Here is a 243,793-nt window from a genome sequence, read left to right as displayed (position 1 = left end):
AATTCTCCTCTTTTTTAATATTTACAGTTAGAAAATATGGTAGTGCATAAATCTCAACACTGGGAGACAGAACGAAGGAAATGGCTGCCCAGTGGTTTATGGCATGCATTTAGTATACTGGATTACAAAACAGAACAGCAGGTGGGGGGGGGGTGCACAGTCTAGATGGTATTGAGGACGGTGGGAAAGCAGGGGTGTGGGGTGAGACTTACATTCAGTTGTTTATGTTTTCTTTTTTCTCCCTACTGGGTTTGTGTTACAGTTTTAGAAAGAAATACAATTAAGGATACGCTTTTCTTTGCCCTGTTTAAAAACAAGTCTCTATTCTCCTGTGCTGGCCCTTGGCTTCTTGGCACTAGGAGTGTGTTCTGACTGCACTGCTGTCTTGGTGGGGCCTTAAGTCCTCCTGCAAGCTGCATTTCCCAGAGGCCTTTGCCAGCCAGCTGGGCAAGCGTCAGCCCGTGGGGGGAAACCGCACAAAATGAGGAAGCAGTTTCGCCCTTACCTTAAACTCCTACAAGTGGCTAGGGTAGGGGACACTAGCAGTAGTGGGGTTCCCACGGCTTTTTAGCAGTTTTAAGGACACCACGGCTAGCTCCAAACTGTGCTGGTGGCTTCCCATGTAGTCAGGGGCCAGCCACTCCTGGGTATTGAGAGCATCATGCCTTCCATTTTTTCTTCACAGGAAGTCTCGGTGACTTTCTGAAGATATTTTTTCCTAGGTTACCTGGGCCCTCAGGATCCTACAGTTGCCTGTCATATTTATGACTGTTTCCTTGTGGAAATACCTTCTACGTGTTCTACTATCCTAGCTAAACACCAACTGATATGCCCAACACCCTTCCAGGTCACAGGGAGTCAGCCGGCGAACACTGCACACGAACACTGCCACTGGCACCTCCAGCTCCTCCCAATCTCCACCGCCTTTGCCAATCCACGTCCATCACCACTTCCCACAGTGAGGACCACAGACCCCTCAGACCTCCCAGCTTCCATGCCGGGACCATCTCCATCGCTGTGCAATCACAGAAGCCCCAGCCTGCTTCCCAAGGAATAGGTTGGATGGAGTCGCCCTCTTTTTGTGGGTGCTTCCTGGTATTGCCAACCCTTGACAAAAGGTGTGCGTGAAATTCACCTGAGCTACAGCCACAAAAAGCCATAACGTGGGCTGAGAAGATGTCATCCATTGACCACAAGCATGAAGGTCTGAGATCTGAACCCCCGAGCCCACACAGAAAGCCAGGCAGACATGAGTGTATAATCCCCGCACTGGGGAGACAGATAAAAGGTCCTGTAGGGTTTCTGGCTGGCCTGTCTAACTCTGGGTTCAGTGGGAGACTGTTTCCAAATACAAGGTGGAGAATCAACTGAAAAAGACATTCTTTGAAAAAGATCCAATGTTGATCTCTGAATACCATAGACACACATGCTTACCTGTGCACGCACACATGAACGCGAATATAAACACTTGTGCATGTATGCGCGTGAACACACTCAGAGGAAAATAAAATGAAACTTAGCTCGGGAAGATGAGTGGCCCAGGCTCAGCGGTGTCGCTATGTCTTCTTCATTCAGCGGGACCCAGTCTCGCCACGTCTCCCACAGCTGCCCAAGCAAGTCCAATCTCTTACCACCTCTACATTGTGTCCATCCTTGTCTCTTCCCTACAGAAACCCAAGTGTTTGTGGTCTGAGCACTCCGGAGCCTGAAGCAGGAGGATCAAAAGTTTGATCAGTCTGGGCTACAACTGACATTTTATTGTTGGTTTGTTTTTCTAGGTCGACCTTCTTTCTGTCTCATTCAGGACTATGGGGGCAGGAATATGCCAGTCACAGGATCCCTACTGCTAAGCCCTGAGCCTGACAAAACCCCGCTGTTTGCTATAAACTGGCAAGCGTTGTATACTTTACTGTTTTCATGCATGGGCATCAACACCTTTAGCTCTTATTTCCTTGAGTGCTTTCAACGAGGCATCCAACCACAGTTCATTCATCCACTTATTCAATGGACAAGTAGTTGTTGATGTCTCAGTGTGTCAGGCACCCAGTAGCAGAGCCAAAGACAAGACGACAGGATTCCTGTACTTCTGTGGGCTGCCTGCAAGAAGACAGACAGAACATCAGGAAGTCCCCAGATAAGCGCAGAACTGTGGGTAGCTGTTGAACGCGGCAAGAGAATAAAAGCAGGTGAATGGAGGTGGTGGGGGTCACATCAAGCCCATAGTATCTACAAAGTCTTCCTTGAAAAGGCTACCTTTGCCCAGAGGCTAGAATTCCCCAGAAGGAATGGGAAGTTACTGGTCTCTCCTCCCTTCCCTCTCTAAACAATAAAACTTTGTTTTTATTTTATGTGCATTGGTGTTTTACCTGCACGTATGAGGATGCCAGATCCCCTGGAACTGGAGTTACAGACAGGTGTGAGCTGCCATGTAGGTGCCGGGAATTGGACCCGGGTCCTCTGGAAGAATAGTCAGTGCACCCTAAGCAATTAAAAGAACACAACCTTAACATAAGTGCAAAGGTCAACAAAATCCTGGTTTTCCTATAGAGGCAAGCATCTGAAAACTTTTTTGGGAATAGCTAAAAATCAATTTCTTTCCTAATAATTTTCTCAGTTTTAGGCTTTTCTCTGCTGATTTTCGAATAATCCATTTGTTCAGGGCTGTCCAAGCAAATATCTGAGGAAAGAGAATTCTAGGATGGGCGGGGGGCGGGGGTCTCTAACGTGAAGGCTGGTGCCTACAGTCCGTGGAACAAACAGCATCACTGGGACAATCAGGCGTGGTCTGACATGTACTGTCTGTGGCTACTTCCCTATCTGCCCGTCTTTGAAAGTGCCTCCCCGCATCAGTGTGGTACAACTGCACAGGAAATCAATGCCTGCACTGTTCACTGTTGTTACAGCGTGGGTTTATTTCCCCCACACACACACCCAAGGGTCCTTGGTGTCATTCAGAACAGTGAGTGACCAGCTTTGCAGATGACCCCCACTTAAGACATGGACTGCAAGAACTCAGTTGTTGCTACACCGTTAGCAGATTGATCAGGGTTCCTGCGATGCTTTCCTGGTAACTGGCCAGGAGGACTCAGGGCACTCAGGGAAACCCTTGTGAGCACCCAAGCTGCAGGGAGACAGGGCAAGGCAACCCTGTTAGGGGTTCTCTGTGCTCAGGGCCAGCAGAACTCCTCCAGGAATGTTTGCTTTGTTTTGTTTTCTGGGTTTTTTTTTTTGGTTTTGGTTTTTTGTTTTTTTTTTTTTTTGAGACAGGGTTTCTCTGTGTAACCACCCTGACTGTCCTAGAATTCACTCTGTAGACCAGGCTGGCCTCGAACTCACAGAGCTCCACCTGCCTCTGCTGGGTTTAAAGGCGAATGCCAGGTGTCTCCAGGATTTCTATAGACCTTGATCTCCATCATGCCCCTCTCCTTTCCTGGAGATTGGAGGTGGGCCCTAAGCCAGCTGCGGCTAAGGTAGCATATTAGCATAAATTCAAGTGTCAGCCAATGGACTTGTTAGGATTGGCAAAAGACACTCTATGGTTGACGAAATTCCCAGGGTTTTAGAAACTGATGACGGAAACCATGAACAAAGACCAAACCTACTGCCCTGTCTTAGTTACTTTTCTCTCACTGTGATAAGACACTGTGACCAAGGAAACACATAAGATGAAGAGTTTATTTGGGCTATGGTTTCAGAGGGTTCGAGTCTATAATCATCATGACGGGGGGCAGGCAACAGGCAGGATGACTCTGCACTGGAGCAGTATCTGAGAGCTCACATCTTGAGACATAACTACAAGGCAGGGAGGGAGAGGGAGGGGAGTGGCTGGGAATGTGGGAATGGCTAGAGTCTTTTGAAACCTCAAAGCCCACCCTCAGTGGCCCACCTCCTCTGAGAGAACCTGGGAGCTTAGGAAGGACTCAGACCAGACTGTGTTCTGCTGTTGTCTTGGTAAATTTCAGACAAAGTCAGAAGCTAGGGAGAGGAACTGAGGCAGGGGCAAGGCTGACTAGCTTTGCTTCTCCCCACTTTAAGAACTGGGGGAACTGGGCTGATGAAAACAGGGCAACTCTCCAATGCAGGCGCAAACTTTGAGCAGCACCAAACTGTGCTCTTTGAAGAACAGGCCGCCACAATGGCCAGCCATGAGAGTTCCTCTAAAGAGACTTCTCTCTGGTGAAAACCTTCATTTCGTGCAAAGAGCAGAAACAAACTTTGTATTCAGAGGGCACTGGGCTGGACTGTACTGGGTGTATCAGAGGCGTTGAAAGAAGCCCTTGGTGCAAATCCAGAAGAAAAGGCCACGGGTCTAGGCAGGGCACATCAGGAAGGGTTAAAGAGCCAAGCACTAGAAATGAAAGCATTCAGAGATTTTAAACATTATTATAGTGACTGTCCCTAGTCCGGGGTGGGAATGAGCTCCGGTGTTCACTGGGGAGTTTCCTGTTGCTGGGAGTTTCCAGACAGAGGTGTCACACAGCTTCGTTGGTCACAGGATGGTAACCTGTCCTTGAGGTTGGACTGGTTGACGGCTATTACTTTTCTGGCATATCAAGATGTTGAGAATCTCTGTGATACTGGCACTTCGGAGTCTCTCTTTCCTCATGGGGTCTCTCTCCTTTCTCTAGTCCAATTATTCATATTCTCTCTCTCTCTCTCTCTCTCTCTCTCTCTCTCTCTCTCTCTCTCTCTCTCCATTATCTGCTCTCCCTTGCTGCTGCTGCTGTAGTAGCTGGCCTGTCTGGCAGTACTAAGTATTCATTCAGACTGGCTTGTGCTCTCTCTTTGGCTATCAGACCCTCGAAAGAATGAACCCCAAGAAATTAGTATTTCCCCAGGAAGCTCCTGCTGGGAAGAGGAAATGGTTGAAGCCCTGGGGACAGCCAGAGAAGGACATTGTCTCCTGGAGAGACTTACAACTTGTTAGAGGGCCTCGCAGGACAGACTAAGAGCGTGGACAGTGGTGGGCAGGAGACACAGCTGGCCTGTTTTGTTACTCAGGTTTCTTCCTTCTATTTAAAGCCCACCCTCAACCCTTCATGCCCCACCCCAGATGGACTGGAAGATAGTGATTTTCTTTGTCCGTCTTTCTAGTGTGGTCATATTTAAATCTCTTTTTTCTGTTTTTCACTATTAATTTGGCTCCTTTAATTGGTTTAGCGAGCATGGATGGCAAACCTGGAAGGGATCCAGGCTGTGATTTCTAAGTTTGATAACTCTGCCAATGATTTATTCTTGGTTCCACTGATTGCATTAAAGGCCATGGCTATATAGTGTTTGCATACAAATATGTTTCCTGTCTCTACCTAGCATTTACATGCACCTGACAATGATCCCTCTTTGACTTAGGAACTTTTTAGAACAAGGGCACCTCTTTTCCCTCGTGGGCTATATATTCTGGTACACAGCCACAGATTCATAAGATCCCCATAGACAGGCAAGACTAATGGCACTTGCCAGTGGTGGTCTAGAGCGAGCATTAGATTGGTCAGAATCAGAATTATCTGGGAGCCTCCCCTCTAGGCAAATTCAATCCATTATCAATGGGATCTTGAAGGTAGAGTGCAACAGGGATGGTGTCGAGGGACATAAAAATATGATGCATACGTAGTCGCAAGCTTAGGAACCCTGAAAAACCATCACCTAGACCAGAGTTAGGGGAAAGTCAGCTAGGATCTGACATTGAGGTGGGAGGAAAAAAGAAAGAAGAGGTCAGGACAGAGCTGTAGACTGGAGCTGAAGCAGCCAAGTGAGGGACTTGGGGAGAGAGATGGCAAACAGGTGATGTGCATTGAGCACCTCCCCAAGGCCAGAAACTAAGGGTGTCACACATTTCCATCTCATTTAACTTTAAAACAACCTTGCAAGCTAAGAAATTATGAGTGAAATGACTCAGTGGGTAAGAGCACTAGCTACTGTTGGAAAACAATATTCTTGACGTTGTACAAAGAAACATATGAACAAAGCAAAAACAACCTGGCAAGGCAACTTCTTTTTGTAAAAAGTCTACACTACCACCCAGACGACACAAGGAGGAGGGTGGCTGTTCCTCCTTAGCTGAGCTGCAGCCTTCCAGACTATACAGGATTGGCTAATTTGGAAGCCATGAGGGGTCTGCCTATCAGCTGTTAAGTTCTAGAAATGCACAGGGTCTTTGCATAAATAAAAGTCCTACAAGATGGGGGAGATATACAGAATATTGATCCTTGGTGGATAACCACCTTTGCTTAGGGGAAAAAAAAATTCTCACAAGCATGAACACATGGGTTCTATTCCCAGCCCCCACATCAAAAAGCTAGGCATGGCTGCATACAATGACCTCCTCTGGTCTCCACATGCATGCCCACAGGTGCATGCCTCTGTACACATGTGTACATATATCATCCATATACATACATACATACACACATACACACATACACACACACATACATACACAATACATACACATACATACATGCATACATACATACATGCATACATACATACATACATACATACATACATACAGTTTTCATCCTAGTTTCACAGCTATGGAAATGAAGGATTGGGAAATTCAAGTGGCTTCTATGGCACAAAACCAGTGCACAATAGAGCTGGGATTTAGGTCGCATCACTCCTCCGCTCCCGCAGAGAAGAAAGGAAGTGCCCCTGTTATCACAAACCACTGCCTGGCAGCAAAGAGAGCCTGAGAGGTCCCTGGAGAGCCCCAGTGTGATCTCAGGCACATGCGCTGCATCAGGAAAGAGCTCTGGGCTCAGAAGGCAGGAGAGGAAAACCGGAGTTGCTACAGTTTCTCCACCTGACCAAGGTGCGATGCTTGTTCTAACGCCAGGATTTATCCAGCGATCTCCTGGTTTCCTCAAAGGAAAATATTGACATGCAATTTCTTTGCAATTTTCTGTTTATCTGCAGCTACGTCTCTTCTCTACGCAGCTGGTCTCACTCAGGGGTCTGAAATCCTACACAAGGATTACCATAAGTTCAGGAGTGGCGGTCTGTTAGCTCAGCACTTGTGTCCATACCCAAAAGCAACCTGGGGAAGAAAGGATTTATTTCAGCTTGTCCTCTACAGTCCATCAGAAACTCAGGACAAGAACTCAAGGCAGCAACAGGAGCTGATACAGAGACCACGCTGCTTACTAACTCCCTATGGCTGCTCAGCCTGCTTACTTATAACACCCAGGACCACCTTCCCAGAGGGCCATCCCTCCCAGTAGTCTGGGCCTTCCCACATCAATCGTTAATTCAAGAAAATGTCTCCACAGACTGCCTATGGACAGTTTGGTGGAGGCATTTTCTCAGTTGAGGTTTCTTTTTCCCAGATAACTCTAACATAACTAACCAGGACATCTTAGAAGGTAGAGGCAGGAGGATTGTCATAAATCAGAGGCCAGTCTGGGTTAAATACTGAGTTCCAGGTCAGTCAAGGCTACACAGTGGAGTCGTATCTTCTAAAGAACCAAAACAAGATCACAACATAATCTTCTGCAATCTAGATATGAAGTGGGCCCACTTCAAACACACGGCCACACAATTCAATGCCAAGCACTGAGAATCTTAATCCTGTGATTTTCTCACCAATTATGTAGAGTTTGTACACATGAACAAAGGGAAGCATTTGCAAATGAGAGGAGACCCTGACAACCTAAACCATAGCAGGAACAAGAGCTGGTTTCTTTTATTCTAAGAAAATCAATACATTCATTCCACACGACAGCTAACTCATTTTTATATCCTGCTCACCATGTATTCTTATTAATTGGCACAGTTTCAGTAAAGTAGACCTACAAAGCTGTGGTTATCTAACACTATCTAACACAAAAGAAAAATCACACAGCACAATAAACATTGCCAATATAAGTTTGTTTGTTTGTTTGTTTTTCCTTTCTTTTCTTTTCTTTTCTTTTCAACACAGAATCCCTTGCTATGTAGCCTTGACTGGCCTGGAACTCGCTATGTAAACCAGGCCAGTTTTAAACTCACAGAGATCCATCTGCCTCTGCCTCCCAAGTGCTGAGGTTAAAGGCTCGCACCACAATGCCCAGCATAAATCTGAATCTAGAGCACAATAAGCCAGCATAGAAACAACAGTGCAGGCTGACTTGTGCCCGGTCCTCGAAGATTCTGTTTTCTGTGGTTTTTAATGTCAGCCTTTGCTCATTCCCTGCTAATCAATGCGACCTCCATTTCTGCCACACAGCTGCTGAGTGCAGTTTGAAGTCGGTTCCCTTCTCTGGGTCTCAAGGTTCTCACCTCTCTGAGGCGGGTGCGGGATCTGATGGACTCCCCTCGATAACACTGCTGCTGGTTCTTTGCAAACTTTATATCCCACCCCGGCCCGCCCCTGTTTCTGCTGAACAAGCGACTTTGATTGAGGTGTCTTATCAAAGATTCACACGCTAGAAACTTGGTTCTCAGTGCGGCTGTGTTGAGGCGACAGAAGCTTGAAGACGTGATGGATAGTGAGAAAGGTCATGAAGGAAGCTGCCCTTTAAAGTGGTTAATGCTGTCCTCGGGAACACGAGTTAGAGCCCACAAGCATAACTGTATAAATCACCAGCCTTTCCCTTCAATCCCTCAGGCTTCCTTGATATGCACCCCAGCTATTGAGATTCATCCCGCCAATGGGTGTCCTCGCCAGAAGCTAAACGGGGCTCCCCACTCTTCAACATTGAGCCTCCAAAACTGTGAGCAAAATAATAATCTTTCCTTTATAAAATGCCCAGCTTCCAGCATTTTGCTGTGGCCACAGGGAATGAACTGAGGCACAGGCCGTGGTCAGATACTATATGAGAAGAAAGTACGACTGCTCTATTGCTGCTTCTCTTCAAATCAGGCTCACACACCCTGCCGATAAAACAGCCCACTGTCCCCCAAGCAGGGATCTTCCTGGTGTTACTGTCCAGGGTCTTCATCACGTTTTCTTTGTCAGTTAAAGGATTAAAATGCAAGAAAGATCTAGAGCACACAGATAACAGGTAGAGGAACTGCGAAGCGCAAATGACCGTAGTAGACAGTGAACCACCTGCAGGACTTTGGCAGCGTCCCTGGTGACTGTCCACTTGATGGACTCTCACGGGTCTCTGAAAGAGGCAACACTCTGGAAAAGGCTAGAAGTTGGTCTTTAATTTCTGTTTTAGACACATTATAAGCTTGAAAATTTATTTCCTAGTTGATTCAATCTGCCATCGCTAAATCTTTAGGGAGAATTACAGGAACGGAGATAAAAATCTTGGTAATTTATTCAATTTTATCACTTCTACGGATCCCATAAAAAGACTCCATCTGTCAAATTATCTTTTCCTTAAAAAACAAAACTTTTCATCACTTTTTTTATGTGGGTCTGTTGGAAACGAGGAGCCTAAGTATCTGTGTCATGAAAACTATTGACGTTCCAATAAAATCTGTTCTTTTTGAATTATCTGCTCTTTGCCTCTTCAGAGAGCCAAGCACCAGCATCTATCACTTGTTTATAATTCGCTCGCGCGAGGCAGGATTCATTGCTGCGGGTGAATACATTATGGCATATTTGAGAAGTGTGGAATGAAATATTGTTATGCTAACGCATCCTGTGATTGGGATTCCAATCCATAATCAGTACATCTTTCTTTTACAAATTTCTGTCTGGGCTCTCTTGAAAGCACAAGTGGCGAGGAGGGAAAGCAGGGGAGGTGGCTGAGCAGAGTTAATCGTGGTTCTGTGGCCTTGTTTCTGAAGTCGCGGGCTGTGTGTAAGCCCGTCCACCTGCAAACCTGAATTTCATCACAAAGCCCTCCCCATTGGGTCTTCTGTTTCTGATCCTCTGTCGAGTGTTTGCTTAGCTCTCACACAGTGGCCCCTTTCTCTTCAAGATTATGAGACAGAATTCAGGACACCCCAGCTAAATGTGAGTTTCAGATAATTTTTGCCTTTTTGCCAGGTGATTCATGTGACATTTACTGTGTCCTGTATTCTTATTTGCTAAATCTGGGACTCCTGTTCCTAAGGTCTCTTTCTCTCAGGATAAAACTGGAGATCATTAGCAGAAACTTTCTCTGCTTCCTGCCCATCTCTTCTACAAAATGTTACATTTAGAGATACACCCTAACCTGTCTTCCTCACTCCAGTTACTAGCCACATAAATTACTCCCTCCTGAGGTCTTGGTCACCCCATCCCTTCTTTATTGAATGTTCTGGCCCAAGCCTGTGCAAAAGCACAGGCTGCACCTCAGTATGAGCAGTGTTGTAACATCTGGCCCTGGATGGAGGGATGAGTGGATGGATATAACAGTGGGTGGATGGGTGTGTGGATGGAGGGGTGGGTGGGTGTGTGGATAGGTGGGTGGAGGGATGGATGAATCAGTGGGTGGATGGGTATGTGGATGGAGGTGTGAGGGTGGGTGTGTGGGTAGGTGGGTGGGTGGATTTGTGGATGGATGGATATGCACCATGAAGGAAAGATAAACCTAAAATGTATAGAGCCAAAAGCCAGGCTTGAAAAGCTCTCCTGGACTTTATAACTTGTATAAGAAAGAAACCTGTAACTCCAGCATTGGGCAGTTAAAGCCAGAGGTTAAAAATTTCAAGTTAAGCCTGACTTTGGCTACATAGTGAGAACCTGTCTCAAACAAAACAAAACAAAATGCAAATAAAACAAAAGCTGGAAAGGAAAGAAAAAGAAAGGAAAGGAAGGAAGTGTTAGCAAAAATCCCAATCAAGTCAAACCACAACAAGCCAAATTAAAAAATATCCAGGTTTAATGGGATTCCTGTGCTCTCTGGTGGCCCCGAGGGGGAACCAGGAGGCCGCTAACAGGACCACCGGGGGAAGGAAAAGAGACCACAAGGAAGCTTTCCAGGGAAGCAGTTTAAATAGACTGAAGGCATGGTCAAGATTTTGGTGAGCTGGTCTTGACTCTCCTCCAGGGAGGGGTCAAGACTTGACAGGCACAGGGATGGGGCCTCCAAAGATGAAGGCTAGAGACAGGGCTTACAGGAAGGAAGGAAGAAAAAGAAATTTGCTCGCCTTCCCAGACAATACCGAATACTTACATGCCATATCATTATTGTTGGTCCTAATACTCTCTCATGTGACTTGTGACTAAAGACATTCTATCTCACAAAACACGCTATATGTCAAAAAAAAAAAACCTACTATGTCATCTCCTTTGTTCTCCTCCTAGCCAATCAGAGACAGCCACCCCAACCCTCTCTGGGGAGGGGGTCCTGTCCAACTAGAGACCTTAAAACTATCATAAGCCTATCAGCCATCTCTGTCTCTACGGATCCAGAAGTGTTTTTAATCCCTTTTCCCTCCAAATAACAAAGTCTCTGGCCTGAGAATCTGGTGCTGGGTGTGTTCTGTATGTCTCCCGGGTCACTTCCATTATCAATATGGCGCTGAAAGCGTTTGGTTGTAGCTGTAGGCACTTGTTGGTTTTTGGTCTTCATGGGCTTTCACTATAAAATGTTGGCTGTTCTGGAACTTACTAAGTAGATCCACCTAGCTCTGCCTCACCTGTGCTGGGACAAAAGGCATGTACCACCACACCTGTGCAAGGACAGAAGGCATGTGCCACCACACCCAGCCAAGAAATGTTTTTAACTAGATACTTTCAAATGTTTAAATTAGCAAGCTACAAGAAAGATTAAGTTACTTTCTGTTTACTCTGTGGAAAATTACATTACAAAACCCCTGTCAAAAGATGTGGTTAAGAAGCGTCAAGCCAAAAATGTAGAGACAAATCTATCTACTATCTCAGAAGTATTTAAAGCCGGTTCTTCCGGCTTTGTAAAACTGTTTCTGACATTTATGATGCTCATGGTACTCACTGACTTTTAAAAATGCATAACTCTTGTCATTCGTTTTCTCTCTGTCCCTGTCCCTCTCTCTCTCTCTCCCTTTCTCTCTCTCTCTCTCTCTCTCTCTCTCTCTCTCTCTCTCTCTGTGTGTGTGTGTTTCAAGACAGGGTTTCTTTGTGTAACTTTGGAGCCTGTCCTGGAACAAGTTCTGTAGACCAGACTGGCCTCAAACTCACAGAGATCTGCCAGCTTCTGTCTCCCAAGTGCTGGGATTAAAGGCATGAGCTACCACCACCCAGCCTTTTATATATGGCTTTAATTTCTTTTTTTAAATGTATTATTATGGGAGGAGGCTTATTTCATGACCCATGTGTGGCAGCCAGATTGATCTCAGTTCACCAGGCATGCATAGCAAGCAACTTTACCCATGGAACCATCCCTCCTAGCCCTGAACTCTTCCTAAATGCTTTCTGTTATAATTATTCTGCCCTGAGAGCGAGGGCCCAGGCCCATCAGCACAGAGGATGGGGACTAGGGCCGAATAGCCCCAGGGACAACAGTAAGAGATAAGAAATGAGATATCAACCCTCAGTCATGGGGGACTTGTCAGAGGTGGATGTCAGCAAAAGCGGACCTGGAGGGGGGGACCTTACCATTTGTAGTGGGTGTTGTGGGCAGCTGTACAGCAGACAGAAAATTGGGAAGTGGTCCAGGTCCAGGATCCCCTCATGCCTCAGCCCATCCTCCTACCTGCGAGTGGGAGGGAGCATTGAGAGAGCCTGGCCAAGTCACGCACCAATGTTATGATTTACAGCTAGAGTGACCCTGCCTGGCAGGGGAGGGACCATGTGGGAAAATGAATAAGCCATGTAGAAAGAACTTGGGTATGGGGAATTTATTTAGTGGTCATTAGAAGGGTATGGGAAGTGGAGGGTATGGGGAGGGGGAAGAGAAAGAGAGAGAAATAGAGGGAAGGGGGGGGTGAAGGAGGGAGTCAGAAGAAGAGCAGGCAGAGAGAGAGAGAGAGAGAGAGAGAGAGAGAGAGAGAGAGGAAAAAGGGAAGAGCACCTAGACTAGCTTGCCTGGGAAAGATTGGGAGTGGGCAGAGCTTGTCTCTTAAAGGGACAAGGTACGTAGGTGACAGGGAAGGCCAGCACAGTTAACAGTTTCCATCTTTACATGACCTTAAAGGTATCATCTAGACTAGAATTCTTCCAGATTTGGAAAAGGGCAGAATAGAAAATAAAGTGACCAAGTGAGAAGTGGAGGCCACACCAGGTTAGATGTTCAAAGCCCACACCAGGTTAGATGTTCAAAGCCCACACCAGGTGACAAGCTGATTTTCTAGGTCAAAGATCCAGATCATCTTTGGCGGGGAGACGAGAAGTGGACTTGACAGATTCCAGAGAGCAGCACAGGGCTTTGGCAGCCCCTTCGCACATTCCCTGGGTGCTTTCTCTTCATTGACAAGTCCCATTTCGAGAGAAGGGGCTCCTTTTCGTTTGCAGTCTCCACACCACGTTCTGCAGGGTAACAACGGTATGCTCCCCTGGCTTTTGCTTTGCTTTTACTAGTTTCTGCTTTCATTTTATATGTGAGCATGTGTTACCTGCATGGATGTCTGCACATTGTACTCATGCAGAACTCTCAGAGGCCAGAAGAGGTCACTGGGATCCCTGGGAGTGGAGTTACAGACAATCGTAAGTCACCATGTAAGTGCTGGGTATCAAACCTGGGTCCTCTGGAAGAGCAGCCAGTGTTCTTAACTGCTGAGTGTTGGGTCTCAAACCCAGGACAAATGGCTAATTTAGGTGCCTATTCAACATATCACAGCAGACCAGGTCTCCAGATTCTCCCAGCATCCCTCAGTCCCTACCTGTTATAGAGTATGACTGCCATACCCCACCCCTTATCCTAAACTTCTCCAGCCTGGGGACTGAGCTGCCCTTCTGTATATAATCCAGCCATTTTGGTTACCCAGCCCTTTTGCCTACCCTTTACCTCCTGGCCCCTTGGCCTCCTGGACTCCCAGCTCTCCCATGGCCTTCCTCCCAACCCCTGCTCCTGTCTCCTCCCCACTCCCATCCTTTTCCCATCTCCTCTCCCCCTTACCTCCCCTCTCCCCACTTCCATCTCCTCCCCTTCCCATCTCTTCCCCCCTTCTTCTCTCCCCCTTACCTCCCCTCTCCCCACTCCCGTCTCCTCCCCCTCTCCCATCTCCTCCCCTTCCTCCTCTTGTGGCCCAGCTCAGAGCCATGTTCACTCTGGACTCTTCCCAGATGTCCCTGCTACTGGCTCCCTTTTATCTATAATAAACCTTTTCCACCATGCCTAGGAGCAGCCATGTCCTTCCTGTCTTGTCTCGTGTTTTCATTTCCTGAGCCACCTTTCCTGCCCCAGCGGACTGCTCCCAGTGTCCTCACCGGTTTTCAATCAGCGTCTAAAGTCTAATGAATCTGCATACTCTCAGCAGGACCCACTTCTCCCAGACATCTTTCTCACTAGTGGCTTTCTGAGGCACGAGCACACCATAACTTCTAAGCCCATCCTTCGGTCAAGGTAGGAAAGCCTTGTGGTCATTTGATGTCCTGCCTCCAAACCCCAGTTGGATAAAGACGCAGCCTGCCAGTTCTTTCTCTATGAATGTACAAGTGAGGGAGAAGGGCAAAGACCCCACTCATGTACCCTGCAGAGAGCTGGTTGTGTGTTAAGTTTGAGCTGCAGGGCGAGCCTCCCCCCTAGCCTGGCTGGTGTGCAGGAAAGTGAAGGATGAGCCGTATAAAGTGCTAACTTTATAGGTCTTTGTGTCAGAAACCTGTTCCAACCCTCACAGGACCCTAACACCAAACATCTCTGTATTCCCATGAGAAACTTCTCCTTGGACCTTACCGCAAACCAGAGCTAATTTACAGCACTTTTACCCAGTAAAATATGCCTAACTGTTGCGGACAGTTATTAGGCCCTTGTAAATGGCACATTTGATGAAGAGCCTTCTCTTTCGCAAACAAGGACTCTGGAATCGGAGGGTTTTCCTAAGGGAGGATTTTTGGCACTCACTTCAACTTGATTATAGAAAATGACATTGTGAGGCATCACGTGGGCTTCATTACGGTCATTCAGATCATAGTCCAGCTGTTTTTTCTATGGAGATATAACTTGATGTAAATTGGATTTCTCTATAGGAGATTTAGATTATGCTGTATTTCCTGGAGTGTTAGAATGAGTTGCAAATTGATAAAAATTACCCTTATGGGGGTCTACTAATAATAATTATGAGAAATATTTTTTTCTAGCAGGTACATTTCATTGACCATAGGCAAATAAAGCCGTTATTTAAAATCCTAGGAACTGACCTTACCTAATGGCACAATGCGTTATTGTCTTCATCATTGTTTCCAGAAGGACCATTCAGCTCCACAACAGAGAATTTCAGAACGTGAAGGGAGAGCTAGGAAGGTGGCTGAACAATTGAGCCCCTGCTGCTTTTACAGAGGGCCCGTTCAGTTTCCAGCACCCACAAGGCAGCTCACAGTCACCTGTGACTCCAGTTCCATGGGGCTGGACACCCCTTCTGGCTTCCTTTGGCAGCTCTACACACACACACACACACATAAACACAGACATGCATACAAGGTTTTTAAGAATCTGAAAGAAAAGTCTCGGAAGTGTAATAATGTAGAGAAGGATGGATAACTTCAATAGTTTTTGAAGAAAGGGAAACTTTTTAAGCTCTTTTTTATAAGATACACATGATAGTGTATCCATTGCAGCATTATTTTTTTACTGCAAACGCTCCACACACCCAACTAATAGGATGCTGGTTCAGTGAATTATGGAAGTCTATGTAATTATTAAAAATAATGATGTAGGTTTGTAATTGTCCATATGGAAATTTATTCCATAGGAGAAGAGAATCATAAAGCTGTATACAGTAAGTAAAATAAATACTGAATGAATCTGAAATCTCACATGATGTGTATGTAATGTAAATAATAGGACTTTTCTTTGGGTAGAACTATAGAAAAATGAACAAGCAATTTTGATTCCTATATGACCTTTTTTAAGAACTCTGTATTTTTCAGACGTGCTAGAGATCAAACAAATGTTCAGCAACTGTTCTCATGACTAAAAACCTCAGTTTTTCTGGATTTTTCAAAAACAATGCACATTTATTTTGCATCTTGAATCATTGGTAGTAGGGCTTTTTATTAAAAAAAAAAAATCTTTGCCTCTGAAGGGTAAACTCAAGGGTTGTGGTGTAAATGGTTACTAGAAGATTCCCTTATCCAACTCCTGCTCCCCTCCAACATCCCCCTCCAAGGACACCCTTCCGGATGTCTGGCAGATGGCCACCTGTAATTAATAGGGAACTCACTGCTTCTCAGGTTCACATTTAATTTGGACTGATTAATTTCCACCGAGAAAAGGAATCAAATTTGGAGAACTACAGACTATTTCGGCACTCAGGGGGCATGATGGTACCCCAGAAGTATGGCCTGAGATGGAGAGAATATAGCAAGTTCTTCATAAAAGGAACAAGGGGGATGGCTGCAGAGAAAAACAAGATCAGAGGACATTTACTGGATGGAGAGAGACTGGTATGACCATGTTCATCTTTTAATGGGGATGCTAGACGTTTCCCAGTGTTCCATGAAATCTCTCTGCTTCCCTGAGTGTTTGTGTGTGTGGAGTCCAGAGCTCAATACCACTCTCTCACCTCATCACGTTACCACTCTGCCAGACCCTCTATCAATTCCCACCTTATTTTTTGAGACAGGGCCTCAAAAGAGCAATGATCACTTAAATAAATGATCAACAGCCGGGCGGTGGTGGTGCACGCCTTTAATCCCAGCACTCAGGAGGCAGAGGCAGGCAGATCTCTGTGAATTTGAGGCCAGCCTGGTCTACAAAAGCTAGTTCCAGAACAGGCACCAAAAACTACAGAGAAACCCTGTCTCGAAAATCAAAAAAAAAAAAGAAAGAAAGAAAGAAATGGTCAACATCCTGGTCATCTGGGAAATGCAAATCTAAACTTACTCAAGGAACTCTGTAGAAAATAAGGTGGAAAGATTCCAGACAGTACTAGTGACACACACGTGAACTCCAGAGAGTGTGGCAGCACGCTTAGGGCCTGCAGAGGTTCACGCCAGATGGGGTCCAGTGCAGAGAGAAGTGGACACAAGCCTCTACCCCTCACCAAGAAGCCATTTCCAACTGACAGCTAAGAAGAAAAAACCACTTGTCTCCACTGGAGTCTCTCTGGCTATATAAACCACATTTAAAGGCAGGCCCCATGCCCAGCAGGAGATGGCCAACACAAAATGAACTCGGGGGTGTTTATGGAGATCTTTTTCTCTCATATTGCTTTGTTGGGGAATTTTGTTCACATTACTGGTCTTTGTTTATATATTATAGTTTTCTATTTTGTGTTTTTATGGTGTGTGTTTACATATGTACATATGTGTATGTGTGTGCATGTCTGTGTATATGTGTGTCTATGCACATATGTGTATGTGTATACATGCATATGTATGTATATGAAGGTGTGTATTTGTGTGTATATGTATGTATGCATGAGTGTATATGTATGTGTGTATGCGTGTGTATGTATGGGTATGTATATATGTATGTATATGTGTGTGTATGTGTGTGTGTGTATGTGTGTGCTTCTTTTTTTTCTTTGCCTGTTTTAAATTTTGGGAGGTTGTTTTGTTTTAACCTGCCTGTTTGTTTTATAAAGAAAGAGAGAGAGAGAAGGCATAGTGCTGGATGGGTGGGAGATGGGGAGGGTCATGGAACAAGTGAGGGAGGGAAACTGGTCAGACTATGTTGTTCTGAAAACATATTTTAAATTTAAAAAAAGGAATTTGTATTCCAGGGATGATTAATAAATGTCATGTACCAGGCACCTGGAGTCAGTATTAACCCCTAAGAAAAGAGACAGGTCTGAACAGTTACTTAGTAGAATCAGGGCTGTCAGAGGGAGTCAGTCTTAGATGTGAGCAGGCAGAGAGGCCGCAGGTGACATCTGACTCCATGATGGGGAGTCTCCCACTGTTTCATAGTTCCCTTTTCTTATATCAAAATCTGTTTCTGCGTCTCACCAGTCCGCCAGCCCTGGAACCCAGAGTTAGTTTAATCCCTGTTCCAAATGAAAGATAAAAGCAGCATGCTACCCTTGAAATATTAAGCCACAGTAATTTTCATTCCCCGTAAGTGGCGGTGCCCTATGACCCTTCTCTCAGTGAATCAACGGGTTCTACCATTCCAGGGGAAGGCCGAATGCATAACGAGAACAAAGCCATTACTCGGCTTAGAGTGTCAAGCTAAATTTCTTAAGTTCACAGCAAGATAATTCCAGGCTTTGTTAAGAGAAAAAGGGTTTTGCCGAAATCCAAAAAGTTTTCTTTTTCAACATCTTCGAAGCCGTGCCAGGGGTTCAGGGCACAGTATACTGCAAGGCTGAGGTTTTCCAATGGCCCATGGGAAGCGGCTCTCTGAGGGCTACGCACTCTCTGATAATGCCAAAGAGAGGCTTTAAAATTGTCAACTTATATATTCTTTCTTAAAATTAGCTGCCCCGAGGATCTGCTGTCACTCCCTGGCTTTCCCCCCTCATCTCAGGCTGCCTTTCCAGCCAGCACTTTTTCGATTTTATACATAAAAAAGTCATACTCCCCAGGATCTGAATTCCTTCAGTGGCTCATGGCCCCAGGAGACAAAAGCCCCGGGGGCACTGAATGCCTGGCTGTTTGAGGAGCAGCACAGCCCCGGGAGGAATGCCAGGCAGGCGCACAGAACTCAGGAAGGGCAGCATCTGTTTATCTTTGTTCTATAGTTTGGAATTCACATGCGACATGGCTGCCATGAGGACTCACATGGAAACACTTCAGCCGGAAAATTAAATCAAGGTTTCCTTTACCCAAAGGCATGGCTGGTTAGCTGGCTGGACAATGAGGACTTAAGGCTGAATGTGAAAACATTCCTCTGAAAAACATAGAATCCGTAAATCTAATGTTTTCAGGCTCCAACCAAAGGGCTCACACAATATAAAATATAATAACAGGCTTTTGCAACTAGGAAACCTATAACAAAAAATAAATAAATAAATAAATGCAGAGGTTGATTTGATGGATGTGGAAGTTTTCCAGAATTCTTTAAAGAGTTCTGTAGTCAGATTTTCTTTGGACTGTCAGCTCCCAAATAATGACATGGAGACTTCTTATTAATTATGAAAGCTTGGCCTTAGCTTAGGCTTGTTCCCAACTAGCTCTTAAATCTTAAAGTAACCTGCCTGTATTAATCTATGTCCTGCCACATGGCTTGTTGCCTCTGCTCAGTACCCTTCATTGTTTCTACTCCTTCCATGTCTGGTTGGTGAATCTCACCTCTCTTCTTTTCAGAGTTCCAATCTCTGCCCAGAAGTTCCACCTACCCTCTCCTGCCTAGCTATTGGTTATTCAGTTCTTTATTAAACCAATCAGAAGGTGCTTTGGCAGAGACATAACGTCACAGTGTATGAAAAGATTATCCCACAACATTTGCCCCTCTTTGTCAAAATAAAAAGGAAAAGTTTAACTCTAACACAGTAAAATTATATACAATAAGAACAATTATCAGATAAGAATTACATTCAAAATGTCCAGTCCATTTGTATTTGACAAATTCAGACAAAGTACTATCTATCCTATCTTGCTGAATTCAAAGTTTTATAGCTCAATGACTTTCTATAATAACTTGTATTACCAACCTAAAAATGTCTTTTTAGACCTTAAAACATTTTCTTAGATAAACAACTTAAACTGTTATGTTTCTCAGTTTTATAAAATTTATATCTCTTTTGTAAGTTTCTCTTTTTAATTTGGTAAGAAAGGAAATAGTATAACTATCTAGTCTTCAACCCCCATCAGGGACCTGAGAAGGATAAAATATTACCCGAGTAATCAGGAAGTGCAGAGCAAATTTCTAAAACTGTGGCAACAACAGAGACAGCTGGCTGCCTGGAGAGTCACCGAGGGTCCTCTGTAATGTTGGCGATCCATCTTCAGCCTACAGGCCTAGAATACCTGAAAAACTCTTCTTTGAAGCAGGAATTTTGAAGGACTGACTTACTTTATCTTGACAAAGTTTGGTGGTCAACTTTCTTTGTGTCCTGCTTGTCCAATTTGGACACCATAGTGTCATCAGTTGAGGCAAGGGCAATTTTTTTGCCCAGTGGCTAGCTTTGTTGTAATGAAAGCAAACTCCATATGAAGGTTCTTCAACGCCCATCATCTTCTTTGAAGTAGATTGGTGCTGCCAGAAGCAGACATATCTCACTGTCATAAAAAGCCTTATGTTATTAAGGCCTTTTAAATACCATATTCTGTAGTTCTCTGAAGTGTTTGAAGACCACCTATCTATCTAAAATATATGTTTGATCTTGTAAATATACCTAACATGACTACTAGCCTTCATTTCTTAATTATTCTAAATAGTTTGTAACAATAGCTTTCAAAGACTAGAACTTTGTCTTATTTTTTAAAATGAGCTGCATAGGTACACTACCTTAAATAAGAGTAGAAACATATATACAGTATGTTATAACAAAACTAACCTAAAATTTGTATCAATATAAAAAATACCTTAAACAAGAATAGAAATAAATATATAGTATAACACAAATAACTGAAAATGTTTATCAATATGCAAAACTCCATACCAATGTAAAGTAGTTGAAACTAGTAGTTGCTTTTTAGTTTAAAAGCAGATTCAATAATTTATTTTTATTATTATTCCTATATCCCCTTTTTTCATTTCAGAAAGAGATCCTTGAATCTAACCCCCTTTTCTAGTTTTTTCTTTGACCATGACCAATAATAACTTGCAACTAACCCCCCCTAAACAATAACAAACATTCATAATTCACTGATCAACCAAAACCACCCACCCCACCTCTTGGAAATGCAGTTGTATTCTTAAAATTATTTCCTATTGCCTGAGAGTGACAGAATCTTTAAGGGACCCTGAGAAAATCGAGGTAATGGTCAAGTCCTAGGAGAACTAGTTGTATCATTTGTTGCCCAGTCTCTGTGTGATGGGAAAGTGCAGAGTTTATCTGAAGTCCTGGCTGGAGTAGTCTATGAGACTGGACCATTTTAGCTAGCCACTTTGAAGTAACTGCAACAGAGCATCTAAGAGGCTGGATCACCTACAATATTTACCTTGTTTTCATTGGTGTCTTGTCCCATTTTTCTAAAAACACACAAAGTGGTAACATACATATCTGCATTAGCACAAGTATGAATGTGTGGTGTGCACAAATGAGTTCAAGATTTTTCTCTGCTCTATTTCTGGGTAGGTCAAAGGCATCTATATCTATCAACTTTCTAAGTCCCATTTAGACTGCATAATCAAACTGTAATGTGAGTCTCTATCCATGCCATATGCAAGGATAACATGTAATAATGTCACGAGGGCTCTGTAGTCAACAAAGTTTGTCAAGTCTCATCCAGTCTCCAAACTGTTCCCATGTAGAGGAATTAGCATACATGTCACCTCTATTGTAGTTTCTCTTGGTTTGTTCCTTCATGTCTGCAGCCAAGATTTTCAGAAGTTCTCCCCTGCTCAAATTTGATCTTTACTAATTTTGAAGGAATCCATAACTTTTGTTTCCTGTGCATTTGTTTCCTCCAATGCAACACATTTCCTGACTTCCATTCTAAAGTTCAGGCATTCTTTTGTTTTGTTTTGTTTTGTTTTTGTTTTTGTTTTGATTTTTTGAGACAGGGTTTCTCTGTAGCTTTGGAGCCTGTCCTGGAACTAGCTCTTGTAGACCAAGCTGGTCTTGAACTCACAGAGATCCATATGCCTCTGCCTCCTGAGTGCTGGGATTAAAGGCGTGTGCCACCACTGCCCATCCAAAGGCATTCGTAAATATATTTAGGCTGGTTCAATTTAATAGTTTTTTTTTTCACAATCCAAAGTCTCTCAGTGGATGTTGGTTTTTGTTCATTAGCATTTAAAAAATGTAAAGTTAATAAAACACCATATAGGATCCAGATGCCCTGTGTATTTTCCATCCTTACATGGTTTATTCTCTTTTAAAATTACTTTACTCTTTAAAGATTTTATTTTATTATTTTTTAACTATTTTTTCTATTACTGTTTATACTCATTTTCTTTTCTTTCTTTAGTATCTAAGCACATTTTCAAGCACACTGTACTTGTTCAGAGTTGTGCTTTTTTTTTTTCTTTTCAGTCTGGACGTGGCTTTCTACACACATGCAGTTTTCTCTGGCCACATGACCCAGTTTAAATGGCAAGCCCACCCACTACACAGCTCTGCTTGGCACATGGCACTGGCAGCTGGCTTCACACACTGCCACATGGCACATCACCGCTGCCCTCTGCTCAGTACTGTGCATCCTACTTCCTCTGTGCCTGGCTGGCACATTTCACCTCCCTTCTTCCCAGAGTTCCTACCTCTTTTTGGAAGTCTTACCTAGCCTCTCCTGCCTACCTACTGACCATTCAGCTCTTCATTAAACCAATCAGAAGGTGCCTTGGCAGAGACACATCTCGACAGTGCACTAAAAGTTTATCCCACCACAGAGTTTGAAGGAAGAATAAGTTTACTAAAAGGCCCAGAGCAGAGAGGCAGGATAATATGGAGAGATACTGTTTGGATAGGTTTTTGTTTTGTTTTGTTTTGTTTTGTTTTTTATCAGCTTGACACAAACTACAGTCAACTGGGAAGAGGGAACCTCAATTGAGAAAACAACTTCATCAGATTGGCCTATAGGCAAGTCTACGGGTTATTTTCTTGATTAATGACTGATGTGGTAGGTGCCAGCCCATGCTGCTGGAGAAGTAGCTGAGAGTTCTATATCTGGATCTACAGGCAGCAAGAAGAGAGATCGTTTGGGCTTTTGAAACCTCAAAGCCCATCCTCAGTGACACTCTTCCTCCAACAAGGCCACATCTCCTAATCTTTGTCATGTAATTTCACTCCATGATGACTAAGCACTCAAATAAATGAGCCTACGGGGGCCATTCCTGTTCAAACCACCACATTCCACTCCCTGGCCCCCATAAGCCTGTAGCCATATCATAGTACAAAAATGAATTCAGTCCAGCTTCAAAAGTCTACATACTCTATCACAGTCTCAACACTGTTTAAAAGTTCACAGTCCAAAGTCTCTTCTGAGACTAATGGCCATCTCTTAACTGTGACCCCCTATAAAATCAATAGCTATAAGCAGATCACACACTTCCAAAATACAGTGGCACAGAATATATATTACCATTCCAAAATAGGAAAAAAGGAACATATGAAGACATACTGGACCAAAACAAGAACAAAAATCAGCTGGTTAAACTTCAAATTCTGCATTTCCATGTCCAATGTCAAAGCACTCTTCAGATCTCCAACTCCTTTCACCTTTGTTGACTGCAACACACTTCTCTCTTTTGGGCTAGTTTCATTCCCTGTTAGCAGATCTCCTCTGCAGGTATCCATCAGCTCTGGTATCTCCAACATCTTAGCTTCTCCAAGGCAATCCAGGCTTCACCTTCACAGATTCATGCAATGACTTCTCTGGGCTTCCATTCAGGGACACCCACAACACACGCCTGGCTTCAAAAGTTTTCCTTGGTCAAGAAGGGAGATTCCATAACCCCTGTCTTGAATTCTTGACTCTAAAGCCAGAACCATGTGACTGAAGCTACCAAATTCTGCTGTTTTTCTGGGCCTGGAACTTGGCCCCTCCATTCAAATACATTTTTATCAGCTTTCTGTTTTCAATGATTTCCTTCACTACTTAAGTTTTCATTAATTCATTTTCGAGTTGAAAGCTTAGCCATGAAGCTACCATTTCTTTGTTTCATTTCTCATTAGGCTTCTCTTTAAACTTTTTATCTCCTTGAGCAGAGGACTTAGCTTTTTTATACTTTCTGATAGCCCTTTTCTTCTCAAACTGTACATTAAAAAAATTCTTTGCTTAACTTGCTCCCTTTCATTATAGATGTGGATAAGACTGGCCACCACTAACCACACGACACAGTCATTACTAGGCTGTCTTGAAATCTCCTCTGCCAATACTATTAATCTAAAACCCTTGCATTTAGCCTTAGGTAGATTTTTCTGGACTTACAAAAAATAGTCATGTTCTTTGCCAAAATACCATAAAAATGGTCTCTGTCTCTAGGCCACTTACTAGTATTCTTCCCTTCTAAAACTTCTTGATCTGGGACCCCACATTTAATCTCACTCTCAGCACCACTGTCTTCCATGCTCCTACCAGGATGGCCTATTAAGCCCTGCTTAAAGAACAACCATTTTTTCTAGTGCAAAGTCCCCAAATCTCCCACATTCCTCTAACAAACAACATCATCAAGCCTGTCCCAGCAAGACCCAAGTCCTTTGTACCATCTTCTGTCTCGGGGTTTCTATTGCTACAAAGAGACACCACAACTAAGGCAAGTCTTATAAACAAAAGCATTTAAATTACAGTTTCAAATGTTTAGACCATTATTATCATAGTAGCTGAGAGCTGCATCCTGTTCCATAAGCAGAGAGAAAGAGAGAGAGAGAGAGAGAGAGAGAGAGAGATCCTGATCTGTCATAGGTTTTAGAAACTTCAGGGCCCACCCCCAGTGACACATTTCCTCCTATAAGGCCACATCTCCTAATCCTTCTGTCCTATTAAACAGTTCCACTCCCTGGTGCTAAGCATTCGGATATATGAGCCTATGGGAGTCATTCTTGTTCAGAGCACCACACAGCCTACTGCACATTGTCACCTGAGTTCAGCACGGGTCTCCCCATTCAGTCTTCCCTTGAAATCCCCCTTTTAGCACTTTGCTAATGTCCTAGGCGCTTCTCAGCCAATCAAGTTGGCAATCGGGATGAACGATCACAAGTAGTAAAGCAAATTGAGGAAGCATTGGTGTTGGTACTCATGAAAACACACTGCAGAGGAGGTTTTCCCAGTGGGAAGGTCTATTTGCATTATACTCCAGAAAGGTTGTGGGGCCCAATATTTCAAGCTTCAGTGAGTAAGCCCCTGAAAGATACCAAGGAAGACCGGGGAATTTAATTTTAACTTTTGTTTTATTTTAGTTGATTTTAGCTGACATTTAAGTAGGCACATGTAACTCATAGCTACTACACTACAATACTGGCAAAAAATGAAACCTTTCATTTTTCTCATCACAATTACTGGGAAATCAGCTCAGACTGATTATTTTAGTTTACAATCAATATTTCCCTTGATAGCCTTCCTCCCAGTTCTTGATGAGCCAGGATTGTGTATTATGCCAGTACTGTCATTCTCTGGAAAATCAAGTGTTTTCCTCTGCATACTGAGTGCTGATTATTAATCTTAGTTCTTGGACCCAGACATATTTATCTAATTTTAAGTTTAATTTAATTTATTTATTTTTGGTTTTTCAAGACACTGTTTCTCTTAATAAAGCCCTGGTTGTTCTGGAACTCACTCTGTAGACCAGGATGGCCTAGAACTCCCAAAGACCCACCTACTTCTGCCTCCTGAGTGACAGGATTAAAGGCGTGCGCCACCACTTCCTGGCAAATCTTAAATTTACTTTTAATATACTTTTAATTTTCAAAACAAGATTTAGTTCAGTACTTACTTTCCCACTGCTAATAGCTTTGACTTCTAGGAATGATTTTTCTCTATGCTCCCTTCTTCTTCAATGATACATGATCTTTTAGCATTGATAATTAATTATCTGTATCTGTATAACAAATTGTCTCAAAATTTAGTGACTTGGAGAACTGCATTCCCCCCCACCCCATAGTGTCTAGAACTCAGGAATCTGTGACCATCTTTGCTAGGAATTGATCCAGCAAGAGCCCATAAGGCTCAGGGCCTCCCAGAAGCCTCAGGGTCTCCCAAAATATCAGCTGAACCCTGTCATCTTTCGGCTGGACCAAGGGGAACTAAGCTTCCAATTCCCTCACATCTCTGTTGACAGCTGTTGTTGCTGTAGTTGTTGTCTTTGAGAGAGTTTCTTACAGCCACAGTTGACCTTGGAAATTATTCTCCTGCTTCCTCCTCCCAAGTGCTGGGATTGCAGACATGCAGCACCATACCCAGTAAGTCACTAAATTTGGGGAGTCTCAATAAGAGCCATCTCTGTAGCTAACTACATCAATAGGCGTCCACCCTTCCTTCATCTTGGTTCTTTAACCAAAGAAATGCAGACAGATGCCCAGGCAAAAATCATAAGCCACAAGTGGAGTGTTGTCGTCTTACTTAGGGTTTCTATTGTCCTGAGGAGACACCATGACCACCGCAATCCTTATAAAGGAAAACATTGTATTGGGATGGCTTACAGTTCAGAGGTTCAGCTACCTCTCAGTGACCTCTCCAGCACCATGTCTGCCTGCATGCTGCCATATCCTGCCGGGATGATAATGGACTAAACCTCTGAAACTGTAAGCCACTCCATTAAATGTCTTCCTTTATAAGGGTTGCCGTGGTCATGGTGTCTCTTCACAGCAATAGAACCCTGACTAAGACGGCAACCAAGTAAAACCATCTGCCACTTACGTAGCTTGTGGGTGGTGATGGCGTTTTCACCTTCAGGTGAATCTACATGGCCATTCTCAAAGAGAAGAGGTGAGAGGCCAGGCTAGCCCAGTCCCCCTGATGAAAAGTCAAAGTGAGGGTAAGTGCACTCTGTCTACTGAAGGGGTCCAGAAAAGAAGCCTAAATAGTTTTTTGAATCCTTAAAAGGCACCAATGGTGGGCGGGGGTTGCGGGATGGGGGGAGGGGTCGCCAATGGTGGGGGGCGCCATTCATTTTTCCTCCTCCTCCTTCTCCCTCGTGCTCCTTGTCCTCCTCCCTGCTTTCCTCCTTTGGAATTCTTCTGTAGCACAGACTGGGATTCAACTCCAGATCCTCCCATCTCCACCTCCAAATGCTGGAATTACAGATGTGTGCGAGTTTCCCTTTACTTGGTCATTTAAATGAGTGTGGGAACCAAGCTCCTAAGAAGCCGTTGTAGACAAGTTAATCCCGGCTGTATTTTGAACTGAGAGGGGCTGGTATTATCGTCGTGGCAGCTAGTCCAGCGGTTTCCACTCGTTAGATTTGCATCTCTTTCTCTTAATCAGGGCGAGCACAGAAGCAGCCCCTGACTGTCACAGCTTGCGCAGTTACATTTCTTATGTTTGGGGAAATCATAGCACATCCCACGTGCAAGGGACAAGCCATGTCCTGAGGAAACCACCCACAGGATCATTTTGTACTTTTGTGGCACGAAGTTAATCCCTGAAATACTTTGTATTTAAATTTTTACCAATTGATAAAATTGCTACATTACTATTTAATCATTTTGTGTGTGTGTGTGTGTGTGTGTGTGTGTGTGTGCAAAATATTTCACAAAGCAATCTGAATGTCGGTCCCAAAGTTCACAGATGACAGAATCAGGATCACAAGGATCTGCTGAGTGCAGGCTGTGGCCAGCCCAGGAGAAGGGCAGTATAGGGCAGAGGGGACACAGTACAAGTCTGACTCAGTTTCCTGATCTATAAAAGCAAGGTCAGAGAAGATGAGACTTTGGTCCCATTGACGTTAGGGCAGTGGTGGCACATGCCTTTAATTGTAGCACGGGGAGGTGTGGGGATGGGAGGCAGAGGCAAGTGGATCTCTATGAGTTTGAGACTAGCCTGGTCTACACAGGGAGTTCCAGGACAGCCAGGGATGTTACACATAGAAATCCTGTATTTAAAAAGAAAAGGGGTAGAGGACATGAAATTGGAACCACAGAGTAGTAATGAACTGAATTCTGATTCTTCCCCTAGTTTGGTGGGTACTGACAAATTCAGAAGGTAAAATTGCTTTTTGTTTGTTCTTGTTTTTTGTGTTTTGAGTTTTTATTCCTTCTAGGTGAGAAGTTACAAGTGAGACTGACCCCAGGAGTCACCAATGGGACAATAGTGATCTCCTGGCATTGTGTTGAGAAGGCTTTTGGGACCAGTTCCAACTTGCTCATGGTTCAGAGCACCTGACAGACTCAGATTGCCTTGGACCTAGGAAGAAGTAAAAAGACACACGTCTGTGTCTCTTCCTTCTCCGCAGGATTTTCACCCAGACCAGCGTCCCCTTTGTCTCCTTTTAGTACTTCTGAAGAGAGATTCTGCTTCCTGCCACTCTCCCCTGTGGAAACACTCTGTCAGGGCAGCATCAGCTCTGAAAACGATTCAACAACAAAAGCATAACGCGTGAGCCTCCAATTAGCAGCTTCCATGCAGATTACGTCTTTATAATGGTCAAACAACTACGAGTGCATTGATCTAAATGTCTCATCTATTTAAAGAAATTTGATATGTCATACTGTTTTGTCTAGGGGGGAAAAAAGCTTTTGATGTTCTTACTTTTCAGCCAGCTCATTAGAAATAGGCTCCAATGTAAAAGAAAATATAAAAGAAAAATATAGCCTTCCTTTCTTCCACCTCCTTGGGTTTCGGAGATGGTGGCTTCTCTTTAGGCCATGTGACACCACGGCATGATCTGAGAAGTAATTGAGTACTTTAGGAGTTAATCCAGCACCGACTCTGAAGCAGAAGCAATCCCATCACTAATAGCTACTTGGCAGAAGGAGCCTTCCTTCTGGCTCTTCAAATTGGATGTAGTAATTGCTCTGGAATTTAAAACTCATCTGGGGAATTCCTTGTTTTATGTTTAGGGCACAAACAGCTAATGACTTGGGCATGTTGTGTGTGTGAGCGTGTGTCCGTGCATGTAGCCAGCTTGGTGGCCGTGGCCTGAGAATCGCAGTCTGCATGAATATGGCTTCTTCTCACTGGCGAGATGTGAAAATCTTTTAACTGGCCAGATTGCAAAGGTGTCAAGACCAGTCAACCAGTCATGCGTTGGCACATGTGTCTGTGGAATCAATCACGTGTAGGCACACATGTCTGTGAAATCGAACATGCATTGGCACACACGTCTGTAAAATTGGTCACACATTGGCACACAAGTCTGTGGAGAGGAATCCCCCAGGGAAGCATTTCTCAGACAGGTGTACATGTGCTCCACTGTAGAGATGCCTGCCTTCGTGTCGGTTTGGGGGTGCCATCACTGTTAGGAAAATGGAGTGGGGCTTGTTTCTTCAGTCTCCTATGAATCTGAATTATTTCTCTTTCACCCCGCTCTCATGTGCCTCCTTTTGTGCCCGTTATCTTGTTAGACCATTAGATGGTTCTGCAACTCTCCCTGCAGCCAGTATATACATTTCCTGAGGCTGGGGCTAGTCATTGAGTCCTCTGCTCCCGCCTACCCTTCCCAACTGCTTAGTTTTATGTAATAGCATCGGATAGACAAAGAAGTCGGGGAGTCAACTTTTAGAACGGTCATATTTAGCTTACATTAGTGATTTTTACTATCTCCTCAGCAGCTGGGGAGGGTTGGTTTGCAACTGGTAGGAGCTACACACCAATCAACATAAATCTATGAACTGCCAAACATCCCGATACCTTCATTACTTGAAATACTAAAAGGAATTGAGTCAGTAAACAAGTTCCAAACTAGAAAATAAGTCTCTGCTTTCTTAATCCCAAGAATCAATGAAGAAGGAAAATGCACTGCTCACCTATGGAAACAAGAAACTAGAAAGCAGATGTGGCTGTGAGTTAACTGAGCAAGAGATAGTGACGTCCTGTGTCCTGCCGTGTCCTCTGTAAGTTCAGAGGCAAACGTGAGCCCAGGGTTGCGTTAGGGAGTCAAGTCATCAGGGAGGATGTGGCCGACCAGGTTAAAGGACAGGTCTGAGATAGCAGAAGGGAATATACAGGCATCCACAGAGAGGCCTGAAGGCAAAGCCATGGGGGGAGGGGCAGTGAGGTCAGGGAGGCAGCCGTGGTGTCTGGGGCAGGTGGTGGGCCCACAGAGACTCAAGTAAATTTGATAGGTCTGACTCAAATTACCGGGGGCCTTTAAGGCCACACAGGGAAGCTTGGAGTTAATGTGACACAGGACCAGGAGCGACTGAGGGATTTTGACAGAGGGCGTGACTTTATTGCGGCAATAGTTCCAGACTCCATTTGGCAGTGAAATATAGGATGAAGTAAGACAACCCGGTACACTTGGCTGTTCACGATTGGCAAGGTGAAATAGGATTTTCTGGCTATGGTGGAAGCTGAATGGGAAAGGTAAGAAATACCCCAAGAAAAGTCCAGTCAGTTTCGGTGCCTAGCTAGATGGTGGTGGTGGTGGTGGTGGTGGTGGTGGTGGTGGTGGTGGTGGTGGTGGTGGTGGTGTGGGTGTGTGTTGGGTGGGTCACTAAGGGCAGAGTATGGACAGAGGAATTAATGGCGGAAGAGTAGAGTCGAACTAAGAAAGATATTTTTGCAGATGGTGAGTTTGAAATGACAGTGAGCGATGCGAGGGGGACACTGGAGAAGGCCAGTTTTAGGAGATACTGAAAAACACTTTTCCAAGCCAAAAGTACCTTTAGTCTCAGTAACTAGGCCAGCAGTGCCGGGCTCACATGGTTATGGAGCTGATGAACTATGGGGCGATGTTGAGGAGTTAGGTCTACCTAAATGCAGCCTTTGGGGTCTGACTGTGCCTGCGTCTCCTCCCTGGTAGTGTGTGATGCAGCTAAGTATCAAAGTTGTAACCCCTGCAGGACCTGAAAGCCCAGCTAGCGACTGTCTCAAACTATAAAGTGAAAGGAAGACGGGATAACTTAGTGTTAGCACGTGATTAGCACGTGAGAGACTCTGGGTTCGGTGCCCAGTACCAAGAACAAAGGCAAAACGAACCAGAAACTTCCTGACCCCAAATTTCACCATGGTATGTTTGAGACACACCACCCCCATGGCAGGAAGTTGGCTGGGGAGGTCACAGTGGTCAAAAAGTAAGAGAGGATGCTGGGAATAAACCAGGGCTTGATAGCACCCACAGAACTAGACTCTTCTTTCTCTGTTTCTTTTTTGTCTTTTTGAGACAGGGTCTCACTGTGTAGCCCTGGTTGTCCTGGAATTCACCTCAAAGGTGAGGTTGGCCGGCTTTGAACTCTGTCTCCTGAGTGCTGGGGATAAAGGTGTGCACCACTGCACCAGCTAGAATGGGCACTGTTTGGAGGTAAGAAATCAGAAGGGACCGGTTAGTGGGTCCAATGGTTGACTGACTGATGCGGGAAATGAGTAAAAGGGAAGATCCTAGGATAATGTCCGGAAAAATGGTTCCTGATGACGTCACTGAGATAGAAAAGCTGGAAGGAAAAGTGGATTTGAATAAAGAGCACCATGAATTTAGTTTTCGACATGGTAATAGTCAGAATAATGACCCCACTCCATCATGTTGTTCGACATCCTAGTGCCCCAAACCTGTGACTGTATCACCTTCCAAAAAAATGGTACTATATGGGGATGAATAAATGAAAAATTTTGAAAGGAAGAGAAGGCTCTTGACTGTCGAGGTAGGTGTCTTAGTTGGTATTTTATTGCCGTGAAGATACCATGACCACTGCAACTCTTATAAAGGACAGTATTTAATTGGGCTGGCTTCCAGTTTCAGAGGTTTAGTCCATTATCATCATGGCGGCTGGGAGTATGGCTGCATGCAGGCAGACATAACACTGGAGAAGGAGCAGAGATTCTCCATCTTGATCCAAAGGCAACAGGAAGTGAACTGAGATACTGGGCACAGCTTGAGCATATATGAGACCTCGAAACCATCTCCACAGTGACACACTTCCTCCAACAAGGCTGTATCTACTCCAACAAAGGCACACCTCCCAATAGTGCCACTCCCTATGAGCTTATGGAGGACGAGTTACATTCAAACTACCACAGCAAGTCGACCAAAGCGACAGACAACCTCATAGGTAAAAGAAGTCAAGAGTGTTGAGAAGTGAGAAAGATGAACCATTGCTGACTTTAAAGATGAAAAGAGCCACAAGGAATACAGGTAGTCTCTGTGAGTGGGAAAAGGCAAGCAAAAGAATTCTGTCCTCGCACTTCCAGTAGGAACATAGTCCCGCTGACATCTTAGGTTTGCTGTTTACTTCTGGAGTGGAGAGATAAGTTGTGTAGCTTTAAACCACCAAGTTTGTAGGAACCTTTTCACCATGGTAACAGAAAAGTAATATAGACACATTTGAGTTTGAGGTATGGGGTAGTCAGTCACACACGTGAATTGTCTAATGACCTAGACGAGGATTACAGATTTCAGTCTTTGGTTCGTGCTATGTACAGGGTGTATTGCATTTTAGCATCCATGAAACAGTGATGTGTTTTACAGTTGACTTGTCATTTTTGACAGACAACAGACTAATGTATCTTGTGTGCCTTCTGTTTGTCAGATGGATAAATGTGACCCTCTGGAAATTTCACTTTACAAAACAACTAAGGACCATTTGAATAAATTGTGTGGAATGTCATTGCCTGAAAACATCTGTGAGCATGTTTGTAGATAATCTAAAGGGGTCAGCATTAAAATTTTGGGAGTGGCTGTCAATGGCTTGCAAGGAAATTATAGAAATATTAATAGAGAAATCCTTTTTCTTAAAAAAAAGATTTAACTTTATTCATGTGGGGACCTGTAGAGGCCAGAAGTGGACATCAGAACTGAATCTGTAGTTATAGCTGGTTGTAAGGGGCCTGATATAGAGTCTAGGAATTGAGCTTGGGTCCTCTGGGGCACAGAGTGCTCTGAACTACCTGGCCAGCCTCAACAGAGAAAAATGTAAAGTAATGCCAACTTACCAGTAGTTCTTGATGGAGCAAGTGAGTATCCTGAGTGATGAAAAGCAAGAACAGAGATGATACTGAGAATTAAAGAAAACAGAAACTCCAGGGGCTGGGGAGATGACTCAGCAGTTAAGAGTGGTCCGGGAACCCAGTTTGGATTCTGGCACCCTTGTTGTGCACTGCCTGTAACTCCAGATCAAGGGCACACATCACCCCTGGCCTCCTTAGGTTCCTGAATTCATATGCATATGCCCTCACAGAAACAGACACATAAGCATAATTTTAAAATAGTAAATGCCACTAAAGATTTGGATTCTGAAAATGAATGATTCTGAATTAGCTAACTTTGCATGACAGCCGAGAAATGTCTGAGCAGCTGGCTTACAAAGAAAGACTTGTTAAGAGCAAGGAGAGAGTGTGAAATGGGTGACTACAACTTGAACCAGGAGCAAAGACAGCGGGCTGGGGCCACACTCGGATCTTGTACAGTGCTCTTTGGGAAAGTTCTGACTCCCACAAGAACTACCTACCAAAGGCATGCCCCAATAACCTGAGGACCGCGGCTAGGCTCACATCCTAAGGTTCCACCATTGCCCCATGGACCATGTCTTCCATTCCAATGGACTTGAAGGAGACACTCAATCCACAACCAAAGCATAACAAACTCAATAATCAACATGTTTTGTTTGTATTTCTTTTTTAGATGTGCCCAACAGTAAAAGTAGTGTTTCGATAATTATGGAATAAAGAGTTTAAGTGAGCACCATCACATCAACCTAGTTAATACTGTTTTTATTTCCACCATTTTGAAATGATGATGAATTTGCATGGAATGATATCATAAGCTTAATGGCCTTTGTAGATGTGGGGAGGGGTAAGGTTATACAGAAAGAGAATAGATCCGACAATGAACAGCCAATCCAGAGGAAAATCTTAAACAGTATTGCCAAACAATGTGTCAGTGTCTACCTAGAGTCGTTCAAGTATGTTTAGACTCCTTTATCTTCTTTGGGGTGATTTGTCCCAGAGAAATTATTAACAACAACAACAACACTATATTAGTTAATGGAGGTTACTTCCACAGGGAAGTGAGACAGGCAAGGAGGATATCTCAGAAGCTGTACTCTGACCCCAAGTCCCAAGCCTCTGACACTGGCTCCATGCCAAACTGGAAACACAGTGCATCCCTGTTCTAAATATAGTCATGGCTCTAGTGCACCTTCAGCTTTGGAGTTCTAAACATCCCTTTCTCTCTTCTCAAGGGTGTGTAGGGTGTGTAGAGCATCTCCCCTTCTCTGTGTACTTACAAAGAGGGGAAGGGTGACTAGGTCACTGTGATATCATTCAGCGCAGCACCCTCCTATTGGGCTATTTCTAGAAAACAAGTGATAGGCTTGCCTGATGGGGTGCAACACCCCCATAAAAAAGAATTATCTGAAGCTATTTTCTGTCAAAGGCCATGGGTACAGAGGGCACTCAAAATTGCATGGACACAATCTGGGAAAGGACATATTTTCTTTTATAACAGGGGGAGAGAGAGAGAGAGAGAATTTAAGATCCTAAATAACTAAATATCCATTATTTTTGTACAATTTTTACACATTGCTAAGCTAACCCTTATGATTATGAATGAAAGGTAAGCTTAATATTGAACAGAAGTACCACAGAAAATTTCATAAAATATACTTTTATATACAAAATTATAACAGCTGTGTAGGGAATGGGGCTTTGAATGACTTTCACTTAGTTTGAATTCTGTGATGCATGGTAAGGTGGTTTTATAACCATGAGAGGTAAAATACTTGATTTGAATATTGTTTTTAAGGAAATAAAGCCATTGATATAATTCATAAAAATACAGAGAATCCCAACTACCAAGTATGAAATAATAGAAATTATAGATCAGTGATCAATCAAGGGGTCTGATCTTGCAGCAAAAATCCCTGAAGTACGATGACATACTTGCCCTCTTATTTTTCACACCAGAAATAAATAAATTTGTTGAGATGGTTCTCAAAAAACAAAAAACAAAGTGGAATGTCATGCAACTCTTTAGTAACATTTTGACTCCTTCAACTAAAGGATTTTCACATATAATGGCTCTTACTCTACTCTGGAAATTGGGTATAATTTTCACTTCCTTGTGAAGAACTGGTAAAGACCCAATCAAGATCTAGCACTATTGAATATTATGTTTTAGCTCCATGAGGTCTGTGCACTAGACAGCAAGTTCCTCTACTCCTGTAGTCAGGATTATTATCTTTCTCTAAAACTTCCCATCTTCCTTAAGACTTGTTGCACAAAGTCACTTGGAATACAGAGTTCTAATTATCAGGGGGGCTATCCAGTTACAGACTGATTTTGTACAATAATGACTTCTCAGGCTATTTAAATGCTGATTTATTTATATGCAAAATTGTCTTAGATTTGTCATTTGCATTTCTGAATCATTATTCTTGATTATATATTTTGCATATACCTGTGTGCATAACTCTGTGGGGGGAAAGGGTGAGGGAAAGAGAGAGGGAGAGGTAGGGAGAGAGAAAGGAAGAGGTGGTGAGAGAAAGAGGGAGAGAGGGTAAGAGGAAGAGGTGGGGAGAGAGGAAGAGATGGGGAGAGAGAGGAGGGAGAGCATCTATCCCCTCCAACCATATGGTTGTAGGAGGAGAAAGGAAGTGGGATAACACAATCCCTTCCCTTCCAAACTCCCACACATTCTCCAGGAAGGGGCCCATGACTTAGGATGGGCCATTCAGTCCTTTCTCTTACTATCTGAAAGTGGAAGAAGGAAAGGAAGGGACAGAGAAAGGGAGTAGACAGAGCTGAACCAGTCTTTCTCCAAGCAGCCATACCTAACAAGTGAATGCTCTGGAAGCTATTGAAGATCAGATTTCTGGCCTGTGACCTTGGGAGACTAAGAGCAGCAAGAGAAAAAAACAGCAGACGCAGAGAGGAGAAATGATCAGAGATCTGCCAGCATCCAAGGGCATGAGTCTATTCCATCTTCAGTCCCAGCTAGATCTGTGCCTTTGGATCCCACAAGATACCACGCGTTCTAATAGGTATTTCACACTATTAATATGGCACAAGGGAAACAAACAAACAAACAAACAGCAGGGGGACAAAGTAACTGGCACTTGGCCCTGGAATCCCACTGTCATTCTGAACACAATCCTCTGATGGAGCTCGGAGTTCTGAGAAGTTCCTGAGGGTTGGACAGGGCTTGTTGGAGCAGTGAGCCGGCACTAGGGAGTTTCACAGCAACAGGGACAAAGTAGAAACAACCAGGGCTACACTTAGGAGCAAGGACCAGCTCTGTCTGGGCCTTTCCAAGATGTCTTGTCTCACTGAAGCTGGTTTAAATAGTTCCCCTTTGGTCCTAGAGAAGATGACTTTATGCCTCAGTTTGTCACCCGGTTCACTGGTCAGTTTTGATGGTAACTTCATACAGTCTTGAAGGTTTGGAACAAAACTTGAAAGTAATTTTGTCTGGGTTCCCACCCCAATTTACTTTTTTCATCTTAATAATTTATCACAAGTGAGAGAGAAAAAATCTGTTCTTCTACTCATTGATACAATTTAATAAGCTACTTTTCATTACAATTTAATATTTGTTTATTGTGGGAAATTTTCAAACTATAGATGAAGGGAGAAATTTAACACATGTATCTAATCAATATAAAAAAATAGTTAATGCCATTGTTTATATAGAATCTGACTTATACATTTATATAACCTCTAGACTTTACAAGAATAAGTGAATATGGAAGCCATCTTTTTTTTAGTTTAATTTAATTTTATTTTATGTGCATGGTGTTTTGACTACATACATGTATGTGCACCATATGTATGCAGTACCAGTGGAGGCCAGAAGAGGGCGTTGAGTCACCTAGAGTTTAGAGCTTAAATTAACCTGTTTCTCTTCATCTACATTTTGCCTTGAGGCTTTTAACCTTTTTTTTTTTTTAATTCTGTATGTCCTACTTTCATTGCTTGCTCTGTGTCTGACTAGCCAGCAACTACCTAGCTGGTTGGTCTGAGGCATCTCCCTTTCTTTCTCCCGTATTTTCTCTCTCAAGCCTAAATTTCTCCTCTTACTTATTATCTTTCTTCTTATCAGCCCCATCTATCCCTCTACTGCCTAGCTATTAGCTGTTCAGCTTTTTATTAGACCAATCAGGTGTTTAAGATTTGGGGATTTTTATAAGTAACAGGAAAAAGAAAATGATTGATTCCACAGTGATAAGAACTAGCTAGTTCATAGTCATTGGAATGACATCTTTTTAAACGACATGATAATAAATGTTTGTATGGAACCTTTTTATGCTTTGGTAAGAATGTGAAATGGTGTCACCACCATAGAAAACGGTTTGGCATTTCCTCAAAATGTTAAACACGGCTATCACGTGATCTAGTAATTCTACTTCTATACACTCCAAAGCAATGAAGACTTCCGTCCACACACGTTTGTGTACAAATTCCCTAACAGAGTTATTTATACAGTCAAGTCCCAGATGATCCAAACGCCTAGTAACTAGTAAGGAAGGAAGGTAGATTTATATGATAAAATATTGAGCAATTGTAAAAATGAAGTGACACTGGGTGGTGGTCATGCACACCTTTAGTCCGAGTACTTGGGAGGCAGAAGCAGATGGATCTTTGTGAGTTTGAGGCCAGCCTGGTCTATAGAGCAAGTTCCAGGACAACCAGGGTTATACAGAGAAACCCTGTCTCAAAATCAAAACAAACAAAACAACAACAATAAAGCAATGACCTACGCTACAATTTAAATGAACTTTAAGAACATTTCTAGTGACAGAAGCCAATCACAAAGGAGCACAGGTAGTGTGATTGCGTTCACCAAATCTATTTGGAACAGGCACAACTATAGAACTAGAGAGTAGACTAATAGTTGCCTAAGACCATGAGGGCTAAGGAGAGGACATGGGCTTGACTGCCAGTGAGTACAGGCTGTCTTTCTGGGGGTGACAAAATGCTCTAAAATTACTCGGATAATGATTGCACAACTCGGATCATCCACCTCTCTGTTGCATTGTATCCTTTCAATGGCTGGATCACCTATTACGTCAATGTTATTTTAGTGAGGGCTTCTGTTTTTACAAGAACAAAATCAGACTTCCACAAGTGCTCTCTTCTTCCCAAATTTCTGCCGCTGCTATGGAGGCTGCTGTACTATTTCCTAGATGTAGCTTCTCAGCATCTCAGTGCTGACGTGGTCCTCTGGTGTACAGTACGGTTGTGGAGTCAGTGTTCCAACAAAGCCAGAAGACGAAACAGCCTTGAGAGCTGTTAGAACGCTTGTTTGTCTGTCTGTGACAAGCCCTTACTATGTTTCTCAGTCAGACCTTGAACTCAGGGTTCTCCTTCCTCTACCCCTTGAATGCTGGGGTTATATGTACAAAACTTCTCTGCCTGGTTAAATGCTTGCTTTTAATTGGGCCAAAACAAGAAAGGACTACAGATCAACAAGAGGAAAATGCTCCCCTTCATCTTTGAACTTCTGGATAAACAAAATTCTTTGATCATATAGGTAGAGCATAAAATGCTTGGTCAATTCCAAACTAATGGCAGAATTCTCTGGAATCTGCTGGAAATCATGTGGGTTTCTATAAAAGGAAGTTCTGGAAGTTTCCAGGAAGTCAGGGCTACTAGTATCTGGCTTTAGTCAACAATCTGGGTTCGGCTTTCACATGAAGGAAGCCATCTGTCCCTGGGAGCGGGGAGAGTGGCAGATAGCTGTGTGATTGCACTCTTCCTCTGTCCCTGTCTCATCATACACCCGTGGATCCTAATTTAGCATTTATCCACTGCAGAACAAAAACAGCTCTGAAGACATCAGCCAAAGACAGCTCTGAAGGCACCAGCCAAAGGCAGCTCTGAAGACGACATCAGCCAACACACATACAAGGCGATGTACTGGTCCCTTTGGACTCGATGTATGCAAACTTCTTGGAGAAATGTAATCAATAAAAGTAAGATAAGCAAAGGAATCAAAATAACCAAAGACATCAGCAGGCAATTGCCAAAATTCTAAGTTCTGGCACTTTATTAAAGAGGCCCTGGGGAAGACAAAAACTACAGGAAAGCAAGAGAATTTGCTGTGTCATGCCTTCAAGAAGTCCATAGTCTATTTGAATCAAAGTTTTCATACATCAAAAAGGGAAAGAAAACTTCAAAAACAAAAAAAAATCTGTGTGTGCATACATAAATATATAGGTGAGTAATTATAATTATATAATATGTTCATAATGTTTATTTGCATAGTGATGGGTTTCAGAGGCAATTTCAAGTATATCAAGCATTTTATATCATATGCACCCCTTATCACCCCTCCTTCTCCTCTCACCACCATTCTTCTTTCCCCCAATTTTCCTTCTATTATTATGTTATATATGAAAATAGTCATATGCCTCTATATACAATACAGAATCTACAAATAAAGCACCATGTTAGTCTTTCTGAAAATGGTTTATTTTGTTTAATATCATCATCTCCGATTGTCACCATTGCTCACAAGTAACACAATCTCATTTTCTTATATAGCTGACTAAGAGTTCACCGTGTCTAAGTCCTAATGCTTCCATCTGCCTGGTGGCAGACGTCTTGGCTAGTTCCATCACTTGGCTATTGTGAATGGGGCTACAATCAACACAGATGCACCCGTATTTCTGAGGTTCTGAGGTGCATTAGCTTAAACGGCTTTGGCATGGCCCCAGGGATGGGACAATTGGGTCACATGGTACTTCTGCTGTTTGAAGAACCACCATAAAATATACTCAAGGACAGAAATCATACAATTATCTCAGTAGACACAGAAAGAATATTTGACAAAATCCAATGTTCCTTAGTGACAAAATTCTTAAAGAACCTAAGAATAAGAGGACTGCACCTTAACATGGCAAAGGCTCTCTATGGCAAACCTCTACTGTATTAGAGGAAGGAAACTCCGAAGCTTTTCCACCAAGATCAGGACTGACAGGAGGGTATCCACTTTCTCATGGTTCTTGAAGACCTTACTAATGAAAAAGAAAGAAAGAAAGAAAGAAAGAAAGAAAGAAAGAAAGAAAGAAAGAAAGAAAGAAAGAAAGAGAAAAGAGAAAAAAGGCCACAAATAGGAAGGATAGACGATCCCTGTCTGTAGGTGTTATAAGCCTGTACATAGAAGCTTGAAGATTTCACCAGAAAACTCTTAGAGCAGATAAACGCATACAGATAACAAGATACCAAACCAACACACAAAACCAGTAGCTTCTTTGTACACCAATAATGAATGTGTTGAGAAAGACATCAGGGATACAGTCTCATTCACACTGGATCCTAACCACATGCCAGGTCTAGGACCTATGAATGTGTGAAGGATGTCACAGGGATGAATAAAAAGTTTTAAGTATAATTAAGATTTCCAGTCCACTGTTCACAACACAAAAAATTTATTCTAGATTATTCTGTGGTTCTAATAGGAACACAAGGGCCCCAGATGTGGAAGAACAAGGCAGAATAGAGTTCCAGAAAAGACCCAAGAGTCCCATTCCTGGACAATGGAAGCAGGATCAGAAAAGGGTTACTGTGTTGGCGTTGAAGATAAGAGAAGAGGGTCATGAGTCAAGGGATGCAGGCAGTCTCTGGAGCTAGGAATAGTAGGGAAACAGGGGACCAAAAGACCACATCTGATTTAGACCTTTGGGTTTCTAACTTCATACAGAACTTTAAGATAGTGCATTTGTGTTCTTTTAAGCTACAGTCTGTGGTAAATTGTTTTAACAGCAAAAGAAAACAAGTATATTGCATGATACAATTCCAAACTGAGTATTATCAGAAATTAATTGGATAACAGAGAGAAAGTAATATATACTAAAGGTATCTGGGGAAATTACTTGGCGTGAGCAGCATTTGAGACCTTTGTTTTCATAGGTGGTAGGACAAATATAGAAAGACAAATGCAGAGTGTGTCAAACCTGTAAAAGCTCAAGGGAGAGTGAATCTGTTCATTAAATCCCCAACTGCCAGAACCAGAAAGTTCCTCTTAATAATTTAAGAGCTGTAATTTAGGAATGGATGGATGGACAGATGGATGAGTGGATGGATGAACGGATGGATGTATAGATGGATGGATGGGTGGATGAGTGGATGGATGGATGGATGGATGGATGGATGGATGGATGGATGGATGGACAGACGGATGAGTGGATGGATGAGTGAATGGATGGATGGACAGACGGATGAGTGGATGGATGAGTGGATGGATGGATAGATTAGACAGGTAAAAGGGAAGAATAATAATAACAGGAAAATGGTAACCAAAGAAATGAAGGCATGAAGGGTTGAGCAGAAGGAAAGGAAAGAAAAAGGAGAGAGTAAAAGAGAAGAGAGTGAAAGAAAAAGGAAAAGAAGGGAGGGAGGGGGAAGTGAGGGAGGGTTTCTTTATGCAGCATGGGACCCTTTTACCCTTACAAGAAAAAGAAGTGAAAATATTAAAATCTTTATAGTTTTTCAGATAAATATAGAGAGATCAGAACCAAAATAAAGTCATAGAAACCAAAACATTTGGGGTGAAAGTCGAGATTCATTAGAGAGCCCGCCCTCGACACCTGAACTCTAGACCCTTGCCTGAGGACTTAGAGACTATTTGTAGCTGATAGAGTACGGTCATTTCTCTTCTAAACTCTAAAAGATTACTCAGAAAATAGTGAAGTTGGCTTAAGTGTTCCTCTGCATCTACCCTATCACGTAACTGCGTTTCTGGTCTGACAATAGCGAAAGAGAAGGACCTCACGAGTCCCACAGGCGTGAGCAGGTCACAGCAGGTGTATCATCCCCGGCGAGGAGGCATGAGCCCAGGTTGTTCTCTGGTTACCAGATTTGTGATGACTCCTCCACTGGACTCCTCCAGTCTGATTGGATTCTCTCTTCCTACCAGAGCGCCTCCTCTGAGCTACAAACCAGCATCCAACTCCTCACATTTGCTAAGCTGATACTGGCGGGACTGGCCAAGCCTGCTCCAGAAATCCAGCCCCATGTGGAGCACGCGGGACAGCATGGACACGTGAGGAACAAAGCTGACCCAGGAAACCAGCCAGCCGAGGGCACATCTTGGCAACTGAAGCCAGAGAAGAGATGGTAGGTGTCCTATGCTGACGTGGCTGCTAGCTGTCTAGCTGTCAAAAACTTGGTTAGGAAGCAGGTGGGCTGAGTACCTCCTGGTCTGGACTTTGACAAACTCAGAAGCAAAGAACAGAAGATACCAAACCCAGCCACTTGCTGTGCCAAGTAAACCATCGGACAAACTAGGAAATCAGCCCCCACTCATCCCAAAGAGATGTGTGTCTGCCATTCTTCGTGTTAGAGGTTCCTAGCAAATAAGGAGCAATACCGGCAGACTCAGGGCCACTCTGACCACGCCTGACCATCGCATAAGGCAAGCTGCCCCTCTCGCTTATGATGTCTTCGGACTTTTATTTGATTTTGGGGGGATGGAGAGCTTCCCTGAACAACTCTTTAGAGTTGCCACTCCTTTGGGAGAAGGGGGGCAGACCTCACTAACAGCAAAGGCACATCTCGGAGTGAATTCAGCAGATATTTAAGTGAACTGTTTGAAGGCTAAAGGGGGAAGAGGAAGGAAACAAATGACTCTAACACGGATTTTCTGCTGCCAGAGTGAAGAAGCCGGCACCCCTGCCATGCAGCTCCATTTCCAGGAATTCCCGGTGACATTGAAAGAGCACCCACTGCTCTTCTGTCTCTGCCACACCTCTTGTTCTCATCAGTGTTTATGTCTGTTATCACCCACAAATATACGTGGTGATTTTGTGCATGAGGTCTTCCCCAGAGCTTGTCTTCCTTCTATTAAGCCCCACGAAATAATTTATGGTTAAAGTTTCAGTAGCAGCCATGCATGGAAGCATCGTCTGCGGGCTCTTCCGTTGCGAGGAAAATGCTGGGCTTAAGTGGCTCAGACACATTTGTTCAGAACATTATGGGAAGGACTGCTGAGATCTCGGTAGGACATTATTAGTGAAACTCTACAGAAGGTTAACCTTGCTTTTCCAACAGACTTTGTTATGCTGAACCTTGAAGCTTCTGGGTCTAAGCTGCACCTAAGAAGTTTGAGGGGGTGGAAAAGGTGGTTCAATTGTTAAGAGTGCTCGCTGCTTTTCAAGGGGACCTGAGTTTGGGCAGCTTATAACCATCTCACAGCTAGCTGTAACTCCAGCTCCAGGAGATCCAAGACCATCTTCTGGCTTAAATAAATCTTTAAAAGAAGTTTAAGGGGCCACAAAGTCTAGGAACTTCCATATTTCCTTATAACTTTCCACTGAAGATGAGCAACGGGAAGAAATCTTTGTCTCTGACATGAAAGGAAAAAGCGGAGAGACACCATTTGGCCTTGCTGATACCATGGAAAGAACTCTTCAGCTTGCTTTGCAACCTCCCTTCCTGTTGTTTCATTCAAAACAGACCATCCCTGACCATTCCCAAGACCTGCCCACCCTGGGGGCGGGCAGGGGCCAGAGCATCAACCAGCCCAGCCAATTCACTGCTCAAATCTCCCCCCCCACCCCCGAAACCCGTGTGGCTTTCCATCCACCCATGCGTTCATCTAGTCCCTCATTACCATCCCATTGATCTGTTTGTCAGGCCCTCCGCTAGGTGCTGGGATAGGAACAGGATGAATGCAACCCTCGGGACACTGGGAAAGGTAATTCTGATTCAATGTAGTCAGCATAAAGAGATTATTCCTAATTTGTAGGTGAACAATGGTATTGTGGCTGAGTAAGAAAATGTCATTTTTCCCCAAGAACATTTAAGGTGCATGGCATGGTGTCTACACGCTAAATTAATTCAGTAAAATTTATGAGAAGACACACGGGGTAAAATGTTAACAATCGTTATGCCAGGTGTGTGTGTTTATGGTATGGTTTGAATGTGAAATGTGTCCCTGTAGGCTCATGTGTTTGAACATTTGGTCCCCACTCCAGATGGTGGCACTGTTTGTGTATGTGTGTGTGGGGGGTGGGGCTGGCATAGGCAAGCCTTTGAGGATTGTGCCCATTCCTGTTTGTGTATGTGTGTGTGTGGGGGGGGGCTGGCATAGGCAAGCCTTGGAGGATTGTGCCCACTCCTGTTTCCAGCCTGTATTTTCTGCTACCTGGTCTGCAATATGTAGGCAGCTGCCCCCTCATGCTCCTGCCACTATGGGTGGAGATGGCCCAGCCACTGCGCCTTCACCATCTCGATGAACTTCATCCTCTGAACCATGAGCCGAAACAAATGCTTTCACCTTTGATCAGTACCCCTTCAGAGACCATCACACCTGCCGCTCCATGCCTGGGCCAGAAGCCTCCGCTTCCTGCCATGTGGCTCTCCCCCATGGAATTGCTCACATCAGAGTTTGCTGGAGAAAGGGCAAAGATGGGTGGGGGGTAAGGAGGAACATGTGCTCAAGGTGGAAGCCACAGTCCTTCTGTAAGCTACCCTTGGAAGTCATGCAACATCACTTTTCTCTCTTCTGCTTGTCAGAAACAAATCGGTAAGTCTGGCTCGCACTGAAGAGAAGGGTCAGTTACTATGTATCCATTTGTGATAGCTAGATACATAGTTTATGATCTGTTTGTCTTCCTCATCTCTGCTTCTGTGGCGCTCAGCGACACCCTCATTTCCCACCAGTATTTATTCTTAGTGAAGGATGGAGATTTGGTGTGCTTGTATTATCACCCAGTTCTCCCTCTCCCTCTCTCGAGAGTCTTTGACGTCTTTCTGCAAACTTTAGTGGGGATAAAAAGCCCAGTGACGCTGTCCTTTGTTCAGTGGGGCCCAGGAGTTGGGTGCTTTAACTTGCCTAATATTAACTCCCTGGCCTACATGGTCTCCTGCCCTCCTCCCACCCCTACCTGCTGGACCTCCGGTAGCCTTTTCTCAGGCGGTCCAAAGAGCTCTTCCCTCTTCTGACCACCAGGTGTTCCAGACAGGCAAAGAATTCCAGCTTCACAGAGTTAAACAAATGCAACATAAACAAAAGTCTCACAGCTTAAAATAATATTCCCAACAGAGGGAGGGGAAACAGCAGTCAAGGTATAATATATGAGAGACGAAGAAGGAGAAGGAGAAAAGGAGGAAAAGGAGGAGGAGAAAAAGAAGTTGATAGCACACATCCAAAATTTCTATGCCCTCATAATAATAGTTTCTGAAATTTGAGCCTGATCCACCACAATTCCATTCAGATAAGGAATAGACAAATAGGGGGTAGAAATTTACAGGAAAAGAAATCTTCCATTTTGAACTCAATGAATCTGAAGCACTGATAGCATCGCAGGTAACGTGTCCTAGAGGGCTATGGCGATATGGACTGGTACAAAGAATAGTGCAAGAGAGAACATTACCGGAGAGGGCAAACACCAGATAAAGGCGGAAGGCAGACAGAGATCATGCACAGTTATAGTCCCTCAAAAGGAAAACAATGAGAAAGAATAACTCAGAGAAAAGGGGAAAGACCCGAAAGAGAGCTTTGTGTCAGCCTGCTTTTGTTGTTACTATAATGAAATCCCTGAGACAAGGTAACATTATAAGGAAAAAGAGGTTTCTTTAGTTCATAGTTTTAGAGACCAAAAGACCAAAACGCAGATCAAAAACTTCAGTGTGGAAAAACAAGCATTTGGACGGTGGTGACCTCACGAAGCACTGCCCACATGGGCTGTGGTGATCTCCAAAGCATTGACTCATGTGCAAAGCTGCCCTGGCCACATGTGTGCCTTTTACAGGGCACTCATGCTACAAAGGAAAGGAGCTTCCTGACATCGCCTGCTCTCTCGACAACGGGGATGCATCAAGCATATATGCATTGTAAAGGGTGTTAACCTTGTTGTTTCCCAAGGGGCAGGCATATACAGGCTAGCAGAAGAAGCAGGATTTTTCCAGGACTACCCAGTAAGACTCCTCCAGACCTAGAACCCTGTTCGGGACAGAACGGTAATTTCTCCAGCAGTTTCCCATTCCAGAAACATCTCCTGTACCCTTATCCTTTCTCTCTTTGCTTCTTCTTGTTCATCTCTTACTAACAACTGGCTTTGTACACTTTCTTTTCCAGACTCTACCGAAGTCACCACCTGCTCCGCAGTTTATGCGCTGTTGTCTCTTTCCAAGGTCCTTGGCTTCTACATGACTCGCATCAGTTTGCCTTTCTCTGCTTCTCTGCCTCAAGTCCAAAATCCTCAAGGACAGGGCCTTGCTTGCTCCAGTCCCTTTCCAATGCCACTCGGGGTTGCAAGTTTGACAAAGTGCATGAACGCCGCCTCTGCCTTTCGGTCAGTTGTGGATTCTAACCAGATGTGACTAAAGCATACGTGTTGCATGTGTCCAAGACCGAGCAACCAAGCCTAGGGAATTCTCATAGCCCTGTTCTGCCCAAGGAGAGCAAGCACACCTAGAAACTGCTTCAAGTTTTAGTGACTTTTCTACTACAAGCCCCAGAACGACTGGGGACCCGGTTCAAAGCTCCCTCCTTTGTGTATGGGTCCTTCCAGGAGGCTTTTCATTTTCATTAGTTCAGTGGAGCAGCACTCACACTTCAAAGTGGCACTTGCTGGCTGCAGAGGATTAAAAACCCACGATAAACAGAAAGTTCAGGCGCGCAGAGGAATTCGTAAATTAAAAGATCCGCAAGTTGTTTCTCTGCAAGATGCCTGACCCCAGCCAGGTAGTGCCTGCTCTTTAATCTTCATCCACCTGCACCACCTGCTTACTGAGTTGGTTTTGGTTGGAGCTGTTTATGAAGATTGCTGAGATAGGAGCCCCTCCCCTCAAGGAGCTGACTCCCAAGAAAGAAACTGGGCATTTGTCTCATCTTCTGCTGGACTGGTCCGACCCTTATTCCTCCTTTGCTTTGGTCCATTTGGAGGGAAAAACACTGCTTGTCCGTACACCCTTCCTTGCCTGTGTTACTCTTCTATGTTGTTAAGGGTTCCTAGACATTCTAGCAAACTCTGGCTACAGAAACATGTGGAAAGTGAATGTGACTGCTAGGTTGGTAGAGATTCCAAAAATGGGAGAATGGGGAGTGGGGAGGGAGGGCTCATCAAGGCATAATTAGTTTGAAATTTCATAAGCTTTTATTCACAGTTTATACTTCACAGACTCATAGTTTTGTAGTAGAGGGGAAGAAAAGAAATTGTTATATAAACATGGAGAAGAAATGAATTATGAACAAATGGCACTGGCAACATTTTTCCACGAGTCAACTGGTAAGACTATTTTGGTTTCATACACAAACACACACACACACACACCAAAAAAAAAAAAAAAAAAAAAAAAAAAAAAAAAAAAAAAAAAAAAAAAAACCTCACTAAACCAGCTCAAAGGAAGCATTGTAGAGTGAAGCAGGAACATGCAGTCATCTGAAAAGGACCTTTTGTCATTTACATTGTCTTGATTTGTATAGATTATTACTTTTGAGATCCAAGTGGCCATATTCCTACTTCACTATAGAAAACCAATTAACGCTGTAGAGTTCGCCAGCCTTTTGGAAGCTGGGGTTACAGAGGTGAGCCACGGAAAATGTAATGGAGAGAGGCCAGCGGCTGAGGCGTGAGAGCTTCCTGCAATGCAGAATGCGTACGTGTGAACTCACCCACCAGTCAAATCACTTGTAATAACTCGATAACATGACTGTCCCTCCTCCACCGCCCCCAGCCTCTTTGCCCACACTGAGTTCCAGTTTCTCACCGGGCTATTCACTGGGAAGTCTCCCTGAAAGAAGGAAGTATAGTCTACCAGTCCGGGCGGGAGGCTGGTTCCATTACCACATTCCTAAGAAGATGAGAGTTCCCTTAATCTCAAGGACAGCAGGCTGCATAACTCAGGGTGGACCATCTAAATCTTGGGTTTCATTGTTTCCTTGTTGCCCTGGGCCTTTCAAATCCATTATTGTCTAAGAGGCCTAACCTCGCTGGGGTAGACCTAGCAGACAATCCAGTCCTAGCAAGGATCAGCCTCATTCTTCTTGGTAATTGCACCTGCTCCCTCATCTGGACAAGAAAGGAAGGAAAATGGGATATTAAGTGGCCCAGCCTTTTGTCTGATGCCAGGAAAGCAGCAAGCGCTCCTGTTCCTGCCCTGTTGTGGTTTGTGTTGAAAGGTCTCCAAGTGTGTGGCACTTGGAGGAATTAGCTCCCAGCTCCCTCAAAGCAAATAGGTCCGAAGTGGAGAGGCAACAGCTGGGCATTGGGGTCTTGCAACCCCTACAGCAGCACAGCAGGAAGGGGCAGACAGAGATCACCATGTTTGGTGAAACAGATAGGAGCCAGGACACAGTCACAACTTGAAGCAGACAGACTGCTGCTCGGTAGTGACAAGGAGGAAGTCCCGGCGTGCGAGTGGGCATGGCTGGTGTCATAACTTAGGACAGTGTGGGTCCCTTCAAAAGCAGAGCTTTTCATTGTTATTCGGAACGGAAGAGCTTGCCAGCCACAAAACCCAGGTACCTTTCGCTCTCCCAGTGAACGGTAACTGAGTACGGAGAGACGACCCTGCTTTCTCTTGAGATTCTGGAGATGTCTCTCACCGATATTTTAATCTGAGCTCCCATAGTGTCACAGGTAAGAAAACAGAAGGGCTCGTACCAAACCCCAGAGGCTGGGATTATTATTCTCGAAGCGGTAATGAAAACTATGACTGTTGTTCTATCATTTACAGTCTTTGACGAATATTGTTCATCTGTCCTTGGTTTTACGAGGCAATCTTGAAAAGCATCCATCAAGGACTTGCTCCGACTCTCCAGGTGTGAACACGGGAGACAATGGGAGATCCAGATGGTCGTGCTAGCAGCAGAGATTTTATCCTTATGATTGGTGGAGAGAAGGGAGGCGTTGTCTGAGCTCTAACAGATGGGACGTGTCAACTCCATCCCTTAAAGTCTTAGCCTCACTCCCATCCTGCAATCTGGAGACAGGTTACCGTGTGCTCCCACTTAGAGCACGCAGCCTCTTCTGGAGGAGACGACGTTCACCACTGACTGCTCAGTCTCTAGGTTAAGACGCAGCCGCCTCTATCCCCATTAGTTAGCAAGAGGGCCTGCGGACTCTACAAAAAGAGGTACTCTTGGGATTCATAAAAATAATTTTACAATTCTAAAAGGCAAACTGAAAAGCATACTTGAGTGATTTAAAATAGACACAAAAAGTGTGTGCAAATGAACACACACATACACACACAGAGACACACACATGCCTGCATACACAAGCACAGTTCTATTCTTAAGGATGGGAGATATGCTTTGAATGATTAATCATCTTCTTTTGGACAATTCCACTTCTTATGAGGTCTCAATGGCAGTCCGAGAATGTCCCCACCCCGGCTTCAGGCAGTTACGGACACTATGACTATTCCTTCCAAATGGAAGCAAATCCCCATTTAGGACCAGGCCACCATTCCATACAAATGGGCTGGGGGCTGGGGAGGGGGGGAGAAACCAGGGTGGGGATTCCATTACCAAGCTTCAAATCCTATATGATTCCCTAGCTCTAGCATCGCCCCATCTTCAGAGCTCTTTTCACTAACAGGGAGTTTGTGATTTTTGCCTGTGTTTGTCCCAGTTTTTATCATTGTTGAGAGAGCAAGAGAGGAAAGAACAAATGGCCCCACCATGAAGCAGTTGCATTAAAAGGAAGCAGAAACTGACCTTCAGAAATGTTTTGAACTGAAATTCTTTGGAAATGAAGACTACAAATGTAAGACTGGATAATGCTCAAAACCCATAATTTTCTTTTATTTAACTTAAAATCATCATTTATTTATCTCAAAATGAAGCTACCATTATTTGTAAAGATGATGTTTGCTGACTTTTTTTTTGGAGTTATTAACCATGCACAAAAGAAGTAAAGAAAACACAGGCAGTGGCAAACACACTGGTCATGAGCGGTCGGGGACAGGGAATGTCTATACCTGACTTTAGGGGAATTGTTTCCCCCCTCCTTCTGCTCCTCTTTCTCCTCCATTAGCTCTCTTCTCCACCTCTTTTTATTTAATTTTTTTTGTTTTGGTTTTTTGAGACAAGGTCTCAAGTAGCCCAGGTTGGCTTTGAACTGTAGATACAACTTAAGCAGGCCTTGAACTCCTGACCACCCCCCCCCCCCCAAAGCCCTGGGATTCTAGGCATTTGCCACTGTGCCTGGTTCTGAGCAGCCCTTCTTCTTAAAGGATGTTTGCATGGCTTTCATTTTCATAGTTTTTAAACTCAAAAGTAATGGCAATGAATCAATAGCCTGGTTAGATCTAAACCATCCTACAAATGGACAGAAAGACAGACTACTCATGAGAAAAGTGCTAAGAGGGTATAGTCATCTCTGAATATCCAATCATCATTATAAAGAGGATTTTTTTTTAAAATTAAGAGCCATTTCTTTAGGAATGATCATGCTTTCTTCTTTATAGCTATTTAAATGTGCTCTTATTTTCTAAGAGGTTGCCACAAGTTTGCTAAACTGAGTATATTGAATGTGAAGCCAAACCTAATTCTAGAAATTTCCAAATTAAAAGGCTGTATGTAGCAGGCTTTCTTTTGGGCCATCAACCCAAATTATGACACGGAGACTTACTATTAGTTATGAACATCCAAACTTACGTTTGTTCCACTATCTCTTATAATTTCAAATAATGTGTTACTCTTGATCTACGTTTTGCCTCAGGACTTTTTACCTTTCTTTCCTTCTGTTTGTTCCACTCAATGTCTGTCAGCTAATGGCTGCCTGGCTAACTGGTCCCAGGTGTCTCTCTCTCCCTTCTTCTTTCCTCTCTCCTCTTGAGCCTAGATTTCTCCTCCTCCTTATTCTCTCAGGCAGGCAGCCCCACCTAACCCTCTCCTGCCTGGCTATTGGCCATTTAGCTTTTTATTAGACCTTAGGCAGGCAAGGTGAAACAGCAACACAACTTTACATCATTAAACAAATGCAGCATAAACAAATGTAACACTTCCTAACCTAGTTAAACTAACATTCCACAACAGAAGGTCATCCCAGAATGTTTGTCCCTCAGGGAACCTTGAGGACGTGTTTCAGGGGTCTGCTTCCAGATGTTACTGCCTTCCATGCCTGAAACAACGCAGGTCTGGCATCCGCTGAAGAGCCTGAAGAGGCCTAGCTTTGACTTGACACATGTCAGTTGTCTCCTGAGTTAATTACAAATGAATTACTGGTTTTTCTTTTCTCTGCTAGGAGGCTGGTTGCTACTAAGTCAAGAAAGCAATTCTATTCATGGAAAACAAGAGGCAAATACATTCCCAGTCCCCTCCATTCCTGCCTCTCACACATCTCTCATGGTGCTTTGGAGTCCTTGTTGCACTAAGTGGAAACTCTTTTCAGCTCCCATTTTTTCTTGTATCTCATGAGCTCTGTCAGGACAAGGATGGGACACATGCCTGGAACATGATACCACGTGACATGTGGTAGCTATCCGATCTTTCCCCCATCTTAATTAGTTAAATAATAAACGAATGATAATGATAAGTCATGTATGGTATGGGTACCTTTAATCCCAGTACTCAGGAGGCAAAGTCAGAGACCAACCTGGTCTACATAGAGTTCGAGGCTAGCCAAAGACACAGGTGAGTCCCTATCTCAAGATAATAATGATGTGTAACTTGTTATGCCATGTTAAGCTGATATCCCTAGGAGGCCTGCTCTTTTTTGAAGGGAAACAGAGGAGTAGTAGATCTGGGGGAGATAGGAGGTGGGGGACGGGCTGGGAGGACTGGAGAAAGGGGAAACTGCTGTTGGATGTAATATATAAGAGAACAAATTTTTAAAAGATAATAATTATCATAACAATGATAACCCAGAAGTATGAGTTTTACAGGTACATGTCTATGACCCTAGTACTTGGGAGGCAGAGGCAAAAGGACCCTAGGCTAATCTGAGCGCCATGAGTTTGAGGCTATCCAAGCCTGGGTGGTAAGATTCTGAACTGAAGAAGAGAAGGGAGAGGAAGAGGAAGAGGAGAGGAGAAGTGAGGGGAGGAGAGAAGAGGAGAGGAGAGGGGAGGAGAGGAGAGGAGGAAAGGACTCAGAAATATTGTCAGAGGGACGCAGGTAGCCCACAGAAAGAAGTGATCCCATCCCTCACAGGGGTGTACACAGAGAGAAAGACAGTGAAAACCACCAGTCATGGTGACATAGAGAAGCTGGATACCACCCAGGACCTGGCACATAGGCAGTGCCCCTGCTCACCGGCCTATCACTTTTCCTTGGAGATGAGCTAGCTTTGCTGCTTCCTCTGAGTCTGGCTCTTTAGTTCAAGTGGCCAAACATCTCCAGAGGTAGGATGTGCTTTTGTGTCTGTAAGTCTCTGACTTACGCCAGACAATGCAGCCATGCTCCAGTAGGTGTGGATTAGTGGATTATCCCGTTTAGTTTGGAGAAAGGAAGAGAAGGGATCGTATGTATATACAGAGATGCCTCAAATGAACGATGCAGGCACATAATGGAGCATCTCCTCGACTCAAGTCTGGTCCCTGCGCATCCCTGACAAGGAAGCAAGAAGTCACACCAACCTCGAAAGGGGCCTCGAAGATACACAGAAGACACCCAGAACACCAAATTCTCAGCCCTGGAGGTATAAGCAGGATACCTCGGGATAGGGCAAAGGAGGTACAAGTGGGGTACCTCGGGATAGGGCAAAGACAGCAACAGGTGTGCATTTTAGGGGAAATGGGGTAAGTCCTGATTGGATGTGTTAACCAGTGTAGACAATGACTTTGAATTGCTGACTTTGGTGGGGTTTTGTGATAGCTGGACCTTGGTGTTTCAGTCAGGCCTAAGGAAGCGGCCCAATAAGGGAATTGACCTTGGGGGCTAGCTTTAGGAATGGAACCTAAGGGTTTGGAAAGGAAGAGGAAGGGGAAAGGGCAAGACCTAGCAGTGCCGTTTTACCACACTGGGCCTATTAGAGCACCCTTCAAACCTTGTTACCTATGCTGGAAAGAAAGGCTGGAGATTTTGTAGAGGACCCAGATTTCAGGAAAATCTTGACTCTTTTCCACTTTGATGCTTTTCAAAGAAAACCTGTGTCTTTGTGACTTCTCCTGGGGGCTGTTTCCTGAAAACACCTTTTTGTTTGTTTGTTTGTTTGTTTTTTGTTTTTGTTTGCCTGTTTTTTGAAACATGGTCTCTCTATGCAGCCTGAGCTGTCCTGGATCTTACTATGTAGATCAGGATGGCCTAGAAATCACAGAGATTCTCCTATCTCTGCTCCTCAAATGCTGGGATTAAAGGCATGCACCACCAAGCCCAGTGGTAAACATCGTTTTTAAAGCAGATAATTACTGAAAGATAATATTTCTATAAGTACATTTAATATAGAACTAGGTATTTATGAGATATTTTTGTTTTGCTTTCAAATATTTTTATCAGTGTATTTCAATTGTACAGAATAATGGATTTCAATTTGATGTTTTCATGTACGCATATAATGTACTTGGATCCTATTCACACTCCTATTACTCTCTCTTGTCGTTGTCCCCCCGCCCGCAGTTAATTATTTTTAAAAATTCTCAAGGTCAGCAAGATGGCTCAGTAGATAAAAGCAGCTGCTATAAAATCTGATGGCTCAAATTTGATCCCTGGCATACTCGAGAGGGAAGGAGAGAACTGACTCTCACGAGTTCTCCTCTTCCTTCCCCCTTGTTACTCTGCGGAGTTCCGCTTGTGCCTCTCCACATAAATAAATAATTATAATTAAAAATGATTTTAAAGACTCTGTAATCGTGCAAGGAAGTAAAGCTCGAAAGATTTTGGGGCCTGGTAAAGGCACTTACCACCAAGCCTTACTTGAGCTGGATCCCCGAAATCTAGAGAGTGGAGTTAAGGAGCTAAGGACCTGCTAGATGAATCTGACTCCAGGAAGTTAACCTTGGAGCTCCACATGCAAACACTGAGATGTGTGCACTCCTCCCTATACTCACTTATGCATGCGCGCGCCCGCGCACCTGCACTTGTGCACACACAATGTAATTAAAAACAATTTAAGGGTTTTTTTTTTATTATTCTTTTTTAATTAAAATTTCCACCTGCTCCCCGTTTCCCATTTCCCTCCCCTCCTCCCAAATATTGCCCCCTCCCCCCACTTCCCTCCCCCTATCCCCACTCCTCTTCTCCTCCCCCCACACCATCCCCCCTCCCTCTTGATACTGAAGAGCAGTCCAAATTCTCTGCCCTGCGGGAAGACGAAGGTCTGTTGTCATTGTGACTTTGAGCTGTCAGTCTTTCAGAAGCCTAAAGATGCTAACATGCACATTCTGACTTTCCAAAAGAGACATAAAGATGAAATGCAAAGGGCCCTTCCTCTCTTTTCCCCACTAGAAGAAAGTTTAGACAAACAGGCTATATTTCAGCTCTAATTTGAATTTGAAACTTGTGGTAGTTACTGGCTTTTAGTCAAAGACATAAAAATGTATGTTTATCCTTGAGTTTTCTCCTAGTCAATGCAAAAAAGAATAAATAATTTGATTTTTTAAAGCTTATGGTGTTTATACATTGAAAACAAATTACATATGTATGTGTGTCAATCAAAAATAATGTTAATAATTTTTGAAGATATAAATAAAAATTTTAAAATCAAGCAAACCAGTTGATCCAGAAGTAGCTACTATGTCCAGTATGTAGATCCAAGAGATAGGTCAGTTTGGACATCCCTCCAGGATGTTCATAAAGGGGATCATGATGGCAACCTTAGCCACACCCCTTCTGTAGGCAGAGCAGTATGTTTGCTGGGCAATCTTGCAACAGGCTTTGCTAGAAACTGATCGTACTTTATCACAGCACAGCTCAGCAGATGTGTTCTTTCAAAACAAGCGGTGCCGTGTGTCACATGGTCTTAGCTCTTCTTTTAAAATTATTTATTTTTATTTTGTGTACATTGGTGTTTTGCCTGGAGGTCTTGTCTATATGAGAGCATCAGATTTCTCGGAGCAGGAATACACACCGTTGTGAGCTGCCATGTATGAGCTGGAAATTGAACCTGGGTCTTCTGGAAGAACAGCCAGTGCTCTTAACTGGTAAGCCACCTCTCCAGCACCTCTCCTAGCTCTTAATCATTGTCTAACTTAGCCCAAAGATTCCCAGGTCCTCCCTCTGCCAGCTCTGTTTGTCTATGAGGATGAAGTATTTCTGGGACTGAGCTGGGCAATCATTGAAAGGCCACGGAGGAACACTGCTTACTGGATTGCTCGTCCTCGCTCTCTTGGATTGCTTCCCTATATAATCCAGGCCCACCTGCTCAGGATGGCACTGGGCCCTCCCATATCATTAATCAAGAAAATGTACCCACAGTCTTGGCTACAGGACAATCTGACGCAAGTATTTTCTCGGTTGAGGTCTTGTGTCAAGATTACAAAAAACAAACCAACACAGACTACATCTTTGTATTTCCAGGGAAATTTGAAGCTTCTGGTCTCCTTGAAAAGTGAAGATGGAACCCTGTGGGCATCTGAACCCACAATCACATTCACACGGGCAGTTGATGTTTGATATCCCTTAAGCCCCTGAGTCCTGGTAAACCGTCAGAATTTTGGAAAGTCTAAATAATGAAAAGAAACTAAAAATAGAAGTAGAGAATTAAACCTCATTTTATCAGCTGGGACATTGTGCTGTAAATCAATGCCAACATTTTTGGCAGTTTCCTGAACAATGTGGAAATGACAACCATAGCAATTTACTTGACGTCAGCCTGTAGTTTCTCGGGAGGTGACAACAGAAGCGACAGGCACAGCCAGGAGCGCTTACCCGGTGCTTCCCGCATTCCACGGCCTGTGTCTCATCACCCCCTTAGTCCCCGCAGTCACACAGGCGGTCAGGTGCTGGTCCTATCCCGTTTCAGAGAGGAGGAAGTTGTGACTCCAGCGACGTGAATAACTTGCCCTGCCCCTTGTGCTGGGAGCAGATCCAGCTGGAGCTGAAGTCGGGTTCACAGCACTTCCACCACGCTGGTGCCTGGGGCAGGAGACTGCAGCCAGCCTGTGAGGGGACCTCCGGCCGCTATGAGATGGAGCACCTCCTCCTGAAATAAGACTTTTGAAGGAGCCATGGGAAGCTGTCTCAGGAGAGTGGCTCCATAAACACGGAGAGTGATAAATACGGGTGGTGGCTCAGATGTTTGAATGATTGGTTCTCAGCTGTTCTGGGTAGGGTTAAAAGGTGTAGCCTTGCTGGAGGGCATATGCCACTTGGAGGCCTTAAGGTCAGGTTCCCTCCCAGTTCATTCTCTTCCTTCCTTTTGTAGTTCAGAACTTGAGTGCTCAGTTTGGTGTTCCAGTCACCAGGCTGTCACTACACCATCATGGTCTCCAATCTTCCGGAATCATCGGTTCAAATAAACCCTTTCTTCTATAAGTTGTCTTGGTCACGATATTGGGTCATAGCATTGGAAAAGTAGCTAATACATACGTTAATACATAAGCTTGGATAAACAGGCCACCCCAAAACTGACAGAAGCTGGGAACAGCAACAGAGGAAGGTTCTTGCTCAACTGTCAACCTGTGCACAGACTCTAGGGTCTTAACACTGTTTTTCCTCTAGGTATTTATGAAATATGACCGACCTCTTAATGTCCACAAGGATATTTTAGAGCACTCAAGAAGGCGAGAACCAATGAGTAGTCAAATCCCTTATGTTAGACTGCAGGGTTCTGTACACAATAAGCCAGATTATTCAAGAAGCTGAGGCAGGAGAATCTCCAGTTCAAAGCAAGCCTTGACAACATAGATACATGTTGTCTCCAAACAATGGAAGTCTTTGTCTCGCCAATGCACAGCCCCCATAGCCTTTAAGTCATCGCTAGCTTTCTTATAAGAGAATATGAATACCATATGCAAAGCAATAGCGACAAGAAAGACGTCTATGTGTGTTCAGCAGAGAATTTTATTTTAAGAATTATTCTTTATGTGTATGTGTGTGCACCAGATTCATTGCTAGCAGAGGCCAGAGATGGGATAAGACTGCGTGAAACTGGAATTCTATTCAGTTTGTAGGTGCCACATAGGTGCTGGGAATCAGATCTGGTTCCTCTGGAAGAATGATGCTCCTACACACTGAGCCATCTCTCTAGCCCCAAGACGCAATTTTTAGATAAATTTTTGGTGAGTAGCTGGCTACTTTGTGTCTGGCTATGGAGGGCTAACTTGACACTACAGTCATTTTTCCAGAGTCTCCTTCCTTCCACTTCTTCCCCCCTCCTTTCCCTACCAAACACATACTTCCTGCATTTCCACTACATCCCTAAGCCAAACCCTCCTATCATCACACAGCACACACGCACACACACATGTGGAATATATACAGAGAGGGGTGGTATCTTAGTCAGTGTCCTATTGCTGTGAGGAGACACCATGACCGCAGCAACCCTTAGGAAAGCATTTGGGTGGGGCTGGCTCACAGTTTCAGAGGTTTAGTCTTTTATCCTCACAGCAGGGAGCATGTAGGTGTGCAAGCAGACGTGAAAGTGGGGAATGCTACATCCAGATCCAGGAGCAGTGGGGAAAGAGAAAAGCCCACCCCCAGGGACACACCTCTTCCAACAAGACCACACCCCCTCGTCCCTGTCAAGTAGTGCCACTCTCTAATGACCAAGCAATCTCATACGTGAGCCGATGGGGCCATTCCTATTCAAACTATCGCAAAGGCTCTCTTCCTGTCCTTCCCTGTGCTCACAGCTGGCAGCGGGGCAGTGGCCATGTCATCTGTACACTACAAACACTTCCCTGGAGGTAGATGACCAACTCCTCCTGCCTCTTGGTTAAGCCACCAACACCCTACTGTTATAGCCTTTAGATCAACCCACCCTTTCTTTATATCCTAGTCCGTTACGGAGCCTCCAAATGCCATGTTTCCCCTACGAGAATAGAACTGGGCAAATTGGTTCGTAAAAGCTGATTTACAAAATGAATGAAACATGCTTGGCCCACAGGTATGAACCGTGCTCTCGTAGGACAGCTGATCTAAGAGGTCTCGGTTTTAAACTGGCTCGGCTTCTGCCCCCTCCCTTCCACTTCCTGCCCACCTGTAGAATCGAGTTAAGATGAGACAAAGAAGAACCCAGAAGCTGCTGTTTCCTCAGCGATGTTGTGGTGGGCTCCTCAGCTCTAGAGGCTACTCCTGGCCCCAGGGGCCTCCTCAAGACTTTCAAGGCTTTCCCAGAGGGGAAGAACTGGCCTTCATCCCAAGGAAGATGGTAACAGTCACTGGGCCCCCTGGAGCCTAAGGCTGCACATCATTCTGCAGCTAGCAGCTTGGCATCTCAAGAAGTCATTCCATACAGCTTGTTGTCCTCCACAGGGAACAGAACATTCTGGAAAGCAGAGGCTGACTCTGTCAGTTGTGGGATAGAAGATCCTCGTGTGTGTCAGTTGTCTTCCCAGGGAAGGTATGATTTAATGTCTCTTCCACCCAGCCATGGACATAGTGCTAAAATATCTACTGTCTGTTTTTCCAGGAAAGGGGCCTGGGAATTTGAGACTTCACTCAACCTTGCCTTTGAACTTCTAGGTGCATCTTTACTTGTGGTCATGCATCTGTGTCACCGTCTGTCTTCGATCTATCCATCCTTGTAAGAGTTATCGAGCACCCACCAGTCCTTGATTTATCCATCCTCCTAACAGTCATTGAGTACCTACTGTGTGCCAGTCCTTGAGTTGGAGACACGGTAATGAACAAAATGGGAACAGACCCCGGAGGGCAGACTTTGGTCGCATGCCAGGGGGAGCAAAACAGACAGATCTAACAGAGGACACTTGGGCAAGAACGTGTGTCACGCCATCTGTCCTGAGCCTGAGGCCCTGCGGGCGTGGGCCACAGTCAGAGCCTGCATCTCTGAACTCCCTTCCAGGCCTCAAGGGGTCCTGAGAAGAGAAGCAGCTGTCATGTGGGCTTTGCTGCAGAGAAACATCTAGATTGGCACTTTCATATGAGCCAGGAAAGTCTCAAGAGATTCCAAGAGGCAGGTTCACCTGTCACGCAACTCTGGGACCCTTTGTGATGACTAAGGACTGGGGCTTACGGACTGAAAATACAGCTAGTTAATAACAAATTTGATTTTTTAATAGATAAATAACTGTCCTCAGAAAACATTAAAATTACTTCACTGGAGTTATTTTTTAAAAAAAAAATATTTATTTTACTGTGTGTGTGTACAAGCACCCTCATCCACTCACAGAGTCCAGAAGACACACTGGATCCCTTGGGGCTGAGTTACAAGTATGTAGTGGCATTTCATTTGTATTTTAATAAATAAAGCTTGCTTGAAGATCAGAGAGTAAAACAGCCCCACTGGTCAGCCATACAGACCAGGCAGTGGTGACGCACACCTTTAATCAAGTAGCCACACTAGTTTTCCATAGAGACCGGCCAGTGCATGCCTTTAACCCCAGTGGTGCGCACCTTTAATGTGCTCTCAGTCTCAGTCTCAGTGTCGTTCTGAGATTCCTGGAGGCAGGATAGCCATTTTTAAACGGACGTCAAGCTAAGAACCAGTGGCTGACTGCTTTGCTTTCGGATCTTCAGGTTGAATCCCAGTATGGGTCTCTGAGTTTTTACTAATCCTGCTTCACAGGTGTGCTTGGGCTTCCTGGTGTGGGCGCTAGACTCCAAACCTTGGTCCTCATAATGGAGCAGCAAGCACGCTAAACAGCACAGCCATGTGTCCCACCCTGAACACACAGGAACGCCTGCTTTCTTGCCCTCCTGGGATGGATAACGCCAGCCAAAAGACAAACCTTCGGCGTGGTAACCTGATTCTCGCACTAGGAATAGCAGAAAAGGAAGGGAGGATGGTGGCGGAGAGGAAGGGAAAGCAAACAAGGAAGGAAAGGAGGAGAAATAGTAAGATAATAAAGGAAATACTATTTAATAGTTTAAACTACAGTGAATGTCCATAATGAACAAATTTTGAAAACTGCAAGAATAATTTTATATGAATCTGTCAACGAACTAAAAAACAATGTTGTAAAGAAAATTGTAAATGAAAGACAGGATCGCCATAATAATCTTTCCTTGAGTCTAGGGTTCTAATATGGCTCAGGTGACACCAACAGCCACAATCACATGTCCTGGTTTTCTTTTCTCCTAAGGCTTGAGGGCCGATGGGTCTCCTACCAATATCTGGTCCTGGTTTATGTCTAGTAGAAGTTTCCTGCGTTAACCTGTGTTAATGATGTCACCTCTGAAGCTCGATACAAGCATGGCACACGTGTCAGCAGAACACGCACGTAAAGGTTACGTACGATCACATCCACACCTATTCACCCATTTATACATTCACACTCACACACACTCATATTATTTCACTCACATCTGCAGTTGTGCACTCCCTTATACATTCACCCTCATATACACACTTACACAAACTCATGCATGTATTCACTCATTTGCACTCCCAGCTGCACACCCTTATTCACCCAGTGATACACTCACACATGTACTCACACTCTCAGTCACACACACTCACACGTATTCACTCAGTTATACCCTCCCACACACAGTTGCTACGCCAGCATCTACCTCCTGGAAAGTTTGTTTACCTCACTTTGGAACGAACAAGCGATGGAGGGGAGGGAGCACAAGCTAAAGCTGGCTTCACTACAGGACACACTGGCTTTGTATTACACACACTGAAGGGTGATTGGCATCCCTGGTTTCTGTCTACCTCGTGTAGTTAGCGCTGTCCCTCTACCCCGTGGGAACACTGTCTCTAGACAGTGCCAAATGCCCAGGGCTTCAAAGCAATGATGGCAAAGTCATTGTTTGAGGACCGACAAGGACAGAAGACCAGAACCCAGGAGATTCAGCCTCCACTAGAAGAAGCTGGATTCTGTTCAGTGATTTGGTCTTGCCAGTTCCCAGCCCAAGGAACAAGCAGCCATAGACTGCCGGGGGTTCTTAGTTCTTTCGGGGACATTTTCTTGCTTCTCTCATCCCTAGGGAGTGTCCTGTTGTGCCTGCACCATGGGATGGTTCGCGAGTCGGGCAAGGGGCTGGAGATGGAAACACACACACACACACACGCAGACAGAGAAACGGGTCATCCTTGAAACAAGAATGCCAATTTTACTGTGTTGCAGGGCACTTTTTATAGGGTTCTCCTTGACTAATGGCCATGCCCTAGCTCTCGGGATTTTTCAGCTGCAAGCCCACCAGAAACCACTCCCCTGCCATCAGGAACTCATGAGGGTCTCGTGCTCAGAGCAGCTGCAAGCACAGGAAAACAAGTTGTTTACTCTGGCAGGCCAGGGGTCACAGAAAATTCAGGGTCTGAGGGTCTGCAGTCCCCAACAATGTCCCCCACAGACAAACATTTGGTTAGTCAGAGAGTGAAACAAGAAGCAAGTTCTGATTAGAAACCCAGCTTATGCTTGGCCAGAAATAAAACGCGACACACAACTCCCCGCCACTCTCTAGGAAGAGGCCTGTCGTTAGCAGGGACCGTGGACAGCAGCCTTTCCTTAACTTTTCACTCTGTGGACAATCCACTGTGAGTGGGGCTCAGACTTGGTGGTCATGTGATGCCTGCCATCAGGATCCTGCAATCTGATTTTCTGATTTTCTAATCGCCAGGCTTTGGGAATGAACTGTAAAATGAAACAATCTTTGGAACACAGTTCAAATGATTTGAAAAGAATATTTAAACTTGTCATGCTTTTAAAAAGTGACAAATGGTTTTACCCATTCCATGTGCTTGCGACACCCCCAGCCACTCACCCAGCCGGATGCCTTCTTTACTCCCACCTCACAGTTGCTGAGTTGACCCTCGCTGCCTCTCTCCAGCTGTTGTGTGCACAATTAGAAGCTGGACAACTGAGGAGGAGGACGGAGAGAATGAATCCCTTTCATGGAATCTTAAGGATCCAAGAACTAGCTGTATTAGGGGAATTAGGGCTCCACCTAGACACCAGAAATATTCACCCACCCATAAAACCTGAAAAGCCTAGCTTTAGATGAAAAAGCTACCATGTAGCTGGTGCCCTTGTGCTAACAACTCCTAAGTTTTCCATCTCCAGCTGTGACCGTATATTCTTGTATATAGTGTGGTGTGTGTGTGTGTGTGTGTGTGTGTGTTTATGGATATATATGTGTGGGTGTGCAGTGTATCATGTGTGCCTGTGTGGAGAACAGAGATCAATACTGGATATCTTCTTTTATTTCTGTCTACCTTGCTTTTCAACCCAGACTCTCTCACTGATTCCAAAGCTCACTGATTGGCATGCTCCTGTCTCTTCCCACTAGTGCTTGGATTATAGGCAGGTGTGTGCCACCACACCTGTAGGTATTGGACATCTGAACTTAGGCCTCACGCTTGCACAGAAATCGACCAAATGAGCCAGCTCCTCGGTCCTGCCCTGACGACACTCTTGAATCCCTGGTGTCTGGTGGCTGTGTGAAGATGCATTAGCCCCCAGGGCAATGTCACCTGACGGAAGATCCCTTTCCGAGCCAAGCAGCCCCTCCCTTGAGCTCCTCCTCTCACTGGTACCCCTCACAAGGAGGCCTGAAACCTGGGTCACCTCCAGAGCTCTCTGCTGCCTGCCTTCGTGTTCATTCCGAATGACGCGTGTCTCCCTCTTACCTAAGTGATGAGCTGCTCTGGCCCTATTAACCTGGTGTCGCCACTGTCACTTCCGTCCCTTCGTCCAGATCACTCCTAAGTAGCTCTGACTCTGCTCCCTGACCCATGGAGAGCTGTTGAAGGAGTTTTACACGGGCTGCCCTGGTTGGCCTGGAATCCCGTTTTTCTATTCTAGTTTGCCCTTGGGTCTGTCTTCCAGCTCTCGCTTTCACAGATTGTTTGTGTAAGGGGTGACAGTGGAAACGCCCCCACCCAGACCCCTTCCTCACAGAGGCACCTAGCCCTGTGTCAATCTTGGGAAAGCTGCTTCCTCCCCATGTTCTGCTTCAGATGTGTGTACAGGTGTGTATGTGCGTGAGCCTGTGTGTGTGTGTGCATGTGTGTGCTCATGGGTGTATGCATGTGTGAGTGTGTGCACCCATGTTTGCACATGGGGTGTGCGTCATTTTGCATATATGTGATGCTAAGGCCAGGACAAGAAGTTGGATGTCTTCCTCTATCACTCTGCCTTACTGACTTGAGACAGGGTCCCGACTGGACCAACCACAAGCTCACTGTTTTGACCGGGATCTGCACGTCTCTGCCCCCAGTGCTGGGTTTATAGCCCAGCCCTTCCCTGTTTTTAAACATGGGTGCTAGATCCTCAAGCTTGCAGAGCAAGCAGTCCGACCTAGCCATCTCTAGGTCGCGCATGCATTTCAACAGGCTCCATGCTTCAGAGCAGGGTACATTTCCTGTATGCATTTGATGCCTTAATCAGTCCTGCTGAAAACTCAAGCACAAGATCTGCCTCTACCAGTTGCTCAGAAAACAGCTGGGTGAAACTCAAGTCCCAGAAAGGGCCAACCAACTAAACAGGTGTCACTAAGCGGTCAAGGGCCGTGTGGGCACTGAAGTGGATAAGCAGGTAGGAAGCAAGCCATCGTATATAACGGGTGCATGGAGAGGCGGGAGAAGGGCAGAAAGGCCCACCACACACCACATCCCCGGCTCGTTCTGGCATCCAGCACTGTGCAAGTGTAGCATGAGTAAGCCCTGTGCAAGCGTGAGCCGCGAAGCGCCAGCCCTCGGGGCTCCCTGTGCTCACACTCCAAAATCCCTGCTACCCAGAAGTGTGGTAACTCGATGCTAAATCTTCCCTCTGCTGACCACACGTTGAAAGGGCGGTTCTTTCCCTTGAAATAAGCTTAAAGAAAAAGCCCCAGGGGACTGTTGACGAGCATAATTACAAGGCTAGTGCTTCCCAAGCCAAAAGTTTCTTCGAAAACTGAGCGATGCAATCGGCCCCGCTGAAGAAACAGTGAAAAGCCAATGCTGAGAAGGGAGGAAAATCTCAGGATCTGAAGAGCACTTTTTAAACTTCGAATACTGTCTGTTACTCAACAAACACTTGGGCAGCCCCCAAAGGACCATTCCCTTTTATACAAGACGCGGCATCAGTAACTTTTCTCCTTTGCAAAGCCAAAACGGACTCTTGTACACACGGAGCCAATGCAGGGTCTCAGCTGGGGTTGGGGCGACGTGGGGGGGGGGGCAGTGCCAAGCCACGCCCCTGCGCGCTGCTCCTAACCAATGAGTGAGCTAGTTAGGGCACTGGGGTCCTTGCTCTGAATCACACCACCTCATTTGGTTGCTGGCCTTACACACCTTTCTGTCTGGGGGCCTTGGCCAAGTTCCATAATATTATAGCACAGCTCTCGGGGTCCTCGCTTGCTCAGCAGCAACAACAACAGGATCATTGAGGTGGGCAGACAGCAGGAAATGACTACTTCAAGGTATCTTACCACTGCCTGGGGCAGAGCAAGTCATCAGGAAGCGGTCCTGACCGCTAGTGTCCCAACTATGTGTGTACGTAAGAGAAGACACACCGGAGATTCTACAAACTACACGGAGCCGTCACACAGGCTGACAGAATGGTCCTGCGTCGTTTCTCACGCTGAAAGCCAGCTTTGAGGACCGGTCAGGCGGTATCTTAGTTATGGGTACTATTGCTGTGATGATACACCATCACCATAGCAACTTGGGAAGGACAGGGCTTATTCAGCTTATGTTTCCACCTCACAGTTCACCCCCAAAGGAAGTCAGTATGGGAGCTCAAGCAGGGCAGGATCCTGGAGGCAGCAGCTGATGCCAAGACAATGGAGGGGTGCTGTTTACTGGATGGCTCCCCATGGCTTGCTCAGTCTGCCTTCTTATAGAACCCAGGACCACCAGCCCAGGGATGGTACTACCTACAATGGGCTGGGTCCTTACCACTCAATCACTAACTAAGAAAATGCTCTATAGGCTTGAGTACAACTGATAATATGGAGGTGTTTTCTCAACTGAGGTTCCCTCCTCCTGGATAACTTTAGTTTGTGTCAACATAAAATTCTCTAGCACAGATGGGCTGCAAACCCAAATCCTGGCCAAGGACTTATGCTCTCTCTCTCTCTCTCTCTCTCTCTCTCTCTCTCTCTCTCACACACACACACACACACACACACACACACACACACACTCCTTACCCACTCAGTCTCTGATCCCACAGCAGTATTTAAATCCCAAGCTGGGCACAGTTCTCAAGATAGGCTGTGGCCTAAAAAAGGGAGCTGCTTCCCTCTCTTCTGTCCTGGAGGCTGTGCCCATTGGCGTCCTTTCAGGTCAGGCATAGCTTACCCTCTTGCTCTTACAGGTTTGTATCCCCACATTGACCGCCGCTGTTCCGGCCTATGCTTAGAAGACAATTATTGTGGAATCAAAAATGATGGAGAGAGCAAAACTTCTTGGCTCCTGCCCCAAGCACTGTGCCCCAGCTGGCTCCAGCTGCCTTGGAATGGGGCAGGGTGGTTGGCACGCAATTGCCTGGGCAGAGATAGGAGGCATGCAAGCCTACGTGCTCGGCCGCAGGCACCACAGAGGCCAGGAGGGACACTGTTTAGTGAGTGTCCATCTGATAACAACCTGAACCCTTCAGATGTCAGCTGTCTGCCAGGCTGGACCTGTCTGTGCACTGGCACCCGGGAGTCTAGGAGACAGAACAAAGGGTCTGTGACTGATTCGATCCTGTACCAGCATGCCATCCTCATTGGAACAAGCCTTGGGCCAGCTGGCACCGAGACTGTATCTAGGAATTCCACAGAGAATCATGGAGACTGTCAGATTCTAAAGGGGCTTTGGGGTGGCAGATTCCTGTCAATGAGCCAACCTCTCCTGTCCCATCAGGAGTTGGCAGCTCGTCATATACCTCCCTGGAAGTGTTCCTCTCTATCCCTCCCAACCATCACAGGTCTGGATGCTGCTAGCTGTCTTAGTGCCCTCTTCTTTAGGGTCACAGCTTCCCTCAAGGCCCCAGATCTTCCCTCCCCCAATTTCCCCAGGACATGATGACATTCATTATGGCTGGCTTGTTTTATTATACACGCCATGCCATTTACGGATCTAACCTACCTCACTCATCACAGCAACCCCATAGAACGTATACCTTAGCTACTTGGTTATCACGTGAGGAAACCAAGGCACAGTGAGAATAAAACACCCGAGCCAAGTCACGTAGGCAGGGAAGTGGTGGAGCAGGGAAGCAAGCCCAGGCTGCTTACTTACCTCCGGGATCCGTACTCCCACTTCCTCCCCATTCGTGACCACGTCCTTATGAATCACCGTCTAAAACACCCTTGGGTTCCCAGGCCTGCTTCAGTGGAGTGACCAGCACTCAAGGGCAGCTCGAGGATTTTAGAACTTTCTGTTCTGTAGTCAGAACGATTTTAAATCAGGAGACTCTGGGGAAACTGCGCTTGCTCCCGAGGAGCCCGTCTTTTTAGCAGTGAGCACTTGGGTGAGGGTCCTGCTTGGTTTAAGCTCTGCACCGAGTTACCGGGAGGACGAGGTGCCTGGCTGAAAAGAGACCGGTGTCCTCATGCCTGTGATCCTAGCACTGGGCTGGCTAAGAGGAGGACTGTAAGTTCAAAGGCACCCTTGGGGGAAGGTAGAGGAGCGGGTAGCTCATCTCAGTTCGGAAGCCAGAACACTAAGAGGAAAGGCAGTTGCTGTTTGGAGTTTTATTCACAACCCTGCCTTGCTGCAGGGAGCATAGCAGACATACAAATCTAGGGCCTGTGTCCACTTTGGGTAGCCATTCTCGAGGGGGGGGGGATTCCTTACAGTCATGGAAACGGTCAGCGAGGGCATCCAATATGACTGACCACTCATTCCACTAGGCACTTTACCATCCAATGCTCACAAAAGCCTTGCACGTAGCTATTTCTTTTATCTTGCAGATGGACCGGTGGTTCATCAAGACTACTGTGTCACAAAGAACACACGGGTTGGCTCATCAGATTATTAACGGAGGGAAACAGCGACAATGGGTCAGATTTTATTTCCTGAGTATGTCAGGGCAGGGCAACCGAGAGGTCTAAAGGTCTTTAGTGAAGACCTGGTCTCCCCAGTCAGGGTACGCCTGCCACTGCATGCCTCGGAAACGCCAGCACAGGTCTCCAAGTCCCTAAGACACACAATGGGAATGACTCATGTGTACCTCTTGTCCTCCTCTGGCAGGCTCTTATAACTGCTTTGCAATTGATGCCCCCAAATTAAGGGTTTTGTTTTTTAAATCTATATTGTGTGCGTTGGGGAGGGCAACACACATACACATGCATACACACATGTACACAACGCATACACATTCATGCATGTGCGCACAAGCACAGACACACACATGGGCACACTAAAGCATACGGGTAGAGGTAAGAGCACAAACTGCAGAAATTCCTTCCCTCCCTCCTCTTTGTGAACCCCAGGCTTTGAACTTAGAGCTTGGCAGCACCTTTACCCCGTCAGCCATCTCACTGGTCCCAAGCCATTCTGACTACACTGTGGCTACCAACACAACAGGCTACTTCAGTTTTCTGTCAGCCCAGCACCCACAGGCCTTTCCTCCTGTAAAGTGCCAACCAACACGGGGCCTGAGGTCTAATCTCAGCCCCATCCGAAACCCAAACTCCTCAGACTAGAAACCACGCCACACGTGCCGCACCATCTGCCCAAAATTCTCACCACCCGAGTCACAGCCAAGATCTATTTCAGCTGAGTTCAGAATGAAGAACACACCTTCTAATTTCACAGGAAGGAATGAAGCAGGGCGCTCCCTGCTATCCCCCCAAGCAAAGCCACAAAGGTTGCTGTCTTGAGAGCCTGAACCTGATCCTCTCCTCTCCATCGCCAAGTCTACCCAGCACACTGGCACCGTAAGTGTCTGGGCAGATTGAGTCACCCGTGAAAGTCAACAAGAGAAGACAGCATCTCTTATGCTACCTCTCCAGAACACTAGACAGCCAGGGGGGCTGCCGGCTGGTGACTCCAAAGACAAACAGAGCAATATTCTGTTCTTTGTCCCTGGGAATCCACACCTTGTTTCAAGGCCTGATTCACTACAAACCCAGAGCAGGCAGCTGGAGATGGGTGGCAAAGGCTTTCAGCTGCTTCTCAGCTGTTTGGGTCTCTTTCCCTAAGCTAGAAATCTAAGTTAAGACCATCTTGCCATGCTGTGTTCAGCTCCTTTCTGATCCCCTGTGCTTAGCCTCCACCTGCCTAGGGTGTCCGTCCCTCTGGGCTTTTTCAATGGACAGCGACTGTGGCCCTTGCCTGTGTAGGAACATGGTGAGGAGGAGAAGGAAGATGAGGAGGAGAAGCAATTAGCACCCTGGAATTTCAACCCGCGGGAGGGTTGTCATAAATTTAAGACAAGACTGAGGTACGTGAGTGAGTTCCAGGACTACCGGGGCTGCGATGCATCCATACAAAAGCAGAAAGAGAGGGATGATCTCTGTCCTTCCTGTCATGCGAGGGTGCAGCCAGAACACCAAGAATACCCTCAGTAGCCAGTGAGTCTGCTAGCTCCTCATCAGGAGTCTGTTGTTGAAGTCACCGGGTCCCCAGGAGTTTGTTCTAGAAGTCTATTTCCTGTCAGGGGTTTTCAGGGCAACTTTATCAATACATAACTTATATCTAGCACACAGCAAGTTACATATTTACACTGTGCTGACAGTCTTTGTGTCCAAGGGTTCATTCAACCACAGGTTGAAAAGACTTGGGAACGACAGCATCTGTATTGAACATGTGCAGATGTTGTCTCGGCGTTGTTCCCTAAATGGCACAGCATGTCCGCTGTTTCCCCATCTATAATGTTAGGAGTAGTAAGTATCTAGAGGTCATTTCAAGTCTCCTACAGGTAGTGCATGGGTTAAATGCAGACAATAGTTCGTTTAAATAGGGCACTTGATCAGGCACAGATCTGAGTATTTAGACTCCCCAAGAATATCAAGGGACAACTACACCTTGATACACAGTGTGCCCATTTCCAACATCACGATGGTGAGTAGCTCACTCTATCAGCACGGGAAGTTTCCAGGGACATCTCTATCTTCCATCCAGTCAGTCAACAGCCAACTTCTGTCACCACAGATTACTTTATATTTTCGTTAGAGTTTTCTATGACAAAACACAAAAATGACCCAAAGCAACTTGAGGAGAAGAGGGTCTTCTTCATCTTAGAACTCTGAGGTTACACTCCATCGTGAAAGGAACTCGAGGCAGGAACCTGGGGGCAAGAACTGACACCAAAACTGTGGAAGAATGCTGCTCACTGACTCGCTCACCCAGACTTGCTCAGCTTGCTATCTCACAGAATTCATGACTACCTACCCGGGGCTGGCACCATCCCAGTAGGCTAGGCCCTCTCACATCAACCACTAATCAAGAAAATGGCACCACAGATTTGCCTACAAGCAATCTGGTGGAGGCATTTTTTCAATGGAGATTCCTTTAGTTAATTCTAGCTTGTGTCAAGTTGATATCAAACTAACCAACACAGTCTGCATTTTCCAGAATTGGTTTAATAAAGAGCAGAGTACAGTATATGCACTACTGGGGAGGGGAACCTGACATCTCTGACTCAGCATTGTTACTGAGATTCACCAATGCTGTATTAATATGCATGCATCAACTATCCATCCTTTCTTATTCCTGTGTCATCGTCCGCTTTGAAACAACTTTGTGTATCAAACAAGGGTGCCACAGGTCTTAGATCTGAGGTGTTGATGGATGTTTGAAGGTTTGGGCTCTCCCTTAGAGCATAGCTTACTGCTCCTATGCTGGGAAACAAATGTATTTTGTCTAAAAATTATGGTGATTATGATGACAGGGAAAAGCAGTCATGTAATGTCCTACAGTGCTAAAGTGGATTTTTGCCATAGTCAGTGAGGAGTGAAAGGAAAGAGACCACTGTACCACCATGACACTTTTCAAACCCATCTGGATTTGGGGTCCTAACTTTGTTTCTTCCCTTATAGTGCAAAGTGCACTGAAGAGAACACCCCATCTACACTGTGATTTCTTTATTTTGATTTGGAAATCCTTAAAAAAGAAAGGTGTTCTGCAAGCAAAATTAGAGATGATAGCCATTCACCCAACCATTTTTCCTTCCCGCACCACGCAAGCACCAAGCAGCACACTGGAGATGCAGAGCTGATCCGAGATATAGGAGCACCTGTTTTCCCTTCAAGTCCCGTGATGGACAGGTGCCATGACTGGGTAGTTCCATAGCAGATTTCGTCAGAATAAATGAGGCATCAATGAGGTAGCGAACAGATCAAGATGGTGGTCTGGGCTGAGCTGTTACTATGGTGGAAAGCTGAAAACCGCATTGCTATGTCTGCAGTGGCCGAGGAAGGGTTCTGATGCACAGACTATTAGAAAGCACAGCGTCTCATCGGCAGTAGCAGAATGACACTTCAATGCCCCTGCATGGAGCAGTGAGGAGGAACAAAAGAAGCAACAGGCATATGGTCCATGTGCCTTGGATGTTCACGTTGTTGTTGGCTACACCCCCAAAAGGATTGCTCTAAGTAGATAAGAGTGGTCTGGCAAAAGAAGTTCCCTATGAAAAAACACACCAGTAGGTAGCCCTCATCTGTCAGAATAGGGTACAAGTAGGAGATAGCAGGTTGCAAAATAGAATGACTAAGACACAGATTATAACTTAAAATCAAAATACTTCCTTAGAAACAAAGGGATCTAGTGGGGCAGTTTCCAAAGGAAACACAACTGGAGAGCTCAAAGCACTTGCTCATGCCATCTTCCGTCTTCCATCAGCGTGTATCTTACAGCGGCACTCTTGGAGAAGGACTTTGAACACAGCTTTTTTGGGAGGTCAAAGATTCTCAGCAGAAGTCTGTAAACAGAGCCTGCACTTCCATTTCCGGGCCACCCAGACCCAAATAATCACACAGACACTTTATTCATTGCAACAATGGCCAATAGCTCAGGTGTATTCCTAGCTAGCTCTTACATCTTAAATTAACCCATTTCTATTAATCTATGTATTGTCACAAGGCTGCGGCTTACTGGTAATGTTCTGGCATCTTTCTCCTTCAGTGGCTACATGGCATCTCTTCTACTCTGCCTACTCTCTCTGTCTCTGTTCAGATTTCCCACCTGGCTTTGCTCTGCTAAGCCATTAACCAAAACAGCTTTATTCATCAACCAATAAATGCAGCACATATACAGAAGATCCTCCCACATCAGAAGCCTGCATCTGAGAGTCTGCCTGCAGTCTCGAAGGAGGCTGGAAACATAGACCAGTGGTTCTCAACCTTCTTAATGCTGTGATCCTTTAACATAGTTCCTCATGTTGTGGTGACCCTCAACCATTAAATTATTTCATTGCTTCTTTATAACTGTAATTTTGCTACTATTATGAATTGTAATGTAAATATCTGACACACAGGATGTCTGATAGGCGAGCCCTGTGAAAGGGTTGTTCAACTCCCTCAAAGGGGTCGTGAACCACAGGTTGAGAAGCACTGCCATAGACAGACCTAGAAGTGATGGAAAGCTGAGTCCCCACAGAAGGATTCTGCCAACCTGAGAGCTACACCATGAGGAGCAGAAAGAGAATAAAGATCAGGTGAGGATGAAACAGGAAGCCAGGGTCCAACTGGCAGTCACCAAAGGCAGGTATGAGGAGTGTTTAGGCAAGCCTGACCAGGCTGGACAGCCATGAGAAGGCAGTTTGTTTGGGCCTTGGGATCCATGTTCTGTCAAAAGGCGGGCCCACGGGAGGTGACCTCTAAGATGCCTTCTTATCCAGCACAAGTGGATCCGAATGTATAATTCATTTTAACACGCATCCTTGGAGGATCTTGGCTCTGTCTGAAGCACTGTGGGTCGGCAGTTCTAAGCAGCCTCTCTGGTGAAGCTCCCATCAATCAAAACAATTGAATAGCTGTTACTAGCTGTAGAGCGATGTATGCTTTCCAGAAAGGATGCGTGCACACAAGCAAGAGCTAAGAGAGCAAGCTTGCCTCTTGCAGTGCACCAGGCTAGCTGGCGGTGTGGAGAAAAAGCGATTCTGCAGCGTAGTCCTGAGAAGGAACTCCACCCACACGACAGAGGGGAGCTGTCCTGGTCCTGAGAACGGACTGAAGCGGCAGGATCATGGTTGGGTGGGGAATTCCCATCTTACCCCACACCGTCTCCAGTACCATAGTTTGTTCACAAAGCTAGAAGTCAGCCTCGTGGTGGGAAGTGAGAAAGCTCACACACGGGTGGGCAGGAAGCTGGGGGAAGAACGGAAGAGAAACAAAAGCATGTCCTGAGATGAGTCACTGTAACCATTTTCAAAAGCCACCACGAAGTCCCAGCACCTGTCACAGGCTCAGTCTCTGTCTGAAAGACATGTGGCAAGTGAAACTGAGGTCACATCTGACGACCTGCAGACAACACAGACAGAGAGGCCTGAGCAAAGAGCCGGAGAAGCCAGGTTGACATGGCAGCTCGTGCCTCACCAGCCAGAGTCTTCAGATGTCGCCGGTGGGGAGGTCAAAGAGTCTCACTTCAAATTCTCCTTTCTTTCAGTGGAACCAATTTTATGCTGTTGTTTCCCACGAGCACCATAGCCGGGATTTTCAGGTTACAGTTGTTGTTGGGTTTGTTTTGTTTTTGCTAAAGGCAAATCAGGGTTATGGGGTGGGAGGTAAGAAATCTGACTATAATTCCAAGTTAGCAAAGTAAACTGGAGCTGTTGACCCCTCCCAACAGCGGGGTTGGTATTGACGGTGTATATGGACCTAGAAACACGATGATACACTACAGTGGATGTACGCTGCCATCTGGAGAAAGCCCAAAAGGAAGAAAGGAGAAAGGAAAGGCATCCCGGGACGGAAGCACAAGGAGATTCCAGGGTGATGACAGGCAAGCTAGTAGCAGCCACAGGGGCCTCTGATTCTCACAGGACAGCAGGATAAGGGCCTGTTGAGGACACAGGTCAACAGGACTTACAGAAGGAGGAGTCACGTGAGTGTTGAGGGAGGGTGCTATGACTACCTGGTGAAAATGAAACTAAGCCAATCAGCGCCAAGGATGCTAGGGCGTGTACGCAGTTGGTTCCCACCAACACCAGTGTGGAGCCGATCCCTGGACGCAGAGGCTGTGGCCCTTGCAGACTGTTCCTGGCCCTTGTGATTATGGACGTCTTTCCTGAGGGCTTAGATTGGTCCTTCAGGAGTGGGTTGCTGTTATAAAACCAAGTCATCTCTTTTGTGCTTTCCTTTCTCGGCCCCTGCCCCTCTGCTTTTCTGCCATGCCTGGAGCAAGGCAAGGCGTTCACCAGGAGCGGGTTTGCTGAGGCTGCGTTCTTGACTCAGGAGACAGAATGAACCTAAGGACACCAGCCTTGGGTTTCTGTTATAATTACAGAAAACTGTGGCAAGGGGAAAAGAGTTTCACTGAAAAAAGAAGAAAGGGCTCCGTATCGCATACAACTCACTGTGAAATATAGTTACACACCCACAAAAGGTTAACGTGTGTTTCGTCCACGCTATGCAACAGTGCTGTGATCCATTTGGAGGAAGGGAGGAACAGAGGGAGAGAGAGGATGAGAATGGGGGTTACATCATCCAATCCTGCAAATTCAAGAAATAAAAGCAAGGATGTGTTTAGAAGTTTCCATTTTTAAGCCTCCACAGTGGTCCAGAGTCCTCCTGCTCATGAAGCTGAGGCAGGAGGGGACTAGTGGGAGGGAAGACCCTGGGCTAATGGGGACCCGGCCCTTAGGAGGCAGTAATTTGGAAAGTACGCTGTCATAAACGCGAGCCTGACTCCTGTATCACTCCCCGGTTTCCTGTAGCAGGATGAGTTCTTTTCCTCCCTCACACACTCACACTATAGCAACACTAGCCAGAAGGAGGTCCTGACCAGACTGGGCGAAGCAGATCTGGGCTCTTCCTAGCTGTTCGCCAAAGTAAGTCCCTTGCCTTTCCAAGACTAACCTGCCCTGAGAATTTTACTACGACAACTGAAAATGAACTAATACATTTTATTTTTAGCAAATGTTTAGCAAGAATATAACATATATTCCTATAAAAAAACAAAAGTAAGCCGGGCGGTGGTGGCGCACGCCTTTAATCCCAGCACTTGGGAGGCAGAGGCAGGCGGATCTCTGTGAGTTCGAGACCAGCCTGGTCTACAGAGCTAGTTCCAGGACAGGCTCCAAAACCACAGAGAAACCCTGTCTCGAAAAACCAAAAAAAAAAAAAAAAAAAAAAAACAAAAGTAAAATTGATAGAAGTTTTTTCTTTTGTTTGGTTTTTTTTTTCTTTTTTTTTATTAATTAATTTATTTAATTATTAAAGATTTCTGCCTCTTCCCCGCCACCACCTCCCATTCCCTCCCCCTCCCCCAATCAAGTCTTCCTTCCTCCTCAGCCCAAAGAGCAAGCAGGTTTCTCTGCCCTGTGGGAGGTCCAAGGACCACCCACCTCCATCCAGGTCTATTAAGGTGAGCATCCATTGTTTGGTTTTTGTCTCTCTTTGTAGTCCTGGCTTTCCTGGAACTCGCTCTGTAGACCAGGCTGGCCTCGAACTCAGAGATCTACCTGCTTCTGCCTCCAGAAGGTTGGGATTAAAGGCGTGTGCCACCAGGCCCAGCAACAAAGATCTTTTAAATAAAATCCAGAGTGGTAGCAACTGCCTTTAATCCCAGCCCTCGGGAGGCAGAGGCAGGCAGATCTCTGTGAATTCAATGCCAACCTGGTCTACAGAGTGAGTTCCAGGACAGGTTCCAGAACAGAGAAACCCTATTTTGAAAAAACAAAAACAAAGGGGAAGGGGGGTAAAAGGATGACAAAAATGTAAAAAATATTCAACAGCAGACCTGAGTCCAGAATTGGGCCCTACCACCTTCTGCTCATTCTCTCATCTCCCTCCCCACCCCAGCTCCCACCCCCACCCTCCACCCTCTTTTAATTAGGTAGATTTTTATCTTTCTGAGACCTTGGAACCCTCAGCAACAAAATAAAAACAATGCTTTCTCTCTTCACTGTCCCTTAAATTATAGGTCCCAGCCAAGACAATCTCAATAGAGGCCGGGAGTCTCAGTAGTTTTCCCTAAGGCAATACCTGGTTGCAAATAAGACCACAAACTGACACTACCCAGATACCACCCAGGAACAGACTATCCAAAGGAAAGTCCTAAACATTCCAACCATTGTAGATAGGATCACCTGTCACCACACACCCTGCTAATGTAATTCTTCTGGGTTTTGCTTATAATAATACCCTCTAGAAGGGTAGGGTACCTCCTCTTGCTGCTGCGGCTATGTCAATTGCTTTGACAAGGTCCCTGCTGGCTTGTAGCTGTGCACCCAGAAAACCTCACTTTTGCATTTTGGTGAGTCGGTCTTATTAGGAATATTCTTAAGATGAGCCTCTCTGCCGATGCAAATAATTCCAATCAGACCAAACAAAAGATGCCCATGTTTACTGCAGCACTCCTGGGTGGCTTGGGAGAGCATGGGGTGGGGGGACCACGCAAAACTGGAAGACCACATGTTCCTTTTATGGGCAGCAGCCTAAATAGCCTGTGGGAGTGGTCCTGGCCCTCCCTGGAGAGCGGTCAGCGCTTGGCAGGCTTTCCCGGAGATGGAGTCTGGACCAAGGCCACTCCCAGGGGGAAGAGGGCTTCCAAAGATGGATGCCAGGTATTGACGTTCCAGACTCTTTGTATAAGGGTAGCAGGGAGCTGAGGTGATGCTTATGACCACCATTTTAGGCTCTTTTTGGATAAAGGGGCATTGGCTCAAGTCTGACTACTTCCTGTGGGCATGATGTGAGTGAGGCGAGAGCTGGGAGTTGGTGGGCTCACGCTCAGCAAGAGGTGTGGCTGGAGCGATACCTGGTTTACTGTCATCCCAGGTGAAGGCAGCTTCCAAAGATGGATGCTGGGTATTACAGGTCTCCCTGGTGGTCTTTTGGGGTCCCCATGAACTGGGCATAACATAAATGTATGACTGTTTTGACTGCATGTACACCCGCATGCCTACCTGGTGCCCACGGAGGCGAAGAGAGGGCATTGGATCTCCTGGAACTGGATTTCCAGATGGTTCTGAAACACCCTATGGATGCTGGGAACCAAACCTGGGTCCTCTACAAAAGCAGCAAGTGTCCTCAACCTCTCAGCCATCTGTCTCCCCAACTCCTCTTCTCTGTGTAAACGTCTTATTTAACCGCTGCTCTTCAATATTTTAAAACTGTTCCATCGTGAAGGAACAGGCATAAGAATGGAATCTCTGGACATCACACTCCTTTGTCCCTGGAGATGTTCACTCACTGGCGGAATTCCCTTTAAGGCTCTGCTTCTCACCTAGGGTACCACCTGGGGGCTGGAATTCAAGGCTGCTTCTAGTGTGGTACTGTTTCCTCACTTTCAGGGCACCCTGAGCCCTCTTATTCCGAGCCCCTGATTTGTGCTCACTCCCACTCTGCCTTAGAGAAAAGCAGAAGGCTACCACATTAGCACCTCAAGCTGACTTCCCAAGGAGAGTACTTTGCCTACAAGGATGAGGGCAACCCCTTACAGCGAGGTTGCTTTGAAAGGTCCAGAATGAGGCTCAGAATACACACGAGAACTAAAACTGAAAGGCAGAGCGGGAGAACTAAGTGTTTAAAACTTACTGAACCTTCACCCAGAGCCCTGGAAAGCAGACAGTGCCCCTCTATCCAAATGGTTACCTGCCGCTGCCGGGACATCATCTTCAGACTTAAAGCCATAGCGCGCGCGCGCACACACACACACACACACACACACACTTTCGTTCCTGAGTTGTGGAGGCCCCAGGGGGCCTGACTGGTAGACTGACTTGGTAACAGTTTCCTTCTCGCAGGTTTCAACCTGACTAAGGCCCCTCTCCTGCGCACTGTGCGACTCACGCGCGCGCGCTCGTTCTTCTGATGTTTTCTAGGGTGTTTCCTCACTCGGGTCGTCTCTTCTTGCTTTTTGCTTCTAATACTCTTGGGTCTTTTTTTCAGTTTCTAGGGCGCAGGATAAGCGCATCCCTGAGCCAGAGAATGGCATTTCCCTGCATCTCTTCCCACAGAGGGCCTTCCTTAACCGGTCCAACATCCAGGAGCACAAGGCATTGTCCAGAGCCTCCACGGGGGTCCTTGACAAAGAAAAGGGCTTTTTTTGTTCTTAGTCTCAAGAACCTATTCAGACCTATTTTGATTGTTAAAACTTTATGTATTATCTCATTTATGAATTAGCTTAAAATTTTACTCAGGTACTTTATTAAGTCATGTTTACATATTTAACACATTTTAGTTCTCTTATGTCAATTGTCTAAAATCGTCTTAAAACTCTAGCAAGTTAAACTTTAAAATATGGAAATTTTAAATTCTCTTAAGTATTCCAGTAGTTATTATAATTTTAGAATGTCTTTTAATTTAAAATTAGGAAACTAAATCAATGTCTTAATTACATATTTGAAATTGGTGTCAAAAGGATGATCACATTACTCTAATGGGCCAATTTCCCTTAAATATTACAAATACTTGAACTACTAGATGTATACATATTAACAAAAACATGGATTTGGCTGTCTCAAACATTTCTACATTTATTGCTGAATCTTCACAGGGTGAGAGCTGTGTCCTCTCCAAGGAAACAGTTGTGTCTTATGAGACATTCTTGAGTTACCTTGCCTGGCAATTTCTTGCTCTGTCTCACACTGGGTTTCATAACAACAATCTGTCTATCCTCTGTCATGTGACCCTCATCTCAGAGGAGCCTTATGGAACTAGTCTTCCTCAATCCCTCGCCCTAGTGAGGCATGTTTCTGAGGTGACTGGTTCACGTAGTTACCTTCCATAGAGTCACCACACAAACCCTGTGTGCGCAGGCGTTTTACCATTTGGGTGGTGCCCACGAATGTTGCTATGTCCTGCTCTGAGTGGACCAGTTCTGGGTTTCTTTCTTCCACCCATCCAATGAGCACAGCAGCTCTTACTGATGCTTTAATGCTGCCCCAGAATTCTCCCCTGCTGTGTCTAATGCATTTTTGTATGGTTCCAAGTTCACGCTGCATCGCTTGAAGGGTAGAAAATAATAGAGATGGGAGAGTAGCTAAAACTCTTTCCTAGAGCAACCCTCCTTTAGGGGACCAAGGGGCCAAGCCAGTATATTGTTACTCCTTTACTCTTCCTCCAGATGGAGTCACCAGGCATCCCAGGGTTCAGTTCACTATACCAAGTATGGCTTTGCTCATCTGTCTCACAGGTATGCACAAACTGGGGAGTGAGCGAGTAATTTAACAAAACAGATAGGGCAGATCTCCCTCCTCCAGCTGGAAGCAGCTGTCAGGCAAGGGAAGATCAGTGAGTTGGTGGGTAAGACGGACGCAAACTAAATATCAGTGCCTTCATCTGTGACATCAGACATTGACAAGGGGACAAACGACAAGGTCTTGCCCATGGGTTAAGTTTAGAGACACATGAAACAAAGTGTTATCTTAAGTGGCCCCTGGGGATGTGATATGCACCTCCTTTTTCTCCTGCTTAGCTGCCTGGTCCATCATGAGGAAATGATTATTATCACTTACTGTACATGGGGCTCATTGAAGTATCTGCTTCTCAGGGGTATTGTGGGGATTATAAGGATCACTGTGCACAAAGCACTCACTTAGAATAAATACACAGGGATGGTTGACTCTTTATCAAGGGCTGGCTCATACATACTTATTATATTGTTATATACTACCACACTACTCTTATAACTTTGGAGAATATGCTAATATTATACTCGTTTTATAGAAGTTGCATTGCAGAGAATGTAAGTAATTTCCCCAAAGTCACACAGCCAATGGCTGTCAGAACTGGGGTTTCTACCTCAAGCCCTTGCTCTCTAAGCCTTCTGTGCGCTCTAGGTGATGCTGGGACCCCCCCCCCCCATCATCTGGAAGCACCATTCCTTTACCTACCTACTCCTTCCTTAAGTCCCCCATCACTCCAGGGACTGATTAAGCTAATGGATTCCTTTATTCAACAGATATTCTTGAATAATAGTGAAGTAGGTTTTGGAGATGTACCTGTGAACAATCAGAAAATGAACTGAGCTCTGTACCCAGGAGCTTCACACCCTCTGAGAAGTAGCTTTTAAGATGGTGGGACCGCTGAGGCTTCCCCACTACATAATGGCTTCTCTCTCGCAAGGCCATCCAGGCTCGGCTTCATTCCTTATTTCACTGGCGCATCTTTAAGACAAGACATTTAGCTAATTTCCAGGGAAGGAACAAAGCCGTTTAGACACGAGCCTTGCTCCGAGGAGGTTGGACATTCATTAACTTGTGCTGGGTATGGCTAGGCAGGAACACTTGTCAGACATGTCCTGGATTTTGTCCTGTGCCCCTTTCATTTGCATATCCCCTCATTAAATGGCTAAGTGAACTGAGGGGTGTGAGAATCAAAGATAAATGTTGGCGGCTATTCATGTTGTCACTCCCCTAAACAAGTTTATTTGACCCAGCTGTGCCAGAAGTGCTTGATCACATGTGGACAGGAGGTACGCGGGCAGGCAATGAGTCAGAATGTGTGCTTGTCCTGGACTGGACCTGACACCCTTTCAGGACTCTATAAGGGGTGACTCAGGCCCATTTTCTGGGAACCCAGAGATGGACCTGGCCAGAGAGACCATCGACCTGGTCAGTATTTAATTAAGGCAGCTTCAAACTTGGCTTTAATTGTGGTATGGTCTTATTTTCAACCGATGGAGAGATTAATAGGGGGAAGGACATTCAAGTGACTTCCTTTGTGTCTTCCCCCAAAACCTTGAAGAGCGCTTTGAATACAGTCATTTCATCATTCCTATTCCTTATTGCGGGCCATGGTTAGATTTCCTCAAAAACTCTTTAGCCGTATATTCCACTCTCCGCTCTTCTGCCTTTAAGGCCAGGGTTAATCCATCAGTACAGAGAAGAATAAAGCTATACAAACTACCGTTTATAATTCTTCATGTTTCAATTGTCCTTTCCGGGATGAGCTTTAACCATTTAGGCACTGGGATGGAGGAATCCTGGTAATTTATACAACGTTCACTTTGAAACACGAGAAAAGTCTGAAATGTAGCTCAGCTGTAGAAACTTAACATGCAAAGGTCCCGGGCTCAGTTCCCAGTACCCTCCCAAAGCCACAGGACATAAGACATACATACTCTCTATAATTCTTTCCAAGAATTCTTATAATTCTTAAGAAAAGCAGCAAAATTCTGCACTAAGTCTCCAATATTTAAGGTCCAAGTGTCCTGCCTCTCCATCCTGGCCCCACAATCTCCCAAGAGCCTTCTCACATTCCGTATTCTATGGCCTGCCTGTATTTCCCAAGAGAGACTGAACACTCTGCTACAGGCTTTGATATATGCAGCTCTGTCTTCAGAGAAACCCTTTCTCCATCTTCCAAGCTCAACACAACCAGCTCCACGGCTCTGGGCTCCAGATTCCATCCGGCATCACACCGTCCCTGCCCGATGGCTCCTGTCCATCTGTCCGTCGTTCATCGTACTGGAAGTTTTACTTGGGCGGCTTGGGATATCATTACTGAAAGGGGTTTGCGGTAAAATGGTATCTCGGCGATTGGAGGGCCAAGGAATGCCACGAAATCACACCACTCAACAGACCTCACAGGAGATCCACTGGGGAAGGGAGGACGCAAAAGGTTGCCTCTGACGGGGATGGAAAAAGAGAGGGAGCAGGCTATGATGGCACGAGCTTTACAGAGGGTATGGAGCATGCGCATAAAGAAAATGCGAACCTGTCTCATTGGTTGTTAGTACAGGGCCGCTGATCCTGAGTCCCTAAAGGTGGGGTAGGGGATTGAGGGAGCACCTGATTCTGAAATGTGGAGGGTTCTCGACAGTTGACCACCAATTACTGTAGCTCTCCTCTCTAAACGCCAGAAGTCGTGAATGTGGGGGCCGTTTCCGGATTTTCTCAGTGCTATGTACCCAGAGCTGGGCGCCAGTGCTTGGAACTTAAGGTGAGGTATTTATTCATTCAACAAACTTGTAGTAACACCTTCGGGGTGCCCAGCTCAGTTCTGTGAGGTGAGAACACAGCAGCCATCAAGGCAAACTCCCTGCCTTCCTGGACTTTCTGTTTAGAGTCAAGATAATAAACAAGAAAGATGATTCAATGCATAGCTGGGTTGGAGCAGGGGAGTCGTGGGGACCAAGGGAGGGGACACAGGGGACAGGACAATGAGGATACTGGACTTGGCCTTGGCGGGCAGAGTGTAGTGGAAAACAAGAGTGCTGACTGCTTTAAAGATGACATTGTTCTGTGACGCTGTTGAAAAGCTGTGTCACCCAAAGCTCAAGAGGATACTTGATCACCACAAGCTGCAGCTAGGGCGAACTGCCTGCTTTCTGTCACGTACAAAAAAAAATTTAAAAGGTTTCCTCAGAAATACTCTTTGGTTTTGTTTGCTTTTTAAAATGGCTTAAAGGTCCTCTGTTTATAATGATGAGAATCTTCCCAGGAATCCACACCCACTCAGTGCAGGACGGGTCCTGGCTTGGGGATTCCCAGTCACACCCAGGTTCTTTCCTACCGCCTCCCTTGTTTGCATTTCCAATGGGATGGAAACCCTCCTTTCCTCCCATCTGCTGGTTCACACTCCCAGCCTGGAACTTTCCCCTGTCTCGTCCTTTGGCAGTCCCTTGCACACTCTCCTGTGCTCACGGGGTGACGTGCTCCATGAAGACAGCCTAGTGGCACTCACACTGTTCTGGGCCCATGCTGGGGCACAGCCCAATGGCCTGGCACAGCACCCGGTCCTGCTGTTCCCCATTGCTGTCACCTAAGTTCTGCTTCTATTTACTCAGATTTTGGAACCCTTCACCAGATAGTCTAGTTGTTTTTTTTTTTCTTTTCATCCCCACTCAAATTCCTAAGCCTCTGTTAAATGCTCTATCCCTCTCCCTCTTTTCCTCTTTCCTTCTCCCCCACCTCTCCTCCATCTTCATCTCCAGCTGGTCTGAGTGTCCTAAGATGACAATGTCATCTTCTCCTTGTCCTCAGCAACCTGAGGGATGTAAGCTCTTCCTCCCTTCAAGGTTGGCGAACCTTAAAATATTTAGCACATACAACTAGTTTAGAGTAAACTTTTAGACCAGTCACTGTCCGGAGTAGGCAGGCCCATGCACGGATACATGTTGGCTCTCTGATCTCGCCCGCCCTTTTGACACAGGATTTCACTTTATGTAGCCCTGGCTGACTGCTCTAGAACACTCTAGGTAGACCAGGCTTGTCTAGAATTTATGAGATCCACCTGCTGTCAAGAGTGCTGGGATTAAAGCCATGGTTTATAATATTGCCATCAAGCTGACAAATACCACTCAAAGATTAGTTTTGGACTACAAGCTGCTCAGGACAATTCCAAGGTGGCTAACTGCGATGGTCCACCTTCTTACAACACCCTAGCTGGACGATGGTCCACCTTTTTACAACACCCTAGCTGGACGATGGTCCACCTTCTTGCAACACCCTAGCTGGACGATGGGCCACCTTCTTACAACACCCTAGCTGGATGATGGGCCACCTTCTTACAACACCCTAGCTGGACGATGGGCCACCTTCTTACAATACTCTAGCTGGAACATCAGACAAGAACTTCACATAAGCATTACCCATTACTAGAGACTGGCTACAAATGTTACAGCTAGTCCTCCTGAGACCCAACCATAGCTTTAGTTAAACAATTCTCAGAACATGATGCCCTCTCTCCCAATAGCTGGGACAAATGTGTTTTTGGTTCTTCTCAGGGTTATGGATAATTGTCATCAGAGAAGGGTTGATTATAAGTTGTTATAGGATTGGGAGCTAGAAAATAAGAATTAGACTCAGGAATCTCATTTGGTATAAAAAATAAAGGGAAATAGATAGAATAATGAGGTAGATTATTGTATCTACTTGTAAACTATATTAACAACTATTCTAGATAATTTGCATTGGTAGGGATTCTTGTATATTGATACAACAGTAAAATTAATTTTGTATTTCCTTTCTAAGATAATTTGTATATTGATATAAATTCAAAATTATATTTGTCATATTGGGGATGTTCCTATCTCTGTTTTTGAATACTGATACAAATGTATAATTATTTTTGTTAAACTATTTGTACGTTCCTTCTTCTGTTTAAGATACTTTATATATTGATGCAAATTAAGGATATTTTTGTCACACTGCACTTCTACCTCTGATTAAGATATTTTATATACTGCCACAATTTTGAGATCATTGTTCTTATGCTGTATGCATGTTTGAAGATTGCTTATTTTTATAATATGAAGCTTTAGTCTTTAAGCTATATAGGTTATTCAGAATTACAGGTTAATAGCCACCCATGTTTGTCATACCAATGGTTATGTTAGTTATGTTCTCTAGATGCACAGAGATGTATTCCATGTAAATAGGTAATCTTCAAATTCTTCAAAGACCTACAGAATATGGCATCTAATTGTTTTAATAACTTAGAATTCTGTTGACATTAGACACAACTGCTCCTGGCAACAACTATCTACTTCTGAGAGAATGACAGACACTATAGTGATATTTTATTTGTGTTTTAATAAATGAAGCTTATCTGAAGATCAGAATGCAGGGCTAAATCACTAAAGGCCAGGGAGTGGTGGAACATACCTTTAATCCCATGACTCAAGGCCACCCAGGGCTACCTGAGATTGAATCTGTTAAAAGAGAAATAGATCTCACACAAAGGTATTCCCAGCACTCAGAAGTCATATGCCTTTAATCCCAGCACTAAGGAGGTGGAGACAGGAGTGATATGGTTGGGCAGAGAGAGGAATATAAGACAGGAGGAGATAAGAACACATTGCAATCTGCAGTTTGGTGGAGAGCATTGCAGTCTGCAGTCACATTGTTTGTCTGAGCCTTGGTAGAGGTTAAGAACTCTAGTGGCTTGGCTGTTTTGCTTTTCTGATCTTGAGCTTGAACCCCAATATCTGCCTTGGTTTTTATTAGTCATGCTACAAGGCACTGAAGATATTCCATATGGAGCTGTTTTCTTCTTGGCAAAACTCACCTATTGGGCAAGGAACTGCTTTGACTCAACTGTTGACAGTAAGCACGCTACTATCCAATCTAAACAAGCAGGATTCAAGGAAAAACAGCTGCGGAACCTTGCCAAGACAGTGTAGGGCAGTCTTTTGAATTTTCCTGCTTCTGAAAATGGTATGTCAGATATTCTAGACCTATAGCCAAAGTTGGTTGTCCCAACATTGCAGACAGATTTTGGGTGACTGTCCAGGTATCCAGCTGTTTCTGTCAGTTCTTGCATCTTTTGGAGATCTCTTGCTTGCACTTCCTGCTTACTCGGGTAATATTATTTTCCTTCTCAGGTCTTTGATGGGGTTGAAGGTTAGATAATTGCAGTTATAATCCTCTAATATCCTAGCTAGGGCTTATTAGGTACAAGACTTAAGACTTTCTAGGATAGGACAGCTATTGGAATAATCTCTGTAATTTGCCAATTACCTATGGCCTGGACATTAAGCATGTGTTTTTTGCATGATGTTGTTCCTCTTGGTTGTAGTTTCATTTTTGTTTATGTTATTACCTTTCCTTGCTTCTTCACAATACTTGATAGTTGCTCTTATTGTAAATAGTTTTATGTTAGGATTAGAACCTTTTTATTTAGAAGGGGGAGAATTATGGCAGGATTTCAATCCATTTAGCCAATGACTCTGGGGGCAGCAAGCCCTAAGCTGTGGCCTTGTCTGCCTACAACACAGCTTAAAATCTGAGGGTTGTACACTGTCTCTTACTCTCGTGGTCTCGTGGTTGGTCGGAGTGGAGCATGCGACAGAGAGGTGGCTTGTGATTGGTACTCTTCACCCCTGGGCAGAACAGCTGGATGAAGGCAACTGAATCAGTAGCAGTATCTGACTGGTTCTATGTCAGTGAATGTTTGTCCCTATCCTATACCTAAATAAATTCTTGAGACCCTTTAACAGACACTTGTGGTTTCATGTAACATATAACTAATTTAGAATAATCTTTTAGAACAGTCACTGTCCAAGGCAGCCAGGCCCTCACATGGGTACATGTTGATGCTCACCTGCTCTTTTGAGATAGGGTCTCACTGTACTGCCCTAGCTGATTGCCCTAGATCACTCTATGTGGACCAGGCATATCGAGAATTTACAAGATCCACCCATCGCCAAGAGTGATGGGATTAAAGCCCTGGCCATCAAGCCTAACCTTTATTTTTGTCTCTTAGACCTGATTGCCCTTTTGCTGCTAGATCAGCTAGGAAGTGGAGCTTTGGGGATTTTACTTGAGAGTACAAATCATTTTGGGGCTCAGGTGACTCCCTTCCAACCTGGGAATCCCTCCAGCCAATACCTATATCCTTATTTGAAAGAGAGTTGGGAGACATTACAACAATTATATTGTTTTGCCAAAAACAAACAATTACATTTTATGGTAAAGAGTGTTCCTCTACAGCACCAAAAGAAAAAGATACCACATTAACTACAAGATCAAGTAGAACACTAAGCCTACATCTGGATGGGAAGGAGAGACTTCAGAGTGGGGCATGCAGAGATGGAGAGACATCCTAAAGGGCTGGAGATGGTAAGAGAGGCTAAATTGCAGAAAGGATGAGATGGAAAGTTTGTGGAAGAGATACAAGAAAAAAATCCACGTAAGTTCAAGAAGCAATATCCTCAACTAAGTAAACTGAGAAAGAATTTCAAATGTCATAAGAGAAAGGTAGCAAAATTCCTTAGCCTGAGGGAAACATAAAGGCTGAGACCTCAGACATCTGGGTCTTTCTGATGTAAGACAGCAATATTCTGCAGGCTCCCTGGTGTTATAACCAGCAAAGCCTTTCCTTGCTTGTCACAATTCTTACCCGTGACATGTAATATAAGTGATTGATGACCCATCAGCGTGCTGTGTTGTTTATGTTGACCAATACTGACATGACAAGAATCTTTGTTTATTTTTGTTTTTAGTTTATAAAAACCCAGTCCCCTGGAGATCAGTTCAGGGGCATTTGTGAATTTGTGTTCTCTGGGTGTTAGTTGTTATGGGTCATGCTGACCAAATATTTGAGAGAAACAAAAGGACTGAGGGCATGTTTTGGTTCGTTTTTAAGGGGAGTTTCAGGCCATCTTGGAGGGAAGGCAGGATCACGTGCCAGCACTGACCACGTGCCAGCACTGACTGTTTACATGGCAACTAGACCAGGAAGCCCAGACCATGGCATGAAGCAAGAACAGGCTACAACCCTCAAAACCCCACTCCCACTGACTGACTTCCATCAGTCAGGTCCCACTTCAAGATTCTAGATTCTATAGGCAGCTCTTTCTAGAATCATCCTTTATGTCATTAGAAACTGACCCCATAAAGGAGACTCTAAAAGCTCAGCCAAAGGGCTGGGGGTATACCTGAAGCATAGAACACTTGCCTAGCATGTGTACAATCCTGAGTTCGATACTCATCAGTATTGGGGCAGGGATGTAAGATTCAAGGCACTGAAGATCCTGAGGAGGAATGCTGCTTACTAACTGGTTTCCCATGGCTTTCTCATCCCTCTTTCTTATAGAACCCAGGACCACCTGCCAAGGGGTAGCACTACCCACAATTGGTTGGTTACTCCTGCATCAATGATTAGTCAAAATGCCCCTACAGACTTGCCTACAAGAAATACAATGGAAGCAATTTTTCCAATTGAAATAATACCCTCTTCCCAGATAGCCTCAGTTATATCAAGTTTGAAAAAAAAAATCCATCCAGCACCAACTTTTCCAAATATTCAGATATTCAGTTGAGACCTAGATTTATTTGAGCAATTTTCCATCTCTCCTCAAGACTAAGAAGTAGAATGCCATCTTTGTGGTGATGGGCACTGCAATCTGTCTTCCTTTGCAGAAAGTTTGTGGGTCAGATGGAGACAGAGATGCTTCTGCTAAGGTCCTGAGGACTTTGGTTTAACCATGGCAGTATAAGTACTGTGAATGAACTCATTTTTTTGCTTTGGGGTTACAATCTACCATTGACTGTGTTGGCCATGGCCAATACACTTTAGTGTTACTCTAAAGCATTAATCTAATTATTTCTTTATCAATAAAATCTTGGGAGTCAGATATTGGGGTAAAAACCTGATTTGATGGAGGAAGGTCATTGGCTAATAAAGAAACTGCCTTGGCCCATTTGATTGGCCAGCCTTTAGGTGGGTGGAGTAAACAGAATAGAATGCTGGGAGGAAGAGGAAGTGAGCTCAGATGCAGGGCAGCTCCTCTCAGAGGCACTCAATGAAGCTCCGACCCAGGATGGACGTAGGCTAGAATCTTCCCGGTAAGCGTACCTTGGGGTGCTACACAGATTATTAGAAATGGGCTAAATTAATACATTAGAATTAGCCTAGAAGAGGCTAGATATAATGGGCCAGGCAGTGTTTAAAAAAATACAGTTTGTGTGTTCTTATTTCGGGGCATAAGCTAGCCAGGCGACCGGGAGCTGGGTGGCAGGAACACAGCCCGCAGCTCCTACCACACTGATTGATCAGAGAAGCAGTACAGAAGCAACCAGTGACTTCTTCTCTCTCTCCTTCCTCTATCTTTATGTTATTAAAACATCTTAAGTGCCATATTCTGTAGATCTCTGAAGTGTTTGAAGACTACCTATCATTCTAAAATTTATCTCTGTTTGACCTTGAAGACATATCTAACAAGACTACAAGTTTGATTGTTATAGATGACTAACTACTAGCCCACATTTCTTAATTATCTTAGTTTATAATAATAGCTTTCAAGAACTATAAATTTATATTACATTGTTAAATGGGATGCATAGGTATAATATCTTAAACAAAGTAGAAACATATATACAGTATAACAAAAATAACCTTAAATTTGTATCAATATACAAACATCCATACGAATGCAAAACATTTATAATTAATAGTTGTTTTTAGTTGGAAAATAGATTCAATAATCTACCCTTTTATCCTGTCATTTCTATATCACCCCTTTTTTATTTTTTAAGAAAAATATCCCTGACTCTAACTTTCTTTGTTTAGTTTTTCTCCCTAACCATGACCAATGACAAATTACAACTAGCCCCCCTAAAGAATTACAAATATCCATAACTCACCAGATGACCCAAATCACCTACTCTAATTCTTGGGAATCTGGGTATCATGTTCTCTAGATTGTTTCCTGATATCTGGAGGTGATAGAATCTGTAGGGGACCCCAAGAAAACTGGGATATTATCAAGTCCTAGGAGGGCTAGCTTTATTAATTTTTGTTAATCTCTGTGTAATGAGAAAGTACAGACCTTATATGAAGTCCTGACTGGAGTAGTCTGTGAGGCTGGACCATCTCAACTAGCAGCTTTGAAGTTGTTTTGGATGCAGATTTTTGAGAAAACTATAACAGAAGCATTCTGAGAGGCTGGATCTCCTGGGCTCCATGTTTTCATTGGTATTTGGTTCCTTTTTTCTTTCTGAAAACATACAGACTTTTAAAGGATATGCGTGTGTGTCTCCATTAAAAGTATATATATATGTGTGTGTGTGTGTGTGTGTGTGTGTGTATACTTGTATATACATATATGTGTGCATGTATATATATTTAAATACTTATTAATATAAGTATGGAATTGCAGTGTGCACAAGTCAGCTATGATTTTCTTGTTCTATGTTTGCTGAGGTAAAAGGCATCTGTCAACTTTATAAGTCCATTTGGACTGTATAACCAAGCTGTAATGTAAATCTATCCACATCATAGAAAAGAATGGCATGTAGTAATAAGTCATGAGGACTCTGTAGCCAAAAAAATTAATCACGTCTCATCCAGTCTCAGAGCTGTTCTCAGGTTGAGGGATCAGCATGTACATCACCTGTTGTTTGGCTTTTTATTTCATGTCTGTAGTCATATCCTCAGGAGTTCTCCCCCAGTCAACCTGATCTTTATTAATTTTAATGGAATCCATAGCTTTTCATTTCCTATGGAAAAAAAAAGCACAACCTCTCTCCCAATGCAACACATTTCCCATCTTCCATTCTGAAGCCAAGACATCTCTAAAGTATCTAGGCTTAATTCAGCAGTTTCTTTCATACTCCAATGTCTTCCAGCAGCTGCTGTTTTCTGTTCATTAGCATTAATAAATTCAAAATTAACAAAGCATCATAAAAGGTCGAAACTCCCTGTGTTATGTTATTCATTCTTACACAGATTGTTCTTTTTTATATTAGTTTACTTTCTCTTCAAAGACTTTACTATTATTTTTAAACTATTTTTATGACTGTCTATACCTATTTATTTCTCTTTCTTCAACACCTAAGCATCTTTTTAAGCATATTGTATCTTTTTAGAGATTTTCTGTGTCTGGACCTGGCTTTCTATGTCTCTGTCCCCATGAGTCAAGCCTTAAAGACCCAATCCATTCACCATGGTTCTGCTTAGCACATGGCACTGGCAACTGGCTCAAACTTGCAGGCAGCAGCCAGGAGCTAAGCCTCGGTATATTGTGAGCATTGGTCCACCTAAGAGACTGTAGGACCAGGAAGCCGTGTCTGGCTCCTTGTCCAGAACTATTCGTAGCTTTCTCAGGCCCTATATATGGATATTTGAGCCTCCATGTTGGATGCTATATGTAGTAGTACTTTCTCATCAGGACTACCAGCCCACATATGACATGGGGACTTATTATTAGTTATGAAAGCCTGGCCTTAGGTTAGGATTGTTCCTCTTTGTATACTGTGTGAAGATGTATTGCTGTGATTCGTGTAATAAAAAGTTGAACAGCCAATAGCTAGGCAGGAGAGTGTAGGCGGGACTTCTGAGCAGAGAGAGACCTCTGGGAAGAAGGAAAACAGACACCAGACAGACACAGAGGAAGCAGGATGGGCAGTATGGAGATGAGTTAGTCAGACTTTCTTTGTACTGCTAGCTCCTAAATAATGACACAGAGACTTCTTATTAATTATAAAAGCTTGACCTTAGCTTAGGCTTGTTCCCAACTAGCTGTTAAAACTTAAATTAACCTGTTATTATTAATCTATGCTCTGCCATGTGTCTCATTACCTCTCCTCCATACAGTGTACTCAGTTTCCTCCCTCATTGGTGAATCTCTGTCTCTCTAATTCTTCCCACAATTTCCTCTCTCTCCGGGGAAGTCCTGCCTATCCTCTCCCGCCTAGCTATTGGCTATTCAGTTCTTTATTAGACCAATCAGAAGATGCCTTAGACAGGTGAGGAAGGACAGACACATCTTCATACAGCGTTAAAATATGAGCGGCGGGCCACTTCCCGCCACCCGGCTAGCTTTACCAGAAATAATTACATGGAAACTGTATTCTTTTAAACACTGCCTGGCCCATTAGTTCCAGCCTCTTATTGGCTAGCTCTTACATATTGATCTAACCCATTTCTAATATTCTGTGTAGCATCACGAGCTGGCTTACCAGGGAAGATCTTAACCTGCGTCTGTCTCCGGAGGGAGAATCATGGCGACTCACTGACTCGGCTTCTTTCTCCCAGCATTCTGTTCTGTTTACTCCACCCACATAAGGGTTGACCTATCTATCAAATGGGCCTAGGCAGTTTCTTTATTAATTAACCAATGAAAGCAACAGATTAGAAAGAAATCATTCCCATATCAATACAGTGTGATCAAATATCCCATAGCAAATAGGGCTACTTGCAGCCCCAGTGGCTGCATATATGGAGGTGATTTGGGTTCATCTAGAAGATACACATAAAGGTCACTTGTAACCTCAATCCCTTTCTTGCTATAAAGTAACTGGGTCTGGAAGACACAAAAGAGCAAACACACATCAAAGCAGTTTGAGGAGTACTTATATGAGGGTATGGCTAGAATTCACAAGTTCACTTAACCTGACACTCAACCCAGGCTCAGTCGTATCCCCAGAGACTAATAGTTATGGAAAATGGGTCCATAAAGCCTGAACTTTCTTTTAAGAGTTTCTAAAACAAACAAACAAATAAATCCAACCAGGTTCACATACAGCACTTACCAGTACCCAAAAAGGGGTCTACCTGAAGGATGATCTTAAACTCAAATGGCCAAAATGAAGAGATTGCAAAGTTAGTGTATTTGTCTCCCCCACAGCAGTAAATCAGAAAGTAGCTGTGACTGTACCCAAACCAAAATTCCTATTCTACCTATTCTTAGATAGCAGACCTTCTCCCTAACTTCCTTTCTCTCTCAGAAATCAGGCTGCACTCCCTGTAGTCTACCCCTTAGGGCAAACAACTGAGGGCGCCTGCTGTGACTCCAGCCTAGGGGCAGGAAAGCAAGTGCAGGCTCCCCCACTTCCCTGCAGCTCTCTTTCCTGGATACACAGGTGATAAAAAGGCACACTGCTGTGCTGGGGTCTCAGTCCACCCCTTTACACCTGCTGCGGCTTCAAGGTAACCCTACCGTCCTACCTAATGCTTGCCTCTGTTTCTTGTGGCACATCGGCCAGACCAGACCGGATCCCATGTTAGGAAAACTGCCCACCACTCTGGAAATCCCTAAGAGTCCTAAGTGTTCTATCGATTTGAAGGAAAGACTCTCTCTCCTTTTTGAACTATCAATCTATACCTGGAAGCTTTCTCTCTGGATGCAGTTCCTCTCGGATTTGAAGGGAAGGTTCTAACCCATCAAGACCCCATCATGCCGCATAGTGTTCAATGCTCTTTCATTTTTAGGTTCAAATTGAAATAATCTTGCAGTTCCCTCCTAAGTTCTGAATGATAATCTGACTCTTTTATCTTAGTAAATAGAAGTACATAGTTCTAAACTGCATTACTATATTTAAAAATTAGCATATATTCATTCTACCAAATAATGAGTTTTATTATGACATTTTATGCATGTATAACTTATTTCTTTGCAATGAAATTTGTATAGCATGCTTCACCAAAAAAGTCACAATTAGGGTTGCCTATATAAAATCATTTACAACAATAAAACAAATGTCATTAATCTAAGGGTTCAAAATTATTTAAAAGCTTCCAAACAAATCTAGAGGAAAGGCATAAATTCTTTATATGTTTATGTATATGTAAATGTGTATATAGTATGTTATTTCCACATGTATTTTTATGTTAATACAAGTGTATGCATTATCTGCATGGTATCAGTTTGACTTAGAAATAAATAAATAGATTCAGGCAGTGGTGGCACACACATTTAATCTCAGCACTCTGGAGGCAGAGGCAGGCAGATCTCTGTGAATTAGAGGGCAGCCTGATCTACAGAATGAGTTCCAGGATAGCCGGAGCTGTTACACAGAGAAAGCTTGTCTTGAAAACCTAAATAAATAAATAGAAATTATCACTCTAAATACAACCAATTTTCAAAGTTTATGTGACTTGGAAAAGTCTTAAAGTCATGTTATACCAACCAAGTGATTTTTTTTTCAGATTTTTATTTATTCTGTGGGAATGAGAGCTTTTGCCCCGTGTATGCCTGTGCACCATATTTGTGTAGTGCCTAACTTGTGGATGCTGGGAACTGAATCCTAGCTCCCTGTGACAGCAGCAAGTCTTAACTTAACCTCTCAGCCACCTCTCCAGCTCCCAACTAAATAATTTTCATTAGATATCTATGTCAATTCTAAACAAGTTAAAGTACTAAAGTGTCAGTTATTAAATGAAAGTTTAAAATTTATATATTTTAACATTTTGTTTTATATGATCAAAAAGATAATATAAAGTCTTTTTCCACATTCAAGTACTTGGCTAGTGAAAAACATGTATTTCTTTTATAAATTGTTACTGGCCTACAGGGTGCTGAGTCATAATTGCTGAGTGTTAATATATACTAACAAAACATCAAAAGTAAAACAAGGTAACTGAAGATATTGCTCAGTGGAGGAATGCTTGCCTTTCATGCAAGATGGCCTGGATTTGATCTCCAACACCAGGAAAATGGGGAGGGGTCAGGTCTATGTAAGAGGAGAAGGAGATAGGGTTTATAAAGAAAGTTGTAAGTATGGACATTCATAAGTATAGAAAGTTATAAGTACGTACTTCTGGTAAAGGAAGAGAGGGCATATTTTTATTTAAAAGAAAATGATAAGGAAATGGTTTTTATTGAATTCAAAATGGCAAGGAGAAAGTCTAGGACAAAATCGATGGTCTAAGCAAACCATCCGAGAAAGCGGGAAAAGGTTCATGAAAGGAGACTCTGCGGAAAGCAATTTTATGCTTGATCAAGTTGATTAAAATTAAAAGGAATTTTATAGATTAAACTTTTATATCAAAGTCACACTAATGTAAAACTAAAATATAATCCTCTCTGTTAAAATAAGGTTATCTAGAGTATTGATTTTCTCTTGGTAGAAAAGCATAAACAAGTTTGTCTTGTTTTGTACCATTTCCTCATTCTTAGGTAAATAAGCTGGGAGACGAAGACTCAGTATTTTAAGATAACTTTTTGCTCTTTGTGTTATTTTTAATAGGTTCTGATTCCTTATGGAAAGGGAGATTTCTCAATCCTGAAAACGTTTTCTTTAAAATGGTACAACCTTCAGTTGTCTTTATAAACCTTTATTTCACAGGCTCAATATTTTTGTGTTTTTAATAAATACCCAAAACCAAATTAAGAAAAAAATTTTTAGCTGCAAGTAAGTTTGGGGTTTCTAGAGGACCCCCTAATATCCATTAGTCTTATTTTTATATTAGTGTGTTATTAATATGGTTATAAAATTGAGATGCCTAGAAGTGTGTGCTACATCTTGGTATCAGATACATCATTCTGTGTTATCAGTCAGCCTTCTAATTGCATAGTTACTGTCTACTACAAGAGTTGCCAAACTAATCAGTTGTTACGTGAGGTCAGCTTTTTGGCCATGGCAACGTTATGTCTTGTTCACAACGAGACTGTTTTATTCTAATTCCTTTCTCGAAGCTTCTTGCGAGCAATGAAAAATCCCACGATAAATGTCGTGTCTTTAAGAAGTTTCATGGAGAAGATAATATTTTCATCTCGCTAGAATCTAGAATTTCCTAGGAGATACAGCCTAGAAACATGCAGGCTGCTGGGCATCCCTGTGGGGAATTACCTCCATTAGCTTAGTTAAGGCGGGAAGACCCATCCCAAACTGTGGGCATCACCAATCCCTGGGCTGGGGTCCTGGGCCACATGAAAAAGAGAAAACAAACTGAGCACCAGGGTCCCACTCTCCCTGCCTCCTGACTATGCAATGTGACTAGCCACCTCAAGCTCTGCCGTCAGGACAGACTACAGCCTTGAACTCTGAGCCAAAGTGGACCTTCTTCCCTTAAGTCGCATTTGTCAGAATGTTTTTTGCACAATGACCCAAGTAACAATGTCGGGGAAGGACTTTGGAGATTACAGCACCGGACTCAGACAGAGCTCCGGAACTCAAGTGGGGGACTCGTGGGTTTAGAAAGTCGCTAACCAGAATCAGCTGGAACAAGAATTGGCATTAAACTGAAGGAACTGACAGAGTATGAAAAATAAACAGAAGGAAGCTGTGAGTCTCTGACTTTTCCACCGACTCACACTAGGGAGGATTAAACTGGCTCCCACTCTGCCTTCTATCAGCCACTTAAGACCTCTTTATTGAGTATGCTTCAACACCCAGGCTCAAATGTAATTGATCTTTCTGGGCTGGGCATCCAATTTAGGTCCTTGTATTCCATTACTGACCTGTGTCCACGGTTTCTGAAGTACAATATTTATTTGACTATCTTTATATCATGAACATGCCATGCCAGAAACAGAGATGGCTACGTTTATGTCCACCCACATCTGCGTTTATTAAAAATAACAACAGATTCACAATCTATGTGAGTTTTATTGGCAGTGATTTGCTAAGTAGTCCCAACTTCCATTGATAGTTGGCTCCTGGCAAACACAAGTTATTTTGTTCCGACCTTAATTATAAATATTAACTCTCAGATTGCGTATTACACATCACGCAGTCAATATATCTCTATATAAGCATGTGAGGCTGCAGCAGAGTCAAGTGCAGGCAGAAAGCTAATGGAGATACAAAGAGCTTCGGCAGGAATTAGACAATGAGCCCTGCTGGGAATCAGCCGGAAAAGAAAAAGAGGATGTCTTCTTCTGTGGGGGCTGCTGCAGAGTCGAATACTGGAAGCAAGAGGAGGAGAAACATGGAGGCTGCAGAGGTAGAATACAGAACCCAGTCTAGATGAAGGGCCAGAAGAACGGATGGAAACCGCAAGTCGGTCAAGGGATCGGTGGGGTGAGAACGGAAATAAATCAGCTATTGCCTGTCAGTCCCTTAGTGTACATCCAGGTGGTTGGATGACAGAGGAGACTGATCTCTGCAGAAGCAGATGGTCTTTTCATAAGCACAGTGAAGGACAGTGGGTGGTGGGACCATGCCATCTAGGAGGTAGGTGATGAGATCTTCCTTCTTTCTTACCGCTCCCCCAACCCCTGCTTTGAGTCAGTCTCACTATGCTGCCCTGGCTATCCTCTAGACCAGGTTGGCTTTAGACTCACAACATCTGCCTGCCTCTGCTCCCTGAGGGCTGGAATTAGAGGTACATGCATTCTGCCACATCCTTTTGGTAGATGTCAACTTTACGGAGTTCATTTGGTGAGCTATCGCTTTCCTTGGTCTAGTGTATGGTAAGTTCTTGGGCCTGCTCTTTTGGGGATGGTTTGCTTTTCTTCCCCTGCAGACTGTACCTTCCCCTCCTAATCCCTCCAAAGGAAGAGGGGAGGGAGCACAGTAGGCAGTAAGGGCTAATAAAGTTCAGGTGAGCTGATACCATCTCCAGGATGTTAGGACACAGGAACATGATAAGAAGATGGACACTTTTGTTATTTACAACTTAGAGACTGCAGGGGAACCGGTCTGCATGCGGAATCTCCCACCCCAAAAGTTCCCTTTTCTGCCCTCCCAAACTCCTGCACCTGGGCACATAGTCTCCACTCCTTTGAGCCACCCACTGTCCTTCACTGTGCTGAGGAAAGGACCATCTGCTCTGCGGAGATTGATCTCTTGTTCTTAGTTTCACGTCACCTTGATCAATCAGATGGCAAAAGGCAACAGGGAGCAAGTGATACCAAGAGCCAGTCCCACGTGCAAGAGCGGTCAGAACAGCCGCTCCTCTTGGTTTCAGCTCTCAACACACTCAGGGATACACCGCAGACAACACACTCAGGGATACACCGCAGACAACACACTCAGGGATACACCGCAGACAACACACTCAGGGATACACCGCAGACACGATCCCTCACAGTACAGTCGTCCTGGTATGACTGCTCTGGAGCCCCGGGCTCCTAGAACCCCAATGTGCTTTGATCCATTCAGAAGGTACCATCCTTTCCACTTCAGGGATAAGTCATTTATTAACCTGGGCTTTGTGGGTGTTGGAAGGATGGTGGTGTCTTATGTGCACATGGTTCGGAGTCACCTGTCTTGATATTTGCACTCAAAATGAAGCTCAGAGCTACTCGTAAGGCCCAGCACAGACAGAAAAGACACAATCTTAGATAAAATGGCATAACTCAGGGTGAGATAGGACCTGATCTCAACTCTTGAGAATCAGGCATTTCAAGCCATTCTTTGGCTAATTGTGACAGCCTAGTCTGTCTTTTCCTTGTTTGAACTGCTTCTGTTTTGTATATCCCAGTGTTTCAGAACTCTAGGAAAAATGACCATTACGGAGGCCTAGCGATGGGACGAGAGTCAGCAAGTCACCACTCACAGGAAGCAGTCTTTCAAAACAAATAGCAACCCGCAAAGCTTCCCACAAACCAGCTGTGGTGGCACATGCCTGTGTTACTAGCACTTGGAACCTGAGGCGGTATAAGTATGAGTTCAAGACCAGCCTAGGCCACACAGCAAGACCCTGACTCAAATAAATAGATAAATAAATAAATAAGATACAACTCACATGGTTTTGACATACAACTGTACATTGTTACAAGTACATAAATATGTAATAACCACAACAAATGTTAAAGATAAATATGCAAAATATAAGTTTACAGGTTGATTACACAGAGCAAAAGTTGATTGGGGGGAAAGGCTACAAAATCAAAATTCTTTGTATAAAAGCATTCCATGGAATTTCATAATTACTTCCTGAGGGCCAGGGTAGAGTAGCAATGCAAAGCACACGCACACTCTTCAACCACTGTGAGATATATATACATATATATATATACATATATGAAACATAAATAAAAGCCATCGCTTCTGAGAATTATCCTTTTGTGCCCTTGATAAACCTGTCTTCCTCCATTTTAGGCTTGACATTCGTCTCTTAGTAAAGGCAGACTAGGTTCATTCTTGTTTACGATTAACTGTTTCTCACAGACTGGGCTAGGCCCCACCTGTAACCATGACTACAAATGGTTCTGTGCTGCCTGTTCCAGGAAATGGCAACTGTGTGTTTGTTTCAGAAGCTGTTATGACCACCTTGCAACCCCACCTTTGTTTCAAAAGGTGATTGTAGCCACCCGTCGCTATGACCACACGGTGATGTTCTGCTTCTGTAATCCTGCCCATTTGCCTGCCAAATCCATTGGAAACCCCCGGCCCCTGAGCTCTAAAAACCCTTTGTTAGTGTTCAGGCATCTGTACTGGCCAGCCCTTTGGGTCCTGACAGGATATGCCCTTTGCATTCCTCGATTTCACAGAGTAATACAAAGACTCCTTATTAGCCTTTATATATTTAGGCAAGTTATAGAATCATAAAATTTAATGGAGCATGCCTTTAATCCCAGCACTCGGGAGGCAGCGGCAGGTGGATCTCTATGAGTTCGAGGCCAGCCTGGTCTACAAGAGCTAGTTACAGGACAGGCTCCAAAGCTACAGAGTACAGAGAAACACTGTTTCAAAATACCAAAAAAAAAAAAAAAAAAAAAAAAATACCATAAAATTTAAAGACTGAAGGTTTAAAGACCAAAGTTTAGTAGTTTTTTTCAAATTCTACAAGTGGGGGTAGTCTGTTGGTTATTCTAATTAAACATTGTAAACCAACATTCTAGACAGACAGTTATTTTTAATAAATCCTATGAACATTGGTCAATAAAAAGTCTTCAAACAAGTCATGTGGGGCTCCTTGTAACTCATGGTCCTTCATCAATTTCAGCTGGTTAGGACAAGTTATAATAAAACACCATTGTCAGTTTTAACAGGTCCTTGGTAACTTCTGCCTTATCCTTCCATCCTTCACCCACTCAGCAATATTCAGTAAGCAGGTAGGTGCTAGGTGCTGGACGCCGGAGGCAGAGGCAGTAGCAGACCCTGAAACATGGGGACGGCCTAGCAATGTGATCTTGTCACAAAATCCTTTGCGTCATTTGATCCAAAAATTCCAGCTAAGCAAATCATTAACCAAGTGGTCAAATATTTACATGTAAAGACACTTAGGAGAATATTACTTAGGCAAAAAGTAGAAACAACTTAGTGTCCAACAACAGCAGAACTGTTGAAACCAACTCAAAGTTGAAGCAAAAGGTTTGTCAGTGTGGGTGCTCTTAGGGACCTCACATAGTGTTCTCCGTTATGTTAAACTGATTAATTAAATACCTGGAATGAAGCATGCCAGAAATAGTAGCATTATGTCATGCGTTAGTGTGGGATTTAATGAATCTTCTCATTCTGAGTGTTCACTCCATTCTTTTATTAGAGTGTTTTAATCTTATTCTCTACGAAGCATTTGGAAAAATCTCCCCTGCCCAAACCATAAAACAAACCAGATTACATAATAAGCAAAACTGAAAGTTATTCTAGAAATTGCTTAGTTCCGTGTACACGGTCAGGATCCTGCAACCGAGAACTCCGCCGATAGCAGAATTTCCAGCGCCTGCATTTCATTTTCTGTTCCTACTGGCTTTCTGCAAACTGCACTCTCCACGATTTCCCTAAGATGAGCAAACAAGAGCATGGCAGGCGTTTCTGAAGTAGGCAATGACTGGCATTTCCCCCACCCATGTTTCCTAGACAAGGAAAAGAATGTCCTGGCTCATTTCCATGGCCACGGTGTCTAAGGAAACGCCACTGGCAGCTAGCGCGTTACTGCAGCCCTAAGACAAGTTCAGTGTGCGCGTGCGCGACACTAGGGCAGAGTAGGCTGTCTTGTCGGGAGTTGCTGGCCCAGGGAGCACCTGCGCCCTGGAGTTAAAAGTCAGCCTCACCCACCACACCCAAAGACCCAGCCCCTCCCCTGCAGGCATTACTGTGTCCTTTTGATTCCACCAGAAAGGACTGCACTAAAGAAATACCTCTTCATTAGAATCCCCACTCTCTTTTGGCAGAGAAGGGAGGGTTGAGACAAGGACTCTGGTAGCCAGCCTATGCTGGCCTTGAACTAGCTAAGTGGCTATGAATGACCTTGAACTTCTGATCCTCCTGACTCAGGAACACACCAATTACACCAACACACCCGGCTCCCTCCTTTCACTGTCACTTGACTTCCCAGGGAAACATGAGAATGAGACCCGAGGCCAAAATAATCCCAAGAGCTTGCTCCTGTGGATAAAAAGTTCTCTTTGCTGTCAACTGATAAAACATTCAACAACGGTCAGTCTTGAGCTGCTCACTGTCAGTGGATGAAGGAAGCCTGTCCTTCATCACTGGGTTGCTTAGAAACCAAGAGATTATAAAAGCAACAAAATCCTGCAGTAACTCTAAAGTGCCTTCACTTAGATAAGAAGCTATGAAAGAAGGAAGTCAGGGGCCAACTCCGGGCTTTCTGTGGGCTCCCCGAAGGCCGAGGAGAGGCTCAAGGGGAGGGCAATGTACAGAAACCCGAACTGCTCCAGCCTAAGCTATCGCCTGGGACCAAAGATCAGCTCCCACTATAATGTCGCTCTTAGGGCCAGCAGGGCGGGCCGCGGGGCTGCAGCCAGGCCAGGGTGAAGTCCCTCACTTGGGCCGGTGGCCAGGCGCAAAGCAGGACTCAGTCCCGGGTACCGCCCGGCTCAGCCTAGCCCAGCCTGCCACCCGAAGCTCACGTAGCCAGAGCATGAGTCAGCGCCAGCCTCACCCGCCTCCCAATCGGGGACGCCCCGCTTAGCCCGCCTGCGGCTTTCACAGGCCCAGAGGCATCCCCCTGCCCCAAGATGCCACGTGGGTTCGTCTTCACAGAAAGAGGGGCAGAAGGGTGGGGGGCTGAGAGTAGAGGGAGGGTGGTCATTCCTCAGCACGATCTTGACCTTCTTCTGGTTCCCGGGGTTTCCTTTGTACAGCGCGCAGACTGGGTTGGCTGGCTGGCTCACCGGCAAGGAGATGGGGGGAGGGGAGCGGAGGCAGAGAGTGAGGGAGAGAGAAGGGTGCTGCTGGGGTCACGACCCGGGCAGATTGGGAGTTGAGCTGAGTAACCTTGGAAAGGGGCCGGGGAGCCCCTTATCAACCGCATTTCTCTTGGTGTGGGGACTGGCTTGTGTTTCCTGAAACCTGCACCTGTTTAGTTCTAACCACCGACTTTATAAAAGGAAATTGCCTACGTGCCTGATGGCTGAAGGACAGAATTAGAAGTACTCTTTGCTGAATGTGTGAACACAGCAGGACCGCCTGGTAAACTCTGGACCTACAGGGTTGCAAGCCTGGGCCTCCCAAGGGTACAAAAGAATTCCAAACCTCCCTTACTCTTCCCCAAGTTATTTCCCCAAGTAAGGGCACATTATAAAGCTTTATTTAAAAAAAAAAAAAAAAAACATTTGTAATGTGCAAACGTCACTTCTCCCCCTTTCTTTCTTTTCTGTTTAGTTTGGTTTTTGAGACAGGCCCTCTCTACATAGCCCTGGCTGTTCTGGAACTCACTACGTAGACCAGGCTGGTCTCGAATTCACAGAGATCCATCTGCCTCTGTCTCCCTAATGGTGAGATTAAAGGTGTGCACCACCACACCTGGCCTAATGTCACTTGTTTTTTTTCCCTTCTTCTTTCCTCTACCTATTTATTTGTGTGAGCGTGCCAATGTTCATATCCCTGGTACTGAATGCAGATCACCGGTCTTGGCAGTAACCACCTCTACCAGGAGAATCATCTCACCAGCCCCAAAATGTTACTTTTTCAAAGCTTGTAGGGGAGAGGGGGTCTGAGCTATCAGAGACAGAAGGGTGCTTCTAAGGCAAAGAAGTATATGTGGGAGGGGGGAAGGAAAGGGGACACAGAATAAAAAGCAGAGTGATTCACAGAGCAATATGGACCCCAAATAAAAGCCACTGTCTGGATTCAGATAATGAAAACATCTACCCCCAGGTCCCTGCCTCAGGGTCATGGCTGAGGGAAACTGCCAACCAGGTCGAGTTAAACATAAGGGAGGCTTAAAACAACGGTTCAGCACCCAGACAGTGGCTGGACTGTCCAGCATCTGTGAGGGTTCTGCAGCTTATGGGCTGTGAGGCTTTAGCCATTTGATGGCCGCCATTCTCCTTTTATTTTCCTCCTGCAAAAACGAGAATAGTGAAACCAGGGCTTATGTTTTAAAACCTTTCGGAGAGGCAAATGTATTAATACAAGGAAAGCACCAGAACAATGTCCTGTGTTTAGTAGGTGCCCGGTATACGTTGTCACAAGCGTGGATATGGGAGAAGAAAGCAGAAGTCCTCAGACACAGCGGAGCAAGCTGTCGGGCATTGCCCAACTCCAGAAGGCTCAATCACACAGATATGGATATGGCTTTCCTGGGCTGTGCAGGGTGGGAGTCCTGAGGACGAGGGTGGCTGCTTCAGTACTGCTCATAATAGCAGAACAATGGACATCGAGTGCATTCATTTAGAAGCTGGGGGGGCGGGGCATTTGCACAGTAACATACCATTACAGCTTCTACAAGAAGCAATCTGTATATGGGTGCACCAAAGTGGGTATGTATCAAAAATACGTTGAATAAAACAGCAAGAAGCAAAATGACATTTGTAACATGATACGATGTAAGGAAAGAAGATACACACAGCAAGAGTTAATATATTTTGAATATGTGAATCTTTTTAATACTGAAAGAATGCACATTTAATTTATAGCTATTTCCGAATAGAGAAAGAAGCATCCATTACCTTTGTCATGACTCATAGCAATTAAGCTTTTTCCACATTGCAATGATTATTTCAAAGAATGTACTTGAGTACGAGGTAGCTTATTTTGTTCAAAGGCACAGATCAATCCTAGAAGTGCATATAATAGCATTGGTAGCAGTAGATTTTAGGAATATGGGTGGTCATTATTTTTTCCATTTAGACTTTTCTGCATATTCAAGTTAAAAATAATTATGCTTCCAAAGGCAAGTGCTTTGACAAATACATAACGGGGTGGGCCTGGAGCACACATCTTGGGTGGAGCTAGATTCCTACACCAGAGAATGTTCCCGCATCCCCTCTCGCTCCACTTTGGGATGGGGACTGGCCAGGTTTCCGCTGTGTGGAGCGTTTCTGACTGATTCCTATACTTTGTAGCATCTTTCAGTCCTCGGTATCTCTAAAATTCAGCGTTCTTTTTGGAACCTGCAGGAAAACCCTGAGATGAGACAGCACTCACTCTGCAGGGGGGCACACACAGTCCTGAAAACCAGGGGACCTACTGAAGAGCGCACCCTGACAAATGGTGGTGAGGGACATGAAAAGCTGGTGAGGCTGAGAACACTTCCTGGGGCGTTGTCCCCTAGAGTCAGTGGAGTGAAGAAAACTCCATCTCTGGAATCACTCACAACTAGACCCAAGAAGCCAGTGACTAAGATGCGGGGCACGTTATATAATGAGTTCCCCTTCCCTTCTCTGAATTGTGAATGAAAGTGGTGTCAAGGGGACCGAAGAGGGTGATGAAGCAAAGCACCCAAAAGTATCCACAGTTCGTCCTTAGCAAGTGTTGTCAGAGCAGAAATCAGAAACATGTGTCCTTGGATCAGAGATGGAATCTGCTTTGGGGAGATTTTTATCTTATTCTTGGGTTGTGCTTTGTTCTGCTGAAGGTTTAAACAGCTGTAGGGGGAAGAAGGAACGCTTTGTGAGTGACTGTACTTGATAATGACACTCTTCAAGAGTTTCAGGTCTAGACATTGCTGTTTAAGAATATCACCACCCTTCCCCTTAAAGATCCAGTTATGGGGTTATCTTTTCCTTAATTTCTTAAGTGTGCACAGTAAGGGGTTTCACATTTTTATCCACAAACATCTTTGAGCTTTGCTTATATTTACCTCCACAAGGCCCTCCCCACCCCACGCTGGGTCCCTTTCTTCCTCCCTTTCTGCTTTCACACCATGTGGTATGTATGTGTCTGTGTGTTTGCGCGCACGCACGCGCATGTGAGGCGGTGTGCGCACATGCTTCTGTTTAAATCTATATTCAGAATACGAAACAAGACAAGCAACGTTTTGTCTCACCCCCCCCCCGCACTGCCCTCTCTTGCCCCTCCCTCTTCTTCCTTCCCTTTAGACCTCTCCCCCGTGAAAACCCCTAGCTACTATCACATCCTTTGCCATTTGTGTTTTTGTTTCTTAGTGGCCAAACTGTTCCCTGAAAGTCCTAGTCTCCACACAGGATGCTCTAGCCTTCACTCCAAAACCCCGTTGTGACAGGAGGGCCTTCAGAAAGAAGCTGAGGGCACTTTTAATTAGTGAAACACACCGAGACTTCCTTCTCGCCTGTCTTGGGTTTCTGTCCGGGTCACCCGTAAACAAACAAACAAACACATCGGAGGGACTCTTAACTCAGTTGTGCTGAAAATCCAAGACTTAAACCTGACTCCCAGCTGCGCCAAGGGAACGCGGTGCTGCAGGGATCTAGTTCCACCCAATGGGCTCCAGGGAGGGGTGAGCACGCACCGCTGGATGGCGGGACGTGCAGAACGTCAGGGGAACAGAATGAGGCAGAGCTGAGCACGTGCTGTGACTAATCAGGGCCAGGCTGGGGTGTGGCAGTCAGCAAAGAAATCACTACCCTATGGGGCCCCAGTACCTGACAGAGGCTGAGGAAACAGTCCGACTCCCGACTCCCAGGGAGTGTTTATCCAGCCATCTTGGGGAGTGGCTGAAGTTATCTCATTCCCGCTTTCCAAACTGCCCTGCACCCAGTGTGTTTGCTCAGGACAGGGTACTGCTGCAGCACCTAAGTCATCCCAGGGGAAGTCCCATCGACAGGAAGCTAGCAGTTCATCCTGAAGCAGACAGAGCACGCCTCCCTCTTCTCCCGAAACCCTTCCCCATGCATAGCAGCCAACACTCCTTCCTGTATTTCAAGCGTGGTTTGGCAGGGTTTGTGGGGCGATTCCTAGCACAAGGCACTGTAGTTGGCACCAGCAACCTTTGCAGTACTGACTGTTCCCTAAATGTAATTTGTTGCATTTTTCAAACTAAAGTAAACATCATCGGTTGGGAGGGGGTTCTAACTTTTGTTTGCTCTTTGCTAGTATAGTAGTAGCACGTGGGTTGCAAAAAGAAACTTAGATAAAACAGACATAACAGAAGAAATATCAGGGCTGGAGAGATGGCTCGGAGGTTAAGAGTACTGGCTGCTCTTCCAGAGGTCCTGAGTTCAACCACCTGTAGTGAGATCAGATGCCCCGTCTGGTGTGCAGGCATACATGCAGATAGAGCACTCGCATACATAAAATAAATAAATAAAATCATATACATAAGATAAAAAAATAAAATTTAAAATTTTTTTAAATCTAAAGAAAGAAAGATCTTCACTTTGTATAGGACTGAGCAGTGTCTGCTCCAAAATTTGTGTCCACCCAGAACCTACCAAGGAAAGGAAAACAGAGGTAGAGCCACTACAGAGGTGACCAACTTAAGATGAGGTCCTGCTAGAATAGAGTGAGTCCTACATGTGATATGATTAATACCCTTATAAGAAAAGGGAAATTTGAATTCAGACATAGACGCAGACTATCACGTGATTTCAGAGACAAAGACTGGATGGCGGAAGAGACAAACCAAGCAACACCAAGACCGGTTACAAACCACCAAGCTAGACAGGGTCAGGAAGAACCTGCCCCTCCAGTATTCACGAAGAAGATGGCTCTGCCAGTATTGTGGTTGCAAACTTCTCCAGTACATGAGGCCACCAGTGTCTTTTCCCTTTTCTGAGGCAGGGTTCTGGGCTAGAATTACAGTGTGTCATGCCATACCTGCTCCAAGACAGCAAATGTCTGTTGTTTAGGAGAAAAACACTCCCCGGTCCCAGGAAACCAATAGAGCCTTGATATTTGACACACAGAGAAGCGCTGTTGGCATACTCATTGCTGCCCTTTCCAATTCTTTATACAGCCACTTGTATCTACAGAATGGATGTCTAGTCCACTTCCTCTTGATGTGGGATGCCCCTCTGTACGCTATGAATATGTTTTATTACCATTGGTTAATTAAAAAAAACTTGTTTGGCCTATGACAGGACAGAATATAGCTAGGCAGGAAATCCAAGCAGAGATACAGATGAAGAAGGGTGGGGTCAAGATCAAGAAAGACACCAGCAGCTGCTGAAGAAGACACCAGAGCATTACTGGTAAGCCACAAAACACATGATGATATATAGACTATCAGGAATGGGTTAATTTATATGTAGAGTTAACCAGAAAGAGGCCTAAGCCATCAACTGAACAGTTGGAATTAAGATTAAGCCTCAGAGTGGTTATTTGGGAACTGGTGAGCGGGGAAGAAACCTGCAGTTACATCCTCTGGAGAGATTTCAGCCACAGTTCCCTTGATTAACCTGAGGCATCCACTCATTTTCCAAATGACTAAATAGATGGGGGAATGTTAAAATGTCCCCAGTTCTGCCATTACACCTACAAGCTCAGAGCCCAGATTCCGAAAAGATCATGTCACTCCCAGGTACACGTAGAAGTCATTCTGGGAGGTGGTCTGCCACGCGGTCTGAGTGGCAGGTACAGCCAGCAGGGGACTATGTGCCCATCACATCTCTCAGGCTCTGTGTTCCAGGCAGCAGAACTTCAGCTAGTAATATTTCAACCAGGAACTCTCCTTTTCCCAAGCTTCTCCCAGCTCCAAAGAGAACCCTGTCTCCAGATCCTTTACCCAGTCAGATCATTGGCACCTCAGCCATCTTGGCACGTTCTACACAAGGGCCCAGTTACCCCTGTTAGATATCTTGGCAAAGGTTTGGGCTCTTCTCCTTTTTTTTTTTTTTTTTTTTTTTTTAATTTTCCTTTTGTTGTTGTTGTTTAGTTTTTGTCCTTTCCCCAAACCATTCTGCCAAACCAACTAATGCCAAGTTTTTTTATTTGTTTGTTTTTTAATTTTTTTGAGGCATGGTTTTTCTATGTATACCTGGTTATCCTGGAACTCGTTCTGTAAACCAAGTTGACCTGTAACTCACAGAGATCCTCCTGCCTCTACCTTCCAAGTGCTGGTTAAAGGCGTGCGCCTCTGCCTGGCAATGCCAAGTTCTTAAAACTCCCTTGTAACACTTCCACAAGTCCATCTTCCATCCTGTCTCAGGGCTGTGGTCAGGGTCAAGATGAGCAGCAGCCATCACTAGATCATGAATGTCTGAGACGCTGTGCAATGGCAGCAGCTTACCTCTGTGCTCTAACTTCCCAAACCACAGTTACCCCAGACAAGTCCGAGTCGAGGGATGGTCTGCAAACGACCCACCCCGTATTCATTGAAACTGCTCAAAACAAAGCCTGCTTTTGACAGTCACCGTCGAAGGAAGCCTAAAGCCGACATGATGATTTAACAAAGTGCAAACTCCTCAAAGGATCCCAGGACAGAAAAAGAACATTTGGTAGACACCAAGGACACCTGAATACATTCCTCATTTAGTAAAAAATTTCCCTTAAGCAGTTCTCATAAGATCTGGGGCTTTAATTACGCCATCATTAGGGCTATATTACGAAGTACTTAACATTACTGATTGCTGGCAGTCTTTCACAAAACTAGCAACTCTACAACAAATGACCTTGCACACCCATCTCTGTACAATTAGTTGAGTATACCTTTTATTTGGTAAATAGGATTTCTGGATCCAGGGGGCAGTAGGGAGGGTAGATCTGGACCACCTCCTAGCCAGCTGTTACCGCTCACCTCTGTCTGAACTTTGGGCTCCTTGCTCTAACCATTTTTGGTAACAGTTTCTGTCTAACCTGGGACATGCTTACCTGCCATGCAATACTTGTTTCTGGGCACCTGAGAGCCAGGATTAAGGACCACGCAGCTAATGCAGCTGACAGACAAGCAGCTCGTACTTAACGCCAATGTGAGGAGGCCGAGAGCAGCTTTCACAGATGAGGGTCGCTTGGAAGCTGGGGAAACATGGGTCAACTGGAAAAGCTCTCGGAGAAGATGGAGGACACTAAGAAACTACAGGGTCATCATTTTCTGCATCAAACCCAGAACCAGAAACCACGGACGGCCTTCGAAAGCTGACAAGTTAGATTAAGGCAGGAGCCAGCACCACACTGAAGCGCACCGAGAGGCGTACGGCATATGAGATCCAGCCATCAGCAGACCTTCAGGGTTAGACTCCAGCGCTCTGCCCTCTCTCACAGCCTGTGGAGGGATAACCAAACACAGAGAGGCCCAAGGGCGTTCCCATGAATGCAGCAGAAGCCAACTCAAGAGTTTTCTGCTGCTGTAATAAAACACCATACCCAAGGCAACTTACAGAGGGAAGGTTCCTTTGGGCTTAGGTTCCGGAGACACTGATCATTCAAATCACCACAGAGATCTTGAAGTCACTGATGAAAGACAGACAGCAGATGAGAAGAAGAGAGGGCGGGGCAACCCTGCCATGCTCACCCTATGGCTTCCTGTGTATCCGATGCTGTCACTCTAAGCACTGCGACAGATCTGACCCTCACAGACCTCCACCTTCCAAGGAGCTCTCTCCCTCTCAGCAGGCCGGGGATGAACTGCCAGAAGCTATACCTTCTTCAGTGTTCCTGCCATAGGTCAAACGTTTTATTGGCATTGCCCTCAGAGCCCGGGGATAATCCACATGTAAGAGGATTTAGGGTGAAGCCGCCAGCTGAGAGTTAAATTCCTCAAACTACTACAAAATCATTTTTCTAAAATGTGCATTTGTGTTAAAATGATGTATTTCTGGTCCTGAAGAGCCTCTGAGGTGGAAGGTCTGGGGAGGTGGGAAGCTGCCTGTATAACAAGCACCCCAGTGATTAGCTGGGAAATACGAGCATAATAGACTGGATTAGTGTAGGGAGAAATGGCTTGTCTAGAAGACTTAAGAAACACAAGAGTCCAATTAAGTTCATTTGAGAATATTCTGAAAAGTAGAATGTAACTAAAGAAAGCAAATCTAATTATTTATAGTGAGATCAGAAAAAATGTACTCTTTAAATGAATGAATGGAGGCAGAGACTGGCCCCTTTGATAAGGGAAATTCGGAAAAGTTCTGTCTGCACCACTTAAAATTAAACCTATAATTGACCTAAAATGACTTTAAAATATAAAATTTATCTAAATGTAGATTTTTAATATGGATTATGTCAAAAGAGCTTATTAGTTTTACAGATTATCTACATATTAAGTATTAGTTTTCAGACTTAAAGAGTTTGGGATGAAACTACATTTGTGACTTTGGGGTAGCTGCTCACCCCAGGCCTCAGTTTCCCGCTTGGAAACTGGGTAGACGAGGTTGACTCTGGATCCAGGAAACGTCAGCTTTCCCAGAAAGTTTCAATCCTTTGGTTGCTCAACTTAACCATCTCTTACCCACCACTGGCCTGGAACGTAATTGCCTTACTTTTTCTGGTCCTGCCCTAAGACAACCCTGTGAGCTAACCAGAGAACACAAACAGAAAAGAAACATCACTACAGAACTCCCACGATGCCAGCTGCTTGCTTTGCTTTCAAACTGTCCCTTCCTTCCCATCGGACAGGGTCCCTTAACTGTCTTCTGGACAAGAATGCATCACTTTGCAACATTTCCAAGGTTTGATGGTGAATGATTTTTTTTCTGCCATTTCTCAAAGGTTTCTGCATACCAACAATTAGCCTGGCAAGGATACCCATCATCAAGTCTCTAAAACAGTAAAGAAATGCTTTGGTTACTTTGCTCATTGCTGCTATGCCACAAAAGTAACTAAAGGAAGTGGCTTGATTAGGATTTTTATGGTTGCAACAAAACACCATGATCGAAAAGCAAGTTGGGAAGGAGAGGGTTTGACTTATATTCCCTTCGTTGCAGAAGGAACTCAACCAGGGCAGGAGCCTGGAGGCAGGAGCTGATGCAGAGGCCATGGATGGGTGCTGCTTACAGGCTGACTTCCCACGGCTTGCTCACCCTGCTTTCTTATAGAACCCAGGACCTCCTGCCCAGGGATAAGCAACACCCACCATGGGCTGGGTCCTCCTTCATCAGTCACTAATTAAGAAAATGCCCAGCCAGTCATGATGGTGCACACCTTTAATACCAGCACTCAGAAGGCAGAGACAGGCAGAAGTGTGTGTGATCAAGGCCAGCGTGGTCTACAAAGTGAGTTCTTGGACAATTAGGCCTGTTACACAGAGTAACCCTGTCTCAAAAAGCAACAAACCAACAAACAAAAATGCCAGCTCTTATGGAGGCATTTTCTTGATTGACGCTCCCTGCTCTCTGATGATTTTAGTTTGTGTCAAATTGACATAAAACAGACATCGCCAGGACAGAAAAGAAGGGTTTTTTACTTTGGCTCACAGGTCCAAGATACAGATATAGTCCGCCAGGGTAGGAAAGTCCTGGTAACAGGTCCAGGATACAGATACAGTCTGCCAGGGTAGCAAAGTCATGGCAACCGGTCCAGGATACAGATACAGTCTGCCAGGGTAGGAAAGTCATGGCGACAGGCACTTTGGGCAGCTGGTCATCAGATCAGTAGTGGGGAGGCAGACAGCACTGAATTCTGGCGCTCAGCTGGCCTCCTTTTTATTTCTGTCCAGGATCCTAGCCAATGGGATGACACCGCCCACAGTCGATATGACTTCACACATCAGTGAACTCCATCTAGAAACTCCCTTATAACACATGCCAAAGCTCGGTCTCCCAGGTGACTCTAGACCCTGCTGACTATCGAATATTAACCATCGCACTATAAAATTAGGTCAGAAAATAAGACACAATACAGGGCATTCTTTATAAAAGGAGATGGGGTCAGGGACAATTTGCATAGGGACATCTTTAGATATTAAGAGCAGTTACCTAACGTGCCTATAATACACATAGAACTTGAAAAAGAAAACAATAGGAATGATAGATGGAACCCATACTCAACACTGCTAAACTAGCCAAGAACTTGAGACTAGGCAAGTCACAGATCTAGAGAAAATCCTACTGCTATATTATGCTGAAGGAACACCACGATAAAATAACTCCCACTGACATAGTGATACCCATAGGTGAGTGCCTGGCTCAGCCCTTATCAGAGAAACTCCCTTTTGCAGTAGATGGTAACCTAAGGAAGGAGAGTTCTCAGCAGACAGCTCATTCAAGAATTCATCAGCAAGGAAGAGAAAACTGTTAAGGTTTTGTTGTTGTTGTTTGGTTGGTTTCTAAGTATAAAACCTCCAAGCTAGTTGAAAGGCATAAACTGAGAGATCTGTGTGGAAGAACTCTGGGAGGAAATGGGGTCCCAGCCACAGGTAGGAGGGTAGCAGCTATAAGAGAAAAGCTCTACCCCCTCTCTGGTTCGCAGCAGGGGAAGATGAGCGTGAATGAACTTATTTTCATGGCAGAGAAGGTTAGGTTACCCATGCGGAGGAAAAGGAATTGGAGACAGAAACTTGAAGACAGTGCAGAATATCAGGCACAAACTTTGAGGACAAGGGACCTCCACCCGTGGGATGTGTAAGGATTGCTGACCAGTAAGGAAGGCTTGGTTAAGAATGAAATCAGTAGGAATTTATGATGGGACTCGCCATAGCACTAAACACAGGGTGCTGTATTATTTACAGCCAGTCTCAGCACTGTGCCTGTCAAACTGAAGTATCGGCTGATAGTGAATGAATGCTCCCAGTTTAAGTGAGCTCTCTAGTTAAGGGGCTATATCTGCTACCCCCCCACACATCTTATCTCCTCCCACAGTTTCACTGGCTGAAGTTCACATACATCTATCTTACCCTCTGTGAGAGTTTTAATCTTACAAAAGAATCTTACACCATCCATCATGGGGGGAGGGGCGTGGTGCCCGCCTTCCAGCATGGGAGCTGTGGTCCACGCCATCCAGTATGGGGGATGGGGGCCATGGTCCCTGCCTTCCAGCATAGAGAACTGTGGTTCCTGCCTTCCAGCATTGGGGGCCTTGGTGCCCGCCTTCCAGCATGGGGGCCGTGGTCCACACTACCCAGCATGGGGGGCCATGATCCACCATCCAGCATGGAGGACCATGGTCCCTGCCTTCCAGCATGGGGGGCGTGGTCTCTGCCTTCCAGCATGGAGGCCATGCATGGTCCACACCATCCATCATGGGGGACTGTGGCCCCCACCTTCTGGCATGAAGGACTGTGGTCCCTCGGATCACGAGGCAATACAAATCATTCATTCCTAAGCTGCTTTTCTCAGCTGTTCTTGTCACAGTGGGAAGTGTAATTAACAGCTGTACTATGGGACACAGTAGGTGCAATGGCCGAGCAATTCAGAGGACGTGTGAGGCCTTCAGTACGACCTCTTTGGTCCTTTTCTTCTCTCCCTCCCTTCTCTCCTTCGCCGGTCTTTCTTCTACCAGCATGGCAGTTATTGTATTCGTCACTTTTCTGTTTTTATGATATGTGTCAGGAACTACCATGACACATAGCAAGAATGAGTTGTTCCTGACTTACCATTCCGAAGGATAGAGCCCATCATGCCGGGGAAGGAATGGCACAGCGCCAGGAACAGGAAGCCGGAGGATCACATTTTATTCACACACAGGAAGCAGATAGACCGGGAAGTAGAGTGAGGCTATAAATCTTCAAGGCTGTACTTCCTCCAACAAAGCTCTACCTCCTAAAGGTTCCATAACCTCCCCAAACAGCACCACCCACTGGGGACCAAGTGACAAATATGTGAGCCTATGGGACACAGTTCTCAAACCACAACAGATCTCTTGGAGTCTTTTGCCAACCTCCCAACTAAGCTGTCTTCGGCTTAACTGACTTCATTATGCCCCAGCCCTCATTTGCGCTTGATTCCTGGTGTTCAGTGGCAGCGATGGCTGATAAAATTCCACGCTGATTAATTTCATGTTTAATCTAACTGATACGTCTGTAGCCTTTGCAAATGGCCTTTTTGAACAAAAACTGCAATGGCTCATTCCAAACCCGATCAGAGGGGTATGCATGACTCACGGCCACTAAATAAACATTGATGCCCGATGGCAGTAATGTGGCTATTTATATTCAGAGGCTGATTTAACCAGTGGCATTCCTGTAATAAGATAATAAGCATGAGCTGTTTACTAGAGAAAAAGAAGAGACTGCGGTGCTGGTGTTCAATAAAATCTCTTAACAGGCAAATGAGTCTCTGAAATTGGTTGGCAAACACAGCCACAATGAGATGTGCTAATTGGCTGCTGTTAGTGGTTTCTAAGATAAAGAGTTTAAACTTAGATTAGCCCTGAAATTCAGAACAATAAAAATACTGGCTATATGAGACTGTATCGGGAGTCTTACACATGATGCTCGATACATGTCCGGCAATACAATTTTAAAAAAAGGAACTGTGTACCTTAATCATTAGACTTTTGAAGACTCTGTCCAAGAGGATGTTTGAAACAAGTAGAATTATAAGCACGGACATCTGAATGCCAGGTTTAATCTTTGTTCTGCGCAGACAGCGCTTGCTGGGATAGTGCTCTTGGCGATCCCTCTCAGGTGTGTCTATTATGGCCAGTGCTTTTCTTTTTAAAGAGAAAGAACAAAGGGATGTAAGGATTAGCTTAGTGGCATTTGGGTAGCCTTTAAAAGCAGAGCTAAGATCATAGAGGTCTGGGGTAAATGTACAGCTAACAATTGTACAGCTTCTGAAATAATGACCGAAGCATCAGGACTGGAAGGTTCCTCCCGGTGCCTGCTAGCAGCACCTCCTAACCCTGATCTGTTTTGCTGGGTTGTTTTCTCTCCTCAGATCGGGAACAGTGGGAGTAACATCCTGGCTGCCTCCCCTCTGTTGTCTCCCCAGGCTGTAATTTGCCACTGAACAGCATTCATCTCGGACTGCCCCTTAGCTGCCTCCTTCAGAAAGTCTTTAGTGACAGGAAATTCATCATGCACTTATTTGTCCCCATATTATACCGGGGCTTCCCCTAGCAGAGCCACCAACCTTCCCAGGTTTTCCTGGGCAGGGGATTCCAGGTAATGCTCTCGATAGGCCAGCAAGCACTCGAGATTATAAACAGAATCCTGAGTCACAGATGTGTGGCCTTCCCCATATTTTTAATTAGCTAATGTTCTTTTGAAATCCACTTTAGCTGGCTAAGAACAAAATGAATTTACTTCAACAGATAATTAATTGGTAATCTCACAAAAGGTAGATCTGAATAGACAGACACAACTCAAAGGTACAGGAACGACAGCTGTTCTAGACACATTGCACTTGCGGGTTCATACACCCAGCTCCCAACACACACAGTGCCCAAACGGGAATGCAGAACCTTACACATCCCAGGCAAGGGCTCCCACCACTGAGTTGCATCCTCAGCTTGAGCTGGCAACTGCTGCTAAACTAGTGACACTTCTTAGACAAATCATGTCTCTCTTCTCTATTCCATTTTCTTCTTCAAGTCATTAGCCTGGCTCAAACAAGACCTGAAGCATTTGGCTTTGACTCGCAGAAGAAGGGGTCGAGCTCACACATCCGTGGCTTCCATCAACACCCCCCCCAAAATGGGGAAAGTTGTCATCTGGGCGGCAGTCCCAAGGATTTTCCAGAGCAGAATCCCACCAAGTGCCAATCTACAAAACCAATGCCAGTCCAGAGGGAGGCAAGCATCCTACACCAGGTCTAAATCAGTGCATGGTTGTCTTCATCAAGAAAGTGTTATGATGGAGGTGGGTCTTGTATTAATCTGTTGCCCGCCACTCTTATTACAACAGTGTTACCATAAAATAAAAAAAAAAGTTCATCTTGCCTAAGGTCTTGGGGTTATCAAGAATAATGACCTAAACTGAGTGGTGGTGGCTCACACCTTTAATCCCAACACTCGGGAGGCAGGGGCGGGCGGATCTCTGTGAGTCTGAGGCCAGCCTGGTCTACAGAGTGAGTTCCAGGACAGGCTCCACAAAGAACAGTGACCAGGTATGAGCTCTCGCAACTCACAGTTGGACAGTCCTAGACTGTCTTCCTGCCTTGTTTTCCTTATCTGAGCTGAAGACGAGGAAGCCACCAATGGTATCAGTCAGGCTCCAACTGCAAGCAGCAGAAAGTCATGCATAGAATACCTGAAATCTTGACATTCAACCTACAAAAATGGCAGTCTTATACGATGTATAAGCTTATACAACAACAACAAAAACTGTTTTATGGAAACACAAGCATAGTTGTGGGTAGGTAACATACAAATCTAGGGCTCAAATGAAAAAAGACAAGCCCATTCTTTGCCAGCAAATAGTGTCTGATCCCATGGCTCATAAGGGTTGGTCCTACTTTTATCACATTCCTAATCCCAGGGTCAACTCCTGTCAAAAGTATGTAAAGCCTCTTGATTGGCCATCTTGAAGGCTGTGTTGGAGAGCAGGTAAGATACACGGTTAACGGATTGACAAGCATGTCAGTTAAACTAACTGTCTTGGTCATTTATACCCTATTAGCTGAAGTTCCCGGGTGGGAGAGGGGATGCCCCGCCCACATTAAACACACTACTAGACTGAATCTTACTAGACTTCCAGTGATAGTTCTGAGTTGGAATGTTTAAGGTTCTGACCCAAATGATCCTACACTGTCTTGGCTCCATAAATCGCCACTGATTGCCCACTTTTGTGGCCTAACATCCTTGTGACTATTAGGTAAAGCCCTTTGGAATGTGCAAACAGAGCCTTAGCCTTGCCAACTCAAAGGCTGCGAATGTCACCAGCTAGCATGGAAGGCCTGCAACAGGGGCTTTTCTGCCTGCCTTGCCGGACAGATCCACCAATGTAAACAAAAAAAGGGCCCCGACGTATGATTTTCTTTGTTCTGTTGCTATGAAAACATCATGAAATTCTTGAGATGTTGGAACATAGTATTTGGAGTAACCTGACTCTGCTTCCAGGCAATGATGACATACATTTGTCTCCAGAATAAACTTTTTCCCTTTGAGGTTTGAACTGTGTTTTTACATCCATAAGTCCTAACACAGCACGTACCATATGCCGCCAAGATATCAGCTAAACAGATGATTAAGGAAGGGAATTTACAACCTCCCCAATAACTCTTTGGTTAATACTTTATACTGGCTACAAGAACAGAGAAGACAAAGGAAGGCAATAAAATTCTATGAAAAAAAATCCCATATTATATTTTTTTGTGAAGATTAAACAAAATGTATGAGGAGGTGGTGGTGCCACCTTTAATCCCAGCACGTGGGAGGCAGACAAGCAGATCTCTATGAGTTTGAGGCCAGCCTGGTCACAAAGCGAGTTCCGGGACAGCTAGGACTATTACACAGAGAAACCCTGTCTCGAAAAACAAACAAAAAACAAGTGACACATGTAGGACAGAGAACAATGTCACATAGTAACCCAATGGGCAGTGTAGGTCAGGTCAGCATGAAAATCCAGTTTTTCCCATGTGGTGAGTGACTTGGGCATAGCAGGCACTCAGTGTTCTTGACCTACAACCCGTTAATAAGCAAATCCCTAAGAAGACATGAGCTACGCAGATGCCATTTCTTCCTTTGGGAAAATGTTCTCCATCCTATTGGTATTTTGATTTTGTCCCAGCCTTTCCTAGGAGCAATCATACAATCAACAGAGCAAGAACAAACGGGTACCATATCTGAACTGTGGGCATTTGACTTAAAGACCTACGATAGGAAAACCTTCAAGTATCTGAAACACAAATCTCAAGTCTCCATCAGAGAAAATTAGAAAGCAGGATGACTTTGAATGCTATTCTCTCTGGGGAAAGGAAGTAGGGGGATAGTGTCAGTACGGCCCTGTCGTGTGACAGGCAGCATTTGTGACTCACATTCTAAGTGAAGATGAAGGTGACAGAGCAGGGAACAGAGAATGTCTGAATGCCAGGGGTCCACAGCATGTACCTGGTCTAAAAGCCCACAGTACTGAAAATGGAGCCAGGCCTGGGAAAATGAAGGCACTGGGGTGAGGATTATGAAACGCTTGAAGAGTAGAGCTGCTTCTGGATCCACTTTAACTAACACCCGGTTTTCATCTTCCATGCACTCCGGGCATCGGTAATTCACGATGTACCAATGGTACCCATCGCAACTGTCAATTAGACAGGAAAGGACATGGTGGGCAGTGATGTCTCCTGGAGAAACAAGAACCAATCCTGAGTGACACAGATCAAGGGTGGGATCAGCGCGCCTGGAAGCACAATTTAACCCTCCCCCCCCCCGTTTTGCTGATCTATACCTTGTCACCCGCCATCTCCCTCACAGAGTAGGACTATGACTTGAAGTGATTCTAAACTATGCCTTTAGAAAGAATTACACTCGCAAGCAATGTAAATAAATGACAAGCTGGGTGGTTTTTTTTTTTTCATGAACACCTTATCTTCTAAAGTAAAATTGAAGACACAAGTCTAATAAAGGATTTTTGAGTCTCTCCAACTAGGAAAAATAATTGAGGAAAACATACATTTAGGCACTGAACAATTGGTTTTGTGGGTAGAATAGACAGATCACTTACAAACTAGGCTTGTGTCACTAAGGGTGTGCCCATCATATCTGGCAGGCTCTCGGTTCCCTGCTGTGATCATGTCTTCACTGGCAGGGCTGCTGCGGTGGGGAAGGAACAATCCCACCTACACCCTGTATAAAGACTGGTCGTTTCAGAAAGCTGCTGTAAAATGACTCCTCTGGCAGGCCCCTCTGTCCACCTCCTCCACAGCGTCTGAGTACTGATCTCGGCGCTAGTACAAACTCCAGACATCATAGGTACTCCACAAAACTGAACAGTCATTCGTGATTTTCAAAAAGACTCAGAAACTACGAACGGGAGCAGCTTCCCCAGTGAGATAAAGAGCACACACAGCTGGGGCTGGAAGGTGATTTGGCCGTCAAGAACAACCCGGTGCTCTGACATAGGACCTAGTTCAGTTCCCAGCTCATGATCACCTATAACTCCAGTTCAAGGGAAGCCAACACCTTCTTCTGGTCTCCATAGACTACTGCATGCACGTAATGCACATAAACTCACACAGCCATGGAGAAACATATAAATAAATTTTAAAGAGAAAATTTAAATGAAAAAAATCTACAAAAAGAAAAACAAAAATTCCAAACCAAAGCCAACAAAAACCTTTGCAAGCGGTAGTCTGCCCCCCTCCCTCCATGACGGTAGAGTGCTCCACACTTTTCTCCTGTGCCTAGAAGGTCTCAGGGAGAAGACCGCCTGCGAGAATGGTCAGCTGTGAGCTAGCCAGCTGAGCACGGCAAGAAAAGGACGTAAGAGATGTACAAATAGTTCACGTGTAGACACCACGAGGGTTGGAGGAGAAAAATCTCTAGAAATTCTCCAAAATATTCCGCTAACTACAAATCGATTGTGTTTTCAGGTTCTGGAAGCGAATGTACAGAAATGATTATAAAGACGGTGCCACTTGCAGTCCTACACACACGCACACATGCACGCACGCACAAAGAATGGCACGCTGTATGCAGGTGGAAATGACAGAGCAGTTGAAGGGCCCGCTGCTCCCAGGTCTCTCAGCCACTAGAGAGACCCATTGCGAAGCAAGCTCCCTCTCCACCCTGACACTAGTAAAGAGGTCAGGAGACCCTGAGTTAGGTTGGAGATATTAATTTCAGGCAGTTAATTACATTCTTTCAGCATCCATCTCCCTGAAGTTTTCCCTGAGAAAATCCTCCAGGAGGGCATCCCGATTAGCTATGCATTTCTCTTTGGCAGCGGCTGGAGAATGAAGGGACTGTGGGCTGTGTCACACCACTCGGAGAAATTCACCTCTGGGTGAAGTGATCCTCAAATAATTACCAAATGTAGCTCAGGTAACTGAATTAGTGAATTACATCGGCTCCTCTGAGATGAAAGACTCTTTACGAATTGAAATGCGTGGGCTCTTTGTTATTAATAACCTGAACAATGAAGGCACTCAAAGCGCTTACTATTCCACAGCTCCGGGAAGGGACGGAGAAAACTAAAGAACACGATTGATTTTTGGTTTCCACACTTTTCGTTTTCTATCCTTTTCAGTCGGACAGAAATCGGGACAGACTACGACAAGCCATCAAATCTCCTCCAGTGTCAGTAAGGCGTCCACCACACAGCTCTGAAGAGAGGCAAAGGCAGCGGAAGTGTGGTAGGCAGTGCTCTCCTGCCTGCTAGGATTTATTTAATGGTCCGTTCTCTCATATTACCAATAGCCTCAGGTGCAGGCCTCCTGCGCAACCCAAGCAATTCCTTTCTATCATAGTCAAATTTCCCCAAATTAAGTGTCTCTACTCCTCTCTCTTTCCCTCAAAGAATCCTGCGAGCTCATGAACTGTGCCCAGCAGAGCGATCTCGGATACCTCACCCGGGTGCTCCACCCCACCTCTCCCAGAGGTAAATCTCTGGTTGGCAGACTTGACCAGGAGAGACAGGAAGTGGCTGAAGGAGATGGAGCTAACAAAACAAGCCTCAGTCTGCCCTGAGGTGGGCAGACTGGGAGATTCGGGTGGGGGTGCTTGCCCCTGCCCACGCTGAATGGGTATACTGTCCTTACAGATTCTGATGCACAGTTCCTTATTTTCCCTCGTCTTCATTTCTTTCTCAGGTTAAGGTGGAGTCTCACCATGTCACCCAACCGTCCTGGAACTCATGATCCACCTGCCTCCACCTCCCTAGTGTCTGACATCACACGCATGTTCCACTATACCTGATGAGTTCTTATTTCTCAAGTGTTGGCGGTTTATTTCCTGCACTCTCTTTCAAAAAAATTTTAAAGTGTAATATGCATTTTGACAGACGATGCATTCCCATAACTCCTAATTCAACAGGCACATAATTTCATCCAGTGGTCCCTCTCTGCTCCTGCATCTCCAGACACCTAGCTCTTATCCAAACCCCGGGCATCAATGGCTTACCTTCCTTTGAAGAAATATTTAAGTGAGTTTGTTTAAGAGGGCCACCCACTGCCTTTTATTTACACAAAGAGTAGTTTGCCATTATACTCTGTCTCTCAATTGTCTTCTCTCACCAATTTAGGGATCATTCCACACCAGCATCCAATCTTTTACAATGGATGGGAAGCTATTACTTTAGCCTGGCTTCCTCTGTACACCCATTCTCCCTACTGATGATCATTCTAACAATCCATGATAATTCAGTTTATACCTAAGTGATTTCTACTTATACAAGCAATTTAATAGAACTGACATTAACATATGAAATAGTTCTTATCAGTAATGCCTACAAATCAAGTTGCTGAACCAGAGTGTGTTATTGGTAATCCTGATAGCTACTGCCGAATTGCCAGTCAGGATACCATACCCTGGCTTTGGGCCTTTTCTGAACTGATTGGGTAGCAATAAACAATGGGTCTGCTTCTCTGTTTAGTATTGACTCTTGACTTTGCATTTGGCCATTTTTGCATGCAGAGAAGGTAGGACTTTTTTTTTAATGTAGCTAAATTTTTAATCTCTTGTTTAATGACTGCTGTGATTTGTGTTGTACTTTGGATCTTTTTCAGCCATAAATTAGTTTAAAAAGCTTTCATGGGCTGGAGAGATGGCTCGGCAGCTAAGAGCACTCACTGCTGTCCCTGAGGACCAGAATCCCTACAGCCGCCTGTAACTCTAGCTCCAGGGGCCGCAAGATCCTCTTCTGGCCCCTAAGGACACCCATATCTTCATGGCAGACGCACAGACACACAAGCATACACATGAATAAAATGAAAAATAAATCTTAAAAATTAAATTAAAAAATAAAGCATTCATAATCTCTTTTCGTATCTCTATGGTTTCACATTTTTATGCGTCTAGTCTCCCATGCATCCATCTAGAATGTTCGGCAAGGTACAAAGTAAACAACTTACACTTAGATGCCAGGCACATAAAGAATATCGTATAATATCTGTTTGTATTGTTTAGAGACAAATGGAGAGTGAACCTGCACATGGCTGGCACAGATGCAATTTTCTTGATTCGGAGGTTTCTACTCACAGAACATGTGGGCATGACGGCTCTCTCAATTTCCCGCTCTATTTTACTGCTCTGTCCATGTACCAGACACACACGATTTCAAGTCTCAAAACCTTGATTTAAGCTAATTATACTTCAACTTAAAATCTCCCATGGCAGAAGTGGATTTTTCTAGCTCCGCCTTTGTGGCTTTGTAGCTTTTTCCTCAGACATTTCACAACCGGGCTTTGCTTAATTGTCTGGAGAAATGGCTTTACTTGCTGCCATCTGAGGGATAGCGTCAACTAAGTGAAGCTAGCTCAAGTTTGCAGGGAGCAGACCAGAGGACATCGCAGTTCACATTCCCAAATCCTAGTGCATGACCAGGCTCCTGAGAGAGATGACCTTTGCATTCTATGCCTTACACTTTACAATCAATCCAGGAAGTTACTGAAGAGCAGGCCTTGCTGTCAGACTGCCTCCAATTTCAAGTCACAGAGCCCAGACGAACAGCCTTCAGCAACAAAGAAATGCATTGCTTGGCGCAGCTGCAGCCGCTAGCAAAAGGGGAAGGCAGACAGGCTCAGAGGTCCTGCCCTGGCGCCACAGAATCAGGCTCTTACTATCATGCTGTGTCTGGCTAAGGCTAAGATGGCATGGAACTTTCCAGGTGCCCTCCCCTGATCTGATGAGACTCTGGAAAGAGAGGAAGCATCTCTTTTTGTCTCCTCTTAGGAGCAAAAAGATTTCTCAGAAGTTTTTTCTGTCTCATGGGCCACAATGGATGGACAAGTCCACTCTTGGACCAATCAACAGCAAGGAAATGAGATGTCTCTCAGATCAATCAGGCCGCCCAGGACTAGGAAGACTGAGTCATTCCAAAGGCACATGACAGTTTGGAAGAGAGCAGGTACTTGGAGAAAAATAAAAATTGTATTCCAGTAGCAATGTATGGGTAATAGATGATTGACCTACCCAGTTCCTCATCCTCTTCCCTGGGTGGTTTCCTTTGCTAGATATCACAAGGAACCATTCCCACCTACAAAATATTTGCGTGTGTTTACTGCAACTCATTACTTAATAAACTTAGGGGTGGAATTTCTAGGGACTGGACCCAAGGCATCATGTTTTGCCACTGATCCACATCTCCAGCTCCAAGTATCCTCTTTAGCTATGTTCTGTTATCATTGGTACGCACTGTACATATTTGCTGGGCACAGTGTCATCTTTTTGAGCATGGATCCAGAGTCTGAAGATCCGATTGGGACAATTGCCACCGCCATCATTTCAGACATTGATCATGTCTTTGTGTTAGGAATATAACCTAACCTTTTCTACTAGCTATTGTGAAATATTCGGTTAACTGTCGTCAAACTCAGTGACCTTATTGTGCTAAAGGATATTAGACATTATTTCTTCTTTGCAACTGCACTCATTAACCATGCTCTCAACATCTCTCCCTTTCTCATCCCCTCCGAGACTCTGGCAACCACTATTCTCCTCTCTGTTCCTTCAAACCACATTAGCCTGGAAGGAACCCACAGGTTCTTATCCGCTGTGGAAACAAAAGCAGAATCTCTTTTCCAAAGCAACATATCCTTAGACCAAATTTTGAAGTCAAGATACATTCATGTTGATTTAACTTAGTAGACCCCAGAATCAAATGTCCCTCTGCAATCAAAAAATTCAAAGAAAACACAATAATATGCATAAACCAGACTCTCTGTATATTTTTCATTTTTACATGGCTTTTTTTACTCTATTACATTTTAATATTTATTATCTTTATTCTTTTAATCTATGTCCACCTGTACTCTTCTATGCTACTTTTACTGTCTCTTTAAAGACTTTGTTTTATTCTTAAAACCATTTACTTATTTTTATACCTGTCTATATCCTTTTTCCTCTCTCTCCCAAGCCTATGTACATTTTTAAACACACTGTGTCTTGTTCAGAGGTCTTTTATGTCTGAATCTGTCTTTATTGCATTATCTGTAATCTTTTCTGACCAGAAACACTTCTTAAAATGTTAAGCTGTGTGGCTAGGACTAAGGCTGCTTTGCCTTTTGGCTCCACACAGTCCAACATGGTGGAGGTATGTTCACCACCAGCTCCGGAAGCCATGCTCACTGGCCCATCTCCAGGGATACAGTAGGTCTATGTTGCCATTAAGCAAGTTGTAGTACTCTGCTCACAAACTCTGTAGCTGGACCTCCCAAAAGGCTTTTGTTCGCTGCATGCAAACAGAGACTATCTGATAAAATGAGGTTACCAAGAAGCTGTGCTTAACTCTGTTCTTTTGTGTCTAGAAATCCTTCCCAAGCCCTCTCAGTTTTTACGTGATGTAGTTATCCTATGCTGACTCCATTTGTAAATGGAGACTGGTCTTTCATTTCCTGGCCACCCAAACCCAAATAATCACACAGAAACTATATTAATTACTACACTGTTTGGCCAATAGCTTAGGCATATTTCTAGCTAGCTCTTACATATTAAATTAACCCGTTTCTATTATTCTGTGTATTGTCAAAACGCTGTTCTTTACCGGGTAAGCTTCTGGCCTACTCTCTCTATCTATCTCTGTTCAGATTTCCTGCCTGGTTTTACTCTGCTAAGCCATTGGCAGAAACAGCTTCTTTAATTACCAATGATAATAAAACATATTCACAGCATACAGAGGGGAATCCCACATCACCCTCAAAGGCTTGTCTACAGGCAAATGTGACAGAGGCATTTCTCGTTTGAGTTTCCTTCTTAGATGACACTAGCTTGTATGAACGTGACAAAAAAACTAACCAACACAACTGACCCTTTGTCGACTTAACACAGAGACTCACCACTACTAAACCATAAACTTTGCTTTACTGTTTGTCTCCAAGATGTTATGTTAATATTAATGTCACAATACAAAACATAGAATAACTTTAAAAGTCCCAAGGTCTTCAAAGTTTTCAACACTCTAGAAAGTTAAGTCTCTCTATAAATCCTGTCTCTCTAAAAATTCAAAGTCTCTTAACTATGGGTTTCTAAACAAAAGAAAAGAAAAGAACCAAGCACAATCACAATCAAATCAGAGCAAAATCAAAGTCCAATAGTGTAAATAATTCAATGTGCAGTGTCTGGGGCTCACTCCCTCATGGTACTCTGGGTTCCAAAGGGTTGGGGCATTTGTCCTTCCCTACCTCTGCCACCACAGCACACACAGCTTGTCTCCTAGGCTCAGGCCAGCTCCACTCCACCCTGCCTCTGTCCTTCTAGCCATTCCACAGCCCTAGCATCTCCAGCACACTAGAGTTTCCACAGCAACTGAGGATGCACCTTCCCCAATGGCCTCTCCTTGCCTCTCACAATGCCAAGCTTCAGCTGTTCTTCATAACCCCTTCAACCTTACACTGCTTGCCACAAAAAGTCAGTTACATGTGGAAGAATCTTAAACATTACCAAGTTTAACTACCAGATTGAGATGTAGACTTGGCCCCTCTAGATCACTGCTCTCTTCAATGATCCTGAGAATATACTTCCAGAATATTTCACTCAATGATGCTGGCTTCTTCTTAATCACCGCCAATTTTCAGTCCTCGATAGCCAACACTAACTGTTCCAATAGAGGTAGGGTTTTACCTCAGTGGTTCTGGTCTCTTTAGCCCTAATGGGACCAGAAAACACATATTTTCATTTCAAAATATCACACAAATGGCCTCAAAAGTCTTTGAGAGACTCTCAAATTTTCATCTAAAACTTCATACTCTCAACAATCTTATTTTCCAAGCACCCATAGAACGTCTAATTAAGCTCTATCACTAAAGGTCTTTACCCCAGTCCAAGTTCCAAACACTTCCACAATCCCCCCAAAACCAACACAGTTGGGTCTGTCATAGCAACACTCACAATGCTGCTTCCTACCAATTTCTCCATCAGGTTGCTTCCTATTACTATGATGAAACACTGACCAAAACCAGTTTGGGGAGGAAAGGGTTTATTTTATCTTACAGCTTGCAGTCCATCATCCAGAAAAGTGTGGGCAGGAACTCAAGGCAAGACCTGGAGACAAAACCTGCAACAGAGTGGTGGCGCACACCTTTAACCCTAGCACTCGGGAGGCAGAGGCAGGTAGATCCCTGTGAGTTCAAGATCAATGTGGTCTCCAGAGTGAGTTCCAAGACTGACTCCATAGCTACTGAGAAACCCTGTCTCAACAACAAAAAAAAAAGAAAGGAGGAAGGTTGCTTACTGGTTTGCTGTAACACCTGCGCTATGGGATGGTTCGTGAGTCGAGCAAGGGTCTGGAGATTGAAACACAGAGACGTGGGTCATCCGGAAGAGAGAATGCCCAATGCCGTTTATTCAAACTTAGAGAAAACCTTATATACCTAACTGCTGCACAATGGAAATCCCCCCAGGCAGGTGGGAAATTACCAGGCTCAAGAGTAAACAACTCCCCTATAGCTAACCACCAGGGTGGGCAGAGGGAGCACAGGAACAAACAGGATGTTTTGCCAGAAACTGCAAGCTATCCTCAATATGAGCCCAGGGAGGAGGGGTATTCCTATGGGCCCTACAGTTTGCCTTCTTGGCTTGCTCAGTTTACTTTCTTACACACCCCAAGACCACCTGCCAGGGATGGCACTTACCACAGTGAACATCAATCATCAGTCAAGAAAATGTCCCACAAGCTCGCCCACAGGCCAATCTGATGCAGTCAATTTCTCTCTTCCAAGATGGTTCTAGATTATATCAAGTTTACCTAAAGAAAACACCTAACCAACAAACTTCTAGTCTCAACAACTACAAGACAACCGCAACTTTTGCTGGACTAAGTCATCATTTGCCATAACCCTATAAGCTGATGCATCATTTTAATATTTTAACTTAAAATCAAGGAACATCTGACTGTTAAAAAAAAAGAAGGAAGAAGAAAAGAAAGAAACCTAGAGGGAGTTCTATAAACACCAATATATACATGGAGAAAGGAAGAAAGGAGGAAGGGAGGGAGGAAAGGAGGGAAGGAAGAATGAATCACAGATTCACAGAACACAGATAAGAAATGAAAGTCTCCCACTTTGTGACCTAGAACTGAGAGTTGGGAAAGGAAGTCACCCACTACCCACATGTGGTATGGGAGGTCCCTCTCTATGTGTGTTGCTTTTATTGGCTAATGAATAAAGAAGCTGCTTCCAGTCAATGGCTTGGCAGAGTGGAGCTAGGCAGGGAAAACTAAACTGAATGCTGGGAGAAAGAAGGCAAAGTTAGGAGACGCCATGAAGCTGCCAGAGGAGAACGATACAAGCTGCCAGCCAGTACCTTGCTGGTAGGCTGCGAACCTCATGGTAAAATATAAAATAATGGAAATGGGTTAATTCTAAATGTAAGAGCTAGCTAGCAATACGCTTAAGTGATTGGCCAAGCAGTGATTTAAATAATATAGTTTCTGTGTGATTATTTCAGGAGTCTGGGGGGCTGGGCAAACAAGCAGCCTCCCACAGCACACATGCTCCCATGTTGACCCTCTCATCTCTTACCTTTTGGCTGTGCATGGCTCACCAAGGTAGCTTCAGCTCCAAGTCTCTATGCTTGAAGCATATTCCCTGTATCTAAGCTATGGATTCCATATAGATTCCATATATACAGCTATGGGTGTTTGTTTTCCTAGGAGAGAACCTGACTCCTGTCAATCACTAGATGCCCATCTCTGACCCAGCACTTGAAAGGTGAGTCTTGGGCTCCTTCAGCGGCAGTGGACCAGGAGATTCCAACAGCAGTCCCAAACTTGCCTCTCTGCTCCTTGCTAGCAGTTGGCTTCTCTCACTGTCTTGCAACCTCTTGAGAGCAAACATTCCTTGAGCCTGACCTTCTCGGACTAAACAGTGCGGTGAAAGTACTGAATGAAATACACACGATCTACACGTTCAAATGACTCTCAAAATACAGGGGACCCTAGTGGGCTCAGACAGGACCCAGGCATTGTCAGGGCTTCGTCAGTGTGAGATTTGCAAATGAAGAGCTCCCAACCCAGGAGGCCATTCCCAGTCTGTCTGGGGAAAGATGATCATTACAGGACCAGTCAGATGGACAGACACAGTCATGGGCATGGGGAGTGGGGGGAGAAGCAGGAGAGACAACTCCTAAAATGGCTCTCTTTCATAAAGGTAACTTCCAGGAAGAAATACTGAAAAGAGAGTGTGCAGAGTGACCTTGCTGTGCAATGTGGCACGGACATCATAATCCCGTCTGTGGTGTCCTGGAAGAAACCGACAGGAAACAGCGTGTCTCCAAACTATCGGTCTACAGTTCTTTCTAAATTTAAACAAGAATCATATCTGCTCTCCCTGAGCACACCAAAAAGAGACAATAGAGGCTGCCTAAGCATTGTGTAAGTGATAGACCCCATGTCAGGGCAAGACATCACTGAAACCCACTCTTAATGTTGCATGGAGACACACACACACACACAGAGAGACTAAATAGAGACACACACACAACAGAAAGAGAGAAACATATACACACAATGCCTTCACTTACCCAGAAAGATAAATGGCAGCCCAGTAAGCAGTTCTTCAGTCTTATTCCATACTGACTGGATTCCCAGCGAACTGAAGATGCTGTTGGATACTAGTATGGGCCCACTTCTTCCATCATTTTCTTTACCAGCTTACCACGAGGAAAACAACTGACTAAGAGAGGCTGTGGTCCTTGTCTAACACAAAGAGTGGCCAGAATCAGGTACTCAAGAATTCTGAACAACCAGCGGATGCGTGGAGTGTTTAAACAGGACAAGTAATTGCCACAAGGACCAAGTCAACACGGTCACACTTCCGTTCTGCAGCCTTGAACAGTAACACAAAGATTTCAGGTAGAGGAACCCTAGAAGGAGCATGTGCTATCTAGGATCTGAAATGTTTCCCCAAAGCTCATGTGTCCCCTGTATCCCCAGCGTGGCAGTATTTGGAGACGAGGCCTTTGGGGGGTGATGGAACTAGGAAGGTTCTAGCCTCATCAATGGGTTAATCCATCCATAGGATCATGGCTCAATGGGCTAGTAAGAGTTGGTGGAAACTTTTGAAAACGAGGTCTAGTTAGAAGAATTAGGTCATAGGTGTGTGCCCTTAAAGGTCACATCTTTATACCTGGGTTGTTTGCTTCTTTCCCCTCCTCTCCTTCCTTTTTATTTCTTCTTAGCCACCACGAACATGTGACACAACCTTTGGCCACTTCAAAGCAGAGGTTCTGTGGTGACCTATAGAAAACTTTGGCACATAGTCATGACAACGAAGTAAACAGAATAGAGTGGTCTGTAGTAATGAAGACATCATCATTCCCGTGCAGATTCTAGGCATTATCCTCCTCCTGCCCCTTCCCCAGCTGCACGCAATCCTTCCCCAGGACTGGTGTTAGCCTATGCAGGAGGTGCAAGTCTTATTGGGGTCCAGCTGCCTGTGTGTCAGTACTGCAGGATGGGATTGCCAGGTGGTACATTTGAAAGGTAAGTGGTCCACACTCCTGTGAGTAACCCCGAAAACTCACTGGTCCAGCAGCCTAGGCCTGGGTGGAATCCATGTCTAGTCTGTCAGCATGCTATCTGGGGCAAATCTGGTGTTTCTTTACATTCCTCTAAGAAAAGACATACCACACTGAGGTGAGTGGCTCAGCTCCACCAAGGGCGCCCTACCATGCTGTCTGTGTCACTTCAAGCCCAGGGACCCCCCCGCCCACCCGCCCAGTCATGATTTGGAACCATGAGTCAAATGTATCTCAATGGTTTTGTCATGGGAACACAAACTTGACCCAGCATGGTGTGACTGATCTGACAGGAATGAACACGGTCCACACAAGTTCCTGCACTGGCCTCTTTATCAGACTGTTGAGAGAATGGACCCCAAGTAACTGCAGTGTCCCCAGAACCTCCTGTGCTGGGAGAGGAAATGGTTGAAATGGGGGAGTTGGGGGGTGGGGAGAACTCGTTTCCAGGAGAAAAACGTACTTCTTAGATGACCTTGTAAGAAAGTCTCACCAGCAGGAGAGGCTGGGAGCTGAGGCAATGGGAAGAGGTGATCACACCTTGGAGACTGTTTAATTATGCTTCATATCAAGAGATATGTTTCATATCTCTTGCTTTCTATTTAAACATGTCGGTGTTCGGCTGGAACCTCCAGCTCACTCCTGCTGGATCCGGAAAGCCCCAGGTCTCTCTCTCTCTTTCTCTCTCTCTCTCTCTCTCTCTCCAAACCCTGCCCTCACAGAGAATCTCCAACAAAGAAAAGACAACAAAAAGCCCAGTTCCATGCTCTTGGTGGCTGCGGCAGCTCCTCCCCTGATGTTGCCAGCAGCCCAAGTCCCCACCGTGGAGGACACGTCATCAGCCCCTCGACTACAGGGTGTTTAAGCTCCCTGCTTTAGTTCAGACATGTGACTTCTTCCTCTTCGCCCACCTCAATCTCTGGGGGCTGGAGGACTCACCAGAAGTTGGGAGTTGCTCTATTCAAAATAAACCTGTTCTTTTACTTTTTCAATTTGGCTTACTGCCTCGGCAGAAAAACCTACTATTGAGGTACAGAAAAACTATTATTCAGAACCCCCAAAGACAGACTTGGGAAAATCATTAGGACTCTTTGTCCCTCCTTTCCCAAATGGCCCCGTTGAATAAGTCTCCTCTTTCTGCTTTTCACTATTATTTTGGTGCTTTAATTGGCTTGCTGAGGATGGTGGTAGAGCCTGGCTTGTTGTCTGCACAGACGGTGGTACCTAAGTCCAATAACAAGGGAACTTCCCGTGGGGAAATTACGCACTCCTTTCCCCATTTCTCCTCTTGCCCTGGCTCAGCGAGACAGCCCCTCCCAGCCAGCCGAGGCAGCCCCATCTTCTCCAGCTCTCTTCCCAGTCACTCTGGACTCCTTCAACAAACATTAACAGGTGACTACTACCTGCAGGTCGTCACTCCAGACCCTAGAGCCAGGGGTACAGACACTGCCTTCCCGCCAGGCCCTGCTGGAGAGGGTCGGGTCTGCGCTCTGCTTTGATGTCCGGCTCAATTCAAACCAGACCACCTATGAGAAGAGCCACAGTCCCATCATTTCTTACTTCTGAGATCTCACCCAAAGGCAAGACCCCTGGCCCAAAAAAATCCATCCTTTCTTCCCTCACGGTTCACTTTTTTCTTTTCTCTTTTTACTCTGGCTGCAGCGGTACCAGCGGCCTTACCTTCCGGGAAGCCTTTGGTTCAGGCTAATATTTACATATATTTGCATTTCCTTTGTACACAGAGATGGGGGGTGGGTAGGGTGGAGAGTTTTGCTTAGAAATGAAAACCCTTCCTGGGCCAGTACACAAAGTGCTATTTCAGTTGCCAATCCAGAAGCCACTGCTCAGCTCAAATTCCGGTCTTTTCTAGCACTCCCCCCTCCCATCCTATAGTCCCCCAGCCCCGCTTGTCCGTAGCTTCTTCTCCCGTCTCCGTGTAAGTCAGGGGTAGGGGCAGGGCAAGCTCTATTCGTCTTGGTCTTATACACACTGGATTTTTTTTTCCCTCTAGCAATTCTTCATGTTTTCAGTCAATTTCAGAGAATTCTGTGGGCACCCTCTGGTGGCTGACTAGGATTTTTACCTTAAATGCGTGTTTGGAGAAGATGGCTCTATTTCAGTCCTGCCTGTTGAGTTTACTTTGCTAAGTAAGTTCATCTTGCGAGGCCTGAGAGGTGGAACAGCAGCAAATCACTTTGAAACCCTCTGAGGAGACATGGCACCTTGTGGAAATGCTGGAGCTGGGAACAGTGTGGTTGTGGTTTGCAGTATTACCAGACTAGCCTGGGTGCACAGGATGAAATGAGCCCTTCTCTGGACTCAAAAGACTTTTCCAGAGGAAAAGATACACACACACACACACACACACACACACACACACACACACACACACACACACACACTGGAGGAGCAGGCTTCCTGGGCGACAGCTGTCATGGAACCTAACAACTTCCGACTCCTTTTTGTTCACAACCAAAAGAGAATTAAGCCAAGCCCAGGATGCTCTAAGGGAGGTTAGGGGGTAAAGGGAACCGGAAAGGATCCAATTTTGCAGGATTAATGTGTGACTTTCTCAGACCTGCTCAAGGGAGCAGCCACTCAGGAAAACCTCCCAGGTCTTTGGAGGAGGCAGCTGGGGAGGAAGACTGGGAGGAAATGGAGGTGGCGGCAAGAATTATGCAGCCCTCCTACCAGCTCTCTCCATGACTCCCCCATGCCCTTGGGCCCTGAAACCCTGGGGGTCTGAGAAGCAGAGCGTCTTTGTCAACAGAGCCATCACCTGTATTTCCTCAACTCTTTCCCAAAGATTTAATTAGTCTCAGGATATTCGCCAAAGTCAGCTAATGTCACCTTCATTTTGTAAGAAGAAGTGCACAGAGGTTAAACAGGAGTGTGACTTCGGGGACCCTAGGAAGCAGCTCCACTGCCCCGGTGCTCTGGAATCTCTCCTGCGGGGGTGGGTGGGAGGGGGACTTGATTCTCAGCCACCTCCCAGTCTTCACTTTGTCTCTCAATGCAAACCAAGCTTCAACAGCACAAGTGAACAAGGTTTCACAGAAGGGCACACTGGAGACATCGGGAGAAGCCATGTCCCAGCAGGCCCTAGCTGCCAGAACGACAGCCCAGCTGTTCAGCTTCCAGACCACAAAGTCTTAGGTCTCAGCAGCATCATTTACCTGCAGACAAAGAGGCCTTGTCTACCAGGACAGCTTCCTTAAGGAAATTATTTTTCATTTGCTTTGTCTCACAGCCAGGGCCCAGGACAAAAGAGAAGTCCCCGTTCCAGCGAGCTGTCAGCCACCCCACACAGGGGCTGGAGGTGGTAGCTGCTTCCCTGCCTGTCTGTCTTTGAGAGCTCTGTGGGTGAGGGCGGAACAATGTCTTGGGTGGGTAGTCCAGAGACTAAGGTATGATGACTGAGCAGAAAGGGACGTTGCCACTGTGACCACACCCATGGGAGCAGACAAAGCTCAACCACCCACAGAGACACCAAGAGATCCCTTGAGCTGGAGCGGCTGGAGCACCTCCCCGAGCTCTGTCTCTAGTCTGGGCTTCCGGTAGAATGAAAATATTATTTCATGGCTGTTGTAAGCCACGCTCAATCTGGGCTGTATCATCCATCATGCTAATTACAGCCAACAATACTTGCTGAGTGCCGGTGTCACCCGACGCTTTTCTACAGATTAACTTGCTCATTTTCATGACAAGCAAATGATCCCCATGAAAAGGACACCAGGCAAGGAAGTGAAATAGCTGGGGCAATGGCAGCGGAGTCAACCTGGCTGTTGGGCTCCAAACCCCATGCTCTTCACAACCACGGTTGCTATGTCTTAAAGCATGTGAGGTGAGCTCAGGCACTCTTCACAGAAGCCTGCACATGCTATGTGCTAGAATCATCCCCATCTAGTGGAGACAAGAAAGCCATAAAGAGGATTACGTGACTAGGGAGAGGTAGGGACATAGTAAAGCCAGTCTTTTCGGTAAGTGGAGCTGTGGGCACTTAAGAGAACCTGCTGTTCTTGGAGAGATCCACATCCGCGAGTTCAATCCCCAGCACCCACATGAAGTGGCTCCCAATCACCTGTAACTCCAGGAGAAGGGATCCAATGCCTTCTTCAGGCCTTTCAGGGTACCTGCACAGCGGCATTCACACAGGCAGAGAGACACAGATACACACCTAATACTAATACTAATAAAAAAGACCTCAATAAATAGCGCTGAAAATATTTGATATCCACATGCAAAAGAATGAAACTGCTAAATCTGTGCTGCTCTCCAGGTACAAAAATCAACTCAAATGGATTAGAGATTTAAAGATAAGACCTGACACAATGAAACCACGAGAAGAAAGCATAAAGGAAATGTTTCAGGGTGCTGGAATACGCAAGAACTGTTAAGTATTTTTTAAATGACCAACCTCTCTGCCAACACAAATAATCCCAACCAGACCAAATCAGACCGAATTAAAAGACACCCATGTTTAATGGCTAACAGCACTCCCAGGTGGCCCCAGGAAAACACGGAGAGGAAAAGAGAGAAAAGGGGAGACCACAGAAAACCAAGAGACCATGTGTTCATTCTCTGGGGGGCAGTTTAAATAGCCTGTGGAAGTGGTCTTGACCTTCTCTGGGGAGGGGCCACTGTTTGGCGGGCTTTCTTGGAGGTAGAGTTTGGACTGAGACAACTCTCGGGAGGGAGCTTTGAAATGGAACTTTCCACCCAACATTCCAAAAATGGATGCGGGGAGGGTGAAGCCCCCAACTAAACAATCCAGACTCTTTGTGTAAAGGGCTGCCAGGGAGCCAAGGTGATGCTTTTAACCAAACAAGGACGTCTTTGGACAAGGTACAGGGGGAACTCAACTATCCCATATTTAAAAGTGCACACCAAAGCCAAGCATCATCAAAATGAAGAAAATCTTTGTAGAACGGGAAAGGAAGTGTGTGGAGTTCTGTGTCTGGAACTAATGTCCATATAGCTAAGGAATGTAAAATCTGAGGACCACTCACAACTTGTCAAGATGCGGGGAATAAGAGACTGTACAGTGCTCAACCACAGACAAAACATCTCTTTCCAGGCTCTTCCCCTGGGCTCAGGGGTCACTGTAGAAGAGAAGGCAGAACAATTGTAAGAGCCGGGAGTCTGGGGGGACCAGAGAGAAAGTGTCTTCTGGACATAACAGGACCGCGTGCTCCTGCACCCACAGTGACTGTGGTTGCGACACAAGATCAGTATGCTCTAGTGTGGGAGGGAGGGAGCTCACGAACTCCCATCCCTAACACTGGACAACTGTTGGGTTCTGGGGGAGTGAGTTCCAGTTCCCCTTAAGGGTGTGGCTCCTGTAGACTGTACTCAGCGGATGGTCCCACTCCCAGAGAGAGGTATATGGATAGTACCATCTGAAGTCAGGAGGTTATTGACTAAAGGAGAAATCAAGTGTGGGAGTAGGAAGGTGGGGGGAGCCAGGATGACGTTCAGGGGAAGAACTGGGAGGGGATATCACCAAAGCACATTATATAAGATTCTTGAAGAATTAATAGAACTATTTGAAAACTTTAACAATGAAACAAGAAATAACCCAGTTAAAATCAAGCAGCAAACCTAAGTGGGCATTCGTCAAAATCAGACATGCAAACAATCAGCAGGCACACTGAAAACCTATCTGCTATCACAAATCAGGGAAACGCAATTCAAAACCACGGCAAGGGATCACTTTCCTCTGGCGGAATGGCAATCATCCAAAGGCAAAAAGGACCAAGTGCTGGTGAGGGTGTGGAGAAACGGGGTGCACTGTCGGTGGGGATGTGAATTAGGATGGTGTGGAGGTCAACATACCAAAAAACAAATCCCGTGCGACCCAGGAATCCCACTACTGAGTACTCATGTGCCCCAAGGGAATAGAGTCAGCCTGCCAGAGACATGTCCACTGCAGCACTATTAATAGCCAAGATATGGAATCAATCTAAGTGTCCCAATAATGTATGATAAATAGTACATGACACACATAGAATGCAGCGCATAGCGCCCATCTGTGCTCTATGCACTACTATACAGTTCGCAAGCTTCGGGCAAGGGGTTGGAAGTTGAAACACACAAACACACACAGGCAGAGAGACAGAGACACAGTCCTCTAGTCACTAGTAAGAAGCCCCTTATTCTACAGCCCCATGGAGGCTTGTATACCCAACAGTCAGGTGGGTCAACAGGTGAAAACCCCATCCTCTGATCCTCAAGGCCAAGGCAACACGTGCTCGTGAAGCAGAGCTGGTAAACAACTTTGACACAGCTTTCAGTAACTCAAATCAGAAGTAAAGATTTCTAGCAGGGAAGAGCAGCTGGAGGCCAGGACTCCAAATGGTCCCAACAATAGAGAATATTATTAGGCCAGAAGAAAATAAAATTCTGTTATTTGTGGCAATATGAATGGAACTGGGGGTCATTATGTTAAGTAAACCAAGTTTTGTGCAGAAAGGCAATGCCCTGGTCATTCCCAAGTGGGACTTAAAAGACTGATCTCTAGGGAAGTCAGAATGGAAAGGTGCTAGTTACTGGAGTATGGCGGAAGCAGTGGCGAGGAGACATGCAGAAAGGCTGGCCGACTGGGGTGAAGTTGTGGTGGATAAATGTGAGGAGCACTATAGATGTTAATTTTGTATTGTTTTATCTTTAAAATCTACAAAAGATATTAAGTGGAAGAGACATGTTAGCATGATTTAGAAGGAACACGGCGTCCACATGTATTGTGATACCGTGTAACGCTGGGGCTGCCACAGGAGAGCGTTTCCCCAGCAGGCACGGAATCCTAGGCTCTATCCTGGTTCCACACTCCGGAGAGGGAGCAAGAGGATCAGAAGCTTCAGGACCATCTACACATTGATTTGGGGGCTAGCCTAGGATACATGAGAACCTGTCCAAACACTTTTTTTTTAAAGGAAAGAAAACAAGGATGAAGGGGGATCATTAATATGCAGACATTTTATGTGGTTTGAAAATAGGTTGGGATGGATGTGATAATGCACGCCTTTAATCCCAGCACTCAGAAGGCAGAGGCAGGCAGATGAATCTCTGTGAGTCAATCTCAGGACAGTCAAGGGTATGAAGAGAAAGAGAGAAAAAAAATACTGTTTGGAGGCTGTAAAATGGCTCACAATCCATTTTCCTTATTTTGCCTTTTCCTGATTACCTTTGGCTTTAAATAGGGGGAAATGGTCATTAAAAACTCCAAGTACTGAAAAATGCCAGAGCAAAGGGCATATTTACTGCCCCAACACTGCATTTCAACCAAAGATAAATGCATTTTTAGGAAGTGAAGAGGATCAACGGTTATATTTGCCAAAGAACATAGTCTGGATCTTTCTCCAGAGTGCTGCCAGTTATGGAATCTGCCACACATTTCCTCAGCAGAGCCAGGGGAGGCAGCGCTCACTGACTGCTGTCAGACTTTCTTGACAGCTACAACTTCACCGGCCTCTTTTTGTTACTTGATTCATTGAATGATTTTAAATCTGCTGGATGAGGCAGGCGCTGTTCTAGGCACAGGGAATGATGAGCACCCATCAAAGGAATACACAATGAAACGTTAAGTTACACATTGTGACATGAGTTCCCTGACACTATGAACTGTATAACAGAGAGGCTTACCATAACCTGGGTTGCCAGGACACCAGGTACCACTGGGAGCCCTGCCCCTCTGCCTAGCTGAGTTAGGAAGCCTGGGATAGTCGTGATGGAGCAGAGGTGAAAGGCCTTGGGGCTGGTGATGCTTGCTTTTTGCTGTCAACTTGTTAAGATTTACAGTCACCATGGAAATATTCCTCTGGGTGTGTCTAGGACCGTGTTCCCAGAAAGACATAAAGGAACAGGAAACACCCACATTTACTTTAGGCAGCACAGTACCGGGGGCTGGGGTCCCTGAAGAAGCAATCTGAGGACCACCACCATCGCTTCCTCTGCTTCATGACAGCGGATGCAATATGGCCTCTTGGTCCTGCAGTCTTCACCTCCCTCCTAGAGGACCCAAAAGAAACCCTTCTTTGCCTAAGTTGTTCCCATCAGATATGCTATCACAATCACCAGAAAAGCAATGACCACAGGACCTCTGTTATGTGGAGCCTTAAGTATCTTAGTACTGGAGCCATCTACCTGCAGCAATCGGGTTGGTTCCCTAGGGCAACCCACTCACCCTGTCACCAACCCTGGCAGTGGGGATTGGTTGGAATGGATTTGTTACAGGATGCTTTTACCGTGGTGGCACGGTCACCACGCCTCCCCTCCTCCCCCCTGCAGCACCGTGCCATCTCCACCAGCTCCTGGACTGCTTCGCAATGAGTCAAGGTACCCTCCCATAGTGGGGAAGTTCTAGCCCCTTCCCCATGATGCCCAAAGTTTGCTGGAGACAGTGATGCGGTGTGGGGCTCAGCTGTTTGCACCAGGACTTTTGAATAACTTGGTTTTACACCCCTACCCTTCTGTGTGTTGCAGGGCCTACTCCCCTTGCCTGTGTCTCTGGGTATCGTCCAGTATTTAGTCTTAGTCGATTCTCCCAGTTGCTGCCTGTGCCCTTTACCAGCTGGGCATGTTTGAGCAGGTGCTAGAAGAGCCTTAGTTTCTTATCAACAGAAAATAATAGTTGTAATAGTAATTCTCACTTTCTGCAACAATGCCAGGAAGCCTGAAGTCTCACTCAGTTTCTGCTCCAGAACTAAAGTAAGGGTGTGGATACTTTAATAGCAAGCTCCACTGGATGAAGCAGGGCACCCTTCCCTGGAGAACAGGACATCGTCCCGAAGCCTTTGGAGGCAGGGATGCCGAAACCATGGAGGCCCTGCCATGGAGTCCCTGGGGTAGAACCTGAGCTCCTTTGTCACATGCAATGCAAGTTTGAGGGGTAAAGGAGGTGACCTGCTAAGGCCAAGTGACTCCTCCAGCTCTGAGGAAGTAAATGTGTCATTAAAGAGGTTCCAGCCTGACGTGGTTGTACACACTTTAATCCCAGCACTCGGGAGGCAGAGACAGACAGATCTCTGTGAGCTCGAGGCCAGCCTGGTCTCCAGAACAACCAGGACTACACAGAAAAATCCTGTCTTGAAAAATCAAAAATAAGTAAAATAAAAGAAATCACTATGCCACTAGAACGTTGCTCTACACGGGCTCTGGCTAGGGTCCCTGCCCCACCCCATGAGGGAAGAGAAGGAAATGAGATGGACAGGGACTCCACATCCTCCCAGAAGGAGCCAGCTAGGGTTCTCATCTGCAGCGACGATCTGTGCAAAGCTCCTGTAAGAACGTAGCAGATGTCCAGGGCCCCCCAAGACAAAGGCTGTCAGACCCCCATCACACAGGCACGGCTCAGTGCAGCAATACAAGCCTCCCCGTGTTAGAATCAAGGCCTGTAGTTCTTCCTGCCCAGAGGACACGGTTGCCTCTCCTTGGGTGACCTTGCTGGCAGCCATGTGGCTTTTTTAGTGTGTAGACTTTCATCATATTCAAAAGGTTCTACATTTGAAAGGAGTGAGGCTGGAGGAGGCTGGAGAAAAGTGAGTCAGGGAAGGTCTACTGGGGCGGCGCCAGCCGTTCACTGAGTTGTCACCCTGGGCCTGAGCGGGTTGGTGCACAAAGACAGCCTTTTTCTCTCTCAGACACTTTCCCGAAAGCAAGGGATTACCACAATAATAGCGATAACGACCACAGTTCACTGAGAGCTGACAATGCACCGGGATTCTACTTAACAGGCACCGTCTGTTTAATCCCGTGAAGTAAGCACTCCTTTCTCCAAATGAGGAAACAGAGGCGCCATGATGACAGACGACCAGTATGGGGTCACAATAGGTAAGTCCTCGACTTGGGAAGATTAATGAAGACAAGAATTAGAATTAGACTCCCTTCAGGATAGACTGCTCTGCTGAGGGCGACAACGCGAATGGAAGGAACTTGAAGGCGGCCGTTTACTCCAGCGGTTTACTCCAGCGGTTTGCTCACACCCCTGGCAGTCCTCGCTCACCAAGCCCTGGTGGAGGGGTTCCCTGGCCTCGCGGTAGGAGCTGCCTCTCGCCCCTGAGAATGTGCCGCAAACTCTGCATCACCTCAGAGAAAATTAAGGGGATTTCCCTTCTTGCCCAATCTCCTTTATGAGGTCAGAGCCCAGAGGGCTGCACCCACGTGTGACCTGTGAGTCACACAGGGCCCTGGGAATAAGGCTCAGCCTTCACATACTGCTGTTGACACCTTCAAACTCTATTTTTTTTTTAAATTACATTTGGTCACTTGTTGAGGGTGGGAAGCATGTGGAGAAGGTCATTCTCTTTCAACATGTGGGCGCGGAAGACTGGGTGCCAGGCTCAGCAGTGAGCACCTCTACCCACTAAGACATCTCTCAACTCCATCACTTCGGAAACAAAGGACCCGGCCTTCTTTTTCTTTTGCAATGAACCCCCACTTTGTGTAGGCTGTCCTGGAAAAGGTTTGCGCACTAGGACAGGAGAGACGGTCAGTAGATTGCTTCCTCTAAGCGGAGAACACCCCACTCCAGGGCCCCTGAGGCTCCAGCAAGCCCCAGGCTGACAGAAGCAGATGCCAAAGCTCTTTGAAGTGTACCAGTATAGGAGTTTCCTGGTGAACTCATTCTTTCAAAAACTTAAGTGGGAATAAGTTCTGTGCTCCATTGCACAGTGGGGCAACTCTGCCTTGCCATCGGTTAGGTTATTGTTATGCATTTCATAAAGAGGTAGGAGGAAAGTTTGTGTTCCCATGATAAAGACGTGCTGAAGAGCTAAGGCTATAGGAATGCTATTTACTCTAGTCTGGTCATTACACATTGCACACATGATCAATTATTAGATACAGATATCAATTATTATGTCTTTTCCTTTTCCCCAGACTCATGTAGCATGAGTTGGCCTCAAACTTGCTTTTCTCCTGCCTCGACCTCTCAAGCACTAGCATTAGAGGCATATGCCACCACCCCCACCAATGTGCCAGATTTTAAAAGTAAAAAGAAATAGCTCCTTTTCCCCAACAGGGCAAACAGAAGACCGCTGCCCTGGTCCTTGGGTTTATGAATACACAGCCTTTCTTAATTTGAGCTCAGACTTTTAAATTGTCTTTGAAAGCTAAAGAAATCAGATTGAGCCTTTGGGTCCATAACTGTAAAAATAATAAAAATTCAAATATTCACTGCATGGCACCTGCTAAATAGAACTGGCCACTGTTTATGCTGTCTCATAGAAGTTGGAAGAGAGGTCGCCACAATCCCCTTATCAAAGCTCAGAAGCTTTGAAGTGCACAGTGCTCAGATTTCCAAGGCAGTATAGAGCATCATAAGGAAGAAAGGAGCATCCTTTGCAGCCCAGTCAGGCTACACAGGTAGAAACAGGATTGTACTCCCCACGCCCAAGCTGCTCCTCGATCCGCTTCAGTTTACAGAACACAGGAGCAGATACTTAGACAAAGAGATGCCTTTGTCATCTCCCTGGGACCACACCACCTGAAACAGCACTTATTTTACCAACTATCAAAAGGGAAAAACGCAATTGGAGAATCTATGTGTGGAAAGTTTGGCTATGGTAACTTAGCTCGTGACTCTTACCATAGATCCATAATCTGAAGCCAGGGATGTGTAAAGAACTAACCTAAGTCAAGATTAAATAGTTCCTAGAGTTTCCTCAAAGATATGCACTCTATCCTGACATGCTAATTAGCCGTGCTCATTTGCATATACATGCATATGCACAGAACATTTTAATCTCTTTATTGCAAAGGTCAGAGATAGCACCCCCTCCAAAGCTGGTACCACATGAGCTGATGGTGATCCTTTATTCCAAGGATCTTCCTTCCTTCATTCTTTCATTCATTCATTCACAAGGGTCAGGTCAAAACGAGTCACCTGGAATAGGCTAATGGTTCAAAATTTATTCCGCCAACATCTTTCAAATATGGGTAGGAACCACACCAACGGGGTGAGGAGCTGTCAGACATGAGGGAAAAAAAGAACACAGAAATAATGTCTTAGTCACTGTTCTTTGGTGTGATGAAATACCATAACCAAGGTATGGACGGAAGCATTGCCTGGTCATGGTGTCTCTTCACAGCAACAGAACAGTGACTCAGACAGGGACCATCTGTGTGTGTTCTCCTTTTCTCGCTCCCTGCTAACTCCTCACCCTATTTCTCTAATTCCCACCCATATTGGAAGGTTTGTTTTGGTTTTTGTTGTGGCTGCTTTTGTTTAGCGTTTTCTTCAGTTCTGTATAAGGCCCTATCACTGACAGAGAAGAGCTTAGTTTCTGCATGGGTGCTTTGACAACATGGGTAAGAGTGTCAAATCAATGCTTCTTATAAAAGCATCAACTGGACACAAACCACACGCCTTTCAGTGGATACGCATTCTAATACATTCTCTATAGAGACTAGTAGACAATAATTAGGATGAGTGACTTCAGTTAGGCAAACTATGTCGATAACTCAGTGGTAGCACAATGCAAAATACAAAGCAAGTGTTGGCTCAAGGTGTGGCCCAGTGGTGGAACACAGACTCAGCATATGAGAGACCCTGGGTTGATATTCCCAGCACAAAGGTGAGAGTCCCAGAAGACCATATACAGCATGGTAGTCTCTCTCTCTCTCTCTCTGTCTCTGTCTCTGTCTCTCTCTCTGTCTCTCTCTGTCTCTCTCTCTCTCTCTTTCTCTCTTACTTAGTTATTTTTATTTTATGTGCATGGGTGTTTTTTGCATGCGTGTATGTGCACCAAATGTGTGCTGTGCCTTTGTAGGCCAGAAGAGGGCATCAGATTAGTTGGAACTGGAGTTACAGATAGCTGCAAGCCACATGTGACTGTTGGGAGTTGAACCCAGCCCTCTGGAAAAGCAGCCGGTGTTCTTCATAGCTGGGCCATCTCTCCAGCCCCATGACTGTCTATTAACAAAGAACAGAAACAGTATTTTTTTTATTGTTTTTATTGAGCTATACATTTTTCTCCACTTGCCGGGCGGTGGTAGCGCACGCCTTTAATCCCAGCACTCGGGAGGCAGAGGCAGGCGGATCTCTGTGAGTTCGAGACCAGCCTGATCTACAAGAGCTAGTTTCAGGACAGGCTCCAAAACCACAGAGAAACCCTGTCTCAAAAAACCAAAAAAAAAAAAAAAAAAAAAACCATTTTTCTCCACTCCCCAACTTTCCTCCCCTCTCCTCTTCTACCCTCTCCCATGACCCCCACATTCCCAATTTACTCAGGAGCTCTTGTCTTTTTCACTTTCCTATGTGGAGCCATGTATGTCTCTCTCAGGGTCCTCTTGGTTGTCTAAATTCTCTGAGGTTATGTCTTGTAGGCTGGTTTTTCTTTGTTTTATGTCTAGAAGTCACTTATGAGTGAGTTCATATTATATTTGTCTTTGTAGGACTGGCTTACCTCACTCAATATGGTTTTTTTCCTAGATCCATCCACTTGCCCACAAATTTGAAGATGTCATTACTGTTTACCGCTGTGTAGTACTCCATTGTGTAAATGGACCTCATCTTCTTATCCATTCTTCGGCTAAGGAGTATCTAGGTTGTTTCCAAGTTCTCGCTATTGTGAACAATGCTGCTATGAACATAGCTTAGCACATGTCCTTGTGGTACGATTGAGCATCTTTTGAGTGTATAACCAACACTGGTATTGCTGGGTCTTGATGTAGATTGTTTCCTAATTTTCTGAGAACTCACCATACTGATATCCAGAGCTGTACCAGCTTGTACCAGCTTGCATTCCCACCAGCAATGCAGGGGTGTTCCCTTTACCCTACATCCTCTCCAGCATAAGCTGTCATCAGTGTTTTTGATCTTGGCCATCCTGACAGGTGTAAGATGGGATCTCAGAGTTGTTTTGATTTGCATTTCTCTGATGACTAAGGATGTGGAACATTTTCTTAAGTGTCTTTGGGCCCTTTGAGAGTCATCTTCTGAGAGCTCTCTGTTTAGATATAAACAGGGTATTTAAAGCGTCACACAGATGTGACCAGACTTCTACACAAAGGAAAGGAGGAAAGGAATGATAACCCAGAGCAGGGGCTGCAGGATGGCAGCAGATGGGAAAGGGTAGAAGGCAGCGGGGACGGACCTGTTAGTGTTCCAGATCTTGGAAACTGAGAGGTCGGGAGGTGCGTATTATGTCATAAACATATCAAATAAAAGACCGTCGAGTCTCAGCCAGTGATGAGTCAGGGAGTACAATTGGTTCAATTCTGGGTACCCAAGGAGTACTTTTCTCTTAGTTCTTTGTGTGTTTCTTCAAAAAAAAAAAAAAAAACCATAAAATCATACTTTTTAAAAGACAGAGGAACGGTGGGGGGGGGAAGGCTTGAATAAAAAAAAAAACTTTACTATTGATGGAGTACTCACATTCTATATAGAGAGTACATTAAGTTACCAAAGGAAAGATTTACTGGCATTTTGTCAGTAATACCGGGAGCAATATGTAAAAATTCTAAATTAATTGGTACTGTATTTCTAATTTTAGATCAGTTTCCTTGGCAACCGCCAGAATAGCCCTCCACTTAACCAGACTGGGTGTCCACACACACAGGTCTGCCTGCCTTTAGTCATTCATCTGACACCAGCTTCAGATCATCTCCCTGGTCCCTGGCCTTGGATCGGGCTCAAGTGCTATAGAGAGTGAGCTGTTATCCTCAGCAGTCCACTGCCAGACACAAACAGGAGCTGACACCTTCGTCAATCTGAAAGTCACAAACAGCTGGCTATGGGAGTGTGCAGGCAGAAAGACGGGAAAATGAGGGACAGACACTCCCTGGGCGGGTGCTATCCAAAGCTTAGATCCGCCAGACTCCACACATGTTGACATGGGGTTTACCGTTGCATCAGTTCTGGGAGTCTGCATCTGTCTGACTTCCCAAGAAGGACCCTGGAGTTCAGCTATAAGGCACCCATGCTGATGAGACAGGGGATCAGCCAAGACTGACCAGGTGATCGGGGCCATGCCAGGTGGGTAAAACAGGTGTCTGGTGCAGAGCCACAGGAAGAGTTTGTTAACACTGAAGAAAAAACACAGGAGGAAGCCCTGAGAATAACAGGTCCACTATGAAGGCTGGCTCATCTCAAAGCATCCTTGTGTTCCAGAGCCCAGCGGCTTCGGCAGAGATGGACTGCCCGACGGCACACGTGCAGGACAACAATCTGGGCCCTTCTAGGAAAGGACTCCATGATTCAGATAAGCCTGCTCCTCTCTTCATTTTTAAAACATCACGCTTGTCTCGCTTATCATCTTCTCCTCAGACAATCTTCCACGTGTTAGCAGAATCAGTATAGGGAATCTGACAGATGTGACAGAAAGCAGAAGAGACACAGTGGACTCTTCCAGGGCATTGTCACGAGCACTGAAGAGCCGGTATCTGCTCCTCCTTTCCTGCACACCCCCTCTCCACTCCATGGACACTCTCACATGGTCATCAAGATGCACCTCCAAAAGCGCATTTTCATCCCGTCCCCCAAACCTAACTGACAGTGTCTCAGAGTGAATCAAAGTGGAGGTTCCCCATGCTGTAATCAGTAGAACCTTTGTGGTCCCAGAACCCCAGTACTTGCCTTGACACTGTTCTATAAACGAGATGGAGGATCTTCTGGTAGGTCATGTTTATCTGGGTTCTCCTCAGTGACATGGCCTCCTGGCGTAGAAAGCCAAGAGCGCAGCAAACGAGAGATGGAAAAGTTAGAGCCCTGTAGGATCCTTTGGATCTCAAGGAGCACAGCCCTCACATGCCTGGGGTGGGGTAGAGGTAGTGATGATTGACGTTAGGGCAGCCTCCTGTCTACAGATGCCCTGCAGATAGACAGCCGACACTGTTAGAATCAGCTGCTGCTGTTGCCTGCATCTCCTTCCAGAACTTTCCTGATCGTCTATGCAACCCTACGTTCCCTGCTCTGGGTTATTCCTGCCCTGTCTTTCCTGTCAATGAACAAGGGTAAGCCTTGATTAGCTTTTGTTGTAAATCAATTATGATTTCTTTTTTAAATCACAAATCAAGCCCTGGAAGAACAGCACATCAAGGCTCGTAAGGAAGCCACAGTAGGGGAACATTCGAGAATCATTAGAACGGAGCCCACAGAGTCCTCCCTCTCGTGGCATTTACCCTGAATAGTTGTTACCCCCACTTCAAACTATTTTAATATGCCTTTCAAGTCATTTTTTCCTGCTTCTTAAGACAGACATCTCTTGAATTGTTAACATCATTAATAACACCTCTAAATGGTACTCACTCTCTCTATCCTCAAGTTCTGTTTGAGGATCCAGGGAAAGCAGGGAAAATAGCAACAACAGCCCACAAGGTAAACTACCCATACTCCATTCCTACTCTGGAATCTGAATGTCCAGAGAACCACGGATAGAAAGCTCTGAAAGAATCCAGAAAGGAACGAGAACTGTGACCAGAGGCACGTAGAATAGTCATGTCATTGATAGTGAAGTGAGCATCAAGGATTGTGAACCAAAAGAGCATGAGTTTCTCAGTTCAACCTAGTCCATGTGTATAAAACGATAGCAATCCAAGGCACGGGGGTGTGGTAAAGAAGATATATGAAGTGGTAGGGTAATATAAAGACCTCAGAAATAAGCCCACACATATACAGCTAACTGACTTCCCTAGGTAGCAGTAACATATATTGTAGAGAGAACGATCTTTATTTTTTAAAAATTGATTCTGCAAAAAAGTACAAAAGCTGAATATCTGCAGAGAGAGAGAGAGAAAAGAAAAGGAAAGGAGAAGAGAGGAAATGAAAACTGGCCTTAGTGGTTACAAAAATCTAGTCAATATGGCTTAGACTTTAGTGTGAGCTGAGGCATGAATGTTATCTTGAGAAGGATAAGAAGGAAGGGTCATAACTTCGAGGCCTGCCTGGGCTATATAGTAACATTCTTCCTCAAAAAAGAAAAGATAAATCAAATGTAAGACACAAATCTATAAAAAGCACTAAAGAAAGCATAGAGAAAATGCTTCTCTTGTGACATTTGTCTGGACAAGAATCTTTTTAAATTCTGACAAAAGGGATTATACCACACTAAAAAGCTGCCAGGTAGCTAAGGAAGCAACTCAGTGGGAAAGATTAGCAAACTCAGAGGCTTTGAAATGTCCCCCATAGGCTCAAGTATCTAAACATTTGGTCCCCAGTGGGTGGCACAGTGGGGGAGATTATGGAACCTTTGGGACATGAGGCCTGCCTGGTGCGGGTGGGTCACTAGGGTTGAAGATACATTATTATATCATTATATCTCTGCCTCCAGTCTGACCTCCAAGCTTCCCCACTGTTCCCAATGTGAGAAGCAGCCACAGCCTAGCATTGCCTGCAGACTGAGCATCTCCGGCTGCCTTGCCCTCTGCATCATGATGGAATGAGACTCTCTGAAACTGTGAGCTCAAAGTGGCCTCCATCATGTAGCTTGGTCACTAGGATAAGATAAGTAACTAACATAGAAAATTGGTGCCAAGTGGTTGAGCTGGTGCTGTGATAAACCTGGCCAGGGGGTTCTTAGGACTTTGGAACTAGTGTGTGGAAGGAATATGGAAGACTTTGGAGATGCATGACCCAGACCGGAAGGTCATCCTTTAGTGTCAGGGCCCTGAGGAAGAAAGTCCAGGGGTTCAGAGTTAATGGAAACAGAAGAGTGGACTCACATGCATGCCAAGTAAGCTTATTAAGAAATGCAGCACCTCATATACTACCTTCAGGGGAGAACTGGGAAACAGTCAATGGAAAGATGTTGTGGAATATTAATTTAAGATGTATTACATTCATTTATGCTGTGGAATATTTGTTTAATGATGCAAAGATGTGTTGCATTCTTTTATGTTGCATTTGTTTAACTCTGTGAAGCTGTGCTACTTTGCCTGCCTAAAATACCTGATTGGTCTGATAAAGAGCTGAATGGCCAATTACTAGGCAGGAGAGAGAAAACGGAGGGGCTGCTAGGCAAAATAAATAGAAAGAGAAGACACAAGAGAGAAGGACAAGAAAAAAGGAGAGGAAGATGCCAGGGCACACCCCCCCCCCAAGCCACACAGTCAGACATGGAATAAGAAGGAAAGAAAAGATATACAGAAATAGAAAAAGGTAAAGTCTCAGGGGCAAAAGGTAGATGAGATAATTTAAATTAAGAAAAGCTGGCTAGGAAGAAACCAAGCTAAGATCGGACATTCATAAGTAAGAATAAGTCTCCATTCATTTAATGGGGAGCTGGACTGGGTGGCAGGGCCCCAAAGAATAAAGAGTTTTTTTTTTTTTTTTAAAAAAAAAAAAAAAAAACTACAGAAAGATAACATACAATGGGACAAAGTCAGCAAGAATTAGTCAGCTAATCAAGCAATGTCACACAAAGGGAACACAGGGTATCTCAAGAGAATTATAGACCAATCACACAGCAGCCTTGGGACAGATGAATCCAGTCTCTTTTGAGGGAAAAGCCAAATTCTCAGGAGCCAAAAACTTAACTCCTTGGATACTTCTGAGGCTATGGATCTAATCCCAGACTGGGCCTTGCCAAGTTTTTTCCAGGGCATGGGCACAGAGCTAGGTTCTTCTTGTCTTTCATCAGGGCCCCAAGAAAGCCTGGAATTGCTCTGGCTCTCAACAGATGCAGGCTAAGGAGTCCCTAGGACGTTTCAAGCTGACCTTAGTGGGACACGCTGGTGGGAGTTTGGAAGACCAGATCACCGACAGAATGGAGACAGCAAAAGTTATGCTCTTGAGGAGTGCGTATCCAAAGTCTCTTCTGAGACCCAAGGCAAACTCTTTTGTGCCCTGGAAATATATATATCCAGTAGGATTTATAGATATAATTTATAGTAAATACATACATACATACATATATATATATATATGTATGTATAGTACATTGGTGTTTTGTCTGAATATATGTCTATGTGAGGGTGTTGGATGCCCTGAAACAGGAGTTACAGAAAGTGGTGAGCGACCATGTGGATGCTGGATCCTCTGGAAGGACAGCCAGTGCTCTTAACTGCTGAGCCATCTCTCCAGCTGAGACTCTGGACAGTGTTTTAACTTTTGAACAGTGTTAGAATTGTTAGGATTATGGAGACTTTTGAAGTTGGACTGAGTGTGTTTTGCATTACACAAGGGCCCTGAGCCTATGGGAGATAAAAATAGAATGTTGTTCCTTGAATGTGAAATCCCAGCCACCCCACAAACACACATACACAGGTTCACGTATGTGAACATGTGATCTCCAGATGCTGCAGCATTTTACGAAATTATGGAAACTTTGGGACCTGGGGTCTAGTTAACAGAGGTGGACCCCTGGGCACAGGATTTGGAGGTTGTATCTGCCTTTGATTCTGCTTCCTGGTCAGCCACAGTATAAAAGCTGCGGTCATAAATCCCCACTGCCGCAGATAAACAGCTCCTGCGTAATGCCTTATCTGCCGCAATGATTGAGACTCCCTGCAACTGTGAGCCAAGTCCCTCCACCACCTTCCCCCTCCCTTAAGTGGTTTTTGTCAGGTGTTTCAGTTAGGGCATAAAGAAAAGGAGCCAACGAACAAACCGTACAGTTGACAAAGGATTAATGCCCAGAAAATATCAGAAACTCACCAGCTCAATACCCAAGACTAAGTAACCCAGTGAAAATGGGCTAAAGATTTCAACAGACACTTAGAATGTATACAAATGGCTAGCAGGCATATGAAAATATGTTCCCATCACCAATAATCGGGGAACTGCAAATTAAAATGACTACAAGACATCATTTCATATCTGTTAGAAAGACTGGGATCCAAAAGACAAGAAACAGGCGTTGGAAAGGTTATGAAGAAGGGAACTCTTATATGATATAATTTAGTAAGTCATTATGTTAAAAACAGTATGAAGTTTCCTCAAAAAACCAAAATAGAACTATCCAATTCTACTACTGGGCAAGGTAGCCAAAGGGGAAAAAATCATACTGGAAAGAGTATCATTAAGTCTATGCGGCATCTTAGAGAACTGCCAAGGTTTAGCATCAGCCCAAGTGTCTAACCATGGATGAGAAAGAAAGTGCGGCATTCCTATATAATGAAGCAGTACACGGCTGTCTTGGTAACAACATGAATGGACCTAGACTTTATGCTTAAACAGAAAAGTAATACTGTATGACTCATTCACAGACTGCATCTATTTGGCCACATGGAAAGTACAGGTAGGAAAGTGACTTCAGAATAAAAAGAGGAGGAGGATAAATAGGGAGAAGATGATCAACAAAGATCCAAGTATATAGTAGGGGAGTATAATAAGAACAGTTATTATGTATTCCAAAACCGCATAAGGGGATTTTGATGCTCTAACCACAATGGAACAATAAATATACAAAGTGACAAATAAACTAGTCACTTCGTTTGTTCATTACATCATGTACACAAATATTCAATACTTAAACTGTACCCCTATCTACATGTGGTTATTATGGGTCAAATTAAAATTATTATGAAAATAAGATCCAGACCTCAGACTAGTCTTGAGCCCTAATGGCAGGCTCAAGGCAGAGGATGCTGGTAAAAGTTTAACAACTGTCTCCGCTTTGCAGCCATCCACACTTCTGTGATATGAATATCCCCTCTCGCTTTAATGTACCAAGATGAGAGCAATAAACAGAGCTGGGGGAGCTGGAGAGATTGCCCAGCAGTTAAAAGTACTTGCTGTTCTCCCATTAGATAGGATCAAGTTCCAGCACCCACATAAAGGCTCACAACCACCTGTAACTCCAGTTTCAAGGCATCTGACACCCTCTTCTAGCCTCTGTTGGCACTAGGCACATGCATGGTACACGTGCATACAGACAGGAAGATGCCTATACTCATGAAAAAGTTAATAACTCATGAAATAAACTGAGCTGAAAGAGAAAGGCAGAACTGGCTCTCCCAAGCAGGTACACATGAGATCAAGCGCATCGTTTGGAAGCGCGGGCCTCTGGGATCGATTATCTGGGCTTAGCCCAGTTTCCTAAGTGCTGAGGTGGAAGTTCCAAGGATGGAGAGAGACTGATGCAGAAAACCAACATCAACATTTATATGCTGCTTCGAGATTCTGTGGCCACCTCTAGTCTCAGTACTTCCTTCTGCCAAGTGAAGGGCATATTGCCAGGTTCTGCTCAGTTTTTTGAGGTTAAGACTATACGCTTTGGCACAGGCTATGATCCAAGCGCTTTGCCAGCCTCAGACAGCACCTCTTGTACTGCCCTTTGGGCTTCTCAGGAGGCACAAATGGTCTTGCACCTGCCAAATCCAAGTGCAGCTTAGCTTCTGTCAACTTAGCACTAACTAGAGACACCTGGGAAGACAGCCTTAACTGAGAAATGGCCTCCATATGTAGGCGTGTCTACGGGGCGTTTTCTTGGTTAATGATTGATATGGTGGTGCCACCCTGGGTATATGGTCCTAGGTTGTATAATAAAGCCATCTGAACGAGGCAGTAAGCATCATTCTTCCATGCTTACTTCTTCAAACTCCTGCCTTGAGTTTGTGCCTTGGCTTCCCTCAGTGATGGACCATACCCCTTTTCCTAAAATAAGCTCCTTAAAAACTAAGTGTGGTGGCACACATCTTTAATCCCAGCACTCAAAAGGTGAAGGCAGGAGAATCTCTGAGTTCAAGGCCAAGCTAGCCCATATGGGGGGAGAGTGTTATTAGGGTAGTAAGGACTACGTAGAAAGACCCTGCTTCCAAAACAATTGAGCAAACAATAAGATAAACCCTTTCTTCTTCCCCAAGTTGCTTTTGCTTCATGTTGTAATTGTTGTAACAAGGTCTCATTTTGAAGTCCTTGCTGGCCTGGAACTCACTCTGTAGACCTGGCTGGTCTCAAGCTCACAGAGATACAGAGAGCTGCCTGCCTCCATCTCCCGAGTGCTGGGATCAGAGGTGTGCATCACCACGCCAGCTCCTGAGTTGTTTCTGGTCGGTCAGTGTTTTATCACGGCAATGGACAGCAAACTAGAACAAGCCTTTTGCAGAGATATAATAGTGAGGGATAGTCTCAAGCCCAGTAGCCTATGCTAACGTAACTCCCGGAAGTAAAAATACCTTAAAATCCTCAGAACTCACAAGAGGTTTTCCTGCTGCTGAGAAATTGGAGGCACCAGAAAAGAGATAGCTGGGCTTTGGGGCAGACTTTATTACAAGAAATACGGCTTTCTCTGTTGCACCTTCAGATATACTCCACCAAAAGGTTGCAGGAACACTTTGGTGTTCACCACAACCTGAAATGTTAGGGCCATGGGAAGGAATGGGGAGGAGTAGGGATTGGATGAGGCTCTGCAATGCTGTCTCTGCAGCCCTAAGAAAGGGTTCTTCATCCCATGAGCATCTCAGGGGAAGAGCAGTTTCAATCACAGAACAAAAGCCGACACGTCCCCTGTTCCCCTTCATCCTCTCTTCCAGCTGGAGAAATATGCAGTTTTTCCTGTGAGAATAAGATAAACCAGCAAAAAGAAGCAAAGAGCCAAAAAAAATATGTCCTAAAAATTAATGTAAATAGGGTCTTATTTTCCTTCTTCTGTCCAAATCTCACTCTCAATTATTTTAAAGATCTTGGTTACGGACTGTTCTGAAACATCCCATAAGCCTATTGATTATATCCTGGAAAGGTCAGAACAGAGCAGCCATGTTTTCTCTTGATCTCTACCTTTCGCTTTCCAAGTGAACTGAGCTAAACTCATTATGAGGAGTTTTATGGTATCTGCATACCCCCATGTAAACACCTGACTGATTTCATTGTCCCCTCAGGCCATGAACCTCAATCCCAAAGTGCCAGAAGGGTGAGTGTTCTCTTTGACTGCTCACAGGTGCAGGCCACACACACACACACACACACCAGGGGTTTTTGAGTGTTTGTCACCATTTCAAAGGCTGTGGCTATTGATCCTGATATTGCTCAATTTTCCAATAAAGATCTTAATCACTCCAGCATAAATTAGCAGACATACTTGACTAAAGGTGCTAATCAGCTCTTGACTAAAGGTGCCTGTAGGCAACCCCATATCAAGTTGGGGAGGGAAGGAGGCCCCCAGTGGGATAGTGTACCATTTCTTAAATATCTCTGCTTCTTTTTCTCAGTTATAAAATTATTACCTCCCTGTCAAGGCTGCCACCAAATGCATCTATCTCCTGATGGAATTTCTTTTTTTCTTGGACCATAGCTTTTGAGATAATCAGTACACAGCTTTAACACTCAGAAAAGTCAGGGACTTAGTGTCACAGAGATGCCACCCTCTCACCTAGGGCTGTATCGCTTCTTTTTCCTGACTGTAGAAACACCCTGTGGCACCCTTGAACATTCTTCTAGCGAGCATAGATTACAGTAGAGTTTCTAATATCTGGTTTTTTTTTAAATACTATTTTTCAGAAATAAGGGGGTGTAGAAGAGTGCAGGTGCCTGGAGAAATCAAACACATGGGATCCCCTTGAAGATGGAATTAATGGCAGTTGTGATTCCTACAGTGTAGGTGCTGAGACCCTAACTTGGGTCCTCTGCAAATGCAGTACTTGCTCTTAACTGCCAAGCCATCCCTCCTGCCCGGTGACTGCCATTTATAATACTCTTCTTCTATTTAGTACTTGCAGTGAAGTCTGAAGGTTTTATAATTCAGCACTGTCTCCAAAGTGGCCTTTACCACTCCCTCGGCTTCCCTTTGCCATCCTCAAAATAGGGAGAAAGGAATCCGATGCTTCTCCCCCATTCTTTGGGGGATGAGTGAAAGCTTTGCTCCCTGGAGAGGTGGCCGACAGAGCTTGGGTTGAGCACCGGCGGACAGAGGGTGTGTAGTAGGGAGCTGCGGGCCTCTTCCCACAGCCCGGCTCATGGTTGCCTGGCTAGCTTATGCCCCAAAATAACGACACACAAACTATTCTTTTAAACACTGCTTGGCCCATTTCTGTTCATGTATGTAGCACCCAAAGGAGCGCTTACCGGGAAGATTCTAGCCTACGTCCATCCTGGGTCGGAGCTTTATCGCGTCTGCCGGGGAGAGGGGAGCATGGCATCTGCTCCAGAGAGCAGAGCTGTCGAGTCTGAGCTCACTTCCTCTTCCTCCCAGCATTCTATTCTGTTTACTCCACCTATCTAAATTCTGCCCTATCAGATGGGCCAAGGCAGTTTCTTTATTAGCCAATGACCTTCCTCCATCATTTCCCCTTTTTCTGTTTAAACAAAAAGGAAAGGCTCTAACATAGCAAAATTACATATAGCAAAACAGTTATCAAGTAAGAATTACAGTTACAATATTTACATCTATTTTATCTTTATCATAACTAAAGAAAACTATAACTATCTATCTATTCTTCAACTCTATCAAAGACTCCAGAAGGATATAATATTACCTAAGCAAACAAGAAATAAGCAACTTCTAAACTCTAGAAATGACAGAGACATCTCGCTGCCTTGACAGTCACCCAAAGTTTCTCTGTACCGTTGGGGCATCCATCTTCAGCCTAAACGCCCATAGTTTCCAGCACACATTTCCATGAAGCAGGAAATTTCAAAGTCAGTTCAGTCACTATCTGCTATGTCTCGCAGACTCCTTCATGAATCAGGAACCCCGAAAGATCATCTCACCTTTACGCAAGTTCAGCAGTCCTCTCTCTGCGGGTTCTCTATGTCCAGTTTATACAATAGTCCAGGCAAGAGCAGTTTCTTGCCCAAATGGCTATCAAACTCCATAAGGATCCTCTCTGATGCCCATCTTCTTCTGAAAGTAGATTGGTGCTGCCATCTGAGCTCACTTCCTCTTCCTCCCAGCATTCTATTCTGTCTACTCCACCCACCTAAGGGATAGCCTATCAAATGGGCCAAGGCAGTTTGTTTATTGACAAATGACCTTCCTCCATCAGAGGGTGTGCTGACGAGTTTGATGTCAATCTGACACAAGCTGGAGTTATCTGTGGGGAGGGGGGGGGACCTCAACAGAGAAAATGCCTCCATAAGATCTGGCCTCTAGGGCATTTTCTTAATTAGTGATTCATGGCAGAGGGCCCAACCCGTTGTGGTTAGTGATGGTCCTGGGTTCTATAAGAAAGCAGGCTGAGCAGCCTTGATGAACAAGCCAGTAAGCAGCATCTTCCATGGCCTCTGCATCAACTCCTGCCTCCAGGTTCCTGCCCTGTTTGGGTTCCTGTCCTGCCTTCCTTCAGAGATGGATGGAGATGTGGAGTGAGAGCCAGACAAGCCCTGTCCTCCCCAGCTTGCTCTTTGGTCATGGGGTTTCATCACAGCCATAGAACCCCAACTAAGACAAGTGGGGAAGGTCCACATTCCTGGGAAATTTAGAGTCTAGGTGCCAAGATGAAGCAAGCCTGGACCAAAAGTCCAGAGACAATCCATTCGCTTACATTTCAGGAAGACTCCAGGTCCGTAGCACAGCTTTATGCCCAACGAATGACAAGACAAAGAGGTGGTCATTTTACCCAGTGTCTTATCTTTATCTAATAATAGCGACAATGTTACACTTTTCAAAAGCCAGATGTGAGGCTTGATAATTTGTTATGTCGGATTACAAATGTTCAAGCGGGGGGGGGGATTTTAACTCATATTACTATCATCTCAATTTTCTCCCATTCAACAGCTATCAAGAACGCAAAGTGAAAAGGCTAGTTTTACAGATGTCTCTTGAAGTTCAGTATCTCATCCCATGGTTCCCTTTTCTCCAAGAAGCTTGGATCCCACCATCAGAAAATGTCTTTCTGATCCAGGACCAACAAGAGTGATCTCCTGTATGCCAAAGCATATCTTTGCCTGCCTTCTCTAAAACTTCTCTTAGTTAACTTATTTCAACCAATCATCTACTATAAATACATCCTTCTCCTTCACATTTTTCTTTCCACCAGCTAAAGAGGCTGCTAACTTTATAGGCATGAGATGAGACATAATTAGTTTGTCTTACAAATGAGTCTTTGTCTAGAATTTCACATCTTAGTGAAAATGGTGGCCAAAGAAAATCCCTTGGTGAGGCCTTGATCATCAAGACATCAGATTTCCCAGCATCCCTTTCAGGCTGAAGACTATGCCTTTGCCATTTTGAAGGGGGAAAAAAATAACTATTCAATGTCCTCGACTCTTCACAGTAAAAACATTGTTTTAATATAAGTTCCAGTTTCTTAAACCATCGTAGTGCAAGGCATAGTGGTGCTTACCTGTATTTCCAGCACTTGCACGGGAGCAGGGTCATCAGGAGTTTAAAGGTCATCAGGTCAACCTCAGCTACGGATAAAGTTTGATGCCAGCCTGGCCAACATGGCACCCCATCTCTAAAACTGCAAAAAGGAAGAAAAAAAAAAAGAATGCACTAATCCTATAGCTAATTCTGAGTCTTTTCAGCATTAAAGCATGCTTTGCTATTTTAGAAATCCCCTGTCTGAGGAATTACACTTTCTTAAAATGACTCTTCTTGAATAATTTTGAAGATGCTTTCTTAGTGAAGTGTCAGTCTTCGTGAAACTGTCCCCTTGTCCATAACTGCCTTCTCACCCACAGCTCTGTTAGGACACCCGGGGTGAGAGTAAGAAGTACCTTCGCACTGCCATCCACATGGAGAGGTCACCACTGAAAGCCTGAGGACATAGGGGGCATTCCCCTGCAGCAGTCATTCTGTGATCACTTCCCGGGCCTCTCTCTGCTCTGAAGATTTAAAAGTCTTCCCTCTTCTACTAACCCCTGGCTGAGAGAGAGAGAGAGTCACTTCTTTCTATGTACTTAACACAACAAAATTACGTAAATATTAAATCATGATCTGATCTAATCTCCCACACCTGTGTCCAAATCCAGCCATCATTCTAGGGTTTCTCTAGGTCCCTGACCCCAAAGATTCCTTGCTTGGCTGGACTACACAAGCCAATAACACCAGGAGGGCAGCGATAACGGTAGTGACAGAACAGTAGACTCAGTCACAGTAACTTTTACCAGATATAGACTCAGGAAGAAAGGGAACAGCTATACCTCCTGGCTTCACAGAGGACAACTCGGATATGGTCAGGTCACAGCCCAACCTCACTCCTGTGACTGTTTCCTTTCTGTGATATGTGTTTCAAGTGCTGACATCACCATTCAGCTTTCACACCATTGGCCTTGCACCCGAGAGCCAACACTGAGAGTTACCACAGGGTCCCACAGCACACTGCTAATGTTGGTTTTCTTTCCATACCTCCCTTCTTTGCTCATAGGACACTAAATAGCTGTTACATTATAATCTTGTTTTTAAAAAGGAAAGTAGAAACAAAGCACTGGCAAAAAAAAAAAGAGAAATATTTCATAATCTTAATCTATTTCAAGACAGAAATCAGTACGGATGCCAAAAGATCTAGGAGTGCTCTCCTGGAGAGCTCCCGAGTACAGACGAGGAGTGCTCCCGAGTACAAGGAGTGCTCCCGAGTACAGACGAGGAGTGCTCCCGAGTACAGACTAGGAGTGCTCTCCTGGAGCACTCCTGAGTACAGACTCCTGAGCCCTAGAGGCCAATGGGCTTTGTAAACCTCAAGATGCTAGACAGAATTACGAGCTCATCAAAGTCTTTTATCCCAGACTAGATAAGCTTTAGTCGGTCAAGTTCAAGCCTAGAGTCTGCATCCCACTGACCCACAGCCGGTCTGATATGTCCTGAGCCCACCAGCTAGGAGGCAGCAAAAGAAACTCAGGAAAGACAGGTTACGGAAACAGAAAAACAAAAATCTGTTTTTCTTTGAGCCAAAACTGTCTGGATCTTCCCCGACCCTTGGAATCTAACTCCCTGAGCACTCAACAGACAAATGTGTTCTGAACTCTTAGGAATCTTTGGAAGTAGAGCACCTGATAAATACACCATGATGCAATGGATTCATTTGTATCATGGCGTCTAGCTCTGAGTATGAAAGGAGTTTCTGGTCTCGTTCTCAGAAGGTTGATGTTCCAAGGCAAGATTTCAGCATAATTTAGAACACTGCCTTTTCTAGGAGTCAATTTTCTGTACTTGAAATATTGTACAAATAACTCCCATGCTCTGCCGCAGGTGGGTGAATAATCCATCCAGCTTTGCTGGAAAGTGTGTAAGCTCTCTTTAGAAAAACTCGTTTATCTCTTAATGTCCCCCAAGGCAGAACCTCCCAAGATAAAGCTGATACTCTTCCTGTCTCTGGGAGAGCCGACATCATGTTTATAAAATAAATTATCTAAGCCAAAAGAGTTTCACTGGGTGATTTTAGAGGTTTGTGTCCTTCACATTCTAAAGAAGAAAGCTGTTCAAAGATGTTTATTCTGTCTCCAACCATCATTCATGAGACTTTCTTTGGAAGTGTGAGACTTTCAGAGCAGAGTGCTAGGTTTCAGCACAAAAGGATGCGATGGATAAAGAGATGAACAGGAAATGACCCCTGTGCATCGGGACCTTAAAGGCTTTATAGGCCTATCAACCAGACACTGACTACAAAGAGCACCCAGCAAAGACCAGGACAGCTCCTAAACCTAGTTGCATACAGAAGTAATTTGAGAAATTGATTAAAAAGAAAGACTCTTGGGCAGGGAACTTTTCTCAATGGCAGAGACTTTTTCCCTGGTATTCACAAGGCCCTGGGCTTTGTCCTCAATATGATCAAAATAACAACGATAATAGATCCTGACCTCCACCTACAGGACACACATCTACTGAAATTGGAAGAACCAGGGAATGTTTATTTTTATAAATAGCATCGGAAATTAGAAGATTGTGCCAGGTAGCGGCTAAGGTGTATTCCCATGGCCAGAAATCGCTGGTAGTCCTTCCCACAACTGACAAAAGCATTCTTCCCACTCAGAGGCCAGGTCAGGAGGAGAGGAGACGAGAGCAAAGAGGAAAGCAGGAGACCAAGAGAGAGTGGACCGAGAGAGCACATGGCCAGAACGGCAGGGTTCTGTAGGAGTGAGAAGCCAGGAAGAGAAGCCTGAGAAGTTTGGAGTGGGCGGCTGGGTGAGGAGAGCTCAGAGGTGCCAGGATGGACTCTGTAACAGGCACTTGCAGAGAGAGCCTGGAGGCTAGCCTGGCACAGTTAGCCATTGGTCTTGAGTTTCCTTTGGGGCTGACAACCGTCCAGCTGCTTCCTAGGCCTGATCTGTTTCCCACAGCTGCGGCTCCTAAGGACACAGCCAGCAGGTGACCTGTACTCATGGTCTGTCCCCAAGCCTGGGGACCCTAACCTCTCACTTATTACACACCAGGGATGCGTTGAAAACAAAACACAAACTCATCTACAGAAAATCTAGCTTGGTTTTGCTTCACAGACTTGCTTCTGTTTTTGTTGCTCTGGCCATTAAATCATGTCACTGGCTTCTCGACAAGGATACCACAGTAAACGCTCCCCTCCTTATTTCAACACCAGCCCCACCTCTGATTTTCAACACAGCTATGGTAGATGGTCCAGGTGCTCTGACCGTAGCTGAGGCTGACAGTCCTGGATTCTAAGGAGCAACCAGACTTCCACCCGTAGACGCTGGGCCTTTCAGAGGTGTGAGGGCCCACCCACTGGGTTCTGATGGCTCACCCACTGGGCTCTGACAGCAGAGCCTAGAGAGATGGTGCATTCACGCCGAAGAGGACTGAGAACCAGCTCCCTGTCTTTCGAGCAAGACACCAGCGCCACAGATCACTCCTCTGTCCTTGCAGCCTGTTGTGTGATCTGACATCCGCTTCCTCCTCACCGACCCATCCTGTGATTCTTTTCCTGGATGCATCCTCAACCCACGACCCCAAGTCCTTGTTCTGAGGCTCTGCTTGCAGGAAAACCCACATGAAGACAGATGCAGCTACAATTTTTAAAAACTCAAACTCAGAAAATTGCAAAGCATTAAAAAAAAAAGTCTCAGGTCAGGCATGCTGGCACAAGCTTTTAATTCCAGGACTCTGGAGGCAGAGGCAGGTGGGTGGATCTCTGAGTCTGAGGTCAGCCTGGTCTACACAGTGAGTTCCAGGACAACCAGAGCAACATATCGAGGCCTTGTCTCAAAAAACCAAAACAAACAAAAATGAGGCTCTTCCCCAGCACTCTCGAGTCAGACATCTGTGTACTCAGGGACATTGTAGACAACTCTTACCAGTCTGTGTACTGCAGCTGAACCTCCAGGGTCTCCTCGAAAGACTAGTCTCAGTACATTCAAAATCTGAATGGGAGTGGACGATATGGCTCAGCCGACGAAGTGTCCATTGCCAGGCCTGACAACCTAGGTTCAAGCCCTGGAGCCCCATGGTAGGAAGAAACCAGTTCCAGGAAGTTGTCCTCTGACCTCCACATGGGAGCTGGGGCACACACTCTCATGAACACCCTCCCACAATGAATAAATAAATTTTAAATTAAAAATGTAAACAAATGTCTATAACAGTTTTGTTTACTCATTCGACAAATTTTTGGTTAATTCTTCTATGTGCACAGCAAAGTGTTAAACATTGTGCTATTAAAGCTGTGCCCCAGGCCCTGAGGATGCTCACAATCAAGGGTAGATTCAATTTCTCAAAAGCATATTGATTGAACAAATTAAGGTTCACCTATTTCCACAAACACATTATGGGCTTTCGAAATCAAGTGCTGTATAGAGTTTTATTTCTTGAGACAGGATTGTCTCTAATATAATATTCTCCTGCCTTGGTCTCCCCAGTACAGGGAACACAGGTATGCACCATTGCCTGCATTTTAATTCGCTTGTGCCTGGGTGCTATGCACAGGTGAGTGAAACCCTGGATTAAATCACGGCTCTGCCAATGAGCAGAAGTCTGCCCCTGGGCCTTGGTTTTCCCAGTCCATACATCAAGAGTAACAACAAACATTGTAAGTGGTTGTGAGGATAAAATATAGTGGAGGACTTGGCATTGTAGCTGGCCCAGGGTAAACATTTTATATAACAATGATCATTCTCACCTAGCATGTATACAGTCTGGAGTCAAGCACCATGCAAATTGGGCAGAAAAAATTAGAACTCAATAAACAGGCCCTGGGTTCTGGTTTCCGCCCAGCACAGTGTCAACAATTCAGAGTCCCGTCATGAAGAGAACATCATATTCGCCTGGTCATTCTCTGCAGACAGAGAGGCTGGGTTCACCTGCCAATCCAAAGCCCCTGCAACATTCTGCACAGGTGCTAACTGGGCCACAGGGAAGGTAGCCCCAAACTCCAAACCAAGAAAGAATCTGTCTGGTGCAATATTTACAGCCCCTGTAGAGAAGATAGAAACTAGAAGGATGCAAAAGTGATCTACTTGGTGCCTGTGCAAACATCTTGCATGGAGCATTCCCTCGTGTCTCAGTTCCTTAAGAAGAAGTCTCTATGCTCGCCAAGACACACTGCCCTTAGGATATGTGAAGTCCGTCCCATAGCAGACCCTCCACACCCACATGCTCAGCAAACATTTGTCGCCTGTCTGGGTGACTTAGCCCTCCTTCCACTCTTATCAAAAGAAGGGGGTGGGGGGTGGGCAGAGGGTGGAGAATAATTTGGACAGTGTATCACCTTTGAAAACTAGATCTTCGCCCTCCCCCCCAAAAATGCTTTCTACTCCTTTTTCTTGTTGGTAAAGTACTGAGAAAGAGAAGGGAGAGAGGGAGAGAGAGAGAGAGAGAGAGAGAGAGAGAGAGAGAGAGAGAGAGAGAGAGAGAGAGAGAGAATATCAATCCTCTTGTTGTAATTTGTAATGTGCATCTACTGGAGGGAAAGCAAGGATGGATGAAAGAGCAGAATGCCTGCAACTCTAGGTGCAAAAGATTACAAAACTAAAATTTAAAAAGAATACTAGAACTAAATTAGGAACATCAGATCCAAATTCTCCAACATAATGGTTACCAGCTGATTCACATCTCGGGTCATATTTGTTTTCCAGTTTATCTCAAGTCTTACCATTCAGGACTTAATAGTCAACCTACGACTGAGCCATGTGTCATTGCCACTTATCACCACACTCTACTGTTTATTTATTGGTAAAATTGGGAAGAAAGGCTGGGGATGCAGCTCAGTTGATGGAATGAGTGCTGGGGTTGCAGGCATGCATTAGCATGTGGGGTTTTCTACGATGCTGGGGACGCAGCTCAGTTGGTAATGTATCTGTACAGCATGACGAAACCCTGGGTTCAGCCACTAGCACAGCGTAAACCAATCATGACGGTGCACACTCGTAATCCTAGCATTCAAGAAGCAAAAGGATCAAGATACCAGGCTTGGAAGCTGGCTCAGGAGGGAAGGCACTTGCTTGGCAAGTGTCAGGCCCAGAGTTCAGATCCCAGGACCCAGGTAAAAGCCAGGTGGACATGCCGCCTGCCTGTGATTTTAACACATGGGAGAGAGAAAGCAAGATTCCACTTCAGTGAAGACCATGACTCAAAATACAAAGTGGAGAGCAATTGAGGAAAACACCCAACCTCAAGTTCAGTCCTCCACACACGTGTGTACATATGTGCACCTACACACATATATGAACATGCACACACAGATGCATATGTAAAAACAATTCAGGGTTATCCTTGACTGTAGCTGGGCCCCACCGTCTTCCTGAGGGAGGGGGTAAGAAGGAACGAAGTCAGAGGACATAGACATCGGGAGTCTAGCGAAAGGGATACTGCAGACTCGTTTATTTAACGACGGTGCGGTGGGAGGGGGGTCTTATATGCCCTCCCATGGTCACCCTTCATTGGCTAGGCACTACCAGAACCTCTAACAGTACCAGACAGCCTCCAGGTTGGCTCCTCTTGGCCTGGTAGGCCTTAACGTCCTACACTTGACTACAGAGTGAGTTCAAGACCATGGAAGACATGAAACTCTGACTCAAGAAAAAAATAAAACAACAACAAAAAAACACAAAAATCTCACTTCATGAGTTTTGGTAGCAGTAATAATGTCTTTCCAGATGTTGGCTTTCTCTTGTAACGAGGGCCCTGGCTGATGTCTGACCACACCAGTCAGAAAGAGACCCACAGACTTGGGACTTAGAGCTGATAGGACAGGATGCCAGTTATCTCTTTGTTCAGGACAAAGACATCAGCTGTTTCCTTACTGAAACCATGAATGCTAAGAGGAACAACAGCACTTTCCCCCGTCCTAGCTTTGACTTGATATACCAACCTCCCACCATCCACGGCTCAACAAACTCTCTTCAGCTCCTCAGCAGCTGGCTTCTGCTGCTTACAGAGAAGAGTGCTAGCCAATGGGAAGTCAGTAACTACAAATTCAGTAGAGAAGGGAAGGCGTCTCAGTCACCAGTTCTGTGTTCAAGTCCTGCCTCTGTGACCCTCTATCACAGCGGCGTAGCTTTGGCCAGGTAACTTAATCACATAAAATTTTGATGGAAGGGGTAGTAGTAATTCTGAACTTGACTAACAGGCTCATGAGCCTTCAATAAGATAGATATCAAATCTAAAGGACTTGGCCAATGCCTCACTAAGTAGTGGTTACTGCTCATTTCTTAAAATCTGAGGCTCATGACATTGACAAAGAATGCTGGTTATCTATCAATACTCGTTCTCTTTTTTATTTGATAATAGAACTCTAAATTTTAGCTGAGCATATGCTGCGTGGGCTCAAGCTTACTTGGGCCTTCCCTGAAGCCATGTGTTCCTGTGTGAGTAGGTTCTGAGCAATAGGAAGGAAGCAGAAGTGGAAAAACTCCAGAGACGGTCACAGGAAGTAGCACGCAATTTCCTCTTTCTAACCAGAATTATCAGCCTTATGAAACCAAGTAGTAGAAATGTTTTTTTTCCTCTTTACTCTTTTGGCTCTTTGGGGGCCCACAACCTAACTCCCAAATAAATACAGACACTTATTCTTTCTTATAAATGTCTGACCTTAGTTTGACATATTTCTAGCCAGTTTTTCTTAAATTATTCCATCTACCTTTTGCCCTTGGTTTTTTACCTTTCTCTATTTTATATTTCTTGCTTTACTTCTTACTCTGTACCTGATTGTGCGGCTGTGTGACTAGATAGCTGGGTATTGTAGGGAGGCCGTTAGCTTGTTTCCCTACTGCCTGGTATCTCAGACCTAAAATAATCACACAGAAACTGTATTATTTAGATCACTGTTTGGCCATTAATGCTAGCTTCTTATTGGCTAACTCTTACATATTAATTTAACCCAGCTCCATTAATCTGTGCATCACCATGAGGTTGTGGCCTACCAGCAAAGTTTCAGCGTGTCTATCTCCGTCGGCAGCTCCATGGTTTCTCTCTTGACTCTGCCTCCCTTCTCGCAGCATTCAGTTTAGTTTTTGTTTTTTTTTTTAGTTTTTTTTTAAAAAAAAAAAATAAAACCTAGCTCTGGTCTACCCTGTCAGGCCAAGTCAGTTTCTTTATTAACCAGTGGTATTCACAGCATACAGAGGGGAATCCCGCATCACCTCCCCTTTTCTATTTAAATAAAAAGGAAGGTTTTAACTTTAACATAGTACAATTACATATAACAAAACAGGTATCAAACAAGAATTATAGTTACAATATTTATATCTATATTATCTTTTATCATAACTAAGGAAAACTATATCTGTTCTTCAACTCCATCAAAGACTCCAGAAGGATACAATATTACCTAAGTAAACAGGAAGTGCATTTTAAGCAACTTCCAAAACTCTAGAATTGACAGGGATATCTCGCTGCCGGGACAGTCACCCAAAGTTCTTCTGTACTGTTGGGGCACCTATTTTCAGCCTACAGGCCCATAGTATTCAACAGACTCTTCCATGAAGCAGGAAATTTCAAAGACAGTTCCTCCTATATTGGCAGTTTGTCAGTCACTTTCTTCTGTGTCCTGAATTTGTCTGGCAGACTCTTTCATGAAGCAGGAACCCTGAAGGACTGTCTCACCTTTAGGCAAGTTCAGCTCATGGGCCTGCAAGCTTCTGAAGTGTGTCTGCTCAGTCTCCCATCTCACTATAGAAAGTGTGGGATCACAGGTGTGACCTACAGGTCATACTCTTGACATGGATCCCAGGGATCCAAACTTGGGTCCCCATGCCTGGACTGCAAGGACTTCATCCACGAAGCCACCTCCCCAGCCTCATTTCGCCAACTGCTGTTCCAACTTTGGCCTCTATTAGGGTTCACTTCTTTAGTACCAATTCTGTCTAGTTGAAGCTTTAAACTGATATAGGAAAGGAGGGGCCACAGCCAGGCTCCCTCAAGGGGTACCCTGCTTCACCCCAGAGCAGGAGATTTATTTGTGACCCAAAGGCAGACTTAGTGGGTGTGGGCCCATATTTCATACAAAATATTTACAGGCAGGCACTCTGGCCATACTTAATTTCCAAGGCAGCAGCAATCCTGCCAAACAAGCTAGCCACCTATCAAAGGCCAGGATGTATGGCTCCTTCTTTGTTAAAATGTAGCTCGCCTGGGGAGAGGTGTTGTTTCCGAAGCTGGTGACTTCAGTTGCGGGTGTTTCGCTAGCCTGCATCCCTGGAAAGAGAATATTGATGAGTATCCACCTTGGTTTACCTGGGGGATAAAAGGTGTTTTGTATAATAAACGAGGGTAGATCTTCAGGGACAAATGAAGCCTGAGATGCCCTTCCGTCATGACTGTGTAAACTGTGTCTCATTATTTCTCGTGCCTCCGTACCAGTCGAGATAAGGGAAGATAGTTTCTATGTTGGGGCATACAGGCCCTGACAATTGGGGCCTGAAGATAATGTAATGTATACTGTGTCCAGGTCCATTCTTTCTTTGTGCCTTCTGGATCCGTGTTTTTCATAGGAGTCTCGAAAGTCCACGGCAAAAAGCAAACGGTAGAATCATCTTTCATATGGTCTTAAAATACTCCTGGGAACTTGTATATATTCTCTTACTGAAACCTCACAGGAGTCCTGAAAAACTAAGTGCTATTCTCGGTTTATTCTTGGAGATTAAAGAATTTAGGCATGGTTCTACAAAAAGCATATATGGGTTTCAAAGCTAAGCCCACCTCTCTTAGGCCAGAGCACTCTGAACTGCTCCACTGAGTGTCCTGGATGAGAGGCAGGATGGGAAAATGGAAACAGATCAAGATAAATCCTCTGTAACATCACAAAATGGCCTTCCTGATGGACTCAGGGTTTGGGGGTCTTTGTTTTGTTTTAGTTTTTTATTGTTGTTGTTTGATTTTTTTTTTGTTTTGTATTTTTATTTTTATTTTTTTTGTTTTTTCAAGAAAGGCTTTCTCTGTGTAACAGCACTGGCTGTCCTGGAACTCGCTCTGCAGAACAGGCTGACAGAGATCCACCTGCCCCTGCCTCCAGAGTTCTGGCATTAAAGGCGTGTGCTCCCACTGCCAGTTGGACTCTGTTTTTAAAGAAAAGCAGAGATGCATGGGTCAATGGACAGATGTTATCCATACTGTTTGGAACTCCCTACACTTGACCAATGATATTGGTACACACCAGGCCAAACTTTAAACGGGATCCTGGGAAGCAACAACCCAGAAACAAGGGGAAAGCGAGAGGGAGATAGATACCACAGGCAGAGAGGAAAGCCTGGTCCATTTCCTGCCAACATCTGGTACCCGATTCACATGCTTCCTCCAGGTTTTTCTTTTTCTAAAAGTGACTTAAATATTTTCAATTTTTGCTCTTGGAGTTAAAGGGAGGAATGCCAAAGTTTTGCTTTAAAACAAAAACACACTAAACTTGTTCCTTCTGTCCCGAGATCCACAGCTACCAAGGCCTAGATAGTTCCTTTCCCCTGCTGCTTGCAGTCTGAGGTAACAGGCTCGTGTGGCACGGTGTTCTACCTCTGCTCATCCTCCAGCACAGGCCCAGCATTACCTCCAAGACCTGGGACCTGGAAGCACCTCTGGGCCCCATCTGCACGCCACGGTGTGTACGTGAGTCTCTGCTCGTGTTGAGATCTACACACGAAGCGCCTACCGTTCTCAGAGTGAGCAGCTGCCAAACCTCTCAGCCAAGTTGGCGGAGGCAGCTGTCCCTGCCCTCGTCGTCTGAAACGTGAAGAAAGCACTGAAGTGAAAACCTTCAAGCTTTCTGGAAATACGAGGTTCAGACACTCCACTGCAGTGATACCCCACACAAACAGTTTTCCTTGTTTCCAGAGCCCGTTGGGAGGATCCAGAATGACAGGTTGTCTTCCACAGCCCAACTTCCAGTATGATGGGGAGTGGGGTTAGAATCTCCAGGGACCCAGGGACATAATGAATGCTAAGAGGACCAGCATGTGGGTATGGTGGACACCATCCCAGGGACCTGGCCTCGGCAACAGCTGACTCCCTGAGCAGGATCCAGGGGAGCCTTCCTACTTCCTCCTAACCTTGGTTCTAAGATATGGATAAATTCATTGAAAAAATAAAAATCAGTACTTTCTTTTTCTTTTCCTTAAAATGATCCCAAAAGAAAGAATGAGCAGGGCTGTGGTAAATCACTTAGATAACATGGAAGAGGGCCTGGGTTCAATCCCCAGCAATAAAAGAAAAAGGATAAACAAAGGTCATACAATTCAAAGAGATGTCTCCTCAAAAACAGGTGTAGACTGGATCATAGGCTACCGTCGGTGGAGTACCTGACTGACCCTTGCATAGGCTGGCCTATTTTAATGCTTTGCTCGGGTCTGGCTGACCTGTCCCACATCTGTCTGCGAGCCTGTGTGCTTCCCTCTAAGAGGGTGTGAAACAGCACCGCAGCAAATCCAAGGCAAGCTGTGATGTATCTGGAAAAACAAAGCCAAGTTCCACCTCAAGCTAGATAAGTCGCTGCTTCTCCCAGGGCTGCCTTCTTCCTAACAGAAACCTGGGAGTTAGTGTGACAAACAGAAACCGAGTCGGGGACAGTGCCAAGTAGCTGCCAGGAAAGGGAAGGGAAGCCAGGGGTGGGGATGGGAGGCAGCAGAAAGTTCATTTTAGGCTTCCATGAAGAGCTGGCCTCTTTGTGCCTGGTCCACACCCTCTGTGCCTCCCTTACTGAATCCTGCTGCCCTGGCCCAGCATCACAATTGCCTGGTGGCCTTCCTTGGGTTATACATCTTTGCCTTGCTCAACCGAGCAAAGTCATGAGCCATCACAATGCAGAAAGCGGCATGGTGCTGGCTCAGAGCCTGGGCCTCCCGGCTGCCAGACAAGCAGTCTCTCCCACTGGATTGTCCCTTTAGTCCCACAGAGCCATATTGACAAAAAAAAAAAGTACCCTCAAAGAGTAGAAAGTTGTAAGTGGGGGTAGGAAATGGGGAGACGGGGAGATAAGGGAACCTTTAACCAAAACTGAGGATGTATGAAAAAGTCATATGAAAATCTAGTATTTTGTAGCCTTATTAAAAATATAACTTAGAAAAGAGGTTTTAAATGGAGATACCTGCATTGTTGGATAATACACTTCCCCTAAGCCATGGGTTATTACGTGGAAATCCTAATGCCAGCTTGGGATACCTCCTTATGAGTTGTTGATGAGGGAGACTTCAAAAACCCTCCAAACAATACAGGCTTTTGCTATTGCTCTTAATTGCCCAGAACTAAATGGTAAGACCCTATTACTAAAATACACCCCATTCTTTTGTTGTAAGATAGAGAAATCTAGACGAAATTGAGTTCGAAGTTTCTTCTCTGCTAGTTAATTTTCATGGCACTAGACTGTGCTTGTGCAGGCTGCTGAGGAAGAAAAGTCATCAGCAATGTAGCTAGTTGTGAACCCTTTGGGCTACAATAAAGACCTGCCAGGCAAAATGTGTACTCTGGTGCAATAGTGGCACACCGTTATGGGGGTAACCAGCCACTTTAAGCTTAGGTTTGAGGCTTGCTTCACAAAAGGGAACTACTGTCTTGTACTATAAATTTAGTCAAGAAGAGGTCAAGGGCACAAGGGGAATTCCTCCCACTGTTATCTTGCTAAATGGATACATTATCAAACTGCTTTCAAAATTGCTTGTGTATGTGTACCCATAGATGAGTGCTGCCCTCAGCCTTGGCTAGAAAAGTTTGCCATGGGTGATATTAAATGCAGAGATTCATAATTATTTTTAAAAAGGTGTTTTAAAAACCAATTCACAATTGTTTGAAAAAAATAAGTGACTGTTGAATTTACAACCCAGATGGCTCTGGAAAATCATGGACTCATGGAGGAGAGGGAAGAGAGTCTAAGAACTGGAGGAGGGTGCTGTGAAATGACCACTGAGCCCATGAACTCCTAGCAACTGTTGTTATGTGCACAAGACCCACACCAGATTGGGCCTGTCAGCATTTTCTCATGCACAGGGGAGGGGCTCACGAGGCTCCTTCCTCTCTTCCAGGGACTCTTGGCAGTTCACAGTTGCTGGTGAGGGCGATGTGGAGAGTGCAGGTATAGAGACAATCATTTTCTTCAGCACTGTAGCCACTGATAAGCTGTCCGGGCTCTAGTGAAGAAGCGCTCGCCCCTACTCACGTAAGCAACGCCCCAGTAAACTCTGTAAGTCCCATGCACAAGATGTGAAAAGAGGAGAGGCACTTGTTGGAAAGAAGCACGATACTAGCAGGGAGTGTGAAAAAGAGTAACGGGCGTGCAAATACCCAAAATACATTATACATATGAAGTTGTCAAAAAATTTGAAAAGAAAGGAGGGAAAATAAGCCCTAAGCCATCTGTGATTGAACTTTGTTTGAGATCACGGAGACAGCTAGAGTCCACCTTCAAGCACACCTGTGAAAGTGAGACCTGCTCCTTCATGGTGGTCTTCCCCCTTCAGGAGTGAAGCTCAGCGAGAGAGAGAGGGCCAACCCTGTGTCCAGAGAAGGCTGAAGCAAGGGGCCTGAAGAGACCCAACCACGGGTCACAGAGTAGTAAGTGTTGGACGGGAAAGAGGGCAGAGAGCTTCTCCTCAGCTCAGGGCAAGCCTCCTTCTTTCATCTGTCACCCTGTAGACTATGGGCTCATACAGGCAAGCTCTGAACATCCCCTTTCTAACTCTCAGACAGGTACTGGATTAAAATGTTCCCTCTGACGAAGTCCGGCTTTTTTTTTTTTTTTTTTTTTCATCTTGCCTCAGGTAACATTATGTGACCTCAGAGTTTTAACTCAAATAAATGTCACCCACTGGGGCTGAGGACAAAAGGTTGGCAGGTTTGGGGAAGCTGTGCACTGCTTCTATAGGAGCAAGAATTGATGCCCGAAGCTGTGCCAGGGGCTCTGTTCATGGGCTCAGACCCCCTCTGTGTGTTCTTGACCAGCACTGAGCCCCCTGGCCCCTGAGTGCGCCAGGTCACTGGGAACCTCTTGAAATGCTGGGGAAAAGCTGCTGCCTGACACGTCCGCCCTGGCTGGCAGGCTGCTTTGCATGCCTATGGGGCAAGCAGGCTATTTTTGAACGGATTTCATAACTCTTTGTAGATGCTGCGGCTGCTGATTGCACACGTGTTTCCGGCTTGGCTCCCACGGTGAATGTTGACAGAAACAGCGTCTTCAGAGAATGTAGAGAAAGCGGGATTGAGAGATTAGGGACACAATTTCCATGTCTAGACTCAGTTCCCGCAGCGACATCTGCTCTAATCAGGGTCCCCGGGACTCAGCACCTTGTGCAGATCCCCCCTCTGAACAGCGCAGCTCTCCAGGAGAACTGGATTGTGAAATCTCCAGAGCCGCAGCACCCGGTGAGGGGGGCCCTCCCCTCCCCTCCCCTCCCCTCCCCTCCCCGGGGGCCTCCCCTCCCCTCCCCGTGCCGGTTTCAAGATTAAACCCCAGGTGGAGTTCTGAGTTTCGTGGTTGCAAAACAAAGTATGAGAAAAGTTTGTGAATGTCTGCATTCATTTTTCTTCTGGGAGACGGTAAAGCTCACACCCAGTTCCAGCCTCTGGCCAGATTGCCTCTTTATCTCGCGGCTGGCAGGACCGACTTTAAAATCACGGTGCTTTACTGGCTCCATTCTGCTTCCCTCATCTTTGCTTATCTGGCCCTCCTGTCAGCCTGGTGGCAAAAGCCCCTCCACACCCCAGTTCTTCTTTGTTTTCATTTATCATGACCCCACCCCAGGCTCTGCCAGAGCCCTGATACTCAGATTCAGTTGTCTGCTTCCCGGCCCCACCAAATCTGAACAGCTCTCCTGATCAAACTGCCTGGAAACCTTTGATTCATTAGCCACATAATCTTTCATCCAGTTACACATACACACATACACATACACACACATATAAACATACGTACATACATATATGCATATACACATATATATCCATACATATATGTGCGTGTGTATAATTTTTTAAGAAGAAATTTCACATACAATTTCTTCACTCTCTTTGGGGGTTACCAGAATAGAAGATTTCTCAAGAAAGCCCTTCTCAAAGAAATGATGCTTAACCCATTTGAGCTACTAACCCCTATCTTTTATTCTTTTATCTCTGCATGAAGTAAGGAGAGACACATCCAAGATAACTCTCAAGTTCTCCACTAGAGACCTTTGGCATCCAATTTCTTGAAGCAATTTAGGAGCCATTTTAGGGTCGCTCTGCCCCTCGCCAGCTGAACCTCCACATTTCTCTCAGCAGTAATGGGTTTGGATCCTGTTCATCCCTAGGGTACCACACTCAGAATGCTGTGGGTCTGTAAAGCACGGCAGTGCCTGGAGTCAGAAGGCAGATTGGTAAACCTTTCATAGTCCTTTCTCCTGGGCTCCCACAGCTAAGACTGCCTGCTGGATGCTACATCAGGCAGATCTGCGCCCGGCTTACTCACATAGTCTTGGATATTGTTGTTAAAGAAAGCAATACTGGCCAACCACTGGGCAAGTGTTGGACTAAGGGTCCATATGTGCTCTTCAGTTTCCACTGCATCTTATTACAGTCTGACGAGGCGGCTGGCGTTATTTCCCCAACATTACACCAGGGGCTCAAATAGGCGGAGTAACCGGCCCACCTGAACGGTTGAAACAACAGGCTTCCAATTTAGGTCCACTGGAACCTGAATACACATAACATGAAAACCAGATATAACAATGAGGTTCTTTTTTTTTTTTTTCTAGTCTGTATAGCAATCAAGTTTTCTCCAGAAAATGTGGTTTCCCTCAGAAAGCATCTTTTTTTGCTGTTGTTGTTTGGTGTCCTTCATTCCCGTCTACTTTCCAAATTAAAGAGTTCCAACAAATTTGTAAGATTCTGATTATCTCCACAGCCCTTGAGTGGCAGGCTGAGCGAAACTGGGAAAAGATCAGAACTTGCCCAATGCCCCTAAGCTACTCAATGGTACAGCAAGATCCCGAATTCTTTGATTTTAAATATCCTTTCTGACTAAGATACCTAGAGTAGATTTTTATGGTTTGTAGACTAGAAGCCTGGCTGATTCACAGACTAGAAAGAGAAACGTGCACAGCCACACGGTTCTCATACTTAGAAAGAGGATATGACCACACTTGAGGAAGAAGATATAGACCACGTCCTCAAAAGAGACAGGGCTTTCTTGGACCATATAATGAAACAAAATCTCAAGCAGAGCTTTGATTGGGGATGGCTTTAAGTACTATAGACCATGTCCCTGTGATGACCAGTTTCTCCTTGAGAGCCAGGAACTGATGTGTTTTGGACTATCATCATTATCACGTCATCATTGTCATCATCGTCATCAGTGTGTGTGTGTGTGTGTGTGTGTGTGTGTGTATGTGTGGGTGTGTGTGTGTCACTGAGTGCACAGGCAGACAGTTCTTTCCTTCTACCATTTGGACCTCAGAACTCTAACTAGGTGGTAGGAGCATGTGTCCATGGAGTCACTTCTCTATTTCTAGCTCTCGCTCACCTGGGCCTCTTTCAGCATACTGTTACCAGGAAAGTTGGAACTCCTCCTTTTGAGTTCTTAATATTGCTAATAAAAGAATTTAGAAACAGACTTGGAAGGAACCTCAAGGGCAATTTCACTTGAGTTTGAGAAAAACACCAACACAAGCAAGCTATAAGTCTTGGCAGTTGCCAGGCGGTGGTGGTGCATGCCTTTAATCCCAGCACTCGGGAGGCAGAGGCAGGTGAATCTCTGTGAGTTCAAGGCCAGCCTGGTCTACAAGAGCTAGTTCCAGGACAGGAACCAAAAAGCTATGGAGAAACCCTGTCTCGAAAATAAAAAATAAAATAAAATTTAAAAAAAGTCTTGGCAGTTGCAGGAAGGAAGGAAATGGAGAAGAAGGAGAGAGAAAACCATGCATTTTGCAGTGGCATTTAAGAAAGCAAGCAGGTTCCACACTGGAAGCCAGCAAGCATCTGTATGGTGGACAGCAGCAGAATGAAAAAAAAAAAAAAAGTGCTGCGGGGGTGTGTAGGGGAGCTTCAGAGACCAAATCAGAATGCATAAGAGTCAAAGAAAGAATGCCCAGGCTTTGGCCGGTATCGAAAAGAAACAAGAGACAGAAAAAAAGAAAAGGGAAGAGTTACACTTCTCTGAGTTACTCAGAAAAGCAGGCAGGTAGGTTCTGCACTGCTATGCATTGAAAACTCTCTGAATGGCTACGTGAGGCAGGAATTCGGAAGGGTAAATTCAGTGCCTCATTAAGGGGCCACTCATTTCTTACATCTCTTTAGCATGTCTTCAAGGGAATCTGATTTCCTGGGGATGGAGTGGGGGGACAAGGTCTTGGCCAGAGGACTGGCAAGCTGGACTAATCATTATGGAAGCAATAGTAAATAATATTAATCTTTGAATCAAAATGCCATGTCTCCTCCTGAGGCCAGAGGTAAATTCCATCTTTTAAACAGGAGACCCGAGCTTCTGCTTCTTTTTCTACTGTTCCCAGGGAAAGGGGAAGTGGGACCCAGGCTGACTGAGAGGGAAGAACTCATATTCAGTGACCTCCAAAGCTACTGGAATATTCTGCCCTCAAGTATTGAGATCCTCAAATCAATTGGGGGATAGGCCAAAATTGGGGAACCGATTTAGGCCATCTTCACCCTGAAAATCTAGAGATCTTCTATATCTAATATCAACACTGTTCACCAGAAGGAACCAGTGTCCTGGCTAGCACCTCAGCCAACCCCTGTGTATGCTCAGCCCAAATTCATTGAGCCCAAATCCAAATATGGACGGTGACTCAAAGGAGCAGAAGGTGAGGAGGTGACAGCTACACGGATGGCATCCTGGACATTCAGAGCTAGAAGACCCAACGAACAGGTTTAGGCAGAGCAGCTCCAGGTCTTCTGCTCCCTCAGTCCGGGAGCCATTCCACCGCATTCTGGCTGTTTTAATTAACATGATTTTGAATGCTAACCAAATAACTTCACACAATTAGCATGGCCCACCAGCCCTAAGACGTGAACGTCTGAAACTCACTGCTCAATGGGACCTGTCAGCTCCCTCTCCAGGAGATGCCCAGGCTCTCATCTGCAGAGCAGCCCCGCCTTTCTCCAACTCTGTGGTCTAAGGAAGCTTTCTCTTTTTGTATTATTCTATTGAAGCTCAGGTTCTCTTCTTCCCAAACATCACTTTTAATCTGTTAAGATGTGACGCAATCAGACAAATAACCCAGTAATATATTCCGCAAGAATACTTTTCCAAGGATAGTGGATCAGTAACTAGAAGCTAGGAACTTCTAATTGCCCTATATAAGTCGTGACCTAGAGTCTCTAAGCACTAGAATCCAGTGTAAGACATAGTTACATTTCCTCAGACATCAAGAAAGTCCAGAGTATGAAAAGTAAGAATGAAAAGTATCACTACCTCCCTCTACCTGATTCCCCAGGGAAACAGTGAAGTTATGTTATGGAGGGGAGAGCTCTTTACTCAATAGAAAAAAGGTAACGATCCTGACGTCCTGACAGGACTGCACCAGCCACAACACAGCACCTACTTTGCTTGGAATAGTGCAAGTCCTACCTTAGCCTGAGGCTGGTCCCATAATCTAGACAAAATGGTTTTCCCCACCCTTTATGCAAAGCACCTCTGTCAAGGCCAGTAGTGGCCAGAAAAGCAAGGGAAGCTTCGAAGCAACTGCACCCTGCTCTCTCCATTTATGAAGAAATGTAAAACTGCGTTCCCTCAGCAGCAGCAAAGAGAAGCATTTGTCTCAGCTCGTGAGCATTTCTATGACTGGCTGGACAGACTCTTTTCCAACTTTATTACTGCAAGAGACTTGCAAGACTTCTGAAGCCTTGCTCACCAATGCAAGGCAAATCTCTGGGGCAATAGGTAGACAAGGCAAGGAAAGGGGGCTACAAGCTAGGGCAAGAGGCCACCGGCAGCCCCAGCGGAGCCTTGGACTCACACACTGAGACATCTGTGTTTGACTTCAGCATTTTGTGAGAGGCAGAGCCCAACATGTGAAAATCAGAGATATGTTTCGCTCAGCATCTTTCAGTTTCCTAGGATGCAAACTAGTCTATTAGGCCTCCAAAAGCAATCACTTTCCCATTTCCAGGCATTCCTCTCTATGACTTTTCTTTTTCCAGAAAGTAAAACTTAAAAAAAAAAAAAAAAAACAACAACAACAACAACAAAAACGAGGCCAAGGAAACCTACTCGAGCAAGTGGCATACATAATTGCAGATCGGTAGGAGCTTTCAGGTGTCTGGGAAGCATGGCAACTATGTACCAGGGCTCAATAATCATGTCGCCCTTCAGTTCGAGCTAGAAGATGACTGACATCTGGAGCAGCATTTATATGACTGTCCCCATTTCTTCTCGAAAAAGAATCACAATGAAGAGGCAAAATGGCATTTTAAGTGCAATGTTTGACAGGGTTTGGGGAGATGGGTGGAAGTCGAGAGTGGGAAAGAAAGAGAATCAGAATCACAACCCCGAACATGGAGTCAGGAAGCAGTTGTCATATTGGCCACTTTCCAGGCACATTGCTGTAATAACCACTCGATGGGCTGGGACAAAAAACAAATCAATAAGTACTATCCAAAGAAATTCCTGACCAGTAACACTTACCACGTGTGTGTCCTGCTGTAAGAGCTTTACCAAGCTACTGCTATCTAAAAAAAAAAGAAAGAAAGAAAGAAAGGAAAGAAGGAAGGAAGGAAGGAAGGAAGGAAGGAAGGAAGGAAGGAAGGAAGGAAGGAAGGAAGGAAGAAAAGAAAGAAACTCAACATTATTGTCACCGTTCTAACATCAGTTGGCAGCAGGCATACGATGCTCTTCTAGGGATAAAATGTGCATGGCTTGCTTGCAGGTCCCGGCTCGCTTGCAGGTCTCAGCTCACCATCATTTGATTTTTTTAAAATGTTGCCCCACTATAAAGGTTCTTTGCAGTTCTCATTCTTCTCTGCTGTGTAAATATATACATATCAACCCTGTTCAACCGTACGGGACAGAAGCTAAGATTATGGGGGAGGAAAGAAACAGTCTCTCCTCCAGTGCCTCCATGACCCCATTACTTCATGTTCGCAGGAATCCTCAGAGTTACCCGAGACTCCTTGTAGTTTTTCCACAAAACAAGGATGGGGAAAGTAGCTCCTATTCCAAAGTCATTCTAAGAGTATGCTACAGGACCAGCGCTCCATATCTCTGAGTCTTAAGTTGGCCACTTCCAAACATAAGCACTAAAATGATAAAGGTGGCCCTTACACTTTATTAATTCCCATGATTTCACAACCTCTCTGGAAGGGTATGTAAATTATGCTCAATCAAAAGATCAGGAAACTCGAGCTGGGAGATGCTGTCTGGCTTGTTATCCCACAAATAATGAAAAGCAGAGGAAGGGCCCGATTCCACGTCTTCTGCCCTTCCACACCATCTTAGCCACCTCAGAGCTAGCACAGAATATTCAAAATTGTTAAATACTAAATCCTGTATCACCCTGTGCCACCAGATAAAACCATTATTATGTCTTTGGGAGCTGAGTCCATGAAGTCCCATCCCTCCACGGGGGACACTGCCTCTCAGTCTCTAAGAATAGCAAACTGATTGGGGGTTTGCGTGAGAAGAGCAAATCTAGACTATCTTATAAGTGAGCTGAGAGTTATTGTAAGCCATCTGCAGACCATTCGGCATCAGTTCAGCCGTGGGCTACGCACCTGAGAGTACAGCAGGTATAATGAGGCCAGTTTCCTGGCTTGGGCTACTTGCTACCCTAACAGTGGCCTCTACCCCCACTTTGAAGATTCTATAAAGTAATGGTTCTCAGCCTTCCTAATGCTGCGACCCTTTGATTCAGTTCCTCATGTTGTGGTGCCCTCCAAACAGAAAATTATTCTTGTTGCTACATCATAACTGTACATTTTTCTACTGTTGCAAATTGCAATGTAAAATTCTGATACGCAGGATATCTGACATGTAACCCTGTGGATGGGTCCTTCGACCCACGAGTTAAGAACCATTGATGTGAGCCATGTTCACGTTTGTGTGTCTACCTCCGAGATGCCCCCTCATCTCCTCCTACCACTGCCACATAGAGCAAGTGAAACAAAGAAGCACAAGTCTATCAAGCCCACCCCCTGCCAAAGCCAACAAGTCAGGAATTCCGCTGAAGGCAAGATCTGGATGAAGCGTGGACAGCAAAACAGCCAGGTCCACTGCCTGGAGTCCTGACCTCCATGAGTTTTCATAATACGAAAGTGTTCTGCCTGTGCCCCCACACAGTAGGCATTGGCAGACCCTACCTACATGGTGACCCATGGAATGAGTGCTTTCTAGAGCTCCGCACTCTCTTCTTCCCTTCTGCCAGCTGGGACTCAGCTCTTGGGCGCTACCCTTAATGCTTCTGTCTCTTCCATTCACTGAGCCCAAATCCAAATATGGATGGTGACTCAAAGGAGCAGAAGGTGAGGAGGTGACAGCTACACGGATGGCATCCTGGAGATTCAGAGCAAGAAGACCCAACGAACAGGTTTAGGCAGAGCAGCTCCAGGTCTTCTGCTCCCTTAGCCCAGGAGCCATTCTACTGCATCTCTGGCTGCTTTAATTAACATGATTTTGAATGCTAACCTGATGTGGGATTTCCCTCTGTATGCTGTGATTACCACTGATAAATAAAGAAACTGCTTTGGACCTAGAGCAAGGCAGAAGTTAGTTAGGCGGGGTAAACTAAACTGAATGCTGGGAAGAGGAAGGCAGAGTCAGGAGAAGCCATGTAGCTCCCGCCAGAGACAGACACTGGAACTTTACCCAGTAAGCCACAGCCATGTGACATACACAAAGTACTAGAAATGGCTTAAATTGAGGTAGAAGAGTTAGCCAATAAGAAGCTAGAACTAATGGGCCAAGCAGTGTTTAAATTAATATAGTTTCTGTGTGATTATTTCAGGGATGAGCCCCCCAGGAACAAACAAGCAGATTCCTACAACACTAACCAGATAACTTCACACAATTAGCATGGCCCACCAGCACTAAGACATGGACGTCTGAAACCCACTGCTCAGTGGGGCCTGTCAGCTCCCTCTCCAGGAGGAGATGCCCAGGCTCTCATTTGCAGAGCAGCCCTGCTGTTCTCCAACTCTGTGGTCTAAGGAAGCTTTCTCTTTCTGTATTACTCTACTGAAGGTCAGGTTCTCTTCTTCCCAAGTGTCCCTTGTAATTTGTTTAGATGTGATGTAATTAGAACCTGGGTGACTGGCCATCCTGCTAACAGACTCAAGAACCTGGTCTATTACGCAGATCCAAGAGCCCTGATGTGTTGATAAGGTGATGTGGGAAAGGGCAGATTTGATGTGCACACACCCAGAGTTGCTTTGACACCCTTGGACCAGAGCCCCATAGAAGCATCTCCACAGGAGAGCAGTGACTAAAGCCCCAGGCTTCCTGCCAGACAGGCTTCATCCTCTTTCTCTTTTAAATATATAATCTGGATAATCACCAGGTCCCATACAGTTCTTCCTTGTGGACTGACTTCGTTTTCCCAGCTGAGTTTATTTCACTGGCTGTTAAAAAAGAAATCGGATGAAACTTGATTCTTCAGCTGTTCACCCATTCTTTCCCAATCTCAGGGTCTCAGGGTTTGATGGAGGAGGGTCATCTTTCTATCTGTTGCTTTATTGGTTAAATAAAGAAACTGCCTTGGCCCTTTAATAGGACAGAAAATTAAGTAGGTGGAGTAGACAGACAGAATGTTGGGAAAAAGAAGCCGAGTCAGTCAGTTGCCATGATTCTCCCACTGGACACAGACGCAGGTTAAGATCTTTCCTGGTAAGCCACACCTCGTGGTGCTACACAGATATTTAAATATGGGTTAAAGCAAGATGTGAGAATTAGCCAATAAGAGGCTAGAACTAATGGGCCAGGCAGTGATTAAAAGAATACAGTTTCCGTGTAATTATTTCGGGTAAAGCTAGCCAGGTGGCAGGACGCAGCCCTACTGCTCCATCAACAAGGATTAAGCACACATTGGTTATATCATGTATTCTCTTCTCAGAAAGAGTTCAGTTCCCTCTCATTCTGATCTGTCTTGTGTATCTACAATCGAAAATTTGAACTAAGAATCTACAATGAAATATTTGATGTTTTTCTGTGATATATTGATAAAATATAGCTCATCTTTCTTAAATAAATAAGTATGAAGTGCTAAAAGAATAAATAACTTATTAAAGTGTACATTAAGTAGAATTCTGGCAGGTACTGGATTATTTTATGTCAATTCGACACAAACAAGAGTCATCAGAGAGCAGGGAGCCTTGATTGAGAAAGCACCTTCATAAGACTGGGCTGAAGGGAAGCCTGGAGGGCATTTTCTTAATTAGTGACCGACATTGGAGGGTCAGCACATTGAAGGTGGTGCCATCCCTGGGCTAGTGGTCCTGGGTTCTATAAGAAGGCAGGCTGAGCAAGCCATGGAGCAAGCCAATAAGCAACACCCCTCCATGGTATCTTCATTAGCTCCTACTTTCAGGTTCCTGCCCTCTTTGAGTTCCTACCCTGACTTCCTTTGACGATGAACTGCCATTTGGAAGTGTAAGCCAAATAAACCTTTCCTCCCCATCTTAGTTAGGGTTTCTATTGCTGTGAAGAGACACCATGACCACAGCAAATCTTATAAAGAAAACATTTAATTAGGGTGGCTCACTTACAGTTCAGAAGTTCAGTCCATTATCATCATGGTGGGGAGCATGGCAGCGTACAGGCAAACATGGTGCTGGCTACATCTTGATCAGAGGCAACAGGAAGTGTCTGTGACACTAGGTATCTTAAGCATAGAAAACTTCAAAGTCCACCTCCACAGGGACACACTCCCTCCAACAAGGCCACACCTTCTAACAGTGCCATTCCCTATGAGCTTATGAGGGCCAATTACATTCAAACTACCACACTTCCTAACTTGCTTTTTGGTCATGGCGCTTCATCACAGCAATAGTGACCCTATGACATGGCACTAACCCCATATCTCCCAAATTCAAAACCATTGCTCTTCTTCCTACATTTCATTGGCCACTTAGAAAGTCCTATCACACCAGGTCAGCTCAGAGCAAACAATTCCAAATATAGGGGATGTTGATTTTAAAAAGAGTTTTAGATGATACAAGACCACTGTATCAATCTTCATCCTTCTAACTCCTCCTGAATCCCCAGACTCCATCTCAAATTCATGACTACCTCTTATTGGTGTGCACATGCATGTGTGTGTGTGTGTGTGTTCACATGTATATATGTTTGAGGATGACTTCTTGGGGTTGGATAACCCATTATGGGGCTGGCTCATTCCTGGAGAAAACTGATTCTCCTTCTCTCGGCAGTTATTGGTTGATAGTACCGCGTCTTCTAAGGCAGTGTTTCTCAACCTGTGGGTCGCAACCCCTTTGTAGGCCACATACCAGATAGTTACCTTATGATTCAGAAGAGTATCAAAATTACAGTTCTAAAGTAGCAACAGAATACTTTTATTGCTGGGGATCACTACAATATGAGGAACCACACTGAAGGGTTGCAGCATTAGGAAGATTGAGGACCACTGATCTAAGGGTAGAGATTTGGGGTATTTCCTCTGTATAAACTGGCACATCAGCTGGTATCATCTTTGTGCAGGTCTTAGTTAGGCAACCATAGTTTTGAGATTTCATGGGTTCTTCCATCGTGTGTGTGTGTGTGTGTGTGTGTGTGTGTGTGTGTGTGTGTGTGTATGTGTGTGTGTGTCTGGCTAGCAGCAGGTTTCCTGGTCCTCCAACTCTTACAGTCTTCCTGCCCCCTCTTCTACAATGTTCCCTGAGTCCTAGGCATAGAGTTGTGCTGTTGCTGTATCATTTGGGTTTGGGGCACCCCACAGAAGTTGTTCTCTGCAATTGGACCAGCTGTAGATTTCTGTAGTGGTTTCTCTCTACTGCAAAAATAAGCTCCTTTTGATGAGAGATGAGAGTTATATTTATCTGGTTATAAGGACAAGTATTTAGAACATGGTTAGAAATTACACTGGTTTAGGAGGTGGCACGTGCCTTTAATCCCAACACTTGGCAGAAGTAAGCAGAGCTCTGAGTTCAGCGCCAGCCTGGTCTTACAGGTTAAGTTCCAAGACAGCCGGAGTTAAGTAGAGAAACACAGTCTGGAGAGAAGGAAAAACAGAACTTAAACTAGTTTAGGAAAGGGACCATAGCAGGTTCTCCTCTGAGGTCCATGCCCTCACCAGCCATGCATTTGGCTAGGTTTATAGTACCAGACAAGAATAGCTTCCTATTTAGTGAGCCTTAGGCCCATTAGGGGACTAGTGGTTACTCGAAGATACAAGTGCCACTGCACTGTTGGGGATCTCTTGCTGTGTTGGTCATTGTTGCGATTCAGCCTTTACAGAGGGGTGAGACTTTTGATCTCCTTTCTCGCTTGGTGGCTTCCTGGCACCTTGGGATACTATGAGAGCTACTCCTCTTGGAGGAGGCTTCTTCATACATCTCACTGGCCTCTCAGAAAGTCATGTCTTACCACTTTTATGCCAGATCATCTTGGACAATCAATCACAAATGCAGTTAAAAAAAAAAAACAACCCTGACAGTGGATAGATCAAGATATGTCATCTAACCTGATTTGTTCATTAAATCATGAATACATATATTGAAATGACACACAACATCCCACAAGCATGTCCAATTGGTGTAGGAGGTCCTTCTGTATTTGTGTTACTTTTACTGGTTAATAAAGAAACTGCTTTGGGGCTGGTGATAGGGCAAAACTTAGGCAGACAGAACGGAATGCTGGGTGGAAGAAAGCAGAGTCAAAGAGAAGCCATGGATCCTCTGCCTGAGACAGACACTTGTTAGAATCTCCAGTAAGCCACTGCTACGTGGCAATACACAGATTAATGGAGATGGGTTAAACTAATATGTAAGAGTTAGCCAAAAAGAAGTTAGAGCTAATGGCCAAGCAGTGTTTTAATTAATACAGTTTCTGTGTGGTTATTTCGGGCGTAAGCTAGCTGGGCAGCCAGGACAAACAAGCAGCCCCCTCCCCTGCAACATCCAATTACTATGTGTCCTTTAAGATTAAACATATAAGTTGTCAGGATGGCTCAGCAGGTAAAAGTACTTGCCGTTCAAGCCTGATGACCTCGTTTCAGTCTCTGATCTATAGTGGAAGGAGAAAAACCTCTCCCCAACTTGTCCCCACCTCAACAATTCTCTCTCTCTCTCTCTCTCTCTCTCTCTCTCTCTCTCTGTGTGTGTGTGTGTGTGTGTGTGTGTAGTATAAAAGAGGAAACAAAACTGGGGATTTGGGACATGTTTGTAATTCCAGCAAGCAGAAGGATCACAAGTTCATTTTTGCCTGTTGTATGGCAGGGTGTCATCATCATACAACCTAGGTTGGCCTGGAACACATGATCCTCCCGCATATTGGATTGCAGACATATGCCTCAATTCAGGATTTTTTAAATAATTTAAAATATTGAAATATTTTATTCTTTAAAAAAAAAATTACTGTGTATCTTAGAGAGGGACAACTTTGGGAGACATTTCTCTCCTTCCACCACGAGTCCACGGTTAAATGCTCTGAGGTGGCTTTGCCCTTGATTTTGCCAACTTGGAGCTGTAAGGGTGTCTGTCCGTGCCCACCTCCAGCTGCCCATGGCTCTTGCAATGGTTTACAGTGCCACGTGCTTCAGCTGCAGGAGAGGGAGGGCTGGAAGCTGCCTCTAGCTTCATAAGGGAGCTTGAGCATCACGGGGGGGGGGGGGGGGAGATTGCTTGGCTCTGAGAAAAACTGGGTTTGGCAGGGGGTCCCCCTCCCTCATCCTTTGCACAGACTCTCTAGCCTCTTCCCTCGTCCTCCGCACAGACTCTCCCTTCTCAATCATATTTCTGGTTTTCTGCTTTATTATTATTATTATCAGTTTGTTTTAAAAACCTATTTTATTAAATATTCTTGCTATTTTTAATACTTTTAATTTTTACTTCCTAACCTTATGTTTCCAATTGATCACATTTATTAAGATCTTATTATTAAGATTTTATTATCTTAAAATTCTAGTTTATGAAATATAAGTGCTTTTTATTTTCTTTATTTGGGTGTATATGTGTTTTAACTTTATCTCATTTGTTATCTTTCATTTTACTTGTCTCTTGTTTTATTTTTTTCTTGTTCTATTTTTTTAATTTTATGTTTTTATTAGTTCCTTGAGAATTTCCAACAACGTGTTTTGGTCATATTTACCTTTCCTCTCCCAACCCACTCCACTTCCCTTCCCAAGCAATTTTGTATCCCTGCCCCCATTTCCTCTCCAATTAAGGTCAAATTTCACTGCCCGAATATTTTTAATGTGTGGCATGCAAGATTGTGGTCATCTTATCAGGGGCTACACTATTCTAGAAAACTGACCCTTCCTTTCTAATCAGGTAATAATCGCCAATAGTGTGTGTGTGTGTGTGTGTGTGTGTGTGTGTGTGTGTGTGTTCCATTTAGAACTGAATTTTCTTTGGACTCTTAGTCTCTGCCCTTTGGACAGGTGAATCTCTGTGTTGCTCATCATCTATTGCAGATGGAAGCATCTCTGATGAGGGTTGAGAGATGCCTTAATCTGTGGGTATAATGATGAGTTATTAGGAGCTGGTTTAATCCTATTTAACAGAAGAATGGTAGTCAGTGCTCTCCTATGTCTAGTCATAGGCTCTGGGCCCAGGAATGGTTCTGGGTATGGGTTTCAGACTGTGAAACACATCTTAAATCTAAGCAGAAAGTAGCTGGTTATTCCTGCACTGTCTGTGCCACAGTTGCTTGTCGGTCGTTATTGCAGCTCACAGAATGCGCAGCTATGGTAAGACTGGCGCTTACTTCTCTACCCAGGAGCATCTTCCAGCTGTGAAAGCTAGCCAGCTATGGGGCTTCCATGTCAGTGCCATCTTAGCTTCTCCACATTCTCTGGAACTCTTCATGAGCTCAGATTTGCCTCACATTCACAGAACCCTCCTGTCTTAGTCTCCCAAGTGCAGCAATTACAAGTGTGAGCCACCATGTCCAGTTACGCTGTCATTTTAAAAGTACAGGCCTGCCTTGATAGGACTTTAGGGCTTGTTTTTCTCCTCCTCCTCCTCCTCCTTCTTTTTCTTCTCTCTCTCTCTCTCTCATTGAAGTCTAAAAACTTTAACTTGTTTTTTGAGTTTTTTTCACCCTTATATTTAACTTTTTCATTGGATTTTTATATCTTTTTAAGATAGGGTCAGAGATCCATCTGCCTTGCTGCCATAATCAAAGGCACATTGATGACTTCTCACTGGATTTTATATTAATCAGCAAGAAGCGTAATGGAAGAAAGCCCAAACCCTAACCGGATTCCTAAGCCCTTCCCTCTCTGCCTACTACCCCCTTGACTCCCTCAATTGCCCCCATTTGATAGAGTGTTGTAGTAAGGAGGCCGCTTGTTTTTTTCCCAGCTGCCTGGCAACTTAGCGCTGAAATAATCACACAGAAACTGTATTAATTAAATCACTGCTTGGCCCATTAGCTCTAGCTTCTTATTGGCTAACTCTTACATATTAATTTAACCCATTTCTATTAATCTGTATATCGCCATGTGGCTGCGGCTGTGGCTTACCCGCTAAAACTCCAGCGTCTGTGTCCAGCAGGGCTACATGGCTTCTCTCTAACTCCTCCTTCTTTTTCCCAACATTCAGTTTAGTTCCCCCTCCCACCTCTATTCCCTGCACAGGCCCAAGACAGTTTCTTTATTAACCAATGGTATTCACAGCATACAGAGGGGAATCCCACATCAATAGAGGCTTTAAAACATAGGCTCACAAAGAAACACTCACCATCAAACCTGAAGAGCAGAGTTCCATCTGTCACACCCACATAATGGAAAGAGAGAAGGGATTCCCACGAGTAGTCCTCTGACTTCCACATATGTGTGTGCGAACACAAACATAAATAAATGCTCACAGGTGGTCCTCTAACTTCCACATATGTGTACACACACAAACATAAATGTGATAGTATCTATAAAATATGTGTATTAATGAAACTTAAATATATACAGACATACTTCAGTGCTTTGTTGCCTAGCTTTATCTACTGACAGAATAACAATGACTCAGTAGCAACAAGACATCTACAGGCTCCAACTTGGTTTCTATGTTTCATTCTTTATTAAAATAATCACTACTCTTTGGAGAAATAGATACTTCCCGAGTAGAGGCAAGGAAAAAGTACAAGAAGAACGAAAATACGATTTTTCATGTCCAAAAGGAAGCTCAAATAATAATGCAGGCATTATTATAATCAACAAAACCACTGGAGTCAACTTAGAAATAGTTCCTATGGCCAAATATGAGACAATTCACCACCAAGATATTGATGATGATGACAAATTATAATTCACAGAATAAATGAAGAATTAGGAAATCATACAGAATTTTATAAGTGAATGCATAAACAAATACTAAATGAAATGTTCTTCATGAAAGTAGAATGTCTAGTGATTTTGCACCTATAATAATAGCAGTTGATAGGCCAGAGCTGATAACCTATGCTAAAACTGAAGAACCAATGGAATGGCTCAATGACTAAAGGCACTTGCCAGCAAGGCTAAAGATCTATGAGTTCAAACTCCAGGGTCCACATAGTAAAGAAGAGAACAAACTCCCAGAAACCATCCTCTGACCACCAAATATATGCCTCTGCCCAGACATGCAGCATACAAAATAAATAAAAAATGTTTTAAAAAATCTGGTGGCTAAGAATTAGATGAGAGCCTTCAAGATGCCTGAAAATAATTCTCTACAAGTTACTTCTCCATTTCAAAGGAAAAACAATAGCTCTAACACCAATCTTTGTACTTGGCCTTCTGGAGTTCTCACTGCCTTAGTCCCAGCAGAAGTCAAGGGTTTCCTGCAGAAGCTGTGGGCTCTCAACAGCATGGATTATCACCATGGCTCTGATAAAAGACAGAGATCCAAGAGTGGTAGGGAGCCAGGTGCACAGGAAGCTTCCAAGTCTTAATTGGGCAGAGGCACCTGGAGATCTCCCAGATATATAATTAACCAGCAGAAAAGGTTCATGGAGCTGTTTGAATGAGAATGGTCCCCAAGAGTTCATATGTTTGAATACTTGGTCCTGGTGGAGCTGTTTGGGAAGGATTAGGAGGTGTGGCTTTGAGGTGTCAAAAACCCACACCATTCCCATTTAGCTCTCTTTCTCTGCATCATGATTGAGTCTCAAGGTGCAAGCACTCAGCTATTGTTCCAATGCCATGCTTCCTATCATAATGGCCATGGACTCACCCTAGGAACTCTTTCTTCTATAAGTTGCCTTGGTCAAAGTCTTTTGTCACAGCAATAGGAAAGTAACTAAGACAAGAGTTAGCACCAGGAGTGGGGCATTAATGTGATAGGCCTGTCTTTCACAAAAGGAATACTTTGGGTCTTTGGACTCGGAAATGGTTGATCACTAAAAACAACCATCCTCCTAGGAGCTTGGAAGACAGTAGTGCTGAGAGCCATGTAGACTATGGGGGACTGCTCAAAAAGTTTCAAAGGGAAACAACACTAGCAACTGAGCTAGCAACCATTCTTTGTGATATTTTGGCAAAGAATGTGGCTGCTTTCGGCCCTTGCCCTAAAAATCTGCCTGAGGCTAAAATGAAAAGTTGGGGACTAATTTCATTGGCAAAGGAGATTTCAAGACAGCCTAATATTGATTCTGTTGTTAAGTTCATAATGAATTATTGGGATAAAGGTCTACAATATTTCATCAACTCTGAGATATTTTGAGCATCAAAATAAATAATAGTAATAATAAATTATGATTCATGGAACAAAAAAGACAAGAACTCATAAATCCATAGAGATATAAATAAACACAGAGAAATGGAATGCCTTTCTTATAATAATAGAATTGCTCTCAAATGGCCCAGACTTTTGTGTGAGAAAAAACACGTATGCAACCAACTGAGTAGAAGAAAAGAGAACAATTAAAATTTTTAGTAAGGGAGAGTATGAATGGCTCTGCCAACAGCAATCTCTTGGAAAGGCAGACAAACTCAGGACAGGGAGAAGCATTGACATTCCTGACTCTTCATGTTGCTCTTGAGGGAGGAGAAGAAAGAAGCCTCCAGCCATCATTGAGTACATTTTACTCAGATCTCTCTGTGTCCATCTTCAGTTAGATAGCCAAAGTAAGTCCTCTTGCTGCAGAGTTCTCTGACCCTACTGTGAGGGCTAATGGCAAGTTAATCATTTTTTAAAGATTTATTTATTTTTATTTTGTATGTATGAGTATCTTGCCTGCATGGGTGTCAGTTAACTACATGCAGGCAGTAACCCATGGGGGCTAGAAAAGGGGCTCCAGATTACCTGGAGCCAGAGTTACAGATGATTGATGGCCACCAAGTAAGTGTTGGAATGCAACCTAGGTCCTCTGCAAGACCAGCCAGTGCTCTTAACCACCACTGAGCCACCTCTGCAGTCTCACTGGGCATGCACACACATACATGTACACACGCACACACACGCCAATCATTCCTCTCCTGGTCAGCTGCATTAACCAACATGGGCACACAAGAAAGCCGATTTTCATCTCACCCACCACAGGCCAGGACAATCCCAGGACTTCTTGTTGTTCACAATGACAGAAGAGGTCAGCAACAGCAACTCCATTATCTGACTTCTTCAACAAGAAGACCATGTTGTGGGATAGACACTTTCTGGAAGGGCAAGTTGGTCAGCATTCAGAGGCTTGGCTATGCTAATGTACCCCCTCTGGCCTGTGGAGACTACTTAGATGGTCTTTCAGCCTTCCCTTTGAGGTCACTGGGCCAGCTCTCACACTTACTTCCAGAAAGTGATTTTCCTGTTGGTTCTTTCGGGACTGAAGGCTAAGACCCTCAGGGTTCTCAAACCCTCAGCTACCAGAAACCATACTTTCTAAAGATAGGTCTGGATTCTCCGTAAACATGACTCACGCTCACTGCTGAGCCCCACCTAGACACAAGGGACCCGACCCAGAAAACTCTTAATTCCAGGAATTGGCCAGTGCTCCACCTTGGACCATGTGAGCTTGGCTGGCCAGATATGAGAAGTCAGACACCTGGGGATAGTTTTGCCAAATGACAGGCTTTAAGTCTTTAGTTGCCTTTCTCTGAATTTGGCAAGGTCCTTGGTATTTGACCTTTAAGGACCAAGAGACTTCTGAATGCAGAGTACTGTGGCAAAAAACAAGGAGTTAAATGCATTGTCTATTTTTATAACAGTGTCTAGTACCTGTTCATAGAAACTTTCATTTGTAGGTACCAGTGGCTTAGAGATATGTCAGGGGAGAGGGAAGAACAATGCTCTTGTGATGGAGTAAATAAAAATGCTGTGGATCCCCAAGTGGCTGCAGTGGGCAGCAGGCCATGAGACCACACTGCAGGTCCCTGAAGTGCAGGCAGCCATGCTGAGGGTGAGAGACAGAGACATAGATAGGCACGCCATGCAGAGTGAGGTTAGATATTTATTTAGTGGGTTATGGAAGGGAAAGGGAGAAGGGGAGAAGAGCAGAGAGGCAGAGAGAGGGGGAGGGGAGACAGAATGAGGGAAGGGGAGAAGTAGGGAGAGAATGGAGCAAGGCAGAAGCTGCCTCTTTGGGGGAGAGACCTGAAAAGGAAGAGAATCAGGCTATAAGCAAGAAGGAAGATCTGCCTGTCTCAGAGAAAGGGAGAGGAAGTGGGTGGGGCTTGTCTCTTAAAGGGACAGGACAGATCATTACACATATAGTCTCCAACTATCAAGCCCCATCATGGTGAGGTTACAGTGGAGACATCCAGTCCAAACCAAACCTCGTGACTCCTGGCCTGATACCCTGAGAACACAGCCATGTTCTGTGATATGCAGAGCCCAGGATGAGGGGCGTCATCTTCCCTCAGAGTGATGAACTGCACATGGAAAGCACCTCCTCTTCCCAGCCCTCACCAGTTCCTACCCACATTCAATGACTTCAATCTCAAGTTCACCCTTTTTGTTCCCCTTACCATATGATAAATTCTTCTGTGTCTGCCACAGCAGAGCTAAGCATTGCTAAGGCCTTAGGCACTCGGGATTTGAAGTGAGCACAAGGAGATTCTGCATGATACCATTCGGGAGTGAACAGATGGACTTCCAATGGAGTCACAAGATTTCTTCAGAGACTCACTAAAACTCATTATAAAATGACTCTCGTAGTACAAAGATGGCTCCTAGGCAAGCTTGAACACTTCCACTGTGTGGCATTAGGAGGCCAGGTATGAAGTCCCTACCACAAAGAAGGGCTGCACACAGGTTAATTACTCTAAATCAAATTTATCTTTTCGTGTGGGCATCTCACTTATGCTTGGACTTAAGGCCGTCTGCTGTGGCTCTCAGCTGTGCCCCTTACTAGTGGCACAGCTCCTCTGGGAGACAGGGTGGTAGCAGTCTCTGCCTGCTGTGCTTGCTCAGCCCATAGTAAACTCAAGTGTGTTAACTTGGATTTACTCAACTGTTTGACTGGAATGTGGTGCAGTCAATTATCTAGCTGAGTAAATTAATCCGTTTAGGTATTGTAATGCTGTGGATTGTCAACTTAATTGGCTTAAGAAACGCCCTGGGCACTAGTGAGGCACACCTTTGGGTGGGTCTCGGAGGCTGCTCCCAGAGGATTTACTGAGCTGAGGAGGCTGGCTCTGAATGTGAGCTGAGTGTGGAGGGCACCATTCCACAGGCAGGGAGGCAGGGATTCCCTGACTGGGTAAATAAGGAAAAATCCCAGAAAGTCAGTAAGTTCTGGCATTCTGGCATTCTCTCTTCCTTTCTCTCCTTTCCTGGTCTTGAGATGTGAGTGAGCCTTTTTTTTTTTTTTTAGAAGCAACAAGTACAACATTTAATTCAAAGTTCAATAAAAATAAATAACATGAATGTAGAAGCAATCATATCACATGCTGGAATTACATGCTCTACTGACCAGGACGCCACCACGCTGACTTTGGCCTGTATGCCAGGTCTTCCTCAACCACACACACATTTCCAAAGCACTGCAATATACACGAGGACCAACAGCTTTGTAGAAATTTAAGAGTCTCCCTGACACACATAGAGTCCTCATCCCAATTTCAGAAGGATTAATACTGATGAAATGGAAACAACCAAGCTGACATCTATCAAGCTGCATTTCCTTCTGAGCTGGGTAAGGCCAGAGTGGACAGGTAACAGCTACCGAGTCAATGGCTGGTCTAGGAGCTGGCATCGTGTTAGTGTGGGAAAGCCTGTTAGTGTGGGATAGCCTGTTAGTGCGGGATAGCCTGTTAGTGTGGGATAGCCTGTGGTTGTCGAGCCTCTTGCCGAAGGTCCCCTGCCCCAGCCATGTTGTCCCACGTGTGTGAGCCCAAATCGGCCTCTCTTCCGTTAAGTTGCAGGTGTCAGACATTCTGCCACGGTGAAGAGAAAAACAACTAATATGGCTACCTAAACTCTTCTAATGATTTAGGGTCAAGGTGACAGTGTAGCAGTATACGATTTTAATTTTTCCTAAGATAAAAGGCAGTATAGGGCACTGGCCACTCTTGGCTGCACTGTAGTACACCCAGGTCTACCAAAGGAGAGGCGACTGGTCATGCCCTCAAATATATCTTGGCCCATGCGGAAGCAAAGTGGTCTTCATTTATGATCTTCCAGTTTCTTTCAGATCTTTCAGAAGCATGCGAATATATGTCTATGTTCCAGGTATTCACTGCACCCAAAACTTAGCAAGTTCGGGCGGGAAAGCATCACTTGTGAGAGTTTGTCTGAAATGTGCAGGCTCAAAATGGTGGAATAGTAACGCGAGGACTTTGTGAGGACCGCTGTTCTCATCAAACACTATTTTCTCCAGCGAAATGTTTGCCCTGTCCTCAGTATCAAAATTAAACTGATTAAGGTTTATTGGGCCTTAAAAAATACAATAAAGTCACTTTGCAAAGTAATTAATGTGTGCTGATTCTTTTAACCTGCGAAGCAGAGCCGGGAGTAGATACCGTAATTTCCTCCACAGGTGAGCAAGCTGGACCGCTCAGAGATGGGGCACCTAGTATAAAGGACATAGCTAGGAAACTGTAAAATGGGGTTGGATCTCGGGTACTCCAACTTCACAGAGCAGTCTGTGGACCACTTTTGGGTCACCTCATAAGAATCTTGTTCTGCTCCTAAACAGCTTCCTCAATTCTAGCTCTTTGATTTCTATGAATCGTGAAATTGATTTCAATTCATTGCTAGAAAACTCAGAGCCAAATTCCCAGTCATGTAAAAGCTCTCATGGCAGAAATCCCAGCCTCTATCCTAATTCACTTTTTTCCATATCTGCATCTCAATTTTCTTACTCAAAAAGCACTTCCAGAAAGAAAGAACAAGAGGGCATGAACAGACCAAGCACAAAGGATTTTTAGGCTAGTAAAATATTCTTTTCTTTTTGTTTTGCTTTTGTTTTTGAGACAGGGTTTCTCTGTGTATCCCTGACTGTCCTGAACTCACTCTGTAGACCAGGCTGTCCTTGAACTAACAGAGATCTGCCTGCTTCTGCCTCTGCCTCCTGAGTGATGGAGTTAAAGGTGTGTGCCATCATCACCTGGCCCGTAAAATATTCATATATAGAGTACCACACACCTGAAGAGTAGATACATGCAGCATACATGCATCTAAACCTCCTCCATGGTAAACAGCAGCCAGACAAGCCTAACTGAGAATCCCAGACTTGGGGGGACTGATGTGTTATTATAAGTTCCTGAGATGTAACAAGTGTGCCGCTCTGGTGGGAAACATCCATCATGGTGAGACTACCGTGGATTGAGGCCATGGGTATACATGACGTTTCTGTGCCTTCTTTAAAATCCTGCTGTGAACTTGAAACTGCTCTAAGAAAATTAAATCTTTAAAAACTTAGAACAAGGAAAAAACCATCCACGCCAGTTATACTAGTGAACATGAATGGAAAAAATATCTTTTTTTTTTTTTTTTTTTTTTTTAGTTTTTCGAGACAGGGTTTCTCTGTAGCTTTGGAGCCTGTCCTGGAACTAGCTCTGTAGACCAGGCTGGCCTCGAACTCACAGAGTTCCACCTGCCTCTGCCTCCCAAGTGCTGGGATTAAAGGCGTGCACCACCACTGCCCGGCTGGAAAAAAAATATCTTAATTAGCAAATTGATTTAAATAAAATATAAAATTGAGCAAGGATGACCACCTCATGAAAGCAAAGACATTCTGGCATGCGAGAGGCCCTAGGCCCAGTTGCCAGTACCATTCATCCACAGCAGGGAAGGCAATGATGAGGCAACCTTAGAAATATGTGCGGAAGGCAGCTGCTCGTATTACCAAGTGAGAAAGACAACATAATCGTGTGCATTCCAGTGGGGGAAGTCTTGTCAGAAAAGCTAGCTTTCATCATTAAAAAAAGAAAGAAAAAAAAATAGTAACACACTCAGAATGGCTTATAATGATAAACATGGAGCAGACAGCAGATTTTTGGTGAGGTCCTGGAAACATTCCCTTCAAGATAAGAAACAAGTGCTCCGATTACTCTTATCTCTGCTCATCACTGGCCAGCAGAAAGAGGCAAGACAAAGAGGAAGTAAGCAGCATCACCATGTGTGCTGACAACAGATTTGTGGGTGTGGAAAACAAAATCCCACGGGGCAAATTGTTGACGTTTACAAGAAACTATGGAAAAAATCAACTTCATCCTACTTATCAACACAAAGAAGTAATTTCTAAAAAAATCCCTTTAAGATTTCTTTTAATGTTTAATTATTTGTAGGTGTGGGGAGGCATGTGTGTGTGAGTGCATTTGCCAGCAGACACCAGAAGAGTCTTGGGTCCCATGGAGCTGAGGTTGCAAGAAACTGTGAGCCACCAAATGTGGGTGTTGGGAACTAAACTTGGGTCTCCTCCAAGAGGAGTAGGAGCTTTTAGCCATCCTTCCAGCCCCAGAAGTGAAAAAATATTAAAATACCATTCTTAATAGCATGATTTATAAGATTTTTATGTAGAAAGTATAAACTTGATAATACTGTGCTGATCTGAATGAGAAACGTGTCTCCTCTCCTCACATATCTGAGCACTCGAGTCAGCGCAAAGTTTCGAGAGGGTGTGGAATCTTTAGAAAGTGTAGCCTAGCTGGAGGAAGTATGTCTCTGGAGGGGGGCTTTGAGTTTTAAAGTCTTGTCCCTCTACCACTTTATTCTCAGCTTCTTCATGTGTTTGACAATACAATTTGGCAGCTGAGCAGGCCAGGAAAACAGATCAGAGCATCATCAGAGAAGATTTCTTCTGCAGCAGACTGGAACAGACTGCAAAGACCCACAGCCAGACATTGGACAGAGAAAGATCTCGGAGCACACAGCTCTAAATGGGATGTCTCTTCCAAGTCCCTCCCCTCTGAGTTCAGGGAACCCATGAAAGAGGGGGCAGAAAGAGGGGATGGAAGACACCAGGAGAACAAGGTCCTCTGCATCAACTAAAAAGGGCACATATGGACTCACAGAGACTGAAGCAGCAAACATAGGGCATACACAGGTCTGCATCAGGTCCTCTATGTAGATATTATAGCTTTTAGCTTAGTATTTATGGGACTCCTAAGTATGTGCACAAGTGGGGGTCTGGTTCTTGTGCCTGCTCTTAGGACTCTTTTCCCTCTGTTGGGTCTGGTTCTCGTGCATGCTCTTGGGACTCTTTTCCTTCTGTTGGGTTGCCTTGTCCAGCTTCAGTGTGACGGCTTTTGTCTTGTCTAATTATATTCTTTTTTGTCATGTTTGGCTGTTATCTCTTAGAAGCCTATTCTTTTCTAAAGAGACAGAAAGGGGATGAATCTAGAGAAGAGAGGAGATGGAGAGGAACTGGTAGGAGTAGAGGAGGGGAATCTATAATCATAATATATTGTATGAGAAAAGAATCTATTTTCAATAAAAGAAAAAGGAAAAGGAACAAGATTGTTCATGTAGCAAAGAAGATCAGAGTGACTACTCACAGCCCGTGAATTACAGTAACCTACTGGGAAAGTTTAGGAAGAGTGTGTCATTTGCAGTCAATAAACACTTGGAAATCAGGAGAGTAACTTCAAGCTGAATAACAGAATAGATATCGTCAAAAAACCTTAAACTCTGTGGAGGCAGGAGGTGGAAAAACCACACTAATCAAGGTGAATCTTAGGAGGAGGAGGAGGAAGAGGAGGAGGAGGAAGGAGGAGGAAGGAGAAGGAGGAAGAAGAAGGAAAAGAGGAAAAAAGAGAGGAGCGAAATAAAGAAAGAGGGAGAGGAAAGACAGAGAGAAAGAAGGAAAGACAGAAGAAAGAAGGAAAGGAAGGAAGGAAGGAAGGAAGGAAGGAAGGAAGGAAGGAAGGAAGGAAGGAAGGAAGGAAGGAAGGAAGGGGCTGCAATGCACCCCCCCCACACACACACACAAACACAATTATGAACTCACCCTCTGGAACCATAAGCCAAAACAAACCCTTCCTTAAGACTAATCTTGATATTGGCAGTTTGCCACAGCACAGAAAGGTAAGACAAAACTTTAGCAAATAAATCTTTATTTTTTTAGATAAAAGTAGATAAATATCATGTGCATGGGTCAGAAAATTCAATTATGTAAAGACATCCATTTTTCCCAAATTGAGACAACCAAAATAAAATCTTGGCCTTTTGTTTGTTTGCAGGACCTGAAAGCTGATTCTAAAAGGTAGTTAGAAAGACCAAAGGCAGAGAAAATACTCTGATAAAGGTGAGGTAGCGTGTTCTACCCATGACAAGACTGTCTATAAAGTCATAGACACTGGAGCGATCTCATGTGTAGGGTTCAGCACAGAGCTTCGGTTAACATGTAGGGAAACTATTAGGCTGGCACAGCTTCAGGGCCCTGGGGTTCTAAGCAACTCCCAATTCCAGCTCAGTCTGAAGAGTAAAACACAATTTAAGCTTAACCAAGCAGAAACGCCCACTAACATCTCGCTAGGTACTTTCCACTGGATTGACCTAATTAAGGCTACTTCACATTAACCAAATATTTATTTTGCCTTTCTTCCATGTTCATCTGGTAAAAGGTTCTCCACCCTCTACGTTCCTTGCTGGAACTGACTATTTGCCTTCTGAAGTGAGCTAGTCCCTGAACTGTTAGCGAGTTAGAGGGATTCTTTAGAATTTTAATACTCTTAAGTATATCTTATAGCAGAGCAAAGGTAATAGTAACTCTAAAAATGGCTCACAAATACAGGTATTTCATTAAGTAGTGGTGGGGTGATAATCAATATGGAAAAAAGTAAAATTGGACCTTTGTGGAATAATCCTTTACACTATGTAAAAATATATCATTGTGATTGGTTTAATGAAAAGCTAATGGCCAATAGCTAGGCAGAATTTTTAGGGCAGAGAGAATGCTGGAAGAAGAAGGATGGAAAAGCCAGATAGATGAGGACCAAGTCAAACACTCAAAATGGAATAGAGGTAAAAGCCACACGGTAGAACATAGATTAATAAGAATACGGGTTAATTTGTATTATAAGAACTAGTTAGGAACAAGCTGAAGCTAATTGGTGAGCTTTCATAATTCATAAGGAGTCTCTGTGTCATTATTTGGGAACTGGCAGGCAGAAAAAGATTCGCTACATTGGACTTCAACCACAAACCAACATCAACTCCAGGATAAAAATCCCCAAACCAAACAGTTAAAATATAAAACTGCTAGAGGAAAATCAAGGTGAATATCTGAATTTTCTATGGTTAAGAAAGATGTTTATAAATAAGATTTTTAAAAACCCACAAGCTATTAAAGTAAAACATCAGTACAATCGACTGAATTAAAAGTAAGAAATTATGTTTACAGGAGGCTGGGGACATGTTTGTGTCAGCATGACTACTCATGGAAGCGAAGCAGAGATAGGAAGAACCCTTGGACTTGCTAGGAGCTAGTCTAGCTAAAACAGGGAGCTCCAGGTTCAGTGAGAGAGCCTCCCTTAAAATGAGGTGCAGAAAAGACACTGAAGGAAATGCTCAACATCCTTAGCCATCAGAGAAATGCACATCAAAACAACTCTGAGATTCCATCTTACACCTATAAGAATGGCCAAGATCAAAAACACTGAAGACAACTGATGCTGGAGAGGATGTGGAGTAAAGCAAACACTCCTGCATTGCTGGTGGGAGTGCAAACTTGTACAGCTGCTTTGGATATCAGTGTGGTGATTTCTCAGAAAATTAGGAAACAACCTTTCTCAAGACCCAGTAATACCACTTTTGGGTATATATCCAAAGGATGCTCAATTGTGCCACAAGGACATGTGCTCAGTTATGTTCATAGCAGCATTGTTTGTCATAGCCAGAACCTGGAAACAACCTAAATGCCCCTCGACCAAAGAATGGATAAGGAAAATGTGGTACATTTACACAATGGAATACTACACAGCAGAAAAAATGACATCTTGAAATTTGCAAGCAAATGGATGGAGCTAGAAAACATCATATTGAGTGAGGTAACCCAGACCCAGAAAGACAAATACCACATGTACTCACTCATAAGTGGCTTTTAGATATAAAGCAAAAAAAAGGGGGTGGACAATAAAATCAAATTCTAGCTTTCTCCCCTGCTTCCCGCACACACATACACCATACTGTAAATGGAGACTGCTCGTTCGTTTCCAGCACCTGGACACGAATAATCACCCAGAAACTACATAATTACAACACTGCTTGGCCTATTAGCTCAGGATTCTTAGTAACTAACTCTTACATCTTAAATTAACCCATTTGTATTAATCAATGTATCACCACAAGGCTGTGGCCTACCAGTAAGATTCCAGCATCTGTCTCCTTCAGCAGCCAAATGGCGTCTCTGGGTCCTTTGGCATCTACATGGCATCTCTGTGACTCTGCTTTCCCACCTGACCTTATTCTGCTAAGGCACTGGCCAAAATCATTAGCTAATAAAAGCAACACAAGGAAGGAAGGAAGGAAGGAAGGAAGGAAGGAAGGAAGGAAGGAAGGAAGGAAGGAAGGAAGGAAGGAAGGAAGGAAGGAAGGAGAAAAAATATAAACCAAGAAATTCTATTTACAGAAGAACTCATAATAGAGGAGAAAAAGTCTAGTCACAGAATTAGAAGAAATATTGGCAATGACCAAGAGATCAAAATTACTACCAATAATTTGTATGATTGAATTTTTTAAAAGCCAAACCACTTAGAAAATAAGCCACTAATTTCTCCCTTCATGAAAGAGAGAACCTGAATGACCCAAAGGATGTTCAATCTCATTAGCAATTATGGAAATGCAAATTAAAACTCAACCATTACAGTTTTATAGTCAAAGATTGGCCAAAAAATGATGTATTAAAAATAAATTTTCAAATACCATGCCTCAGTGAACATACAGTCAGAGCTGGGCTGAGGCTGTCCCTGTGGAAGATGGCTTGATGTAACAGGTCTTTCTTTGGTCTACCAGCTCTCAATTCACGACACAGAGACTTCTTATTAAGTATGAAAGTTTAGCCTTAGCTTAGGCTTGTTCCCAATTAGCTCTTAAAATTTAAATTAACCCGTTTATATCAATCTTCATTTTGCCATATGGTTCATTACCTCTCCTCCATACTGTTCATCTGACTTCTGTCACATCTCACAGGTAAATCCCCCTCACCTGGATTCTTCAGAGTTCCTATCTATGCCCGGAAGCCCTGCTTATCCTCTCCTGTCCAGCTATTGGCCATTTAGTTCTTTATTAAACCAATCAGAAGGTACCTTAGGGAGGGGAGGAAGGACAGAGAGACATCTTCACACAGTGTCCTATGACAACTTGACAGTGAAGAGTAGGAAAGTCAAAGCTGCACATCACAACGTGCAGGCACAGACCTGGCTTTGCTGGAGAAAGTCAACACAAAGTGTCGGGTGAACAGGCACAGCTCACTGTGGCTCTGGTCCCCAAGTGTGGATGGTCAGGGTGCTCCAGGCTGAACTGGGAACCCATGAGGGTGGCTTCACTAATGAGTAAAGAGGAGACCCATGCAGAAGACATGCTGGCTGTACTGTTGCTGGCTTCCCAATGCCTTGTGGGGAAGATTGGTAGGGAGCTCTAAACGCCAGCTCTCTTGGTAATGGCCCTGGAAAACCCAGAGCCACTTTCCAATCACAACTGTCATTTCAAGAAGAAATATGGTCAATCACATGCTATACATCCCACCCAACATTGTAAGTACATGCCCCCGAGAAACTTTGGTACATGGTGTGTTATTTCACATCTATAGGAATAATAATTAGCCATGTGTCCATAGAAAAAACTAGAAATAACTCAAATGTATACCAAGAGTATTCTATATAAATAAATGTTTGTATATTTATATACTAAAATACTATAGAATGGAAAAGAATACATGAAGTCTAGTTGTATGCATCAATATTTTTAAAATCTCAATAACAATACTGAGACTAAGAAGTCAATATCAGATCTCTTAAGACACAGAATGAATTTATACATTACTTAGAAATACATTTATAAGTGATAAAAAGAAAAATCAATAGAATATCAAACTGATGATATTTTTTAAATGTATTTGTATTGTGTGTGTCTGTATGTGTGCCACATGAGAGCCAGGTCCTTTGCGAGAACAGTAAGCACTCTCCAGTCGCAGTGACAGTTTAAATCTTACTGCATACATGCTGAGGATTTGGCAAAGGGGCTGAGGAAGGACAAGTGTAGAGGGCTCGTGAGCACTCGGAGAACACATTCTACATTCTCATCTTAACCCGTGTGCTGGGGACACATGCATTTGCCTCACTGTTATGTTTTCAACATGTGTATTTTACTGCTAATTAAGACATTTCTGAGTTTTCTAGAAGCAGATAACAGATGTTCAAAGAATATGAAAAACAGTAAATTTCAATTCATCCTGGTAATAAATTTCTAGAGACATATTTGTTAATTCAAAGAGAGTCTGTATTGTTTCTATTTGCGTGCTCTCTCTCTTTCTCTTTCTCTCTCTGGGGCAGGTGGGGTAGATGTGGGAATGCACGTGTGGGGATGTCCCAGCATGAAGGTGGAGGTCACAGGACCTGCCAGGAGTCCTAGGGGTAAAAGTCAGCAGCTTGGTAACAAGAGCCTTTGACCACTGAGCTTATCGCTCAGGTCCTTTTGTTTATTAGTGTATGTGGATGGGTACATGTGCCGTGGCGTGTACCTGATTACACACGTGGCGATCAGAGGACAATTCTGAGGAGTACGTTCTCTCCTTCCACCTCCATGTGACTTCCAGGGATCATACTTAGGCTTGTACGTCAAATGTCTTCACCTCCTATGCCATCTTGCCAACCAGACATGAGTCTTCCAGTGAGCCAGCATTTATACACACCTGGCTGTCCTCCTTATTTCAGGTTTTACTTACTTAGGTGGGCATCTGTGTAAATGACCTCTACTTTTCTGAACCAAGTCAAAGTCTAAATAACAAATGAGGCTGTAGCCATGGAGGACAGATCTGTTGCCTATGTGGTGTTTTTTTCTCCAGTGGGAGATGGACTTAGATTCCCACGCAGAAGACATGCAAGCATGTTGGGGCTGTTAACCCAGGAGATTACAGCTGTTTGGTTCTCCAGGAACCAAAGAAAGGCCTGAGGAATTCTCGCCTTTGGCCTGTGTATACCCTTCTGGGTTCCCCGCCTGTGCAACAGGAGGTCTTCCCAGGTCAGCAAATCTCACTTCCTCTTCACCTGGAGTTCACTGTGACCTTTTCCTGTGTGTGCGTGAGATTCACTGCCGGCACATCTTGATGGAAACACAGAGGTTTCAAAACCTCTGATAGGCATCAGCAAAACGCCCATCGCTCCCAACACAAACATCCGAAGAGAAACTTCCTTTCTTCGGATGCATTGCGGAGTGGAGAAATAAATATTGTTGACAGGGCCCAGGGAGAAAATAAATCTGTCCCTGCTACAAAACGAGAGGAAAAGAACCTAGACACTGGGAATAAGCTCAGCATCGTGTCCTTGCAGGGACAGCTCTGTCCCAGAGGCTGGCTCAGTCCTGGTCCTGAGAGATGCTCACATTGTTCTCATCACACAGTTCTAGACAAAAGCCCGTCCCAGCCCAGAGCCAATGCTAGTCTAAGCCTGTCTCTTTCTTTTCCTATTCAGAGTGTCTGGTACATCCTTTATCCTCAACACTGAGCACGATGACTGGCATTTAGCACCGGACTATGTTGACAGAAGAAATCTTGTTCCAAACTGAGGGCCACCTTGCTCTTCTTAGCCAAAGGAAAATGGGGGAGTCAAGACACCAGAGACACACCGAGAGCCACAGAGAGAGTAGGAGAGGCAGAATCGTTTGTCTTCTGAATCCCACCCCTATTTACCACCAGGAACAGAAACTTCTGGAACAGCTATATTTTATCCCAGTTCTGGATCTCCTCAAGTTTGCACCTCTGCCTTGGCAGAAACAAAATGAGCTAATTAAATGCTTGCCACTAGCTCATTTTGGAAACTTCATGGAGTGTGTGAAAGCCCGAATGCATTTCAGGCCACTATTGATTACTCCACACTCGGAGGGAACCATTCAAGCATGGCAAGAAGGTGAGGAAGCTAAACCCGAGGCTGGGGGTTATTAATATTGTAATGCTTTTGCTTATTGGTGCAGAAAAGCAACTCCTTGGCTCTATAAGGGACTAAGGCTCTTAGGGTTATAACAGAGAAGAAGAGAGAGAATCCTTCAAGGTGCAAGGGCAGTCCAACCAAACACTAGTTTACTTAATTGCTTTGGAACAGCCAAGATAACCCTGCTTACTGTAGGAGAAAGAAAGTCAATAGATTGTATTTAGAGGAATCTAAGGCACAATTGGGTCATTGTCCATGTGTCCCCACTTGGGCAGACACACCTATCCAGTGCAGTCCCATGAGATGAAGACTGTCTGCACATGGCGGCTAAGCCACTGTCTGGCTCAAGCTGAACGATAAAGAAGTGATGGCTGCTCTGGATTTAAAAAAAAAAATAATTTCTGGACACATCTCTCAGCAATTTCTTTCTTTGATATCGGTATGGATGATAGCTTAGTCACACATCCCACTTGCAGCCCCAGGACATGATTCAGCCACCCTCGCCAGGCCAAGCCTCTTGGTGGTTTTGATTTATTTCGGGCGTTATTCAAAAAGCTTCGGCAAGCTAGGCCTGACGGTGTAGGCCTATATGCCAAAGGAGACGAAGGCCAAAGAACTGCAGGTCGGTTCAGGGCCTCTCATCAAGGATGATCTTCAACCCTGGTCCTCCGAACTCCTCCCTCCAAGTGTGGGTTTGTAGAAGCGTGCTGCGGTGATTCCCAGGTTGTGTGGAGCCGGGGACTGAACTCTGAGCCTGGTGGGTGCTAACCAGTCACTTTGACAACTGAGCTACACCCCCAGACATGAATGGATTTGAGGAGCCTTTTTCTCCCTCTGTACTAGCATGGATGACCAAGAAGAAATAGGGGGAAGAGTGTCATTTGGTAACACTGTTCTCTTTTCCAAGCCACATTTCAGCTTTTGGTTCCTTCCTGTGTCTCCCCTTGGCTAGATGCGGGCTTTTAGTGCATTGGCTCCCATCCCTCCTTGACTGGCATTTATTCCATGTTCTTGTCTCCGTGTTAATGGTTAACAGAGCATGTACCGTAAATTAGCATTTATAAAAATCAATTACACTGCTTCATAAGACAGAGCAGAAACTTGAGATTGTCTTTACCAGATCATTTGTATTTATCTGTTAATTATAAACCTTAATTGTCTCTTTTTATCATATTAATTTGCACAAATTGTACAACTTCAGAGTTAAGCAGTTTCCAAGCCCTTTAAATACAATTCCTCTCTTAGCATTCTGTTCGGAAACATGCTGTTCATTAATGATTAGGTTGGTAAATTAGCAGTTCTGATAATTGGCCTTGGCTTCTCCTTGAATTATTTTTTTTCTTTTCTCTACTAAAAGTTCTGGTTCCCATAATTATACATGTCTCTTGGCTTCTTCTTGTGCCTGGGCTCTGTTTTAATTGGCCTTCATGGATCATAAGATTTCACAGGAACTGGGCCCAAACTAGAAGGCACTTCTTTGCCAGCAAACCAATTCCAAACAGGCTTGACTCTTTTCCCCTCTTGGACTTTGGCTCTGTGAGCTCAGTCTACGAGTTCAAACTCTTCACATGAGATGAGTTAGCTATGAAGAGAGGAACCCTACCCATGAAACACCGCAGGCTGCCACCACACAAGCTGACAGGGTCTCCCCTTGGCCACCTTCCAACTTGGGATCCATTTCTTCTCAGTCTGACAGTCACTTAGAAGGAGTCACACGTCACACAGCAGGTATTCAGAGACCAAACAAGATTTGTTCTTCCAAGGGGATGCACAAATCTTGATGAAGTAGACAATCCATTCTAAAGAATAATGCACCATAGACATCCACAACCAGACATCCTCTCGCTTCCAAGAAAATTACAGCTTTCTGGCACCTTCCACAGGCTGTGTATCTGCCAGTACTGATAGGCAATATGCATGCTCCATCCCCAAGGTTGCAAAGCTGAGGAGAAGTGAGACACCTGTCCCCTGCTGGCCCGTGGAGTTAGCAGAGCTAAGGATTCTGTCCCGATTCACTGGCTGTGCTCTCCAAACAGAGGATCAGAGCATGCAGGGTGACCACCCAATGTTACTGAAGTAAATGTCCGACATAGCTAGAATCCTCTGAGTCCTTGATTGAATGTCTAGCTTGCTTAGCTCACTAGGTCTCTGCCCCTTCAGAAGACACCATTCCAATGTGAAGTCAGAGGTTTTCATACATTACCTGAGTCAAAACCCAAGGCAGGTATGAATAGGCAAGTCAAGACCTCAGTCTGTGAGCTGTGGCCTTTCAGGATGTTGCTCATGGAGTTAGGTAGGGAAGACTTGCTAGGGAAAGGCAGGGCAACCAGAAGGCACATGGGAAACAACTGGCTTTGCTTATTGTTTTTAGAAATGGGGTCCCACCAAGATGCTCAGGCTACCCACAAGTTCCTGCTCTCAGAAGATTCTTCCACATCTACTCCCAGAATAGCTGGGACTGCGCAGCACCACACCTGACTGGAGAGCAGTCTTTTGCGTCTGTAAGAGCTTGTGGCCCCGTCAGAAGGGAAAGGCTTCCCAGTGTGCCACCTACTGCCATTCTCGGCTACTTTCGGATCAGGTTGCTTTTAAGACAAGGTGTGTGTTCCACACATGAAGTCCCTGCCAGGCAGACCTCTGAATGATCTCGCAAGAACTGCTCTAATCCGCGCTGGCTTGGACCAGCTCATGCCACAGAAATGTGGTCAGGTTACCTCCTGACAACCTGTTTCCCTCTAACTGTGGTCTCTTGTGTTGGTACCTGGCCCCAGGATTCTGAGTCCTGTAATAGGATGTGAAGCTATTCCCAGGGAACGACAAATGTCGGTGGAAAACAAGCCAGCTGTGCAGCTCTGAACTGTCACTTTTGTAAGTTGTAAGACAAGGATGTTGCTGATCCAAAAGGTGAGAGCACACTGCATCTCACTGGCTGGGATCTAGGTTAAGAGAGGATGAAAAGAAGCTGGCCACAAAGGACCCTCTGTGTAGAGAGCTTTGCAGAAAAGCCACCGGGGGCTCTGCTTCATGCTACTGCAACGGTGGCGTTGACTTTATTCTCTTGGAATTATTTGCATGTTTGAGTTAGATTTGTTTTGTTTGAGACAGTATCTCTTTGTAGCCAAGGCTGGCTTGGAACTCACAATTCTGCTCAACATCCGAGTGCTGGGATTATAGGCCCAAACCAGAAAGCTGGCATCTTTTCATTTGTCTATCTCAGGACCCACAAATCAACAGAGTGTCAGACACTCCCAGGCCACCCTCGCCAGCAGCTGCCTTCACTTCCTTCCCACCTATCCTCCTTCATAGGAGCCACCACACCTCCTCTTTAGCTCAAGGATTGCCCTCCTTCCCCTTCAGTGTGAGCAATGAGTCCTGCATGGTTTAGCTGCCAGCTGTCTGACATTGGCGTCTCGGCACAGAAGGCCAGGGGTCACCGATTGTCATCAGATTCCAGAGGGAGTGAGATGAGATACACCAGCTCCTTCCGTGTCTCAGATTCAACCCGGAGCTATGATTTCAGACTGGTAGAGGGAACAGAAGACCAAATCTGAACTCTGCCTCAGGCCAGCCTGGTACTGTCACACAGGGTATCTTGACCCTTCCCCTCACTCCCTTCTGTCAGATAAATCATCACGACACAAACACTCCACATTCTCTCTCACATAGAAGCCAAAAACCTATAGTTGCCGAAAATGGTGTTGGTCACGCAGAAGTAACCAAGGTCCGTGGTGTCTAAGAAGGTGAGGGTAGGGAAAGAAAGAAGATAGATCACAGACACCAAAATATAGGTAGACAAGAGGTGTAAGATACTCTGTTCCACCGCACAGAAACATAGTTACAGCAAACAATGAGTTAACATATACTTCAAATTACCTAGACAAAAGGAATTTAAATGCTCCCAGTATCAAAAAATAACAAATGTCTGGGGTCAGAAATGACATATATTTACAATGTATTCTGTAAATATGTATAAAAGCTACCGAATTTAGATGCAAGAGTAGACTTGGATCCTAGTTCAGTCTAGTTTGGTGTCTTAATCAAGGGAAATATAAAACTAGAAATTATAGCGACCATCTTGTGCCCACAAGGGAAACCAGTTAGCATAGAGTAGTCTCCAAACTAGAAGGGGTGCAGCCAGAACGTCCTGCCGGCTTTTCAGTTTAGTTCCTTCGTCTGTCTGAATATCTAATGTCTTGATTGGACTGTGAGCTCTCTGAGGTCAGAAACTGTTTTCTACATCTTTCCATCCTAACCCGGAAAACCTGACCCAAAGCACAGAGAACGTTCTTTGATGAAATGCATTAGATCCAAGCCTATTTAGGCTAAGAGCATCTCTCTCCCCTGACCACGGCCACTCATCTGACGGTGAAGACGGTGACGCTGCTCTAAGAGGCCATAATTTCTTAGATGCTTCCTTCTCTGGAGGAGCTTGCCTTGTTTTATTACAGCAGAATAGCAGGATCATTTTCCCCATAAGAAGCATGCTTCCTCTTTTTAGCAACTTGACAGCCTATTGTTTAAGCCTGGCGGGGAGAAAAGGCCAGAAATAATTTACAGAGGAAATTTGGCTCAGGTGTCTTCCCCAGACGCTTATTGGTATCCTGAGACCATCCAGAGAGGTAATTCACATAAACATATGCACACGCAACAGAATCTCAGTGGGTTTTTGTGTTTCTACAGGGTGTTCAAATACTAACATTTGCCATCTGGTCTGCCTGGTCGACTGGGTGCGGTGTCTTCCCAGCGTGTGAGTTCATTCTGCAGTCTTCATTTATAGAACCTAAGCACTGTGCAAGGCACGGAGGAGATGGAATGGAAAACAGCACCCTCCACCCTCAAAAAGGAAGTCACGGCTACAAGAAAAGAACTGCGCAATGACGCAGCGAAGCAAAACTAAACTTGTGGAGTGAGTCTGGCAGTGGGCTACAAGGAAGTGGGGAAGGATCCGTGCATGAAGTCAGCCTGGGCAAGGCAAGGACCTGCCCACACTGGCAATACCCCAGAAAAGAAAACATTCAGAAGGCAGGAGGAGGAACTCAGGGCTTTTCCACTATAAACCAAAGGAATATAGGAGGGAGTCTCACAAGAGCAGCTGGAAAAAGAGCAAGGGAATCAAGAGAGAGGGGCCATGGCATTTCAAGGACAGACATGAGCATGGGTGTTAACAGTAGGGACAGTCTCTGAGTTGGGCTCACTGGTAGCCATGACATTTGACATTTTAGAAGTCACACATGTGTATAAATGTGAAATATTTGTAGAATGTGTGTATATGCTAATTTTCAGTTTTTCTTATTTCCAGTGTGAAATGCAGAGACTGTACGCTGACTGGTAGCGATAATTCATAGACTGTAAGCTGCCACCAGGCAAACTTACCTACTGCCAGTGTTTCAGCCCATACTGGTTAATAGCTTGACAGGATCTAAAAATCAAGGGGCAAGCCTCGGAGAGTGTCTGGGAGGGCTTTCCTACATTAGGTTAATCTGGGCACAACGGCCCACCTTAAATGTGGTCAGCACCACTCTGTGCACTGAGGTTCTAGAATGACCAGACCGGAAACAGCTAGCAGAAAGCACACTCATCTCTCTCTGCTTCCTGACTAGATTCAACGTGACCAACGGCCTCCCTCGCCCCCATGATGGAGTGACTATGCCTGTAACTGTGAGCCCTGACCAGCTGCCGCAAACCCCGCCCCCACCCCATGCAGACGGTCCCTGCGACTGTGAGCCAAAACAGTCTTTCTTTCTTAAGGCGTTCGGTCAAGCATTGTGTCCTAACAAGAAGAAAATAACCAGTGCACATTCTGCTGCCTTATTATTTATAATACATTCATGTGATACCGCCATCACTGTGCCTGAAAAATTAATGCTGATGTAGTTATTCTGTCTGATCTACTGCCATGTTTCAATTTTGTTACATGGTCTTTTACAGGATTATTTTCTGCTAGTAAACAATTCCGTGTAGGACCAGGTATTGCATTTAATCGCTATGGTAAACTTTTACTGTTCTTGTTAATTGGCGCATAATGACAAATGTTTTTAATTGGTACAAAGAATTACACACATTTATCTATTAATCTTTAAATACATGGGTGTTTGAACATCAACAGAGAATCCTGCCAAAACCTTGCTACCTGCTCCAGCAGTATCTACCTCAGCTGGACACTTGGCAGGTTAGAATCAAGCACACACCCAGGAGATTCACTTGACATTGAAGTCTGTGAAGCAACCACATCCTTCCCTAAGAAAAAAAGCCAGTTTGGGTCTGGAGAGAGAGCAGCTTAGAGCACTATTCAATTCTCAGCACACACATGATGGTTCACAACTGTCTGTAACTCCAGTCCTGGGGGATCTGACACCCGCTTCTGACCTCTGTGGGCACTGCATACACAGTGCACAGAAGAAATACATGCAGGCAAGACATTCATACACAGAAAATAAATGATGAGAGAGAGAAAAAAAGAAAGAGAGAGAGGAGGGAGGAAAGGAGAGAGAGAGAGACAGAGGGAGGGAGGGAGGGAGGGAGGGAGGGAGGGAGGGAGGGAGGGAGGGAGGGAGGGAGGGGGAGACAGAGAGAGACAGAGAGAGACAGAGACAGAGAGAGACAGAGACAGAGACAGACCCATCTGGGAACATCGGGCAGAGAGCTTAGGAAGAGCTGGTTTCACAGTTTCATCACCTAGACAGCTCTACACAATGAAAAGCAACGAGCGGACCACGCTTCGGTGTAACCTTAATCTAAACAAACTGAATCACAGGGAAAACACTCTTCCTCCCACTTTCCTGGCCACAGAACAGGGGTGTGGAGTTAAACACCTGCCCATGGCTGCAGGGAGCACATGCGGCAGCACCAAGAACTGAACTCAAAGCTTCAGAGCAAGAACACTTTGGTCAGGGTCTCAGTGAGTTTCTGTTAAGGCAATTCTGTTTCTCTGCTCTAGTTCTGAGCTGTAGAGCCTTCTGACAATTGATCAGATTTCCTTTGAATTCTGATTCTAAGATGAAAAAAAAACAAAAAAGGAGGAACTGCAAAAGGAAAATCACAACATTTTTGTAATAAACTGTTATCTTCATTCATATATTTTATTTTTATGTTTTAGGATTATTTTTATTTGTATGTGAGCGTGTGTGTGTGTGTGTGAGTGCTCATGTATACCGTTTACACATCACATGTGTGCAGGTACCAACAGACACCAGAAGAGTCCATCAGATCCTCTTGAAACTGGAGTTATTGGTAGTTGTGAGCCACCTAACATGGGTGCTAAAAATTGAACTCAGGCCTGCCAGGAGAACAACAATTACTTTGAATTGGAAGTCATCCTTACACACACACACACACACACCACTATTCTTTTTCTGAGTTGGTAAGTGGAAAGGTTTCTCTGTAACTGGGGGTTTCTCTCCCGCCTACCAGTTCCTGAATAACTGCTCTGAGGCTTACTTTCAGTTACAGGTGTTTGGCCAATGGCTTAGGCTTCTTACTGCTAGCTCTAACTATAAATTAACCCATTTCTATTAGATTCTACCATGAGGCTTATGGCTTGTTACCTCACAGTTTGCTTCCCCAGTGGCTACATGGCATCTGACTCAGCCTTTTTTTTCCCTGTATCTTTGCTTGGATTTCCCACCTGGCTCTATTCTGCCTGGTTATTGGCCAAATCAGCTTCTTTACTAACCAATGGTAATAAAAAAAAAAAAAAAAAACATTCACAGCGTACAGAGATACATCCCACATCACTTTTCTAAAACTGATTTTCTTCAGCTGGGCTTCTGAACCATCAAAGCTGAGAATCTTCTATAGCTATGTGACGTTTACAGTGAAACCTAGAACCAGAAGGGTTGGGAAGAAAGTACATCAGGGAGGGGAAGGGCTGAAACTCAAATGGGACTGTATGTTGACCTTCGCAAAATGACTTGCCACTCATATTACAGCATCAGAAGAAGTTCAGCCAGAAACATTACTCCAGATTGGGGTGTTTGCCTTGGAGATCAAGACAGAGCAGCAGATAGGCTATATTTCTTCCAATAGTCATTGTCAACCGCCTTGGTGGGTCACTAGTCTAGGGATTGTAACCCACCTGGCTGGTCAGTTATTCCAGGGTCACGGAGAGGTACTACCTGAAAGACATGGGCTGATGAGAGGAAGGATTCTAGGCAGATTTGTCGAAGCCTCCGTTTATTAGAGTCATGGTTGCAGCTTATATAGCCCCTGGATGAGGAGCTTGGGGGGCTGGGGCACGGGATCTTGCTATGTGGTCCACGTCGGTCACGTAGGCCAAGAGGTTACAATCGGTCAGGCCACGATTCCTCTGCCAGGAGTTCACAAGTTGACACACCTAGTTCTCTAGATAGAGTGTGAGGCGGGTTCCCCTAACAGATAGCTCTCTATTAACAGACAATTTGGGTGTGGGATAGGCTTTGTCAATAAAACAATTCTCAATACAATTGGGAAGTGGAGCCCTCTGCAACCTCCTCTGGGCAATGATCCTTATAATAATTTGGGGTGGGGGGGGATGGCTCCTGACAAGTCATGTAGACATGCCGTTGCTCCCTGGAGCTCTGCAAGATTTGAGGGATTTTTGACCAATGGTGGTACCCTGTCCTCAGGAAGGTAATCACCCAAAATTAGGTATGGCTTTCACCAAGTTCTCCAGGATTCAGGGCAAATGAACAGCCCCCAATGGGGAGTAAGGAGTCATTTTTTTTTTTTAACTCAGCAATATATCCCAGAATCAAAGGACGTGGATCTGAGAACCAACTAGATGTGGTCTGGGGTCCCAGCATGTCTACTCATTGCATGGTTCTGGGCAATTCCTTCAACTTCTCCAAGCTCCATCAGAAGCCAATAATAATAATTCTATCTCCTAAGCTGTTGGCAAGATTAAGGGATGAAGCTATTGTATGCAACATTGGTTCTAATGTTCTGACTCCAAGGACACATTCTCAACTAGAAGGTACCGGCATATGCATAGACACCTCATCTGGGTATCCCTGATGGAAAAGGGGTGAAGTGACGCCTTAGGTTTCTGGAAAATGTGCCAAAGAGAGCACTGAGCAGGAAAGCAAAAGACTTCACCTGGTAATGGCACTTTGGGGACACGGCCAGATCCAGTCTACCCTGCAGCAGCAAGTAGAAAGCCTCAGTGCTTCGCCTGCTAGGGCTGGTGCCTCCCCCAGGTCTCCAGACAGACAGTGTATTCCTCAGGCCCAGGTCTGGCCACTAGTCAATGTTTTTCTTTCCACATTAACAATAAAAGCTTTGATTTTAAAAACACCTTCAAACAGTTGGCTAAAAGTGCTTACATCATTCTGGCCAGCTTTATCTTCCTCAATCCTTATTCCAGGCTACCTCTCTCCAATACTAAAAAAAAGAAAAAGACTGAAATGTCTTGTGATTTATTCCCCATGATGGAATGATGTCCCTGGAATATGAACAAAGAGAAAGGCCTGAAGGTGCTGTGCTATTAAATCAGCTGCTAGGCCAGGAAACATAAACTTCCCCCAGCCCTTAGGCAAATGGGAACTGTAGATGGTCTCAGGATTTCCAGTGAGAGATTTCTACTCAAGGTTTCCCAGTGGGCTTTGTTATACTTTTGGAGGTGAGGAAAACTATTTACCAGGGCTCCCAAGAGAGGTTCACTGTGACCCAAGATTACTAGCTAATTCTCTGCTATGATCAGGAAAACAGCCAGTCAGGGCTAAATTCCAAAGAACTGTGTGTCTGCCCTCTAGCCCACAACGAGGTGGGGTGAAGGGTGGGAAATCCCCCATTCTCTTTCTGCTGACCACAGACTGCAGATCATTCTTAGGCTTGTTTTTGGGAGGATTTTGTTTGCTTGTTTTTTAATCTTTACTCTGTAGTTACACTGGTATGTCTCTGCTATTCACCCCTCTCTCTTCATATAGGATCAGAGGTTAGCCTTGGGCACCAGCTTTCCAGTCCCTTCTTTCTCAGTTCAGGAACTTTGGAAGGAAATGCTAGAACTCTGAGGTCAGAGCTATTAACATTGTCAAGAATGCATTTTCCAGAGGGAAAGCTGGGCTTGTATCTGCACAGCAGGAGAGACTGGAGAAAGGCTGGTGTTCTGTGACCTCTGTTCCCCCAGCTCAGAATGTGAATGGGTTTTATTTAATTAAGCCTAAATAATACAAAGCACTTGCTGAAGCTGAAATTTAAAAGTAAGATATGACTATGAGAGAGATGGGCAAGGTGGTCACTATGCAGACTCGGAAGAACCTTGTTCTAGGTACACCCTTTGGGAAAGATCCCACAACACCAAGACTGACCCTCTTCTTTTCTTAAAGGAATTGTCTAGAAAACGCAGGTATTCTGATCATGCTGACCTCCACTCTCTCCTGTGTGTTGCTGGCGCACATATCAGCCAGACCCTGTTTTCACTCAGGACACTGCTCCTTCTCAGTCTCAGAAGACCCTATGGGCTGAGCCAATTTCCTGCTAGGAAGATGTCTTCTTGCTGAATAGATGAAACTTTAGTTACTGGCCAGTTTCAGACCCAGAGCCTCCCAAATCAGGAAATCCAGGGTTATGGGAAGTCAATCTCTTTGAAACTTGATTCCTCTGAACTTCAGAGTCTAAGGCAAAAAGAAAAGTGGGCACCCTCTGCACGGTGCTCCCTGGAGCTGTGATTTGTAGCCCTGGGTAAAGTTAGTCCTCTTCCGGACAGGGCCCTTTGTCCTCTCAACTGCCAAATGGTCTATGAGAGCAGGAAACCCAAAGTCAGCTTCCACTTGGAGCAAGCATAGGAGTTGACGCATTCAGCAAGAAGGCCAAGGTGTATATTTCATTTGCACTTGACCTGTTCTTCCTCTATTCCCATGGACTTTCTTAATTTTTTTCACCTCTCCAATTCCAGAGACAGCTCAAGGTTCCAGGAGCGTTTTTAAAAAAGCACAAACTCAGATGACCACAGATCCTTGGCACCCCTCCCAAAGCTGCAGCTTGAGGTATCAGGGGTGGGAGGGGTACAAAGGGAGGCTTGCAGAGACTGTGTTAATGAGAAATTTCTACACTCTAAAAGCAAATCCTTAGCATGCAAGGCAATGCTCTTTAAAAAATTAAAACAATTCTTAAAAACAGTCTATTAGTATCTACCAGAAAAAAATCTTAAATATAACAGTACCGTCAGGTTTAATGCAGGACTGTGGTAGGTAGTACCGATCTTCTCTACAACAGCCTCCAAACCTGGGCTTGCTCAGCTCAGACGCTGAAGTAAAGTAACTGAGCTAATCAATATGTATATTAAGTGTGGCTGTTAGTGTTGAGGCATTTCAGATCTTATAGAAGACTTCACAAAAGACCAAAATTGAAAAAAGAACACATTCAAGGTCAGTCTCAATGCTCCAAAGCCAGAGTCTGGAGAACCAGCCTTGCAAGGGCCAATGTAGGACATCATGTCTTTAGTTTAGCAGAGGCAGTGCAGCGTCACGGGTAATGAGACAGACATTACAGCAGCAGGGACAGACGATGCAGCCGTCACAGAGAATACCTACACTCAGGCTTCCTCAGAAAGCCGCCTTGAAGCTACTGTTGAAGCCAACTGGAAAGAAACCAACACCAGACTCTAAGAGAAGAAACAAAATGAAGACAGAAGAACCATTCACCCTTACAACTGGTCTCCCCCAAAAACCTTCTGTTTGTTCACAGTCACCCACTCCCTGGTGTGATCTCTCAGACCAGACATGTGCAATGTAAACACAGCTGGGAGACTCCCTGATCCTCAGGTTGAGGACATCCCAAAGGTCACTAGAAAAGCATCCCATGAGGTTTAAAAAAAAAAAAAAGCTAAACCAGCGTGTCTAGGAGGGATGGGTATGCATCTGTATGGGGTAAATGCTGGCCAATGGTGAGCTCCACGTAAGCCAGTGACCAAACACAGCAGACATCAAGGACAAGGAGGGGAAATAGAAACTGCTCAAAGCCAAGCTAATGAAAGCCCAAGGGTATTCATTATGCACAGCGCTCCAGCAATAAATACTCCAGGAGTAAATCAAATGGAGGACGCTGCCGAGGAATGAAGAAACAGTAATCAAGGGGAAAAGAGAGGAGTATGCTTTGCTTGGTGCAAAGCCATCTGGAACACACCAGAGGAGGGCGAATCAGCCCGGGATAAATAGAATGTACAGTTGGATGTGGTAGTCGAATGTGACGGTCGGATGGGACGGTCGGATGGGACGGTCGGATGGGACGGTCGGATGGGACGGTCGGATGGGACGGTCGGACGGGACGGTCAGATGTGATGATAGTCAGATGTGATAGTAGGAGATTGCCCAAGTTTTCCAGAGGAATGAGAAGCAAAGTCAAGCAGGATAATGGGAAATAAATCAGATATCCATGGAAAGAGAAGTCGGGGCATGGATAAAAAGATTAAATAAATAAATAGAGTAAACAAGAATAAATTCTTGAGAAGACTAAAAATAAAAAGAACTGGGGATAATGAGAGGAACAGTGATAACAGGAATTATCAATCGAGCACCACTCCATGTGTTTTAATGGATATTAATTCACTTCATTCCCATATAACTGTGAAATTGGGACGATTACTAACAGAGTTTGAGGCACTGAGAAAGTGATGGAGCTGGGACCATGCTCTCACACTGAACCGTCTGATGTGCTGTCCTTACCTGAGTGGCCATAAAACAACCCATGTACTTGTCTTTGAGCCCCTACACCACCCAACCTCTTGAGTACGTTCCCAGTATTTAGATACACAAGTTTAAGACTCCCTTACAGGAAAAAAAAATCTATAAAACCACTGTAACCGTCACCTTTGGCCTTGAAGTTAGCTGTACAGATTATATATGGTACAGGTAAATTTTAAAATAAATAAATAATAAATAAGGCCTGCTGCCAAGTTAGCCAACGCACAGCTGTTTAACACAGAGTACAATGTCCACAAGCCACAGCCAGCTCCTATTGTTTGCTCCTTGGTATCTTATCTACGTGTTTGGGGGTGTTTGGCATTTGCCCCACATTTGGCGTGCACAGCTGCAGAAGTCCTGGCACTGAGTAGAAAAAAACTACATCCTTCAAGATTAGAAAGCCAGGTTATATTATTTTTTTTATTGCAAAACAAGAAAGCACAGGCATGGGAAGAGGGCCAGGTTATACCCGGAAGCACAAATGATCAGCTGCTAAAGCGAACAGTGAGACTCCAGCTCCAGCTATAACCTCACCCTCATGGCTGTCAGTCAGGAGAGCACAGGCAGGGCCAGGAGGCGAGAGCATGAGATGCGCTCTCCTGCCTGCCAGACTTCTACCTCTCAGTGGGCATAAGCGCGCAAAAGTGAATCACTTTTATTTCTTATCATAAATTCCTGTTCCTTTAAGTTAATTTTCAGTAAACATGAGCCTCACGACACGGGATCGTCACTCGGGTTTTCTCACAACAGAAATGACTTGGTTTCTAAGATACTGAAAACAGACAACTCACACGTACATAAATGGCAAAGCCCGAAGGTCCTGTGTCTTCTCTAACCTTCTGTATTACAGAGCCCACACTAGCAGTCAGGCCCAGAACATGAGCTAGTTTCTCCCCTGAGAATCCGAAACCTCCATCATGAGGATCCCACAGATCGGAAGAGTCTACTTACTAGGAACCAAGGAATGTGCTTCCAATACACACCACCCGGAAGGTTCAACATGAAAACAAGTTTGGTATTCTTCAAATACTTTTGTGTAGCCCGGAGTATCACTAAGATTCAAAATCAGAAAGAACCAGAAGCCGAGAAGGCATCACAACTAACTCCAGGCTTTTGGTCACCTCTGGGGTAAAGGATACAACAAGGAGGTCCATTTGTTCCCTTGGAGGACACATGGAACAAACTGACTCCCGTGCCCATATCTATATTCGGTCTATCTGTCCACATCAGTCTCAAAGCACCCTCTTCCCCAGCTGTGGGATGGAAGTACCTACGCTTGGGGATGACGAGACTCTAACTTGCCTCCGGGTGAGCGCCTCAGCAGATTTCCTCCTGCAAATGGTGCCCAAACAGCTGGCTATTGAGCTCCTATAGTGGACATGATCTTAGACGTTCAGATAAGCCTGTCACTGACACACACCAAACTACCTTCAAACTTGTGGGTTTAAGACAAGAAGCAAGCATTATGCTCTAAAGTGTGGAGGGGCAGAAATCTGGGAACACCGCATTGCTTCTGTCTCTGGCTCAGGGACTCCGGTGAAGCTGCCATTATCTGAAAGCTGTAGGGAGGGGGCGGGGAGGATGTGTTCAGGTCTTCACTTTCTGAGGGTGGTTAACAGAGTCTATGGCCTCCTTTTGAGGGAAATTATCATACTCACCCATAAGCCAAAAGCTGAAAGCTGATCCCATGGTTACTCGATAATAACCAATAGATATATTGGTTACTTTTCTACCCAATAAAAAGCCGCGGAAGAGAGGAGGGGTTTGGTGAGGGCGGCTGGCTTCATGGCATCAAGGAGCACAGAGCCTACTTGCTCATGTCTCTCCCTAACAGGAAGAGGACAGGGCAAGAGGACAAAAAGTAGAGCTGTCTGTCACCCTCAAGTCCCACCTCCCAGAGACCTACTTCCTCCGGAATGTCCCGTCTCCGGAAGGATCCCCAACCCCTCTGAACAGCATCACCAGTGACCCTCCGCTTTTATTTAATGAACAGGGACGCAGGCCTATTCAGTCTGGCGGCACCCTAAGCAAGACAACAACAAGGTGGGCCAAACAAGCTCCCTGGAGTCATCTTCAAAGATCTCGTCAGAAGTCTGAGCAACCGTTTAAAGACCACACACAAGGAGCAGAAGTAGAGGGCAGGGTCAGCCAACCTCTCTGTGTGAAAGCCACAGAGTGAATAGCTTAGGTTTCACGGGCTAGAAAGTCACTGTAGCCACTACATGTTCTGGCAAGGAGAAGGAGGCCACAGAAGATACACAAACACACGAGCATGGCTGTGCTCCAAACCAACTCACAAAACCAGCGTTGGGCAAGCTCTGCACCGCAGACCAGCAACTGCCCGACCTGATGCGAAGCATAGAGCTGCTCAAATCTACACAGAGAGGCTTTCTCTGACAAGATATCTAGAAAACTTTACCTTGCTAAACATACATATAGGGTTTATATAAATAACATTTAAACGTCTCCTTTTGGGGGAAATCTTGAGATTGTATTTTTTTTTTCTGCCCCAGATAATGACTAGGCACTCAGGCTCTCGGGCTAAGTTAGGTCCTTGACTTCTTTGGAGGCAGAGAGTAGCTTAAAGCAATAGTTTCTCCAGCCTCTGGGTGGGAGGGGAAAGGACTTAGATAGGGGAGGTTTAGTTCTGCTCAGATCCCTGTTCCATCTACAGTTCAGCCTCAGACAATGTAGCCCACAAGGTCTGACCCTGTCCTCACCTACGTGAATTCTATCAGACACACTAGAAAACGGGAGACCCTGGGGCAGCCACCAGGAATGTTGCTAGAAGACAGGAAGTTGCCCGGCTTAGAATACACCCTCTCCCACTTTACACACCACAAGCAGGGCTTTTATTGGAGATTTGATCTCCCAACCAAACAGATTCCTGGTTTGGGTTTTGCTTTCAGTCGTTTTGTTGATTCAAGCCAAGTGCTCTGCCTCTGAGCCACACCCTCAGCACCCAGACAGGTTTCTGAAAGACATGCTATACTGCATGCATTCGCTTGAGAGGCGCAGCTGCTCCTCTGTCTACCTCCCCCAAGAAAAGGGTAACTCACCCTCTGCCCACAAGGCCAGCCGGCAGGAGCTTAAGCCCAGCAAATCTTCATCTCCTCTAAAATAGTGACCATTGATTGTCCACAGTAAACGCTCCGTGCCCTGATCCACTCTCAAGGGTACTGATTGAAACTTATTTACTGATCATCATCAATCAAGGATGCCGTGCTCAGAAAGCCACCAAGCAGCCTCGGCAAGCTTGCAGTTCAAAAACTGAGAGATACCCTGGCATCCCACTGAGGGCCAAGACTTCTGCTAAACACCCCAAAACAGAGATAAGGTACCAATAAGCAGGAGCTCTCTGCAGCTAAACATTGAGAAGACAGGGAAGGAACACTGTCCTGTTTCTACTTCAGTCACTGAAGTAGGTAAAAAGAAGAAACATTGTATCCAATAGCTGTTTCAGATTGTTCTAAGAATAGGGTAAATCACAGCTTTCTGCCTCAACACACATAACATAGCCTCTGAAATGTGTTGTGACCGCCACTGTGAGCCACAAGGCGCGCCAAGCATCCACAATGAGGTAAATCTAGAATCCTGATGTCAATCAATTGGCACAGACTGTTCCCCTTTGGTGTTAACCCCAGTCTCTCTCTTATATGACCTTTTTCCCCCTAAATCTTCATTTCAGGCATCCAAAATAGTGTCTTCACTCTCCTTGGTGAAGGGAGGGTCACAGGTTGAACAATGGCTCCTTATGCTGCATCCTTCTATGTCATGTTCCCAAAGAGACGGGCATGGTGAGGCATCTTCTGTACGTCGCCTTAACTCAAGGTAGAAGCTCATTTTTCTGCCCCTCTTTTTCCCACACACCATTTGTCTTAAACACACTCAACAGTCTAAGCAAAGACTTGAACCTGTCACGCTCCCTCCGAGCCTGACCCTATGGCAGGGCACTCGGATTTCAATATAGATCAAAATCATCTTCAGGGCACGTAGAAGGTGATCTCTGGATCTGGCTCAGTTTCTGACTCAGCTAACATCAAGTAAGTTCTGAAAGATTACATTTCTAACTGTCTCCAAGAAGGCATGCCCATAGACTGGGGGTCAGATACGGAAAGGTGCCACCTGGGTATTCTGGGCTTTGGGTGCTCTGATAGGTTCGTGGAAGCATCACGGAAGTAAATGGGCGCATGAACCGAGCACAGTTCCACCTCAGGCAGAAGCACAGCTTACCTGCTACTGGACCCAGGGCTGGGAGCCGAGGAGAAGTTAAGTCAGTAGATAATGAAGTTTGAACAAGACCATCAGGAAGCAGAGGCTTGTGGCCCCAGTTTAGAGCCAGAACCTGGTGACTAGTGCGTCACTGCCTGACTTTTCCTTGTATGTGACCACAGATGAGTAGTTTCTTCCCTTTTATAAAACAGTGTTGGGAATCATAGCTATAGCCTTGGGAAGGCCCTGTAAGATTTGGATGAGGTCATCTATACAATCATATAAAGTGCAGTATTCGGAGGATTTCAAATAGGTTGATGGTAAATGCTCAAGTTTCTAACTTCAGCATATGGCTGTAACTTGGATTGTTGAGGAAGGGCCTGGATGCAAATCTTAGCCTAGATTGGATAAGCATTCTATGTAGGGAAATAAAGGTAAGAAACAACTCACTGGACAGAGGCAGAAAGTTTGCAGTATAGGTTTTCTGCTCTATGCAGAATCAAGTATCTGAAATGTTGCGGACACTTACTCACTGGAGGTGACATCACGCAGCCAGGGTTCAGATATCAGCACTCAGGTGCTAGGGGCTGAGGATATGGAGCCAGACTGCTGCTAACATCAGAATGACCAAAATACAGTGGTGCAACTCTAGGAGCTGATGGCGGAGAATGGGCCCATATTCTGGAGCAGAATTAAGCACACAGAAAAACTAAAAAAAGCCAGATGAAGTAGCACTTGATTATAATAACCCTTGTATCTCAGGAGGCTGAGGCAGAAGGACTGTGAGTTCAAGGCCCGCCTGAACTATATAATGAAGCGAAAGAAAGAAAGAAAGAAAGAAAGAAAGAAAGAAAGAAAGAAAGAAAGAAAGAAAGAAAGAAGAAATAAAACATTGAGAGTGAAGAAACCTGATGGGGGGATGCGGGATGTCATTCTGTATATATGTTGCTTTAATTAGGTGATAACAAAGCTGTTTGGCCAATGACTTAGCAGAGTAAATACCAGGTGGGAAATCTGAACAGAGATACAGGGAGAGTAGGTGGAGTCAAAGAGATGCCATGTAGCTGCTGAAGGAGAAGGATGCTGCCAGAGCCTTACCAGTAAGCCACAGCACCATGGTGAAACACAGGTTAATATAAATGGGTTAATTTAGAATATAAGAACTAGGTAGGAACACACCTAAGCTATTGACCAAGGAGTGTTGTAATTAATATAGTTTCTGTGTTATTATTCGGATCTGGGCGGCCAGGAAATGAATGAGCAACCTCAGTTTACAAAATGGCACCCACCACCTGTCATGGATCCACATAAGACCTAAAAAAGCTTTTAAGAGAGAGGGTTCACAAAAATGGGAACCAAGTGCAGTTTCTTGGTAGCTGTATTTTTTTCAGGTCATCTCTGTTTGCTGGTGGCGAGCAAAGGCGCAGCTCCTTTAAGAGAAGGCTTCCTGACTCAGCATTAGCAGCAAGAATTGCATGGCTTCTTTAAGAGACAGCTCTGGCTCTTTCGCGAGAGCCTGCACTTAAATGGGGTTGTGAGCAATATTTTGCTAGTTGCTTGATGGTAACATAGACCCTGGAGCTGGGGTGGTAAACATGCCTAGCAGAGGCAGTGAATATACCTCCGCCATGTTGGATGGGATGGAGCCAACAGGCAGGACTGCAGAGTTGGTCCTAGCCATGGCCACTTAGCATTAGAAAAAAATAATAAAAGGTATTCCTGGTCAGAAAATGATTACAGATATGCAACGAAGACAGATTCAGACAAAAATAAACTTCTGAACGGGTCACAGTGTGATTTAAAAATGTACATAGGCTTGGGAGAGAGAAAAAAAGAATATAGACACGATTACAGACAGTCATAGATTGAAGGAGTAAAGATAATAAAATAAATACTAAAAAGTAATAGAGTTAAAAATAAGCCATGTAAAGATGTATTATATACAGAGAGTCTGGATTATGTATATTATTGTTTTTCTTTTAATTTTTTGACTACAGAGAGACATTTGATTCTGGGGGCTGCTAAGTTAAACCAACATAAAGGTATCTTGACTTCAAAATTTGAGTTTAAGGATATGGTACTTTAAAAAAGAGGTTCTGCCTTTGTTTCAAAAAAAGATAAGAACCTGTGGATTCCTTCCAAGTTAACATGGTTTAAAGAAATAAGACCCCCCCTGAAAGGTCTTCACAAATCCTAAAAATACTTCACCCAACAAACAGCAAGTAGTAGTTTGAAGAAAACTATGCCAAAATTTCCAAAATTATTGCTTATAAATGTTTGTTTTCATTTAAGGGGGGTATATAGAGATTAATACTTTCCATTGGTATGGATCTTGGTCTGTTGTTATAAATTTAAGGTCAATTTTGTTACACTGTGTATATATGTTTCTGCCCTTTTTTAAGGTATTATGTTTATAGAGCTCATTTAAAAATGTAATATATTATCAAAAATTACAGATTAATAGTTAGTCATTTATAATAGTCAAACTTGTAGTCATGGTAGTTAGGTTTTCTAGATATACAGAGATATATTTCAGTTAATAGATAATCTTCAACACTTCAAAGAAAACTTAGACTTTTCACAACAGTGAGACATGTCTGCTTCTGGCAGCACAAACTACTTCAGAGATATTGAAGAGCATTGAAGAAACTTATTATGGAATTTGCCTTTAATGTGACAAAGCTAACCATTTGGGCAAGGGAAACTGTTCTTGCCTGGACTGCTTGACAGCATGCTATATAAACTGGACATGCAGAATCCACAGAAAAATGACTCCTGAACTTGCCAAAAGAAGATGAGACAGTTCTTCAGGGTTCTTCTTCCTTCTTTAAAGAACTGCCAGACATTCTACAGGTCACAGAAGAAAGCAAATGATGATCTTTGCCAATACAAGGCAGAAAAGATCTTCAAATTTCCTGCTTCATGGAAAAGTCTGCCAGATACAATGAGCCTGTAGGCTAAAGATGGATGTCCCAACATTACAGAAGAACTTTGAATGACTGTCAAGGCGGCAAGATGTCTCTGTCAATTCTAGAACTTTGGAAGTTGCTTACAAAGCACTTCCTGTTTACTTGGTAATATTATATCTTTCTGGGGTATTTGAAGACCTAAAGACATATGAGAGAGTATTTTCCTTAATTTGCCAAATGCAAATGGATTAAATATTGTAATTATAATTCTTGTTTAATATCTATTTTGTATATGTAATTTATTATGTTAAAGTTAAAGCTGTCCTTTTTATTTAGACAGAAAAGAGGAGATGATGTGGGCTATCCTTCTGTATATGTGTTGCTTTTATTGGGTGATAATAAAGCTGTTTTGGCCAATGGCTTAGCAGAGTAAAGCCATGTGAAAAGTCTGGACAGAGATATAGTCAGAAAGTAGGTGGAGTCAAGGAGATGCCATGTAGCTGCTGAAGGAGAAGGAGAAAGATGCCACCCGAATCTTACCGATAAGCCACAGCCTTGTGATGATACACAGATTAATAATAAAAATGGGTTAATTTAAGATATAAGAGCTAGGTAGGAATACATGTAAGCTATTGGCCAAGCAGTCTTGTAATTAATATAATTTCTGTGTGATTTATTCAGGTCTGGGTGGCCGAGAAATGAACGGGCAGAAACCAGTATGTGTGTAGCCTCTACCCTATCTACTTTGGACGCCTAACAATTCCTATTTCTACAGGCAGTGCACAACAGACCACACAGTGCAAAGCTCCTCCCCTTCCATGAGAATCAGAGTCTGTATTCTGGTAGTGCTTCTATTAGTCCATTTCCTGATACTATTACAAAATACCTAAAGCTAAGTAAGTGCAAAGAAAAGATGTCCATTGAATTAACAGGGTTAGAGACTCGGAAACATCATAGCATCAGCTCTGGTGAGGACCCTTGGCTGCATCACATCACAGCAGATGGTATCATCGTGGTGGCACACGCAAGAGGGAGAGATCACGTAGCGAGTCAGGAAACCAGAAAACAATACTAAGAACTAACTGGGTCCCCTGAGAACTTCTACTTCAGGGGTATGCCTCCAAAGACCTCAGGACACCCACTTAGCCTCTGGTCCCACCACCTCTTAGCCTTGCCACACTGTGAACCAAACTCCCAACGCTTATCCAAACCAGTCTTCTCTGGCCTCTGCTGAGCTTTCGGCTTCCACTCCCCAGATCTCCAGGGCTCATCTTTGCTGTTTACTGGGCAGTTTTCCTCACTAGCCCCTTATCTTTTCTTTCTCAGTTGGAGTCAGTCCCATGCCTCTTGGCCTATCCTGTGTCTTCTGTCTGTGATGAGATCAAACGATGCCAAAGTGTATCCACAATAAGGTGAATGTCCTGAACTCCTTATTATAGCAGGCAACCAGTGATAATTAATCCAACTTCACAAGCCCTTTTCGAATAAGCAATGCTATAATGACTCTCATAAAAATGATTTTCCTACTCTCACAGTTTTCAGATTGCCCAAATATGGGTAACTTAGCTCAGTTTGCAAATTCCAATTGCTTAGCAATGGCTGCCTGGGGTATTATGCATAGCTTTAATTATTTAATTTTCTTTTTATTGTTTTTTATTATTTTTTAATCTGATAGACATGCATTTTAAAGTTAATAGTCACATAATTTTATGAGGTTTATTATAAAAAGATGGCAGCTTTTATCTTCCTCAGCAGCCCCTGTCCTCGTGAGGTAATCACTTTCTGCCTCTACACTGACATAGGCACTTTCTTGTTCTACCACTTGGCTGCCTTTTTTTTAATTTTTTTTTTTTTGGTCTTCTAGTTTTAGCCAATATTTAATAACTTCTTCCTATAAAATTTAATATTTTACCTTTTATGTATGATGCTGGACCCATGTACATCTTAATTATAATTTTAAATGGAGCAATATTTGAACTTCAGAGCATTATTTCTGTTTAGATGTTAGTCACAGAGGAGCCAGGTAATAACCATAAATATTTGTCTTTCCCTCTACAGGTTTTCTGTTCTTTCTGAAATCAGTTTTGGCCTTGCTTTCATTTAGAATTTTCTATGTGTTTATCACTAATCGAATGTCTGGTGGCTCTGTAGATGTCTCAGGATGTTTGATACAAGGGGACGACCCCCTCAGTTTCAGCCTCCCAACCCATTCTACTGTCTAGACTTCCTTCTTGGTGTCTCCCATCACCTGTTCTCCTTTTGCTTCCAGGTTTCTATGTCTTAATACCCCCTTCTCCTTGGTTTATACCGTTATACCCATGGAGCACAAATACCAGCTTTTTCCTAAGAACTTTCTGGAAAGGAAGTGGTTAAGCATTTGGATCTGATGATATCTTTCCTCTTTCCTCTTGTTCACTTGGTATTTTGAATGGATAAGGTATTTTGGAAGCCCAGGCTGACAACCATGTCTCCCTAGAATTTGAGAGTCTATTACTCTATTATTCCTATGTTATAGCTTTGTTTGTGGGATGCCGGAGACATTCTAATTCTATTGCTTTTTATGGTCTCCCTTTCATTTTCTAGAATATGATCTTTGTTCTCAATATTCCAAATCCCCACAGTGAGGTAGCCTTTGTGTGGGTCTGTTCCCATCAGGCTGACAGAACTTGATGGACTCTTCCAGAATGGAAATGTTCTTCCTACAGAATTTTCTTAACTTATTTGATTGATGACCTTTTCTTGTTTTTTTTTTTATCCTTTCTTTAACAACTTTTATTATTCAGATTTAGACTTCTTAAACTAGGCCTTAAATTTTGTATTAGTATCTCATCCCCCACTTTCTCTCACTTTTTGTCTTTGCTGCATTTCAAGATTTACTCACTCTTAAACTTAGTGTTTTTTAGCTTTGTTCTTCCCATGATATTTTTAATTTTTAAAAATCTAGTTTTTGTCCACAAACTGTTCCTTTTTTAAACAGAATCCACTCTTATTTCATGGTAGCAATGTTTTCTCTTGTTTCTTGGAAGATACTAATAATAGACTTAATTATTTTCCACCTGCTAGGTAATAACTCTACCACCGAGCTAAAGCTCCAAGCTCCTGTGGGCTTAGGTTTTTATTTTATTTTATCTTATTTTGTTTTTTCAGGGTTTCTCTGTAGCTTTGGTGCCCGTCCCGGAACTAGCTCTTGTACACCAGGCTGGCCTTGAACTCCCAGAGATCTGCCTGCCTCTGCCTCCCAAATGCTGGGATTAAAGGCATGTGCCACCACCGCCCGGCGGCTTAGGTTTTTAAAATGTTCATCTCATGGCCTAGAATTTCCAAGTTGCTTTGTGTCTTAGCCTCCTCTTCCTATGTGTCTCCCAAGCCCCAGGTGTTTTATAATGTTTGATTAACTGCTCTTATTCGAGCTGGGGCTGAAAAGTTGATTTTAGACTTGACTTGCTCTCAGATATGCTAACATCATCATTCTAAGGCATTATCCCTGTTTCCCAGCAATTGTTTTTCATTCATAGCTGTTAAGAGGATCCAGAGACAGAAATCTCACAGAATAGATGATGAGTCCCCACCATAGGTGAAAAACAGGAAATCAGTAAATAGGCAAAACTCAAAACAGGCTAAATGTAGACAAGCCCATTCCTAGATTCCCTGTGGGCGGGCCTTGTCCCTCTACCTGTGACCTCCCTTCTCTTCCTTTTGATAGCTGCGGGCTGGCCTTGTGGATCTACCTATGAGCACACACCTGTCTGGAAGTGCTTATTCTTTCCAGACTCTCTTCTCTTCCTCTCTTCTCCTGCCTATTTAGAGCATGTCAGTAACTCCCACTGGCCTGTGGTATTCTACAGTTCCTTCTGGGTTTCCTTACACCGTTCCGTCTTTGCAAGCATCCCTGGCACCAGCATTTCCTGTTACCGTATTTGAGTGTGTTGTCTTTTTCCTGTTGGAGCCTAACTATTATATATAGAAGACATAAAAGGGCTCGTCTGATGACAGACGCCAAATGCTATCCCTCACGGTAGATCAATTGTGGCAGACCTGCTGCCCACAGGAGTGGCAGCTGCCTTCTTCTGGGTGCTGAGGGACTTCTTTCTACCTCATCTATTCAATCAGGGATCAGCGAGAACAGAATTGCACTTTAAACTTGGAGAAGTCAGAACCACAACTCAAGTTGTACATTTTTCTGGCATGGATGAGGTCATGAGTCTGACCCCTAGCACTGCAAAAGGAAAGTTTAAAAAATTTATACTGGCCCCCATCAAATTCAATTTGCTTTACAGGTAAGTTTATTTCATTGCAAAACAACATCAATCTTTCAGACGTAGATAAGGTAGATAAGTCATGGATTTTCTTCCGAATTTAGAGTTCAAAGTACTGACTCCTGAGTACACGGGGATACACACACATGGCAAGTTCATTGCCTTTTCTTTCTGAAGGGGAGTCCTTGCTCTCAGCTTCCCGCCCAGCTCCACGGGCAGAGATTCACCCCCTGGGAAAAGGACCATGAAATAATCAGTGAACCAGAGCACACAAACACATCACCACCGTCCTTGGCCAGCGAAGACCACACAGGAGACCAACTCAGCGAAGTGAAAGCCGAACTTAACAGTATTCTGTTCCCTGCTGATTCCCCAGTCCCCCGCGATAAAGCACCAGGCTCTGGCAGAAACTTGGTGTGCAGAGGTCAGAATGTCTTCATCGCACAGCAGGCCTTGGCAGAGCTCCCTTAGGACAGGGAGCAGAGGTGCCAGAAAGCCTGATGACGTCACCACTGCTGTCAGGGTTTGATCAGCGGATAAGATTAGAAGTGGGCCTTTCATCTTCAGGTCACGGACGGGTAGCAGCCCCGAGTCAGGCCTGCAGCTGCTCCTGGTGGAGACAGTGGGAAAAGAGTGGGCACACTCAGCCCATGGCTTCCGAGATGAGGACCACCCTACCACATCCACCCATGCGATGGGCACAGATGAATGGGGCAGATTCCTGGGTTGTGGGATGGGGACGATGAAGAGGAACTGAAAGGCACAGACTCTGCCAGAGAGCTTGGCCCAATGACAATAAAACATCAGGCAGCCTGAAAACTTCCCTTTCGTGCTGGCAGCTCTAGCCAGAGGCCTCCAACGCATGGCAAAGACCCACTCACATCGTACCAGAGATAGGGGCCCTGAAGAGCGTTAACACCCGCCCTTGGATGAGGACCTTTGCATGGACATGTCCTTGTCCTACCTAACACTGAAGATTTCCATCCGCTCACTGTCTTCCAAGCCTTCCAACACCCAAACACTTTCAGTGAGCTTTTTTATACTAACAGGTGCTCACGTGAATGAGTAGCAACAGCAACAAGAAAAATTCAAATTCTAAGAAGAATCACTCTGCTGGCCTTGCTAAGACAGAGTTCTAAGTAGTCACTAATATGGCCGCTGTGGCAGTCCCAAGACACAGAGAATGAGGACATTAGTGGATGGCAGGTGAAGGACAGAGTGTGACTAATATAACTTGTCTATCTGACAAGAGCAAGGGCTACCAAGGAGATCAATCTAACTAAGGTAATAGTCACTCATAATTACAGGTCAGTAAGACCCAATGAACTAAAAACATATATATACAAAACCCTTTGCCTTTCCTGGGTGTTTTTCCATGGAAAATGAAAGTCCAATCAAACCAGAGATTTGACGCTTACACCAGGAACTAGAGTTGTAAACAGGACTTGTCATCTAAAAACAGGGCTAACTTGGGTATGGCACACATGCTTTTATTCCTAGCACTGAGCAGGCAGATCTCTGTGAGTTCAAAGCCAACCTAGCCTGTACAGCACGGTTTTGGCCTGCCAAGGCTGCATACTGAGATATAAAGGCTTTTCCCTGTCTGTAGGAGGAGAGACCCACTTGTTTGTTCCCGGCCACTTAGCCCCAAAATAATCACACAGAAACTGTATTAATTAAATAACTGCTTGGCTTATTAGCTCTAGCTTCTTATTGGTTAACTGTTACATACTAGTTTAACCCATTTCTTTTAATCTGTGTATCACCATGTGGCTGTGGCTTACCAGCTAAAGTTTCAGCATCTGTCTCCAGCAGGGCTACATGGCTTCTCTCTGACTCTACCCTTCTTTCTCCCAGCATTCAGTTTAGCTTTCCCTGCCTACCTCTATTCTTTTGCCCTATCAGGCCAAGCCACTTTTCTTTATTAATTCACCAAGTATTCACATACAAAGGGGAATCCCACATCACCTGTCTGGTGAATCTGTTGCAAACTCTGGAAACAGCATTGGGAAAAATATTCTTTATTTTGGGAGAATAGAGAAAAGTGGAAATCAGAGAGAAAAGTATCCGTTAGACTTGAGTAAAATGTTAGCCAACAAAGTGGCATTGCCCACTCCATTGTTCTGGATGGTTGCATGGTCCCAGTTTGGCAGAAAGTATTTATTAGGGTTTTCTCTGAACTGATCTTTCAATGAGTAAGCAAAGTAGATTACACAAGGCATTTGTGTTATTTCTCTTTATGTAACACTGTAACTCTGATGGGAAACAGATACAGCTTCACAGAGAAGGGAGAAAGAAAGTTGGGAGGGCAGGGTCGCCACCTCTGGGTGGCTGTTGTAGGGAAGACTTCATGACTATGATTTCAGCATTGCTTGATTTTCTGTGCTGAGGATGTAGTTATCGGTTTTCATAAACAGAAAAAAAAAAAAGAAAAGAATCTTCAGATTAACTCAACAGCATTCCAAAATCATGTTCTGAAAGGCCAAAAGGAGAAGGCCTGGTGCTTGTGGATTGCTGCCTTCATTGGTTGAAGAAGAAAAGACAAAACTGCGAGACCAGGTTGGTCAGAGCCTTGTAAGCGTGGTCAACCTTTCTGCAGGACAAACACTCCTGGAGGAAGATTCTGGAGAAAGCCTCAACTTGACAAAAAAATCCCAGGGAGAGAAGAGGTTTGGGTAGAAAGCTGGGAAGCATCTCCAAAGTCCCCGCTGAGCCTAGGGGAAGACCTAGATCACACAGGACAAGGCTGCACACTGAGCAGAGGTGTGGCCAGAACCAGTGGGAGCGAGGTGCTCTGTCATTTTTGAACAGTAGGATTGGCTGTGTGGAATCGTGTGCTGCCCACAACACACATTTTAGGGCACAGCCACAGTTGAAGTCAGCAATAGGAGTTAAACCCCACAGCACTAGAAATGAGGGTAACCCGACAGAGCTGTGCTTCTATGGCCTTCCAATTCCTCAACTATACAGCAAAAGTTTTGCCTAGAAAATGAAATCCTCAGACTCCTGTCCAGTTCTAAGAATCTAAAACCTATGATCTAATTCCAACCGCCGTTTTTCTCCCATTCATTAAACAATTGCCGTGGCATGTTGAACTAGCCTACCAGACATTGCTCCGGGGGTTAAAATTACGTGTGTTAATGCAGAGACAGTAAAGTCACGTTTGTAATCTGCGTAGGACTGTACTACCTACTCACCCACAATTATCTCTGAAAAACAGACAAGTCTATTTACTGTCTCTTCTAGGTGCCTGATGGAGCCAAACCCTCCCTCCCCTTCTTAAAAGCAAACCCCCAAATCTCAAGTGGGAGTCAGGATAACTCGGGAGATGTGGTGGTCTGTGCTGGAAGCTTCCCACTGCGTCACAAATGCTTTATTTCCTGAGAGCAGCTTTTGTAAAGCAAAAAAGGAAGGCTGCCTTTATGGCGAGGACATAAAAACGGTTTTTTCAAATTAAACAGAATTGTCTCTGAAAAGCAACCAGTAAAGAGGCTCTACCTTCTAATATAATTTGTTCACAAGAGGAAACTCAAAATGCCAATAAAAGCCCTTGGGGCTGCAAGCAGGTAGTCTTATCAAAACAGCCTTATCACCTGGAGCAGAATGAATCCGAATCCGAGCCACCCAGGAAATCACACATCCACCCCTTCACAATATTAACTGGGACAATCTCAGAGACAATGACAGTGTGCATAATTATAAATACAGGCTGCAGATGGCTAAATCACAATCATCAAGCTCAAAGGCTGTTTGGAAAGAGTGAGCCAGACATGGATTTAAATGCATGGTTGGGAGGTCAACTTTTAATGTGTTATTGGTTGCAATCCCTGCTCTGCTTGCTCAGGGAAGCTGGGACTTCTCTGATCTGGAGATTGGACGTAAACAGCATCAAGCCGCTCTCCAGCCTTTTGGTTGTCTCCCTTTGGTCAGGACAGAGGCTCCATGGGCTAGAGATGCACCGATGCTTCCTCTCCTCCCTTCTTCACGGGACCATTCACTGTCCGGGGGAATAAATCAGAAAACTCTGAGATCTCTAAGGAGACATTCACAACATCCATTATAGGAAAGCATTTCCAAAGTCTGTGTCACAGATGCGAATGTTTCATTACTTTTGTTTTGTTATTACTGTCTCTTATTTTTTTAAAAAAATCAAATTTTGAAATACAATTTGTATATTTCTAATGACAAGCCTTGGGTTATATGCTTGCTCTTCACTGAAATTTTTATGTTGATTTGGTTAAGAAGAGGTGCGTGTTATATTTTGACAGAGTTTTGTTTTATTTAGGGTTTCTTTTTTTAATTTTTTTTTCCATTTCCAGAGAAGTGTATCGAAGGGTACATCTTAGTCCAAGTCAATAAAAGAGTCTGTTTACCTTCCTGCCTTAGCAGGCTCCAAGTCTTAAGGAGGCCAAGGAATGACTCATCCCTTTCCTGAGTGTCAAGTCTTCACGGAGCTGGCTGGCTTATCTCTACCCAGGAGCCTGCAGGGCCCACTCACCCAGGCCGGCTCCAATGCTCTTCATCCTTCTCTGATAGAAAAACATGGCCCACGTTCTGCCTTCCCATTTGTTTCTTAGGCTTAAGAAAACTGCAGACTGCAAAGCGTGGTGGCCCCAGCTCTGAGATTAGAGTTTATTGTCTGAGGGACCAGAAGTCACTAATTCCACTGAAAATCTGTGGACGTTTTCTGTGGGGTGTTGGGGGCCGGGAGATTTGGTTTGGCTTTGTTATTGTTTGGCAACCACGGCTCCTTTAAGCTTCATTCTAAATCCCAACATAACGTAAGAAACTGAACACACACACGTGGGCGTGTGGGGGTAAGGGGAAGCAAAGACTGGAGAAGATTTTAGAGGCTTTCAAAGGCTATCATCAGTATTATCGCCCTGCCTACGCTACACCCCTACCACGGTCTTGGCTCTTTCTTCCCCTTCCACCCCTTGGTGCGGCTCCATAGCCTCCTCTTTCTTGGCCCACTTCCCCCCATCACCTCCACAACACTCTTTTCTGTCACCTCTTCATCGGCTACAGCCTCTGCCGCCACAGCCTCCCTCACTCCCAGAATCTTTACTCTTCTAGAACCGTCCTCTCTCAAGCTTGGAGAATACGAGGTCAGCTTCATAATCCCTTCTATTTCTCCATCTTTTCTTGCTTCCTTTTTCCTCCTCTGGCATTTTGGTTCTCTCCGCACCACTGCACCCCATGGGTGACTTTACATTGACTCCCTCCCGTTATAAACAGCAGAGATTCTGTTCTCTAGGTACATGTTTTAAAATGTAAGCCTTTGGTAGGTTAGTTTGGAGGACAGCGCAGAATGTGTGAAACCTGGGCTCAGTCCCCAAAACCAAATCAAGGGAAAAATTAGGTGAGTGTCCAAAGCTTCCTTAGAAGTTGTGGGAACTCGGGCCTGAGGAGAAAGTAGACACAGAATAAAAAAATAAGAACAAAATTTTAAAAATGTGTCCTCCCTCTCTTCCAGCAGCAAGCATGTCTGTTCCCCTTCTTAAACCTTTATATTCTTATCTCAAATCGTATCTGAAGAGAGACCCACCTGGTGGCCATGAAGTGTGGCAGGGCAGAATATAGCTAGGCAGGAAGTCCAAACAAAGATACAGAGAGAAAGAAGTGGAGTCAAGGAGATGCCATGTAGCTGCTGAAGGAGGTAGACGCCATGGAGCAGCTCAAGAAGCAAGCAGTAACAAACCACAAGCCTCGTGGTGAAATATAAATTACTAGAAAGGGGTTAATTTAAGATGTAAGAGTTAGTTAATAAGAAGCCTGAGCTAATAGGCCAAACAGTGTTGTAATTAATATAGTTTCTGTGTGATTATTTGGGTCTGCGTGGCAGGGAAACTAGTGAACAGTCTCAGTTAACAAAAAACAAACATGTAGTCTCTGTTTACAAATATCAGTATCAGGACATTGCTGCGTGACTGGGGACAAAGCTTGCTGATTCGTAAGCCTGGAGGCTGTGGTGTCTGAGGGAATCCCACTGAGAGAAAACTAAAATGTTGAACAAAGAGCAGGTATGTGTCACCGGCTGTTCTGGGTGTGCACCTGTGATTTCTATTTATGGAAAAAAACAAATACATGAAGCCACCTTGAAAGGAGCCTGTTCTGACGGTGGGGCTCTTCGTCTGCTGGCACCTTGGGACTGTAGTCCCACAAACCGCAAGTACCTCTTGATGCTCCACTCACTTCCCTGGCATAGCCATGTGATCTGGTTACCACCTATTCACAGAATAACCTTTAAATTCTTCCAAGGTGCCTGCAAGGACAGTGGCCATCTCCCGTGTCCCCTGCTGCCTGCAAACAGATGATAATTCCAACAACTCAGTCCTCCAGCCACTGCTGTTCTCTCTTGGTGGCCGCTCATTTGTCCCTTTCTCTAAACAATTAGATCTCCCCATGGATAGGCAGTCGTGACAGAGGATTCTGTCGGGAATTGGGGAGGGGGGCTGTGATATGATTTCTTTTATGTGACTTCAGTGCTTCTACGCGGTTTAATAGCCCCCAAGCTGCACTCTGTGTGCGGGAAGAGGTATAAATACATGCTAATAGGAGGTCTAGCTCCTTGTCACAACACATTGCAGGCTGCATGCGTGCACGATAAAATAAAAAGATTAGATGCAATCTTGAAGTCAATCAGAAAGCAAGAGAGAAATGAAAAAATGGAGCTCGGATTGTCAACAAGGAGAAGCAGAAAAATGACTTGCCTCGGATCGCAGTTTATCTCGTTAAGCGTTAAAGGAAACCAATTTCTCTGAGAAATTGGAAGGCAATTTAAACATTTCTACAGTTTTACTAAAGTTTGGAGATTTCCAGAGAAAGGATGAGGTTTTTATTATTATTTCTGCACACCTGACATTTTCGCCCGACTTCCAGGGACTACCATCAGAGGACCTCTTTCAGAGGAGAGCCGGCTCTCGGGGCGCGAGAAATGGCCTGCTGAAGAAACATTCCGTCGATGTCTTGGGGCAAAGGGCTCGATGAAATTAAACCATGGAGGAAAATTCCAGACTACAAAAACCCAGTCTGATGTTGGCTAAATCGCTAGATAGATTAATCAACAAGCAGAGATCTCATTGAACTAATGAAGGTGAATGTCTGAAAGCCAAGTGAGGGTCCCTGAAGTGGCCAGGCCCCAAACAGAAGACGCCATTCATGACGAACTCAAGTCTTCTTTAAGAAGACTCCTAAAAAAAAAAAAAAAAAAAAAAAAGAAGACTCCTCCCCATTCCCACACGGCACACACCAGTGGTGGCCTCTGTTTTACAATGCCACTGTTACTGTGCCCTCCCTCGCTGAGGAGCACTACTCTCTCCAGCCATGCGTTCAACAGAAAACACTAAGGAAGCCCCCATCTTCAAAGTTAAGACCCAGCTGGTGCTCCATTTAGAAGCCACCTTGCGACCAAAACCAAGCAGACTTGAGCAGTGCCTTCTCAACGTTATCAGGAACACCAGGACTTGAAAGGACACATATAGTCCTGTGTGTCACCAAGAGAAGAGGCCTGGCCGGGCGGTGGTGGTGCACGCCTTTAATCCCAGCACTCGGGAGGCAGAGGCAGGCGGATCTCTGTGAGTTCAAGACCAGCCTGGTCTACAAGAGCTAGTTCCAGGACAGGCTCCAAAACCACAGAGAAACCCTGTCTTGAAAAACCAAAAAAAAAAAAAAAGAGAAGAGGCCTGACCAGGGCAGCTTAAGAAGGCTCCCCTGTTCTACTCAGTCTCCATGAACATCGTTTGTATCTTTCACAAGGAGAAAGTCAAGCAGCGCTCTGTGCTTTTGGCAAACGCTCTTCAAGGTGTTTCAAGATAAATAGGCAAAGATGTATTCAGATTGACATCCCTGGAAAGCCGCACACACAGATCCCTAAAGTGAGCCCTTCCTTTGTTAGTCTCGGCAGGAGGCAGACAGAGTGCAGAGCACAGTTTCCCCGGAGCTCACTTACCGCTTTCCCTGTGTGCTAAGTGCTGCGCTGCAGACACGTTTCCTGAGCACTTTCTTCCAGGCTACAGAAGTATGATGCTGTCATAGGTAGGATATGAAAAGTCCCCACAGGTCCATGGTTTTGAACATGTGGACCCAGGGTGGTAGTTGTGTTTCGGAAAGTTGTGGAACCTTTGCCAGGTGGGACCCAACTGCCGGAAGTGGGTCATGCAACAGAGTAGAGGGCTTAGAGTTTATCACCCAGTCCTGCCTCTGGTCCACTCTCTGCTTGCACCGGGATGTGAGGAGTCCTGGACACGTGTGCTGGCCTCTAGGAACTCTACCCTGTCTTCTCTGTCACGAGGGGTGGCACCCACTCAAACCATGAGCCAAAATGAATCCTTCCTCCCTTGAGCTGCCGTTGTCCTGACTATTTGGTCACAGCGAGGAGAAAGCTAACTAACAGGGACGTGAAGCTCAGGTTTTCTGAGAGAAGAAATGCGATAATAAACAGCAGCTAGCATGCCAGTCCTACCATGTTATTATGACAGACAAAATCTCAGACCGATTCACTGGAGAGAATATTCAGGAACAACAACAACAAAAAATGTGCATTCCCTGGTTACTCCCTTCTCCTGACAACTTTTCCCTTTCAATAACGAGTTATGTGCCAGGAGCAAACAATATGAAATCCATTCCTAATGAACAATAATTACAGCTTTAAGAAGCCATACAATCAGTGTTCAGTGATTTCATTATTAGATAGCGCCATAAATTATGCTAATGCTAATAACAGTTCTGGATGAGAGAGGTTCAGATCCAGGAGACTGCGCTGAAATTATTTACATCCTCTATTTCTGAAACAATAGATCTTGCAATTTGAAAATCAGATGATCTGATTTATTCTGGCAGGACACACATGTTGCATCAACCATAAAATTAAACAGGCTGCTTGTTTTTTTGTTGTTGTTGTTTTTTTGTTTTTTTTTTTTTTTTTTTGAGTTCTCTCTCCCTGTCTCTTCTGACCCTTACAAATGGCCAGGCTCTTCAGAGAGCCTTCTAGAAAGTGGAAGTCTTGTCTCTAAAACTGTTCTGTAATGGTGGCTGATGCCAGTAGAGTGAGATCAGCTTTGCCAACCCCTGTGTCTTTATAAAAAGTTAAGATTAAAGATGTGATCACGAACCATCTCGGTTGCCTAGCAGGTGCAGGAAAGGGGGCAGCAAGCTGCAGTGTGAGGGAACTCTTGCCTGTTCTAGTCAAACCCCAAGATTCTAAAGGGTGCTGTGTAAAAGGAGACTCCCCAAATGGACATGAAAGGGAGCCCCACGTTGCCGAGTCTATGCTCCTATGTTTAACTCTTTCCTTGGGCTTATTTTTGTTTGTACTTCAATCAGTACTAACAAAAGCTGTTTTTTCTCCTGTCCAAGTAACGACAGCCTTTGCTTAGCTTCAAAGACCAGAAGAGATGAAGATCAGGTACATTCAGCCCCAGACTATGGACCTTAAACCTCTTAGACATCCTACACCATGCTTCTATGTCGTCCATTCTGTGATGGAGAATAAAGGCCCACATGGTGGTTTAGATGAGAAATGTCTCCCATCGACCCTCGTATTTGAATACTGGGTCCCTAGCTGGTAGGGCTGTTTTGGGGAGCTTGTGGAAGCATTGAGAGGCAGAACCTTGCTGGGTGCCAGCTTTGAGTGATTACAGTCTTTCCCTAATTCTGTTTCTGCTTCATGCCTGCACTGAAGATGGAGTCCTCAGCTTCCTGCCCTGGTCACCAAGCCTACCACTTGCTGCCATGTTTCTCCCTACAACGATGGACCCGTGAGCCTAAATAAATTCTTCCTTCTATAAGTTGTCTCAGTCATGGCATCTTACCACAACAATGGGAAAGTAACTGCTACAGCACAGAAGACAAAAAGAACAGGGGGAACTGTCTTCCTTAGGGTTTCCATTGCTGTGCAGAGACGCCATGACCATGGCAGCTCTTATAGAGAAGAACCATTTCATTGGGGTGGCTGATGGTTTCAGAGGTTTAGTCCATTATCATAATGGTACAACACGGTGGTGAGCAGGCAGACATGGTGCTAGAGAAGTAGCCAAGTGTCCTACATCTTGGCTTGTAGGCAGCAGAAAGTGGTCTGTCTCACTGGGTGTGGCGTAAGAATATGTTGCAAGGAGACCCCACCTGTTCATCCTGGCCATTAGGCTAGCTTATATGATGGTGTAAGTCATAAACAATCTCACACCAGTTTGGAATTATGATTAATAGGGTGGTATTTATTTAAAGGGGAAAAAACTTACAGATCACCGTCCCAGACAACAGTCCTCTGCACAATTAGGAAGAAGTCTAGTCGCTGGAACCGGAGCAGGAAGTAAAGAGAGCGAGGAGGGAAGTAGCCGCTTTTTTAAAGGGAAAGAGACCACGCCCCAATGGGCTGGTATCTCAGCAGCTATTGGCTGGAGGAGGGGAAGGACCTCCCGCAACACTTATACCCAAAATAACCACATAGAAACTGTATTAATTAAATCGCTGCTTGGCCCATGAGCTCTAGTTTCTTATTGGCTAATTCTTAAATCTTAATTTAATCCATTTCCATTAATCTGTATATCGCCACATGGCAGTGACTTACTGGGTAAAATTCTAACTGGCGTCTGTCTCAAGTGGATCCATGGTGTCTCTCTGACTCTGTTTTCTTCATCCCAGAATTCAGTTCTATCTTCTCCGCCTACCTAAGTTCTTCCCTATCAGGCCAAGGCAGTTTCTTTATTCATTAACCAATACAAGCAACACACAAGCATATATGAGACCCCCCCTCTCCAATGACACACTTCCTCTAGCAAGACTACACCTACTCCAACAAAGCCACACCTCCCAACACTGTCATCTCCTAAGAATTTATAGGAGTCAGTTACTTTCAAACTACCACAGGAAGCAAGCAAACAAATCCAACTTGCTTGGGGGGGGGCGGGGGGCGTACGGGATCACATAAGGCAAAAGGGAGAACCAGGATTCAAACCCAGAAAAACAAAAGATTGCTCCCTTTGGTAGAGATTGTGAGGAATCTAACACAAATCTGACTCCAGAAGCAATTCCCTGAAGCCTGATAAAGGGTAGGGGTAGACAAGGGAGAGAGTACATCAAAAAATACCCAGAAAGTTCCTGAACGTTCCCTTGAAGAAACAAGACAACTCGAGCACTTCACGTTGCTGTGGAGGAAGCCAGCAGCAGGCACAACCACTGTGGGAAACGGTTTGCGTTACCCACTAAATCTAAACCCTACGCATACAACCCCTGATCCAGCCATTGTCCTCCTAGGCTTATACCAAACCGAAATTAGACGACCCGTAACACTGAGAGCAAAGCTTTTCAAAATCGGCAGTAATGTGGGCAATGGGTAAAGCTAATTAACTTGTCCAAGAACAAACTGTGGCCATTTATTTAATAGACCACCATACAGGAACCAAGAGGAACAGATCACGGATGAACGTGAAGCATGAGCAAATATTACTGACACAGTCAAATGTAAGAAGTTGCAACAAAGATGCACTACACGATCCCATGGGGTTTGAAAACATCCTAAGTCAAGTATATGGGGCCAGAACAATGATGACTCTTGGGCTATGAGGTCTTGATGTGGTCAGTAGTTGCATGGTGTCGTCATATATAAAATACACTGGGCTGTACTTTTACTATCTGTGCACTTTACATAACTAGTATCTCAGGTTTTAAAATAAATAAAAATTTCATTGGATCTCTTTGTCCCCTAAATTTGTAGCTGTCATGACAACCACTTTCCCCAAAAATCTTTCTCATTTCTCCAAATTCAGATCCTTCTCTTCAACCTCTCCTTAAACTTTCCAGATTTATTCTTTTCCAACCCATTTGTAGCCTTGGGTCCTTTCCTATATCAACCAATTTAGCTCCCTCTAGAACCATCCTTTTTTCCCTCCCAATTAAAATAATCAGCAAAATTTAAAACCCAAATAAATGACTCTTTAGAAGACTACTAGCGCAGGTCCAGATATGGATGCTCTTCTTTGCCCTTAAGTCCTCAAGAGGAATAAATTCCTGGATGATGATACTGCAAGCTGTTGTAATTTTAAAAAAAAAAAATGCCATGAAGAGAAGTCATGTCATGCAACAAGGCTCACATAGAAGGTTTATTTGGAAAGAGAAAGGGTAGAAAGGGGGGCAGGGACTGGTCCCTGGAGACAAGAGTGGCAGAACAGAAAGAGGGAGAGGGAGGGTGAGAGAGAGAGAGAGAGAGAGAGAGAGAGAGAGAGAGAGAGAGAGAGAGAGGAGAGAAGAGAGAAGAGAGAGATGGGCAATGCCCACCTTTTAAAAGAGTGTAGCGAATGGGTACAGCAGGTGCTCTTAGTGGCTGCAGCTGAGGACATATACTGTCAGGACCCTAAGGGCAGGCCAGTTCAGATGCCTGAATACTAACACATACACCAAATGACTGATGTCTTAGGGATTTTATTGTTGTGAAGTGATGGAGGAAGGTCATTGGTTAATTAATAAAGAAACTGCTTGGCCTCATAGGTTAGAACATAGGTGGGTGGAGTAAACAGAACAGAATGCTGGGAGGAAGAGGAAGTGAGCTCAGATGCAGGGCAGCTCCTCTCAGAGCCAGACGCAATGCAGCCAGCCGCCAGGTCAGACATGCTGAATCTTTCCTGGTAAGCACACCTAGTAGTGCTACACAGATTATTAGAAATGGGCTAAATTAATACGTGAGAATTAGAAGAGGCTAAATATAATGGGCCAGGCAGTGTTTAAAAGAATACAGTTTGTGTGTCGTTATTTCAGGGCATAAGCTAGCCAGGCGGCCGGGAGCTGGGTGGCAGGAATGCAGCCTGCAGCTCCTACTACAGTGAAGAGACACCATGATCATGGCAACTCTTCTAAAGGAAACATTTAAATGCAGTGGCTTGCTTACAGTTCAGAGGTTCAGTCCATCATGGTGGGGAGCATGGTGACATGCAGGCAGGCATGGTTCTAGAGAAATAGCCAAGCATCCCACATCTTGCAGGTAACAGGAAGCGGGCTGACTGTCACACTGAGTGAAGCTTGAGAAAAAGACTCAAAAGTTTGCCCCCACACTTCCAACCAAAGGTACGGCCCAGGTTAAAGGTGTGTCCTCCAGCTTCAAAAGTCTAAATTAAAGGCGTGCGTCTCATCTAGCCTCCTCCAATAAGGCCACACTTCCTCCAACAAGGCCACACTTCCTAATAGTGCCACTTCCTATGAACTTATGGGGGCCAATTACATCTAAGCTCCCACAATTGGTAACATGGAGCTGTAACCAGCTAACACATCTTCTCAACACTGAGCAGTTATGCAAACTGCAATATTCACTGGGAAACCCGGGCACCCACTAAAATCTCGTCAGACTACAACTGCAGACCATGTATTATTAGATCTTAAAGATACACAGAGTCAAGATCAAAGAACAAAATTTCAGAGGCATTTGTCTGGAGATTACAAGACACACACAAGATGGCAGACCCTGTTTACCTGGTACCACTTTCATTACTTTTCACCCTTGTCTGCCCAATTCATTGCCTTTTACTAAATAAATCTAACCAGGCAATTCCATGATCAAAAGAGAATAAAACAATAATTATTTTGGCATTTGTGTAGAAAAGACACAAGCAAAGTACTAAATTATCTAGTCTCTAAAAGGTTTGAAATAAGCCAAGAAACCAGATCTGAGCCCTCATTCCCTCACCTGTGATCTCTGTGAGCCTAGAAATCCTTTAGCTCCCGCCTGCTTTCTGGGAAGGTGTTCAGGGGGAAACATCTAGAAGGAATGGCCTTGCGTTTTGATCTAGGAGTACACCCACTGCCAACCCCTGACAGAACCTCAAAGTTCAAAACCTGGGATGCAAGGAGAAAAGTAAATACAGAATGATCAGTCCAACCAATAACTGGCTCCCCTGCTACACCGCAGGTGTCCAAAGCCTAAGTGTGGTGGCCCAAGCCTGGAATCCCAGCACTCTGGGTGGCTAGGCTACAGGATGAGTTCCAGGCCATCCTGAACTATATAGTGAGACCCTGTCCCCAAAACCACAAGGCAAAACAAAACCGCCTCTTTGAAGTGTAAGCCATTTTTCAAGAGTTGATATAGTGCAGGCATTCATAAAGCATTATCTCACAAACACACACACACACACACACACACACAAAAGCATGCCCATGTTTAGAAAGAGATGGCGCTGTTCCCCAGCTAGTCTCCCAGGACAGCCATCTCAGTCAGATGATTTTTTAATAAATACAGAAGTTAGCTGCTAAGAAAGACACCTTCACTTCTTAGAAAAGTATCCCTGTGTCTGTCTTTCTCTCGGTCTGGGCTTGCTAGACATAAACCATCCCTCAGCAGCAGCAAGTAGAGGTTTATTTTTGTCATTCATAAAATAAACCAGGCCCCGGCCAAAGGAAATGAGTCTTGGAGGCAGCCCTGTCATAGAAGTGCCGTAGAAGTTACAAATGGCTCTGTGGCCCAGGCCATAAACAGTCTTTAAAAAGGCTGTTGCTGGGCTGTTGATATTAAAAATCACCTCATTAATTATGTTTGTAAACAATGCAGCTGTCTGTGCTTGCAAGCCAGCTTCCCCGGCATGATAATATTTGTAACAATAATAACCATCATTTCAAGCAGAGCAATAAATACTCAGTCCAGAAACCTCCTGTGAAATCACATCTGGGAGCTGCCACCTGGCCATTCACAATCCTTCCTAGGAAGGAGGGAAGAAAGGAAGGAAGGAAGGAAGGAAGGAAGGAAGGAAGGAAGGAAGGAAGGAAGGAAGGAAGGAAGGAAGGAAGGAAGGAAGGCAGGCAGGCGATTGTTTGTTCTCCACTCCCAGGGCATGTAGTCGGGATCAAATCTTCTACCGCAGCTTTCCCTGCCTTTTATTGAAAGGTCAGCGGCTAGTGTGAGAAGAGTAGCCAATCCGAAGGGGCATGTCCTGGGGCATGATGGGAAAGGGCCCCAGGCCTTTGGGAAGGACCAATGAGAGTGGGCCGGTACCATCCTTTCGGGGCATTTGTTCAGTTATCCTACAACAGTTTATCAGACACCTACTATGTGTCAAGAGTGTACCACCACTGAAGAGAATTCACACACAAATATCCATTTTTGATGTGGGTTGGTGATGCCACGGGAATGTGCCTGACCGAAGACATAACACAGACCCTAAATGACCTGGCATTGAGTTTCTAGGTCCTCTCTTTGGAACATGTCATTGGGGTAAAATAAGCCCCCATGCCACTAAGCTGCAATGGCTAGACTTCTTTCCTCATGGAAGAACAACACCTTCGTTTCTCATGCGTGCCTCCTCCACGTGTGAATTTTCATTCTGAGCTTCACCAGAGACAGATAAATGTTGCATCCCATTCCAAAGCATCGCCCATTTTCTCTGTCTCTGTCCCCCCTCTGCTCTCTCACTCTGTGTATATATTAATTTTATAGATCTTTTTATTGTCTGAACGATGCTGGTTGCGTGAGAAGCAGAACAATAGGCCAAGGAGTTCCATTTCACACACGCCGTCCTTATAATTCAAATGGGACGATAAAAAGAGAGTGAATGGGGGATCTAGAAACTGGCGATAAATCAGCCTCCTAAACCAAATTAACCATCGAAATGGATTATCATAAAAATAATGCCTTGAAAAAGATTCTTCACCTTCCTGGTTCAGCTGCCTAGGATAGACAAAAGGAGGGGTGTGTGTGTTTGTGTATGTGTGTGTGCCCAGATGTATGCCTGGGTACCTATGTGTACATGTGCCTGCCACACTTATACATCTGTAGTGATTCGCACGTGGGCCAAGCATGTTGGTGGGTATCTGCACACTCTTAAAGAAACTCGGCGTCCCCGTGACACCCATACTGCTTGCTCCTCCCGTAACACCACGATAAAGAAACCACAGGACTGATCACAAGCGTTTCTGACACTCAGTTTCCAGTGCTCTGCTTTCCTTCCACGTGGTAAATAAGAGCAACCACGTGCCAAGGCTTAGGTTAGACCCTACGAATACAAATGAGCTAAAACAAGCAAGATCCTTGCCCTCGTAAAACTTCCAGTCAGGGCAGAATAAACAGGCATCAATCAGATGATTACACAAATAAAATGGTTGTAGCTATAAATTCGTACAAGTGCCAACAAGCCACAGGCTGCTATGAGGGTAATGAACAGTCTGAGATGGAGAACAAACAGACCTTGGAGCCCGAAACCAGTCGAGACTAGAGAGACATAAATGGGCTGCCAACAGGCCACATCCCACACTGACAGGAGAGAAACACACTGCTTCTCAGACGGGTGAGGAGATGTGGTTGGGACCACGGACAATGCTCCTGGCAGGGGGATTCACATACACAGAGATGCTATGAGTGATGGAAAGTGGTCCATCTGGGGAGCTGGAAGAAGGTCCAAAGGGCCGAGAACAAGGGAAGAGTGATGCCAACGGAGGTGGAGTTGGGGCCGCAGGAGCCACACCATGAAGTTCAGGAGCAAGGGATGAGGGTTAGGATGGAAGTGGGAGTTGGGCTTTCCCTTTAAAAACTTTCTCTTCACGTCCCGTGGAGAACACACGGGCTTGAGGGAAGGGAAACCCTGGGGAAACCTTTACTAACCCTCTCCCATGTCCTCAGCAGCCATCTTGTGAAGTCTACTCCGGAGTCTCACACTAATTAGCCAAGTGACCTTGGATAATTTGTTTCACCCCCTTATGACTCAAGTTCCCCACCTTTAAAACAGCAATAAAAATGGTTTTAATGGGGATTAAATAAAATCGTGCCTGCAAAGCACCCAGCCCACCCTAAGCCCTCAATAAATGTTAGTTATTGGTGGTGCTATAGATGGAGGGAAATAGACAGATTAGAGACATATAAATAGTCTGCCAGGAAGAAATCACCATCCCTAGCTCATCATGAGGAGGAACAACACACATTTCTCTCCTAGGAGACAGATCAGGACAAATGGGTTGGGAGAAGCCATTGCTTCTGTATTGGTTAGTTCTTGTTAGCTTGATGCAAACCTAGCCACACCTGAGATGAGGGAGCCTCAGCTGAGGAACTGCCTCCATCCAACTGTCCTGCCAGCATGTCTATGGGGCATTTTCTTAACTGGTGATTGATATGGAAGAGCCCAGCACACTGTGAGTGGTGCTAACCCCGGCAGGTGGTCCTGAGCTGTACAAGAAAGCAAGCTGAGGAGATAGAGGAACGACTCAGTAGGACTCAAGTTTGATTCTCAGCACCCGAGTTGGGCAGATCATCACTGCCTGAAATGCCAGCTCAAGAGGGCTGACTCCCTCTTCTGGCCTCTGTGGGTAACTGAACTCACATGCACAGACCCACACATACACACAATTAAAAATAGTGTGTGTGTGTGTGTGTGTGTGAGAGAGAGAGAGAGAGAGAGAGAGAGAGAGAGAGAGAGAGAGAGAGAGAACTGTGCAAGCCATGGAGAGCAAAACAATAGCAGCATCGCCATGGTCTCTCCTTCAGCTTCTGACTTCAGCTTCCTCCCTTTAGCTCCTTTCCTGATGTCTCTCAGTGACAGAGTGTGACTGGTGAGCTGTAAAGTAAAACAAGCTGTTTTTGATCATGGTGTTTATCCCAGCAACAGAGAGCACACTAGGGCAGGTGGCCAATGTGAGAAGCTCCTGAAAGTTCGAACAACTCTTGCTCCTTATTGTAAGCATTGCCAGTCTGTGAAAGACAGATGAAACAATTTACAAAAGCCATCCTGAAACAAAAAACGTTCAAGTCATATTGCCAACAAGATTTACCAAAACAGCAACAGGCATTAACTTGCCGAGAGCCCTGGAACCGAAGCCAGGCATGAAACCCTGCTGAACTCCAACCCTATAGTCTTTGCAGAAGTAGGAACTCCGAACAAAGAAGCTAAGCCCCTCTTCCTTCCAGAAGCAGGTGATCCAATCAGAAGATAAAAACAAAAGAACAAACCCCAAGAAGGAAAGTGCAGTGGAAATTCCACTTCTTTACATGGAAAATTGGGGTAACACAATAAATTCAGTATCTGGTTAATAAGCATTAAACTTATTTTTGGGTGCTATAAAATAGTTCCTGTCAGGAGGCTGGAGAGATGGCTCAGTGGTTAAGAGCATTGCGTGCTCTTCCAAAGGTCCTGAGTTCAATTCCCAGCAACCACATGGTGGTTCACAACCATCTGCAATGAGGTTTGGTGCCCTCTTCTGGCCTGCAGGCATACAGACAGAACATTGTATACATAATAAAAATAAATATTTAAAAAAAAAATAGTTCCTGTCATTGCATCAAAGAGCATCACTTTGAAAATCTTATCAAAAGCTTACAGAAAGTTAAAGAAATGAAACTACGGTTATTTATCTCTTGCCATGGGCAGCTGTCATTTTGCTTTTAAGGCAAGTTGGATGATGAACCATTTGCATATTCAAAACTTCTAATGTAATAAGAAAAAAATTATCCTCTGTATTACCTACCCACAGACTCCGGGATTGCGAGACTTTCTTAGTTAAATCAAACTGCTTTTCCACAGAAGCGTTAGGTAAAACCTACTTGTGGGAAGCTTAAGGCAATTGATGCTGAAATTAAGTACTTGTTCAAAATCTGGACACTGACCACTGGTGTCCCTCCTGAAAAAAATAAAATGGTGTTCCCCTGGTTGATCCTTGAGGGCATCCCCTTTAAACTTGCCGGCCTCCTCCAGTAGGAGATAAAATCATGCAGGGGTATGGATTAGCTATCATGTCATTATAGCAGCCACAGCCGTCTGTTAGAGGTAAATTGCCAGGCAATGTAATAACAATGTACTTTATTTACTGTGCAGGGTGCTTATCTACAGAAATGTTCCCAGCAAACAAAGAAAGGCACAGCTAACCGCCTTCTCTTTAGAATTATAGTCTGAAGCTATGCCAACACCTTCAGCGAATAAAAATGCTAAATAATCCCTATATAAACAGCCTCCCTAAAATTACAAAGCATCTCCCAGTAGAGGGAGAAGGAAGAAGACAACCGTTGTCTAGGATGCCCACAAGCCCTTTCACAAGAGTCCATCATGCAGACAGACGCGGCTTAAGAACGGGAGGACCAAAGAATGATCGGGCCAGCCTGAGAAGCAGGGCAGGCATTATCAAGTGAGGAGGAGGAAGGAGAGGTAGGTGGGGCAGGAGAGCCTTGTTGCACGTAAATTCACCTGCCTGGAACAGCTGAACACTGTTTCTTTTTTTATATATAGTATTTATTGAGCTATATATTTTTCTCTGCCTCCCTCTCTTCCTCTTCCCTCCCCTTCAACCCTCTCCTATAGGCCCCATGCTCCCAATTTACTCAGGAGATCTTATCTTTTTTTCTACTTCCCATGTAGATTAGATCCATGTATGTCTCTCTTAGGGTCCTCACTGTTGTCTAGGTTCTCTAGGATTGTGAATTACAGGCTGGTTTTCTTTGCTTTATGTCTAAAAGCCACTTATGAGTGAGTACATATGATATTTGTCTTTCTGGGTCTGGATTACCACACTCGATATGATGTTTTCTAGATCCATCCATTTGCCCACAAATTTCAAGATGTCGTTATTTTTTTCTGCTGTGTAGTACTCCATTGTGTAAATGTACCACATTTTTCTTATCCATTCTTCAGTTGAGGAGCATTTAGGTTGTTTCCAGGTTCTGGCTATGACAAACAAAGCTGCTATGAACATAGTTGAATACATGTCCTTGTACAATTGAGCATCCTTTAGGTATGTAACCAAAAGTGGTATTGCTGGGTCTTGAGGTAAGTTGTTTCCTAATTTTCTAAGAAATCACCGTACTGATATCCAAGGTGGACACTGTTTCTTTTCATTCTTAAACAGCCATATGATGTTCACAGTAAGGAGTTGGTCCACTGAGCTGTGAACTTGAAAGTCAAAACCAGACCTGCATCACTCCAAATCCAGAGCTGTTAACCTTGACACTAGATGGTTGTTAAGAACTTGAGGACTTCATCTGAGCTTGGACTGAGAACACAGGACTCTGCCCTTCAGTCATCGGCACCCACCTTAGGCAGAGCATTATACGGCTCGCGGTTTGTGCTCCGCCAAGGTCAGCCGTTTTCCTGAAAACCTAGTACGTGCTTCTCCAGCAGGCAGGCTTCTGTGAGTAGAAGAACTGAATAAAGGAATGAAGAAATCCAATTAAGGAGAGAGGATACCGCGTGAACAGCTGACTGAAATGATTGTTCTATGAGAAAGCGCTAAGTTGGTCAATAGGATTAGCAGAGCTGACAAAAGAGTGTGTCCGCGGAAGGGAGGGCATCTGTCAAGAGTTCAGAAAAAAAGGAGTGGTACTGAAGCTGGCGGGAGATGGGGAAGGTATTCAGCAGTTGGAAGAAAGATGTTCCCAGATCGTTCTGTTCATGTCAACGGTCTCCGTAAACCTACTGTGTGCCATTATGCGTAATAGGCAAAGCTAGTTTTCTTGATTATTACTTTATAATTAGTATACAAAGGAACTGTTTTCCTTATGACGTTTCCATTCACACTTCATTTTGGTTGAACCCCTCCTCTCCCTCTAGCACCCTGCCCTAGCTCCCTACTTGCGTTCTGCCCCTCCCCATGTTCCCCCTTCTGCTTTCAATTCACTTGTATTCTATCACCTTTCCCATCCACTTTCTTAGCGCCTCCTTTTTTCCTCTCAGGGACCTCTCTCTAGTTTTATGACTTCTACCAACACTCACTCCTCCATAAATACACACACGTAAAAATTAGAAAAACTGGTGGTGCACGTCTGGATCAGTACATGGGGGTAGAAGTAGGCGGATCCGAAGTTCAAGGTCATCCTTGTCTATTGAACAAGTTCAAGGCCAATATGCAATGCCTAAGACACAGTCTCAAAAAGAAAAATAAAACATACGAGCAAACAAAAAATTGAAAGCTAGGATCCACACAGAAGAAAGAGTATGCTGTGTATCTATTTCTGTATAGAGGTTAGCTCACTTAATACATTTTCCAGTTTTATCCATTTGCCTGCAAATTCCATAACTTCAGAACTTAAAAATCATAGCAAATTCAGATTAAAAAAAAAAAAAAGTCTGCATTTGACCTCGGCTGTCCACTGAACAGCCAAGGGGCGCTATCCAATGGGACATGGGTTGTAAACTCTGAAACTCGGAGAAGTCATCAGGGACAAAGGCAAATACCTGAACATCACAAGCAAATAGGTAAAAGTTAAAATCATGAAAATAAAAGATTAAGCAAAGAGAGAGAGAAAGACAGACAGAATTGGGCCTGTTAGTAGAGGCTTAAAATCTCAGTTACTTGGAAGACTGAAGCAGAAGGATTGCAAGTTCAAAGGTGCTTGGGCTACAGGGTGAGTTGAAACCAACTTTGGCAGCCTAGTGAGACCCTATGCTGAACCAAAAACTGGGGGCTGGAGCAATGGCACAGAGGAATCGGGTTCGGTTCCCAGCACCCACATGGCAGCTCACAAACATTCATAGCCCCAGGTTCAGGAGATCTGATGGCCTCTTTTGACTTCCTTAGGCACCAGACACGCATGTGGTACACACATGTGAATGTATCTATGCACATAAATGAAATGCAAAGTAAAAAGAAGGCTGGAGATGTAGGTCAGAGGTAGAATGTTTGACTAGAATACCTGAAGCCCTTGGTTCAATTCCTACAAGATAGGAAGGAAAGAAGGAAAGTGGGTAGACAGAGGAAAATACGTTAAATAAAACAAGATTAGACTTTATTAGGTGGTTTTAATTTAAAGAAAGTAGTAAAATCTAGTTTCCCTTAACAAATGAAAACGATTCTGAAGAAAAGGGGAAAAGAAACATCACATAGACGTAGGGGACATAGAGGTTGTATTTCATTTTTTAAAAAGTTTTCTAAAAAAAAAACCAAAAGAAGACGTAAAGTGGTCAGTCATT

The 243,793-nt window shown here is 44.6% G+C and overlaps 1 long non-coding RNA gene across 1 annotated transcript; it reads right to left on the bottom strand.

Moving 5' to 3' along the window:
- Positions 1–531: 531 nt before the first annotated feature.
- On the bottom strand, positions 532–153,418 carry LOC130883014 (uncharacterized). Its single transcript, XR_009057852.1, has 4 exons — positions 153,299–153,418; positions 2,367–2,479; positions 1,936–2,097; positions 532–1,705 (listed from the first exon to the last, which is right to left on the bottom strand). It is a non-coding gene; the product is annotated as an uncharacterized LOC130883014 (long non-coding RNA).
- Positions 153,419–243,793: the final 90,375 nt, after the last annotated feature.

The sequence above is a fragment of the Chionomys nivalis genome, chromosome 10 (genome assembly GCF_950005125.1).
Source record: "Chionomys nivalis chromosome 10, mChiNiv1.1, whole genome shotgun sequence".
In the NCBI taxonomy this organism is placed as follows: Eukaryota; Metazoa; Chordata; class Mammalia; order Rodentia; family Cricetidae; genus Chionomys; species Chionomys nivalis.
This window is presented reverse-complemented; position numbering and strand designations above follow the sequence as displayed.